This window comes from Camarhynchus parvulus, chromosome 13, assembly GCF_901933205.1.
Source record: "Camarhynchus parvulus chromosome 13, STF_HiC, whole genome shotgun sequence".
NCBI classification, from domain to species: Eukaryota; Metazoa; Chordata; class Aves; order Passeriformes; family Thraupidae; genus Camarhynchus; species Camarhynchus parvulus.
This window is the reverse complement of record NC_044583.1, coordinates 742,078-1,022,056: the sequence shown is the minus strand read 5'-3', so window position 1 is coordinate 1,022,056 and position 279,979 is coordinate 742,078. Positions and strand designations below refer to the sequence as shown.

Genomic DNA, 279,979 nt, shown 5'->3' with positions numbered 1-279,979 from the left:
GGAGTGATAACATCCCTGATAAAGCAGCTGCACTAGCACCTAATGCTGCTATTAATATGCAAGTGTGGGTCCTTATTCTGATGCCTGACAGTGAGCAAAACAGCAATGAAGTGTTCTGCAAGGAAATCCTTTCTGCAGCTAATCACCTCATTAGAAATTCAGAGATTGTCTTAAACGGATCGGTTACAGGCAATTCAGAGCGGAGCAGCGGCGGTGACGGGAGCCGGGCGGGCTGCGCCGCGCTGGGGCAGCTGCGGCGGGGACCAGGAGCCCTCGCCCGCCTCTCCCGGGCCCTTCTGCCGCCCTTGGAGCCCCGGCAGCCCCTCAGTTCATAAATTACACCTTCATTAGCACAAGCTGTTATCTTGTTTCACATGTAGTTGTCAATTGAAGGCAACGTTGCAAATGAGGCTTTATCTCCTGGCTGTGATTGCCGAGGGATGCTCGGCCCCAGCCCCAGCCCTCAGCTCCTCCCGCCTGGGAAAAGGCACCGGGACCGGGAGCTGTGGGGATGCAGAGGGATGGGGAGATGTGGGGATGGATGCAGAGAGGATGGGGAGCTGTGGGGATGCAGAGGGGCTGGGGAGCTGTGGGGATGCTGAGGGGCTGGGGAGCTGTGGGGTGGATGCAGGGGATGGGGCAGTGGGGATGGATGCAGAGGGGAGCTGTGGGGATGGATGCAGAGGGATGGGGAGCTGTGGGGATGGGTGCAGAGGGATGGGGAGCTGTGGGGATGGGTGCAGAGGGCTGGGGAGCTGTGGGGATGGATGCTGAGGGGCTGGGGAGCTGTGGGGATGGATGCAGAGGGATGGGGAGATGTGGGGATGGATGCAGAGGGATGGGGAGCTGTGGGGATGGATGCAGAGGGATGGGGAGCTGTGGGGATGGGTGCAGAGGGATGGGGAGCTGTGGGGATGGGTGCAGAGGGATGGGGAGCTGTGGGGATGCTGAGGGGATGGGGAGCTGTGGGGATGGGTGCAGAGGGATGGGGAGCTGTGGGGATGGGTGCAGAGGGATGGGGAGCTGTGGGGATGGATGCAGAGGGATGGGGAGCTGTGGGGATGGGGAGCTGTGGGGATGACAAGGTGGGATGGATTTTCCTGTCCCACCACTACAGTCAGTGCCAGGGATTTGGGGCACCCTGGGCGCCGCTCACCCAGAAGCAGAAGGACACTTGAGCATCTCAGTAATTCAGTTGTTTTAAGCCAAGCGCATTCTCCAGGAGAAATATTTGACTTAAAAGTCAAGGCAGTGGAGCAAGGTTCATGAGGTAGGAGACTCTGGATGTTTTGCTTAGAATTGAAAAACCATGTTGGAAATCTAGAGAAAAGCCTTCCTCACGTTTCAGGCAGTCTCTTGCCAAAGGCACTCTTGTCCCCTTGGGTTTCCAAGCAAGTCTTGGGAAGGGGAATCGGTGGCTGAGCCTTTGTAGCCAGGAGGGAAATCTGATTTTCTCGCTCTCCTTGAGGAATTTTTGGCTCTTAGGGTACAATTTTTGAGTGTTGCTCCCTAGAGCAGGGCAGTGTCACCCAGCAGGGACCAGGCTGGGGTGTCCTGTGTGCTCCAGGCTCCCTTCCCAAAGCCCATCCCTGCCTGCTGTGCCCTGGGCAGCAGCCCAGCTCTGCGGGTGTGGCTGCAAACCCCCGGCCCATAGAAGCCCAGGCCGAGGGGGCTGAGCAGGGGCTCTCACGGGGCCACATCCCACAGGGAACAATCCCTCAGCCATGCCTTTGGTAGGGACTGGGGGAGACAGATGCTGACCAGCTCAGCTGGCCTTGCTGGGCCTTTAATTTAATAGAATTTAACTGAATATTGGTTTATTTTACTTTGCCTTTTATTTTTCCCTTCGCCACTTTTCCTTTTCTCTTTTTGCTTTTCTTTTTCCCTTTTTCCATCTTCCTTTTCCCTTCTCCCTTTTCCCTTTTCTTTTTCCATTTTCCCTTCTCCCTGTTCCCGTTTTGCCCTTTCCCTGCCGTTCTGCTGCCTGCCCATCCCCACTGGCAGCACTTTCCAGGCTCTGTGCCCCATTCCCAAGGACATTCCCTCTGCTGGGAGAGGCCAGCACAGCTCCTCCAGTGCGCCAGTGATGGCTGTCTCGCTGGGTCCTGGTGAAATCTGGGAATATCTCCTGCTCCCTCCCCTGCTGGGAACGGGCTCTCCCTCCCCGCCAGGAGGGTGAGTTTAATTACAAACTAAAAACAGACCCATCTGCTTGGGTGGGTGTGGGTGTTCTTTCCCCAAACTGACGGGGTTTGGCCACTTTTCCTCCTAATTTTAGATATAAAGAAATGAAAATTATTGAACTCTGGCATGGGTGAAGGCTACTGCAAACTGTCCCCCACCAAGCTGCTTTCCTAGCAGTGACATCTCTGCTGCTTTGGGGACACAGAGTGGAACAAGGGTAAGGAACCAGCAGTGCCACATCCCTACCCCTTTCCCTGTGTTAATTCTCACCCTTCCTCATGGCATCACAGCCAGGTTCCCAAAGGAGCTTCCTGGAGAAGCACAGTGGGAGCAATCCCTCTTCAATTTTGGTTATTTAATAAATTCCTAGTCAATGCCTGCTGTTGGATGACGCTCTCCCCTCTCCTGCTGGGCTCTGTGTTTGTTGTGCTGTGATTATTTAGGTTTGTTTGAACTTCTCTCTGTACTACGGGATTCCTTAATGGAGGGGAAAGTCATGCAATTGCACAGAGCTAAGCAAAAGTGGCGCTAAGAGGAGTTGGGAGTAATGTAAATAAGATAACTCCAAACCAACAGGATAAACAACAGTCACCTGGGTGCCATCACAACTCAGACAAGCTGTGTGAGGCATCTGACCCTGGAGAAAGATGCAGGCACAGCAAAAGTTCCTTAAATAACTTCTGGCAAAATTATTAAAGCTAAATCAAGTATCATTTAAGCTAGAATATATTGTAGACAAGACCTGAAAGCTTCCCAAGCCTGATTTCTGAGGGCCCCTGAAGGCTGTGGGTGTCGGGAGCACAGCATGATGTGTGCCAGCTCTGAGTGGGCCCTGGCAGAGACACAGGAGGTCAGACCACAGTGACACAAACTGCACTGCCACCGGCTTCAAATGAGGATATTTAATGGCAAAATTATGATTCCCAGGGCTGAATCTTCCCTGTGGTTGCACCTGAGGTCTCAGTGTACCCAGCTGTTCTCAGAGCTTGGAAATTCCTTATCCTGGAGGATTATTCCTGTGTAAGGCCTCAGTGCCAGCCTGCAGCCCCAAGGGTTTCCAGGAGTGATGATGAGGAGGATTTTGACTGAGGAAGGCCATTCAGCACTGCAGGGCTCCCTCCAGTCCAGGCTGCCCAGCGGGGCTGGCTGTGCTGTTCCAGGGTGTCAGACCCTGAGCTCAGCATGGTTTTACCTTCTGACAAATGGGGAGCCTGGATTCAGGCACCTGAGTTTACAGCCTGTTTTATGAGCCTGACCATGTAATAAATCCAAGAGAGCTGAGCTCAGCAGCCTTCCCCAAGTGGTGCCTCCAGAGCAGACACAAGTCCAGCACCGTGCGACGTCTGCGAGGCTGCAAAGCAGAACCTGCAGCTGTAAAATCCACAGAGAGGGAGCTGGGTGTGTGCCAGGGGCTGCTCACACCCTGGAACAGCACCTGCAGCTCTGCCAAACAGGGACAGGGGGATGGGCCATCCTAGGAAATGTTCAGTGGAACAGTCAGAGCCCCCAGCTCCTCCTGGCCATCTCCTGGGAATGACAGCGAGTGCTGTTCCCATTCCTGAGGATGGGAACATCCCCTGGTTTTTCTCTTTTAGGCTCGTGGCCTATTGAAGCTTTAGTGCTGAGAGTGGCAGCATATTTATTTCCTGCAGGCATGAAAGGACCAGTCCAGAGATGTTTGGATCCAGCTGGCAGGGAGCAGGATGATTCCAGAAGGTTCTTGGTTCCATCCACCTCGAAGCCAAGGCTCCTTCCAGCTCCTCCTTCTCGGGAGTTTTGCTACCTCTGCAGAAATTCCTGGCTGAGAGGTGACCCCTGTGCAGGCTCCATGGCACAGTTGAACTCCAAGCTACCATGACAGGAAGAAGTAAGATTTTTCCTTTAATCAGTCACGTGTAACCTTTGAGAGCTGACCTGCCTTTTGGGCTGCCTCTGCCCCTCCATCCCCTGAGGCAACAGTGCATGAAAATTAGGAGCTGAAGACATCAGCAAAGCTGAAGCACAGGAGCAAAGCTGAGCCCTGAATTGTGCAGAGCCATCAGGGACAGCTTTTCTCCCTCTGCATGGTGCTGCCACTCCTCTTGCTTGTCCTCCCAGCAAAAATGGAAACCAGGGCACATTTCATTACCCTGCCTCATTCCCTGCACTGCACAGAACTTTGGTAGAAGTGGCAAATGCCTCTTGTTCTTCTCATGGGGGCTGGATCTATCTGGGATTGTCCAGAGCATCACTGTGCTGGGCTTGCTCTCCTCACCCATCCTCCCAGCTCTGCTCCTAACTCAGCCCAGCACTGGGGAGCTTGTTCTGCTCTCCCAGAAGAGGCCCAGGGAAGTGGGATGGCATTCACAGTTCCAAAGAGTCTTAGCTATTATCAGTAAAGATAAATTGGAGAGGATCCACCCACCTCTGTCCCTGCCCCTTTCCTTCCTACATAGCTGCCCTCAGAGCTGCTGAATATCTGCCCACCATCTGTCTCTGGTGCACCGCAAGACCTCAAAACCAGCCTGGGAAACTGAAAACCATCCATGCAGGCACTGAATGAACCAGGGAAGTTTGGATTAAAATCTCATTTTATTTGTTTACACTTGGAGAGAGTCATGGACATGCTGTGTGAGGTGTTCATGGCTTTTCCTTCAGAAACATGGAAAGCACCTGAAGAAGGGATGTGACACAGACACAGTGGAGTGTGGTCCACAGTGGTCCAGGAAACAAAAACCAGGTACAGATAATTTGGGATATTGTGCCATTTGGCCATGGCTCCCTGGGGAAGGGAAGACACCTTTTCCCAGTAAAACCTTCAGGATGAAGATTAGCACTGGTGTTTTCAGGAGGAGTCAGGAGGAGCAATGGCACAGAAAGCCAGGGGACAGCTCTGCACTGGCCAAAATCAGCTGGCAGGAAGCAGCCAGGATGTGGGCACATGGACTGGCAGAGCTCTGGCAAGGACAGCACAACTCTGGGACACACAGAACAGATTCCAGATGAAGTGCCAATGCTCAGCAAAGCCTCTGTGCCACTCTTCCCTGCCAGTGGGATTCTGGTGTGACTTGTCAGCAGATCCTCACTTGCCACTCACCAAACGTGGTCAAACGGGCACAGAACATGGGCAGGGAAAGGGTGCAAGCAGCACCTCAGAGCTTCAGTGCAGGTTTTGCCTGCTTGTGAAATCTCAGTATTTGTTTACCCCTTTTTGCTGGAATCCAATAACCCTACATTGGCACAAAGGGACTCGAAACCAATTGGTTTTTATTGCACAAATCAACACTGACACAGAGCACGCAGAAGGACACAAAGCGTGGGGCAGTCCCTGAGGTGCTGGGTGCAGTATTTGGGAAGGAGCCTGGGGAAGCTGTGGTGCCATGTACTGCTGGCACGTATTCCCCTGGGCAGGCTTTAAAACCCGGCTTTTAGAGCTCAGCTTGAGCAAAGTGCTGCTGTTTGTGCTTTTAGTGATAGCAATAAAGATGGTTTTTATTGTTGTTTCATCTCGGAATTTCACAGCGTGTCCCTGTGGTTATTTGGGGTCAGCCCTCAGATGCAGCAGCTGCAGCACTGGCAGCAGCCAAGGCAGGTCCTGCACAGCGTCGGGGGGAGCTGCAGCCGTCTGCAGCAAACTCGGCTCCCGTTCCCTGGTTGTGGAAGCCTTGGGAGTGCCTGTGGCTGCTTCCAGAGGAAGGCTGAGCTCTTGGGAAGGGGCTACAAGAGTTGGGGCAGAGATTTCTGCAGCAGAGGGCCGGGACGGGGGGGATGGTGGCCATAGGGGCGCTGAGAGTGCTCGCCCTGTCCCGCACCCAGCGGCTCAGCTCCTTCTCCAGAGGGGTCGGGACCCTGCGGGAGCTGCTGGTTTAACATTCCTGACCATCAGTCCTGCCCTAACACCCCGCCAGGGCCGCTCCTGCAGCGCTGCCCCGCTGCCCATCTGCCGGGGTGGCACCGAGCCCGGCGGGGTGCACTGCCAGCGCAGCGCTGGGGGACAGCGCGGGGACAGCCTGTGCCATGCCGGGAGCCAGCACATCCCCCTGTGTGCCCACAGTGCCAGCCTCGGGCAGCGGGCTCTGCTGTGGGGCAGGCACCTGAGGGGGCTCCGAGCACTGCCCCCATTGCTTTGCCCCATGGCACTGGCCCCCTGGCACTGCTCCCATGGCACTGTTCCCATGGTTCTGTCCCCATTGCTTTGCCCCTTGGCACTGCCCCATGGCTCTGCTCCCTTGGCACTGCCCCATGGCACTGCCCCCATGGCACTGTCCCCAAGGCTCTGTCCCATGGCACTGTCCCTTGGCACTGTCCCCATTGCTTTGCCCCATGACACTGTCCCCATAGCTCTGTCCCCTCAGCACTGTCCCATGGCACTGTCCCTATGGCTCTGCCCCCTTGGCACTGCCCCCTAGCACTGTCCCCATGGCACTGTCCCCATGGCACTGTCCCCATGGCTCTGTCCCCTTGGCACTGCCCCATGGCACTGTCCCCCAGCTCTGCCCCCGGCTCTGCCCCCTGGCACAGCCGCTGCGCTGTCCCCATAGCTCTGTCCCCATGGCTCTGTCCCCCGGCTGTCCCCGGCCCGGCCACTGCGCTGTCCGGCTGCTCCCGGAGCCGCGGGGCAATCGCGGTGCTCAGGGCAGGGACATCACGGGGCTCAGGGCAGGGAACTGGCGGGGCTCAGGGCCGGGAACTCGCGGGGCTCAGGGCAGGGACATCACGGGGCTCAGGGCAGGGAACTGGCGGGGCTCAGGGCCGGGAACTCGCGGGGCTCAGGGCCGGGAACTCGCGGGGCTCAGGGCCGGGAACTCGCGGTGCTCGGGGCAGGGGCCAGCGCTGACACACCGGAGCAGTGCGCGGCAGGCTCTGACGGGAGCTGGCTCCTCAGATGTTCCTGGTGCTTTCCCCGCCTGGTTTCCCGATGCTGAGCTGCCCCTGCTTCCGTATTCACTTTTACCGGGAGTTTTTCACGCCTGGGAGAGGGGAAAAGGAGACTTCAAACCCTCGTGCAGGCTTTGGAATTAAACGTGGGGTGCATAGGATGCAGGTGGGGAACCCTCGACCTTTGAAATGGCGGGGAAGCTGCTGTGGCTCGTTGTGGCAAGAGCCGCCTCCAGGGCAGTCTGGAGCTCAGGAGGGGTGGCAGAGAAGCTGATGCTCCTTTGGGGATGACTTCAGTTCCCCAGTGCACAGATATCCCCTGCCAGATCATCTCCAGCTAATTGGAAGGGATCATCCTGCTGACAGGGCTCCTTCCTGGCCCGGTGCTCTTCCCTGCAGCTGGAGATGCTGGCGTTGGATTTATTTGATATTAAGTATCTGTCCCAAATCATTAGGTTCTGCATTCTGGCCATGACTCTCAGAGAGAGGTAACACTACTCAGACATAACGAGGCTCAGATCATTGTTAGACTCAGGGAAATTCTTGCCATCATGAAATCTATTTTACATGGGCACCAGTTAGCCTGGACTTATTGCTGAAAGGCACCAAGGATGAGTGGGAAAGCAACTGTGACTAATGGGAGCTTTCCTCAAATGTATGAAGTCACAGGAATTAATGAAAGGAGGGAGAAGAGCGGTGAAGTGTAACACCAGGCAGAAAAAGAGCTGTCATTTTCACATTCCTTTCCAGCAATTAATTTGTATTTTCAAGTCTCTCTGAGCTCCCAGCCCAGCCTAGGAAATGGTGTTTTCTGGCTATTTCCTGGAAAGAGCCATCACTGCTACAAGAAGTCCTTGCTCTTGCCACATCCTTGCTCTTCCTTGCAGGAGCAGCCAGTGCAGGGAGCAGCCAAACTCCTGTCCTGTGGGATGCTCATCCCAAACTAGCCACTGGGTTCCCCAAAGCCTGGCTCTCACATGTCTCCCAGGACACCTGGCTGCGCTTTCTGCACGAAGCAGCTCAGCCCCCTTTATTCAAGCCACCTTTATTTATGGCATTCTGCAGTTTAAGTCTGAGCAGCCCGACTGCATGGCACTGGGAAAGTCTGCAGGGAAGACTCTTCTGTGGAAGCAACAAGAAAAATGCCTGGTTTATGTGAAATTGGAGCTGTTATTCCTGTATCTTTTTATGAAACACCTCCATGTTGTACAGTGGATTTCATGCTCTTGCAAAGCAGAGCTCCCTTCCTTCTCTCCTTTGGAGCAAAGTTTGAAGAATTGCTGTTTCTACACCCATGGATAGCTCAGCACTTGATCCAGGCTCTGCCCTCAGTGAGTGTTTGGCACATGGACTGAGCACAGAGCTCACACCCTGAGAGCAGCTCCACTGCTCCCTGGCCCTCTGGACCCAACCTATGTTGCCCACGTCACACTGATCCCTTGGTCAGCATCTCTTTCAGCCATTTCAATGGGAAATGCCTCACACGTTTGATTAACACAAAATCTCCTCCAAATCTGAATTCAAACAACCCAACTGGAGTTTTGCAGCAACCTCCCGTGGCAGCACCAGCCCTGGGAGCTCCTGCTTTCCCAGGATGGAGGTGAACCATGGTTTCCTCTGGTCTGGAGGAAACTCTGCACCCCCAGCCCAAACGCCCGGGCTGCTGCCAGCCGGGGCACCACAGCACAGGCAGCGCTCCTGGCACATCCCAACCCTCCCGTCTGTGGCAGGGCCAGGATGAATTTGGCTCTTTCTTTCCAGTTATATAAAGCTCTCTCCCAGTTTGTCTGGCCTGTACCCTGCTGGCTCTGGTTTGCATCTACCCTGACAGATGAGAGAGGAGCCTCCTGCTTCCATCCGGCTGCAAAGAGCTGGGTACCACAGGGGCTTAAAATACCTGCAGGAGGAGACATCAGAGAGAGAAACGGGGGGCTGTTGGGGGAGGGCAGCTGGGGATGGACTGGAGGAGAGTGAGGACAGGATCTGGAGGAGCAGGGGATGTTTGTAAAGGAACAGGCTGGGATGTTGGGCTGGGGAGGAGGCTGAGCTCTCTGGGAAGGAGCCATCTCCCTGCTCCAGCTCAAGCTGAGCCCCTGGGCTCTCCCTGTCCCTTTTATCTCCCCTTGATCCCTGTTTCAGGTCTGTAAGGCTGTGTGGTTGGAACTTGCCTGCCTGGGGTGCTGGTATGGGAGTAGGGAGACCTACACGGGCTTTCTACCCACTTTAATTAAGCTGTTTTTAACAGGGAATCTCCTTGGGTAAAATCTAGCCTTGATAATAGTTAATAGCAAAACTTATTGGCTATAGAGGAGCTAGGATTGTCCCAAATTAGTCTTTTATATGGCTGTTATTTTTTTTCCTGGTTCTCTGGACGCAAGGGCCCTGACTGAAGAGCAGGGCTCACTCAGATCCTCCCTAACCCAGCTCTGCCACTGCTGGGGCTGCAGGGGCACACCCCAGGTCCTGTCCCCGCACTGCAGCAGCTCATGGTGCAGGTCTCTGGGTCTGTGCTGCCCTCCCAAATCCCTGCATGAGCCTGGAGAATCCCCATGGACGTGCCCTTCCCTGCAGCCAGGGCACAGCCAAGGCACAGGAGATCTCTGGAAGCAGGAACTGCTTGAACCCATGCCTGGTGTTTCCACCTCCTGCGCCAATGTGGTTCATACTCTGCCCCTTGCCTGGAGTTCTGGCATTCTGACCGGGATTGCTGGTGCTGGGGGGAGCTGGGAAAGTGCTGGCAGCTGGTTTGGGATGGGCAGGGCTCCAGCAGAGCTCTGGATCAACAGCATCTCCCTTCCTTCAGCACTGCTGGAAGAGCCAGGCTGAGCAAGGCTGGGGCTTTACTGCTGAGGGGTTTTTAATCTTCCCTTTCCCTTTTTATCAGTAAGATGGCTTTGAAGCAGAGTCAGCGAGTTGCCCAGCTGGTGCTTTTGGGCATCTCAGTGACTGTGGGAGTTGTCAGAGCCTTGCACAGTCCTGTGTTTGTGTCACTGAGCCCCCATCCCGCTGGATTCACCAGGCACTGTGTTACACTCCAGCTGTTTATGTCATGTCCTGGTTCTTCCTTCTTTTCCAGCTTGCAAACCTGTTGGAAATACAAACAGCAGCATCCCCAGTGGGTTTGCTGTGGATTTATTGCCCAGAGAAGCTGTGGCTGCCCCATCCCTGGAAGTCTCCAAGGCTGGACAGGGCTTGGAGTAGCCCAGGCTCATGGAAGGTGTCCCTGCCCATGGCAGGAGGTAGAATGAGATGATCTTTGTCCCTGCCAACCCAAACCACTCTGTGATTTCATGGTTCTGGTATTCCCCACATGCATCTCCTGTAAATTATACTCTGGAGAGCAGCAATGAACCTTTGCTGGCACTGGAGGAAATAACTGTGCAGAACGTTGTCAGTCCATGAGCTGAAGTGGGAAGTCCTGGCTGGGTGACCCTGCTGGAGTTCAGGGCTGCTGAATGAGACCTGGCATTTCTTCAGGCTTCAACCTGGTGATCCCTGGGAGCTCATTTCTGGGGGAGCTGGCTGCTCAGCACTGAACACCTGGGCTCAGCCACTGCCACCAAAAGCCCCAGGAGAGCTGGCAGGGCTGGGCTGGCCAGAGGGGCTGTTCTTGTCATCTCCTGTGTGCAAAGGGAGAGTTACCCCGAGCTGTGCTGCTGTGAGTGACTGCAGGGTACCACTGTGTGTGCCCCACTGGTGCTGCTGGGGGCTGCACAACTGCGTGGGACCCCGTGGCTTGGGGCACTGGGGCACAGGGAGAGAGTTTGGAGAGCTGCTCGTGGGGTGGAGCTGCTGGTTGTTCCCAACGCTGCTGAGGAGCTGCCCAGCAGCACCAGAGCAGCTTTAGGATGGCCAGGAATAAACATTTCACTGAAAACCCAGGACATGCCAGCCCTGTCCCCTCGGGGGACATTCCCAGGCTGTTTGCTCAGGCAGCAGCTGAGGCCATGCTGACCTGGACAAACAAACCCCTGGCTCCAGGCCAGAGCTGGTACAAACCCACCCACCCTGCTGGAACCTCTGCAGTGTCCCCATGTCCTGTAACAGTGTCCCCATGTCCCACAGCAGTGTCCCCGTGTCCCACAGCAGTGTCCTGCCATGGGGTAGCACACCAGGGCTCTGAGCACACCTGAGGGACACCTGAAGCAAGGCCCTGTCCCTGCAGAGCCAAAGCCAGGCCCCAGCTCCAGGTGAGATTTGTCCATCCCCAGTGATGCCCAGCAGGGTTTGCTGCCCTGAGCCCTGGCAGGGTTTTCATGGGCTCTCATGTTGAATTTTTAGGATTTGAATAAGGGCTCTCCCTGAAGCAGGCAGGGACATCAGAGGCATCTTCAAAAGGGGAAAAATAGATGTCACCTGCTGCTATGTTATGAGAACAAACAATGGATCCCAGAGAGTCCCAATGCTCCCCCTGGCCATGTCAAAGCCTCTGAGTGGCACTGCCTTCCCCACACAGCAGGACAGGCATCGCCTGTGCCTCCCACCACCCCCAGCTGAGTGCTGCAGAGCCAGAGCAGCACCAGGGGTGATGCCAGGCGGGCACTCCTGGTGCTGCTCCGTGCACAGGGAGTGTGGGCACAGCTGGCCAGGCCTGGGCCGCCCTTGTGCCACCATGAAGGACTCAAACGCTCCGCAGGCACAAAAATGATTTCTGATTTTTTTCCCCAAATTCAAAAGCACTTCAGAGATTTTCAACTGCAAATCACAATCGCATTAAGGACTGTTTTTCATCAGCACCTGCACAGGCTGGTTTGGAGCCTCACAGTGCCTGCACCAGCGGGCTGCCTGGGAGAATGAACCCTGCAATTTTGGCATCTGGTGTGCAGGAGTACAGTAAATATTTAAAGCCACCAGACTGAGGTTTCCAAAGGACTCTAAAGAGATTGATTTCTCCAAACCCTGGTGACTGCAAATGGAAATTTCGTGCCAGCCTCCTTTCAGCCAGCATTTCCCAGGGAGTCTAAATGTGGATCTGGGCTGTGCTGGAGGAAGTGGGGGCTGGCAGTTCCCCGTTAGGTGCCGTGCCCAGATCCCTGTGCCCCCAGGGCTGGCTGCAGCACATGGGCTGTGACAGGGACGTGCTGTTCTGCTCAGACACGCCGTGCTGCAGCTCCTCCTGTGGCACCGGGAGTCTCAGCATGTTTTCCCTCTTGGCTCCCTCCATGCATCCTGCATCTCCTTTTTTTTCCTGACTGAGGGTAAAATCTGGTGTCTCCAGCCAAGCTCACAAGTGCTGGATCTGGGGACGAGGCTCCATCCCTGCCTTGTGCTCACAGGAGGCTCAGCCTGGCAGGGTGTGCTTGGCAGGAGGCATTAGGGGCACCCTCATCTCCCAGGGTCAGCCAGGCTGGGATGAGCAGCTGGAGCAGCCCTGGGAGAAGGACCTGGGGGTGCTGGGGGTGGGAGCTGGACCTGCCCCGACCCAGAGCCCCCAGCCCTGGGCTGAGCCCAGCGTGGGCAGCAGGGCAGGGGGGATTCTGCCCCTGTGCTCAGGTGAGAGCCCACCTGCAGAGCTGCCCCTGCCCTGGAAGTATCCAAGACCAGGTTGGACAGATTTGGAGCAACCTGGGCTAGTGGAAGGTGTCCCTGCCCGTGGAGGGGGTGGCACTGCATGGGCTTTAAGGTCCCTTCCACCCCAGGCCATGCTGTGATTTTATTATTCTATGACTGGTAACTCTGAAGTTCCCTGCCATGGACAGGAGCAGTTTCTGTCATCACAAGGACAGATCCAAATTCCTGTGTGACACCTCTTTAAAGAGAAGCTGGTTGGAGTGTCCCCCACAGGCAGGGTGGTTTTCCTTCTGCTCCTCACCTGCTGCACATGCTTGGGCAGCCTGAGGAGCTCCCTGGCTCCTTCCTTGCCAACACTAACATCCAGTCCTGAGAAAACACCCCAGTTAAACACAGCACAGATTGTCTGGGCAGGGACACGCAGGGATGTGACAAACCAGGCTGGGAGGGAGATACCAGCAGTAAATAATGCTTTTGTAAACAGTGTCTCTCTGTCTTGTTGGCCCTTTCAGGCGCTGGAAGGCTGCAATTAAATCACCCCAAAGCTTCTCCTCTCCAGGTGAACAATCCCAGCTCTCCCAGCAGAGCTGCTCCATCCCTCTGCTCATCCTGGAGCCTCCTCTGGCCTGGCCCCAGCAGCTCCAGCTCCTGCCTGTGCTGGGCCAGGGCTGGGGCAGCTCTGCAGGAGGGATCCTGCTCCTTCTCCTCCTCAGGTGCTGAAGCAGAATTCCTGTGGCCAGGAAAACGGGGCAGAAAGCAGGTGCTGAATGTGTCGGGGCAAGGCCAGGGGCAGCTCCCTGTTCTAGCCAGCCCCAGCCTCCACAGCTGCTCCTGTCACGGGCTCAGAACGTTTCCCCATCTCAGCCCTGGAACACTGAACTCTGCTGAGCCCGCCCGAGGCCAGGCTGAGCTCGGGGGCAAAGCCTGGAACGAGGGCAGGGAGCGCTGTCCCCAAACCCTGCCAGGGAGCATCGGGACAGCGCTGCCTCCGCAGGAACAGTGGGCAGCGTGAAGAGGAGAATCATAATGATGTCAACACAAATTTGGGCTGAAATGATGTGAGTGAAATCCCCAAAGATGCAATGCCAAGAATAATAAAACCAAGCAGAATGCCAGAAACCCAAATTACAACAAATAACATGGGGGGAGGGCGGGGGGGGGAGAAGAACTGATGGAACAGGCAGAAGAAATGCAGGCAAGGGGCAGAGGCAAGTGGCATCAAACCAGGCGGTGCAAATCCCAAACCCAGCCAGTGTCCATGGAAAAATCTGCCAGAGGAGATGGTGGGGGATGTGGGGCAGGACTAGGCAGAGATGGAGCTGTGGGCATGGCAACAGGCTGGAAGTGACCTCACACCAAACAGGACTCAAGGGAAGGAGAAACTCACCTGAGGAGCAGCAGGTGAAGTGCAGAGCCGTGTCCTGCTGGGCACAGCCAGGGCTCCTGCACACGCAGCTCCCTGAGATAGATGGACATGTGCCAAGGATGGCATGAGTGCTGGGGACAGGGACCCAGCTCCCTGCACACCCTGGGCACTGGGAGTCCCAGGACAGAGCTTGGGATGTGCTTTACCAAGGGGTGCCAAATACAGCCCCCACCTCCCTGCAGCCACCCAAGGGAGCTCAGCCTGCCCCTCTGCAGGTGGGGAAACTGAGGCACTGGGAGGGCAGGCAGCAGGGCCTTTGGGTGTTTTCCCTGCTGTCCGTGGACATTTCCCTCCCTGTCCCTGCTGGGAGCAGGGCTTGGATACGTCCCACCAATGCCAGCTGGTTGGGATGGAGGTCGGGCAGGAGCAGGAGGAGTGTGGGATCTGCCTTTCTCCCAAGTGGAGAGCGATGGCTCAGCCGGGCAGGGATGGGCCCCACCCAAACCCTGCCCAAGCTCCTGCCGTGTGGAAAGCAGGACCTTGACGCTGTTTGTCACCCGGGAGAGGTGGCAGCAGCGTGGCTGGTCCCAGCCCAAGCCCAACCTGGCTTGTCCCCAGCACAGAGCCCAGCAGAGCTCTGGGGGAGCAGGAAAGAAGCTACAGAGCTGATTTACACCTGGTTCACACCGTGCTGTTGCCCAGATCCCCTGGCCCCGAGCAGTGGAGTCAGCAGGCGTGTGGCACTGCCCACCTGCAGGCACAGCCCTGCTCACTGCTCGCTGGGCTGCCTCTAATCACCCTTCGTGCTGAAGGATTAACAGCAGCAATCTTGTTCCCAGCCACCCTCCAGATGATACAGCATAATAAGACATATAACAGCCCCTTGGAAAAGAGAAAGTTATAGTTCCCACAGCAACTGTAACTCAGCCATATTACACATCTATATATATATTAAGGCATAAATTTAACAACATATATTTTAATGCAAAATACCAGCGATGCACAAGGGGACAAATAACAGTGGTTGAGGGATCCATAACATTTGGCTTTCCCTGCTTCCCACTGCTGGAATCTCACCAGCAGCAGCACAGTGAGGAAGATGGATCCATCCCACTTGTGGCCCTCTTCCACCTGCTCCCAGTTTCTTGGCAGGGACAGGCACAGGGACAGGCACATACACCCCATCCATGCAGCTCTGGGCCACCCACATGCACAGACATGGCACAGTGCATGGGGAGGGTGCACAGTGCATGGGGAGGGTGCACAGTGCATGAGGAGGGTGCACAGTGCATGGGAAGGGTGCCCAGTGCATGGGGAATGTGCACAGTGCATGGGAAACGTGCACAGTGCATGGGAAAGGTGCACAGTGCACGGGAAAGGTGCACAGTGCATGGTGAGGGTGCACAGTGCATAGAGAGGGTGCACAGTGCATGGGGAGGTGCACAGTGTATGAGAAAGGTGCACAGTACATGGGGAGGGTGCACAGTGCATGAGAAGGATGCACAGTGCATGGGGAGGGTGCACAGTGCATGGGGAGGATGCACAGTACATGGGGAGGGTGCACAGTGCATAGAGACGGTGCACAGTGCATGGGAAAGGTGCACAGTGCATAGAGAGGGTGCACAGTACATGGGAAAGGTGCACAGTGCATGGGGTGGGTGCACAGTGCATGGGGAGGTGCACAGTGTATGAGAAAGGTGCACAGTACATGGGGAGGGTGCACAGTGCATGAGAAGGATGCACAGTGCATGGGGAGGGTGCACAGTGCATGGGGAGGGTGCACAGTACATGGGGAGGGTGCACAGTGCGTGAGAAGGATGCACAGTGCATGGGGAGGTGCACAGTGCATAGAGAGGGTGCACAGTACATGGGGAGGAGGCAGAGTGCATGGGAAAGGTGCACAGTGCATGGGGAGGATGCACAGTACATGGGGAGGGTGCACAGTGCATAGAGACGGTGCACAGTGCATGGGAAAGGTGCACAGTGCATAGAGAGGGTGCACAGTACATGGGAAAGGTGCACAGTGCATGGGGTGGGTGCACAGTGCATGGGGAGGGTGCACAGTGCATAGAGAGGGTGCACAGTGCATGGGGAGGGTGCACAGTGCATGGGAAAGGTGCACAGTGCATAGAGACGGTGCACAGTGCATGGGGAGGGTGCACAGTGCATGGGAAAGGTGCACAGTGCATAGAGACGGTGCACAGTGCATGGGGAGGGTGCACAGTGCATGGGGAGGTGCACAGTGCATGGGGAGGTGCACAGTGCATAGAGAGGGTGCACAGTACATGGGGAGGGTGCACAGTGCATAGAGACGGTGCACAGTGCATGGGAAAGGTGCACAGTGTATGGGGAGGTGCACAGTGCATGGGAAAGGTGCACAGTGCATGGGGAGGTGCACAGTGCATGGGGAGGGTGCACAATGTGTGCCACATCCCAGAGGATGCCACGGAACACGCGTGACTGCAGCAGGGATTTCTCCTGCTGCTCATCAGGCTGAATGCAGAATGAGATCCTTCCAACTGAGTTCTGGGGTTTTTATTTTTCCAACTATCAGCTGGAATTGCACAACAGGGATATAGTTCTCGATTACATTTTATGAAATGGCTCAAGCCCATGTCGTTTCAGCTGATTTTGCCAGGCAGCTCCTGGCCACAGGCAGTGAGACATGCACAGTGCTGGCCCTGCCCTGCTCCCCACAGCTGGAGAACCTTGGGTGGCTCCTGCCAAGCTAGAGGACCTTGGGTGCTTCCTGCCTGTCCTTGCAAACATGGGTGCCCTGCTCTGTTCCTCACAAATGGGGTGCATCCTGCCATGGCATAGCTGCTTTCCCTCTCAGACACCCAAAATCCATCCTGGAGGGAATACATTCCCCATCCTGGGGCAAGAGGGGGGTTTGATGCATGTCCTGAGGTGGCACAGCCGTGCCCAGGGCTGCTGCTGCTGGGGCAGGGAGTGCTGAGGAGGTGGGGCAGCCTCACTGGAGACCTCCCCCTCATCCTGGGAGGATAAAGAATTTCAGAGATTTAAGCTGGGCTCCTGGCTTTGCCCCTCACCAGCCCTGCTTTGTGGCCATGGTGCCCAGGTTTGGCCTTTACTCTGCTGGGCTGTAGCAGGGCTGGCTCTGCTCACCTGCCCAGGTATCTGGCTCTGCACCCCAGGGCTGGCTCTGCTGCTCCCAGGGGGTCTCTGGAACTGAATAAAGGACATAAAATGCTCTGCTTGCAGCATTTCATGCTCGTGTCTTAACTCGACATGGCATTATATCATCTTGATATTGCAATGAGAGAGCTGAGCTGCAGCTGCGGTTATGGCCGATGCTGCCTGGCAGTCTGTGCTATAAGCACCTACATTTGCACTTCAATTAGTTTGCTTAATTGCATCGTCCCCTCTCTGGCTGCCTCGTGGGGAGGGCTGGTCTGGGCTGTGCTGCTTTGCTGGCTGCTGTGGCCCCTCTCACGTCTCCTCCCAGGCAGGCAGAGCTGGGATCCTGGCAAGTGTGGCAAGTCTGAATTGCAGCGCCTGGTAGAGAAATACATATATCTGTATGTATGTATGTGTGGTGCTTACAAAGCAATCCCAGCTAATCTCTCCATCCAGGCAGGGCTTTAGGATGTCCTTTCAGCAGGGATTTGTGGAGTTTGGTAGTTATTTTCTAAGAATGCATTACCTGGGGTTTCCGATGAATAATGTAGGTCCTTGTTCTGCAACTTACTTACAAATGTCGAACCTAAACCACTGAAGTCGATGGATCTACTTGTGCACTTAAAGGTAGGCACAGGTTTAAGTGTGGCAGTAAATCAGGGCTTGCTGCCTGCCCTGGTCCTGCTGGCAGGGGGTGCTGATGGAAATGGTGAATGGTGTTAGAATTATGGAGTGGTTTGCATTGAAAAGCACCTTGAAAATCATCTCATTCCACCCCCTGACACGGGCAGGGACACCTTCCATTACCCCAAGTTGCTCCAAGCCCTGTCCAGCCTGGCCTTGGACACTTTCAGGAATAAGGCAGCCACAGCTTCTCTGGGCAACCTGTGCCAGGGCCTCACCACCCTCACAGGGAGGAATTTCTTCCAAACATTTTCTATAAATTCCCCTTCTTTAAGTTTTAACCCATTCCCCCTTGTTCTGTCACTCCAGTTCCTGATGCAAAGTCCCTCTCTGGCTTCCCTGCAGCCCGTTCAGACTCTGGAAGATGCTGTGAGGTCTCCACACAACCTTCTCTTCCTGAGGCTGAGCAGCCCCAGCTTTCTCAGCCTGTCTTTGAAAGGGGAGGTGCTCTAATCCCCTGATCATCCCAGTGCCTCCTCTGGCCTGGCTCCAGCAGCTCCAGCTCCTGCCTGTGCTGGGCCAGGGCTGGGGCAGCTCTGCGGGTGAGGTCTCACATGCAGAGTTTGCTCTCGCCGGAAAAACAAAGGAGATGGTGATGCATGGAGGGAATCAAGTGGGAAAACCTGATCAGACACCGGGTGTTACAGGAGATGCTCCCTGTATGTGTTTGGGATTGCTCTGACCCAGCTGTAGGACCTTGTCCTTTGCTTTGTTGCTTTGAAATTTGCATGGTCCCACCTCTGGCATCCCTTCCCTCCATGCTGTGGCTGCACCTGACAGCTCCAACTCCACACCCAGCTCCCCACCACCACAGAAATTGCCCAGGGGAGTCTGTTCTGGGCACTGAGACCAGCCCTGGTGGGGACAGCAACAAATCAAATGTGTGTGTGTGGCTCCCCCGTGCCCTCAGCGGATCCCAGGCACAGCCCCACGCCCACACAATGCCAGGCACACCCCAGAGCGCTGCGGGCCACGGGGCTGTGCTCTGGAGTCCTGGGGCTTCATTTAAACCCCGCTGGGAGGGGAGGGAGGGAGGCAGTCCCCCAGTGCCAGAAGGGGACGGATGGGGGTGCTGAGCCTCCTTCCAGAGCAGGGGATGACCTGAGGGCTTGCTGCTGCGGAAACAGGACAGGGAAGTTGAGTACAAAGCTGGCACTGCCGGCTGCCGGGCCCGGAGCTGTTCCCGGGACACGGGCACTGCTGCTCCTCTGCCACGGAGGAGATGGGAAAGGTCTTGGTGCCTGAGCTGGGCAGACGTGCTGCAGAGCCCTTTGGAAAAGTGTGCAGAAATGAAATCCCACCTCTGCTCCCTGCAAAGCCCCAAGGTGAGGGTGCCCTGGCAGGGGCTCCCTCCAGAGCACTGCTGGCCCCGCTTTGGCAGGTGCTGGAGGAGGGGATGGCTGGGATCTTCCCACCGTGCCCGGAGCCATCCCAACCCCCAGGAGCTGCTCCCTAAGCAGGATCAATGGGAAGTGAAATAGATCTCCTTTGGATATTCCTGGCTCCGTGCCCTCGGTGCCAGGACTGCGGCTCTCCCAAGTCAGTGGAAGCAGGACGTGAAACCCTTCAGTCTTGCCAAGTGCCTTTTTTAGGAATTATTATTCTTTTTGGCTGCTGCGTGTGCAGCGTGTGCGCTGCCGATGGGGTGGTGCCGGCAGAGGAACCCTCCGGAGCGGGAGGGACCCATCCGGAGCACGGCCCACGGGCACACGGCAAAGGCGGATTTCAACAGAGATCTAATTAGCAGTTCTAATTAGCCTCGATTTCCTTGTCACCTGCAGGTCCCAGCTCCTGCTCAGGCTGCATTGCAGAGCTAAAGCATCAACGGGGACGGGCAGGGGATCCCTCCCGGTGACAGCACCCCGGGCTGGCACAGCCCTCCTCAGCCTCCGCTCCTGGGACAGGGGCACGGGTGAGCACGGGGAGGGACAGCGAGGGACAGCAGCGCTAATTAAACTCCTCCCGAACCGCTCTGGCTGGCAGGGAACTTCTCCGAGGGGAATCGGGAGTCATGGTAGAGTAGAAAAAATGAGGGCATGGGGTAGAGCTGCAATAGGGCGTAAAATCACAGCTGAGCAAAAGGAGAGAAAGCGCTTGCACGCTGTGAGCTCTGCTCTGCTTTTCCTTCCCTAAGCAGGGCTGGGAAGGGATGCTCCCAGCCCATCCCTCCTGGCACAGCTCTCCCACATAAGAACCAAAGGCGTGTCTTTGCCTCCGACCTGCTGGGAAGTTGGGACAGGCAGGATGGTGTTTGGGATGCCCTGTGGACAAGGCAGAGTGGGAGGAAGCAAAAGCTTGTTTGAAGCACAGAACCCCACGGCTGTTCTGGGAATAGGGAGTCACAGACACGTCCGTGCCCCCTTGGAGAGGTGGGGAGGGCCTGGCACAGCACTGGGAGCTGCTGGCAAAACTCTTCCTCCCCCATGGCGCTCTCTGGAGAGACTTGTGCTTCCCATGATTGCTTGGACAAATTCTTGTGCGTGAGCCAGCAGCTCTCCTCTTGTCTCTTGTAATTACTGTCCCAGCGTTCTCCTTGAGAGACACCATCTGCTACTCCTCCATCACCAGTCATCTCCCCATCTCCCGGGCGCAGCCCTTTCCCCGGAGAGCTCGGCTGATCGTGCTGATGGTGCAGCTCCCGAGTTCCCGCGCTGCTCGTTAAGCTCCATCACACCAAAGGCAGCTGTTCCATCACCTGATGCCCCAGCCACGGGCTTGGGGGCTCTGCTGAGCCCCCGCCTGCCCCAGGACACGCTGGCCAAGAAACAAACAGCCAGGCTGGGGCTGCTGTGAGCAGTGGGAGCTGTGACCCCTAAACCCAGGTCCCCTCTTTCCGTGCCTTGCACGAGCTGCTGGAAATCAGGCAGAGGGTGGGATATTCCCAGGAAGGCAGCGAGAATGGGCAGCCTGCGGTGGGCACACAGGGACCAGCGCAGGGCAGCTGGGGTGACACTGAGGCGACACTGAGGTGACGCTGAGGGGGCAGTGGGCTGTTACAGCTGAACCAAGCACTTTCTGGGTCAGAAACAAGATGCATTTCTGAGAGCTCTGGGGCTCCCAGGAGCAGCAGGGCTGGGCTCCGAGGCGAGGCAGCAGCACGGTGGCAGCGCAGCGCTCGGCTGCACCGTGTGCCCGGTGCTATCAGTCTCCTGCTTTTAATCAACACTAAATGAGCCTCTGGGGGCCTATTGTCTCACGGCAGCACACCAAAAACTTTCACTGAAGTCAAGAGAAGTTACTCACACCCTTAGGCACAAGTCCGCGGTCCTGGGAAGTTGCGAGGGAGCTGTGATTTACGGCAAGTGTCGCAGGCTCGACCACAGCCAGCGCCCGCCTCTTGGTATAATTCACAAGTAAATGTACATTTATAGAAAAAAATACAGTAAAACCATCACATTTTATTAGGGGAGGCCGCACGATAAATTTTTACGTCGAAGCTTCCAGCAGCCAGAGATGAAAAGCATCTTCAGGAAAATCACTGCCATGGAGACAGGTTTGCATCCCGCTGTATCAGGCGGCTCGTTTGTATTTTTAAGGCATCTCATTAGAGCGTTAAATGATCTGTGAAAGGTAAAACCAGCATTTTTCTCAGTGGCTCTGGTGATGGCCAGGCTTCGAGCCCCCACAGAGCGGGGGGTGGTGGGCACGTGGTCCATTGAGCCCACTGAGGTTGTGCCCCCAGCCCCATACCCAGCCTGTCCCCAGAGCTGGGTGAGAGCACTCATTTATTCATGCTGGCAGACGTCGCCCTAAAAGCCCCAATAAAACTGACTCTCTCTGTTAACCAAAATTATTGTCTACAAAAATATGTGTGCACCTCCTCCAGAATTTACCCAAAACTGGAGCAGTGTGCTGACATCCCTGCGCCTTGGATGAGCCGGGGCCGGGCTCCTGCAGCCAGCTCGCCCCTGGCTTTGCGCTGGCATGGAAGAGCTGCCTGTTCTGGCCCCTGCGGGCGCTGTCCAGCCCTCGGGGCTGGGAAATCCTGCTCCTGGCTGCAGCTCCTGCGCTCCCCGGCCCTGCTGGCCCCATTTCCCTTGCCGCCAGCCTGTGGCTCCCCCTTGGCAGCGTCTGCTCGTCCATCTGCGAGGCTCCAGCACGGGCTCCGAGCCGCCCTTCTGCTCCAGCTCCTGCTTTTCCCTCCCAGATCCCGCACCACGGCGCTGTGAGGCAATGCAATGCTGCAAATGAATGATTTTTAGAGACGATCAAGCACCCACGATCAGAAATTCTTACATTGTTCCAAGGCCAGAAATAAAAGCTGCACCTGAAGTTGTGGAAGCGTTCCAGGGCAGCAGCTCAGATTTCAAACTACTGCAGAGCTGGCGAGGAGGGTCCCAGCTTTTACAAGCATGAGGGAAGAAATAAAAGGGTCGGGACAGCGAGAGATGAGTGATTTTGCAGACATTTGTCCCTTCCCTTGGCAGTGTTTCAAGGACATCTGGCACCACCTGGATGGGAGAGGCTCAGCAAGCGCAGCCGCTCTGGGGAGGAGCTGGGGGACCTCGCGTAGGAAGACGGGGCTGTGCCTGCAGCAGGGAACAGCCCTGGAGCAAGGAAACCCTTTGCAATGAGCCCCAAGAGCTCCCGTGCATGCCAGTCCAGAGCTGCTCCATTCCCAGCAACCCAGGGCCACTGGCAGGAGCCAGCAGGGCTGGGCCAGGGCAGGGATGGGGAAGGACCAGCCTGCAGAGCTCAGTGATGGCTCTGTTATCCTCCCCAGCTCCCAGCAGCACGAGGGAAATTCCCTGGAAGCTTCCGATCTCTTCTTTCCTCAGAAAATTGGGTTTCACCAGTGAGCCGCTCTGGGTGAACCTAATGGGAGCCTCCTGAACCCAGCCCAGGCTGGCTGTAAAATAAAGGTGTGCTTTATTTCACACACATTATCCTCTTTAAAACATGAGTAATTCACAAAAAATCATCCCCACCCCTGCACAAGGACTTGTAGAATTTCTGGAGTGCTCAATATTTTTTATGAAGTGTTTCTAACCTTTTTTTTTTTTGGTGAAGAAAAGCTTGGCAGCAGAACAGCTTACCTGCTCATAAATTAGTAGGCAAATTAAAGAGGTTGTACAGCTTTTTTTTTTTAATTTCACTATATTTAACTCAACCCACACTTCTAAAATATTTGGGGGTGGTAGAGCTGGAGTGGTGCTCCAGAAAGGGAAATTTGGGCTGAGCAGCACCTGGCTGTGCCCAACTGGGCTCCAGCACTTGGATCCTTGCTTTTCCAACAAGGAAAGGAGCAGTGCTGCTGCTGAAGTGCTGAGTGAGGAAGTCCAGGAGCTTGTAAAAGGGCAGGATCACTGGTTCTGTGGCCTGGATCCTATATTTTTCCAGTGGCTTTTGCTCCAGGCTCCATGGCTCTCGGCCAGGCCACGAGCAGCCTTTGCCCTCTGAAGCATGATTGGTGCTGCCCGTTGCAAACACCATTAACCAGAATTTTAGCCTCTCATTAAAAAGGAGGAGGAGGCTGGGAAAGGGAACCTCAATTAAGCGAGGTGAAAGTTAAAACATCAAGAAAAGCTTTTAATTGAAGCGCAGCCCTGCAGGGAAATGCAAAGTCTCTTGTTTGGCAGCCTTACAGATGGTGGGAATGTCACACTTTGGAGAAAGGAGAGGGAAATCAGGAGCTGGGGTGGTCAGGAGCTTTGAAGAAGTAGGACGTGTACAGAGGGATGAGAGGGAAGGGAGAAGTGCTGCTGCCTGTGGCTGACACAGCCTGGCTCCCAGGGCTGGCCCATCCCTGGCACCTGCATTCCTGTGGGCACAGCAGCGTTCCTGGGAGCCCCCCGCCCCAGCCAGCACCCAGGGAAGCCCCACATGCCCCTCTGAGTGTGAGCAGCTCCCCAGGCTATGGAAAGGTTTCCCCTTTAACTCAAATGTTAGGGGAAAATGCAGTTTCCTGTTAATCACATCCCATGTGGCAGCCCCAGCCAGTTTGTTGTGCCTGCCTAGATGCTGCCTTAAGCAGCAGAGACCTGAGGGAGCAGAACCCTGCAGCTCTTCTCTCCCCTATTTTCATTTTACTTTCTTCTTCTCTTTCCTCTCCTTTTCGCCAATTCTACATGCATTTTGTTGCTGCCCTGTCCTGTCCCTGAGGGATATCCTGAGTGAGAGGTGACATATCCAGCAGTGGTGTTTTCCACAGAAATATCTTCCCTGTCTTTAGTTTATGACCAGGAGGAACAATCTAAGGAAGATTTGAGTCCCCCTCCATGTCCTTAGAGAAACCACCCCAAAAGCTCCTTCCCTTTTCACATGGGGTGGGAATAACTTTGCTGGATTTTGGTGAGTTCAGATTTTTTCTTGCCAGGTTTCACCTCAGATCATTCCTGGTGGACTCTCAGCTTTCACTCCCTGACATCCCACATCCCTGACTGCTGCTCCCAGGAGATGTCACCCTCTGCAGGAGGAGAGCCCCTCAAGGAGTGGGAGGGATGGCTCAAGCCCAGCTTAATCAGTCTTGAGAACATAAATACTTGCAGAGGGAAGAGTTATGGCTGTGAAGGTCCTGCAGCTCTGCAGCTTCCCTGAGGTTTTATCTCAGCTCTGAATTAGTAGGAAGCATCAGCTGCCACTCCAGCGAGAATGATGCTTCTCTGAAGGGCACCTCACAACAAGGAGGTGGAAACCTTGGAGCTGCTGGAATGGAGGGGGATGTTCCCTTTGGCTGTGCTGATGCCCAGGGCTGAGTCCTCAATCATATCCTGGAGAGCTGGTTTGCATGCAGGAGTGCAAGGAAACCAGGATGCTACACCAATCTGAGAACCATAAGATCAGAGGAGAATTGGGAAGAGTAACACTGACATCACAGAATCTCAGGGCAGGCTGGGAGCCAATCCAATGCCACATTAGTGGCAAGTCAAATTTTAAGTCATCTTTTCCCTTAAAAGTCTTTTCTGGGTTTCATGCTCATCAAATCAAAGGAGAAAACTCCAGATCTGACCAGAACCAACCAGTCTGGCCCAGATCTCCAGCTCGGGCTGGCACACACAGTGAGATGCTGAGGAACAGCCTCCTCCTCCCTTCGGGGAGTTAACAGCAACAGTGATTCAGTGAGTAGATTGAAACAAGGGATAAACTCAAGAAACTTCAGGGCTTGTTGGCTGATCATAGGGAAAAAGAAGAGAAAGAACTCAGTGCCTGAATTTTTTGTGATGAGTTAATTACGCTGGAAGAGGATGATGGAAGACAGAACAGCAGTCAAAATTCTCTGCCTTTTCCCACCTACGCAGTTTTCTCAGATCCACTTAAAATTAATGTGGAGTTCAATATCAGACCCTCTCAAGTGCTGGGTGAGTCTGAGCCTGAGCATTTTTTGATCTACTACTCTGTCCAGCAGTATTATGTCTTGGTTTTTTGGATGTCTCCAAGATGTAAATCAGGTGGGAAGTGAAAGGCTCTGATAACCCACCCCCTGCTTCTGCAGGGAGGTGACAGCCCTCCCTGGATGACCCTGAACACTGCAAGATAGGACAGAGCTTTCACCTTGTTAGACCAGCCTAGAAATAATGTTGTCATAGAAAACCAGAAAGCAAAGTGTAAAGGCCAGGAGGTTGTGGGAGGGGAAGATGAGGCACAAAAGCCACGAGCAGAAAGCTCCTGGGGACATTTGGGGCTGGGAGATGTGAGGCCAAGAGGAGCATCTCCCATCAGGACTGAGCTTGGTGACCCAGCCCTGGGCAGGTCTGTCCATGCTCAGCCCCTCAGGACTGGCACTGGGGGAAGGCTCTTCCCAGACACCTGCAGGATTTACACTGCTCTAATTTTCCACCCCGCTAAAAACTGCACATCTCCCGGGAAAGCTGCTTTCCCAAGAGACTTCCCACGGAATCCTGCACATCCCAGGGGGCTGCAGAGCACCCAGCAAGCTCCAGGGTGTGCAGGCTCAGATAAATCCAGAAGCACACGGGGTATTCCCCATGGGAAGTGCATTACCTGCTCCTGTGCACACAGCAGCTACAGCAGTGATGAAAACCCTGCTGGGATCAGCAAACCTTTAATTAATGTCAATTTTGCAGAAAATAGTGGATGTCCAAAATGACCCTGTGACGAATTGAGGCACGCTCTTGCACTCTGTTTTCTTTAATCACATGCATCGAGATTTATGGAGACATCCAGGCTGTTTTCTGAGCTTTAGGGGCTCATTTTATTACAAATCCATGGATTTTTATGCATTTGGTAATGGATTTCTGATGGAATTGTGAAACTGGAGAGAAGCCACTAGTGGGGACTCTTTGGGGCATTGCTCTTGGCACCTAAAGAAGGGGGGGAAAAAATGGAGAAGGAAAAACTTAATGAAAATATATATTTGTATAAACAATCAATGAAGATCGTGTTTGTGTGTTAAACAACCACCTTGAAATTGGTCTGTCTCAAAGGACTGAGCAATTGCAGACTACCTTAGCATGAATGATTTATGACATTCATGAACTTGGCAACTACATCAGTTTTCCTAAACCTGGCAGCAAACACCACCTGCATATTAAGTGAAGATTTATGATTTATAAAACTCACCTCATTATGCAGAGGAACACGAATTGTCTTATGTGTGCAGTCTATAACTCCTGGGACAGATGAAAAGGCAGCTATGACACACAATTTATGTGTTCTTGCTGCTGAGGTGGTGAGGGAAAAGCAGGGAGAATAACTCGGGCTTTGAGGTGGGTGCCTTCAAAGCTGTCCACGTCCCTCTCCTCCCCGCCAGGATGATGCAGTGGCTAAAATTGCCTGTTCTCTTGGAGGAATAAAAAAAAAAAATCCCTTGCAAAGATTAATGGTGGAGGTCATTTGAATCAATACTCGAAACTATGCCCTCCCTCCAAAAACCACCAGGATTGGAAGCATCTGAGGGGCCTCTGTGGAAATCACACGCTTGGTGCTGAGCTCACCGCTCGTATTTTTCCCCACCTTGTCCTTTCCTGATCCTCCTCACCCAAGGACACAGGTTCCTGGCTTCAAGGAGTGGAGAGTTTTGGTCTGGAAGAGGCCAAACTGTGTCTCACGTTAGGGATGGAGCTCATGGCCTCCAGCAAGGAATGAAGCATCCACGTGAGCCCTGGGTACAGCTGGATTCCCTTGCTGCAGGTCAGGGGAGCATCTGAAAGGCTGCAAAACACACGGGGGTGATGGACTGAAAAATGACTGACATGATCCAAGGAGAAAACACCTCAGGGCAGAATTCACCCCAATCTACTGCATCAGTTTGAGTGAATCGTGGTTTGTGTGTCCTTGTTTCCTCATTTGCTCTAACAATACACCCGGACAGCAGATGCTGGTGCAGCTGGATGGGCAGCGCTGTGGGGAGCTCTCAGGGGGCCCTGGAGCTCTCTGGAGAGTGCTGAGAGCAGGAAAAACCCAGCCCAAGGCTTCCCCTGCGTCCCCAGAGCACCAGAGGACACGGACACCTCCTCTGTGGCTGGCTTGAGTAGGGCTCCCACAGGCTGCACAGGGGTGTCTGTGCTGTCCCCAGGCTCGTGGAGGGACTGGGTCCCCACAAAGACATCACTGCTTGGGGCCAACCTCGGGCTGCTCCTGGACCTGGCTGGGTGTCACAGGCAGAACAAGGGGTGCAGCAGGGCCAATAGGCTGTCACCCAGCAGGGTCATTGGGATGTCACCCAGCAGGGCCAACAGGCTGTCACCCAGCAGGGCCATAGGGCTGTCACCCAGCAGGGCCAACAGGCTGTCACCCAGCAGGGCCATAGGGCTGTCACCCAGCAGGGCCATCAGGCTGTCCCCCAGCAAGGCCATTGGGCTGTCCCCAGCAGGGCCATAGGGCTGTCCCCCAGCAAGGCCATTGGGATGTCACCCAGCAGGGCCATAGGGCTGTCCCCCAGCAAGGCCATTGGGATGTCACCCAGCAGGGCAGCCTCATGTGGGGCTGTGCCCCTGGCAGGCAGCTCCATCCCCACAGCCTCACCAGACCAGCTCCTGCTGAGGGAAGGGAGAGACCTGGGAGCAGCAGCTCAAACACAGCCCCTGAGCTGTCCCTCAGCCCTGCAGCCACTTGCTAATGACACCCAGAGGCTTTGGCTTCTCCTGCAGGAGAAAAACACATGCAAGGCCTTTGGGTCTGTTACAGATAGGTAATGTGATGATTGGCTCTCGCAATTAGGGGATGAATACTGTGTGTATGTTAGGAGAAGGTTTGTTGCTGTATGGTTGTTGCGTTATTGCAGTTTGTTGTTTGGATACGCACTGTTGTTGGCAGCCCACAGCCCCACACGGTGTGAGGGCCGTGCCAGGGGCCGGGCACCCGCCTGCCCTGCCCGGGCCACTCGGGAATGGGCTCCTTGCCGGGGGCGTGGCACAACAGCACCTGGCCTCCAATCAAGCTGCAAGAAAGTGATCTCCACCAATGGGCAGCGAAGAAGGGTTGACCGACAGGCCTTGGGGGGGGCCAGGGTTGGCTGCGCCACCAGGGGTTTAAAAGGCGGAGCAGCCATTTTGTGGACGAGTTTGTGGTTGTTGGTCACAGTGCTATGCAGATCGTTTTCCTTATTCAGTCCTCTGTTGTGTTTGTTAAGGTTTAATAAACCTTTGAAACTTTTAAAGTGAGCAGTGGTTTCTCACAATCTGTAGTTGGCTGCGGCACTATCTGAATGCGTTAAAAGCTGCCTCTATGCCTGCTCTGGCTGCTGTGCCCACCCTGGCCTGCCTTTGGCATTGCAGGGGCTGCCTTGGGGTAGGGACATTCCAGCAATCCTGGTCCAGGGAGCTGCAGGAGCTCCTGGAATTTAAGATGTGGAGGTCTTGGACGTGTCCTCCTTCAGCAATGAAGGGGATGGCTGATGTGGTTTGGTCAAGCCAGAAGGCTCAGCAGGAAGTGAGCAGCTGAGGCTGGAGGCAGTCAGGATGTTTCTCTTGTGGCTGTTCAGGGGAGACACAATTCATTCTTTATTTTCTGCAGTAAAAACCTGCACTGAGGCTCTTCAAAATATATGTTGGTGCTATTGAAGAGGAGGGAGTTGGGAATGTGAATGATTTTGTTTTCCTCCCTCATTGTGTTATTGCCAAGGTAGCAGAGAAGGAGAATTTCTACTGTCTGAGCACAAATCAGGAATTCTCCTCCTCCAAATGTCACCCTTTTGTTCACACCTGTCTCATGAGGCTGATTCCAAAATGAAATTATTGTATCTGTACATATTAAATAAATCACAGGCTCTACCTGGGCCACGTGCGTTGGCAACAGCTGAACCACCAGGAGCTGCTGGCCTCCCTCTCCTGGCTCTGTGTTCAGACAGCCAGCACAAAGCAAATGTATTTGCACAGAGCAGCTGATGAGGCTCCTGGCTCCAAGGTTTCCAAAGGGAAGGACAGGTACTGAAGAATAACAAAAGGAAGAGCAGGTATGGATCAGTGGAGTGGTTCTTATTGTTTCCAGAACAGAAAGCTATGTTCTTCCTCCAAAACCAAAGACAGTGACTGGGGAGTTTTGCATCCTCCGAGCTGCGCTGGGAATGGAAAGTGCTGGTTCTTGGTGGTTGCAGAACCTCAGAGAGCAGCTGAAACCAGCACAGGTGAGAGGACAGTGGGAATGGGCACTGTGAGGAGCTGGGTCAGAGGGGAGGGTGTGGGGACACAGTGACACACCCCTGTGATGGCCTGGAGGAAGGAGCACAGAGCTCGGAGTTCCACAGCTGTGAATTTGGTGATTCTGCAAATACCAGAATGGGGAGGACAGGAGGGCCAGCAGGGAGGGAGAGATTTGTGCAGCAGAGGCACGGGATCCTTCCAAAGCCACTTGACAAGGGAAATGTTTGGGAAGCAGGAACAGGGAGATGTCGGGGCTCATGCTGGGATGCTGCAGGGTACGTGGGAGAGGGGATGAGCCTACTCTGAGGCTGCAGGCCAGAGCAGAGTGCTGGGCTGTGCTGGAAAACCTCTCCATGGGAAAGTAGGTCCAGCCCAGGCCAGCAAGGAGCAGAGGGAGACTTGTGCCAATGCACAACCCCTCAACAGAGGGGTCCTCAGGGCCTTCTCCTGCCTGCAAGGCTGGACCCTGTCAGCCTTCCCACTGTGGCACAGCTTGGTGACCTTCAAGCCAGCCTGTCCCCTCAGCAGGGCTGGGACCAGCCTTCAGAGCCTTCTCAAAATGCCTGGCTTTGTACCTCAGCTGTTTCAGATCAGGGTAAAAAAATCTGCAGAGTGCAACACTTGGAAATTTTCGCTTGTACTGTGCTAATTGCCCTCATTATTATGGTTCCTGGAGGCACCTCAGATTCTTGTTAAGGCAGCTGCAGTTGTGGAGGGGTGAGATGTGGTTTGTGCTCCCTCTGCTCTCCTGCATCCTCGCTGAGTGACAGGGCTTTGCCACTTGCCCTGTGGGAAGGTCTGGTGAGCTGCTGGCACACACAGGCAGCCTCCCAGCTGCCCTCTTGCTGCTTTGCTGCCTCAGGTTACTTTCCAGTTTGTGTTGTGATGCTCTCCAGGCTGATGCTTGTTGCCAGCCCAACTGGGACTATGGGGGTGAAACCAGCAAAGCTTGGAAGGATGCTGGGGGGTGACCAGCTCTGTGCTGCATGCCCATCCCACGTCCTCATGCTCCTGCTGTGGTTCCCTGAGATGATTACTTAGCCAAGCATCTGACTGATCCTTCACTGCACCACTGGAGCAATTAAATACACCAGTCGAACACCTCCATTCCTCCCACCCCTGCAGTGGGTTTATTTCTGCCCTCTGCCCCTTCCCACTGCTCCTGTCCTTTGCAGCCCCTCTCCCCCAGCCAGCCCTCAGCGAGTCTGGAGGATAACGCTGGATCCCAAGGCTGCTCTCCCCTCCTGCACACAGAGCGTGTGGGGCAGTGTGATTCAGCCTGACTCAGGGTGCTGCCTCATGCCATGCTGTGTTTGATCCATCACTGCTTTTCCCATTTCCTTCCACCCAGCGAGCAGGAAAGCAGCTGAAGTGTGGCTGTTTTGGCAGCTGCCTCAACAAGCCTTTTCACACTCGGTCACCTGAAGCCAGGCCAGCATCACTCAGGATAACTTCAGTGCATGTGGGGCCAGAATACAGGAGCTGCTCTCAAATCTCTGCCCATGGGGAACAAGGAAGGTGGAGGAGTTAATGTGGAGCCCCTCCCCAGGCCTTGAAACACTGGCAGCAGCCCTGGCCTGCCTTGGCACTGCCAAATGCCTCTGATGTTCTGCTTACATGAAAAACTGGGGATAAATCCTTCCATTTTAGTAATTTCGAGTGACATCCTTCTGAGAGAGATGCCTGCAGGACTAACAAATGCAGCCCAGTGGTTGGAGGCTTTGTAGGGATGGAGTTACAGCCCTGCTGTGCTCCTACAAATGCTCTGCTGCTGATCCCCGTGGGAGCAGGGACGGGACATCCTGTGGAGCTGCTGTGCCTTTGCACCTGCCCAGGGCTGTCCTGCTGCAAGGGCAGCCTCTCCAGTGCTTCAAAGCAGCCTCATGTCTGGCAGCACTTCATGGGGAGGAAATTCCACAGGGCCGTGCCTGTGTCACCATGCCCATGCCACCGTGCCCGTGTCATCGTGCCCGTGTCACTGTGCCTGTGTCACCATGCCCGTGTTGCTGTGCCTGTGTCACCGTGCCCGTGTTGCTGTGCCCATGTCGCCGTGCCCGTGTCTCCATGCCTGTGTCACCATGCCCATGTCACCGTGCCCATGTCACCGTGGTGTACTGTGCCTGTGCACCCGCTGTGTCACCGTGCTGTGTCACCTGTGTGTCACATGTAGTGTCACTGTGCCTGTGTACACCGTGCCCATGTCACCATGCCTGTGTCACCGTGCGTGCCGGTCGTCCGTGACCGTGCCTGTGTCACCATGCCTGTGTCACCGTGCCCGGGTCGCCGTGCCCGTGTCACTGTGCCCGTGTCACCGTGCCCGTGTCACTGTGCCCGTGTCACCATGCCCTTGTCATCGTGCCCATGTCACTGTGCTCGCGTGCCGTGTCACTGTGCCTGTGTCACCGTGCCCGTGTCACTGTGCCTGTGTCACCATGCCTGTGTCACCATGCTTGTGTCACCATGCCTGTGTCACCGTGCCTGTGTCACCGTGCCTGTGTCACCATGCCCGTGTCACTGTGCCTGTGTCACTGTGGCCATGCCATGCTGCAGGCAGGGGCTGCCTGGTCCTCATTGTGTGTTGTGCAAGAGGGATCACACAGCCTCGGCCTGCAGTCCCCTCCCTGCCAGATTTCCCCTCTCCCCAGGAAGGCCCAAGGGCAGGGAAGTGCAGGCTCAGGAGCTGATCCTGCCCACTGCAGTGGCTCACCTGAAGGCAGCGAGTGGCAGCTTTGGGGCTCTTGCAGGGCTGCTGGGGCTGTAAGCCACTGCCACCAAGGGCTTTGCCAACACTGTGGGCTGTGGAGCTCAGTTTGGGAGCAGAGGGGACACAAGGCAGGCCCTTCCTGAGGGATCAGTGTGTGTGGGAAGAGGGGGCAGAGTGCAGGGGCACAGGACACTGCAAGTGGGGCAGCTGAAAGCAACACCTGAGGGCAGCCTGAAGCCCAAAGAGAGCAGGAGAACTTGTTGCACTTGAGGAGTGCAGGCTGAAGGTGTGTGCTGGCTTTTGCTGGGGGCTCACAGGAACCTGTAACATGGACGTGCTTCATGCGCTGACACCTCAAGACTCCAGACCTCAACATGCTGTGTGCCCAGGGCTGCTGCAGGTCACATCTCACTTAGAAGCAGTTACAGGGGGATTTGGTGACCTTCAGAGCAGAATTTCCTTTTACTCCTCTTTTTAGCCCTGCTCTAGACTGCTGAAACACCTGCCTGTTGCTCTGTGGGCCACTGCACGAGCCGCTCCTGTCACAGCCAGGCGCTCTGAGGGCACAGCAGCCCTGCTCCCTCGGAGGGGAAGGACAGCAGAGCTCCCGGAGGTGCTTCCCAGGGTGTGTGCGCTTCCATCACTGCCTTGCCAAGGGCTGGGAGTTGCCAGTGCCGGCAGTGAAGCTGTCACTCTGCCGGCTGTGACTCGAGCAGGCTGCAGGCAGCGTTAGCACGGCCGGCTGCTGCCCCTGCCTGGCGAGCGGAGAGGCTGGCACGGGCACCCTCTTGCCAGACTGGAGGTGGCCCATGCAGGACTCGGCTTTGTGAGAAATGAAACCCTGGAGATGAGAGCTCTTTTTCAGAGTAGTAATTACTAGTTGATGTTAATGAAGTTGATAGGGTCTTAATTTGAAGTGTTGGTCTGTTGTTAAATATTGAATGTTAGAGTTCTAGGACTTGCCTTTAGTTGCTGCTGTGAAGTGTTACTATTTTACCCTGTATTTGTATCTCTCTCTGTCATACTCTGTATTTGTACCCCTTTCCGTCTCACCCGGATTTGTATCCCTTGCCCTCGGGAGCACTTCCCCTGCTCCCTAAAGGACTTGCACCCGGGCTGAATTTAAATGACAGGCTGTGGGAACTATATGATCCCTCTCGAAACAACAAACCAGCACATAAACTATGACTTTAACCCAGCAGAACCGCACTAAACCACCCACCCTTGACCAGAGCCGGATTCCGTCCTGCCACCATAATTTTAATGGAGGATACCCCTAAGCTACGAGCCAACATCATCTTTTTAAGGACTCTCATGAGGATGGAAGCCCCAGCTCTGCCGAGAGACAAAGCTGCACTACTCCTCCTCCCCAGCATCGTCCTGTGGGAGCAGTGGTGGTGTGTGCGACCCCTCAGGTTCCCCACCCAGAGCTGTCTTTATTAAAGACCTTTTTAAAGGCGCTGGTCTCCTGGCCCTATTTATCTCAGGCTTTACACCAGCAGAGATGGCCGAGGGATGAGGTCAGGCTGTTGTGAGCTGTGGGGAACACTCTGGTGATCCTGTGGGACCACTAATCCTGCCCAGTCACAGCAGCTGGGACTGACTGGCCCCACATAGATCCTGACCCTGTGGGATGAACCTGTTGGGCAGGGCCAAGACCTGGAACAGGGATTAGAGTGCTGGTGTCCCCAACATCAGGACACAGAAGCGTTGCAGCAAGTCCAGAGAGGGCCACCAGGTTGCTAATGGGAGCAGCTCTCCTGTGCAGACACGTTGAGAGAGTCAGATCTGCTCAGCCTGGAGAAGAGAAGGCTGTGGGGAGACCTCCCAGTGCCTTCCAGTGTTTCAAAGTGACGCAGTGTGCCGTCTCAGGAGAAAGCTCTGTCAGGCTGGCTCGCTTTTCCCCCCAAACCGTGCCACTGAGCGGCCGCTCCCTGCCCAGTCACTGACTGGCACAGGTCACCCCCTGTGCAGCCGGGGGCAGATCCTGACAACAGACGGATGGGTAGTGTTGGATGATTAGTGGTGTCAAGGGTTTGGACAAAGGAGCGAGAGGGGTCCTTTGTGTGAGTCTCCAAAAGGGTTTATTCTCTGAATAAATGGGGTCAGGCAAAGAACCACCTTTGGTACTTGTGCAAGAACTTATAAAGAGAGAAGGGTCTAAGGGGAGGATACATCAACCAATCAAGGGGAGTTGGGGAGGAGTACAGGGCGGGGATATACAATCTCACAACCAAGGAGGGATACGAGGGGAGGAGAGCACTGTCCTACAACTAATGGGAACTTGGGGATCACATAAATGACACAGAGGGTTCTGGAAGGAAAGGCCGGGTTTACATTAACTGACTGCGGAGAGGGGCAGGGTTACAGTGACAGACATGGAAGGATCGGGAACAAGGGGTAGGTACTTGAACTGACAGACAGGGAAAGGGGAGGAAACAACAATGGACTAAACTGACTGCAAGGGGGTAGGTAGGATCGAACCCAATAAAACAAACTGAATAATACACAACAACAACTGAATTAAGTGTTACGACTAAAATGCACCATCACATCTCCCCCCCTTTTTGTTTAGTTTTTGAGAGGGGGGAGAGTGGGGAAGTGATGGATTTCAGACTTGTGTCTCTTCCCACCGTGGTTGTGGTTGGGAGGACCTCTGGTGAACTGTTTTCTTTAATAGAACTCTTTTAGTGATACTTATAATGGTAGAAAGAAGAACTAAAACGACCCATAAAATGTCTTTGGTAATTGAAGACATCTACCCTGTCAGGCCCCAGTTCTTGAACATGTTCTGGAACCAGTCCTCACTTTCTTCTTTGATTGAATGGACCATATCCTTCATCTTGCTGATGGAGGCATGGATATTTTGGCTCCTGTCCGATAGATTGAAACAGCAGAATCCTTCAAATTTCTCACAGCCATGCCCATGCACCCAAAGGAGGAAGCCTATAGCTACCCAGTTTTGCAGAGTGACCCACCTGGTGGCTTCCTCATCTTCAAGGAGCTTGCTAAGAGCAGCTGATATTAAATTCACCTGTTTTGCCACCCAGCACTCCAGGTGGCCCAGTTCACTTAGGGATTTTGCTGCTGCCACACACAGTAAAAAAGCAGAGAGAGCAGCTCTTTTTGGAAGACAGCAATGTACAATTTCAGAGTCACAGTGTTCATCAAAGTCTTTGATGCTACATTTTTGGATGGCCAAATTGTTAGATTTGGACTGACAATTCAAAATTTGGGTTCGGTTTGGCGAAAACAGAGACAGCTGTTCAATGGTACATGGGCCTCCTAAAAGACAAGCCCTTTCCCCACAAATCAAAAAGGTACCCTTTGGCAGCTTGAGCAGTTGTTAGTTCTCGCTCGATGGGATGTTTAAGTGGGTTTTACACCATTTGGCTGCCTGAAATTATTTTCTGGGGACTTTGACAGAAATATAAGATTCAGGGTAGTAGAGAGGCTAAAAAATAAACTGAATGTAAAAGGGTGCAATGGACGAACCAAGGAGTTCAAACTCAGTGGGGTCTTTATCTAACTCAGGCAACTCAGAGGTCCATTTATGCCATAAAAGTAAGGGGTTTGTAATGGGAACATAACATTTGAAAATGAGGGGAAGGTTTTTATTAACTTCTGAAGTGATGAATTTGAGATGGGCTGGGTATTCATCTAAAGAAGAGGGAATCCCCACCAGGCAGGTTGACATCAGGTCATCTGCAGCAGCCACAGACAAGCATAGATGGTCTTGTTGAAGTGCACGGGCGAGGGTGACCCACACATTTTGCTTTGGCTGTGGAATGATCCATGCCTCAGGGGACTGGCTTATCAACACCAGGAGCCACTGGTATCTCCACATCCTGGTGACTGGAATGGATATTTCTTAAGAAGGAGAAACAACATATGAGAAAACTTAGCATAAATCTTCAAACAATAATTCTGACATAAGGGAAACACAAAATTCATGGTTCCTCCTTTTTCTTGTGTCTTTTCCTGTTGGATGCAGGGAGGGGATCATTTTGCAGGGGTGGGGTGGCTGTGTTTTTGTCTCTGCCCCTTGGTGGAATATGGGGCTTGACCCACTTGTGTGGGATCCACACAAGCATATCCATGCCCCCAGGTCACCAGCTTGAAAGGCCCCTGGGTTTGACATGTCTCTGAGTCCCTACCTGGACTGGCAGATGCCCTTTAAACTCTTAACATCTTGTTCTGATGGAAGTGCCTCAATACTGGCGGGTTCAGGTTCTCAAAAGAGCAGTTTAGAAAGTTGATGGTGAACAGTGCTGAGAACCTGACATGTGGGGAAATGGTCTTAATGTCATCCCTTTGGTATTCCAATGTCTTCTTCAGGGTCTGATGCGTTCTTTCTGTTATTGCTTGGCCAGTGGGGGAATATGGAATCCCCATCCAATTTTCAACCCTCCACTCCTGTAGGAAATTACTGAATGCTTTGGAGGTATAAGCTGGCCCATTGTTGGTCTTTATCACCTTAGGGATCCCCAGGGTGGAGAAGGCTTGCACCAGGTGTTTTTGCATATCACTGGCCTTCTCCCCCGTGTGGGAAGAGGCATAGACTGCACTGGAGAAGGTATCCACCAACACATGCACATATTTGAGCCTTCCAAATTGGGGAATGTGGGTGATATCTGTCTGCCACACCTCACAGCTTTGGAGTCCTCTGGGGTTCACCCCTGCCCCCATGGATGGTAGTGAGGACTCCTGGCAGTTTGGGCATGTGGCCATGATTGCTCTGGCCTGGCCACACCTAAGATGGAACTGGCAGACCAGACCAGGCATGCTCTGGTGGAATTGCTGATGGCTAAGTTTGGCCTGATGGAAGATGTTTCTTTGGCCAGCCAGCTGCAGCAGAGCTGCCAGGGCATCAGCTCTGATTCCATTCTGCGATGAATCCAGGCAGGTCTGTGTGCGATCTTATGTGCGTTATGTAGAATGGTTGCTCTCGGTGGGAAACCAGCTGTACGAGTTTTGAGAGCAACCTATAAATCACTGGGTTAGAGACCTCTTTCAGTACTGCATGTTCTGGCCTAGATAATACTCCTGCCACATAAGCTGAATCAGTGACAATGTTCATTGGTTCTGAAAATCTTTCGAAGATCCTGACAACTGCATCCAATTCAGCTACTTGAGGGGAGCCCTCAACAATCTTAACATTGGCTTCCCACTGCTGAGTTTGGGGGTCCTTCCAAGTCATTACTGACTTGTGAGAACCTCCGGATGCATTGGTGAAAACTGTCAGGGCCTTGAGAGGCTTAGGACTTTGTTTGTCTTTTGGGACCAGATTAAATTAGATTTTAAATAATTTGTGGCCCAGATGATGGATTGACAGTTTTCTGGGGTAACTATCTAGAGCGAATTGTAGATTTTAATTTTCTCTTAATAGTTGTTCCAGGGTCTCATTGGTTAACTTCCCAGTGGACAGCTTGATGGGTACATGAATGCACGCAAAATTGCACCCTGCCAACAATCACATGCATGCCCTGGCCTTGCTGATTAGCTGGGCCATCAGCTCCTGTGGCCGTGTGATACTCTTGGATGGTTGGTGGCCAAGGAACACCCACTCTGTGATTAAGAGGGGGTCCCTCTGACCTTTGTCCCACTGAAATATCAGCCCATACAGTGTGGCAGTTTCCCCAAGATGATGAAGTTAAATGGAAGCTCTGGCAAGCATCGGTGGGCCTGCCCATTTGACAGTGCCAGCTCAACCTTGTCCAATGCAGCCTTTGCCTCCTTGGTCAAAGCCCTGGGGGCGTCTATCTATTCCCTCCCTTTTAATAAGTTGAAAAGAGGAGATAAATACCCCAGCCAGGGCCTGACCCAGTTCAAGGACCCATACAATTGGTGTAGATCCCTTAAGGTTTTGGGCTTATCGTTGATCACCAACCCCTGAGGTGTTATTGCCCAGTTGGTGATCTCAAGGCCTAGATACCTCCAAGGTGTCAGCCTCTGCACCTTTTCTTGCTGCAACTCAAATCCTGCCACCAACAAAGCAATAATGGCATCATCAAGAACCCTGGTAAGCACATTGTCATTGGGGGCACACACCAGTACATCATCCCTATAGTGACAGATGATGCACTCCCCCACTCTGGCACGCACTGGGGACAGGATTTTGGTGACGTACCATTGGCAGATGGTGGAGGAGTTCTTCATTCCTTGTGGAAGATCATGCCAGTGGTAGCACTTTATGGGAGCTTCTTGGTTGATGGAGGGAACCAAGACTGCAAAACTAATGGGGAATTGGCCAGGTGTAGGGGAAATTGAAAAAAGCAATCCTTAATATCAATTACAGCTAATTGCCAGTTTTGGGGGACCATTGAAGGGGATGGCATCCCTGGTAGGAGAGACCCCGTGCCCTCGATGACTTCATTTATTTTTCTCAGATCGTGGAGGAGACGCCACTTGTCCTTCCCCGGCTTCTTGATGACAAACACTGGGGAACTCCAAGGGCTGTTTGTCTCAACGACGTTACCTTTGGCCAATTGTTCCTCCACTAGCTGAGTGAGTGCACTTAATTTTTGTTTACTTAGCAGCCACTGATCTACCCAGACAGGTGTTTCTGTGAGCCAATTTAATTTCTGGGTGGAGTGCTCTTCTTCAGTGACTGCACCTAAAAAAGCTGGGGAGTCTTTGGGATTTCAGGCCTGACTCCCCACTGGGACATGGCATCTGTCCTCCACAGGGTGAACTTCGAATTCAAAACAAATGGGTGTACAGCAGCCAATTGCCCATTGGGTCCCTCAGTTTGTACAATGCTCTTTGTTGCTTTGCCAATTGGATCCCCCCTACACCTTGTACTTTGCTCACCACATCTTGCAGCTCCCAGTGTGACGGCCATTTGTGCGGAGGAATGACCGTCATGTCCCCCTCTGTGTCCATCATCCCTTGAAGCTGGATTGAGTGCCCCCCTTTCTTAAGGTCACACCAAATGAGGGGCTTGTCCTCTCCTACCACCTCAGTATAATAAACTGAAAGATCCAGGGTTAGTTTTGTGTCTGTTGCATTGATCACTGCCCATTTGGTAGGGGCTGGTACTGGACCTTTAACTGTGGTGACATGAGTCCCTCCTCTCTCTTGTGTCCTTACTGCAGTTTATGTGGTTAGGAGGACCTGGAAGGGACTCTCCCATTTTGGGGATAATGGTTATTCTTTCCACACCTTTATTAAAATCCAATCCCCTGGCTGGAACAAATGAATTTTAAAGTCAATTGGTGTGCTTTGGGGAAGGTATCCGTTCTTCCCTAATTCTTCTAGGGTGCTTGTAATAATCAATATATACTTCTTCGTATCCTGTTCTCCTTCCTCATAAGTCCCTACACAATCTGAGGTGGTTAGGAATGGTAATCCAAACATTGTTTCGTAAGGGGAAACACCTATGTCAGCTCTTGGTTTTGTTCTTATCCTCATTAATGCTAATGGGAGACACTTTAACCAGTTCATCATAGTTTCTTCTAATAATTTTGTGAGTGTTTCTTTTAGAGTTTAGTTCATTCTTTCTACTCTCCCAGAGCTTTGGGGTCTCCACGGGGTGTGGAGTTTCCACGTGATTTCCAATGGTTTAGCCACATGGCGTAGAACTTTGGCTGAGAAGTGTGGCCCCCTATCTCAATCAATAGTATTCACAATTCCATACCTCAGTATTATTTCCTCGAGTCTTACTCACTACTTCTGCTGTAGCCCTTGTAGTTGGAAACGCTTTGACTCAATGGGCTAAATGATCTATTACCACTAGTAAATACTTAAACTTTTGGACTGGGGGAAGTTCAATAAAATCTACCTCAACATTTTGGCAGAGCCTCCAAGCTAGCTCCCTTCCACACAGCGATGTTTTTCTCATCACTTTTCTATTTATCCTTTGACAAATCATACATTCTCTTGTTACCATTTTAGCAATTTCAAATATTCCAATACATACATATGTTCACATGAAATGGTCACAAAATGCCGTGGCAGCGGGGTGGTGGTAAGGGCGCCGTGACCTTCCTGAAGAAATGTCCTAAGAAGAATGGCTCAGAGCCACAGGCACGTCCTTCTCCCAGCCCGGCAAGTGATGTTCAGCTCGGCTTCAGCTCTCAGGCAACACGGAGAGAAGAGACTGGAGCTCTGCGAGGAGTTCCACTGAGTAACAGTCTTTATTAAGAGCAGGACCCTCTGCAAAGGGAGCCAGAAATAGAAGCTCCCTGAACAGAGGAAAAACAGGGGTTATATAGGGAAGGCAAGGACCCGGGTTAAACTGGCAACAAATGAGATACAGGCTCAAGGATGGAGCATGGGGAAAGGAACCAATGGGTAACAAAGAATCAGCACTGCAAAGGCCTCTGGGGGTGAAATTTGCTCACCCTAACAACTTTGTGGCTCAGGGGTTAGCCCTCTCGGGGAGTGCAGCAAGGTCTCCCTCGGCTGGCTCTTTGGCCCCCACAGCAGAGGGCCTGTGTTCCCCAATCTATCAAAGCATGTAAGTTTCCTAAAATTTTTCTGGTTAAAGTTTTATATAACACTTGTCTCCCATCTGGCATTGTCCACTTCCCTTTTCCATCTTTGGTTCCTCCATGTTTTTGTAACTATTTCTGTTCCTGATCACTAAAGGTTGGGATCTCCTTGTTATCTTTGTCCCCCAAGTCCACTAACTGTAGGATCTGCTCATCCTTTTCTGAGGCAGCTTCTTCAGCTATCTGATCTGCTAAGTTGTTTCCCTGTGCTTCCATAGAGGTCCCTCTCTGATCTCCTTTTATGTGTGCTATTGCACTCTCTAAAGGGTCTTTCAAAGCCTCTACTATTTCTTTTATTAATTTCTCATGGATCAATGCTTTGCCTTTTGAATTTGTGAATCCTCTTTCTTTCCAGATTTTACCAAATGTATGTACTAACCCATAGGCATATTTTGAGTTGGTGTAAATAGTTATTTTCTTATATTCTAGCCACTGCAGTCCTTTTAATAAAGCATAAATCTCAGTAAAGCATTCTTCAGACCATTTTGTTGGGAACTTCCCTTTTTCTATAATCTCCATGTTCTTGCCATCTATTACTGCATGCCCCGACATTCTCTTTCCCCCAATCACTGTGGAAGAACCATCAACAAACAGCATTTCCCCTTCTGGTAATGGCTGTTCTTGTAAATCCTCCCTCACTTTGGTCTGGAAATTGATCATCTCTATGCAACAATGTTCCAGATTCTCATCGGGTTCTCCATATAAGAATTGTGCTAGATTCTGAATTTTTGTTGTGGCTAGTTCTAAATTTTCAATATTAGTTAATATCAATTCATATTTCAATAACCTGCTCTCTGTAATCTGCTGACTGGCCCTTTTGCTCGGTATGGTTTTCAAATCATGAGGAGTATACACCTTAATTTTGTTTCCAAATGCTAATTTGTAACTCTCTTCCACTAAGGCCACAGTTGCAGCTACTGATTGTAAACACATTGGCCGACCCCTAACTACTGAGTCTAAGAACTTTGACACATATGCAAATGGTTTTCTGTACCCACAACACTTTGCACCAGTACTCCAGACGCAATTCCTTCCTCCACATTTATAAACGACTTGAAAGGTTTATCTAAGTCAGGTAAACTTAAAACCGGGGCCGTTACTAATTTTTCCTTTAACTCTTTCAATTTCTGTCCATTGTCTTCATTCCAATTTAAAAGTTCTTGTTCTACTAATTTGTCATAGAGGAATTTAACTAATTTGGTCTGTCCATATGTCCATAACTTACAATACCCAACCAGCCCTAGCAATCTCCATACATCTCTTTTTTGGTTTTGGTGCCATTAGTGCATGGATCCCTCGGATTTGTTCTGCTTCTAGTTTATTGTACCCTTTCCCAGTCAGATGGCCTAAATATTTTACTTGTGGTTCTACGAATTGGAGTATCTTCTTTGACACTTTTAAACACTTCTCCCCCAGGAAGTTTAATAATTTTACTCTTGTTTTCTGAACTTGTCCCTTCTGTTCTCCTGACACTAATAAATCATCAATATACTGTAGGATCTGGGTATCTCTTACAGGTTGGAACTGTCTTAAGAGTTCTTCTAGAGCTTACCCAAATAAATTTGGGGATTCTGTGAGCCCTTGGCGTAACTGGGTCCATTGGAGCTGTTGTTTTCTCCCTGTTTCTTCATCCTGCCACTCAAAGGCAAACCAACTCCTACTCTCCTTAGCTAGGGGGCAAGCCCAGAAAGCATCTTTTCAGTCTATTACACTGAACCATGCATGTTTTGATGGAATCTTGCTTGTATGGATTAGATACTACTGGGTATCGTGAGACAGTCTGTTTCTTAACTTCTCTCAGGTCCTGAACCAGTTGGTAAGTACCATCTGATTTCTTTACTGGTAATATTGGGGTGTTATGGGAAGACAAGCATGATTCCAGTATCCCATCTTTCATCAACATTTTGTCACTGGAGCCAATCCCTGTAGGGAGAATGGTAAGGGGGCACAGTATTCCCCAATGAGTTGCAGCTGGGGCCAATTAAGAACAAGTGGCATATACAGCTGTAAGCAATTAAGTACAAGGACCATAAAAGAGTGGAGTCAGCCAAAGAGTCAGAGGCCTGTGAGAAGCAGAAGGAAGACTGTAAGAGCCAGATGAAGACTGCAAGAAGAGCTGCATGGCTGGTGTGAAGACTGCAGGAGGAGATGAAGAATCCCAGGAGAGGGTGAGGACCAGGAGAGCCCCAGAGAAGGCTGCTGCGAGGACCAGGAGAGCCCCAGAGAAGGCTGCTGCGAGGACCAGGAGAGCCCCAGAGAAGGCTGCCGCAATCCCAGAAGAGGATAGAGGACCCCAGGAGATGGTGAGGACTAAGAGAGTCCCAGAAGAAGGTGGTGAGTTCCCCTGGAAGGGATGGACTCTGTTGTTATCAGAAGAAGATGGACCCCAGGAGAGGGTTGAGAAGCTTTGGACATGCCAGGGCTCTGTGGCAGTCTGGCAGCAATATCCTTCACTGTGTCGCTGCTGGATTAGCTGCAGATGCTCCTGGCTGGATGCTTTGGGAAAAGCCCCTGGAGGGGATGGACTCTGTTGTTGTAATGTTGACTGTAATATATAAGTATGGTTGTAATGTTTACTGTAATGTATAGGTTAGTGTGAAGTGTTTAGGGCTACTGTGACCCACTGGGATGGAGTGGGGGAGGAGGCATTGGTGAAGCAGAGAGTGGCAGGTGGAAGCCACAAAGAGGTCTAGACCTGATTATCTCAATCAAGACACCTGGGAATAGGTGAGCCACCAACAAGTAATAATTATGGGACATTTGAGGGATTTGGTTTGGGACATTTGAGGTATTTACTTTGAGTTATGACTGCCTTGACAAGTAGAGATAGATGCTGTAGTAATGTAACTGTTATAATGTATAAGTTGTAATGTATTGTTGTGTAATATATGTATAAGTATTGTTGTGTAATGTATTACTGTATATGTATGAGAATTGTTGTAAACATGTTTAATACAACAATCCCTGCTTCCCTTCTGCCAAAATGAGATACTGTTTTACCTGGATAGGTGAAATTCCCGGTTTCATTTTCGTCTCTATGGGGGGTATGTTTAATAGGCTATGACCTCCCTCTTCTGCCCAGACTTTGTAATCAATCTCACTTTCATCTTCCAACTTGACCATCATCATCATCTTCACTACCATCTGTCCTTCTTTAGGGATTACTCCTACCCCCAGGCCTAATAAATTACATTCTATATCCCTCCCTTGAATTTCCCTTAACAGCAACTTGCTCTATAGCCGGCACTTCATTGGGTGTTGTAAGGGTGACCCCTGAAACTGCAGCTTCTTCCTTTGGTCTCACCACAATCGTACAATCACAAGAATGAATTACACCTTCACGCAGGGGATTCTGTTGATTTACAATTTCCTGCTCATTCTCTTTACTAGTCAGTGACACTCCTGAGGAAACTTGGGGTGTTAGGGAGATACTAGGGGCGGGGGGATGAAGTATAGAAGGAGCAGGAGGAGGTACAGGGGAAACTTGGGGTATCTGAGGAGGATTAAGGGGGGGAGGCTGAAGGGCAGTGGGAGCAGTGAGTGGCGTAGGGAGAATAATAGGAGAGGGGGCTATTGGGGGTACTGGAGGGGCAGGGAGGGGTCTGGGTTGGATAGGAAGAGGTAATGGAGGAGTAGGAGGACGGGCTGCTGGGAGCACAGGAGAAGGAGGGGGTGGGAGACAGTCCAGTGGGTTCAATTTCTTTTCTAATTCCTCTTTTTCCTTTTTAGTCTCTTTGGATGCTTTGTATACTCTAATCTTCTTATCCCAAATTTCATTTTCTACCCAACAGGTTGTGTATTGTATCTCTTCTTCGTTTGGAACCTCTCTTAAATTGATATGCCTATTTAAGGCTGGGCATAACATAACCACTTCTCTTGACACAGCCAAGGAAAGCCGGGAAGCAGAAATGAGAGCCCAGCAGGAGCCACAGAGGCATTGCCAGGAGCAGGTGGCAGAGCCACTGGTGTCCTGCAGCCAGCAGTGTCCACCCCAGGGCTCCCAGGACGCCGTGCCCCAGCCAGCCAGGACAGCCTGCGCTCAGTTGCACAGGCGGTCCCCAGGACACCGTGGAGGTTCTGTGCTCTCCAGGAGGCTCATCAGAGACCCCCAGGCTTTGGGCCAGTGACTGGAATCATAGGAGATTCCTTCTGGGATAGGTGTTAAATAAACCAGGAATGCCCCAAAGAGCTGTCGGAGTGTTCCTGCTGTTCTGGATTTGACTGGGAGAGGGCTCCTTTCTTCCCAGGAACGGGCTCGGTGCTGGGTTTGGGTTCAGGCTGGGAATGCTGTGGAATTGTGAACTACTTGATTTGCTTTAAAGTCCTGTTTCTCCTCTGGGGCTGAGGAAGTATCAGTCTCACCCCTAACAGGTATTTTCCCAGGTGCAGCTGGTGGCACAGCCTTTTCTGGTGCTCACGGGGCGGTAGGGCCGTGGCTTGCGGGGTTTAGGGGCCGTGCTCGGCAGGGGTTAGGGGCTGTGCTCGGCAGGGGTTAGGAGCCGCGCTCGGCAGGGGTTAGGGGTTGTGCTCGGCAGGATTTAGGAGCCGTGCTCGGCAGGGCTCAGGAGCAGCGCTCGGCAGGGTTGAGGGGCCGCGCTCGGCAGGGCTCAGGAGCAGCGCTCGGCAGGATTTAGGGGCTGCGCTCGGCAGGGTTGAGGGGCTGTTCTCTCCAGGTTCCGTTCCTGCTCTCGGGATCGCGGCATCGCTGCGCTCAGGGCCTGGGGGTGAATCACGCATGCGCGGGAAGGGGCGGTACGGCCCCGGGCCCCTGGCGCATGCGGCAAGCTGCGCGAGCTGCGCATGCGCAGCACGGGACCTGACGCAAGGGCGCTGCAATCGCCGCGCGCTTTATCCTGTCCGACCTTGAGTGCGCGGCCGCCACAGGACCCGGGCTGTCGCCGCCGCGCCGGTGTGCACCGCTCCGCTTCTTTGCCCGTGTCCTGCCCCAGCCCTCGCCAGCCTGTACACCGAGCTGAGTATCCGTGCCGGGAAGCCCAGTGCAGCCGCGCCTCGGGTGCCGGAGTCCGAGCGGCGCGCCGAAAGCGAGCGGTAGCATCAGGCATTATTGGAGTCAGCCCCCGGCGGGGGTCCTGCGGCGCGACTCGGCCCCCCCGCGGCCCACGTGGGTGGAGGTTTCCAGAAGAGCAGCGGCCCCGCGCGCCCCGTCCTCCGCCGCCGCCGCCATGCTGAGCGCGAGCCGCCTGCCCCTGCTGCTGCCGCGCGCCGCGCCCGCGCCGCCCGCGCGCCCCGCGCAGGTCAGCGCCGTGAGGGGCCGGGGGGACAGCTCGGGCCGAGAGGGGCCGTGGGGACAGCGCGGGCCGAGAGGGGCCGTGGGGACAGCGCGGGCCGAGAGGGACCGGAGGGACAGCGCGGGCCGAGAGGGACCGGAGGGACAGCGCGGGCCGAGAGGGACCGGGGGGACAGCTCGGGCCGAGAGGGGCCGTGGAGACAGCGCGGGCCGTGAGGGACCGGAGGGACAGCGCGGGCCGAGAGGGGCCGTGGGGACAGCGCGGGTCGTGAGGGGCCGGAGGGACAGCGCGGGCCGAGAGGGGCCGTGGGGACAGCGCGGGCCGAGAGGGACCGGAGGGACAGCGCGGGCCGAGAGGGGCCGTGGGGACAGCGCGGGCCGTGAGGGACCGGGGGGACAGCGCGGGCCGTGAGGGGCCGTGGGGACAGCGCGGGCCGAGAGGGGCCGTGGGGACAGCGCGGGCCGAGAGGGGCCGTGGGGACAGCGCGGGCCGAGAGGGACCGTGGGGACAGCGCGGGCCGAGAGGGGCCGTGGGGACAGCGCGGGTCGTGAGGGGCCGGGGGGACAGCGCGGGCCGAGAGGGGCCGGGGGGACAGCGCGGGCCGTGAGGGACCGGGGGGACAGCGCGGGCCGTGGGGGCGCCAGCGCTCGAGGACACAGAGCCGGGGGGACAGTGCTGGGTTGGGAGAGCAGTGAGGGGCGCTGCCTGCGGGCGAGTCCGGGCCCGGGCCGCGGCTCCTCAGTGCTCAGATTTTATTAAGAGCAATCTCGTGTTTTTGCGGGGCGATGCGGTCCTGGGGGGCGTAGAGGAGCCTGTTTTACGTGTTTGACTCCGTTTTGCGTTAAGGAGGTTTGTAGTAAGGTCGCTTGGTTCCTCACCGTGCGTGTGACGGTGACAGCGGGGATCGGGCTGCGCAGGGCACGCGGAGGCGATTTAGGGACAAGCGGGGACCGCAAATCCCCCCGCGCTGTGCTGGCCCTGCTCTGTCGCAGCCTGAGCCACCCATGCACTGTGCCGGGGCCTTACGTCTTTAATTTTCAGCAAAGTAGTCATGGCTCGGTTCCGTTCTCATTAAAATATCTTAGAAGTTCGTTCTTAATCAGAAAGAGGGCTAATGCTTCCCCAGCTCTCCAGGATGCTGCTTTACACGTGCACAGGGGCGGCCAAGCTGGGGTGTAGCTGGAGTTGTGCAGCAGAATCTTAGCTGCAGGTTCCTCAAGGGATGCACTGGGGCTTTTGTTGCTGACTAGGCACAAAAGTCTCTGAGAAATGGGGTTAATGTTTATCTGCTGCTGCTCGTGAATGTTGACTTACTGAGATGTATTTTGCCTGGTAACATGCTCACAGATTATTCTGTTTGAGGGAAATACCTAGGTTCTGGTCACAGAAATTAGAGTTGTGGCAGATTAATTAGTGCATTAATTGGGGGGCTGTTTATGTCAGCCTGAGTCTTGCTCAAGTTATTCATTCCTTTGCAGTTAAGTGTTTGAAGAGGGTCCACTGTAGTAGGACGGTGTTGCTTCAGACATTGTCTGCCTCTGAAAGCCTTGGTTTGAAGATCTCTTGATGTTTTAAACTAAATTCTCTGAATGTCTCTGTTTTACAGACATTTTGGAATGGCCTCAGCCAAAATGTTCTCAGAGCAGCATCCAGCAGGAAATATGCGTAAGTGCTCTTTGGGGTGGTCGTGTTTGGCTGTTGGTTGTTTACATTTACTCTCTTCTGATACCAGAACTGGTTATTGGAGCCAGGGATTGGATAACAGCACCAAACCAGCAGAATAAAACTGGAGCCTCCTCCCTTAACTTCTCTTAGGTTGTTTTTAATATCTTGTTTCTATCCGGGGGAGCTTTGAGAATTGTTGTGCCCTGCTGCTTCCCCCACCAGCAGTGCCCACAAAACATGGATTGCTAAGATTTGTTTGATTAAAACCAACCAAAAAATAGTCCAAACACTGTTGGGACAAATTGTTTTACACTGACATAATATGGGTGATGTCTGGATCCATTTCCCTGCGGATAAAAGTTCATTTCAAACATGCATTTGAATAACTCATTTTCGTTGTTGTAGGATAATGGGAGAAGGGAGCAGTTGGTTGTGTGACTTACTCAGATGTTTGTGGCTGATGCTGATTCAGGCCATGGGCTGGGAAATCTGTTTGTGTTGGGAAAGCTGGGTCTGTCTGGTACAGCTGAATGTTCCAAGCTCACTGCTTTGTTATTGGAACTGGAGTTAGAGCCCCTGGCAGCTTGGGCACTGAGAAAGTGACATTCCTGGAAATAAACAGTCCTGCTCTGCTGCTGAATGCCTTCTCCATCCCAGATTGTGCCTTTGTTTGTAAGCAAAGCTACAGCTCAGGGATCCTCTGGGCCTCAGGAGGGGTGATGCACCCTTCCCACAGAGAAGGAGGGGGTTCAGATTTGTCTTGTGTGAGAGCCACTCCCATTTTTCAGGACTAAATTCACCTGTTGTTCCTGAGGATCAGGAAGGTGGTTTTCCTTTGGCTCTGGCCCAGAGCACCCTGCATGGATCAAGTGATTTATCACTGTGGGTTCTTTTCCCCATGCTAAGCAGTGGTAACACAAATAAATTGTATTTGTTTATTTTTTACTCCAGGTGAATGTTTTCAAATAAGTTTGAACACCAGGGTTGCCCAGAGCAGCTGTGGCTGCTCCTGAATCTCTGGAAGTGTCCAAGGCCAGGCTGGACAGGGCTTGGAGCAGCCTGGGATAGTGGAAGGTGTCCCTGCCCATGGCAGAGGGTGGCACTGGATGAGCTTTAAGGTCCCTTCCAACCCAAACCAGTCTGGGATTCTGTGATCAAAAGTAACCCAAAGCAGTTTCTGTCTGTAGGAACAAAGTTAGTTATGACTTTTTTATACCAAACTCTTAAGGGTTGTTGAGAAGATATAAATATGTATATGAAGTAAAGGTGTTCTGGGGAAGAATAATATTTTATATACTTATTTTAACAAGCAAGGGTTTACCTGTAAGTCGTCTGGCTCAGAACAGAGGTGCAAGCTTAAATTTTGGTGTAAGAGTCAGAGAACACCTTAGGTTAGGATACAGCCTGGTTTTGCTTCAACACTGAGTGGAAAATCACTTTGTCCTCTCTTTGGGACTGGACATTTTTTGGCAATTAATTATTTTCCTTTAATGGTGATTTTACTCTCCCCTGATGTGCCATCCAGCTCAGAAGCAATCAAAGGTGCTGTTATTGGGATTGACCTGGGTACCACCAACTCCTGCGTGGCCGTTATGGAAGGGAAGCAAGCGAAAGTGAGTAAAACAGGAGAGTTACACGTGGGGTGTCCCCAGTGTGTCCCCGAGGTGAGCGTGTGGATGTCACACCTGCCTTTGTGCCCAGGTGCTGGAGAACTCGGAGGGTGCCCGGACCACGCCGTCAGTGGTGGCGTTCACGGCCGAGGGCGAGCGCCTGGTGGGGATGCCGGCCAAGCGCCAGGCGGTCACCAACCCCCACAACACCTTCTACGCCACCAAGCGCCTCATCGGCCGCCGCTTCGACGACGCCGAAGTGAAGAAGGACATGTGAGTGAGGGGACAGTGCCACTGCCAGCACCAGGGCAGCAAACACCACGGGGGCAGCACGGCCTGCTCTGCTTCCAGGCACTGCCCTGCTCTGGGGGAAGTTGTTGTGCCCTCTGCTCTCAAGATTGCAGTGCTTCTGGTGAGGGCCAGGCTGTGTTTAGCTGCATTCATTGCTGATCGCATTAAAACTTCCAGAGGAGAAGAAAAAAGGCTTGCTGGTGCTTGCAGTGCAGACTTTCCTAATTCTTGAGGGCACTTGCAATCAAAGGTGTGTGATCATACCTCAGGCCTGTGATTAAATGAGATGTCTGATTAAAGCAGCAGAGAACAGTGCAGTGTGTAAGCTCTCTGCAGGGCTGGTGCATAGGCATGAGTCCTGTCTATGCATTTAATGACTTAATTCTCTTTCTTTGAGACCTTAAATAGCATGTAATACATATTTTTCTGACCTGTCTCAAACGCTTATGAAGTTGGTATATATATATTATTTGTATTGTGTAAGTGTTGGCAGCAGCAATCTCTAATTGGTACTTCTGGGACTCTGGATCTGGGGCTCTGCTGGCAAGTTCAGTGTTCTTTGTTTAGAGTTAATGTGTTCATCTGCTGATACTGCTGGTACAGGGTTTGTGCTGCTGCAGAAACTGAGTGTGAGTTTTGTTGTTTTCAGTAAGAACGTCCCGTTTAAGATTGTCCGTGCCTCCAACGGGGATGCTTGGGTGGAGGCTCACGGGAAGCTCTATTCTCCCAGCCAGATCGGTGCCTTTGTCCTCATGAAGATGAAGGAGACTGCAGGTTGGTACAGCTTGCTGTTTGCTGTCTCTGTGCTTTGTACGTGGAAGTGCTGCAGCCAGAACAGCACTTTCTTGGTACCAAACCCTCGTAGAGCAGGGCTGCAGATGGGGGAAGGGAACAGGGTGGGCTCCTAGGAAGCCTCAAGGAAGATCAGTGCCTGCATCAATCTTGGATCTTGGGCGAAATATCAGTCTTTTGCTTAAAAGATACTCATACCAGAATTGGTTGCTGATTGCGTTGACTCTGATGGAATTCACACTTTCTCAGAAGGCGGAGCTCCATTTCCTTGGAAGCTGCAGTCCTTGTGCCTCCCTGGCTGCTGCTGGGCACAGGCTGGGGCAGCCAGGCTTGAAGTGGCTTTGTGCCTACTCAGCTGCTGGATATGTGGCAGGTAGGGAGAGAGGGAGTGTTCGAGGGACCACATTGTTGGGCCCTAATAGCTAATTAGCCAGTGGTGCCTTTAAGTCTTCACTAGGGGAAAATACCTATTGGCCTGGAGAAATATTCTTCTCTTTCTTAATTTCTTAAGTGGTTTCTGGGGAAACTAAGTGTAGTACAGAGAGGGAACAGTCAGTAGTGCCTTCTGCACCCTCACTTGTTAAACACTGTGTCCAGTGACTGTGAGGAGGACAGGACTGAAGCTTCATCAATTATTATATTTTCTCTGTTATGTTCTGGGCACTTGCTAGAACTCCACCAGTAGTAAAATACAAGTATGTGGTGTGTGAGCATCTGGAGGTGATAGATCTGACTTTGATCTGCCTTCTGCAGGGATCTGCTTCCTGGAGGGGTGTTGTCTTTTGGTCTGGGTGCTCTATGGTTTCAACAGTGGCTTTGCAGGCAGCTGAGAGCAGTGCAGTGTGTAAGCTCCGTGCAGGAGTGCTGCACAGCCGTGAGTCTTGTCTGTGCATCCACACTGCATCATGCACATTTGTATTTTTTAGCAGGTCTCACTGTGCATTTGGTGATTTCCCTTTTTTGAGACTTTAAAATAGGGTGTGGTAGATATTTTTCTGACTTGCTGTCTCAGACACTTATAAAGTTGGTATGTGTACACTGCTTGTGCTGTTTAACTGTTGACAACAACAGATTCTATAAATGGGATGAAAATGAATAACTTTTAAGTGCATCACATGCAGGCAAATGGAGTACAGCTTCAGTCTCATGCAATAAAAGACAAGCTCTCAGATAATTCATTACAGTGGCATCCACTCACTGATGGAATTGCAGAGGTACATTGCTATGCTGCCAGAACTACAAGCTATTCTGTTTTGTGGAAGGACTGGAATTCTGCACAGCTCCCACTGCATTTTCCCAGAAAACAGCAAGCCTGTCTTCTGTTGGTTGGGAGAAATAATATCAAACTAGGTACTAATGGAGAGAGACTATTTACAAAAGCATGTAGTGATGGGATGGGGGCAGTAGATTTAAATTAAGAGAGTGAGTTTAAGTTAGACAGTAAGAGGAAGTTTCTCCTGTGAGGGTGGGCAGGCCCTGGCACAGGGTGCCCAGAGCAGCTGTGGCTGCCCCTGGATCCCTGGCAATGCCAGGTTGAACAGGGCTTGGAGCAGCCTGGGATAGTGGAAGGTATCCCTGCCCTGGCATGGTGTGGAATGGGATGGAGTTTAAGGTCCCTTTCCCACCCATTCTGTGAGTGCTAACTTGGTGTTCTTACAAGGATAACTTCTGTTTTGTCTCCTTTTTCTTCCAGAAAATTATCTGGGACATGCAGCAAAGAACGCCGTGATCACAGTCCCTGCTTACTTCAACGATTCTCAGAGACAGGTACTCATCGAGCTGGGAGATGTTGTGGCTCATAAATTGCATTCAGTTTCTCTCAGCAGTCAGCACTCTCCCCTTTCCTCCTCAGGCTACCAAAGACGCTGGGCAGATTGCTGGCTTGAACGTCCTGAGGGTGATTAATGAGCCCACAGCAGCTGCGCTTGCCTATGGGCTGGACAAGTCTGAAGACAAAGTGTAAGTGCATAACACCAACCCTCTGAAATAAACCTGCTGGGATTTGCCTCCTCTGCTTGGTGGGTTTTAGAGCACTGCTTGGAGCTCTGCCAAGGTGGACTCAGCTTTTAGTGAGAGCTCTGTAATGTTATCTCTGTTCTGTGCCAACCAGCCTTGTTAAAGAGAGTTCATAACTTGCAGCTACAACTTCATTATCCAACCTGAGTGTCAATTTAATTTCCTCTCCTGCCGGTGGCAGTGGTGGGTGTGGCTGAGGACAGCTGGGTGACAGGCTGTCACTAGAGGTGCTGATGGGCAGCCCAGGAGCTGTGCTGAGCTGTGCCAGCTGTCCATGGCGTGCAGCTCCGTGCCTGCATTCAGTCCTCTGTTGCTGTCAGGGGTGGTTACAGAAGTGCAAGCTTTTGTTATACATTCTGTGTTTCTTGTGGTAGTGATAATGCTGTGAAAGCCTCATTACATTTGAAACATTTTGGGGAAAAAAAATAATTCATAATAGTTCTGGTGTCCCTGCTCTTGTCACTGAATGTGACAGTGTCTGATTTTGGAGAGGCGGGAGCTGCCCTCTCTGAAAACATGGGCAAGGTCAGGCTTTGTGCAGCACATTTCCAGGGACCCCCATGTGGATTCTGAGTGCTCAGGGGGTATGGACATTTTGAGATTGTTCACTCTGTCTTTAGAGAAGCTTTGAACTTGTGTGGGCACCAGTGTGTGTTGTGCATGTCATCTCTTGAGGAGAGGGAGTTCTGAGCCACTCACCTTTGTTGAGAAAGTAATATTGTCCTGCCTCTCTCCCTGCAGCATCGCAGTCTATGACCTGGGTGGTGGCACTTTTGATATCTCTGTGTTGGAAATCCAGAAGGGAGTCTTTGAGGTGAAGTCTACCAATGGTGACACTTTCTTGGGTGGAGAAGATTTTGACCAGGCTTTGCTACAGCATATTGTGAAAGAGTTCAAGAGAGAGGTAAGGTGTCTCTTGAGAGCACAATCCTGTATTACACTGCTTTTCAACCTCACTTCTTTAGAAGAATGAGCATTCTCTTAAATTCTTAGGACTTGTCACCTCTGGAACTGCTGGAATTTAAGAGGATTAGACATTCTTTAGCCTGGCTTCCACTTCTTCCACTTCTTTTTTTGAAGTGGAATATTCCTTTCCTGGAAGACACAGAATAGCAGAACTTCTGCCTTTTTTTCTCTCTGGTGTAGCAGGACTGTCCTATACACAGTCTGCTTACTTTTAAAAGTAAACATCTGTGGTGCAATCGAATGTGGCAGGACAGATGCAAATGGGTTGCTGGGAGGAAACTGCCATGTAATTCCAACTACTTTGCTAATTCAGTCCTGTCTTATTCTGTGCTGCAGCAGCCTTTCCAAGGTTCAGTCTGTAATTCACTGTATGATCACTTGCAGAGCAGCGAGGGCTGGCAGGTTGGAAATGCTGAGTACCGCTGCCAGCAGGGAGAGAGCAGCACAGTGCACATGGCAGTCTGCTCTAGAAATAGCTTTTCAGTCAAGAGCTCTGAGTGGTGAACTGCAGAGATGTGACTCCTGAACAGGTGTTGAGAGTCTGTTAACCCTGTTTTTGTTGCTCAGACGGGAGTTGACCTGACTAAAGACAACATGGCTCTTCAGAGGGTGAGAGAAGCATCAGAGAAAGCCAAGTGTGAGCTTTCATCATCTGTGCAGGTACGTGCCTGGATCCAGAGCGTCCACTACAACACTAGGAGACGTGGAGTTCTGCACTGGCTTTGTTTACTAAGCTCTCTGACACTGTTTTTTTCTTCTGTGTAACCCAGTGGCATCACTGGCACAGGAGGTCAGTCAGCAGGGTGGGCTTTCAGACCACAGAGAGCTGCTGAAAGCTGAGTTGTTGGGTGCTGGTTTTTGCCCTTTTTCTGGCACCACACCTCATCTTGCAGGGAATGTGACCTTCCCAACCTGTTCTGTACTTCAGAACTGTGATGGGCATCAGGGAATTTAGCCAGTGCTGCTGGGTTACTGGGACCACTTACAGCTCTGTGCAAGCTCTTCCAAAACCTTGGTGCTACTCATTCCACTGAAACAGCTAATTTGTGTAGTAATTCTTTTACAGAATCTTGACTTACTTGCCTATAGACAAGTTGGCTGGACAATGGGCAGCAGCCACCCTCCCTACTTTTTTCCATCAGCTTTGTATATTAATGCAGTCAAATGTGTCTTTTATGAATTCATTACTGAATAAGGAACTGAAAAAGCAGAAAGTTGGGAGTGTAATAGTCCTGGCTAAGTGAAATTAAGGTCAATTATATAGTAATTGAAATGGGGAGTCTGCCAAGTTCTAGCTTCTGAATAAGCATCTTTAATTTTATCTGATGGTGGTCTTTCTTGCTGGCCAGTGGGGAGCTCATAGCAAGGAGCTGAGGGCAGTCACAATGGCTGCATAGTTCTGCCAGAGACATAGCAAGCTCTGTTTTATGAGTCCAAGAGCTGGCAAATGCAGTTTGTTCATACCAGGAAAGACTGAATTCTTTAACTCTTCAGCAGTGAAGTGAAAACAACTTGATTTTGGTCCCATTTTCCCCTAATACTTTTGACCACGCTGTGTATAAAGTGAGTGCACACGTCTAGTCAGCAGCATGGTTTTAATTCTTGTGTAAGCTTAATCTCTAGAGTTTAAAGCACTAATGTTTTAATTGCTTTGGATTGTAGTGTCTTTTGAGGTCAGCATGACTCAGCACTTGAATCAGATGATTTCAGTATAGGATTTGCTTTAAAAATCCAGCGTGTGACAAACAGCCATTAAAATGGTGATTATGGTTCCTTGCTCTAATTAACTTTGTGTTAAATGGCAGCAGAGTGGCTGTTGAGCATGAGCTGTTGGCATTTAGAGAATAGCCAGGAGGGAAGAAAATACCTTCAAGGAGTTTACCTGGTGTGGAGTGTCAGTCAGTTGGCAGAATCTTTGGAACTCTGCAGATGGGCTTTCTTCTGTGTTGTGCTGAAGGAACTTCGTTAAGGTTGTTGCTTCCAGTGTTTGTGCTCTTACCTCCTGGCTGTGACAAATTGTTTTGCTCAACAATGAAAGACCTTGAAGTAACACAGTATTAAAATTGGGGTTTAACAATTGTAACCATGAAGTGTGGAACAAAATAATTGTCTTATTTCTGAAATGTCAAACATAAAAGTGTGCCTGCTGCCACTTAAACTGGGCTGGAGGGCGAACAGCCACACAGATACCTCAGTACAGGCCAAACAGAACCTGTAAGCTGATGTAAAGCCCATTCCTGGTTTTTCCTGAGCCTTTTTCCATGCCACAGACTGACATCAACCTGCCCTACCTGACCATGGACGCCTCCGGACCAAAGCACTTGAACATGAAGCTGAGCCGGGCACAGTTCGAGGGCATCGTGGCTGACCTGATCAAGAGGACTGTGGCCCCCTGCCAGAAAGCCATGCAGGATGCTGAAGTCAGCAAGAGTGACATTGGGGAAGTCATCCTCGTCGGTGGCATGACCAGAATGCCTAAGGTATGAGCTCAGGGCCTGTTCAGGCAGGGCTGGCACAGCTGCCCTGTGCTTGCTGTTTGGGGGATCAGGGCAGAGGAGCTGGGAGTGCTCAGGGCAGACTCAGTGCTGAGCGTCCCCTGGGAGCACTGCCCAGGATCTCTGTTTGCTTAGCCCAGCTGGGCCCTGGGGGCTGGAGCTGAGTTGCACTGTACTGAGCCAGGGGGACGTGCTGGGAGGTGAAAGTCCAGCTGCAGTCTGACATCCTGGGGTGCACTGGACACCAGCAACATTGCTAAGAAGTACAGGGCATTTCCTCTTGTTGTGGACTCAGTGTGGTAAAGGTACATTTCAGTGACAGCCACTTGTAAGCAGTCTGTGCCTTGCAAGGGATTTCTAGCACTTCCAGCTATGAAGAAGCTGCACAAGCAGAACCCTTCTGGTACCTGCTGGTTGTGTGTAATCAGAGCTACCTGTTGGAGGCTGCTGTTGGCAGGACCATTTACCTGGCTCTTGCAGACACTCCTTATCTAAAGCCTGGCCCTTAGTTCTGTGGAGATAAGCTCAGCAGGTAGCTTTAAAGCCTGCTGTGCTGACATGCACAGTTGTGCAGATAAGTGCTGTCTGCAGGTGATTTACTGCTCCTGTTCCAGCCATGCCTTGCTGCTGCTCCTCCATCCCAGAGCTGAACAGGGATGTTCACTGTTCCCTCCAAGGGTACAGCCTGGCCTTTCCTGCAGAGAGCCCCAAAATCTCACTCCAGAGGGATCACTCAGGCTTGGACTATTGGTTGCTTTGTGATTTGCAGGTCCTCTCTAGGACAGTAGGGTGTGCACATGGTCCTGCTTGGGGTTGATTTGGGGTTTGGTGGGAGGGTTTTTCCTCCCTGCATTAATGAACCTGGTGGCTGGAGGTGATACTGGTATAAGCAGAAGGTCACCCAGGCAGGGGAGCCAGAGCAGCAAGATAAACAGAAACTCCTGTTCTGGCCAAAGCTCACGTGGAGTAACTCTGCTGTATATTCCCAAAGTGCTTGTTGTTCCAGCTGGACAAAGGAAAAATGGTGTATTACCTATGTATAAAGTGATTACAAACACAAAAGCTTTTCCTGAAACATTATGTATCCTTCAGGGGTGGAAGACAGAACTTAAATATTGATTTTTTTATTATTTTTTTTCCTTCTTCCCCTCTTAACCCCTAGCCATGTGTAGCTTTGGGCTGGCAGAATGCTTTCCTGAGTGCCTGTAGTTACTGCTCTGCCTCTGAAATTGGTGCCAGTGTGTTGTACACAGCCAAGCCTTCTCTTGAGTACCTTGTTGTTCTCTCTTCCCCCTGCTAGGAGGGAATGTGGCTTCTCTGGAGCTGTCCCATGGCCAATACTCTGGGAGATGGACCGTGGGTGGTTACAAGTATTGTTTCGTACTGTAAAATACACCTCCAGAGGGAAAGACTTGTATTTAATTGCATGTTCACACACAGAGTCTCCTCTGTAATGGCTGCTCTGGGCAGGTGTCTCCTGGCTGCAGTGTAGAGTTGGGTGTTTGCTTCCAGCAATTTTCCAGGCACATCCCACTCACCTGGGCTGGTGTGCCCAGCACCTGTACTGGGAGAGGAGGCCCAGCCCCACAGCCTCCCCTGTGCTCTGGGGCAGACCCTCACTGCGTTCCTGTCTGGATGCTTCAGCAGGAAATCTGTTGGGATCATGAGCACAGTCCTGGGAAGTGGGCTGAGCAGGGCAGAGCTGACAGCAGAGCTCAGAGTGTTGACAAAACACATCTCAGCCCACAAAATAAAGAGTTAGGAAATACTGTTCTTTATATAGTTCTCTTTTTTTTGCCCCTTTACTGCACACAAAGATCATGAACTGTGCTGCTGGATTTTTTACCTTCCCTGTGCTGCTCCACAGCTGTACTGTCCTTGGCAGTTGTGTCCTGCTCAGTGTTGGCTTGCACAGTTCCCAGGGAGCAGTCCTTGACTCCCAGATAAGCCTGGAAGGATGCCCTCGGAATGTGGCTGGGCTGTGTGAAGGCACTGAAGGGGCTGCCTTGCAGCTGGCACACAGAGCCTCTGGAGAAGGGGCTGTCTGGGCTGGAATGAGGGCATTCAGTGCTGTGCAGGAGGGTGGGCAGTGAGGGAGCAGGCACAGAGCTGAGGCTCAGTGTTTCTGTCTCAGGCTTCCATGGCAGCAGCAGCATAAGGACACAGAGCTGAGCCAAGGCTGCTGTGGCTGTGGTGGTTCTCCCTGGATGAGCTGTGCTCTGTCTCCACTCAGGTGCAGCAGACTGTGCAGGACTTGTTTGGCCGTGCTCCAAGCAAAGCAGTCAATCCCGACGAGGCTGTGGCCATTGGAGCAGCTATCCAGGGCGGGGTGTTGGCTGGTGATGTGACAGATGTGCTGCTGCTGGATGTAACTCCCCTGTCCCTGGGCATTGAGACCCTGGGAGGTGTCTTCACAAAGCTCATCAACAGGAATACCACCATCCCCACCAAGAAGAGCCAGGTAAGAGTTGACTCTGGATGGGTGGGACTTTGCTGGTGCTGTCAGACAGCTCGGGAAGGGCCACCCAGAGCATGCCAGTAGATGGTTTTGCCTCCTCATCTGACAAGAGAAGCAGTGGAGAAATCAGGTTTAATGTCAGCCACTGAGTATCTCTGATTATCGCTGTGCCCCAGAGGGGAGGGCAGTTGAGTTAATGATGACAAGATATGCCAGGATGTTTGTGACCTGGTGAGGGTTGTTACAGTGTGTGTGCCATGATGTCAATTGTCAACACATCATTCTGAAGAAGGATTGTGTGGAGCCCTTCTGGGACTGAGCACCACGCCCATGGGAGAGCCCTTGCTTGGCTGAGTGCCTGGGAAGAGGTTATCTTTTCTCTGCATTGTAATGTCCTGGTGCCTTGGGTGTGATCCCTTCCTTCCCTCGGCTCAGTCTGGGCCTATTGCTGTGTACTCTCTCTGATAACACCTGAGCTGCCTGGGGTGTGGGCTGGAGCCTGCTGCTTCAGGGGAGATTTTCTGGAGTGTGGTGGCTGCCCTGGAACCTGCTCCTGCCATGGATGGCCAGTTTTTGTGCCCCCAGGTGCATACAGGACAAGAAAACATTGGCTTGGCTCTTGCTAGCCTTGATGCCATGGAGTTTTGTCAGAGGAACATGCATGGGTACAAGCATTTCATTATTTTCCCTTCCAAGCAGCTTCCTTTCATTCCTTGTTCAGTCAGCTTGTAACTGCAGATGTTTGTGTTCTGATTAGCTATATAGTAACTTCCAGTTCTGTCTCCATAGGTGTTTTCTACAGCTGCTGATGGGCAAACACAAGTGGAGATCAAAGTGTGCCAGGGAGAGAGAGAGATGGCCAGTGACAACAAACTGCTTGGCCAGTTCACATTGGTACGTTGGCTTCTCTATTCCTGACCTTAGACTTGACCTTCTGGGAGATGTTCAGAGCCTTCTCCATTTCAGCTGCCCCCTGAAGGCAGTGTTGAGGAGGAGTCATCTTACAGAAGACATTTGACCCCTTTCTAGTACAAAAGCAGCCTCTAGAGCCACAGCCTGGCCCTGGGACAGCCTTTCTGTGGCTGAGGACCAGCTGCCATTGAAGATGGAGCTCAGAGTTTCTGAGCACTCCCATGTAGCACTGGGGCTACTGCAGCTTTAGGGCCTGGTCACCAGGAATGGCTCTCTGGGTATAAAAAAGCCTGTGCAGTACCAGGAGATAATCTGAATACTCTGGTGTAGCAAAGATGGGACCTGGAGCAGCTCCAGGATACCTGCAGTCCCCAGGAAAGCCCATTTCAGCCTAGTGATCCCCTGGGAGCAGAGTCAGTGTGAGCTGAGGTACTCCAGGGTGTGTTTGTGGGATTGCAGTGTGTGTGCCATGATGTTAAACTGTCAACACATCATTCTGAAGAATTGTGTGGAGACTTTGTGAACTGAGCCCACGCCCTGCTCCCTGGGGAATAGATGTGTTCTAGGATTGCTGGGAGCAGAGGGGGGCTGCCCAACCAGCTCCCTCAGCAAAATGGGTTTGGTCAGTGCTGGCAAAGTTTGGCACTGTTAAACAGTCCAAAGTCCACTGTTAACAAAGTTTGTGTGAACTTCCTAGGAAGAACCCTGCAGAAAAGAAGGGTTTTGCCCTTCTGTACTTTTGAAGAAAGCTGTGCTGCCTCTCACTGTCTTAAAATGGTTCCCCAGAGGTGGCCAGTGAAATCTATGTCCAGAACTGAGGAAATAGAGCATCCTGCCACATCTGGGGAAGATGGGCTTGTGTAGCAATAAAGCAGAGCCTGTACCACCTTGGAACCAACCCTGGGGGTTCTCTCTTGTGGTTTCTGTGCACTTTTCCAGGGCAGAAACCGATCCCAGTGCACAGCATGGTGCCAACAAGTACTTAGAGGACTCAGCTCTGAGGGTTGGTTAGTGGCTCATTCAGTATCAGATCCCCAGGGTGATGTGCCCAGCCCTTGTCCCCTGAGCTGTGTCCCTGTGGGAGCTGATGGCCACCCCTGTCCTTGCCCAGGTCGGGATCCCTCCGGCGCCGCGGGGAGTGCCCCAGATCGAGGTCACCTTCGACATCGACGCCAACGGCATCGTGCACGTGTCAGCCAAGGACAAGGGCACCGGGCGGGAGCAGCAGAGTGAGTGTCTGGGCATGACAGGGATTGAGCAGGGGCTGCTGAGGGTGACACTGGCTCCAGGGGAAATGGAGTGTGCTCCAGTGCTGCCTGGGTGGTGTCCCACAGTCCAGGGTGGGGATGGAGTGTGTGGCTCCATGCTTGGGTCACCCCCACTCTTCAGTCTGTTGCCAGTGCAGCACAGATGCAGCTGAAGTCATCTGAGCCTGTCTCTCCCCCGGAAAGGAGGGTGGGCAAAGGGATAAGTGAGAGCTGAGCTGTGGGTTTGTTGTAGGGCAGTGAAGCTTCTGTAAGCACACAGCCTCTGCCCTCTCCAGTAACCTGCTGCCAGTGGATGCTCTCCTTGCCCATTAGGCAGAGATGAAGCACCTGCCTGTGCCAATGTCTAGGCAGCCCTCACTGGCAGGGTTTCGCCACATGCCAAGTGGCTTTGCCCTGTGTAACAGTCCTGCCTTGGTGTTGCCACCTGGAATAATTGCAGCAACGTGTGAGCAGAGTGCAGCTGTTTCCTGGGTTTCCTGCATGGATCAGCTGTGTCCAGTGCCCAGGTGTTGGGCACACAGGGTGGCTCACTGAGGGCTCCATGGTGTTGGTGGGCCGTGCTCTGTCACCAAGGTGTTTGGGGCAGTCACGTGTGCCCTGTGTTACCCTGAGGGGACAGAAGTTGGAGTTTGGGAATGCAGCACTGTGTATGAGTTGTCCTTGAGCTTTGGGGGGTACTGTGTCTTTGGGAACACACAGGGATTGCTGTCTGGCTGCATGAAGGTGTCAGCTTTTAAGGCAGAATCAAATCAGGAGGATCTCTGACTCCAGGGTGTGTCATGTACAGCTGAGCAGACCAGCCCTGTGCCAAGAGCCTGTTTGCTATATTCCATTATAAAGGTCTGGAGAGTGGGGTATTTTGAAGCAGCAGCTTTTACCTGTAACCACCTTGTCCATTTCTTGTGTTTAAGCTGGAGGTGACTCCAGCTGGCAGGAAGCTCAGGGAATTCAAGTTGCCGGTGTATTCTGCTCTGTGGTACAGTGAAATGTTGGTCCCCATGTACTGGGGTAATTAATGACACAGTTGACAGTTTCAAAAGCTCTCTGGTAGGTTCAGAAGATTAATTTTAAGCATTTACAGATTCCTCTGATACAAAATAAAACTCTCTTCTCCCTTAAAACTGGAAGCCTCTGTACTGCCCTTCAGCTGTTTCTTGGAGAGAACCCTTGAGCAGCGAAATGCTCCAGTTAGCAGAAGCATTAACTATGCACGACTGGAGGGTGTCTGCTGCTTTTAATCACACTGCTTGGCTTTTTGGCAGCAGGTTGACACCAGAACCGCCCTACACTTGTTACTTGGATTTCCTTGGAGATCTTGCCCATGTGGCAGCCTTCTACTGCTGAGTAAAAGGCTCCTGGTGACAGGCAACCAGAATGACTTTTACCTGCCTACCTGTAGGTAGATGTGGTCCTAATTACAAAGCTGAATTGCTCATCCCACATCTGTATCCAAAGGGACACCTCTGTGTGTGTGTCTTTGTTCAGGGTTCTGTACCATTGACAAAGAATTCCTTAGAAAAGTTCCTTTAAATGGCAATTGTAGCAGGCACTTTTATGGGCATTGAGATTTTCTGGATATTGGTCCTCTTTTAATGAAATTTGACTAATTCCTGCAGTAAAACCTGAATCTGGACTGTGGTTTTTGACACTAATAGAGGGAAGAGACCAAGGAAAAGATGAGCCTGCCCATAGAATCATGCTCCATTCCTTATTAAGGGCAATGTTAGGAGCTGAGTGGGAAATGTTGTCCTACCCTGCCACCAAGCCTGGGCTATTTTCCAACAGGGAAAGGAGTCTTTAGTAAAACTGTTCCTTCTCTTCGGATTTTTTTTTTGGTTGAGTTTTTGCTAAAGGGTTTTTTTGTTTGAGGGGTTTTAGTTTGGATTTTTTTTTTTTTAGTTCTGTGGTTCTAATCTGGGATGCTCCTTTGGTCTGAGGGCTTTGCACCCTCACTTTCCAGGAGGATTAAGTGAGGACTGGCCAGAGTGACTTGCAGACCAGCAGGCAGGGTGTGTGTGGCAGAGCTGGGGAGTTGCAGATCCAGGAGATGAGGCTTTCACCTTGCCAGCAGCATCAGTGACTCTTTAAAGAGTCACAGTCTTTGTCCTGCCCATGGGGCCTCTCTGGGCGCAGAGTCTCTGAGCAAGGCTGCTGCTGTTAGGCTAGGGAATAATCCTCTCCTCAAAGGTGAGAGCAGATCCTTTATTCCTGTTCTTCTCTGCTGCAGTTGTTATCCAGTCCTCTGGCGGCCTCAGCAAGGATGAAATTGAGAACATGGTGAAGAACGCAGAGAAATACGCGGAGGAGGACAGGCGGAGAAAGGTAATGGGGTCATGGCACCTTCAGGGAGCAGAGGACCTGCTGCTTTCAGCACTCTGCTCTGAGCTGTGCCCACCCCTGGGGGCCCAGGGCTCTGCTCTGGGAGCTCTTACCAAGCCTCTGCTCCTTTCCCTACACTCAGTTGACGCTCCAGGGTTGCATGAAGGTGTTTGCAGAGGCATTTGGGTCTTGAGGTTGGATACCTTGCCCTGTGTGACTGCACTTTACTGCTCCCTGAGGAATTCCTGGGATGTGGAGGCAGCAGTGAGCAAATCCACCTGCCTGCTGCTCATGGCAAAGAGCTTTGCAGCTCTGGTGAGGGTTTCCATTATCACTGCTCTCCACTGTCCCCCTTGGCTGTGCATTTGGCACCTGGAATGCTGTGTCCGTGTGAGCAGTGCTGGCCTCAGTGCGGGTGAGGCCAGAAGGAGGTGATGGAAATCCTCACTGGCCTTGTTGAGTAAAGATTGGCACTTGCCATGGAGGAATGACTGAACCTGTAATACACACAAGATTAATGGTTGGAACTAATTGGTTTAAAGAGGGTAGTAGTAATGAATTATGCAACTAAATATAGATGATTGATTTTTAAGCAGACACAGCACAGGCTGACTCTGGGATGTGGCACCAACATGTGTTTAGTGATTGCTGAAACTGGCACATGGAATTGATCCACTTTGTGTCCTTCAGCCTGCAGGACCTGTCTCAGGTGTCCAGGCAGTGCTGTAAATCTTGGTCCCAGTAGGGAAGGGATCAGAAGAGGGCCGAAGGGGAGAAGGCATGGAATAAATCCCCAGGAAGCATCACTGCCTGGCCTCAGAAGCTCTAAAGCCACAGACCAGTGGCTGATGGGCATTTGTAGGTTAGCTGGGGAACCTTCAAAGACCTTGCTCTGAAAGTCCCACTGTTTGAACAACCTCATCATTGCTGTGGAATGTAAGGGGATGTCTGGTGTCTAAAGAGGCTGCACTGAAAATTGTTCTGCTGCCTTACTTTGTCTCTTAAATTGCTGGGTTAGTTCCTCTCTGTTGTAATCCTGAAGTGGGACTCACCCCTGTCCATTGAGCTCACAGAGCAAGGTGATCACTTGTATAACTGTAGTTTTCAAAAATTGCCTTGTTACACTTTTCTGCTCCTGGTTTTACTGCCATAAAAGCATCAGGAATGCATAAATGAGAGTTTTTGTAATAAGGGACCATGAGTAAAAGCACCCAACATTTGAATTGTCTCTAGTGCCCCTGTTGCTGAAGCAGCTTCAGGATGTTCTCCAAAAGCTCTCCTGCTTTCCCATGGAGCAGAGTGTGCTGTGCTGTCCCTGAGGTGTCTTGTCCTTTCCCATGTGCCAGCAATGGTGGTGCATTGGTCACTTGTAGTTCAGGCTAGTGACTGTGAGTGAAAGCCTGAGGGCTGGCTGGCACAGACTCCTCTTGGGGCCCTGTGAGGCTACAGTGCACCTAGGAATGGTTTGCTTGCCTTTCTTCTTGCCCTGGTGCCATTAAGAAGGACCCTGGGTGTGGAGCTTGGCAGTTTGGGCATGAAATGTCACCACTTGTGTCACCAGGGGTGTGGGCAGCAGCCCTGATGAGCTCTCTCCCCCAGGAACGCGTGGAGGCCGTGAACATGGCCGAGGGCATCATCCACGACACGGAGTCCAAGATGGAAGAGTTCAAGGATCAGCTGCCAGCAGATGAGGTAGGTGGTTCCTGATCCTGGAGTGCTACAGCACATGAAATTCCTCACAAAATCATTGCTCACGTTCCCACTCAGCTCCCAGCTGGCTCTGGCCAGTGGCTCCAGCTCTGGCCGTGTTTCTGTGCTGGGTGAAGGTGGCACAGCCCTGCACCTCTGGCTGTGGCACTCCTTGGGAGGGGTGAGTGTGGCTGAGGGGAGGATAGACAGACATCCTTAGGGGGAACAGGGTTTGGGTGCTGGCAACTAACCTATTGCAAAGTGCTGGGTCGGTGTCACTGACGCTCTGAAGGTTCATCAGCCTGGGAAGCTGCTGCTGAGAGGTTTCTGTCAGAGCTGTGGCCTTGGCATGGCCTTGCATGCAGTGATAAGGACTTGCTGTGGCTGGCTCCTCACAGGGGGGTTTGCTCCAAGGCTGGAGATTGTGGACAGTGCCTGCCCTTGTTAGCACAGGGACAGGCAGAGCTGCTGTGCTCTCCTGGCAGTGCGTGCACAGCACCCAGGAACCTGGGGGCAGTAAAAAGCAGCCCCCACTTAACTCCAGTTATTCTCTCTCAGAAATGAAATGTGTATTTAATATCCAAGAGTGCTTTTCACACCACTTTAAGGCAGTGCATTGTGAATTTCAAAAGTCAAGTTTAGAAGAGTACACCCAATTACCAATTTAAGAACTCTGGGAAGCAGAATTGAAGGGCTCCTGGGGGCTCTGAGGTGTCTGAGCACAATTACAGTTTGTTGGTAGCAGCCTCTGCTCAGTTAAAGGCTGTTTCTCTGCCAGCAGATGGGAACAGGACAAGGGGCAGTGGTTTTAAACTGCCAGAGGGCAGGAATGGGTGGGATATTGGGAAGGAATCCTTCCCTGTGAGGGTGGGAGGCCCTGGCACAGGGTGCCCAGAGCAGCTGTGGCTGCCCCTGGATCCCTGGCAGTGCCCAAGGCCAGGCTGGACAGGGCTTGGAACAACTTGGTTGAGTGACCATGGCAGAGGTTGGAATGAGATGTTCTTTAAGATCCCTTCTCACCCAAACTGTTCACTATTATCATGTGATTCCATGATAATAGCTGGCTCTTGGTTTGGAATTATGTGAGAGTTTCCTCTCGCAGGAGCACAGAGCCTAAATCCCTGTTTCCTGCAGGGACTCTTCCCTGTGACTTCCCTGGGGAGGTGGGGGCAGCCTGTGCTGGCTGGTGCTGATGGTGGCTGTCACTCCGTGTCCCTGTCCCGTGGTGTGCTGCAGAGCTGTGCCTGTGAGCCCTGCTGGCACAGCTGTGCCCAGGAGCCCTCTCCAGCAGCCTGCCAGGGAAGGAGGCAGTGCCAGCCTGTGCAGGGACTGACAGATGGCTCTGGGCCGGGCTGAGCCCACTCTGCTGCTTTGCTCTGAGCTCCTGCTCCACGGGCAGCACAGGGACTGAGCAGGGCAGGAGCAGCCCTGCTCACCAGCTCCCCAGCAGGGCTTCAATATCCATGGCAGCCAGCTTGCTGTCCCCTGCCCTGGCATGGCTGTGCCAGATGAGCTGTGCCAGGCACAGAGCACGGCCTTGGCCAGTGGTCGGGCCCTGCTGAGCTCTGTTCTTGGCACCCCTGCCCAGACAGCAAACAGGGCCCCTTTAATGCCAACTGGGACACTGTTGGTGAAGTGGACAGGTGCCCACTGGGAACTGGGCACAGTCCTAGGCCCTGCACACTCACTTTGAGGCTTCACTTCATGGCTTCTGGTACAGAAAGGGGGCCAGCAGGTGGTGAAATGACAGGATGGAGATTAACGATGAACCAAGTGCAGCCTTTCACCTTTGTGTCTTTTTTGCAGTGCAACAAATTAAAGGAAGAAATTGCTAAAATGAGAGAACTTCTGGCTCGTAAAGATAGTGAAACAGGAGAGAACATCAGGCAGGCAGCAACCAGCCTGCAGCAGGCTTCCCTGAAACTCTTTGAAATGGCATACAAGAAGGTAGGTGCATGGGCAGCTCACAGTCAGAGCCTTCAGATGGGAAGGGGGGAGTCAGGACACCGAACCCTTGGCTGGGAGGTGGTGCTGAGCCTCTGTGCAACTCCCTCTGAGTGACACTGGCCGAAGGGGCAGCTGTGGAATGTCAGGGAGAGTTGAAGACATGAAATCCTGACCATACTTCCAGGCTGGGTGTTCCAGAGCTGTACTGCATTCCATGGAAAGGGGGAAGCTCCTAGTAAGGAGCATCCAGAAGAGTAAGGAGAGGGCTTTCCCCTCAGTGCATGGAGTGCCTGAAGGAGTAAAGTAACTCCTGAGCTTTCTTCAGGGTGATTGTAAAACACAATTCCTGTTCAGTCTGCCTAAAGCCACAGTAAAGGCCATTGGGACTTTCTTCTCCACCCCCTTCCCAGTGGAAGGCCCACCTGGCACCTGGCCAGGGTGTGCTTGCCTGTGCAGGGAGGAGTTCCAGCATGGCAGGGGCACAGTGCCCAGGTGACCTTTGTGCTGAGCTGTCCTTTTTGGGGACAGCTGCTTTCCTGATGTCAAACCAAACCTTTGGTGCTGCAGTGTCAGCCTGTTACATCCCCTGGGAAAAGGAATAATGGGAAGATTGTTTTCTCCCTCTCAGAGCTCAGGCAGGGATGAAGATTTCCCTTCTCAGTGGACATTGCTCATTGCACTGAAGGGAGGGTTCTCCAGGCTGGAGCTGACCTGAGCAGCCAGCCAGGGGAAAATGGCCAGGAGAAGCAGTTTGTTGTTACCAGAAGTAATAAACCTGTTTGTTCACAGATGGCCTCGGAGCGAGAGGGTTCTGGAAGTGCAGGAGATCAGAAGGAGGAGAAGCAATAAGGAGCAGTCTCTGTCTTGCCTTGACGAGAGAATGATGAAGAGGTCGATTTTCTTGATGCTTGGGAGAGAAGGGACCTTCCTGAGCAGCAAGGGGCAGAATTCAGACTTACTGTGTTTTTGCAGTATTCTATATATAAAATTCTTCAATGTATAAATTTAGTGATGTGTCTGCTAGATAAATTGTCACTTGAAAGTTAATTCATGCCAGACAAAGTTATGAGTTTGGCCCTGGCGTGTTCCCTGAGCGCCTGGGGACTGGCTGATCATTTAATACTTGACACAATGGTGTAGTAAATCCGAGATCCAAGCTTGGAAACCATGTCATGAAATTGGAGGGTGGAGATGGAAGCTGTCCGGACATGGGGAGGAGAATTCAGCCTGCATGGCTCCTCCTTGTGGGTCTGAGGAGCTGGGAGCAGTTGGAGGGCTGGGAGCAGCAGCAGGGGCAAGGCTGGGGACATTGCTGGAGACCATTTAGCCCTGAGCTAGGCTGGTACCCTTGTTCTGAAGGAAAGGGGCTACTTCAAACTCAGCTGTAACATTATTTCTTACAAAAGAGGCAGCGTGAAAATCCAATACTTTGCTTGTCTAAGCCTTCTGCTCCATCCTGTGTCTTGTTCTCTGCTTATGGTAAAACAATTTCCTTGATAATAAAACTGTTACTGGATCCGTTCTGGATTTTTTTAAAATAAAAGCAGAAAAGTGTCCAACATGGAGTTCCTGGTCTCCTGGCCTTTGATGGAGAACACAAGCACTTTACTGCCTGTGACAGCTGCAGAGGGAACAGCCAGGCATCTGTAACTCTGAACTTGTGCTTCATTCACAAGCAGAAAGGAGGTTTCTGGTGTCAGGTTGAGGCTGGGCTCTTCTGAGCGTGTCAGTGCTGCTCTCACGAGGTGCCCCAAGTCCTGTGACTGCAGTAGCAGCAGGACTTCACCGTCAGGCACCTTGTGCTTGGGCTTGGCCTTACAAAACAGGCTGCAGCCTGGAGCAGCACTTGCCCGCTCTGCTTCCAGCAGCCCGGCCTTGCAGGCAGGTGCATAAATGTAGCTGTGTCTCCTTTTTCCCCATCTGTTTCTCTGTATCTCTTGAACTGGAACAGAACCCGTGTTTGCGGCTGCTCTGTCCTGCCAGCTCAAGTATTAGGGGGAGGAAAGGATGGTTTTTGTTCTGGCCCTCAAGACAGTTTCCACCAGAGGGGATAGGGGTGGCCCAGTGTGTGCTCAGTGTGGGTTCATTAAAGGGAAGTTGTGCCTCCCACAGTGGAGCAGCCCCTGCATGGATGAGCGCACAGCAGTGGCCGTTCCCTCACCGGGCTTCAGCGAGGCTCTGTCCCTTCCCCTGCTGGAAACCTCTTGGGCAGAGCCGGGCGCTGTGCGCGGGATGAGGGGGCAGTGGGACGGGCTGGGCGCTGCCTGGGGGCCATGGCCCGGAGGCCTCTCCCTTGCGGGCATTGATGAACTTGGTCGTCCGTGACTTGGATGGGGAGGGGTCAGTGCGAGCCCTCCGGTGACACAAAGCCCCCAAGAGTGCCCGATTCCCCCGGGGGCGGCGTGCGCGGCCGTGAGTTGATGGTGCAGCGAGGCTGTGGATTGTCCGTCCCTGGGGCTGTTCCCGCGCCGTGCCCCGCCCGTCCCCTCAGTCCCCGCTCGCTGCCGGCCCCGCCCCGGCCCTGCCGCCCCTCGCGGGCCCTTTAAGCGCGCGCGGGCCTTTCTGCGCCGCTCTCGCGAGACGCGCGCGCGCGCTCCCTCCCCGCCAGGTGGCCTCCGGACTACGCGCCCCACAATGCCCCGCGCGCGCGCTCGGGGAGGGGCGGTGGCCAATGGCGCGGCGCCCCGCTGCCGGCTCCCCCCGGAAGTGACGTAAGGGCCCCCATGTGAGGCGATTGCAACACATGGTGCGCGGCGCGGGGGAGCGCGAGCACCGCGTGCGACGTCAGCGCCGCGCGCCGGGGGGAGCGGGCACCGAGCGGCGGGGCCCGACCGGCACCGGCACCGCCCGGGACACACCCGGCCCCAGCGCCCCGCTCCGCGCCGCCCGCCCGCCCCGCGCCGCCGCGCCCGCCGCAGCGCCTGCCGCCGCGGGAGGAGGAGGAGGAGGAGGAGGAGGAGGGAGAAGATGGCGGACGATCCCAGCGCTGCCGACCGCAACGTGGAGATCTGGAAGATCAAGAAGCTCATCAAGAGCCTGGAGGCGGCCCGCGGGTGAGCGCCGGGCCCGCGGGGCCGCCGCCCCGGAGCGCCGGGTGTCCCGGCTGGAGCGGGGCCGCGGCCGGGGGCGCTGCCCGGGCCCGCCCGGCGCGGGGGGACGGGAGGCGCAGCCCCGGCCCGGCCGCCCCTGCCCGGCCCCGGGGCCCTTTTGTGCGGCCGCGTGGGACCCGGCGGCCGCTCGGGCCCGGGGGGCGGCGGCGAGGGCGGGCCGGGGTCGGGAGGGCAGGGCCCCGAGTGGAAGCGTGGCCGCGCTTCCCGCACGGGAAAAGGGAAAAGGGCCGCGGCTGCCCCGGGCTCCGCCGGCCCCGGCGCGGCCCCGCAGCTGCTCCCGCACCCGGCTCCGGGCGGGGCGGTGCCCCCGGGCCCCGGCGGGGGTGGCACAGGTGCGTGTCCCCGGTGCCCGCCCCGCTCCCGGCCCCTCCGGCCGCCCCGTGCCAGCTGGCACCGGCGAAAGGCGGATTCCAGCCGGAGGAGACGCTCCTCTGTCCCCGTGCAGCCTCGGGCCGCTCCCGAGCGACCGGCTGGGCCGGGGAGGGCGGCGGGGTAAGGGCAGCGAGGCAGGGGCTGAGGCAGCGCTTACTCGGTGCTTTCCTTACCGACAGTTGGTTGATCTTTCTGACCCCTTCCCCTCCCAGCGAAGGTGCTCAGCTCCATTTCCCTGAAAGTAATCTCTTCCGAAGTTTGGACAGTGGGAAATTTAAAGTCTCTAATCCGCCTTTAATCCTTGCACTTTAATTTTTTTGTCCCCCCAGAATATCTGTTCCTGCAGCCTGCCCCATGCCAGAAGTGCCTGTTTGAGAGGGCAGCTTGGCAGTGGCTGGTTCCATCGTTTGGGAACCCTCTTGGGCCTGAGGAATTGCAAGACTTCAAGGTTCAAGGGGCTGTAAAATAGCAAAGAAAGTGTGTCTCGGTAGACAGCCTGGTAAAATAAAAATGAGGGGTCACTCCTTAGCCACCCTTGTGGCTCCAATTTCCACAGGCTCACCTGAACAGGTGTTGTTGTAGCTGGGGCAGCACTGGCATCGTTCTGTGGCCCCCCCAAAAGCCAGGGGCCAGCTGGCAGAGGCTGAGCTGTTGTCCTGCCATGTCCTTAGTGCTTGCTCTGTGCAGTCGTTCAGCTGGAAACTAACCCAGGCAGGAGGGGATCCCGAGTCACGGGTCTCCCTGAGCGTGTCTTACTCTGATTCATGATGCAGCTGTGCAGGGATGGTGGGGGGCAGAAGGGAGTGGGGAGCCTGGGCTGCCCTTCCCTGTGGCACGCTGGACTTTGGCTGCCCCAGCTGATCACTGGGCTGGGCCTGTGCGTGGTGTGGGCAGCACGGGCTGTGCTCACAGGGGTCCCAGGAAGCTGAAAGGGCTCGGGAAGCTCCAGGCATCCGCTGGAGCTTTGTGCAAGAGCACTTAGGGAGCTTGGGTGGGTTTTGGAAATGTAGAGTTGGAGTTTTGTCTCTCCCTGGTTCGAGCTGTGCCCATTTCAGTGTCAGCTCTTGTGTTGTTTGGGATAGGTGAGTGCTGCAGGGAAGGTCCCAGCAGCTGTTGGAGTGCTTCTGGGAGGCTGAAGGGCTGGTGTCTCTTGTGGTGTCAGCTTCCTGGGGCCACAGCCCAGGTGTCTGCCCTGTCTTTCCTCTTCCAGTGATCCCTGGAACAGCTCTGCTGTGCAGTAGAGGTGCCACAGGCACAGTCAGATCCGTACAGGAGGTTTAGCTGTGCCCCCTGGATCCAGCACATCTCCTGGAGGTGGGGATGCTGCTGTCCCTTAATTTAATCTGTGCCAGCTGCTAAAGCAGCTCCTGAGGAAGGCAGTGCTGGTGCCAGCAAGTCTAATCTGAGCAAGGTGATGCTGCTTCAGTGTCTTCCAGGGAGGCCTAGCCAAAATTACCCTGGTTTGGGTGCCGTGAGGAGAAGAGATGCTGCAGCCTCAGCCCCCAGCAGGCTCAGGCTCCCCGGCACAGGAGGTGTGGGGCAGTGGAACAGGCTTTTCCGGCCTCTGGAAGAGTCACTTCCTCTTCCTGTGGAGTAGGAAGACCTGTTCTGGGGTGGGTTAGGGGGCAAAGCCTTCCAGCAGGGTGATGGGGAGGGCCAGGGCCTCGCTGGGAAGGCGTCCCCACCTTCCCTTACTCATGTGCTCCATTAGTGACCCAGCAGCAGTGTCCCAGTTTCGTGTGCTGGCTGTTCCTGCAGGGGATCAAAGGACGGGAAATGGAGGAAGCTGGAGTTAGACATTCCCTTGGCATGTGGTGGTTGGGGCACCTCTGCTCTGATCCAGCTCATGTGGTAAAATCTCAGTGGAGTCTGCAGGGTGTTGACAAAAGTCAAGTGAGCAGGAGGGCGAGGAAGTGCCTTTGTGGGATTGATGAGGAAGGGGGCAGTGCTTGGTCAGAGCACCCAGGGGAAAGATTAAAACCTCAGCTTTCCCAGAAGCTGATCAGCTGCAGGCCAGCAGGGGTGGGTCTGCCTCTCAAACCTGGAGGTAACATCCTACTGGGAATGCCCTGTGTTGTTTTCCCAGCCCTGCTAAGGAAATCTGCCTTTCTCACTGATCTCTATAGAAAGAATCTGTCAGTTCAAAACAATGAAAAATAATTTTTAACTCCCCAACCCCACCTCAAAGCCCTGTCTCTGCTGACAGGGACTAGAAGGAGCTGTTATCTGTGTCTTGCTTCCTAAACCAGAAGTTATCTCCTTCCAGCTCTCCAAAGCTGAGTTGCACACTGTGTGATCCTGTACAGAGTGGCTGAGTTGGTGTTTCAGATTTGGGAGCTGGAGGGGGGTTAGCTGGGTGTGAAGAGGAGCAGAGGGACCAGTTCAGCACTGCAGGCAATTAACCTTTGTGGCCAGAAGAAGATGGGAGTAAAAGGCCCCTAATGGGGCAGTTGTGGCCTTGTCAGAAGTTTAACCTTGTCGTGCATCTCTGAGAGCTTGGAATGCTCAGACTTAGATCCAACATCTCTGCTTCTCCCCTACTGAGGGATTCATTTTGCTTTCAGTACACAGTTCAGTTTTGTAGAACAGATTTGGAGAAACACTGGGCCCCCCAGAAGCTGCAGCTGTGTATTTGTGGGGCTGCTGCAGCCCAAGTAGGAGCAGCATTAGCCACTGTGGTTTCCTTTCTTCTCCTCTCTCTCGGGGCTTTTCTGCTGTTGCTTCGTGCAGTTTTTCAGTGTCAGTGCTAAATTGACAATCCCTCTTTGTTCCTTTAGTCTCTGCAGTTCTGGATAGTTAGCTGGGCTATGGGCAGGGTTTTCTGCTAATCTAAGCTGTAAATGCTTGGCAAAATCAAGTATCAGCAACAATAAGCAGTCTCTTTGCTGGGAGAGGACCTGAGATGTCACACTGGAATCATGTTTGGAAACTTCTCCATATCTTAGAAATGCTTTCGTCTGCAAACGTCTCTGCTTGCAAATGGTACTGACACCTCCCTGGCCAGATGGGCTTCCAGACCCCAGGTGAGAGTGCAGGGTGTGGAGCTCCCTTACAAAGGGAAAACTTTCAGGAACGTGCTCTCTGGAGACATCTCCCCTGTCCTGAGCTTGCTCTGTTGGGAGCAGAAGCCCTTGTTGGATATTTTACTGAAACAGGAAAAGAGGAGGTGAAGATTGAGGTGTCACTGAAGGCACTGACTGCAAACACAACTGAGCCTGGTGTGGGGAAGAACATTTTCCAAATGATGTGCTCTGGAAGGTGGGTCAAACAGGGCAAATGCAGAAACAAAGTCTGAACAAGTAACTTATTCTGGTTGTAACTGGAAGAAATGTTTCAAAGCCAGAGGAGGGAGAAATGGCAAGAGGAGGGGACATCTTGGTGTCATCAGAGTCTTGGGAGGAAAGCAGTGTTGCAGTTCCTGCCTGGGTTTGGATTCTGCCATGTTGAGATTTCCATCTGCTATATGGGAGAAACAGAAAGGGAGAGAAACAAAGTCACCATGAAGGACAGAGGCCTGTCTCTCCTGCAAAGAGAGACAAAGTTCTGCCTGAGTTTCTGGAAAATGGAACATAGTTCTGCTTGAGGGTGAACAAGCTCACCTGTTGCTTAGACAGAAAAGATTTGCCCACATCATTTACAGATGGATTCTCTTGCAGTCTGTCTGGAGTCTTGTTGGTCCTGATGGAAAAGTCCAACCTTGGAATTAGGTTCAAGCTGCTGCTGTTTCCCAGCCTTGTGGAGCAGGAGGCTGCACTTCTCAACACCTTGTTCTGGGATATGCTGGGATGGTGCTGCTCTGGGACTGGGCAGCTTGGACAACCTGATGCTGCTGGGGAATAAGGTAGTCTTAACCTGTTCCACTGTGAGGATGGTGGGCCTTTCCAGAAGTGGCCTGAGAGCCCACCTGGCTGTGAGTTAACACCACTGTGGGCAGAGCTGCAGCAGCTCCACTGCTGGGGGCAGTCAGGGCATCACTGGGGTCAGTGGCAGCTGTCTCCTGTGCAGCTTTGCCTTGTTCCCAGTTTCTTTTGAACAAAGTCCTGGGAAGCCATGGTGGTGGCATTGGCTCGTGCTGCCTGAGTGAGCTGTGTTTCCTACCTGGATTAGGCAGAGCTCCTGCAACACTCTGCTGTGAGTGGATTATTCTGCTGGTGGTGCTGAAGGTGGAATTGTGCTGGGATAGCTGTGGGGCAGTATTGTAGCTGAGTTAACTCCAGCGTGGATTCTCCTGCTCCATACAAGACACAGCCCAGCAGATTTGGGGTGACACCACCACCATGGCCAGGCAGGTACCAGGGCAGCTCTCTTGGCTCAGGGGGTGTCACACACCAGGAGGAGCATTTGGTGAGATCTGTCAGCACTGACTGGTGTCTGCCTGCACTGCCAGAGATGTGTCAGTCCAGGGGCTCCCTCCCCTGCTCCCAGCCTGGCAGCAGATCCCTTTCTCTGCCTTCTCTATCAGGATCTGTTTGTCGTTGTGGCTGTGCCTCCGACCTGAGCTCTGGCTCAGTTTAACTGTTGATACAGGAGCTGTTTCTGCAGCTTTCACCTTAGGATGGGGGGTATGATGGAGGTCTTGCCCCAGGCCTGGGTGAGCTGGTGCATCTGGGAAGGGCTGAGCCAGGCCAAGGTGGTCCTTGGCGTTCCAACTCGTGCTGTAGTATTTAGGTTGCAGCTCTGTTGTGCCAGTGCCTGTCATGGGAGAGGCTTGAGGATCTCTCCTGTGAGCTGGTGTCTCCAGTGGGCCTCTCTTGCAGAAAAGTCCTGCTCCAGCTGGGATTGAGCTGGGCTGTCACACTGGGAAATGTGAGGCACGGGTGGGACAAGGGCTGGAGGAGCAGGTGGGTCTGCAGGAACTGAGCTTTACTGGCAGTGAGTTTTCTGCTTTGACTTGGTGATGTGACCTTAGTGTGGAGTGTTCAGGGAAGAGGTTGTGGTTTAAGTTCTTACCCAGGGCAGATTGCTTCCTCCAAGCTGTGCTTTCTCATCCTGCCTGTGGCAGGGGGAGTTCCTAAAGGAGGTCATGTTTCTGTGAGAGGCAGAGGCTCTAATGCTAATAGTGCCTTTGCTTCTGCTGGTGTGAGGAGAGGGAGGAGGTGTTTGCAGAGAGGCTGGAATAGAAGCAGTCCAGGGCAGAAGGGAGAGCTGAGGGCACTGTGGCACGAAACCACGTGGGATGAACAGCAGCTGCTTCCACACCATTTCCCTGCTCTGTTGGACCTCTTCAGCTGCCAGTGGCCACAGTGCTGGGGTAGAAGCTGAATGTGGATTTCATATAGGCAGGGCTGATCAGACCTCTCAGGACTAAGCAGTGTCTTGTGTTTCCGTGGTGCTCAGGGTGGGAGGTCTGAGAAAGCTGTGCCAGGTGGGAAGAGAAGCCAGGGACAATGTCCAAAGGGTTGTTGACATCCTGCTGGTTGCCTCAGTCTAATGGTTGTAAAACATTTCCTGGGCTCTCAGCTGCCTGCTGTACCTGTTCCTTTTGAAGTGCAGTGACAATTAGGAAGTGCTGTTTGGAGAGAGCTCACTAGCAGGTGGCTGAGGAGGACCTGAGCTGGAAAAGTGGCTCCAGATCAGAACTCTAGCGAGTGTCTGACAGCCTGTGGCTGTTCAGCAGCCTGGTACCTCTTTTACAACTGTGTGAATCATTAGTGAGCAGTGTGATTCATGCACAGATCATCATTCACATCGAGCTAATGAATGAGCCCCTGAGGAATGACGTGGTAGGAGATGGGAACAAGCACCTCAAAAGAGGACAGACTTTTTTGGCTTTGTGGCAACTGGATTTCTTTCCCCTCCTGTTAGCCACCTATTCCCATGTAGCTCTGGGGCATTAGCATCTTAATAAGCAAATCTGGATTTGTTTCAGTCCCTCAGTGTACATCTTGTACCCAAATGGCCCATTAGCATAATGCAACAAGTCTTTTAAACTTGGAGCATTAATAATTGGAGAAGGAGGAGGGAGAGCAGGGGAGCTGTGGCAAAACTGAGCCTCCCAGTGAGTCACAAATGTCTGAAGTGCAGAAATGTCTGTTCCACTTCCCAGTAATTGGGCATCCGGGCTTTCCGCATGAGGTCAGATGCAGCCAATAAGGCCTATTCAAAACATGCCTGTGCAATTATGTTTTGTGGTGTGTTGCCTTTGATCCAAGGATTTTGGAGAGGCATTGATTCACCTTCTCCAGGGGGTGTGCAGGATGCACTTGTGCTGATTCAGTGCTTGGGATGAAATTGGGAGCTGCAGGGATGTGGGGTGGCGGTGCTGGTGGTGGCCTGAGCAGCAGTATCAGAGGCAGCCCCAGTCTGGGGACAGAGCTGGCCCCGGTTTGGGGACGGAGCTGCTGACGTGTCCCTCTGGGCAGGCGCTGTGTGGTGCCCAGGGGCCAAGGGCTCACTGTCACCTGTCACCTGTGCAGCCCTCAGCCACACGAGCAGGAGCAGGAGTCCGTGACCTGATTCTTGTCTCACCTCCTTTGTGTCCTGGCAGTGAGGGAGGCTGAGCTCAGGAGGCGGCTCAGGGGGAGCCCTGCCTCACCTGACCCTTGCTCAGCTGTGGCCAGCCTTGCTCTGCTCCTTTGCTTGCAGCCATTTGCTGCCTCCCTGTGGGAAGCTTTCCCTGGCTGCTGGAGCCAGGGCTCAATGAGGCTCACTTGTGTTTTCCAGGGTGGGTTCTGGCTGGGTGCTTTTCTCCCTGGCTGGCACTCAGAGCTTGGTTGGCATCTGGAGGCCTTTCCTCTCTGAAAAGGTGGTGGGTGAGGGTAGGAGGGCAGGATACCTTTCCAGGCCAGTCTGAGTGTCTGCTTCAAGCTGGTTCTGGTTACATGAAGTGCTTTTTCTATCCAGTCTGCCAGCATTAGAGGAGAATGATGTATAGGATTCCTGTTGTGGGCTTTGGAGCAGGACTACAGCAGGAGAGCCTGGCATTGTGTGAGCCATGGTGGAATAGCTGCAGGGTCTCATGCTGTGCAGTTAAGTGGTTTTCCTTTGTCCAGGGGAGAGGTGGCATTCAGAGGCTGATGGAGGAATTTGGTGTCTGGGGTGTTTCTTCAGTTCAGTGGAGGGGGGCGGGCTCAATTTCTCCAATAAATGCTTATGCTGAAAAGGATTCCTGAAGAATTAATTACTTGGTCTCCTGATTCTGCAAATCCTCTCCTCATACCCACCCTGCCCCCATCTTGTCCTTTTTCTCTGCTTCTGAGGTGTCAGTGGATCCCGAGAGGTGAACTCTGCCTTATTTTGCTTGGTAACTGGTCCCTTCCATACCTTCAAACCCTTCTTTGGATGACATGGAAGCCTTTGAGGAATGACTTGTATTCATGTTGCCTTTTAGGAGATGATCCAGAGCTCTGCTGCACGCTGGGGTGAAATGCAGGATGCCTCTGGGGGATTGTGAGGTTCCTGCTGGAATTGTGCTGTACAAAGTTCTGCCTGACTTTTGGCTCAGCTCCACATTAAAGCCCAGAGGAGCTGTGGTGGGTCCCACTGAGCTCCCCAGAGCTGTGTGCTGTGGCTGGGTGTCTGTGCAGTGCTTGTGTCCTGCTCCATGTGCTCAGAGATCATGGGCTGGGCAGGGAGGGGGAGTTCATCTGCTTCTGGTGGAGGCAGCACAAAACCCTGGTGCCTCCAAGCAGCAGTCAGGCTGAGGGGGTTTGCTGGGTTTATTGCAGAGCATTCACCTGATTCTTACAGGCTGTGCAGTCTTTGGCTTCCAGGTGATGTGGCCTCTGAGGGATCCTGGACTCTGGAGATTCCCTGCTCTTTTCTAGCAGGTTTTTCAGGAAAAGTTGTGCAGCTCTTTCATTTGCCGTTGTCTCTCCAGATTTGGCATCTCAAGTGGACTTGAGCCACTTTGTGTTTGATGAAGGCTTTGTCTTATTAAAAGACATTAAGTCTTTAATGGGTGCAGCTGTGACCTGTTTGTTTCACAGCCATAATTCATAAGTTGCAGGAGTGTATGTAGAACTTCCCTCTGGCAAGGTCAGTGCTCTGGCACTCAGGGCAGGATGAGTGGGGAGTGTCTGATGGCCTGGGAACCCAAACCAGCAATTTTGTACTTGCCTGTACCAAAGGACACTTCCTTTTTATAGCATTCCATTCAACATCTCTGCTCAGGTACAGCCTGAAAAACCCTCAAATATTCTTTCCTCACATCAGTGATTTTGTGTGCCCTGAGTGTAGTCCTTCAGTGAAGTGCCACGTGCCTGCAGCACTGTGGGTGTTGGTTCAGAAGCAGCTCTTTGGCACCTCTGGCACGTGCCTGATGGAGTTCTGCCTTGGATTGCAGTGATATTGCTGGCATCTGCCTTGCAGCTGGCTGCACGTGGAACTGCTTTAGCCATCACATAACTTGGGTAGCCTTGGCTGTCCGGGCACCTTGGGCTCCTTGGGGTGTGTTGTGCCTGCCCAGTGATGCACAGTCCTGGATGGAGAGCAGCAGGGCTTACCTGGGGAAGGCACCATGGCTTGGAGCAGTGTGTGGCAACAGTTGTTTCATAGAAAGCTTCCTGGCTGTGGAATGTGGTTGGGATCAGATTATCTGGGAGCTGCTGGCTCTGTGCTCCTGCCAGTCTCTGGCAGTCACACACAGGCCTGGTGCTGCCTGGGGAGAGCAGGATGCGCATGAAGCTGTGCCCTGTAAAATAAGCCCATTTTGAGTCCTAGGGAATGACTGCCCTCCCTTGCCTCTGTATCCCACATTCCACAGTGTGCTGTTAGTGTGAAATGTTTCACTGTGGAGCAGCTACAGCTCAGCTGCTGTTTGTCAGGTCTTCTCTGATAGCACAGGGCAGGCCAGTCCCTGCTATTTATATAGCAGGCTGTGAAATTAATGCTCTCCCGTGCCAGCTCATAGCCCAAATTGCAGGAGCCAGGTTGACTGACTGCTCCTCCTCAGAGCGCTGTGGTTGTCTGCCTGGTGGAGGGGAGCTGTGGTGGCTGCTGCTGCTTTGGGGTGTGGCAGTGCAGGACCCATTTCACAGCACAGCGCTGTGCAAGGTGGTAGGAGCCTTGTGGAAAACCACTACATTACTGTCTAGTGCCAGCTGAAAGATGAAGGTCTAAGGATCTGCTCAGCTGTTCCTTCTGGTGGCAGGGTGGTAGGAACATGGTGACAAAGCCCTGCAGGGGGGGATGGCCACCCAGAGCAGGAGGCTCCTCTGGCAGCTGTCATGGAAAGCAGCCCGGTGGTGCATATGGCAGCCCATCCCAGGAGGGTGCAGTGCCTGCTTTGTGCTCTTGGCTCCTGCTCTGGTGCCTCCTGGTGCTGGAGTGCAGAGCACGTCCACAGAGGGCCCTGCTCCTGGTACCGAGCGTGGCGTGGGCTGGGAGCAGGGACCCAGCTGGTGCCAGCATCCTCTGGGCCGTTCCTGCTCCTGGAAGGGACCCAGCCATGCTCCTGGCCTGCACACACAGCAGGGAGGGCTCCTGGCTGATCCCTCCTCTCCTGGCAGGGAAAGGAGCTGCTCGGGTGCCACAGCAGCTGCTTGCAGGAGTGGCACAGCTCCCCTGCAGCTCTGGGGACTGGGTTGGTGGTGATTCAGCGCTGCCCACACTGCCACTCGCTGTGATCACTTGTCAGCAGTTGCTCTGAGGTCTCTCTGTGTCTGGGAAAGCTGTTTGGTGGCACAGTTGTCTGAAATTCCAACTGTAGTAACATCGGAGTTTTAACAATAGAAAGGCTGTCCTATCCACAAACCTTGATTGATTTTCTGAGGAACTTGCTGTCTCCCAAGAGTGAAATGTGCTTATTTTTCCTTCCCCTCTTCCCTCAAACAGCTCTCTGCACACTGTGGGAGAAAGCTAGAGCTCACCTGCTATGGTGTGGGAAAGTTGGAGCTTTGATCCTTGTCCTCTCTCCTGGAGATACCTAATGCTGCTCATGGCAGGTGCTGCTGAATCTGAGCTAATTGCCCATTCCTGGCAGGGCACCAGTGAGCAGCACCCCCAGTGCAGACAGTGCAGGCCTTCTGCCTCTCCAGAGCTGGCAGAACTCCCTCCTTGGTTCTTTGTGGTGTGTGGGCTGCTGCCCCTCATGCTCCTGATTGTTTCCTCTGCCCCTGTCCCCTGAGCAGTGGCACTTGTGGTGCTGGCCTGTGGGCTGGGATGTGCTTCCCTCCATCACAAACATCTCGAGCATCCCACCCTTGGATGGCACTGGCAGCTCTTTGGCCAGAACAGGGACAGCAGTGCCTGGAGCTCTGCAAGCCCCGGCTCGGCTGGGTCCAAGAGCATCAGCTCCCAGCTGCTCTGGTGGAACTTGGGTGTGCTGAGCAGGGGAAACCTCAGCAGTGCTGTGAGATCGGGATATAGCCTGACATGGGGCCCATGCTTCCTCCAGGAGTGCTGAGGGGGATGCAGGGCAGGCCCAGCTCCTGGCCCCGAGCTGTCAGTGTGAGCAGTGCCCCTGATCCCACTGGTTCACTTGCCTGTGTCCCATAGCAGGTGTGTGGTGCAGCTGTGCCCCCTTTTGGGAGGCCTTAGGATGGTTATGGGGAAATTCCTTACCTCATTCCCAGGTAAGTGTTCTCTGGAACCCTCAGCTCCAGAGGGGACAGGGTAGAATTTGCAGAAATACCTTTTATCTTGTTGAGGCTGCAAAGACCCAGAGGAGACTTGGAAATTACCTTACTCTGCAGAATAACCTATTTTTTTTTTGAGTGTTTTTGAACAGCAGCTTTCTTAGAAACACTTTGCTGCATTTTGTCTCCTTGGGGTGAGTTTAGCAGATGCACCACAGGGTTTTTTAGACCCTGCCATACTGCATTAGGGTCACAGACAGGTACAAGTTTGCTTTGAAAGAGGAAAGCTGCTCTTGCATGGTCGGATAAGGAGGTGTTGGCAGCGTGTGAGGGAGTTCTGCAGCCACCCTGAGTGCTGGTGCCCATCTGCTTCAGCTGCTGCCTTGCTGGTCTCAGTCTTTGGTTGGTTGCTTGTTTAGTGATCCCTTGGAGTGCTGGGTGCATGGGGCCATGGTGACAGGCTGACTGGTTCCTTGTGCTCTAGGCTTCCAGCAGCCTGCAGGTTGCTCCTGTGGCAAGCTGCATGCCAGCTGTTTTGCTGGATTCTGCAGGAATTGGTTAGAGCCTGAAATAGCTCTGACTGTGTGAATAGTGGTGAAGCATGCCGAACCTGAGAAGTGTACTTGATGTTGGTAGTGGAAGGTGCTTTTGGATACAAATCCAGACTGGAATTTGCTGAAGGCTTGGCCCAGGCACAGTACTGTGCTGTGTTGAAGTAGTTGGAGATGTAAATGAGGGGGAGTGCATCCTCTGAGACCCATGAAATTTGTTTGTTTGCAGTAATGAATCACCAAGGCTGCTGTGTTACCTCGGGTGGGATGTCCTCGAGGAGCAGTGCTGTGACCCTGCCTGATGGATGAGGTGCTGTAGGATCAGTAACCCCCAGTAGGATCCAGTGGCTGCTCTGTGCTGGCACCAGCGTTTCTGGGGCACTGGAACACAGCACAAGGCCAGGGGCTGGCGTCTGAGGGGAGTGGCTTGCACTTGAAAACTGAAGGGAGCTTTTCAAATGGCTTTTTAGTGAGGAATTGCTCTTGGGAGTGCACACCCAGCCTTCCTCCTTACTGTGCACAAAGCTGGGGAAGCATCTGGAGAGTCAGTCCTGTGAGGAGCAGCTGAGGGAGCTGGAGGGGCTCAGCTTGGAGAAAAGGAGGCTTGGGGGGGGGGGCTTCTTGCTCTCTGCAAATTCCTGTAAGGAGTTTGTAGGTGGGGGGATTGGGCTCTTCTTCCAGGCAGCTTGTGACAGGACTTGCTCCCTGCTCTTTCCCCTCTGTCCTCAATTCAGGAAAAATTGTATGCAATCTCTTCCTAGCAGGAAGGCCATGGAGAGCCCAAGGGGTGTAACAGTCCCACTCCCACCTGCCACACTGGGATGCCCTTAGGGGATGCAGGAAGTTAGGTGTGATGGGCAGAGCTTTCTAATCTCTAGCAAGTTGTAAGACATTCTTCTTTGAGAGGAGAAGATAACTCAGGAGTGCTGCTTCCACAGAAGTGGGGAAGAGTTGCTTTCATTCTCATCAGCCTCTAGCTCAAAGGAGCCTGCTGGGAACGATAGCCATTATCTGTCCCCCAAGGCTGGTGCCATTCACTGGGTGGGGAACTGCTTTAATTGAGTGGGCTGTGGAGTAGTCTTGGCTGGGGTGACCTGGAAGCCTGACAGCTGCCAGCATGGCTCAGAGCTCCTCCTGGGAATAACACAGGCCAGTGTGGCTTTGTGACTTCGACTGGTGTGTATGTGGAGCTCAGATATTAAAACCAATTAGTTGTCTTTAAGGTCAAGGACTTATTTGACCTACCAGCCTCCATTTTAACTTGGCCTGGATTGAGGATCTTTGGGAGAGGGCTGTACAACTTGTGTAAAGAAGCTAATGAAGTGATGCTTTTTAAAGCACTTCCCTGCTGCCTCTGTAGCCCAAACACTTCAGCAGGACACTGGTACGTGACAGCCTGGAACAGCAGCGAGCAGGGGCTGGGGTAGGCTCCTTCCATAAGAAATGTAAAAGAGCAAAACCCTGGGGTTTGATGTCTGAAAAGCACTTTGTTGGCGCTCTGACTCAGAATCCTGAGAAAAGGCTTTTTCACAGAGCTTAGCTGGTTTGCCCTTGAGAGAGCTGGAGGATACGATGAGGGATTTGATTTTTATGCCATTACTCTAACGGGAAGCATGAGGTCTGGGTTAAATCTGAGGCAATGCAGAGGCAGCACTTCAGACATCTGGGATATTTCAATGGCAAATGGGAGGTACCTGCTGGAAGGCAGATGGGAACTTCCCCAGTTTTCCTTTGGCTTTGGGTGCATTTGAACCACAAGGTGGCTTTGGGGATTAAGATTTCTGCAAGACCTACCCCAAAGCCCTAGGAAAAATGAATATCAAACTTATTTTCCTTTAATTTAAGCCTGTTATGTGATTTGTGGGGTCTTATCTCCTGACTCTGCCTGGGGTTGGTGCTGGTGAAGCAGCAGTGTGTGCTTAGCACAGTTCAGTTAAAGCAGCTGCCAGAGCTGATGAGCTGCTCTGGGGAGAAAAGTGGTAGTGGGAAAGCAGAAAAGACTCACTGTGACAAAGGGATCCTTCCAGTTCAGTTTTCTGTATTAATCTGAGGAAAACAACGTGTTAAGACAGCACTTGGGCTGCTTAGTGCTCCAGCTGTCTGAGAACAAATTAAATGGGCTCTAAGATGTCCTTGAAGTATGTGGCTGCATTGTTTTAAATAATCTCTGCTGGGAGCTGCTTCCGTTCCTTCTGCTCACAGCCCCTGGTCTGTGCAGCCCTTGGTCTGCACGTGTGTTCTTTCTTCCCATGTAGTACCCGAGAGTAAACAAGCAGCTTTTGGAGGACTTGCTTGGTAGAGGCTGAGCACTGAAGAAGAGCCTGTTTTGGTTTTGTTTTCTTTCCTCTCCCATTGTTGTCCAGCAGAAGGGGAATTACACCAGCGACAGTGAAGAAGTGTCCTTGGGGGAGGGAGGAGAGAACTGTGTTTGTGGGCTATGGTGTGAGGGTGCTTGTTGCTTTGCTGCCTGCTCACATCCCTTTTTTCCCTCCCCAGCAATGGTACCAGCATGATCTCGTTGATCATTCCCCCCAAAGACCAGATCTCGCGAGTGGCAAAAATGTTAGCGGACGAGTTTGGCACTGCCTCCAACATAAAGTCCCGAGTGAATCGCCTTTCAGTACTGGGAGCCATTACATCTGTACAGCAAAGACTGAAACTCTATAACAAAGGTAACTTCTAGCTTGTATGGATGCTGGCACACTTCCCTTTCTTGGAAGCAGCCTTAAGTTCCTGCACTATGCAGTTTTCTGCTAATCAAATCTGTTGGCCTGTGCTGCTGTTTTGCACTGATATTCCAGGTATGTTGCCCTTGATGGCTACTTCAGGGGTGGACTTTGGGACTAGAGTAGTAAGGTGGTCCTTGTCTTAAAGGAGTGGGGTCATGATTCTGTTCTTAGTGCTGACTCTGCTAAACTTGGCCAGGCTTAAGAGATGGATATTCTGCAATAGTTCATTTGTGTTAAAGTAGTAATTTTCTGACAAGCAGAAACTTCTGTGTGCCTTAAGCACGGCATTGAGCAGCTGCCATCATTCTGGGGGGAACAGACCCAGGCCATCTCAGATGAGCCCTGGCAGAGTTCATTGTTACTGCTTGTGCACTGGCCTGTGGCCCTCCCTGGGATGGCCACTCTGCAAATCCCTGTGTGGGGGCCAGCAGAGCTTCAGGGGCTGCTCAGCCTTTCTCTGGGGGGTGGGAGCTTGCAAACTCATGGGTTTGAGAGGCAGGTGCATGTCTGCTACAGGTGCACTAATTGAGTTTGTTTCCCATTGTAGAGACCTGGGAGGGAATGAGGTGGGGAAAAGGGAAAATGAAAAGTTTGGGATCTTGAATTTCATTCTGCTACGAGTCTCAGGGGCTGGTAGTCAGTTTTTGATGAGTACAGCTTGTCACATTCCTTAGTGATCTAAACCTGCATTGTGTTGTTTGTAGTACCTCCAAATGGTCTGGTTGTTTACTGTGGAACAATTGTGACGGAAGAAGGAAAAGAGAAGAAAGTCAACATTGATTTTGAACCTTTCAAACCAATCAATACGTCGTTGTATTTGTGTGACAACAAATTCCACACGGAGGTAAGGACTCCCCCATTGCAGGAGCCAAGGTCTGGGCACAGCCTTGCTGTGCTTGAGCCACAAGAGCAGCAGGAACATGCCCTGGGGAGGGCTCTGGATGGCTTGGGACTGCCAGAGATGAGGAATCCCTGCTGGAAGGAGCTGAGGGACTGCCCAGCTCCTCCCACCCCTGAGTCTGTGTAACCCACAGACAGGAGCTCCTCTCTGTAACTGGAGGAAGGCTGGGTTTTTTCTTAACCACAGAGGCCCATAGATACTATTCCAAGTCAGGCTTTAAAATACTGCCAAGATAATATCAGTGTTGCCAGTCTTGCTATCAGATGTGTTAACTGAGAGCTTTGATGGGGAACTGGCATGTGCCTAATCTGTCTGGGGGGAAGTGGGATTATTTTTATCCAACATCTAATTAAGTTAAATGAATGGTTTGAGGCATATTGAAAGAGATGTGGATTACAGCAGTCAGTGTATTGCCTCTGAGGCTGTTCTGGCTCTGGCAGGTGCAGTGGTCTCAATGTTTGCAGTGCCCCTCACGTCCTTGATGTTTCCCATGATAAATGTATGGCCTGAGACTTAATTGCCTGTTGTCAGACCCATCTGACAGGGCTTGGCAGGCCCTCCAGTGATGTAGTTCTGCTTGTCTATTTGGGTCTGTGGAGATTTGATCCATAAGTGGCTTCCAGAGGGCAGGAGTACAGCAGGGAAAGGTGTGCTTGTTGCACAGGTGAGGTCCATCCCTACTATTCTGTCTCCTCACAAAGGATAAAATCCCAACATGCCTTTGACCTCCCAGGAATAAAAACGTGTGCACAGGCACAGCTCTGGAGTTCTGCTGGGTCCCTGTGTCCATAGATGAGTGAAAGCAAGAGGGAAATAAGAGAATTCAGTAGAGCCAGGATGCCAGGCCCAGGAAGTGTTTGTCCCTGCTGCTGTGGGCAGTGGGAGGGTGCTGGGTTTCCTCCTGCCCTGTCAGGAGATGGATTCATTTGGTCTCCTCTGCAGCTGCTGCCTCAGGGCACTGATTCCATATAGAAGTGCCCAGCAGGCTGTTCCCAGGAGCAGCTGCAAATCCACTGGTGCTGGTGTGTGGCAGTGACCTGAGGGGAATTTGTGGGAATTGCTGCTCCTGATGATGGGGTCACTGCCAGCCCCTCCCTGCACGGGCTCTGTGCTCTGCCCTGGCTGGGGGTGTGGGGTTGTTTCCCTTGGGGCTGCCTGCACTGCTGAGGCTGTGAGCTCTGAGCTCTGCCTTTGCCCCTCTCTGGCTGTGGAGCCTGGAACCCCGTGGTTGCCCCAGGTGAGCTGAGAGCAGGGGCAGCTGCTCAGGCAGCCACAGCTCCCCTGCAAAGGTGGGGAGGAAGGGCTGCTCTTCACCTTTGGGGTACTGCTGCAGAGAGGAAGCTCAGTCCAGGCTGAAGCAGCAGAACAAAGGCAATGGTCCCTTGGTGCTTGACAGGTCAAACAGTGCAGTTGCTGCCAGAGCTGATCAGGGAATCACTGATCGTTGGTACTGTATGAAAATAAGAGGAAATCAAGAAATCAGAGCTGTAGTATGTGCTGCCTGGCAAGACCGTCTGATAAGATATCTTCTAGATATTTTATTGCCTGTGTGAAACTGAAGTAACTCCCCCAGGGGGCTGTGAGCCCTGATGTGTGTCTGAGGGGTAGGATTTACAATGACTTACTCTGGTACCTTGGCTGGAGCATTCATTCCAGTCACACGTTTTGCTTGGCTCAGTCCCAGTTCAATAGATTGCAGTGCAATATGCCACTTCCTTCTCTCATTCATCCCACTGCTGAGGAATTAATACAGAATATTTACTTTGGCCAGGAGATTCCATTAAACCTTAGCCTCTGTTTCTTCTAAGCTTGAGAGCTGCATCCTGGGTTGTGTGGATTTTGGAGGAGGATGGCTGATGGGTTTTATCCTTTCAGTTCAGCCCAGTAATCAGGCTGACAGCCCTGCAGGCAGCTCGAGGTCCCGTGCAGTAACCCAGCACCATCACTTTCAGTGTTAAACTGGTGACTTCAAGCAATCTGGAGTTTTGACAAGTTCCCCATCCTACTGATGTGGTTTTGCCAGCCAGAAAGAGGATTCTGGCTATTGCTTTTTTGGGCATGTGTAAGTGAGCAGGAGTGTGTGTGTGTGCTGGATGTTTCTGCCCACTCAGACAGCCCCTGAGGGAGCAGCAGCTGAGAGATTGCCTTGAGAAAGGAGTGCAGAGTTTGGATGCTTGGGCAAAATGAGCTCAAAAACCTTGATACTGCTCTGGGCTTTGGTTGGGCAACTTAAATGACCTTATGGGAAATACTCAGCTGTTTTTTTTAAAGGGAGGAAAATTGAAGGATAACTTCATTTTGCAGCAAATGTTCTGGCTGTCTTCTCCACAGCCAGTTATGCACAGGACTATTATTGCTGCTGTTCCTTGTGCTCTGTAAGGCTGAATTTGCTGCAGCCACTGTAGATTTATTCCATCATTCTGTCTGTGGGACTTGGAAGTCAGCAGGTGCAGCAGACCAGTAGTGATGGTAGGGAGGCTGTGTCAATGCTTTGGACTACAAAACTGAACTGACAATGAACTGAGCAAGTTCTGCTTTCCTGGTTGGAATGCCAGGAGAGTTACTGCTCCAGTTGTGCCAGCCAGAGAGGTGAGGCAGAGAGGTGGGATCCATTTCACTTCACACTCTCCAGTGCCCATCTCCAGAGTTTTGCTGTCACACCTGCCTGTGACCTCAGGTGGGGAACTGGCAAAGCTGGGAAATTGAGATCAAAATTAAACTTGAGTTTCCTCTGTGCTCTTGACAGTGTTGTATGGGATGGGATTATGTATGGAAGGAATTCCTTTCTGTGAGGGTGAGCAGGCCCTGGCACAGGGTGCCCAGAGCAGCTGGGGCTGCCCCAGGGTCCCTGGCAGTGCCCAGGGCCAGGCTGGACATTGGGGCTGGGAGCAGCCTGGGACAGTGGGAGGTGTCCCTACCATGGCAGGGGAAGGTCTTTAAGGTCTCTTCCAACCCCAACAATCCTGGGATTCTGTAGTGATCTGGAATAGTTACAGCTCCTCAATGTGCTGGTTTTCTTCCACTTTATTAATGCAAATACAGCCATGAGCAGCTGGGGCTGTGCTGTCCTGCCCTCCCTCACAGCTGTGTCTGTTCCAGGCCCTCACGGCGCTGCTCTCCGACGACAGCAAGTTTGGCTTCATCGTAATAGACGGGAGCGGGGCCCTGTTCGGGACGCTGCAGGGAAACACGCGGGAAGTGCTGCACAAATTCACTGTGGATCTTCCAAAGAAGCACGGTAACACACTGGGCTGGCTCTGTCCTGGGCTGGGGTGTGAGGGTGGAAGGGGGGAACTTGGCCTCTGGGGGTTTAGCTCTGCTCAAGTCTGTGCTCCCTTGGAATCTGACAGCAAGGCCTCCAGTCTGAGCCTTCTGTCAGAATTAATGAATCACAGTAATACTCAGTTGATCTCAGAAGTGGCACTTTTTATTTCTTGCTGCGTTTGACCCTTTCTTTGGCTTTGGGACAGTTGTAACTAAGTGTTAGTAGCACAAGCAGCAGTCCCACTCAGTGGAGCCGTTAAGGTTTGATGTGCTGGTGCTGTGTGCACCCCACAGGGAGGAGCAGCGAGCTGCTCTCTGCAGGAAGCACAGGGCCTCATGGAGCAAGGAAAATTCGAGTTCCACTCTGTGCTGCTGTGCTGTAGCCAGCCACTGATGAGTTCAGCAAATTGTCTGCTGGTTACTCCCAGCCCACTGTCCTTTGTAAAGTGGGATGGGACAAAATGAAACAAAAACACTGCCTGCAGTGAGGCTGTGCAGCAGAGTCTGCTGGGCTGTGCTGCATCAGCAGTGTTTGAGGCAGTGTACAAAGGACATGGCTTCTCTTGAAGGTACAGGGAGAGAAGATGTGCTCAGATGTTCAATTTCTACAGAGCTGCAAGTCTTTATAGAAAGAAAAGAAACATTTTCCTCTGTGGAGAAAAATCTCCTGGTGGGAATGAGCCCTCTTTATTCTCTGAGTGTTCCGTGGCAGCCCTTGCCTCGGCTCGTGGCAAACTGAATCCAGGAGGCTGCAGCTGCCCTTGGCTGTGGTTATTCCGGGCCGGCTGTGTCCTGAGGACGCTGCTGGCGTGCAGTGGGTCCCCCATGGCTGCCCTGTCCCTCCCTGCAGGCAGAGGAGGTCAGTCTGCCCTGCGCTTCGCCCGCCTGCGCATGGAGAAGAGGCACAACTACGTGCGCAAGGTGGCCGAGACGGCCGTGCAGCTCTTCATCTCCGGGGACAAGGTCAACGTGGCCGGGCTCGTCCTCGCCGGCTCGGCCGACTTCAAAACTGAGCTCAGTCAGTCTGACATGTTCGATCAGGTGAGTGGCCTGTTCTGAGCAAGCCCTCGTGTCTGAGTGTCAGTGGTGGGGCGGTGATTGTACAGAGGAGTGGAACTCTGGCCTCTGAAGAGATTTGATCAAAACTAAAAATGTGATATATCCAAAGAAGTCTCCCATTTCTGATACCTCCTGCAAGGAGCTGAGAGCTTCCCTTCTTGAAATAGGGCTAATAAGAAATCTGTCCTCCCTGGTTTGGAACTGGCATTCACATTCTTTGTGTTCCCAAATCTAAAGCAGAAGCTTTATTGGAACTGAACTCCAGTAAACCTAATCCTGGTCCCTGTTGCCTGAAAATTGTGGTTCAGTAGTGTGCATTCAGAGGTGCCTCAGGTGAAGTGCAGTAATGAGAGCAGTGACTCCCATGGCAGGGTGAGGAGGCTGACTGCCCTGCTCTGGGGTGGATTCACCATTTCCTGTCTATTCTCTCGTTCAGCGGTTGCAATCCAAAGTGCTCAAACTAGTTGATATTTCATATGGGGGAGAAAATGGCTTCAATCAAGCAATTGAGTTGTCAACTGAGGTCCTCTCCAATGTGAAATTCATCCAAGAGAAAAAGCTAATAGGTAAGTGATGCACTGCAGTCTCCTCCTGAGCCAGGTGTGTGGTGCAGGTGCTGCTCTTGCTCTCACCCTCCTGGCAGTGCCCTTGTGCTGCCCCAGCCCTGCCATGCTGGCTCACAGTGGCACTTGCAGTAGTTCTTTTTGCCACCTGGACACCTCAAGTGCCGGTATGGGGCAGGGATTTGGTTGGTTTCTTTTTCCACACCAGACTTCTTGGACCTTCTCTGTCCTTCCATCAGAGAACCCCTTAGTTCCAGGCCTTCTGGTGGCAGCTGCATCTCACAGTTTCTTGCATTCAGATGCAGCTTGTTTGAAGTTGTGTGCTGTGCTGAGTGCTCATGGCAGGCTCTGTGTGCCCTGCAGGACGATACTTCGATGAGATCAGCCAGGACACGGGCAAGTACTGCTTTGGTGTGGAAGATACACTAAAAGCTTTGGAAATGGGAGCAGTAGAGATCCTGATAGTCTATGAAAACCTGGATATCATGAGATACGTCCTGCACTGCCAAGGCACGGAGGGTACGTGGTGCTCTGGGACACTGGGAGCTCTCAGCACCTGAGGTGCCTCACTGGGATGGGTTTGCTGGAGGAGCTCCCTGAGGATGTCTGACCACAGGGATGTCGTGTAGGGCTCTGTTACTTTGCAGGTTTCCCAGCCTCTGGGGGAAAAGCTGGAACAAGCAGGGTTCCAGTGCACAGAGGGAATTGCAGTGCCAGGGGGGCACTTGGTCCCAGGGCCAGCCTGGAACCTCCTTCCAGCTTAGTGAGTGTGGTATCAGAGGGGAGACTGAGGTGACCTTGTGTCCAGAAGCAATTCCTGGGCCTGCAGCAGGGCCTGTCCCCCTCTGTGTTGGCTCTGCAGCTGCTCTGTGCTGCTGTGCCCTGTGTTGTTGCTCACAGAGCTTTGGAGAGGAAGGAAGGCAGTGGTGGTGCCCAGACCCTCTGTGTTGTAGTTGCTGGCTGTGCTCAGTCTCCTGCTGTCTTTAAATGCATCTTGTAGCCTTACCCAAACTAATACTATAATTTTTTCCTCCCTTCTCAGAGGAGAAGATCCTGTATTTGACACCAGAGCAAGAGAAGGATAAATCCCACTTCACAGACAAGGAGGTATTTCAGCTTTGGGGCTTCTGGCTTTGTTCTCAGTGTGTTGGTGCAGAGCTCTGGACATCTGGGCTAAGTTTGTCCCAAGCACCTGAGCACAGTGACCTTGTGGCACTCAGTGACACTCAGGGCAGGAACCTGTGGCTCTTCCTGTGCAACCCCTTGGATCCTACACCTGCTTTTCTCCAGTCTTCCCTGCTGCCAATGCCAAGGTTGTGTAAATGGGCAGTGTCAATCTTTGAGCACCACCAAACCATCACCTCCAAGGGTTTGGTAGCCACCATGCAGGCAAGGCCCCAGAACCATTGCCTCCTGCTTACTGGCACTGATTTGGTTGTGCAGAACCACTGTGAGGTCAGGAATGGTGACCTGGATCAGGTGCCAAGGGAGTGTCTGCTTTGGGATGCATTCGACACGTGGAGCTGTCATTTGCTGCCTGTGCAGGTCAAACAGCCCTTGTGGACCAGGGGTCTGTGTTACTTTGCAGAATAAACTGGGAAAAAAAATGTCCCTTGCCAAAGGGTTGGGATCTGTCCCACTTGGGTTGTGCCTGGGGGCCATTTCCAGCTGTTTTCCCTCCTGGAGGGAGGACTGCCAATCCCTGCTGTGCATGGAGGGTTTGCAGTGTTACCTGCAGTGAGGTGCTTCTGCTTCACAATACTCACTGCACTTCCTGCTCAGGAAATGGTGCCTTTTGGCTCTGTGCTTGCATGGATCAGTGTTCCTGCCTGAGAGCAGGGCCTGCTGGATGGGGGGGCAGAGCAAGTCTGAATGAGCAGTGAAGCTGAGATGTAGCATGGAGTGACACTGGAGCAGAAGAATCAAGGCAGTTTTTCTCCTGCTTCTGCACTAAATGTCGTATTAGAGGCCCCAAACCCTGTCAGTGATTAATTTTGTAGCACCAGGAGCTGCTGGTTGTGCCTGCCCTTGCCTGGTGCAGTTGTGCCAGGAATGCCTTCCCCCAGGAATGTCCCTGTGGAGCCCTGTGAGGGCTGTGTCCCTGCTACAGCTGACAAAGCCATGGAGCCAACTTTGGGGAGGGGATTTGCTCAGTACTGAACACACAGTGACTGTAACAGGGCTTTATTATTTATTTTTCCCTTCCAATGTCTCCACAGACTGGGCAGGAACATGAACTCATAGAAAGTATGCCCCTCCTGGAGTGGTTTGCAAACAACTACAAGAAATTTGGAGCAACATTGGAAATTGTTACAGACAAATCACAAGAAGGATCCCAATTTGTGAAAGGATTTGGAGGAATTGGAGGTAAACTGCAAGAGGAAAATGTGTTTGTCTCGTTTAGTGGTTGGTTTGATAATCTGGTGCCAACGTGAGTGGGATTAATCTTATTCCTGGCAGTCATGAAACCAGTTTGAGAAACAGTTGTGTCCAGCAGGGTGGATTCATTCCCTGTCCAGCAGGATGGTGATCCATGTTGGGCCCTGTCACTTTCCAGCTGTGTTCCTCAATGCCTGTGCAGGGCTCAGGGATGGGCTGTCCTGTCCCCCTGTGCTGTGCAGCTGCTGGAGCTCAGGAGGGCCCTGGCTCTGCCTGCACAGGGGCTTGGTGGCATCCCCTGCCCTGCCCTGCCCTGGGGGCTCTGACAACCCCCAGCCCTGCTCCTGAAACACTTGGAGCTGTTGCTCATCTCTCAGAGCCTCCCTGTACTTTGCTCCCTGATCTTCTGCTTCTTTTCAAAAGGAAAGTGTTTTTAGTCCATCCTGTGGAGCAGTGAGGCCTCTGGAAGCCAGTCCTGCTCTGGAGCTCCCTGGGCATCAGCCCCGCCTGGCAGAGGTGCAGGCGGCCCCTGTGCCAGTCTGAGCAGTCCTGGGCAGGGGGAGCCCCAGCAGTGCCATGCTGCACGTCCTGCCTGGGCTGGGGCTCCACTGCCTGGGCTCAGCTCTGGTGGATGGGAACCAGGGAGAAGGGCACTGTGAAGGGGAATTTCTAGGGTACAGAGAGCACCAGACGGGAGGAAAGAACCTTGGATTGTTTGGCTCCATAAGGAGCAAGGGTTCTAAGTTTCAGGGTTTGTAATTCCAGGAGTCTCTCATTTCCTGCCAGATCCAGCCTCGTTGCATGCTGGGATCCTCTTTGCTCCCATGCCCTGTAGGCTGGAAAGGAAATGTCCTTGAAAATCTCCTTCACCTCAGTAAATGATTCCAGGGATACAGGATTTCCAGAGCCTTGGGTTGGTGTTCAGGGTAGAAAGAGGAAAACAGACATAAATCCTGCTTTTACTGCATTGGAAAAGTAGCTGCAGTGCCAGCTGCCCTCTGGATTTTACTGCCAGGCTGGATCTGAGCAGTGACACTGGGAGCAGTGATGTGCCCCTGGTGTTTGGTGGAGATGCAGCCCTAGAACAGGGTCAGCTTTTCCAGGAGGAAGCTGGCCAGGCTGGGCAACTTCCTTGGGGCACTAAATTAATTCCCTGTGGCATTTCTCAGTGCAGCTGCCTGTCTGCTGGCAGGGCTGAGCTGGACATGAGTGGAAGCTGTGGGAGCTGTGCCTGGGGAAGCTGGGGAAGCTAAAGGCTGTTTCTTTGGCAGGTATCTTGCGGTACCGGGTGGACTTCCAGGGCATGGAATACCAAGGAGGAGACGATGAATTTTTTGACCTTGATGACTACTAGGTAGTCGAGCTGGGTCCGGCAACACGTGCCTCGCCCCTCCAGCATCCAACCCAAGGAGCAAACTCATGGTGGAAAACACAACTGATCCCTGCCTTAGAATTGGAACATTTCCAGAACTTGATCCACGAGCATTTGGATTTAAGAAAGCAAAACCCTACACTTTGATTTGTCATAGTGTCAGTACAGCAGCAAACTACTAAGTTCCTATATGCCACTTTGGACTAATTTAAAAAGAATCCGAGTTTTTACTTTTACTCAATGGTGAAATTGGTTGCTCTTGTATTTTATGGAAATGATTTTTTTAACCTTCATGATACATTAACTGCTGTAAACCTCTTCCTTCCAAAATTAATAGAAGTAAGATCCTACTGGTTTGTTTCTTTATACTTTGATTGGAGAAATCAATTGCTGCATTTGGCAGCGCCGTGACCCATTTACATGGCATTCTCAGCTTAGCCTGCAGAAGAAATGGAACGAGGTTGGAGCCATAATTCTCTTCAAAAGCTTGAGGAGGCACTGACCTGAGTGCTGGTTCATTACATGTGGCTTGCAAATTCTGATGGTTTGGGGAGGCTCACCAGCCGAACGTGCTTTAATCTATTTGCAGAAACACTGCTCTTACAAACTAGGAAATGCACTTCATGGATTGCAATGAAAATGCTGCTGGAGTCTTGGGCTTAATTTGGATTTGAGCAGTGCAGCCTTCAGGAATTTATTTTTTTCAGTCTTGACAAAAATAAACATGAGATTTCAGTGAAGTAAGGTACACTTGGCTTTTTGTTCCTCAGTAAGTTTTTCTTTTTGCTTTAGGACTGCGTAAGGTTTCCTTGATTATGTGAATTTGAGCCCACAGGTCTTAAATGGAAGTGGGTGTTTGACAGGAATACTGAGTCAGTGGAGTGAAGGCTGAATTAGTGCTGGGAGTGTGGAATATTTGATTCTGATCTGTGGAGCACTGGCACAACCCTGGGAACACCCAGCTCCCAGCAGTGTCTGTCCTGTGGGGATGTGCCCTTCAGGACGTAAAGGATCTCCTCTGGATGGTCCCAGACTGCCCAGGCTTTGTGTCCTTCCTGTCCCACGGAGCATCCATAGATCAGGGAGCTCATCCTTGGGGTGTGTCCAGCCTGCTGGGGACACTCTGGGGGTCAGGGGCCGTGCGGGCCAGGGGAGCAGTGGCACGAGGGCAGGTCCTGTCCCAGGGGAGCAGTGGCACTGTGCCCCGTGGCACAGCTCAGGTCCTGTCCCAGGGGAGCAGTGGCACTGTGCCCCGTGGCACAGCTCAGGTCCTGTCCCAGGGGAGCAGTGGCACTGTGCCCCGTGGCACAGCTCAGGTCCTGCTCCCTCCCTGGGGGCTCTCCCAGCGTTGCTCCCGGTGCTTCCCTCAGGAACAGCTCCTGTTCCAGCTGCAAACCTTTGCCTCTTGTCCTGGTTCACTTGAACAGAGGGAGCTTCTCTTCAAATTTCTGCCACACCGTTGTTTGAGGTCCAAAATTCCTTTCCTTGTGAGCAATACCATTTGCCCCCCTGGTCCCTACCCTGGCCGGCGGCTTCGCTGCCGTCCTCACATCCAAGCTGGAATCTCCCGGGAGATGGGGCTGGGTCTGCTCAGGGCTGAGCACAGCCCTGGCCCTCACAGCAGTATGTTCTGGATTTTGCCATTGTAAATGGGTCTAATGTGACATGACAAGACCACAAAAATTGGTTGTAAATTTACATTTTTGAATATACTGCTTGTTGTTTCACATGATACATTAGGGTATGCAGCTCCTTTTTGTAGTTTTTATTTTTACTATTTAAGTTTGGAAATGATGCCAAATTTTTGTATTTCTTTAATCAATGTGTTCTCTTCAGTGATATATATTGCATTATATATTGATGTGTATATCAATATATACTGATATGTATTACACTTACACATGCAAACACACTCAGTGGGGGTGGGAGATCCTAGCCTTTGCATACTATATAGCCTCTGCAGAGAGATCCCAAGCAGTGATATCTTGGTGTTGTGATGTACAGAAATGGAGAAGAGTATTAAACCATATTTAAGAATATAGTACAGACTCCTGGTTTATTTTCTCTAGTCCAGGAAACTCTTGCTTTTTGCTCTCAGCTCGGTGCCAGCTTCAGGGCTGGAGGTTGGAGGCAGCTCTTTCACAGCTCAGTTTGTGTTTCTGGATGTTTCTCCCTGTGCTGGCCCTGCTGAGGCCCCTGGGGGCTGTGCCCAGTTCTGGCCCCTCACTGCAGCAAGGACAGAGGGGCTGGAGCGTGTCCAGGGCAGGGAACGGAGCTGGGAAGGGGCTGGAGCCCCAGGAGAGGCTGAGGGAGCTGGGAAGGGGCTCAGCCTGGAGCAAAGGAGGCTCAGGGGGCCCTTGTGGCTCTGCACAGCTCCTGCCAGGAGGGCACAGCCGGGGGGGTCGGGCTGTGCTCCAGGGAACAGGGACAGGAGCAGAGGGAACGGCCTCAGGCTGGGCCAGGGCAGGCTCAGGGTGGGCACAGCAGGAATTTCCCCATGGAAAGGGGGCTCAGGGATTGGGAGGGGCTGCCCAGGGGGGTTTGGAGTGCCCATCCCTGGAGGTGTCCTGGATAGGACTGGAGGTGGCACTGAGTGCTCTGGGCTGGGGTGGGGATCAGGCACAGCTTGGACTCGATGTTCTGGGGGAGCTTTTCCCACCTCAGTGATTCCATGGTTCTGTGTTTCTCTAGCACACTCAGTTGCTCTTTGAAGTTGGAGCTTAAAACTGTGACTTCAGAAGGAGGGAGAAATCCAAGAAAGAACCCAAAGACAGCTGGGCTGTGGTACCTGGGTGCTCTGAACACCTGAGGCAGAGGAAGGACAGCCTGCAGCAGCAGCACCCTGCCCTTATCATCCCAATCCCAGAACCCCAGGGTGTTTTTTAAGAAGCCTTTTCTACTCTGCCCCTTGGGCCAGCCCAAGGGTCCTGGCTCCATGAGCCTGCCCTGACCTCTGGCTTCTCCTGTGGCCGACCCACGTGTGTCCCTGGCTGCCCAGGGAGCACCTGCCTGCTCCCACAGCTGGGCAGGCAATTTGGGAGGGACCTCGTTAATATCAGGGCTTTTAAGGGATGCTTTAAATCCCCTCTTGGCAGGTGTTGCTTAGCTGACATTCTCCATGCTGAGCCTCCACCTTCCATGGGAACAGCAGGATTTGGGTGTGAGGCTCTTGGCCTGTTGCTGCCACACCGGGGCTTGTGCAGAGTTATTCCTGGGGGCTGAGACTTCCAAGCTTGTGCTCTGCCTCACACAGTCTCTGATCTGCAGCTGTGGCAGGTGGGACAGCCTGGCTTGTTCTCCATTCTCTGGATTCCCAGATTTTGGACATGGGAGGTTTCTGCTGGAGCAGACATGAAAGTGATGCACAAATCTCACACTGTGTGTGACCAGGTACACAGAAGTGATACTGTTCAGCTCTTGGTGTAGGTAAAGGCATCGAGCTGAGCTCAGCACTAAATTGAAAATATAAAAATAATCCCTTCAGTTGGTGCAGTCAGGGGAAGCTGCTGCCTGCAGAGAACTGCTCCTGCAGCCTCCCCATTTCGTGCAGCCAGGCACATGCGTGTGTATTGCTTAATGAAATCCCAGATATTTCTCAGCTGACCCTTTACTGGCAGCACCAAGCCTGGTTTCTGCTTTCCAGTTGTGCATCCAAGAGGAAGCAGGAGCAGCAAGGCTTGGCTGCTGTGGAGAGATGCCCAGAGCCCTCCTCTGGTGTCACAGCCGTGCTTTGAAGCTGCTCTTTCCCCAAGGAGCTTGGCTGGTTCCTGGCTCTTCCCCTGCACGTTTCAGTGAGAGCACAGCTGTGTCTGGGTGTGCTGGGTCACCTCAGTGCCTGGCACCTGGAATTCTGCCAGCAGCTCCTCACCCATGGAAGGGCTCTGGAGAGAGATGTGGTGAAACTTTTCTTCCTTTCAGCTGCCAGGATCAGGTCACTGGGTCCCTTTCACATTCAGAAAGCAGCTCTGCTGCAGCCTGGCTTTTGTTCCAGGTGCACTCAGGTTGCTCTCTACCCAAAAGTGCATTTTTTCACACTGAATATTGCAGAGCATCAGGTGGGTTCTCCCTGCCCTGTCCAGGTGGGCATCACCTGGCAGGGCTCCCATCCAGGAGCCTCGACTGCCTCCAGGACACGGGATTGCTGCTGGAATTGGGAAGGGAGTTTGATGGGGCCATGTTTGGGCACTTCCAGCAGGTTTGGGATTGGAAGCTGGGCAGGATTCTGTGAGGAATGACTATTTTCCCAGAAGGGATCCAATATTGGTTATCTGGAACTGAGAGAAAAAGAGTCACTTCCAGGATGTCACATGGAATTTCTTTGCACGTTGGAGAAGTTCAGACGGCCCATCCCTGTGTGCTCCTGGGTTTTGATGCGAGGCTGGAGGCTCCTTGTCATGGTTCATCAGCTCCTTCTGGCTGTCTGAAGGGTTTTTTCCTTTGTGCCAAAGGCTTCAGCTTTTCTGAAAGCTCCAGCTGCATGTGCCTCCCCCCCTCGGGAATACCTGAAATTTGGGGTGTCTGTGTGGTGAGGCCACCCTGCTCCCTCTGCATTCCCCACTCGCTTCCCAGCTGGCACTGCATGCTCAGATAGTCTGATAATGCTCTTCTGAAATGCTCCTTTTTGTCTGGCTGTAATTAAAGCCAGAATTTGCCCTTTCTGAGTTGTTATTTCGGGAGCTGGAGCTCGGCCTGTGCTGTTGTCACTCGTGGGCTACAAATGCCATTGTCCCGGGCAGCCGGTGCTGCTGGAGGCAGCTCTGGAATTTCACTCCGCTATTTTTAGTCAGTGGTGAAAAATTGCTCTTCCAACACTTCTGAATCGCTGTCAGTGCTTAAATAAACCAAAGGGCAGGTCCTGGCTGCTGTAAAGAGCAGGATGAGGAGGTGACCTGGAGCTGCAGGGCTGAGCTGCCAGTGGGTGAGGTGGGGGGTGCCTGGGCTGGGAAGGGGCTGTGAGGGGTCAGACATTGCTGCCCTGCCACTGCCCTGCCACTGCCACTGCCCTGCCACATCACTGCCACTGCCACTGTCACATCACTGCCCTGCCACTGCCACATCACTGCCACTGCCACATCACTGCCACTGCCACTGCCCTGCCACTGCCACATCACTGCCACTGCCACATCACTGCCACTGTCACATCACTGCCACTGCCACATCACTGCCACTGCCACATCACTGCCACTGCCCTGCCACATCACTGCCACTGCCACTGTCACATCACTGCCACTGCCATTGCACTGCCGCTGCCACATCACTGCCACTGCCGTGCCACTGCCACTGCCCTGCCACTGCCACTGCCACATCACTGCCACATCACTGCCACATCACTGCCACATCACTGCCCTGCCACTGCCACTGCCCTGCCACTGCCACATCACTGCCACAGCCACAGATCTGCCACTGCCACATCACTGCCACTGCCCTGCCACAGCCCTGCTACTGCCACAGCTCTGCCACTCTGCCACTGTCACATCACTGCCACAGCCCTGCCACAGCTCTGCCACAGGTCCACCACTGCCACTTCACTGCCACTGCCACAGCCCTGCCACAGCCCTGCCACTGCCACAGCCACTGCCCTGCCACTGCCACCCGTCTGTCCCCTCTGTGCAGGTGTCCCATGGTCACTGCTATGGTGGGGTGGCTCCGGGCTCCTTGCTTATCTCACTGTGCCCCTTTTGGGGTCAGTTCTCCCCCGTTCCCTCTGTGTCCCCAGGTGTCCCCGTTGGCTCTGCCGCAGCTGCAGCCCTGTGGCCATGCTCTGTGTGCAGCTCTGCTCTCCCCAGAGCCACCACGGGGCCCGCCCTGGACATGGCAGCTCTTGGACAGCTGGGATGGAGGCAGGATCTGCTGAAGGACTCTGTAAATCCAGTGAGTGTCCCTTGTGTGGGACTCTCCCCTTCCACCCCTGCCACCTCCAGAGCTGTGAGACAAAAGCTGTTGCTCGCCCAGTTTCTCCTTTTCAGTGCCAGGGCAGGAGTTTCCTGAGAAGCTGCTTCACCTGTTTGGCCGCCAGGTTTCCACATTGGCACAAACTGCTCCTCCCCAGCTAAGGGATCCTCACAGCTGAGTTTCCCTGCCTGGTTGTTCCCTGCCATGTGCCTGGAGATGCCCAGGTGGCTGCTTTGCTTCCCTGCTTCAGCTCCAGGACTTGCTTGGAGTGGGGAACCTTCAAATCAGCTTGGCTGAGGCTCCTGGGATCTCCAGTGTCCCCTGAGCTGCTCTGCCGCCAGCCTGTGGAGGAAAGAGGGGCAGTGGCTCCTGGAAGGACCCTGGTGAGACTGGGCTTGTCTGGGCTGTGCAGCTGCCAGGGAATCTTGGCCAGCTTCAGCACAGCCCATTGTGGGAGGATGTCGGGAGAAATAGTTCAGCTCATTATCCAGGAAAGATGTAGTGAGAGAAAATCCAACAGGGTCACTCCCAAAATCCTGCCCCAGGTGTGCTGTGGTGGTGCCAGGGCACGTGAGAGACAGACAGACAGACAGACAGACAGAGCCTGTGTGGGAATAGAGCCTGTGGGGACGACCAGGGAGCAAATGCTTCCCTGGGACAATGAATGGACAGAAAACATGGACAGACCGATGGCTGAGTCCCACTGGAGTCAGCCCAGGGGAATGGGGGTTCCCAGGGTTTTTCTAAGCACAGGATCACTTTTGCTCCCATACAGTGAAGCTGAGGTGACCCTCCAGGAATCCCCGCCCTGTTGCACAACACGGAGATATCTCCAGGTCGGTGCCGCCGGGACTTTCCCTTCCACTTCCCCCCCATCCTCATCCTCGCAGGAAAACTGGCAGAGCAAGTTCTGTGGGACAGGGAACTGCCCCACCTCCTGTGTGCCTCCACCTGAGCAGGGGCCTCATTAGCATTAATTAGCAGCTGCGTCCCTGCGTGGCTGCTGTGCAGATGTGACACAGATCTGTCACACACTGGCACAGCCTTGTCTGAGCAGGGCACACCCAGAGACTGCTCCTCAAATTCCTGCAGCCAGGAAGGCATGGGAATATGGTGCTTGGATCATGGAAACATTTAGGGAGGAAAAGTCCTCCAAGACTGAGTCCAGGCTGTGCCCCATCCCCTCCTTGTCCCCAGCCCAGAGCACTCAGTGCCACCTCCAGCCCTTCCTTGGACACCTCCAGGGATGGGCACTCCAAACCCCCCTGGGCAGCCCCTCCCAGTCCCTGAGCCCCCTTTCCATGGGGAAATTCCTGCTGTGCCCACCCTGAGCCTGCCCCGGCCCAGCCTGAGGCCGTTCCCTCTGCTCCTGTCCCTGTTCCCTGGAGCACAGCCCGACCCCCCCGGCTGTGCCCTCCTGGCAGGAGCTGTGCAGAGCCACAAGGGCCCCCTGAGCCTCCTTTGCTCCAGGCTGAGCCCCTTCCCAGCTCCCTCAGCTGCCCCTCCTAGGACTGACTCTTTCCCAATGAGTTTCTATCTGAGAACAAATTTATCAAAACCTGTTTTTTCATCTTATGCCTTGGACAGGTTGCTCAGTCCTCATGAGGTTTTAAGTTGTGAGTTGGTCAGAAGCAATTTTAATTTACAGGTATAGGGGTTGATATCCCCAGTCCTGCTTTCCTTGGTGTTCCACACTAAAGGCAAAATATTTGATATTTTTATAATGCTTTCCTTAATTATTTTCTATGTTTTTCTCCTTCTCACATCATAGGAATTGCTTTTACCACACTATTCAGAGCAGATTACAGGAACTCCAATTCCATCTGACATCTCCTGCCAGAGTGAGACCCATCCCGATGTGCAACATCCATTGCTGTGCTGCAGGAACCCTCACAACTGCCGGGGTGGCCACACTGATTTACCCTTTGTACAGATTAATGGAAGATTCCCCCCCTCTTTTTTTCTCTTTTTCATTTTCTCCTCATTTCCTCTGCCCTAGGAATCCTTCCCATACTCAGAACACCGGGCTGTGCTTGGGAAAGCACTGGGAGCCTTGTGCTGTCAGCAAATCCCTGCCCTGGGTATATTTAGACTGAGACATGCTGATTTTTTACTTTGGTGTCCCAAACAAATCTCTGCTGCCTTGGCTGATGTCCAGAGCCAGGGACAGCAGAATGGAGCTGGATTTTGTCCCACCTTTCTCAGTGACACCTGTGTGGGGGTGTTACACAATGGGTGTAATTCCACTGCAATCCTTCCTTAGGGGCTCTGCTGGGAAGGACCCAGCTCAGCTGCTGGGGGGGCCCAGGTTTGGCAGGGAAGGAAGGATTGTCCCTGGCAAGGGGGTGTCAGGGTGAGGGGCAGTGCTGCTGGGGGCACCCTGGGGGCTTTGGGGCGCCTGGCTAGAGGCACCTTGGACAGTGGCATCTCTGCGTTTGGCTTTGTTCCCACAAATGGAAATGGGGCAGCTGCTGGGGCACATCAATTTGTTATCCCCAGGTGAGCAGCAGCAGGGGTTTGATGGGGAGGGGCATTTGCAGTTCTTGTTTTGCCTTTTAAATGATCTAAAAAGGGTTTAGACCTCACGGTAAGTATTGTTCTAAGGGATTTTGAGTGATGAAGGACATTTCTGCTGACTCCACTGTCCTGTGGAGCAGGTGAGCTGTCAGTAAGAAAGGACTTTGCACCATTTCCATTTGTTCATCCTCCATCTCTTCACCATTTGGCAGAGATTTGAACAGGTAACAGAAAAAAATGCTTAGCAGGAAGCTGCAGGTCCATTTTCATGGCAAGCCAGTGCTGTGCTGTCACAGCACTCTGCTGCTCAGCACAGTTTTGCTTCCAATGTCCAATGCCTATGGCTGCAGTTGGTGCCTCCTGCGTGGTCAGAGGGCAGCCTGGGTGTCCTTGGTCCCCAAAGCACCTGAGCTCTGGAGGGCTCCTGGATGCTCCGTGGCTCCTGTGGCAGAGGCACAGTTTGCCAGCAGGATCCAGACCCTAAAGGCTGAATCAGCTGCTCCTTGCCAAGGGCTGAGGTCAGCTACATGGAAATGCCCAGTGGTGCCAGCAGACCAGGCCTAAGGCACAGATCAGGACTTGTTAAATAGAACCGTTTATTAAGTGAACGCTACAACATGCAGAGCCATCTCCTGAGTCCATGTACCACACAATCCCAGATGGTTTGGGCTGAAGGGGCCTTGAAGCCCACCCAGTGCCACCCCTGCCATGGCAGGGACACCTCCCACTGTCCCAGGCTGCTCCAGCCCCAGTGTCCAGCCTGGCCTGGGGCACTGCCAGGGATCCAGGGGCAGCCACAGCTGCTCTGGGCACGGCAGGACCGACAGGGCCGAGTCCCAAAGGCGCTTGCCGAGCTTCCGATCCCGCAGCAAACCCGGCCCTGGCCGCTCCCACACGGCTCTGCCCGCTCGGCAGCCCCGGCAGCGCGGGACAGGAGGCCCCGGGCGCTTCCGCCGCCCCACGGAGGCCCTCGCTGCCGCCCCGCTCCATTCCTGTTCTGTTCTGTTCTGTTCTGTTCTGTTCTGTTCCGTTCCGTTCCCGTTCCCGTTCCCGTTCCCGTTCCCGTTCCCGTTCCCGTTCCCGTTCCCGTTCCCGTTCCCGTTCCCGATCCCGATCCCGATCCCGCTCGGGTCCCTCAGGCCGCCCCGCCCCCCCCTTCGGCGGGCGCGCGCCGCTCCCGGCACCCCCCGCGCGCGGCCCGTGCCCAATGGGCAGCGCGGGGCTCCCCGGGGCGGGGCCGGGCCCCCGCTCTTTCCGCGAGCGCCGTGACATCGCGGCGGACGTAGCGCGCGTGCGTGTGCGCGTGCGCGCGCGCGCGGCGGGGGCGGGCGGGCCGCGGCGGGGCCTGGCGGGCGCGGGGCGGCGGCGGCGGGGCCGGGCCGGGCAGGCGGAGCGGAGCGGCCGCCGCCGCGATGGAGCCCGACTCGGTCATCGAGGACAAGACCATCGAGCTCATGGTGAGTCACCCCCGGCCCCCGCGCACACCCTCCCGCCCCCTCTCGCCCCCCGGCTCAGGCCCCGCCGGCGCGCCCGGCCCGCGGGGTCCAGCGCCGCCGCTGCGGGGGCTGTGCCGGGCCCTGCTCGGCCCCGGCCCGGCCGAGCTGTCCCCGCCGGGGGATCCGCTCGCTCCCGCCTCCGTCGCGGCCCCGCGGCCCGCCCGGGGCGCCACGAGCGCCTCCGTTTCATTGAAAATAAATAAATAACTCCAATTAACCCCCGCAGCGGGCAGGGCCGGGCCGGGGCCACGAACCAAAAGCGAAATGCCCCGGGCGGGGGGGCTCCGGCTCCAGCCCGGGCCCGGCCGGACCCCTCCGCGCCCCCGGGGGCGGATCAGACCCCGCAGGGGGGCTCGGGCCGGGGCAGCACCGGTGCTGCAGCTCCGCTCCAGCACACACGGAATTACCTAACGAGACCTAATTGGTGTATTGGTTGTACTTCTCATTAACGCTTACGCCGCTAAATTCGCGTTAGTGGAGAGGCAGCCAGGTGGGAGCAGTAGAAAGAGGTGTTGATTATTTTTTTTAAATATAAACAAATTAGGTCTCTATGGGCAAATATCGGAGGCCCCTCATTTTACTGTCTTTAGGCATGAATAAAATTAAGTTAGGAGTTGAGCGAGAATAGTAATCGGTAAATATATTCTAATTTATTTGTTATAAGCATAATTGTTTTTTCTCCTAAGCTTAATTTGTTCTCGCGTACAAAATTTCATACAGTTCTCCAGAACTGAGGGGCAAAATGCAAATAATTTCCCTTTAAGGCACTCTCAAGGTGAGCTGGGTTCAGTGGAGACATAAATGGGTTTTTTTCGCCAGTGGAGTTGTTGCCAAACTACCTGAGCCAGAATATGTGAACTTTCTTTAAGTGTGCCATCTGGACTCAAAAAGCAGAAATAAAATGAAAAAGAAAAAGGGGAACCTACAAAGCCTTTATGTATCTTCCATGATTTCTACTGATCACTGAGAGCAGGGGCTTAAAAGTCATTCCTAGGGGGCCTCCTCCCCTGGTCTGTGATCTCCCTTGCCCTGGGGGACATCAGAGCCATCGGTGCCCTCAGTAGGAAAGGCAGGGCTGGAGCAGCTCTGTGGGCAGCCGGCTCAGCAGCAGCCTCCCAGAGATGCCTCCTAAATTCCCGAGGTGGGAAGTGTGCTCTGGTGGCTTTTTTCTTCCATGGAACAGTCACCAACACTCCTCAGTTTGGGTTTTGTGAGGCGCTCAAATAGCGTTTGGAGCTGGAAGGTTTGGCTCCCTCAGCTTTCAGAAACCCCCACTTCTTTGTGTTTTCACAAGTGCTCTCCCCTTTTAGTCTCTCCTCCTTGCGGCCAGGTTGTATCAGGAGGAAGCAAATGGGACTTTTGCTGGTGAGTGTTGTATCCTCCCCTTGCTGGAGCTGGGAAATGTGCTAATCCATGCAAACATCAGTGGGGCTTGTGGGAGTTTTAGTCTGTAGTAGGAGGTTTTAGAAATACACTTTTCTCTCTTTCACAAGAAATGAATAAATGTAAAAATTGAATAAGATGAACGATTAATTCTGTGATTTCCAAGAGAAAATGCTGCTCTCTACAATGTAGCTATTAGTTGAATTTAATGTTAACCTTAGCAGAGGCTTGCACAGGGTCACTTGTGTTTGAGTGGAGATGTTTCCCTAAAAGATTTGCAAATCACTCCTAGGTGCAGACGTGGAGGTTTTGCCTTCTGGTGTGGTGCAGAAGGGGAGATTCTCCAGGAGATCTGTTTGAATCCACAGGGCAGAAGCTGTTTGGGCTGAGTTTCCTGTTGGGGATTTCTGTGTGATCTGGAAATGTGGGAGTCAGTGCTGTGGGAAACATCCCAAACCCAGGATCATCCTGATCATCCCTGGCAGACTTAGGGGGATGCTGCTCTTTTTAAGTGTTCCACATTCCTGAAAGCAGATGTTTTATATCTCTCTTTGATCAGGGAGATGGGGTTTGGTGCATTGCTTCCCTCCAGTGCCAGGGATGAATCTGTAGTAAATACAGGAGCAGAATGTGATCTGAAAGTTCTGAGGAGCAAATACACCATAATTCTGAGGGGCTGATGAACAAGAGGTAATGTGTCAGTATGTTAATTGCATGTAAGTTTCAGAACATGCTGCTGTACCCATCAACTGCACCTTCCCTGGATTGATCATTTGCATTTATTTAAAGGAAAATCAGTCATGGAAATAATACTGTTCTATTTTTAAGGCTGGAATCTCAGAGAAATATTTCAAGGTTTCAGAGTGACAACTTTGATTTGCTATGTGAAGTTTTAGTGAGTGTTCCAAGCCACTGTGTCCCTCAGGACAGCTGAAGGCTTCCCGTGCCATGTGCTGTTTCTGTGGATGCTGTCCTCAGTCATTTCCAGGGGGAGGAGTGTTGAGTGATGCCATTCCAGGTGCAGGTGGTGCCCACCTGTAGGGGTGGGATCCCCGAGGGTGACTGGGACTGACTGGGCTGCCCAGGCTGAGCTCCTGGTGTCTGGCAGGATTGGGGCTGGTTCACTGTGGGCTCAGGGAAATGCTGGGTGTGAGCAGGAGACTGAGGAGTGAGGAGGTAATCCAGAACAGATGGAGGGTCACTCACTGAAAAGGCTCTTGCTGCCCTGGTTTTGGTTTTCTCAGTGAAATTAGATAACTGTGACCTTTTTGCTCTTTTAAAGAACCAACTGCAATGCTTTGTGAAATAAGTTTGTTGCCTGCAGATCTGAGTTGTGTATAAAATCCGTGTTCAGTTGCATCAACCCTGTGATTTGCATTTACCTTCAATATCTGCTAAAAGCCTTGTGTTCTTCATTTTCCCAGGACCCTCCCCATAATTGTTATTTAGTGTTACGAGCAGCTTTCACAGTGTGGGAGGGTTAGCTGCTTAGGTTGTACTGAGGTGGTTGTAACCGAATATGTCAGTGTGGTGAGTGGTTTGGGGGGCTTTTTATGCATTTGTGAGGTGAACTGTGTGCACCATGAGGTGTGGATGGCGTAACAAAATAAATCTGCTGCTCCCAGGCTCCTGTACCTACCAGCCACCTATGGGAGATGGCTCCTGAGCAGGAATCCAGCTGTGTGGAAATTGTCCCACTCACTGAGCTTATGCCCCTCATGTTTCACTGTGGCCTTGCTGCCCAAGCTGCTCTCCAAACACAGGTCCCTGTGCTGGCAGGTTAAATTCAGCATTCACTGCTCTGTGGTAGGAGCATGAAAAGGTTTGGGAAAGGCAATGCCTGGCAATAAAATGGGCAAGCATTTGTTCACACTGCTATTATTTGTACATTGAAGTTGTATATATGGAAATAATCTTCCTAACACATTGCCTTCAGTGTCTAGAATGCTTCTCTCTGGCTCTCCTAAAAACATCCAGTGTTTAAGTACCTTGGTAAATAATAAATGAAGAATTATAATTTAATATCTTGCCAAAAATCTTTCTGTTTCTCCTGGTAGGACTTTGTTGTGAGGTGGAGGTGTTCAATTCAGAGGCACCAGTCTGTGAAGGAAGTGTTTCACACATGCCTGCTGAGCAGCAGCAGCTCCTGCTGTAAATCACTCCAGGGGTACCTGAAGTTCCTTGGGTCACTGCAACTGGAGATGGTTGTGGCCCCAAACTATTTAAAGCTTAAGTGCAAAATAAATCCCAACATTCTGCTTGGAAGCTAAGATACAGCTGCTGTATATATATCTCAGTAGGGCTGTAGTGCTCTGGCTTTTTTCTTCCCTGTCTCAGTCATTGCAAGCTAAGCAGGCAGTTGGATTTGTGGGATTTTTTTTTTCACATACTCTTGGAGGAACCCTTCAAAGAGTTGACTTTTGTAGTGGCACAGATAGAGGCAATGATCATCTTTGCAGCTGAAACAAAGGAGATACTGTTCTAGCTGAAATGTGACTGGTTCTTAATTGAAGCCTGGGAGTCGATGGAGTGTTAGTAAGGTATTTGTAAACCTGTGTGTAACTTTGGTGTGCTTTCTTCAGCAGGATAACAATCTGCTTTGCTGGCATCTTTTTTTTAATCTTCAGTGGCTAAATGAGCAGAGTTGAGAGCTGCGTGCTGGACAGTAAAGCGTGCAGGGTTTTGTACATGGGGAAAAAAGCAATGGCTGGAGCATACAGCTAAAGAGGTGGTGGTAGGATGGATTTGAGGAAGGCACAGCCTTGGGATTAGCCTTGGGGCAGGGGATGTGAGGTCTGTGCTGCTGCCAGGCTCTCAGAGTGACAGTCCCGTTTCAGAGAGTGCCTTGCAGAGGAAGGATGCAAATCTGAAGAGAAGAGATTGCTGTGACTTTGGCAGCAGTGCAGCAAATGGGAAGGAAGAGCTTAAGAACATGAATTAGAGCAAGGCAACTGCACTCAGAGCCAGCGGAGTGGTGAACGGAGGGAAGTGGACAAAGGAGTGTGGAAAGCTTTATCTTTTGGGAAGGGTTAGCTGAAGCAATGGCCTGATTGGGGAAATGAGGTGGCAGAGAGAAGGAGGCTATAGAGATGCAGAAGTGTGTAAAGTTATCTGAGGTTTCTGATGATGGTGGCAGTAGCCATCAGATAATTCAGGTGAAATAAAGCTGCAGATGTGCCACTTGTGGGGGAACTTCTGAAACTAAATTGCTTTTGGTTCTTAATGAAAGGAAGTTACCAATTATTGGGGAGACTAAGCTCTGGTGTTTAACCAGAGGCTTTTAAAATCTCATTCCTGACTCAGAGATTTCTCACTTCACATTGCAGTTACATTTTCTGACATAACAAAGTTCTCCAAGCTCTGCCTGGTGTTGAGCTAGTGAGGTGCAGCAGAGGAAGTTCCCTGCAGTCTGGAACACGTGCAGGGCTCAGCTGGGGGAGTGACCAGGCAGCTTTCGGCTCCACGGGCTGCCCCAGAGCTCTGCCTGGGGGCCGGCAACTCCCACAGTGAGTCCCTGTCCAGGTGTCCGTGTGGAGCGAGATCCCGTCTCTGCAGGCAGCTGCTGTGGGTGCAGCTGCCCTCTCAAGTGCTCTAGGGCTGCCGCTTTGAAAAGCCCATCTGCCTTTGCTGCGTGTCAGACAGTGCTGGCTGTGTCCCTCAGGATACAGAGCTTTGAGCACTGCTAAGATTTGGGTCACTGAGGAGTGTTGTGAGCAGCATCGCAGCAAAACAACGCGCCTTGTTACAGGCTGTACCCTCAGAGAGACCTGGGAATGTTCTTTGAAAGATGGATGTACCTTTTAATTTCATGTTTTCTAAAACACCTCTGCTGCTTGTTAAATCAGCTTGCCATGTGTCTCTGAGTGTGCTGGGTTTATTGCCTGGCAGTTTAGAGGTCGTTGGTGCTTTGGCATTTCCAGTTGCCCAGCCCTGGGCAGCTTGGAGTGCTTGTGCAGCAGCGTGCTCAGGGAGATTGCTGATGGCTTTCAGATGAAATGGATGTTGCAGCAAATGTGCCAATGCTAGAGGAATGATGTGTGGGAGAGAACAAGAGACCGTGCTTATGAGAGGGCTGCTCCGTGACAAGGAATTTTTTTTGTTGCAGGGCAGAAAATGAATTGAAGGGAAATGAGAATATTGACTGAGTTGTTTAAATTAATGCTGATGGATAACAATTCTTTCCTTCTAGCTTTTTCCTTGGGCGACGTCTTCTTTATACGGATGCCACTGTTTATGTTGTTACATAATCTGATTTCGTGGTTTGATTTTTATGGCATCATTATTCACAGAAAATCCACTTTTTCTGGAAATTCCCTTCCTTCCCCAGTTTATTGATGTATTTATGAACTCAGTGGTGTGACATCTGACAGCCTACTCCGTTTTCCTGTACCGCTTCCACACATTTCCCAATATGTGCAATGCATGACCGAGAGCAGATAATGCAAAAATAACGCAATGCCATTGGTGTTTTAACAACGAAAAGCATTGACTCTTTCTGAAAACTCAATTTGCTCCTCATGCAGGCTAAATTAACAGTGGGAACATTTGAAGGCATGTTGTTTCTTTGGTGCTTTGTTAATCCACATCCCCGCAGGACTTGCATCCTTGTACTTCCACCCCAGGAAATTAACAGTTTTGTGTGGGATCAAAGAGTAGTTCAGCTTCCTGGGCCCATTTGTAGGATGAATACAGATGGAAATTTGTAAGATGTAGGTAGGGACCCACTTGCTAGGAATAGGGAGTGATGTGTTTTCTGGGTAAAATGACAAAAAAAGCTTTTTGGGTCAACTTCAAGCTGTTGGCAACAGTACAGAATTTTGGTTTACTCATTGACTTAGAGGAGAAGAGAAGAATCACTATATATATAAAAAAAAATATATATATTCAGTGTTACAAGTTTGCTCTGAGTTTCATTCTGCTGAGTTCTTGAATGTGGAGTTTTGGTACAAAAGTTGTGCCAATGTGCACTGTTTGCCTTTTTGAAGGATGTGAGCTTGTGTATTTCAGCATGGTTTGCATGATGGGGCTGTTTTCAAGTCTTCCAGCCTTTGCAGTGAAGCCAGTTTTTGATTTTCAGGCAAAAATACCTAAATCTCTTTGAAAATCTATACTTGGAATTTGCAAAACTTAGTAAGTTCCAGCTTGGACTTGATAGAGATCTCGTTGGCAATTCTCTTAGGGCAGGGGAGGACTAGCCAGGGAAACTTGTTATTCAGGCTGTCTCCAGCACGCCAGGCCTTCTGGAGACAAAAATCAGACCTGTGCTGTTACACTTGCAAATAATGTTAAGGTTTGGCTTCCTGGAGAAGTGCCTCTCCTTCCAGCACCCTGCTGGCTCTGCAGTGACTTGGCAAATCAGTACATTTATATAATTTGATAGCTGGCTTCTTGCTGAGCTATATTGTACTCTGAAAATTCTGAGTCATATGCCTTGACATCCTAGCACTTTCCTTGGCAGCCTTAAAAATCATGCATTGGACATGGTACTGGGCCTACAGCGCTGCTTTGTCCTTGAAACGCTGCCCTGGGACTGACTGCCTTTGCCAGTGGTGGGAGCAGGAAATCACCCCACCATGAAGATGCTCCTTTCTTTAAGGAGCTGTGGGCACTCAGGACAGTCCTGTCCTCATGGAGACAGTTTCTTGGCACAGCTGGAGACAGTGGCATTTTTTCCACCCTTCTGTGAGTTGCTGGAGCTTGAGATGTTGGGCACAGCAGTGGAGGCTGAGGTTCAGCTCTCTGGAGGGACTACAGAGCAGAGAGGGTGAGAGGTGGTGGTGATGTGTTCCTCTGGGGATGTTGCAGCATTTTGTTCTCACTGCTGGTAGGGGAAGCTCCGTAGGCCATGGCCCGAAGTTTTTGAAGCTCTTGGTGGAAGTTGCATGGTTTGGTCTCTGCAGGCCGAGCTTTCTGTTGCACGTGGAGTATGAGTTTTCTGCAGACCCCGTCTTCTCTGAGGTGTCGCTTTCTAGCTGCTTTAAAGTAGTCACACTCTCACTGTGCTGCAGGCAGGAATGGCTGGAGGCCTTTTATCTCCCTGCTTAGCAAGAGGTGACTTGTCTCAGGAGTAGTGTACAGTGTCTTACTCTCTTCTGGTTCTAGATTGTTTTCCAGAGACAGCGCTGTATTCAGTACTGCAAATGTACTGAATACAGTGCTGCTGTTCCCATCAGGAGTGTCTTGACAATTCCATCTTTGTGCTGCAGACGTGTAAGGCAAATGAGGTCATTTTGAGTCTGGAAACAGGGAAATAATCATTGCAGTAAGGTGCTTTAGAGGATGTTTATGGCAGACCAGGAGAACTTCATTGAGCTGTCGTGCAAACCCGTGTTCCTGGAGCAGGCCTGTGAGGTGTGAGCTGGTAGTTGAAGCTTTAGGACTTGGCTTTGTTATTTGCATTGTAGCTTCTTCTCATCTTCCTTAAAGCAAAGTGAGCTGTACACAAAAACACTTGTTTGGATGACCCAGGCTAAGGGAAGGAGCAATTTCTTGTCTGTAAATGCGTTTCTCTGTCTTAGATCCACCAATCCGACGACCCCACTAACGTAGTCGGTCCCGGGCTGGGCAGGTGCCTGGGCTGCCTTTTCTCTAACAGCATTAGCAGTAATTGGGATTTCGTTCAAGAAAGAAGTAGATACACCAAGCTGAAGATGATTGGCTGCTCTCTTTTAACAGACAAGTCTGAGAAGGAAAACCCATTCGAATCCCCTTTCATTCTGGATTGGTGGATCTGAAGCCCAGAAACAAAGTTTCAGGTAAGAAGTCACCCTGTACTATATCTTGCTGCTTCTGCTTAGATGAGTTTGTCCGCACATTCAGTCCCTCGCTTTAACTGCTTCATGTTCCCCAAGTGTTAGGACACAGGGAATCAGCTGCTGAGCTGAGTCAGACAGGGCATGGCCAAGAGATACAGGAGCAGTACTGGAGGGAATTGCCAGTCTGCTGTGGAGCATCGGTCTGGGAGCACAAGGTAAACTCCTGTGTGTGCAGGAACGGGCACAGAGCCGTTGGCTGCCACATCCTGTTTCTGGAAGGGGAGAGCAGCCTTGTCAGTGACTGTCTTGGGCTCCCTGTGGAGTTCAGGGAGGTCCCAGCTCTGAGTTCAGTCCCTGTCCTTCTGATGGATCCATCAGAACTGGAGAGAACTTCTCTGGTTACTCCTAGGACAGTTTCCTGTAGCATTTCCTGCTGAAATGCCATTTGAAATTCTGTTGTGGGCAGCACTTGGAGTCAGTGTCCTAAACCCTTCCTGAGCTGTCAGTGTGAAGGTTTGGCCTCACCTGTTTTGGGACAGGTGTAGGGCAGGGGTGGCAGGAGAAGTCTCACAGTGACAGTGGGTTTATTTCAGAGTAGGGGTGAGCCGTTGTACTTGGAGTCACATTGCTCTGAGATTTGGGATGCCTACAAAAGGCTACAAAAGGTTATCTTAGAGATGGGTTTGGAAGGTGTTTGTGTGCCTCAAGAAGGCAAGCTGGGTCCCTGGCTGGCACGAAGAGAAAATTATGTGGGTTCAATATCCTGTGTGGTGTGAATGGGAGAGCTGCACCTCCCAGTGCCCAGCTTTACTGTAAGTTGGTGCTTTGATGGACGTGGCAACTTATTTCTAAAGTCACAGTGAAACAGTGTACCTGGATTGCTGTGGACAGTAACAGCAGCAATGCTTAACCTTTGTGTGTTCTCCTTTGTAGGCAGTTACTGCAGTGAATGGTGAGGCCTCTGTATTTAACCTCCTGTAGCAGAAACTCTGTTCGTGCTGTTGATCTCATGCATGGTTTTAATTCTGCGTTTGTTTTCCTCGTGTGGTATTTTGTGCCAAAGTTATATTTGAATTTAATTGATAAGTACATTTATAATTAATTACTTGTGCAAAGGTTTCCTGGTTTGATTTTTTGAGTAGTTGAATTTTATTTGGTTAGGGTGGAGAAGTCTTAGTGTGACTCTTTTAAATAAACCAGAGGGAGAATGTAAGGGAAATACTTATTAACCTTAGACTGACGGATTTCTTGCATTCTTATGTAGTATCAAATTGAATTTGTTCCACACAGCCATCAGACTCACTTTGGAGTTAAAATTGTAAAATAGTGTCTTTCTGTGGAATATTTGCTGTTCAGGGTGTGCCTTTTTCTAAAAACTAGAGAACAGGGAGGCAGAAGCAAACTTGGCATCTGTAGTGATGAAAACTGAAAAGAGGAAATAATTTAAAATACACTGAGCAGGGAAAAAAAAGAGGAAGCATAATTGAGTGCTCCTGCTGATCAAGATCCTCAATGTTATTTAATATTGCTTAACTTTTGGAAACATCAGCCAGCCCTACAAAGGCAGCAGTTGAGCTGAGCAGGTTGGAGGCTTTGCTCTTGCTTGTGTTTTGAATGTTACATTTCAGAAAGTGCCATGTGAGGCAGCTCTCAGGGCTGTGGCAGTATTCCTGTGCAGCCTGGGGTGTGCAGCCCTGCCTGGCAATCCTGGGTTGTTCTGGCAGCCCAGCCTCCACAGGCATCAGAACTTGAGTGCTTCTACCCTGCCTTGGATGTCATAGGATTTATTGTTAGCTCTCTTAGGCCTCAGCCTTGAAAACCTAGGGGTCTGAGATAGCTTTTAACATGTTAGACAAGTTTCAGCCATGTTTTTCTCTGTGTTTGATGCCCTGCAAGTTTCTCCCGTGTGATGGGCACTGCTGGGTCTGTGTTGCCCACTCAGGATTTGCCCTGAGCTGCTGGCTGGAGATGTAAGTCCCTGTTCTGCTGCAGGAGAGCAGAAGAAAGTGTTTTGCTTTAGAAATGGCATTTTTAGTGTAACACAGGGGATGTTAGTGCAGAAAGGTGTATCACACAACTGTGGGAGTTGGGGTGTATGTACATGAAGGAAGCAAGGGCTAATCTAAATGCTGTGTATTTTGGAAAATTGAGATTATTTCAGTTAATGTTCAGAGTGGCTTATGCAAACATCTTAGGATTTTTTCCCAGTCCTTTGTATCTTCTTGAAAACGAACTGCTGCATCTCATGAGTCTTATCCTGATTAATAAATTATAATGGAGTAAGATGGTTGTTCTATTCAAAGAAAGCATTTAATCTTCTCTCCACTGAACCCATATTCCTTTTGTAGCATTGACTGTGTGTAGCAAACACACTTTGATCTTCAGGAGCAGAGTGGGACAGCGTTATCCATCAGCCTCCTGTGAATTCAGTGTCTTATCTACAGCATCGCTGTGGTAATAAGGAGAATTTCTCTGATCAATTCTTTTCCCTTGTCTTGCTTTAAATTTCCTGATTCCTCACTTAGTGTTTTTCCCCAAATGCAAGAGCTTACGTGCAGATCTCGAATGGCTGTTGGAAGGTTATTCCATTGAGCAGTTTAAAAAGCTATTGTGAATGGCAATGATTTGGCTAAATTGATTTTCATAATGGCACTGTGACTCAGCTGTTGGTTACCTATTGTTTTAGAATGATCTAGTAACAGTAAAAGAATAAAAAAAAATTTTCACAAGTTAAAATTAGTTTTCCACTCTGTGGGTATTTATTTTTGAGAAATTAATATTTTCATTTGTAGCTCATGGAAAGAGAGAAATAAATGCAAGAGTAATTATGTCTAAAACAACTTTGTTGACCTGGGAGTCCAGTTCTGCTGAAATTGAAGCAGATTGCTGGAATGCACATGTAGAACTCCCTGGAGTGTGGAAATGTGTTGTACGGATGGTGTTCCAACAGCCTTCCGAATGCCCCAGGCCCAGTGGGGTTGCATTTGGCCGTGGGAAAGGCAGTGATGTGATGGCACCGATTCCAACAGACTTGTGTGGAGCACGTGGGCACAGGGCATCTCCCCGGGCACAGCCTGGCTGGGGGGGGGCAGCAGGAGGAGCCCAGAGTGCTCCTGTGGGTCAGGCGGTGGTGTCTGTGCCTGCAGAGGTGTGCAGGGACTGTCCCCTGCCAGCCGGGCTGTCCCTGGGGAAGCTCGTGTCACCGCTCCCTGCATGTCCCACCCAGTGTTCACACAGACCCTTGGATGTTCTGCTTCCCCACCTGTGCACACTCATTCCCAGCCCAGGGCTTCACCACTGCTCTGCTTGGCACTGTTTGAAGCCTGAACAGGAAAAGCACCAGGTAAGATCTGGAGGAAATCCCAGCCTGCAAACCGGGAGGGAGTTGGACTTGGCTTCTGTTCCTGCCGAGTGTAAAATAATAATGAAGGTCTTGAAACAGTGTTACTGCTCATATTTTTTATGTCATAGTGTGGTTAATGCTAATTTTTGAGGAGATCTGAGCTTGCCATTAAGTTGGAGGTGGGAGCATAAGGCTTTCCCAGACTGTCAGACTGCCCTCAAATCCAAGTTGTCTTTTCAGAGCACCTCTTGGGCTGCATTAAACTGAGCCCCCAGCCATGGAGAGGGGTTTAATTAGCACCACTTACCCATAAAATTATCAATATTAAGTGTTGATAGAAATAAATACCAATTGTGTTGGTCCAGGCCAAAGTAAACTAACCAGGGAGTCACCGTTGTTGAGTAGCATGTGAATTTCTTATAGCTAAAAATCTGAAAAAGATCCACAGTGAAGGCTGAGGTTATTTGGTTGTACCTTTTTTACATGTTTTTTCCTTAAGACCAGAATTTCCCGAGCTGTAAACACACCAATAAATTTGGATTCTCTAAATTATCTTGTATAAATAAAATTAATGCAGTGAAAAATTTCGAGGTCATAATTTTAATATTTTATAAAACTTGCAGCGTAAGTCTGGTTATGTAAATGCTGTCATTCTTAGTTAGGACACTGCAATATTGCCATGCCTGGGTTGCAAAGGTGTTCTAATTCCATCAGAAATACAGGCTATAGGCATTTCTTGGGCAGTTTAATGGGCTTTAGAGGATAAAAAGGTTTTTTTAAGGGATACAAAAGTGTGAGAATTTCTGTGGGACAGTATCAGATGCACTGAAGGAAATGATTTCTGGGCATGTTACACTGCTTTAACCAGGCTGTGCTGTAACCTGGGAGAAGTCCAGAGTGAAGGAAAACTTTAGGATAGGATAGTTCAGGGCCTGAGGACATGTTTTTTATACCTCCATCCTAAACGTTCCCAGCTACAAATTGGTTTATTGGATGCACACTGCTGTGTGCTTAATTAATATAAGAAGTTCTTAACGTTTGAGTTTTAAGACATTGAAGCATCTCCCCTTTTTACTGAGGATTTACAGGTTTCTCTGGGAATGCAGCATTTTGTATAGGCTGCTTCAATTTGAGATTTAAGATTGAAATGTAAAGCTTGAAATATAATTCCTGGGGCTAGACCACCAAAGCAGTTCTTTGTGTACGGAATTAGCATCAGTCATCTAATAATAAAATTAGAGTACAAATCTTTGCAAGCACAAGGCATTGAAGTGATCAGAATGAGAGTTTGTGTCTGTTCCTGCCTTGCCCTGGGGCTCAGAGCCCCTCTCAGCTCTGCAAATAGGACCTCCAGGTGATCCACTGCCCTCAGAATGTGAGGCAGTTAAAGCTCTGCACTGCTAATTACCTTATTCCTTAAAATCTGAGTTTCAGTTTACCTGAACCTGTGCAGTTCTGATCTCTGTGTTCTCATTTAATTCTGTGCCTGTTGGCCACTGGCACTTTCCCCTTCCCAGACTTTATTAAACAGTGCTGCGCCTCCCTGGGCTCCTGGTGAAAGAAGGGCCAGTGCAAAGTGAAGCCTTTGGAACACTTCTTAGCTTTTATTCATGAGAGGGTCAGGCAATAACATGTCAGGGAAGCACACAAATATTTGCACGTTCCTGTTTTGGTGTGAAGTGGGACACAATATTTAATTTGTGGCATTGTGCAATAGCAGTGCTGCAGCTGAGTGTCCAGGGAGTTTTTCTGAAGCCTTTCATGCAGGGTTTCGTAATGCTGTGAAAAGGTTTTTGTGTGGCTTAACCTTGGCATGGAAATGGCCTCAGTGTCTAATGCATTTTGAATTAAATTTTTAAAAATGTTCTCAACTTACCCATTTTTCTCTTAAGCACTTAAAATTCAGTTTATTTAGCTAGAGTAGTTCCTAAACCCCCCCACATGATAACCTCTAAACCAGTGATTTTTAGCTTATAATTTGTGGACATCTACAGGTGTAAATTCATTATAAACATTATCCTCAGTTTTGTACACCTAATCTGAACATCTCAGGAGAGGAGTTTGCTGTGGTTTTTATCAATGACTTTTATTAAGTCACGTGTGCAAAGTGACTTTTTAAAATCAGGCCTGTATGTTTAAAAATGTTTTTAGGCTTTAATCAACACCTGCAGAAATACCCTGAATTTTGCTGGTTCAGTGTTGCAGAACCACCATGAAGGGATTGTCCTAAATAGGAACAAGGAACAGAATGGATTGGAAAGGGAGTTTCTTGAATTATACACTCATTTTTGAGAAACAGACCTATAAAAGTGTGTATCTTCAATCAGTGGGTTTTAACAGTACATCCCATCTTTTTTGAAAGTATGAAAACCTCATTTTTTTTGGTGTCTTCTTGAAGTTAAGGTAGTTTCCCAGTTGTCACTGATTGACTGTCTTAGAAGTGTCCTGGGAACTAAATTTCCAATGTTAATGTGAGGGCATGTCAAAGTTAAGTAATGCAAAGTAATGACAGATATAGTGGAGTAATTACCTTATAGCTAAATCCCATTTCTCTATAAACATTAAATAAACTTTTAGAAATTTTTAGTAATTGAAAACTATGGATTTGTTTTGCTATTAATGAAAGGATAATACAATAAAACATAGATATGACTATTTTTACCCCTGTCCATAAGAGATATGCTCCCACTCTTGCCATTCCAAGTGCATAGCACAGGACATCCCCGTGGAATCAGCACCTTCCTGCTGGGTAAGAGGGAAATTCAATGTGTTTTGGTGCTGCTAGGACCATCCTTTTGCTGGTTTTGCTGTAATTTCTCTCCTTGGCATGGAGATGAAAATATGAGTCTTCCTTTTGTTTTAGTCATAAGATATGAAACAAAAAAGTTTTTTACCCTTCAGGTGCTCTGGGCTCTCTCCCTCTCCTTGATCCTGGCACAAACTGCTTTCCATGAGGCTTCACCTCCAGTTATTCCAGTTATTTCAGCTTTGACCTGTGTGGGGCTTTTCTTTGAAAGTTTTGGTGTCCATTGTAACTAAATTGGAAGCCTGTGTGGAAAATAGTGAAAGCTCAGTCTGTGCCAAATACTGCAGCTGGGTTTGTGCTCTGCTTGATGCTGAGAAATTGAATCCTTTTCCCTAACTTTATCTGGTGTATGTACTGCTCTGTCCTTAAAAAGAACTGGGAAATAATACTGGGGAGCTACAGAAGTTTTGGGGAGTCTGTCTGCATCAGATTTCTTCAGCTTTCTCCAAACTTTTCCTAACTTCTCATGTCAGCAGTGGGGAATTTGGTAGTTAAGCTTGAGTGGCAGGAAGAGTAGTAAATGTAGCCAAGGGATGATTCGGCTTTAGGATATCTTCAACTGTAATTCCAGCATTTTTCCCCAAGTCATTAGGATTCCTTGATTAAGCAGAACTTGGTAATGTAATTTGAGCTCAGCTAAGCGTGGTTCCTCTCTAAAATGTGCTCCCATTGTCAGGTTGTCTGTCCCAGTGCAGAATAAAGAACCACACTTTGTTTGAGAAAGCTGAGACACTGGGGAGTGCCAAACCTTAATTCCCAAAGCTCCTCCCGGTGGATTCTAAAGCCTTGCCACCCCAATGGCACCTCCTGGCCTCCTGTCCCCAGGGGGACTGTGCAGGGCACAGCTGGGCAGGGGTTTTGGCCAGGCTGGGTTGCTGGCTGGGGTCTCTGCCCCAGAAGCTCTGCTGTGGGCAGCAGTGTGGGTGAACTAAAACTCTCCTGCTGCTGGGAGTCACTTAAAGCCTTCAGCTGGGCACTAAAGCCACGGGGTTACAGAGGGGGAAAAGGAGCTCAGGCCAGAGGGGTGGCTTGTTCTTGATTGCTGCACAGCACCTTCAGCGGTTCTCCCCCCCTGGCTGCTAACTATGGTGAATGTAGAAATAACATAGATAAGTACCCACGTTAACATACTAATGAGTTGCCTGCCTTGAGTGATTTGTTGTGGCATCTAACTGCTTCTTCTCTTCCTTCCTTTTTGTCACCCTGCAGTGTTCTGTGCCAAGGTCTTTGTGGCTAGGCTGCTCCAACCTGGTAGAGAGCATGTGCGCACTGAGATGCCTGCAGAGCATGCCCAGTGTCAGATGTCTCCAGGTGCCTTTCTTCTTTCTTGTTGTAAATGTTATGCTGTTGAACTTGTGTTAAACTCTCAGGGCTCTGTTTAATCAAATTGTTTAGTCTGCTAAATGTTTTTTGTGCATCCTTTTCTGAAATCTTCTACTTAACTGCATTGTAGGAGTGACTCTTTAAGGGCTTTCTGTGCGGTAGGGCTGGGGGGAGCTGTTGTCTTTTACTGCCTGTTTACTGACGTTGTGATATCAGTAGCATAGTTCTGCATGTTGCCTGCTACGTTTTGCTTTCTCGTTTAACTTAAAAATAACGTAATGAGCTTTGCTGTTAATGAACTGACCAGCCTGTGATATTTGTGTGATTTAATTTAGAAAGGATAAGCTTTTTATTTGCTCCTAAGCGTGGGCCTGGGTGTAGCCTTACCTTAGTCTTTGCACGTGTTTGAACACAGAATAGTGAGCATGGAGTCCAGGGGTCTTTGGGTTGCCCTGTTAACTCAGTTTTTTAACTTCTTAGAAGTGAAGAATGAGGGATGGGGGTGGGGGGTTGGTCTGCATAGAAAACCACTAAATCCTAAGTTGTCTGTTGTTTTTCTTCTAGTAAGCTGTTGGAGCTAAGCCTGCATAACTTATAGATGGGGAATTGCTGCTTCATTGGTTTGGGAGGGATTGAAAATGATAAAAAGGGAACTTTTGGGACAAGTTAACAATTTTTCCCAGGATACTTACCTTGGAAGGAAAATGCTGAATGTGTGTAGTAACTGTGTGGCACTTCCCAAAGTGTTTCTGAATGTAACATTTTTTTTTAGCAGAAAACAAGGATTATTTAACATTAGTCTGTTTGAATAAGAGCATCATTCAGTGGTTCAAGTCTTTCATGTGTATAAAATGAGTAGTTAAAAGAAATTGCTTTTTTGTGAATGAAAATGAACAACTGACTTTTGTGTCACTCCATTTGAGGTCAGCCACTGGAGAACATCAGTGTCTTACCTTAGAGAGTAACCAGTTATTTTAAAACCTCTCTTCTCACCTGCAAAATGTGGCCACTTAAAATTCAGCAAATGTGAATTTCAGAACCCGAAATTCCTTCAAAATTTTTGTTAAAATACAAATCTGTTTTTCCATTTGAATGCTTTACATTTCCAATTTTGACATAGGATTCAAATAAAGGACAAAAACTCATGTCCAAGACAAACTCCTAGATGGATAATTCAGTTTTATAGAAATGAACAGTCTCATGGCCAAATCATTGCTTAGAGAAGAGTGCCTACAGTCATGCCAGGGCAGAGTCCCAGAGGTTTGGTGTCTGTCTTGGCAATAATCACAAGCTACTTCTAATTTTGACAGGGTAGGATTGTTGGGGTGTCTGCAGGGCCGGGGGGTGGGCTTTGATGATCCTTGTGGGTCCCTTCCAGCTCAGGATATTCCTTGGTTCAGTGCAATATTGTGTCAAAATAAAGACTTTTTTCTTTTTACTAAGATTTGATTGTTTCTGTAGAGCTGCAACCAGAAGAGGCTTTGAGACTTTTGGAAGTGTCTGTGAAGGATTATTTTTTTAAGAAAAAGTTCTCCTTTTAGGTGTGTGACTCAGTGATGTCGTAAGGGGAACTTGGAACCAAAAGTGACACCAGCTGCTTTCCCCATGTATTATTTTTGGCACTGTGACTTGCCCTTCATAGTTTCCTGAACTCTTAAGCCCACGTAGAAATCAGGTGGGGCACAGGTAGCAGGAGCTCTTGGTTCTGTAGCACACATTAGTTAGAGTGAAATGATTAATAGGAAGTGCTGGAAGGGAAATACAGAAGCTCTTGGTGATTCACAGAAGTTACCTGGGATTGTGTGTGGTGTGTGTGGAGTAACCAGTGAACAGGCCAGAGAGGGGGAAGAGCAGTCTTCACGCTGGAGCCTTGGAGAGTCTCTTCAGGGAGCTCTTTCTCAGTCCTGGGGGTTTCAAACCTTTCGGCTTCAGCAGTCCCCTGCCATCCGCCCAAAGGAAGAAAGCAGGGATTAGGTTTGTTCTGCCTTTCTGGGAGCTTGTTAACAATCATCAAACCTAACAAAGCTGTTTGAAATCAAGCTGTAGTATTTCAGCAAATCCCTTCTGCCCATGGGTGGGGAGGTGCTTCAGTTCTCAGTCTGGGTGTGTATTCTGTGCTTTTCCTCATGCAGTAAAATACCCTCACAATATTTTAAACCTTAGTGTTTTAAACCTTGCAGTTTACTGGAGAAATATTTGCTTTCTGCATTCTGTGAGCTGTTAGTGAATGCAGAAGAGAAACAGATAATTTATTAAAAAAAAATTATTCCTCTTTGTGGTACTTGAGGTTTCTTCTCATCTACACTGTCTTTTGGTTTAATTGGTATTATTAGGAAATACAGTTCCTGACACTTAACATTTGTTTCTGTTGCATGGAGAAGTACATATTAAGTGCCAGTTCATAATACTTGAAACTTCTGCAAGGCCTTATTTTTAACTGCTTAGTTACCTTTAATGATGTTTTTGTACATGAACACACTGGTATCCAGTAGCTCCTGTTTTCATTTGCTTTGGTATGGATTTCTCTGCAAGACTAAAACCAAAATTCTTGTTTAGGTCTTCAGAGGAACTGGTTCTTGTTAGAGAAACGTGTTAGCAGGTGCGTGATGCAACCCTGTGGATACAGCACCTTCCATGGCTCCATCCTTGGAGCACAGCAGGGTTTTGAGTGTTTTGTGGTGCTGGTTTGGGCAGCGGCTCCAGCAGGGCTGCCAGGCAGACACAGGCAGGGTTCTGGGCTCTGTGAGTAAACATCTCCAGTGTGATGTGAGCACTGCTCATTAAGCAACAGAAGATAAGAGCCCAGGCATCACTTTGAATTATTGCATAATGTAGGAGATGATGAAATAAGTATTGGGAAATGAATTATTAGAGAGATATAAATGAAATTAACCCAGTAACCAAATACTGCCCCACCAAGTTTCTTCCCTGTCTTCAGTTACGCCTTTCTTCTACTTCTGTTTTTTAAAAAATAATTTTATCTGTCTTTTAAAACTCTACTTAGGTTTTGTTTGGCTTATTTACACCCTCCCAAGGTCTTTGGGGTTCTTAGAAAAGGTTCTTTCTTACACTTTTCCATCTATGCTTGAAGTTTTCAGCTTAATTGCTTGCAGTGCCCGGCTCCTCTTTGCTTCTGTGTTCAGACATGGCCTGTGTGGCCTGGAAGCTTTAACAGAGTTCATTCACTGCAGGAACAAGAAATGTCTCACTTCTCAAGCTGCCAGTGGGAGATCTCAGCTGGTTCCTCCACAAGCCAGATCTTAAAGTTCATGTAGTGCCATTTTCAGACTTGAGTCTCCCCTGACCCCTCCAAGCCCATTCTCCCAAGTACTCTGGAGGCTTGGGGCAGCACCTCTGCCTTTCCTGTCCTTTATCCTTGCCTTCTGCCCTGTGGGGTGTCCACCCCAGAGGTGCTCCTGGACCCGCATTTTCCTTTTCATGGAGTCCCCATCCCCAGAGGTGGCACTCAGTGCTCTGGGCTGGGTATATAACATAAGTTTCCCTTCTTTCAGTTTAAACACAGAAGTTTCCAGAAGGAAGTTTATTTTTTTATTTATTGATGTTACAATTTAGTATTAACTTGCTTAAGCTTCTGTTTGTTTTTCTTTACTAATTTTGAGCTTCTGTTGATGTTTGTATTCTGATACCAGAGGGAAGCACAACAGAAAGTGTAGTTGGAAAAACTTGTTGTTGAAAGCTAAGAGTTGAACATGAAAACTACTTCATCCTCTTTTTCCAGTATAAATTCAGGCACATACATGATGCAGTTTTCTTAAAACCACAGAGTGCTGGAGATGGGCTCTGCTCAAACCTCCTCCTCCAGAGCATGAAATCACAAATGGGAGATGATGAGTGGCCTGTTGCTCTGGAGCTTGCATCCCTTTGGGAATGTTTGGAAATGTAGCAGTTGAAATGGGTTGTCATAACCAGACAACTGCTTTGCTGCTTCTGTTGGGTCTGAAGTCATTTACAAATACCTTTTTGACATGTTTTCTGGTGTTTTGCCTCAAAACTGTGGAACTGTTACCATTTCTTTTTAGAAACAGTCCAACAGCTCCATTAAAAAGAAATAAATATTTGATTCCTTTTCTTTAAAGGAACAGAATGTTCTGTCCAATATCTGAAATATTTCTGCTTGTTCCCTGTGTTTAAACAGACTTTTCAGAGACACAGAGATTTCAAACCAAGGCCAGCAGTGTAGAAGCAATTAAAACTACTCATTTTGGGTCTGGGGGCAGTGTGGCAGGGGGATGGCCTGGATTCCCCAGTTCCTTAATCTGAGGTAAAAATGGCCAGTTTTCCCTCTGGTAATCAGCAGTGGTGCTTTCCAGTGTGGTTCCTTCTGGCTGGAGTCTCCTCTCAGTGAAAAGTAACACCAGTTTGGGGTTTGTTTTCAGCAGTTTCTTGTAATAACTTTTCTTTTTTAGTTCTCAGTGTGGGTGTTACAGATTTTGAGGCCTGATCCAACAGCTCAGTTTGGTGGCAGTTGCACATCCTGCAGGCATTTGCAAAGGGTAGCATTGCATTTTATTCCCCCTGGTGCTTCAGTGCTTGGCCATCCTTGTCATCTCCACCATGTCCCAGCCTGTTTCCTTCAGAGAATCTAAACTGGGATGAGCAGTCTGGGCATCCCTTACAGTCACAGCAGCTTCTGGTGGTGCTTCCAGGTGGTGTGGCCACCCATGGCTTGGTGCTGGATCCAGATACCTCTGCCCAGGAGGATGGGGAAATGTGAAATGCAGGGATTACTTTCTCCTAGTGTGATTTATTCTCCAAAGGGAAGGGTTCTCATAAGCACTTCTCTGGTGTCCTTCATGTATCTGAGTGCTTTGGGCTTTATGACTTTAGTTTTTAACTGAGCCTGTTCATTCTTAGGGGCAAGAAGGGACCTGTTCTGTCTTGGGTCAGTTCCTAGTGTTTGGAAATGGAAGTGAGTTGTTATTTACTGGAGTGAATCCCAGGACTGAGCTCTGAGCCACAGCTCTGCTCTTTGCTTTCCTCAGCTGAGGAGCAGAAATGTGTCCTTGATGTGTGAGAACCAGCAAAATGGAGTAAATATCTGTGAGTTTTGGTTCCTGATTTGCCTGGGACATGATGTGCATTGGTCACTTGGAGCTGGCTGTGGCTCCTGCTGAGGATTCCAGCTGTATTCCCTGTGATCAGCAAAAGGGGGTCAGGATTCCAGCTGTATTCCCTGTGATCAGCAAAAGGGGGTCAGGATTCCAGCTGTATTCCCTGTGGTCAGCAAAAGGGGGGGTGAGGATTCCAGCTGTATTCCCTGTGGTCAGCAAAAGGGGGGGTGAGGATTCCAGCTGTATTCCCTGTGGTCAGCAAAAGGGGGGGTGAGGATTCCAGCTGTATTCCCTGTGGTCAGCAAAAGGGGGGGTGAGGATTCCAGCTGTATTCCCTGTGGTCAGCAAGACGGGGGAGCAGCCTGTGAAACCTCGTGGCAGGTTGGGGTTACCTGTGGTGGCCTCCCCTGGCTGGCACCATTTGGGGGCTGCCAAGCACTGACCATTCTGCTTGTGGGGAAAGAGTTTTGCTGCTACAACCTGATACACACGAGTGCTTTTTTTGGACTTTGTTGTTTTCAGTGGTTTTTGGAGAGCACTAAAGGTCATACACTTCATCCCCAAGCTGCCAAGTGTGCTTGAACAGAAGAGTGACCCCTTTCAGGAGCCTGCTTCTCTTGGTGGGGAGTTCTCTCATTGTGGTCTTCTCTTCAGAAGTTGCCAGTATTCAGAAGTCAGTAATTGCCTTAATCACTGATCTTTATGAGCCAGATGAGGTGGAAGTGGTGAAATGAGTCCCTCTGAGATATATCACTGCAGAAGGGACTCCTGAACACAGCAAAAGTGATGGGAGCTTAGAGTTCCAGTCCTTACTCCTATGGGTGACTTGCTGGCCTGCCTTTTTTTTTTTTTTTGTTGGTGTTTCTCTCCTGTTCCATTCAGAGATCCCGGTCTGTCCACTCCACACTGGGCAGGATATGTCTCTGTGGAGGCAGGTTCTCCATGGTGAATTCATGGATCACCACAAGGTACTGGACCTTGCCTTGGCGAATCCAGTGCTCGTTGCTCAGAGCTGCAACAGTGAGTGCAGTGTCAGACATTAATTGTGTCCCTCAGAAAGCACAACACAGTCCCACTAAGCCTGAGAGATTTCACAAGTGGTGGGCAGGAGCTGTTATTGCTGATGGCTCTGCAGAAGGGATGCTGTTAGCCATAGCCCTGTGTTGATGCTTTCTCAGCCTCCTGTGGAAGAGAGGATTTTTTCTCTCTCTGATCCTGTTATGGTGGAAAGAAATGTGTTAGGAAACGTGCCTTGCTCCCTGCCTGCCTTCTGGCAGTGCCATGCTCGTGCTGGGAGGGATGGAGGAGGGAAATGTGCCCAAGGAGAGGAGGAGATGCAAGGCAATCTGTTCTGGGTGTGTGTGACAGTCCTCTTCCTTGCAGGTCTTGTTTCTTTCCCACAGACGAATTTTCTAGGAAGCAGAAATGTATAATCAAATATTTCCTACCAAGGTTGAAATATGGCATTTGTGCAGTGTCTTTGCACTGCAGACTCCTCATCAGACCCCCCTGGCAGGAGGGTGGGTCCCTTGCTCAGGAGAATTCAGCAGCTCTGTGAGTACCAGTGTTGATGGTTTTGCTGATACTGATGGTGCCACTCTGAGTCTCCATCAGAAGGACTTATCCTTTCCAAGTGACAGACTCCTGGGTGCTTAGCAGGCTGCCCATTCCCAGCTTTCCCTGAACCTCTGTGATTTGCATCTGATGAGTTGTTTTGTGGGCCTTCAAGACCCACATTTAAGAGTCTTTACGTAGATGGTTGGTTTCCTATGGTGGGAGAATCCAAATACATCAAGGGAGGCATCAGAATCAATGGTAGCACAGCTGGCTGCAGACACAGCAGGGGATTGAGCAAATTGTACCAATCCCCATCTGGCAGGGGTGGAGGAAGTGCTACAGCAGAGAAAGAAGAACTCTAAAGTGAGCTTTTTGCTCCTCTGTGTAATATTTCTGTGGCAAAATGGTCCTGTTTGCAAAGCCTTACTGCAGAAAGATTTGGCTTCGTGGTGCAGGATGGTCTTCCACTGCTCCCAAGTGGATTTGGGATTCCTGAGAAGTTTGAGGTGAAGCTGTTGCCCTCGAAGAACAATGCTGTAACTGATTTGTGTTGTCCTGAAGTATCTGTGAAATCCTCTTTCAGCCTTGCTGAGTTACCCTTCCCAAAGACCCTTCAGACCGTGGGTCTGCCCCAGGAAGCAGAGCTGAGACTCCCTGGGACTGTCCCTGGGTTCAGAAGGGAGGACCAGCAGCTTTCCTTCCTCAGTGCCATCCTGCCAGGCCCTGGGGGAGGGATTCTGCTGGCACTGCCACGGGCACAGGGCTGGGCTGGGGTGCACAAGGTGCCAGCTGGTCCTGGCTTTGGTTTGCCCTGTGCCACAGCTCTGCCACCTCTCTCTCACACAAGAAGCTGTGCTGTGACACCAGGCACTGATGATGTGGTGTGGATTGAAAATAATCTTCCCAACCCAGGAACCTGAGACCTGGGGCAACTGTTCTGCTGTTCTCAAATCCTCTTTTGCAGAGTCTTACAGTGAGGTGCTTTTGTATTCATCAACTGGATCTTGAAGTTGTAGAGAGAGAAGGGGTGCTCACCTTCCAGGTCAGGAACATTTACCATCCATTATATAAATCATGTGAAATCTAAATTATGCAATTGCACATGCCTTTGAAAATCCAGATAAAATCAGCACTCAAGTGCAGAGTGTCTGCCTATCCCCAGGCAAGGCTGGGTGGATATTTTTAAAAAATTATTTGAGTATTTTTTTACAACTTGTATTACTGAAGACCTTTTCATTTAGCTGCAGTTAGGCTGCAGCCCTCGTGGAGATAAGATTTTCTCCACGTTCCGGGTTGCTTGGATATCAACAGTTCCAAACCCACACTGAACTTGTGCATAAATGAAAGCTTGTGTTTCAGGCAATTAGTGAGTGATTAGAATTTCCTGAGGAGTTGTGAAGATTGATCCATTTCTGTGAGCTGCCAAGTCTGGAATACACTGCTCTATATCTCTGGAGGAAACAACTGAACTTCCAACAGGACGGGATTCTTCCTTGGGGTAGCTCACTGGTTCTTGGCTGCAGTTGTATTGAATTTTCATTGTGGTGGCTGCTTTTTTTCTGTATTTCTTTTGTGTGCAAATACCTTCTATTTTGCCATAGATGAATAATTGAGGGTTACTGCAGGTTTAGTATTTCAGACTGTCCAGTGGCTTTGAGTAACCTTTGTGTAGCTTTCACTGTAAAAGGTTGTATAGGAGCCTGTTCAAAACCTGCTTAAAGTTTTGCAGTGTCTGAGGCCTTTGAGTGTCCCCTCCCTCTCACAGCTCTTCAAACCCCTCGTGCTGAGGGTTGTGCTTTGGGCTGACAATATGAGGCAACTCCCTTTAGTTTGATATGGAAACAGCAGGAGAGATCTGAACCTAAATTCCCTTTGGGAAACCAGGAATAATCTTTGAAGTATTTTAACTTTGCACCAGGCAGCCAAGTTGCAAATGTGTAGTTAATCTTAACAGAGGCTAATTTATTTTTGATGAATTTGAACTGATCTAATTGCTAGCTTAGCCTGGAATTTGCTTCCCAGATGTTACTTATCCTACCTTGAATCTGGAATACTGTTAACATTTATTAATTCTGTGGGGCAGTGCTGTCTTCTGCCTTGTTTACTCATGAATGTGGCATAGAGAAAAACGTCCAACTTCTGGAGCTTTTGGAATTTGATTTTGCCTTGCCATGGTGTGGAGGTGTCCATACAGGCCCTGGGTTTTGGGAAGGATGCTCCATGGGAATGGCAGAGCTTGTAGGAGGGGATGGGCAGGTTCTGGGCTGTGAACAGCAGTACTGATGGAGCAGTTGGGTGTTGCAGGGATGCATCAGCTGCCTCTGGAGTGTCTTGGCTGCTCCTGGAGTCCTGGAATTCAGCTGCTGTTCTGTGCTCAGCTCTCGGTCAGATGTGCTGATCTGAGCAGTCAGCAGTCAAATGCAACTTTAAATAGTTTGTTTTCCTTTTACAAGTCCTGTAAATGATGAGATGAGTGGATCTGAAGAGGTCTCTTTGCATCTGCTCTAAAAGGAAGAAAAGCGATGATAATCTTAAGCCAGTATTTTCCCTTCAAGTTTTCTTTTTTGGATGCTTTTTTAATACAGGAAATAAAAGCTAAAGCAGTTCTTTACTAGACCCTGAGACAGTTTCTAAGGTAGTAAATATGACTTAATGTTTTCATTCTATAAAAAAAATATCCCAAAAGCTTGACATACCTAATCCTCCTAACTGCCTAACAAAATCCAGTTATTTAGAGTAGCTTTTGATACAGTTACAGGTGCAGATGTTCTGAGCAAGTGTGTAACATGGTGTGGTCGAAGCTTTAAAAACTTAAACTCTGCTTTTCCTTCAGAACTTTCAGTGAGTTTGCTGTATAAGGGACATGGTTTGGAGTTTGCCCTGAATTTTAAAAGTACAGAGGAAAAACTGTTCTGCTTTGAGATGGATTAAGATTGAAAGTGCAGATTCTGCCTAAATAAGTTTGTGTGGAAAATAGATGAACCATTAGTGCAATAATTGTAGCTGAGAACTTGTGCTAACTTCTTAATTTAAAAATATCAATTGAAAAAGCAAATCAATACCTTGCTCCTGACATCTGTGTACCTTCCTACAGCCCATTTGTCAGGGCCATGTTTCTGGTTTAAACATTTTACTATTAATAAAAAGTTATTCACAGGCAGAAAGGATTTGTCTTTTGGAGTATTTGGCCTGTAGGGCAGTGAAAGTTAATTGTGAGATGTTTTAGGCAAGTGACTGCAAGTGTTATCAGTGATATCGGTGATAAGCTTGATGGCTGCTTTGATACACATTTGAGTACTGAGATTTGCTGCTCTGGCAGGAAAGGATTGGGATTCCTGCACACATCAGTGTCTGCCAAGGGAAGCTGAGTGACTGGACAGTGGAAGGAATAAGCTGAGACACCTGGAAAACAAACACCACTCTAAGCTGAAGGTGGAATTAGAGCTCCTGTTGGGCTGGGCAGGGGTGGGAAAATAAATCCAGTTTTCTTCTGGGTGAGCCTCAGGTGAGGCTTTGCAGAGAGCCTTGATGGCTCCTCTTATTGCTGGCTGCTCTTGTGCAAGCTGGAGATGATGATGATGATTATTATTGATTGAAAATTTCCCCCTGGCAGCACCACCTGAGCTTGTGGGCACCTTAACCCCCAGCCCTGGCCTGGCTGAAGTGCCAACTGTTTTTGCCATTTCTCCTGCATCAGTGGTACTCTCTGTCTGAGGGGCAGGTGGGCAGACAGTGGTTTTTCTGTGTTTGGGCTCTGGTTTCCATCCAGCACGAGGGTTTGCACCATGTGCAGTTTTGCAGGCCGTGCTTTGGTGCTGGAGTGGTGCAGGGATGAGTCATCAAATTGCTACAATTACACAATTCCCTGCTCATTGTCCTCGTGCTTTTATAGGATGGGTACAGGCAGGTTTGGGTTACTGACTCTGTACTCCAGACACTCACAACCCTAAATGAGAGTTTGGGGTGTCTTTGAAACAGTTCTTGCAAGGAAGGTGTTGTTCATGTGATCCTGCAGTACCTGTTGAGGTAAGGCTGCCCTTAAGACCTAACCAGTTGCTGCATATTTAAAACCCAACCAAACCAAATCAAACCCCCACTGGATGTCTCTTGGGATTGCAGTAATTACATTGTTTTTCTGGTGACATCAGCCTGCTGCGTGGAAATGGAGGCATGCTGGAAAATAGCTCTGAACTTGGACAGAAGTGCAATTGTTTGGTTTCTTATGACAACCTACACTGAACTAACAGTCAGTCAGTGAATATTTTTGATGTAAATCTTTCTGAGAATGTGTAATACGTTATTTCAGAGGTTGTAAAACCCCAGAGTGATTTTCCTGCTACAGTTCTCCATCATCTGTGGCCCTTTACTGGCTGGGGTTAAGGATTAAATTCCTGCCCTGCCAGGCAGGCTCAGGCTGCAGTTTGGGCACACAGCTGCCTGTAAAAGGATGTGCCATCACCAAAGGCTCACTGGTGCAGTTGGAGTCCTTGCTGAGTGTTTCATGGAATTGGATCAGAAAAGTAATCCTGAGCTGCTGAGCATTTTCATGTGTAATTTCAGTTTCCAAACAAGTTACGTGCTGTGACTCTGGGTACTGCCCCCACTGACCTGACTTCTGAGGCCCACCAGGGTGATCTGAGGAATGGAGCACTTCTCCCATCAGGAAAGGCTGAGGAAATTGGGATTGTTCAGCCTGGAGAAGGGAAGGCTCCAAGGAGATCTAATTCTGGCCTTCCAGGAGCTGGAAGGAGGACTGACTGGAAACATGAGGAGAGATTATTTACATGATTTTATTAGTTTAATGAGAAGTCAGATATACTGAATACTCAGAGATACACAGTTTCATGTGTTTAATCTATATATATATATATATATATATATATATATATATATACACACACACACAACATCACTGAGTTAATTTGTAATGAGTTTAAGGTGAGGACTGATACTCTCAAAAGAAAGTTAACAAAGTGGTACTAATTGCAAGTCATCAAAGCATTGGTGATTGAGCAGAGTGATGTGCTTAGTGACTGCTGGTAGTCTTTGGAACCTGCAGAAATGACTGTTCTGGAACATGTAGGTGAGGAATGGCTTGAGGTTTTCCTTCTTTGAGCAGAGGCATGAGCAAGCAATTCTAGTTTTGGGAAACTTACTGCTCTGGCCAAAACCTCCTGCAAAGCAAACCCTTTAGAGGTGTCAAACTGGGGCATGGAAGTGCATTAGGTATCTTCTAAAAACTTACCATCTGTAACTTGTGGTCAAACTTTAGGTTGCAGCAGCTTGAAACACAAACTGGGGAACTGTGGTGCTGAATTCTGCATGTCTTCCTTTTAACTTTTTGGTGGTTAGTCAGAGGCCAAATAAAAATTGATGCCCTATTTTCAGTTACAAGGGTTTTTTTCTAATTTTGCCTTCAGCTGTTGGCTCTTGGTAGACTCTTTAAGTATTTTAAGTATATTTTTGTCTGAACTTCCAGCAATAGCTGCACTAAAATAAAACCTGGCAACTGGGAGAGCAGCAAGCTAGGTAAGAATTGAAGCATGTTCAGCCTAATTCGTGCAGATCCCCAGTGCTTACATAAATAGTTTAGTTTAGTTTAAGCTGAAACAAGCAATTACTAATACAGACATCAAATACAGATGTGGCTATGGTCAGCAGTGTAAACCTTCATGTTTGGTGGACAACCAACTGTCCCTGGGGACCAGGGAGGCCAATGGAACTTGGGGACATCAGGATTTTTGCACTTCTTCATAGACAGATCTTGAGGAGGGTGAGAAGGGAGGGATTTGGTCCTTGCTGTGAGAGGTTCATTCCCATCTTGTGCAGTCTAGGTTAGGGGTTCTCCAACTTAATTTTGTATTTGTGCTCCAGAACATTTTTACTAAGAGCCTCTCCATAGTTAGAGAGGAAAATCCCCTCTTATCCCTGATCAAATATGAAGATGTTGTTAATAAACATTGTTTAACAGGTTCCTGGGTTAGCAAATGCTGCCCATTTCTCCCATGGAGATGCTCATTCCATTTGGAAATGCTCTGAAGCGTTTGGCAGTTTCTGGCTCTATTAAAAGCAGGAAGCCATGAGGGGCATGTGCTCATCACTTTTAGCTGGTGCAGATGGCAGCCTAGCTTCCTCCCTTGCTGCTGGCTCCAGCTGTCCCAGAGGATGGCAGATTCCTCACTTGTCCTGGGAAATGCTTGCTGGGGCCTCCAGCAGTCCCTGTGGGGCAGAGCTGGGGTCAGGAGGGGATTGAGGCTCCAGTGCCGTGTGCTCCACCTGCAGAGTTTGACTCTGAGGTATCCAAGTATGTATTAGTTATTTTGTGTTGGTTCTTCAGCTTCTTCAGAGTCAGATGTGGTTTGTTAAAGGTCATCAGAACCTGTTTAGCTGTGTTTTAATTGGTTTTGCTTATTTTGTAACTTTAACTGAAATTTCCTGGTGATTTTTTCCAGAGAGTGGGAATCTTGTGAAAAGTTAGACTGTTGAAGACTTAGCTGGGTCTTTAACTGAGATGGGAATTACTGGTGTAGTTTCAAGGGCAGTGAGACATAGAAGTTCTTACTTCCTTTCCCTTTCATTAAAGCTCAAATATAAGACTCTCTTCTTTTTTTCAGGGCAACACATTTGTTGTCTTGTTTTGTCCATCCATCCTCTGTATCCTGTGAATCCTTTCTTTGTCAGGGAAAGCTTTATTATCATCAGAGAAACTTAGCAGTGTTGTGAGCCTTGCTCAGTGCTGAAACTCGTGTGTCCTGCCCCAGTTCCCAGGATTTCCTGCTATCACTTCCATAATTGCTCTCCCCATACTGGGGCTCACAGTGGCTGCAGAACAAAGCTGCACCTGGCTGTTCTCCTGCCCAGGCAATTAAGTGACTCAAGGCACTCCCAACTCCTGGAGCCCAGTGCAGCCCAGGCTAAGAGCAGCCTGCTGGGAAATCTGGAGCAGCCTCTCCAGGTTTGATGGATTTCTGCTGGAAAAGGTGCAGCTTTTCCTGCTCCTTCTGAGGGAGGGGAGCCTTGCAGTGCCACTCACCTGCAGGAAAACACGGAGTGCTTTTGCCCCTCACAACCTCAGATCTGTGGAACTGCTGTACTTGAGACATCAGTTCCTGCCTGGTATCCAAGGATCTTAATTGAAACTGTGATTTGTGGAGTTTTAGAATACCTACAATATCTTTGCCTTTGGGGATTGTTCATAGTTCCTTCTATTTCGAAAGCTTTTCGTAATCTCCAAAAGGAATTAGCTTCATGTAATCAGGCTTGTCAGAACCTCTTTCTCTCCAAGTAACTTGTGAACCTGTTTTTGCCACAGTTTTCTGCACCCCATAGAAATCTCATAAAATTGAGGTATTGTGGAGCAGAAAGACTAAGGAAAGCCTGAAGTTTCTGTGGAACTAAGCAAGGAATGTGGGATACAAATCTCCAGGAAATGAGCTTTTAAACTTGCCCAGCTTGTGGAGCAATGTGTGAATTTTACTGCCATTTCTGGTTACACTCAGTGGAAATAGAGGCTGGGGCTTTGCTCAGTGTAACTCAATTCAGTTGGGTTTCAACAACTGTGAGGCAGCAACAAAACATCCCAGCTTGGACCCATTGTTATCTCTTGGCTGTCGCTGCCATTCCCGGTAGGGATGGAGAGCACTTACTCCAGGCTGACTAATTAAGGAATGACAGCTGGTTGGAAATAATAATTCTACTTTTGCAAGAGCCATGAGCAACTTCGCAAGAATTCCTGCAAAAAATGAGCCTATAAACAAGATGAATTGACAATATTTAGAAGCTCTTGCCCTGTGAGAAGCTGCAAGGCTCTTGTGGGGACTGGAATCACACCTGGAGAATGTCTGCAGGGGCAGCTCGGCCTTGCTGGGATCACTGGGATGAGATGTCAGTGCTTCCATCAGGCCTTGGAGTTGTTCAGCAGCAGAGCTGGGGGAATTGGGGTGAATTCCGTGGTGATGCCACTTCAAAGCCACCTGGGAAACCAGCTGTATGTGGAGATGGGTGGGGTGAGCAGAGGTGCCACTGAGGGAAGGGAAGAGCTGCACTTGGAGATGCCGATCGGTGTTCTTGCACAAGGGCTGGAGCCCAGGAGCCAGGACTGGTGACACCATCTGTCAGGAATTCTGAAATCCTTCTTCTGCCAAGTGCTGGGAATGGACAGGACAGATCAGAGCTGTCTAATTGCTTCTTCCAGCCAACAGGGCAGGATCCACCCATCACCTCCTGGTCTCCAATTAGTAGGCTTAAGTGTTGGAGAGAGAGATTGGAGTCTGAATTGGGATGTGTGTGATGGGGGCAATGACCCCAAAATAAAGTGTTTTAAGAGAAGCAGAGCAAGTTTATTGGAAAGAGAAGATATAATAGGGAAAACAAAGTGTGTATTTGGGAGTAGAAAGGGAAAGGATGAAGGATTTAAAAGCTCTAAAATACAGTAGAAAGTGTAGAATGAGGGTGGGAAAAGAGTAGATGTAGTAGTAGATGCCATTAAATGAATGCAGCTGTCAACTTCCTGGTGAAATATCTGAATACCATGTTCATTTCCAGCCTAAAAATCAAGCTGTGTTATCTGCCCCCACAGTCATGGCTCAGATGGTAACAGGACATGAGTGTCTCTGGGCAGCAGTGCATTTGGAGTCCCCATCCCTGGAGGTGTCCAAGGAACACCTGCAGGTGACACTCAGTGCTATGAGGTGGGCATGGGGCACAGCCTGGACTCGATGGTCCTTGTGGTGTTTCCAACCTTAATGATTCTGTGGTCCTGTGAGATTCCAAAGGTGTAGCCTCTCCCCAAAGCTTGCTGCCCAGGTCTTTCCCTGGCCAGCAGTGGAGACACAGTGGAATTGAGTAGGGGCACAGCACAGAGGGAAACTCACTTTACAATCTGCTGGTGTGGAAATCTGATGGTTTTGGTGACATTTGTGTCCCTGCACTCTGTGTCACAGTGCTGCTGTGCTGTAGTTTTATTGGATGTTCATAGAATGACATAATGTTTAGGAGGCAGTTCTTAGTCTCCATCCCTGGGAAAGCTGGCAAAGATCTCGGAGATATTTTCTGATAAAGGGAGAAATGCAATGGCAGAGTCCCACCATAGCCTGCTGAAGGAAAGTTAGAGGGCATAGATGGATAAAATGTGGGATTTCTGCTGAATTTGCTGACCCAAGCCACCTGTTTGATATTCTCAGTGTTCTTGTTTGTAGCTCCCAGGATCCATGGGTTTATTTAGCCTTGAGCTGCCAAAGGACATGAGATGTTCCTTACTTGTTTAAGGACACACTAATTGGATGCACAGTTAACAACATATAATCACTCTAATGAGTGTTTTTACATATTCATATTGAAATAAAATAAAATCAAAGACACCCTGCATTGTTCCATGGTGGCATGTTTGCTTTCCAGAATGGTGTAACTGTGTGGGCTGGCTGGGTCCCAGGCAGTGAGGGGCTGCTGTGTGTTCCCTCCTGGGGAGGAGCAGCCCTTGCACTGGTTTGTGCCCCAGTGAGAGGGCCTGGTTAGGACTTGCAAATAACTGGGATGGCCCTGCAGAGACTGTGGCTTCAAAAACCATGGAAGGTGTGGCTGTCTGTTCTGTGGATGTCCAGAAACACTAAAATCCATGTTTTTGTAGAGTCACCCCAAACATCTCCTGCCTTTATTCCTTTCTGAATTCCCCTCCAGCCATCTCCTGGGCTTGTACATGTCACTGCCGTGTGTGTCATGACCAGGCAGTTGAGTCTTTCCATCACCTGTGGGCACAGGTTTTATCCTGTCATCCAAAGCCCCTCTGCCATGTGTTTTCCACACCTTCAGAGAGGGCTCAGGGTAAGCTTGAGCCCCAAGGCACTGGGCAGGGGAGGGAGGGTTGCTGTAGGCAGGACGCTGCTTGTTTTCCAGGTTCTCTTGGCTTGTGCAGCATATCCTTATGGAGGAAAGAGGAGGAGATGAATGCTTTTGAGATGGAATTGTGTTTTGAGTGGGGGTGGATGTAGTTTCTAAGGAGTTATCCATAATCCAAGATGGTAGGAGGAAGGGAATTGTGTGACTTACTCCATGGTATGTTTTACCTGAGCTCCTTGTTCCTGTTGAGACAGAAGGGAAGAAGGCTGAAATAATTACAGGTGTTTGAGGACACTCAGTTTGTCCTGCTATCCCTCTGCCAGTCCCCTGGGCATGGGGATGGGGAGGGCAGGGCTGGGGGAAGCTGGAACTGCCTGGGAATGAGGGACTGGGGAGCAGGGAGGAGGAGGTGGTGGGTGTGCCATGGACAGCAAAAGGGAGCAGCTCATCAGCAACAGGGGCAGAAAAGAGAGAACTACTTTGGGAGGCAGAGGTGAGCTCAGAGAAACATTTGCAGCTGCAGGTTTGTAGAAATGCTTCCATCTTTTGTTGGTGAAGGAAAGGGAGGAATGCAATAGTAAGGATCAATTTTCATGTGGGGAGAGCATGCAGTAAAGGCAGGGGTGACTGCCAAGGGTTGTAGACACAGCCTGGGCAGTGGATTGCAGAGATGTTCTGCAGAGAGTGATCCCTATTCCTAGAGCTGGGAAAAAAGCATATTCTGTTGCATGTAAGTAGTGTATAGTGATTTTTTTTTTTTTTTTGCCTAGCTGTATGCAATTTAACTTTGGCAGAAAGTGCTGGTTGAATACATTGACAGGTTTAATTGCTTTGGCTTGAGTAGGATGAAAGTGAATTTATTTCCCAGTGAGAAAAGCGTTGAAAGGCTGCATGAAAACCTGTCAAAGGAAATTGAAGCGGGGTTGGGGAGTTATCTTTACAGTAAATGGAATTGATAAACATGTCAGTTAAAAGGGGAATTTATTTATAATACTCAGGTTTTGTGGCCAGAAGTCTTTGAGAATTCCGTTCACTGGGAAAATGAATTTTATTTGTTCAATTGATTTGCTTTTTCGTAATGCTTGTAGAGCAAGAAATTGTCACAGGGTAAAAAGCTGAAGTAATATTTGTTCGTTTTTTTCCAGAACACGTCAGTAATGGAGGATCAGAATGAAGATGAGTCTCCAAAGAAAAATACCTTGTGGCAGGTAGGACTAACATGGATGTAGAAGGAGAGGTGCCAGGATTTTGTCTGTTCCTGCTTTTGAGAAATGTCCAAATCTTGGCTCTGCATAATCATCTTTGGATGTCGTTGTCTTTGTCCTCCTAAAATTAGCTCAGCCTTCAAGTGAAGGATGATGCCAGTGGATAATCCTCAAGAAATTACCATTTTTGCTCAGATTTTATAGTTTGTGCTGACCTTGGAAGGACAATGCTCTGTCAAAGCATCCTTGGGAATAAAGTTAATTTATATTTCTGAGCATGTGACCGTGTTGTTTAGAACAAGAAGTTCAGCATGGCAAAGACTCGCAACCCGCTTGCTTTGAAGAAGTTTGGGAATATTTTGGAGCTGCCAATTGCTCCCCAGCAGCCCCTTGGCTCCTGAGGGGCTCAGAGGAGCTGGCATCTGAGGCTGTGCTCAGTAATTAGCAGTGGCTCCTGCTGGGGTGTTCTGGGCCATCCTGGTGTTCCTGGGATTTTAATGAGGTGTTCATGTGCATGTCCCAAACATTGACAGGAGCTGTTCTGCAAAAGCAAACCAAGCCCTTGATTCTCAGTTTTTATTTGTGGACAACCAGTGCAACACTGACATGAGGGTCTCGAATTCTTATTTTAACCACCAGAATCTGAGCAGAACATTTGTGAAGACAAACTGCAATGTGCCTAAAAACCACTGCTTTGAGCTGGGAAAGGTAGTTCTAAAAACAATTACGTCCCTTGCGGTTTAAGTGGTAAGAGGTGTAAGGGAAGAATTCAAGATTTTCAGTGTAAGTAGTAATTTGGGAGCAAAGGCTATGAAAGATTTTAAAAAGTCTTTAAAATTCATCTGATGTAACTCATTTCTTGAATGTGTTTTAAAATTTAGTTTTGATTTTTTCTTTGCATCTTCTTACATGTTCTTCCTTGAGAGAGATTTTATTAAGCTGTTCCTATAGCTTATATATAAATACCAATATTTAAATATGCACTAACATATAAATAATGTTCCTTTTCCAACCCCAGATAAGTAATGGAACTTCATCTGTGATTGTCTCAAGAAAAAGACCATCGGAAGGAAACTACGAAAAGGAAAAAGACTTGTGTATAAAATATTTTGACCAGTGGTCTGAATCAGATCAAGTGGAATTTGTGGAACACCTCATTTCCCGGATGTGTCACTATCAGCATGGACATATTAACTCCTACCTGAAGCCCATGTTACAGCGGGACTTCATCACTGCGCTGCCAGGTAAAGCCAGGGCACGGAGCAGGGACTGCTCTGGGCTGTGCAGCCCCTTGGGGACACGCTCTGCATCCCATTGTCCCTCAGAGAGCCAGTGCAGCCCCTTGGGGACATGCTCTGCATCCCATTGTCCCTCAGAGAGCCAGTGCTACTGCCTGCTGCAGAGAAGGGCAGCAGGGTGGCTGAATCCCTTCTGTGATTAATTGTGTTGGCCACTGGATGCCAGTGTTGTTCCACGTTAAAATAGTCGGACTGGTGTATCCCAAAGAATTTGTGCTGGGATTGGAACTGAGTTGTCACAAAAGTTGTGTATCTGCAAGCTTTGGTCTGAACTCCTTTTTCATACAGAAAATGCTACTGCAGATGTATTTTAGTTTAGGAACTCTTACATTTTAGTGTTGTTCTGAGTTTTTGCTTAGATGAGTGCATCTAGTTTGTCTACTCTTGTTACTGACCTGAGAGCAAAAACACTTGTGGATTTTTATTGTGTTGTCCAGCCCTGACTCCTCCTTTCAGTTACTCACAACCTCTTCTGACACCCACAAGTGTCAGCCTGTGTTGGTGTGTTCAGATATGAAATCTGTTTTTACACTTGCTCAGTGAATTTTTTCACAAAAATGCAGAGCAGCAATAGTGGATATATAGAATCTCTGGGTTGTAATCTGGTAAAGTTGTGGGTTTTTTTGATAAGTTTTTGGAAGAAATTGTATCTCTGGATTCTTGCTGCTAGGGGCAGTGATTCATATGATTCTTTGAAAGGGAAGTGTGGACATTGTTTGCAGAGTGGGAAATCAGCCTGGGTAAGTGGTCAGTGTATTCTGTGTGCCCCTGGCAGCCCACTGGCACAGCTTCACCCTGCAGTGTGTGAGCAGCCTGTGGGGTTATCCCAGGAATGCCAGGACAGTTCTGAACACTGACGGTGGAAGAGGCCATGCAAAGCCTAAAAGCTAAATCCTAAAACTCCAAATCAGCTGCTTCTCCTAGGACTGACTCTCCAGACCCTTCATGTGCAAGTCTGATCTTCAGTTAAAATTCTATTTTGTTTGCTTTTATACCTCAGGGCTGATAGAGAATTATACAGATCTTTCATTTTATATATTTCTGCCTAAGAAAATGTCGGGCGCTTTGTAAGGTGACACTTGTTTACACCACATTTGTATATACCAAAATACATCTTTACAACTTCTGTTGCTTGTCCCCAATGTAAATACTGGGAATTGTTCCCATATTCAGCCTTCCTTGAAGGTGCTGTGGCGTGCAAAGAACATCTGTCTGAATTTACCCAGAACTTAATCCCAGCTGGTTGAAATCAGTCCTGTGTTGGGCTGCAATCACATTAAAGGAGAACTGGAGTACCACTCTCAGGCACATGGAGGGATTTTTGGGGTCATTCTGTGCAGGGCCAGGAATTGGAGTTGATGATTCTTGTGGGTCCCTTCCAACTCATGATATTCAGTGATGCCTTTTTAAAAGATGGCTTTGCTTGGCTTGAAGAAGTCACATTCTTTTGTTGTAAATAGGAGTAGTTTTTGAGTTTTTGCTCGCTTGTCCTGACCGATTTTACACCTGTGAGAATGTAGGAAAAATGGAGGAAGAGTTAGATGGAATTGTTTTCAGTGACAGAGTGGTAACTGTGGCATGTTTCCTGATCTAAGTGACTGTTTTGTATCTAAGGTTGATCACATTTAGAGAGTTGACATCCCACATTTGGGTTTCATTTTCATACAAAGTGATATTTATACACAGACCTTTGAAATCCCTGTGAATTTTAATTGTTTGAATTTATTATTGAAATTCAACCAAACCTTCAGCTGCTCCCTCTAATCAACAACAGTTCTTTTTCACCATTTTCTGTTAAACTGTAAAGACTCTGTAGAGTCATAAGGGATGGGTGTCATATTTTCCTTTGAAAAGTCTACCAATAGATGTCAAATTCATTTTACTTCAGAAAATAGAAAGGCTTTAGTACTTATTTCAGAAATTTTCTAAAACAAATCCCTGTCTTTTAATGTAAAATAGGGATATGCAGCTATTTCAGGCCTTAATGTATCTTAAACATAGTCCTGCATGTTGTCTGACATCAAATCTATTCTTGAGATTTTTACTGCTAGCAGAAGGTCACAGGTTTAAATTGCTACATCCAAAAGAGATGTCAACTGAAATATTTACCCTAATATTAACATAATAGGATCAGGTCCAAAGCACAGACACAAAGGACAGGGCCACTAGACATATGTTATAGTTACCTAAATTATGTAAAATAAATCAATAAATGAGTAAGACTCACATGTATTAGTTTCTGCTTTCTGCTGCTGTTCATTTTTATGAAGGCCATGTGAAATTCAGTGTGCAATGGAGGACTGTATGAATATACTTTCTTCATGCTCTAAAAAAATAACAGTAGTTCCTTTGATTTGTCAGGAGTATTTGAAGCCTAAAGTGGGCTGTCATGAGATAAAGTGGAAAATTAAAAAGGTCGTCATCTCCTGGTTTGAAAGATTTTTTTCATGCCTGGCCAAGGGGTGTATGTTACTCATGACAATTGAGTTATTCAACATCTCAGGTTCAGGGAAGTTTTGTGGAAAGCAAAATTGCAGGTCTTTGAAATAAGGAACAGACCTAGCAGTGACTTTTCCACAGGGATGATTTTCTCTCCAATATCCCATCTAACCCTGCCCTCTGGCAGGGAAGCCATTCCCCCCGTCCTGGCCCTGCAGTTCCTGATGCAGAGGAACTTTCCTGTAGCCCTATCTGACACTGGCAGGGGCTCTGAGGTCTCCACACAACCTTCCCTTCTCCAGGCTAAACATGCCCAGCTCTCCCAGGTTCCAGGGGGGAGCTGCTCTAGTCCCTCTAGCAGCTCCAAGGCCTCCTCTGGACTTGCTCCAACAGTTCCATGTCCTTGTGTTGGGGACACCAGAGCTGTGATCCCTGCTCCAGGGGGGATTTCAGGAGAGCAGAGTGCAGGGGAGAATCCCCTCCCTGGGCCTGTCCACACTGCTTTTGCTGCACCATTGTGCTGATTCTCCCTGCAGGGCAGAAGAGTGGTCCAACAGGCAGGAAAGACAAAACCTTGGAGATATTTTGGTGTCTCTGTGTGCAGTCACCTGTAGCTGGTACCCCTGCCAATGGCAGTGTTCTCACGTTGCTGCCCTGCCCCGAAGCTCTGGATTCTCAGCGTCTTGCAAAGCTGGTTTGGTTGTTTCTGTGCACTCACTGACTGCTCTCCATTTCTTTGTAGAGCAAGGCTTAGATCACATAGCAGAAAACATCCTTTCCTATCTCGATGCCAGATCCCTGTGTGCAGCAGAGCTGGTGTGTAAGGAGTGGCAGAGAGTGATCTCGGAGGGGATGCTGTGGAAGAAGCTCATTGAGAGGATGGTACGCACGGACCCGCTCTGGAAGGGGCTCTCCGAGAGGAGGGGCTGGTGAGTGCCTCCGTGTGGTTCTTGATTGTTGGGGTGTTGTGGGTCCCAGGACAAGGTGAGAGATGAGAATTGACTCCACGTTCTTAGAAGACTGATTTATTATTTTATGATATTCTATTCTGTTATTTTAAAAGAAAATTATATACTAAAACTATACTAAAGAAAGAGAAAGGAGAACATCAGAAGGCTAGAAAAGAATGGTAATAAATACCTGTGACAGACGCAGAGAGCCTGATACAGCTGGACTGGGATTGCTCATTAAGTTAAAACAATTCACATGGAACCAATCAAAGATGTACCTGTTGATAAGCAACTTCCAAACCACATTCCAAGGAATCAGATGGTTATTGTTTACATTTCTTTTCTGAGGCTTCTCAGGAGAAAAAATCCTGGTGAAGGGATTTTTCATAAAATATGACAGTAACACCTGAGCTCCCCTGCTGCTGCACGGCCTCCTGCACACATCCTCCCAGGAGCTCTGCCCAAAAGGAAGGTTACAAGAAATGGGTATTGCTGAGCTCCTGATGTCTGCTGGGGCTGGAGGCCAAAGCTGTCAGCTCCCCTTTCTGCTCTGCCTTTGTCCCTGTCCTTTTGTGCTCCCATGTCTGACACCACTTTTTCTTGCTTGAGTCTGTGCAAATTTGGAATTTCTATATTGCGAGGAGAACTGTCAGTTCCATCAGCTCACAAAAAACAGTGCCAGCACATTTGCAGGGCTTTTTCTCAAGTGAAGTATTTCCAACTGGACTTTTTCTTTTTTTGTTTGGTTTGGTTTTGGGGTTTTTTTGGTTTTGGGTTGGTTTTTGGTTTTGTTTTTTTTTGTCTCGAAGTATAAAATAGCAGCTTGGGCTGCAGAAGCCTCTCAAAGGGGAATACCCTTGTTTTCCTGTTCTTCCCAAGTTTCTGGAAAGCTGTTCTGCTTCAGAAACCTGTTTCCCTGTGCTCTCTAGTGGTGTGCCCGAGCAAAGGCATGTACAGAGCAAGGGGATGGCACAAGGATGAAACCTTGAGGAGCAGGAAATCAGAACTGGAAAACACTTGTTATCTTTTTAACCTTGGACATTCTAAATATTTGTCAAATTGCAAAGTCACAAGGGTTGTAATAGTGATACTAAAATCTCCCAGGTATTTCTGAGACTATGTGCTGAGGGTTCTGTTCTGGGCAGGCTTTGCATTCCTGTGAACTTTGGATTCTTTGTGGTACATTGAAAACTGTTTCTCCTTCTTTCTAGGGATCAGTACCTGTTTAAAAACAGACCAACAGATGGGCCCCCAAATTCGTTTTACAGATCCTTATACCCAAAGATAATCCAGGATATAGAGGTAGGTGTTCTGTTCTATCCTGTCTGCAGGACAGACAATGGTGCTGATTTTGGGGTTTCAGAGGTGGTGAATGTTGGAGCAATGAATTTTGGAACTCTTCTGAGACTATGGATTTTAATAAAATAGTAGGTTTAGGACACATGACTCCAAGAAAATTCCCTGTATTGCTGAATGTTCAGTATATTGGTGATACACTCATTTAGAAGGTGATCTGACATTGATGCCTTAAACAGCAATTATTTAAAATGTAACTTATCACTTCTAAAACAGTGGCTGACTTGCAAATACAGCTTTGGCCCTCATAGGGGATTTTTCCTCTCTGCAGTGGTTTGATGGGGACAATCATCAGTGCTATGGTGATGAACCCACTGGGCCATCAGCAGTAAAGAAGCTTCAAATATAAAATTTTGCTTATCTTGTTTTGAGATTTACAGAGCTGGGCTTGCCTTGGTGGTTTTGAAATATTTCTGATAAATCAGGATCATCCCAGCTGTTCTGCCAGCAGGAGAAAATGTGTCTTGCTCTGTTTGCTGTACTCACCACAAAGCTCTGAAGTTACACCACAGACTGTCATGGATTTATTTCAGGATGGGAAATTATTGGTCTGAAATTCATTAGTGAGGAAATGTGTTTTGATGTTGAAGACAGATGTGAACTAATGGAATCACTGTGTGGAATGGCAAGTGGCAATTTGTGCTTCTTGGCACTCAGGAAACAAAACTATCCTCTGAACCCAGCTGTAAAATGGTTCTGCTGGAAGCCATAGTGTGTTTTCCAAATATCTTTTTATAAACCTTGCTACATTATTTGTAGCATGAAATACACCTTAGGCAAAATCGGACCAAACTTGATATTTACCTGTGAGCTGAATGATCCACTTAGTTATGGGAGGGGAGATGTGTTTCCCTGTAGGGAATGAGAGTGATGCTGCAATGATAAGAGGCCTGTGGGATTAAGAGCTTTTAGTGTGATATTTTCTTGCTTTCTGCACAATTCTGGCCTAGTTCTGTAAAGAAAATGGGCAAAAAGCAGCATGAAAATGTTTGCCTAGAACACTAAAACAGTTTGGCATTGCTGTAGCTCACACTTTTAATGTTATTCTTCTGAAACCCATTTGTATATGTGGAACATTTGTGTAGGCACTGCTGTTATTAGAGATGGAAGGACTCCTTGAAGGTGTTCTGAGGGCTTTTGAATTATCCCAATCTACTCTTTAGTGTTTTTGTTCTTTAGATGCTATGGATTTGCTTTCCAGTGCAGAGAAACAAAGCTCCTGAATTAAATACTTCTTGCTAGGATGAAGCAAATAGGAAAAAACCCAAACCCCTTGTGCTTTTCTCACCCCCAATATCAATAATAAATAGAAAAAAATTGTCAGTATTTGAATAGCTGCGAGTGGGAAAAGAGTAAGATTTAAAAATGTATTGTAGCCATGAGTGTTTCTGCCACAGCAGATTTTCCCCTGCTTGCCTATTCCCTCAAGTCCTCTGAAATATTCCTGTTTGCCAGGTCTCTGACCTGGAGTGGGGTTGGTGTTTGTGCTGGTAGTCAAGGGCCCAATAATTCTTCCACTTCCAAAAGTCTATTAGAATTTTTCAAATAAATCACCCTTTAAAGTACTTTTCACAAATTGCTTCCCTAAAGGGCTGTCAAAAGAAGCTTTCAACACTGTTTAAAATGTAGAGAGTGAGTACCAACAACAACCAAACCTAGCTTTAAGATTAACTTTTTCCTCCTCTTCCTGTTTTTGTTGCTCTTTCACAGTTTTGTATTTCTCCATTCTTCCATGTTTCACAGCAATGTGTAGAAGCTCTTGAATAAGACTTTCATCTTAGATGTCATGAAGAATTTTTTGTCTCTGAATACCAAAATGTTTTTTCTTCAAATATTTGCCTGGATCTTAAATGAAAGATCTTCCTGTTTCTGCCAGAGGGTCAGAGTTTAGGGAGCCATATTAGCATTTATAGAATTATATAGAATTATATATATGGAATTGTTGTTAAAAACAAATCCAAAGGATGGGATTTTTTAATACAGTTGAATATATTTGATGTAGCACAAAAATCTTGTCATTTGGTATTTTACCACAAAGATTGACCAAATCCTGGTAGATTGTTTCCAAGGGTGAGAGTTAGGAATTTACTGCAGCTGGTGCTAAATTGGGTTGTGGGCAGAGATAAGCTCAAAGCAGAATGTACTCTCTGACTGTCAGAATTTGAAAAATAATCCCAAACCCGAATTAACAATTGGAAGGAAAAATGAGGAATGATAAACAGCAAATTTGAATTCTTTCCCTTGGGCTCTACTTGCATTGTGGGTCAAAAGTTCATGCAAACACAGAGTGGTGGGAGCTGAAGGTAACACAGGCAGGGGTTTGGCAGAGGGAGCTTCCCTTGCCTCTCCAGAAATGTGGTGGTGCCAGTGTCTGTGTACTTCATGCCAAACACATTTTAGGAACATAATGTCACTTCTAAAGTCATTTGATTTGAAAATAAGAGGACATTTAGAGATCAGAAATGAAATTCTTGGAAAGAGATGGTTATTCCCCACCTCCACTGTGAAACCAAATATTTAATTAGGTTTCATTTCACAAGAGGTGACCCAGTCCCTCCAAACATCTCCAAGTCACATGTTGAACTGCCAGGGTTCTTTAGGAGCTTTTTTTAAAGGAAAAACATTTTTTGATTTGGGGGTTTATCCTAGAAAACCAGACTTGGTGTGAGACTTGTTTGTGGGGAGCCCCGGCTGGCGCAGGGTGGCCGTTCCCATGGGGCTGGGCTGGGAGCTTTAATCCTGCCCACTCCAGAACCCCAAGTCCCCGGAATTTTTCCATATTATTTGTGAAGCTTGGCCAACTATTGTGTTGTCCCCTCAGGATTAGCACAAGTATCTATTTCTGGAGATGAATTGAGAAGACTTTATTCCATAAATGTTCTCCTTATCTTGAGGCACATGGTGAGTGCCCTCAGTTTGTTTCCATGGAGATTCAGGTCCACCTAATTAAGATGAAAATAAAAATGTGGTTTATTCGAAGACTTTACAGAGATGTGGTGCCAGGCCATCAGATAAACACTCTGTGTTCTTCTGATTTCTGGAAAAGTTCAGGTTTTAGGACTGGAACAGAAATTTTAAAGCCTTGGGACAATGTGAAAAAGGAAAGAAGTCAGTTCTTGCCCTAAGTCCCTGCCAGCACTGGGACTTGGTTGTTTATGAAGATTGCAGGGTTTAATTTCTGAGGGAAATGGGTTTGTTTAGTACTGCTCTAATTATGATGCTGGAGAAATTTTATGTGCATGTGTGGGGAGAATCTGGTCAGCATTAGATGCCTAGACATTTTTTCAGCCAGCCTTTGAAATCTCTATTCCACAGGCTCTTTCCAAAAAGCATTTCTTAAAAATGAAGCTGGCCAAGGAGAGGGGAGGCTTTGGAGCAGGAGAGACCAAGTTCTTGTGGTGCATGGCACAGATTGCAGCTCTCTTCTCTGAGCAGGGCAGAACTCCCCCTTCAGCTGCCCTGGGCTGGGGCCCTGGCTTGGCTCCTTGGGTTCCTTTGCCCCACAGCACTCCTGCCTTTGAACACAGAGGGGCTGGAGAGCAGCCCTGGAAGGGGACCTGGGGGTCTTTGCTTATCATACCCTCTTAATTTGATCATGAATGAATTATTAAGTCCTCACCTACCCTGGTGACACAAGTTCATTTATTTGTGCCTTCCCTCTGCCATGGTCAGGAGGGATTTTCCTTTTTCCCTTTGAGGAAAGCATGAGAAGAACAAAGGGTTGGATTTTCATGGCCTAATGCATCAGGAGAAATCCCTGCATTCATAACAAATGTGGATGTTCCTTCTGCTGTGTCCTGCCCCACTTGTCCTGCAGGAGAATTGTGTATTCAGAGGGAACAGAAACTCCTTGGTTTATGGGATTAAGATAAACCCACTTACTCTGCAATAACATTCACAAGGATAAAAATGCAATTGTTAGCCAAGGAGCTGAACACAGTGTACATTATCCAATGGTAAAAAAACCCAGCTCCTAGTAGATTATCCTTAACACTTCCAATGTATAGTTAATGTTCCAGCTGTTAATGCAGATGAATTGCATTTTTTTCACTGTGCATCTTTGCACTGGAGAATGTATTCTGGCATGGTCAAGGCTTGGCTACACCTCTGCATCTTGGACTATGTTCTGTTTGTACTTTTCTCACTAAATGCCCTTTTTTCATTCAATCCGTTTGTGCACCACTTCAGCTGCCAAATGACTCTCCTGCTGTGGCAAATGCTAGGTCTTTCCCTTGTATGTCCAGATTTTGTTGGTTGTGCAGCATTTGTGAGCTCCTCACTGCTGTTGCTCTGGTGAGCTTTTAGGAGAGTGTGAGAAACTGTGGGTGTGAACTCAGAGACTGTTCTGCCTTTTACTGGGGAAACCTGAGTTCAGAGGCAGAGAAGATTTTTGAGGGCATCTGTAGAAAATGCAGTAGTGGCTTTTGAATGTCTTGGTGTTGGTTTGGAACCATAAATACACAAATAAACTGTGGGATTCTTCAGCCCTGACTCCCTGGTGCTCGTAAGAGGCCATAGACACAGTGATCTCCTCATACCTGCTCTCCTCCCTGCTCAGTGTATCCAGTTAGGATCTCTCCTGGCAGGAGGGTGCAGATGAAGACTCTCACTCCCTGCACCATGGAGCAATGACCAGAAATTCCCTGTAGCAGAAGCTTTCATGTGGTTTCCAGTTCTTCATTAACCATGTTCCTCTCAGAGGGTCCTCCAGTTGCCCACCCACTCAGTCTGTTCAGTCATCCCAAATGTTATTTCTCTGGATGTGCACATCTGGTTTCACTCCACTGCCCAGGGAAGTGCTGCTGCACATTCTGTGTGTCGTGGCTGCTTTCCCAGCATCCCAAGAATTAGGCAGCGTGAGGGGATTTTACAAGTTCTCCAAACACAGGCACTGTTTTCCCACAGTAGCCACACCACATAATGCCTACATGGAATGACATCTCCTCACAGAACTGAAATGTGCACTTGTATGTGCCTTACTGCCCTCACAGAGGTACACAAGACTTTAGTTTCCTTTATCTGAAGCCAGCATTTTCCTTGGGGAGCAGCTGAACTAGCTTCCTATAGTGAACCTGTGAGAATTGAGCTAGCTCGTGTCCCCGGTGCCTGGTGAGCAAACTTCCACTGCAGGCTGCTCTGTCTGGGGAGCTGTGACCAGCAGCATTTCTGATCTGGAGGGTTCCCAGTGTGTTCTGGAGCTGTTGGGAGTGGCTGGCACAGCAAGCTGAAGTGTGGAAGTGCTCACAGATCCTTCACAGCTCCTCTTGCACATGCTTGGTGCAAGCTTAGTGCAGACCTTTCCAAGAGCAGGGCTTTGGGGAAGCTCTCCCCTAAGACTATTCTGAACTGAGTATCTGAACATAAATAGTTTCTAAAACTATTTAAATTGGCTGACTGGAATCTCTGATGCCTTATCTCCTGTGCCTCCAGTGTTACTATTACATATTTAAATCTGCTGCCTTCACATCTATAACGATATTGGTTCCTGCTGTTGATGCCTGCAGTCCTCTCCTGTTTCTGAGGGTCAGAGGAGTTGATGAGCTGCAGTCATGCCCTCCTAGCCCAGATGAGATAAAACTTGGGAGCTGCCTGTCCTTCCCCCCTCCCAGGCAGCATTGCATGCTGAGCAGGGAGATGAGCTGGGCTGGTCTCCCCAGGGCAGTGCCAGCTTTGGGCCCAGTTCCCAGTGTGCCAATCAGCAGGCCACTGGCTGGCCAGGAAAGCTGATCCCAAACTGACACCCTCACTATCCTGATTTCATTGATTTCCCCACCAAACTGGAAGAGAATGAGGGGCTGAGTGATCTGTCAGCTGCTCCTCTAGAAGTGTCTCTTCATATTTGTGATTTAGACAAATTCCTGGGGCACATCAGGTTTGTATTAGGACTGGGTGTAATTCTCTCCAAATTGCATAATGGGAGACAATTTAAGGAGCAAACAAGTGGAAGACAAAGTGGAAAGTCAGTTTTCCCTTGAAGCAGACATGTTTTCCTAGAATTGGGATGTCACAGTCACACTCCATTTCTGTCTTTACTGAGGGTTCAGTCAGTTTTAATCTTGGAGGAGCTGCAGAGGTGCCTGCTACTGCTTTGGAAGCTAGGATTACATAATAAATATGCTTTTCCAAACAAACTGCCAGTCTGTCAGCTTCTCCCCAGGTTTCCATGCAGTATTTGGGGAGAATTCCAGGGAAATAGCTAAAAAGATGGCCTATTCTGTTGAAAGCATCCCAGCTTGCCCAGGTGCTGCAGGTGTTGGCCTGGAGTTCTGAGCACACATTCTCTTATGGTTGTGTTAGGAGCTTCCTGTCCAAAACCCCACATTTCTTTGAATCCAGCATTGATTTTCCAACAAGGAGTAAATCTGATTAAGACCTGAAAATCATGCTGGTTCTGCTGTGAAATAATTTTCAGCTTTTTAAGGCATGTCAGGTCTCTCTCCTTAAAAATGCCTCTCCAGATGAAAATGTTGAGAATTACTCTTCCACAGATTTCAAGTGGGGGGAAGAAAGCAAGTTTGGGTTATTTGAAACCTTATAGTTCCTGTTGAGCTTTATTTTTATCAGGATTTTAGGTGCTTTCAGGAGGGTTTCATATCTCAACACCTCTTTCCAAGGTGTGTGAGTACAATTAATGGGTGATATGGCTGGGTAGGGGAAGGGAAGACCCAGGAAATCCCTTCACCCACATGTTGGAATCAGCAGTTCTGTAATGTTGGTCACCCAGCTGAGGCTAGACAAGGCACCATGTGAGCTCCTGGTCTCACCTTTGCAGCTTTTGTTGGTTGGTCACATAAATGTGGGGGGAAATGGTTCTGGAATGTATCTCTCTAATGGCTGCTTGTGAAATTCTCATTAAGGCTGGTTGACCATGATTTCCTCCATAAACACAACTTTTGTCATGACAAATGACAGAAGTGCTAATGGTAATTCATTGTGGTTTGTGTGTCTTTATTGGGAGCAGGAGAAGAGATTTGTTTTATGTCCTTCAGATTCAAGGATGGTGTGTGTAAAAGTGGGAAGCTGGGGGGTGTGGGACAGTCCTGCTGCAGCCTGAGGCCCAACTCCTGTTTTTGCCCTCTGGTCAGACTATAGAATCCAACTGGAGGTGTGGGAGGCACAACTTGCAAAGGATCCAGTGCCGCTCTGAGAACAGCAAAGGGGTCTACTGTTTACAGTATGATGATGAGAAGATCATCAGTGGCCTACGAGATAACTCCATTAAGGTGAGCACTTGCCTTGGTCCTTGCCCTGGCTGGGAGTTCTGCCCTGGAAGCTGCCTGTGCTTCTTGGTGTCTCTTCATGGGAGGCTGGTTGGTGAGGGTGGGATGTCTGAGCCTGGCAAAGTCCTCACCTGCACTCTGCTCTGGAAGCCTGGGCCACTGCCAGGGATCCCGTCCATTAACCACAGAGGTTGCCCTGAAATCAGTGTTCCCCCAGGAGAGGGAGGTCTCTGTGTGCCACTGGCCTTGGCTGTGGCTGTTTCATTGCCAGGACTTTGCTTCCATGCTCATCCTCCCTGGCGCTTCTTTGGCCGGACAGGATTTGTCTCCTCATGGTGCTTGGTTATTTTTCACTCTTCTCTCAAAACCTTACATCAAGACTTCCTAAAGCTAAAGGGAGGACAAGGCCCACTGATGGGACAGACTCACCCCTCATGGCGTCTGGTTGTCCTCCTTTCTTTGCAGGTGTGACAATGTTCAAGTCTTGATCCATGTTCTTGATGTTGATAAGCCATTTACCCTTCTTTTTTCTAACAGATTTGGGACAAAACAAGCTTGGAATGTTTGAAAGTCTTGACGGGACATACTGGCTCAGTTCTTTGTCTGCAATATGATGAAAGAGTTATTGTAACTGGATCTTCAGATTCTACAGTGAGGTGAGTGTTAAGTTCTTGTACAAAAATAATTTTGAGTTTCAGAACTGGGAATATTTTCAATAATCTCTAAATATCAGAAAACATCCCTATGATTAATGTGATATTTGTATTCCAGAAGCAAGATACTCATACTTGGCAAAGGATCATGTTAAATAATTTTTCTTCAAAATCTATTTTGTTCTTTTAGCATTAGGAATTTTGAAGGAATATGACCTGAGGCATTCAAGGCATATCCTGAAGTTTTGGAGTGGCTGATGGCCAACTCTGCAATAATTTCTTCAATTAGGGTTTCTTTAGTGCTCTGTGACATGTTGCAGTAATGACTCTTGCTGAGAGTGCATCCATACATGGAGCAGTGCCTGACGTGCAGCTCTACTGGCAGTGAGGACACTTTAGCAGCCATCTTCCTGCCTTGCACAAGCCCTGCCAGGGGTTAGCCAGCCAGAGCTCTCCCGTGGAGACTGGGGCAGGCTTGTGCCTGTTCTCCCCCCGCAGAGCCATCGCTTCCCTTGGGATAACACTGCTCTCTCCCACAGAGTCTGGGATGTAAATACAGGGGAGGTTCTGAACACGCTGATCCACCACAACGAGGCCGTGCTCCACCTGAGGTTCAGCAACGGGCTGATGGTGACGTGCTCCAAGGACAGGTCCATCGCCGTGTGGGACATGGCCTCCCCCACGGACATCACGCTGCGCCGCGTGCTGGTGGGACACCGCGCTGCTGTCAACGTGGTAGACTTCGATGACAAGTACATCGTGTCAGCCTCGGGGGACAGGACCATCAAGGTCAGTGGCAGAGCTCTGCTCCAGGGCCTTTCTGGTGTCTCTCAGTGAGCAGCGTCCTCTTGCTGGCTCTTGGTGACTTTGGGCACACAACTGCGCTGGAATATTTTCATGAAAAAGCAAAGCCCATTTGCTGTTTGAACTCTTTGTCTCGAGATCAGTTGCTCTGTTGAATGTGGCATATCCTGTGCCTTTTTCCAGTGGTATTTTTAATTTCACTTGGCAGTTCTGTCCAGACATGAAATTCCTCAGCAGTGCCTTTCCCCTCACCATGCCTTCCCAGCAGCTCAGCCAGGCTGTGCCATGTTTGAAGGATTCAGAGGCTGGATTTGAAGGCTGTGACATACCAGAAGATTTGAGTTACCCAGAGTGCACTAATATAACAAAGGCATTTCCACCCTGCCCTCTGTGAACCAGAGCTGCCTTAGCCTGGGCCAAGAAGTTCTTGGCAGTCCCATGTCCAAATCTCTGCGAGAGATCCTGCTGCACTCTGTGTTGGAAAATGAGGCACTTTGTACTCTGTGGTACAATTTCAATTACAGTTCATTAAAAACAGGTGAAGTTGGTTGAATCCTTTAAGGTTAAGACCAAGCTTAAAGGCCATTTGGACCTTCTCTTACTAAGAGCTTCCTAATAATTTCTCTGGTAAAAAAGTGTGAGGGGTTTGTGTTTGCTAACTCCAGTTTTAAAAAATATTTTTAACTTATGAAGTGTAATCAAGGTTTTGAAATCACTTGGACCAGTCTCTGCCACCTGAAAATATTTTAGATACAGTCCCCAGCTCTTCTCAGTGCCATAGCAGTGCCTGTGCCTCTGTCCCTGCTGGGTCCCCACTGGTGCCCAGGCCCTGCTCTTGGCCTCTGAAGATACTCTGTGGGTTTTAGCTCCTCTGTGAGCCTCAGGCCCCTCTGTCTGTGAATTCCTCGTGGTTTCTCGTGCGGAAGAAGCGCTGTTTGCTGCAGCTCTCAGGGAGTTTGTCCCGTGTCCCCAGGTGTGGAGCACCAGCACGTGCGAGTTCGTCTGCGGACCCTGAACGGGCACAAGCGCGGCATCGCCTGCCTGCAGTACCGGGACCGCCTCGTGGTCAGCGGCTCCTCGGACAACACCATCAGGTGGGTGCCACCAGCTGCTGGCCTGGCCAACAGGGGACTTCTGTCCTGAAAACAGCATTTCCCTCAATTCTGATGCTGCAAAACTTCCTTGGCATGGCTTGCCATTGGAGCAGATGGTTTATGAATGGGGCTTACCTCAGTGTGGGAGTAAAGTTTCACAACCTTCTGAAAGAGTGGGACACTGAGGCTTCAGAGTGAACAAAACCTCTTATCTGCTGCTGTATCGCCTTGTCCTCTGCTGGGAGAGATGGGGAAGACATTGCTCCATGATTTTCTTATTTTCTGAACTTCTAATCAATGGCTTACAGAGAACAGAAAAAACTGTTGGAACTTCCCAGATGCAACATCTGAGCTTTACTTGCATGTGATTCTGAGTGCTTACAATAATTTTAATACGTGTACTGTAGCTGCTCCGAATGACACTTTTTAAAGCAAATTACATACCCCCCATAGCAAACCAGGCAGTAGATGCTTAACCCTGGGTGTGGGAATCAGCCTTTCTCCTGTGTTCTCCCCAGGCTCTGGGACATTGAATGTGGTGCCTGTTTAAGAGTATTAGAAGGCCATGAAGAGCTGGTTCGGTGCATCAGGTTCGACAACAAGAGGATTGTTAGTGGAGCCTACGATGGGTAGGTCTGAAAGCAGTTCCCAGAATTTAGCCTTTCTCTTGTGGGGCTCTCAGGAGTCTGCAGACCATTTCTGTGGGCTGATTGCAGGACTCCTCTCCAGAGTGCTTCTTGCTTGCTCAGTGCATTGTGGATTCATGGCAGTTACATCCATATCCAAATTCTCCATTTCTTTCTCTGCCTGGAGAGTTACTGAAAACAATTCTGGAACTGGGTTTGGCTGTAGCCTTTTATTTGGGCTCAGTGTCTGCCTGGGCTTGGAGGGCCCAGCTTCATTCCCACATTGCAGAGGGGTCTGTGTGTGCATTGTCAGCTTGTCTGTCACAGCTGTCACAGAGCCATCACTGGAATGGCTGCTGCAAAGAAACTCAAAACTACCTGGCTTTTGCAAGCTTGAGCATTAGTATTTCTCACAGTGCGCTTGATCCCGAGGAAGTAGCTGTAGGGAAAACATGGCAAGCTTTCCAGGGCTTTGGATGTTATTTTCTATGTTTTCATAATTTCCTTCTTCTCTTACTTTTAGGAAAATTAAAGTTTGGGACTTGCAAGCTGCTCTTGACCCTCGTGCCCCAGCAAGTACATTATGCTTGCGTACGTTAGTGGTAAGTGAAAATTAACTAGTTTGGGGTGTTTCAGTGCATTATTGTGGGATAGGTGGGAATGTCAGGATGGTTTATGAAGTCTACTGTGCTTAAGAATGAAGAAAAATATATGATCATATCCTGAAGGATTTGCATCTGAGCTTAAATGAAAGATCAAATTTTTCTGGTTTGAGATCCTCTGATACTCTTAAAAGAAAAAGAAATCATCATGATACTGTATCAAATCACTCTGGTTATTGGTATTTTCCCTAATATCACTATAGGGCTGCTTTTAAATTTCCTCCTATTAAAAAAGGGGCAAGAATCTTGTGAGCCTTTCCCAAACTTTTTTCCTAACCCTTCACTTTGGAAGGAAGAGCTGGGAAGGAGGAAGGAGGTTGAGTCCAACAGATTTGCCACAGGAACTCTCAGCCTTTCAGAGGACAGTCCCATTTAAAGCTTAAGTTGCTTAAGGTATATTTTTCTTTGTAATGAGGACTTTGGCTTATGACAGCAGACTTAATTAAAAATAGATGGGGGAATTAATTCCTTATTCTTTCCACCCAAATGTCTGTGGAACTTTACTTGAGGAGTCAGTTTGACAAGCCCATAGCAAGTCAGAGTCCTTGACTGTAGGTGATGCATGTGCTTGGCCTTTCCAACACCTGGAGAAGTGCTTATGTGGCTGGAAATGCTTTTTTTTTTTTTCTCTTCAGTAGTCTTGGTACAGAGATGAGATTTGACTATTCTTTTATTTACTTTTAGTGAAGAAGTTCTTTGTTTCTATGTTCTGTAGGTATCCTGTGGCTTAGGTTGGAGTTTGGGATCACTCTGCCAGCTTGGGTTAATTCTCCAATAAAGGCAGAGTCCTCACTTTAAATGTAATGAATGTGGATAAGCTGGACTAAAGGGAGAGCCTCTTCTGGGCTTCTTGTGCCACTTTGAGATTTGTTGGAAGAGCTGCTGGAGCATGTGCTCCCCTTCTTATGGCAGAGTTTGAATTCCTGGCTGCTGCTGTGTGAGCGTGAGGATCCTCTCAGCAGGGTGGAGCTGTGATGGGCTGTTTGGGGCTGCACAGAAACAGACTCAGCAGAGAATTCTGCAGCAGAAGGAGCCCTGGCTGAGCATCAGTGCCAGCCAGGGGCCAAAATTGCTGCTCCTTGGTGAACAGACAGCCTCCATCTGGAATAATCTCAGCATGTGGCTGGGCTGGGCCCACTGAGGGAGGCTCAGGATACAGCCCTGGATTTGGGAGCTCTGTGTTTCTGTAAAGTGCCGTGTGTTTCTCTCTTCTGTAAAGAATTTACATACAAAAGTAGCTTTTCTTCTATCTGTGTATAATTATGAAGGTTTTTTAGTCAGCATAGCAGAGTTTGAACATACCTTGTGTGTCCAGATCCCTGTGTGATACCAGTGCACTGCCATGTTTCCCTCTTGCCTTGCTGACTGCTTGCCTCTTGCCCACAGGAGCATTCAGGACGTGTCTTTAGGCTCCAGTTTGATGAATTTCAGATCATTAGTAGTTCCCATGACGATACAATTCTGATTTGGGATTTCTTAAATGTGCCACCGAGTGCCCAGAACGAGACCCGCTCTCCATCTAGAACATACACCTACATCTCCAGATAACAGTCTGCACTTTACTGCCCTCAGAAGGTAAGGCTCCATCTCTGGCTGGGGCTGGGAAATGTCTGAAACATTCCCTCTGCCTGCAGCTTGTCTTAGTCAAACAAGCTGAGGTTTTCCTTAAGAGAATTAAACCTTTTCATGCCACTTGGTTCCCCATCTGGTCTTTGTGTGGTCATGCTCCAGCATGTCCTGTTGGCTTCTCCCTTCTGTAAGCCCTCATGGTTATAATTGGGTGTTCAGGTATGTCAGAGCTGTCATGTATTCACAGCATTGCTGGCAATTGAGGAGCCTTGGTGTATGGCACAGACATTCCAGCTGTCCCATGAAGTGGGAGCTGGTGGGAGCTCCCCATGTACCTGCTGGCTGTGGGGAGCTGTGCAAGGAGCAGTGCAGGGATCTGAGCCTGGGGCAGGAACAGCAGCTCTGTGAGGAGCACAAGTGGCAGGGAGAGCTCTCAGAGCTCACCAGCACAGCTCAGAGCTGTCTGAAACAGAGCCCAGAACTCGCTGGAGTTTGGTTCCCTTTCCCAGTCTCACTGCAGTCAGTGCCCAAAGCCTTTTGTTGGAAGTGTGGATTCTTCTCTCTGCCAACAATTGCACTTCAAACTACACCTGCCTGTGAGTGCTGGGGCCTGGAACACAGGCACTGCCTTCCAAAGCACAGCAGGCTCTGCCAGTGCTTCCCAGGAGTGGACACACCACAGCAAGAGGAGCTGGGAGTGACATTGCCCCAACAGGAAGGATTTACTTTATTTGAAGTAGATAATGAGCACTTTGTTTAAATGTGGTGTGGAAAGCCTTCCTGTAAGAAGGGATTTTCATTGTCACTCTGGATACGTTTGTCCCTGCTGTGGCAATGTATTCCTCATGTTTGTGCACTCCTGCAGGACCTGTCTGGCTGGGAAATCCCTTCCCTTGTGAGACACACTTTGAGATGCTCCTGCTAAAAGATGAGTTTTCTTTCATCTCAGGAAGGGTTAGCTGCCTTCCCTGCTACCAAACTCCTTTTAAAAGCACCAGGGCAGCCTCCTCTGTGGATCTGACACTGGGACCTGTTGGCACATTGCTTTGCAGAGTCTGAGCCAGCAGTTGGCCATTGCCAGGCTGAGCTGCCTCCCAGCATTCCTGTACTCAGGCCCTGCAATAAGGAAGTGCTGTGAACATGGGCCATGTGCAGAATCCCAGCTAAACCTTCCCTTCACAGCAGGTTTTAAAAACCCTGCTGCAGGGGTAGCTTAGTGAAAGTCATGGAGTGGCTCATCCTGCCTGGGGCAGGACAAGGACACCTGGAAAAGCTGCATTTTATCAACAGTCTCCATCTGCCTTCCAGTCCTGCATCAGTGCTTGCTTCTTTTAACTAAAATGATAATTTGAGATGGACAGAATCTGTTTTTAAATTACAGGTTGGGCATAGGTCTTTAAAAGCCACATCTAGGGTGTCTTAAGCACAAAAGAAACACAGAATGATAGACTATCCTGAGCTGGAAGGGACCCACAGGATCATCAGCACAGCCCCTGGCCCTGCCCAGACCCCCCAGCCATCCCCCCTGTGCATCCCTGGTGCCCAAAGGCTCCTGGAGCTCTGGTGGCCTCGGGGCTGTGCCCATTCCCTGGGCAGCCTGGGCAGTGCCTGAGGAGAAACTTCTCCCAAAATCCAGCCTGGCCCTGCCCTGGCCCAGCTCCAGCTGCTCCCTCAGGTCAAGAAGTGAGGAGTTGTATAAAATTCCTGTCATTGCTTGAGCAGCACCGTGCTGGTGCCATTTGGCCACGTGGCACACACAGCTCCATCTCTGGGCTTTGCCAGGGCAGTGGGAGATGCTTTTGGCAGGGGGTTCTGCTGCTCACACCCTGCACACTTGGCACTTGAGCGCAGCTCAGTCTGTCTGGCCCAGGAGGCACAACTGGGACCACACAGCCCCCAGGTCCTGTTGTTGGTAATGACAGTCTCTTCACAGCTATTTCCTCTACTGCAGAGATGCTGTGATGTCACTTTTTGACAGGTTTGTCTGACTTCAGAATCCAAAACGCCTAAATCTACATAAAATTATGGTCAAACAGCTAATATTTCATCATGACATTTAATGAAACAGTTTTATAAACTTTCAAGCATCACAGTCTTGTGAGTTTTGAAGCAGCCTTGCACACATTTTTACAGGCTTTGCAATGTGAGGCTCTTCAAAGTGGATCAATTTTGACAGTCCTGGCAGTTGGCTGTGAGAGTTTTATTGCTTTCTGTTGAATTCCTGTTGTTTATTGTAACATGATAAAAATTGTTACCATATGATAGTCTAATATTCTGGTATTAAGCATTAGGCCTTGGGCTGAGGGAAGGGAAGTCAAGAGCAAGTGCCTAAGGATGTTTTAACCTTTCATGGGAATGGCATATCAGAAGAGGGAAGTTCTCCCTAGTCCATTAAAGATGGTTTTGGGAAGTGGCAGATAAAATCAAAGTTCAGATTTAATCACACTCAGACCTTACACTGCCTCCAAGCTGATAACAGAGCCATCAGGCTGGAAATGGGATTATCAAAGTATTTGAGGGTTTTGTCTGTTTTCCTAGAAGCTGCTCATGTATTAAAGCAGCTGAAATTGCCTCCTGTGCAGAACTCTTCCTGTGCAGTGTGAGGAAGAAAGAACCATCCCTGGCCATTTTGGGTTGGGTTCAGGGGGCTGAGCTGGAGGGTCCCTGGCTGTGCCCACCAGGGCTGGCACTGGGGCCCTGTGAGAGGAAACTGCCTGTGGGTCGCTGCCAAGGAGCAGAGCCATGCAGAGCCATGCTCTGCTGCACTGGGGCTCAGAGCCCTGCCAGCAGCCCTGGCTGTCCTGCACAAGTGTCACCTCCTGCACGTGCTCTGCCCTTCCCCTCCTAGCCTGGATGCAAAGGCTGCTGTTGGCCTGAGCGCCTGGGGATGCTGCTTGCTCTGTGCCTCCTCTCAGTTCACTTGTCTTTTGTCTTTTTCAGGGTTCCACAGTCTTGAACTACTGGATTTTTGGCTACTACATGCCTGAAGATGATTGACAGCTAAAGTCAGAATTGGTTCTAGATGCTGTGTAGATGCAAAGCAGCACACTTCTATATCTAAGTTTCTTAATCTTTCCTGCTCTCAGTGGTCGTCTTTGAATTTGCTACAAATTCACTGACTTGGAGTAGATGAGTTTCAGAAGCCTATCCTTCCCTGCTGTGAGAAATCCAAAGCTTCACATGTAAATTGTCCGTAGAAACTGAACTCTGATGGCTTGTTTTTCAGATATAAATCAGAAGTCAAGAAAGGACTTGGCCTAATTTATATTGCTTTGCACTTTTGTCTGACTTTAAAGGAGAAAAAAAACATTCTCCAGTGAAATTTGGGTGCCAAACACATGCCCAGAATGTACAGAGCTTTGCTTTCCAGTCACCACTGTCCTTTAGGCGTTCCCCATGGCAGGTTCAGAGCCCGTTCTGTTCCATAGGTGTACGTTGGACTCTTAGAAATATTTCTGAGTTGCTCAGTAATATTTTTGGATTACAGTTTACTTGTTTCTGCACCAATAATTTCTTTTAAATTAAAGATTCCCTGTAATTCAGGCTAGGTTATCTGAACTAGTTGTATAGCACTGTCTTTTCCTTTGCCCTGTGCTCTGTACTCGCCGTCCTGCGCTTCCTGATGTTTGCTGTAGTCCCCTCCCTTCCCTGTGTGCTTCCCTCATCTCGGATACTGTGTAAGCATGTAGATACCTTGTACATACAGCAGAGCCTCTGGTGCCAGCCTCAGGGTGTCCTGACACTACACACCTAACACTCAGCGTGGTGGCACTTGGCAGCAGGATGTCCCGACCCCTGGCACTGGTGGTGACATGATTACCTAGACACTGTCTCTGCAAAAGGAGGTTTTCAGTATTCATTAGTTGGGGTTTTGTTTTTGTTTTGGTTTTCGTTTTGGTTATTTTTTGGTTTTTTTTTGTTTTTTTTTTTTTAATGGGAACTACATATTTTAAAATGTAATTTCTAAACTTTTTAAAAATTAAAAGCTGTTTAATTTATGTTCTGTATCTTATATTTTTGTGCCGTGGGATTTGCAGCTGTGTGTCTCTGACACCAGTGGGGCCTCACAGCCCCTGCTGATGTCCTCGGTAGCATTAGTTTGGCTGCTCAGTGGAGAAGATACCATGGGCCAAAGTTCCATTATTTATGTTTGATTTGTGACACTTGGTGACGGTGAGAGGAGCTCGTTCCAGTCACCGCTCTGCTTCCTGTGCCAGTTCCGTGCTGGTGTCCCAGGAGGATCGGCTGCCGTGTCCTGGCTCCTCCATGCTTTTTTAGGGAGCCTCCATAGCTGCTTCTTCAGTTCTCACAGTGTCCCCTGTCATTTGTGTGGTCACACAAACCCCTGCCTTGTCCTGGGGCCAGGAGGAGCCATGCCAGGTGGATTCGCTGTCGCGTGCGGGGCGGGCGCGGTGCCGGCTGTGCGGGAGGGCTCGGCTGGCACGGGCTGTGCTGCTGTCCCTGTCTGTCCTGTGCTGTTCTGTGCTGGCAGCAGCTCTTGGCTCTGTGGGGTTGTTGCCTTTCCCTGCGCAGTCCCGGGGCGGTGCCGAGGGCCAGCGGGGGAGCTCGAGGTGTCACAGCCCAGCCCCTCGCAGGGGGCACTGCAGGGGCCCCCTCCCCACCCTCCCCGTTATTCCAGCTATTTATTCATCCAGATGAGCGAATGTGATGAAGTCCAGAAGAGCAAACTCGCTCCTGAGCGTCCATAAGGTCACTTTTTGGTAAGCTTGACAGTAGTTTGTGCAAGTGTCTTACTTTACCCTTCTCATTAATAGCTTTAATATTAAACTGTTTAAAAAAGATCTGTTCCAGCCCTGAAGAAAAAGGTTCTTTGTTTCTGAAGAGCGGAGTCCTTTTTTTAAAAATGCATGTGTAAGATTTAAATTCCTGTTTTTCCTTGGGAGATAATGGTATTTGGACATGCAGTCTAAACTTCTTTGTGCTTTGTGTAACATAGCAGTGGACTTTTGTGATTGGCACCCAAGGAACTCGACTCCTGGGATTCATGGTAGTGATCCTGGCTGCACTCTGGACTTTGTTTTGCTAACCATAATTGAGCAACTGTACATTACTGCGATATTAATGTTTCAAAGCACTGGGATAGTCTAATTCTAACTTGTAATTATGTTTGCCAATTATCTGTTTGGAAAGTTGGTGTATGAACAGCTTCTTGAAACTGTTAAATTGTACAGATATTGTTCATGATCTAAAGCTTTGTACTGTGGAATGTGCTTAATAAAAAAAAGTTTGAACTTAATTTGTCGCATGAATGGATGAGTGATGTCACCTCAGCAGAGTTTGGGTGTGAGTTAAGGATGGGTTGGAGCAGCCTGGCTGGGGGGGTCCCTGTCCAATAAATGCCCTTCCAGCCCAACCCCAGTGCAAGACACAGGGCATGTGGAACCCAAACCCGTCTGCCACAGCCCAGCTCCTGCTCTGGCACAGGGGGTGGCAGCTGCTGTTCCACCCTTCCCTTTCTTCAGGACAAACTGGGAGGAACAGTGAGATGTGGAGCTGAGCTCATTCACCCATCACAGAGGTCTGAACCCCACTGCAGGAACATCACAAGGAATTGTTCTTACTTTACCAAGAATGCAGATAGAATTTTTAAAATACCCCCCATCTGCTGACTTGTTGAAGCAACCTCCATGCCTTGAGCTGTGCAGAGTCTTCCAGGGCTCTGACTCAGGAAAAGCTTTGCCTTGGGCTTTCCTTTGCTGTGCAGTGACTTGTTCAGTGCTTGGTTTGGTGGGTGTTTCTGGGATCCACTGACCTGAAAATGTTTTGGAGGTGCCAGAAACTCTGCTATAAATATGAGCAGTTCTGGCTCAGCATTGGCAAATCCAGGCCTCAGGAATGGCTCCAGTGCAGATGACTTCTTGCTCTCCTTGCCCCACTCTTGATTCTGGATGGGAGTGTTGGAGGCAGTGTTGCTGCTGTCAGGCTGAGGCTGCCCCTGCAGCTGAGTGGGTCCAATCCCCTGTGGTGCCAGGAGAGCCCTGTGCAAGCACAGCCTGGCCGAGCTCCTGACCGGGTTCTGAAGGCCTCGCTGGATATCATTATCCAAATGAGCCACAGAAGCTCTGGGATGGATCTGCAGTGTAAACCTTGAGGTCAGGCTTTAACATTCCAGCACACCTGGGTGGCCTTTGGCTTTCGTTGTTTTGTGGGTTTTCCCTGCAGCCTTTCATGGTTGGCTGTAATTCCCACCAGAGAACTTCCCAGGGAAGTCGTGGAGGCCCCGCTCCCCTGGGTGCTCCCACCCATCCTGGGCGATTTGAGGCCCCTTTGGACTCTCCCCACACCCTGTCCTGAGCATGGAGAGCCCGTGGGGCCGGGCAGTGCCCTGAGAGGGTGGGCAAGAGGGCAGGGCTGGACCCCAGGGACCCCCACAGGCACTGGGGTCTCACTCAGGCCCAGCATCTCCTGCCAAGTCCTTCCTGAACTGTGGATGGGGCTAAAGCAGCACAATTCCAGAGGGGAAAACTCCACCCAGCCTGGCCTTGGGCACTGCCAGGGATCCAGGGGCAGCCCCAGCTGCTCTGGGCACCTGTGCCAGGGCCTGCCCACCCTGCCAGGGGACAATCCCTCATTCCCAATATCCCATCCATCCCTGCCCCTGGCAGTGGGAGCCATTCCCTGTGTCCTGTCCCTCCATCCCTTGGCAATTGTCTCTCTCCAGCTTTCCTGGGGCTCCTTCAGGCCCTGCAAGGCCACCCTGAGCTCCCCCCAAAGCTTCTCCTGTGCAGGTGAACAATGGCAGCTGTGCCAGCCTTTCCTGCCAGCAGAGCTGCTCCATCCCTCTGCTCATCCTGGAGCCTCCTCTGGCCTGGCTGCAGCAGCTCCAGCTCCTGCCTGTGCTGGGCCAGGGCTGGGGCAGCTCTGCACGTGGGAAATCACCTGAGCACAGGGACAGAATCCCCCTGCCCTGCTGCCCACACTGGGGAGATGAAGGGAGAAAAAGGACCTTTGGAAAAGACCCTTTTCTGCTCCCCATCCCAGCAGAGCTTTTGCTAAAAATTCCAGACCAGGCTCAGTCTCCAGGATCACTCCCCGGCCTGGCTGTGCTGCCAGACCCAGCTGTGCCCATCCCTGCAGAGGGAATCGCTCCCGTGGGAAGCTGCTCTGGCACCCGGGCTCTCTGTGGGGTCTCTGTGGGCTGTCCCTGTGCCACAGTGCCAGGCACAGTCCCTGCTCTGTGACAGTGACAGGATTTGGGGCTGCCCTGTCCCGCAGCCCCCAGCTGCTGCGGCTCAGCAGGGCAGGGGGATGGAGCCAGCGTTGGCTTCTCCAAGCTCCAGCTTTTCCCTGGATACTTTAAACGCATTTGCGCAATGCTCTGTGGCGCCGAAATAGAACTCGAGTCACTTGTTAATCATTCACACACCAGGACCAAGCTGTTGTGGGCAGTGGGTGCTCCACGGCAGAGCTCCTGCCCTCTGCAGAGCTGTTCTGCAGCAGAACTCAGTTCGGGGCAGGGGATAACAGAAATCAGCAGCGATTATCCAAGCCTGTCAGTAACATCCTCCTGGAACACCTCTGGGCACTGGAGCAGGGTGAGGGACTGCAGGGAGTCGAGGCCTCTCTGGTTTAGGCTGTCTGAGCTCACTCAGTCTCCCTGAGTGCTTCTATCATCATCAAATGTGTGGCACATGCCCACTAAAATCTGTGAGCACTGACTGAAATGGTTCATTTTTGTCCTTAGTATTTTCGTTTTGTTTTAGTAATGAGATTCTTTTCTAAAAATTTTGTAAACAGTAATTTAACAGATCAATATTGCAACTGAACCAAAGAGAGATCCCGTATTTTCCTTGGGCTTTGAGCATCTCAGCACAGGAGCTGGGTGCATCCAGCCGGGCTCCAGGGATGAGCACCTTTTGTCTTCCCTTAGGAACGGCCCCGCTGCCTTCCCTGAGCGCCAGCCGCGCTGTGGTAGCGCTAATTGGGAACCGTAATTGGTTCTGGCTGCCTCTGGGAAGGTTTGCAGGCAGCACCCTCTCTCCCGTCTCGTCTCTCCCAGCGTCTGAGCCCGGAGCAGCCCCGGCCGGATAATTCCCGTGGCAGAGGAATTCAGGGATGCTCTGTGGGGTTTCTGTATCAGCTCGGGGAGGCTCCGCGCCCGCGGTGACCCCGCTGCTCTCGCAGGACTCTCTCGTCCCTGACGAGCTCTGCAGGTCCTGCAGTTCCACCCTGCAGCTCCTCGGGGATGGATTGAATGGGAAAAGGCACTGGGAGAGCTCTGCAGACACCTTGGCAGCTCCCAGTGCCGGGGCTGCTTTGGACGCTGGCAGGGACATCCCGCTGGTGCATCCCTCTGGTACATCCCGCTGGTACATCCCGCTGGTACATCCCTCTGGGACATCCCTCTGGGACATCCCTCTGGGACATCCCGCTGGTACATCCCTCTGGTACATCCCGCTGGTACATCCCTCTGGTACATCCCGCTGGTACATCCCTCTGGGACATCCCTCTGGGACATCCCTCTGGGACATCCCTCTGGTACATCCCTCTGGGACATCCCTCTGGGACATCCCTCTGGGACATCCCGCTGGCTCTTTCCCAGGGCCCCGGGCACCCCTGGACGCTCCCGGCCCTGTCCCCAGGCCCAGCGGCTGCCACGGAAGGTCCGAGCCAGCAGCGTCTGCTATGGACACAAAGCCGCCCCCCAGACCGGGGCTGTCCGGAGCGGGGAAGAGGAAAGAGGCACCGGGGGCTGCCCCAAACCTTTCCTTTCCCTTGGGCACGGACATCGCTCCGGGCTCCGCATGGGGAGCCTCGGTTTTAGGGGAGGGGCAGCGCCTGCTCCGCCCGACCCTGGGCACTCCCCAGTCCCGCCCGCTGCTCCTCCGCGGGGCTCCCGTCCCTGTGCCCGCTCCCCTGAGCCCGGCTCCAGGGCAGGAGGGAACGGCAGGAGCAGCCCCCGGGCTGCTGCCGCAAGCACGGCACGGCAGGAAGATCCTGACTGCGCCAATTCCTCGGCGGGGTCAGCGCGCCTCTGGCTCAGCCCCTCCCGGGTGGCGAAGGCAGAGAACAGCGGCGGGGACAGCGGCGGGGACAGCCCGGGCGGGCGGTGCCCCTGCCCGAGAGAGCCGGGCCGGGCCCGCCTAGCACAGCACAGCACAGCCCAGCCCAGCACAGCCCAGCCCAGCACAGCCCAGCCCAGCACAGCACAGCCCAGCCCAGCCCAGCCCAGCCCAGCCCAGCCCAGCACAGCCCGGCCCAGCACAGCCCAGCCCGGCCCAGCCCAGCCCAGCCCAGCCCAGCCCAGCCCAGCCCTGCCCAGCACAGCCCTGCCCAGCCCTGCCCAGCCCTGCCCAGCCCAGCCCAGCCCTGCCCGGCGCGGCCCCGGCCGCTCCCGGGCCCCTCCGGAGCTCCGGGCTGCCCGGTGCCGCCCGGTGCGCCCGTGGCTCCATGGAGCGAGGGGATTCCCTTCCCTGCGCGGTGCCGCTGCCCCTGCTCCCCCTGGATGTCCCTCGGGAGCGAAGGGACCAAGGCCGAGCCCGGGAGCCGCCGGAGCGCGGCCACAGATGGGCGCTGCTCTGCCCCTGAATCGCAGCTCGGGACGCATAATCCTGACTTCACACTTTTCCCAGACAATATCTTTCCATATAATCTTAATGATTCCTGCTGCAATAACAAATAGGCAGCCCTGAGAATAACTTCACACTTAATTTCTCGTGCCAAGAATCTCACCACTTGGCCCTTCTCTGGGTGTTTTCCCTCCAATCCATCTGCACAAACACAAGTGGGCCAGTTCTGTGCCTCAGGAATGAGGAGATAAAAAGGCAATAATTTATTTTTCCACCAAAGCTAGAAGTATTTTATAGAATTTGCTAAAGTTTTTGTTTCAGGAAATTTCATCATGTCTCCAGGAAAAAAAAGTGCCTAATTGGCCTCAGATTTTCTAACTCCCTTTTCATTTTTGTAATATGAGGAGGTCTAGGTCATCTCAAGGTCACTGCAGTTAGTGTTGCTTTAGTGCACCTCTGTGGATACCTCGTTTCTGCAGCAGTTTTTCCTTGAAAAACAGCCCCAGCCTGCTGCTGTAACAGCCACTTTCCTTGGCAACCAGTTGCATTCCTTTAGCATATGGAAATATTTTTTAAAACACATAACATATAGGGCTGCTTGTAGGTGAAATTTGCCAACAGAAATGGAGCAAATTCTTCTAAGCCCGTTGAATGGTGCTGTAAAAAAAAAAGCTTTTAACAGAAAGCTGCCATTTCCCATTATCTACACTGGGATCTTGACGTCAAAATAAAATGCTGGTGGTTATCAAATTAATAAAAATGTTTTGCTTGGTAAAAATTTAATTTTACCACCCTCCCAGGGCTTCCTGCTGTGTTGCCATGTTGGTTTACATGGCTTCAGGTGGTGAGGTCATTCCAGCCTGATTTTTTTGGTCTATCTTGGTAAAACTGTGGATTCCAAATATTTTGTTTTAGAAAAACTTGTTATGTGGTATCTTGAAAATGTAACAAATGCTGAGTCTGCAATACTGGAGAAACAGAGTTCAAAAAAAGAAGTGTTTGTACCTGAATGACCAGGTTTTTCTGAACAGGTATGGCCAAAAAAGAGAGGAGGCACTGTCACTTGGGTTGGAAGGGACATTAAAGCTCATCCAGCTGAGCTGGATCCATGCCCTGAGTTACTGCTCAAGGCTTTCCTTCCGAGGGACCAGCCCAGGCTGGAATTACTGGAGGTTTCAACTGCAGATTTAAAGCAAATCTGATGCTTTCTACAAGTGCCCCCACATTGCCTCCATCTGGGTTAGTGCCTTTGTGCTGCTGCTGTCAAAACCTGGCAAAATTTTGCAAATTCAGCCAGGAAAAGCCCAAATGCAAATGAAAACTGGAGGGCAAGCCTGGGCAGGTGTGTGGAAGGAAAAGCTCCTGGTCCATGATCCTTTACACAACAGAGTATTTTAAATTTGCTGAGGAAGGGCAAGCTGCCTGGATCTGAGGGGAAGATAAACAGAGAGGATGGAGCAGTGAGATCCTCAGGGATCTGCCACAGCCCTGGTGCATCTTCCCAAGCCTTGGGAGAGCTCAGGGAAACAGGGAGCAGCTCCCAGAGCTGGGCACAGCCACAGGGCTCCCACAGCTGGGCCAGCTGCAGCATCTGCCAAGCTCCTGGTGGCAGCTCCCGCCCTGCCAGGCTGGGATAGGACCCCAGAACTCGGTGATGTCACATCCAGGAAATGAATTACAAGCAGGACTCGGAAAAAATTGTAGTGGAAGTGGTTGTGTTCCCATAGGAGATTTTTTTTCTGGCACACATGTGCTTCAGCAGAGTGCTGGGCTGGACCCTGGGGCGGAGGGATGCCTGTGTTTGTTGGTTAAAACAAAGGGAGAGCCTGTGCTGCAGCTGGAGTTTCCTGCTAGGGGTTCCTGGTTCCCTGCTCTGACCGTGCAGCCCCTCTGGCACAGGGTGGGCTGTGCCTGTGCTTGTTCATCCTGAAAAAACCCACTGTCTTTTCCCTAGCAGCACCTTCATTGCTATGGGAGGGATTGTGCCCAGTGCCAGGGTCACCTCCCGCTGTCCCAGGCTGCTCCAAGCCCCATCCAGCCTGGCCTTGGGCACTGCCAGGGGCAGCCCCAGCTGCTCTGGGCACCCTGTGCCAGGGCCTGCCCACCCTCATGGGGGAATTTCTGCCTCAGTAATCTCAACCTACTCTCTTTCAGTTTGAACCCATTCCCCCTTGTCCTGTCACTCCAGTTGCTGATGAATTTGTCCCTCTCCAGGTTCCCTTCAGACCCTGGCAGGAGCTGTGAGGTCTCCACACAACCTTCCCATTTCCAATCCTCACACCCAGCTGGATTTTTGGTGAGCATAGCACAGTTTGTTTGCACCTCCTGCTTCATCCTGAACACCTTTTGCCATATTAGGCAAATAATAGAACTGGAAAAGACGCCAGTAACAAATCCCAAGTTTTTCTGTGGATGATTTCCTGCAAACACTCATTTCTAGGAGTCTGCTGGCCAGCACTGGCTGAACACCCAGCCCAGGGAGCTTCCTTCTCAGAGTGCAGGTGAATTATTCGCCATGACTTGCCCTTGGTATTTTTTGAGGATGATTAATGATGTATCTTGGGTGCTCTTCTCTTGTTTTGCTTTTTCTCTCCATGACCAGAGAATTGAAACAAGAACAGTGAAATGAGGAAATTCAAGTTGCCACTTGGACTTCCAGCAGGAATTCCAGAGCCAGCACACATCCATGTGAGAGCTGGCGAGACTCCCTCCTTGCAGTGCCTCTGTGACCTCCTGGCAGCTCCTCCGCCCACTGCTGAGTGTTTAACTTGTCCCCTGTGACACAGCCCAAATGTGCTGGGCTGTGCTCCTTCCCAGCTCCTGCAGGCACAACAGGCATCCAGATGATCTTCCTTTTTGAGGAAAATCAACACTTTCAGGAGCCTCATGGACTGGACGTGTGTCCCTTTCCTCAGCCAGGGCTGTGGTGTGCTGTGAGGAGAGCCCGGAATTCCTGTGGGCCACAGGACCAGGGATTGAGGGCAATGGCAACACAAACCCAAGGCAGGCTTTAATTCAGCTTATTCTGTGCCACAGCAGGGCTTTCTTTCTGCAGCCCTGAGAGCAGCTCAGCACACATCCAGCCCCATTCCCAGGAACCTGACCCCCAGGGGCAGCAGGGTTGGCTGGGATGTGTCTGGGCTGGGAATTCTCCTCAGCTGAGCCCCTCGGCCACACGGGGCTGGTGCTGCCAGCCCTGCCCAGGGAGGGGCTGGGCACCACTGGGACGGGTCTGGCCTGCAAGGGAAGGCATTGCCCCCAAACCCAAGCCAGATTGCAGAGGCAGTGGCCAGGGCAGCAGTTGAAAGCCCAGCTCCCAGCAGGTTGCAGGGCTGCCGAGTGGCCATGATGGATATGGAAATGCTTTCCTTTTTCAGACCTGGCAATGAGTTCCATGCCATCCCTTTGTGATTTCAGGGCTGGTGGAGATGTGAACTGTGTAGGAGCCCAGGACATCCCTCTGGCTGTCCAGGATGGCCAGGACCCCTGCCAGGGGGCTCAGAGACCCTGGCATAGAGCCCAAAACACCTGTGGGTTTGATTATGACCTGTGGAACAAATTACCAACCTTGTATGAAGATCAGCAAGCCACAACAGTTTAAGTAAAATATTAGTGAAGTTATCAAGGGGTGGAAAAGTAGATTTTGGGGTTTTTGGTATGGGGGTTCAGGAGGCAAGATGGAGGGAACTGGGCATGTCCAGCCTTTCTCCTTCTTCTTCTTGGCCTCCATCTTCTGCTGTGATGGTGACACTTTTAGATTGGTTTAGAGTAGAAGCTCACTGTCTAACACAGGTGATAGGTATTGGGAAGTAATTGTAAACATTGTACACGTAGTTTTTAGTATAAAGAGATAACACCGCCCTGGGGGCAGGCAGAATGCCTGGAACTGTCCTGCTGGATGGACCTTGGCAGGGCAGGAGAAAATTTTTTATAGATAAGAAACAATAAACAACCTTGAGACTGAGAAATGAAGAGCCCTGACTCCTTCTTCAAGTGCCCAAGCTAAGAAAAGAGACTTTTAACAATCCTGGAGTCGCAGAAAAGCCCTGAGAGAGCTGCATTAGCTCCGGTCCCAGCTCCAGGCAGGGAGCAGCTGAGCTGTGTCTGCTGTTCACACACAGCAGAAGAACAGGTGGGTTCTGGACTCACACATCCACAAAAATGGCATTTTGGTGCCACAAAGGGCTGTCACAGCTCCTGTGAAAAGCCTGGGCTGAACCTGGAATGCCAGAGCCAGGCTGCACATGGAAATGGGGGTGTGGAAGCCAGACCCAAAGGAATGGATGTTGGGGATCTTGCAGCCCAGGCTGCATCCCTGGCCCCGGTGGAGACTTGGATGTACCAACAGAGCCACTGCAACATCTCACCTGTGGGAGCTGATTCTGCACCTGTTTGGTTAAAAACCATCAGCAATGCCCTTCCTGAGCCTTCTCTGTGCTGCTTCCCTTCCTGCAAAACAAACAGGAACTGGGCTGGGGGGAATGTTCTCGTGGCAGTTCTACACAGAACAAAAATGCACATACGACCTGGCATCTGCTTCTTTTCCCCAATAAAGTGCAAAATCAACACACACAAATATGTTTATGTGAACGGGCCAGAAAAACAGCTGGTTCATCAAAGCAAAGGGGCACGCTTGGCTCTGCTGGGCCAGCGTTCAGCGGGCTCCCATGTATTTATAAAGTGAGAAAGTGGAGCATATTTGAACATGCAGGTGTATAAATATTCCTGCCAGACCTGCTGGAGTGTTTGAAGTCTCCCTGAAGCCGCTGCTCTGACTCACCCCTTCCCAGGGAGTGCTGCCCTGGGGGAGCTGCTCTGCCAGCCTGGAGCGGCCCCTCTGGCAGCCCTGGCAGCCCTGGCAGAGGGACTGTGCCAGGACAGCCCCAGCTGTGCCCTCCGGGGCCAGGGCAGGGGCTGAGGCTGCCCTGCTGGCGAGAGCTGGGGCGGCGCCACGGAGCTGCTGCAGGCAGATGTGGGGCTGAGCTTTTGTTTCCTTGGCCTGGCACCCGTGGCTGGAGGCTGCAGCTTCCCTGGCAGCGTGGAACATGCAGCTCAGCTCTGCAGCCTGCACTCCCAAGCCAGTGGGCCTGAGCAGGGAGAGCAGAGCAGCAGCACTGGCATGGGGACACAGAGGGCAGATGCAGCACCAATATTCTGCCAGGTGCTTCCAGCCCTGCCTGCCTCTGGCTGCTGTCACTGCTGTGCAGGGAAAAGTAAATCCTTTCCTAATAAAACACACGCACACCTCCAGCCCAGGCACACACCTGCACAGCCAGAACCCAGCACAGCCTTCCCCACAAAGCTCCTGGAGGCTTTCTGTCACTGTCGAGCAATCTGGGGCTGAACCCAGCCCAGCACAGGCTGATGTGCTTCAACAAAATGAGTTTCCCCAAATGTATTCTCCTTTTCTGTGTGTAGCTGGAGTGTCCAAAGCTAAATAAAACAATTGTTGACATATTTTTCTCAGTGAGAGTTTTCGTTTTTGTTTTGTTTTTTTTTTTTGTCAAACAGGTCTTCAATGTGGAAAGTTTAGAGCAGAATCATAAAATGGTTTGAGTTGGAAGGGACGTTAAAGATCCTCCAGTCCCACCCCCTGGGAAGGGCAGGAACCCCTCCCACTGTCCCAGGGCGCTCCAGGTTCTGTCCACCCTGGCCTTGGACGCTGCCAGGGGTCCCAGGGCATTTGGGTGACATGGGCTGTAAATAGCCTTGGACTGAATTTTGGTGTAGAAAGTTGAGAATAATTATTTCTGTGGTTCCTGGTGAAGGAGCTCCCTAATGTGAACAGTATTTCCAACAGGATAAAGAAAGTCAGGAATTTTACCTTATAATGTGAGCTGAAGAAATGACCCATGGGTGTTACCTGAGTGGATTTTTCAATATTAGAATTTATTTTCATTATATTATCAGAATTTTCTAATTCTGGTCAGCTCTGTGGAAGAGCTTGTCCAGCTTCCACTGACTCTCAACAATGAATAACAACCCCTGACCTGGATCCATTCCCACATCCCGCCAGTCCCACCTTCCCCTCGCTCATCAGGACACTGATCAAAGCCGCTAGATGTCACTGCTATATTGCACTAATGAAGTTAAAATAATATTTTTCTGGCAATAAATGTTCTGACTCATAAGGAAGTTGGTTTATAAAAGCTGTGGATAGTTTGGATTCCTTCCAGTTAAAAAACAAAACAAAACTTCTTTTTCTTTTCTTTTTTATTTCACTAAAAATATTGGATCCAAGTTCAAAACTCTCATTTCACAAATAACATTGATTTGTATTTTAAAAGGAGGAATACTTTGAAGTTAATACCAAGTACAGAAACGTGGTCTGTGGCTCTGTGAACTGAGATGATGGGAAAAAATTCTATCTGAAGGTCTGCAGTGCTAAAGACAGGGCTTGACTAAAGGCAGGGCTGGAGGTGGTCAGGAATACTCCTGTTCCTGTGCTCGGCAGAGAGGGAGGCAAAGCGCCACTGAAATAGCATAATAGCAGCAATAACATTGTGTTAATGTGCCTTTCGTGTCCCAGTGCAGGGCAGGACAACCCTCCCCTCACTCAGCAGCAGCAGGAGCCGCCCTTGGCCGCTGTCAGACATCCCTTGGGAAGGGCTGCTCCAGCCCCAGACACCCGCAGGGCCTCTGGGGAGCAGGGGCAGCTCAGGCTCTGCCCACAGTGCTGAGGCTCGCTCCAATTCCTTCATCTGATTCTCTCTTCTGCAAGGGAAGGGTGCTTTGGGCTTGGGTTTTGTGTTTTAAGGCTTTGGTCATTGAAAAACTGGCAGGTGAGCTCAAAATTTAACTGCTCCTGGGAAGAAATTCAATGTACCCCAAGTGGCCACCTGAGAATTCCTTCCCCAAATGAATCCTTGGTTTTTTCTCCTGATGTCATCTAGACAAGAACTGACTGCCGCAGGTAATGAGATCATCGTGAACTGATAGTGGAAGATGCAGAGAATGCCCTAAATTCTGCTAAGAAAATGCTCATGTGTCATTGGAAGCTCTTTTTTGGAGATGAAGAATGCAAAAATGATGGGATGGGATGGGATGGGATGGGATGGGATGGGATGGGATGGGATGGGATGGGATGGGGGGATGGGATGGGATGGGATGGGATGGGATGGGATGGGATGGGATGGGATGGGATGGGGGGATGGGATGGGATGGGATGGGATGGGATGGGGGGGGATGGGATGGGATGGGATGGGATGGGATGGGATCCATGGGATGGGATGGGATGGGATGGGATGGGATGGGATGGGATGGGATGGGATGGGATGGGATGGGATGGGATGGGATGGGATGGGATGGGATGGGGGGTATTTTTGCCCCATGGAATTTCTTTACCTTCTCTCTACCAGTAAGTGAGCTGGACACGTTCATGCCCTTTGGGAGCCAGCATTTTGGTGTGGGTATAAGAACACAAATTAGAAGGCCATTTTTGGGCCTGTCCCCACCCCTTCATGATTTCTTTATCCCAGTAGAAGGAGCTGAGGCTATTGGCAATTTACTGAGAACTATTTCCTACAGTGAGGAGGAGCCTGAGTGCAGCTGCAGCTGAGCCCCATCCCTGTGCCTGGGAGCAGGAAATGTGGCTGCTCTGGGATTCCTGCCCACGAGCATGGAGAAGAGCCATGCTATGGGTACCTGTGTGAAGGAAAACAACTGGGATTCTTGGCAGGAGTGGGTTTAGTCTATGTCCTCTGTGGAATGTGGGTGTGAAATGAGTTTACCCCATGCTCTGCGTTTTGACCACACAGCAGCAGCTCCTTGGCTGTCTTGGACCAGCACCAAAGGGGGGTAAGGGCTTTCTGAAGTGTCTGGGCTGGGCTCAGAGCCTGAGACACAGCCCACTGTGCAGGGGAAGTGTGTGTCCTGTGTGCCTGCTCTGCCCCAGGGATGCCTCTGGTTTCATGTAATTAGGACGACTGGAGTGGGTGAACTTCTGTTTTGGGAAGCACTTGGGGACTAATGGTGCTGGATCACTGCAGGCTCTAATTAATCACCTGGCATCCAGCAAAAACTCATCCAGAGCCGTGCCCAGACACCCAGGGTAGCTGGGACTGGAGGGAAATCTCTCCTGAGGGCAGTGCTACAGAGCTTTTGTGTTCCACGTCCAGGTAAACTCCCAGCTGGAGCAGGACTGAGACAGAGAAACACAGAAAGGCAAGAATAACTCACTTCCCTGGCTCAAGTTACTGACAAAGGCATGAAAGCCTCAGCCTGGAGGATAAATTATGAGCTATCAACCCAACCAGAGCCATAATAAGAAGGGAGGAATCAGATGAGTAAGGCAATAGGGGAAAAGCAAACACTGTGAGTAATGGCAAGACAAGGTTGGTTCCCTAGAAGTTGTCTGACCACATTAGATAGCACAGCTCAGTGCCTGGGGCTGGGCCCAGTGTCTAGAGAATAAATCAAATGGGTTTTTTGTTATTGATAAAACATTCTCTCCACAGTAGATGGATTTAATATTTCCTGGATCCATACTGTTGAAGCCCAGCAGTGGGGATGCCTTTCCAGGTCTGCACTATTGATGGCTTTGTTTCCAAGGGGTGCAGACTCCCAGAGTTCTCCCAGGACTTGTTGCTATAAACTGTGAAGGGAGGATTTTTGTCTCTCTGTCTCTCCTTTGATTCCTTCCTCAGTTTATTGACTTTCTTTGCTCCTGATCCACTTCACTTCCCCTGGCCCGGTTAATTCCTCCCACTTCCTTCTCTCCCTTGCTCCTTCTTTCCTGGCACTTCCATGCTCTCCCTGCTCAGGGTGTGGGGACCACGGACTGGGAAGAAATCCTTGACGGTGGGAGTGTGAGGCACTGGCACAGGGTGCCCAGAGAGCCTGAGGATGCCCACTGGGTTCTGTGCAGGAGCACATCCCTGTAAATGCACAGGATCAGAGGCACAAGCACTGCCAGGCTCCTCAGTGGAGCTGTGGGATCTCACCCAGGCTCTGGAATCAGGGGGGTGCAAAGGGCCTGGGCTAAACCCCCACCAAAAGGCTTCTGCCCATGGGAATTTGCACTCTGCCCTCTCTCCTCTGTCAGCTCTGAACCCAGCCTTCCATCCTCGGGACCAGCTGTGGGGGCTCTCCCTGCTCCCTGCCAGCTGTACCTGCAGGGGACCAGAGTGGTTGGTTTGGTCTGGGGTTATCTTCAGATGGAGACTTTTAATTGAGGACAAGTGTGGGACCTGGGAGAGCCCATGAGAGTGAGAGCTGCCCCCTGCCCTGGCCAGGGCACCATTCCCACCACAAGGAGCTCTGATTACACAAGATGTTAATTGAAATGGCAGGAGGACTGAGTGCCCGGGGGGCAAGGTGAGCACTGGATGCAGAGAAAATACAAAATGGTCCTTAACTAGCTGTGGATTTTCCAAGCCCATCTTTACACACAAAATATATTGACCACAAATAAGTCAAGGAAAGAGCAAACTCTGGGGCCCAGTGCCCCAGCAGTTCTGTAGGACCAATTCTGCCCCCACCATGAGCCTAAGCTTAGATTATATTTTTCAGTAGAAAACTCGTATATACAATTAAGAACCAAGTTTATCCTCCCATGCTTTTTGCTGACCTTCAACAGTAGAAAAGGGAATCACTGCAAAATTTTTTGAGTAACAGAAAAAACTTAGCTGCTAGGGATTAGTGGTTTATTTATTTTCTCAACTAATTCATTAAGAGAAGCTGAATTTAATGTCTTACTCAGCCTGTAAAGCCTTCCTCCTTGTCTCCTCCAGCCCACTTCCTCTGGGTTCAGCACTTCCTGCAGGTAGATGTGGTGCTCTCTGTTGTTCCACAATGACTAAATTCTCTTGAATTGTGTTATGGTTTAATAACAACAGGAATTAGGTTTGCTGCTACCAAAACCATTTCATTATGACACATCCAAAGACACAAAACCCTCTTGTGCAATAATAAGGGGAAAAAAGAAATCTTTCCATCCACTTGTACAAAAGAAGCCTCAAGAGATCAGTGCTATAATAAGAAGAAAACAAACCTGACTCGGTTTAGAAAAATGCAGCTAATATGTCTAAAGGAAACTGCAAGTACTTAATCAAACAAGGATTTGGGAAGCAGTGTTGTTAGACATGACCTGGGAGTTATGGGAGACAGCAAATGAGATATTAAAGAGATAATTAGGCTTTTTGCTGAAATGGCACTGTCAGCATGGGATTTGGGGTGTAGTGTTCAGCTGTGTGCATCCCAAATGTGGGGATGGTACAAAGGTACAAAGGTGTTGTGGGGATTGAGTAGCCATGAAATAAGCACACGAGGGACACAAAAGAATTGGAAAAGAAATGGGGGAAATAATTCCTAAGAAAGCAAATACTGAGGGTTTGACTTAGGGATGGCACAAGGAAGCATGAAGGAGTCAAATCTGGGAGAGCCCTAAAGGGAAGAGGAGCCACACAGGGAAACACATGAGGGAGAATCTGAAGGGTGTGAGGAAAGACAGTTATAGGCTGACAAGCAAGGACTGAGACCTCTTAGCACTCATAACAGCTACTCCATCCTTTCCTTTTATTTAGAATAAACTGCACTCACCCCTCCACATTCCTGCTCCTGGACTGTGTTGTCTGCGGATGAACAGACAGTGGGACAGAGCTCTTCTTTGCTTTTAGTTAGTTTTAGCTTGCTGAGGCAAGGACGTTCCCTGGACTGTGTTTTTTTCCCTTTTCTTGGCCCTGTTCACACCTGCTCTGGACTGAACACCCAGGGGAGCACCGGCAGCTGCACCTGTGGCCCACCAGGCCGGGCCTGGCCTGCGGCATTTCCAGCACTGAGGGACTGATCAGAGACTGAGTGAGCTGGGCTGCAACCCGGGGAGGGACTTTCTCAGTTTGTCATCTCTTTTGGAGCAGCAAGGGGTTTTATTGATTAATATTGTTTAGGTTTTATTGTTTAATAAACAGGTTCTTTCCACTTTTCTCCAAGGAGCTATTTTATTTTTCCTGAACCGGCTGGGGGAGGGGCCAAATGAATCTGCTTTCCTAGCGGAGACTCTCTGGGGGTTCTCTCCAAAATCTGCCCTGAACCAGGACATGAGGTCGGTCTGTAGGCTCAGGGCTGATCCAGTCTCATCTCACTGATGCACTTTGGTGTTTTCATGTCCCAGCTCCAGTGGGTCCAAAGGCTGGGCCAGGTTTAGTGGGGTTTATTCAGTTCTCCTGTGGAAGTGCTGTGAACTTTCTAACTGGGGCAGTGGCTGACACTGGAAAGATTCCTATTTCCTCCAGAGTTTGGAAGACAGGGTACAGCCTCCCCTCCTCACCAGTTCTTTCAGTCTTGAGCTGCTCAGAGCTCTTCAGGGCTGCTGCTGCTCCTGAGGGAGGGATGTCCAAGGTGCAGGGCACGTGTGAGCACAGGGTTTCTTCTGCTTTGGTACTGCAGCCCCTCTGCAGAGATCAGAGATGAAGAGACAATCTAAAGCAAAAAGTCAAAGGAATATTTTCAAATCTTACAGTGAAAGGTTCACTTTGATTCAAGTCTGACTTTCTCCAGCCTATTTGCACAGCTTTCCCTATTACACGGGCTATCAGATGAAAAATAAAATTACTGATACCTGGGAGGTTTTGGGGCTGCTTGTGACCTCTGTTTAACCTGAGTGGGAGCCACAGATAGAAAACTGAAAGTTTGCAAGGGCTTGTGGAGCATGGGAGCAGAGCCATGACCTACAGGTTCCTCTTGGTGGCTCCTGGACCTGACAGCAGAGCAGAGGGAAGAGAATTAACACATCCCCACACCTCCCTGGGAAGGGAGAGCTCCCTGGGAATCAGCACCTCCCTGCTGGGTGCCAGCCTGAATTCCTGACATTGCAGCCTTCGAGCCACAGGCAGCTGCCAATGGAGCTCTGGCCCAGCCAGGCCAAACAAAAAGTTCCTCTTGAATATTAAAATTAGAAATAAGATCTTGCTCAGTTGGACATCACATTGAGAGCTGTGGCTCACACTGGTGTGGGGTGGCTCTGACAGGTTCAGGACTCTCCCCTCTCCAGAGCTGCAGGAACCTGCCCTGTTCTGCCTGTCACACTCAGGACTGCCCAGCACAGGGGCTGCCACTGGGGAGGAGCAATGCTGGCTCTGCTCGGGCATGAAAAAAGCAAGAGGGAGTTTCATTTTTACTGAAAAGCTTTTGTTACATTGCTTTGATGATGTGCTGAACCTCTAAATGTCCGTGTTACTTCTGTCTCTTTGGGGACAGGGATATAAAGAAAGGGGATGAGGAAGCCAAGCAGCAGAGGCTGGTGTCCTGTGGAGTTGTCCAGCACAACAAACAAATGAGTGACTTAGAGAAGAGTAAGTCCTGAAGTTTAAATACTGTTTGTAGCCCAAAAAGAGTCCTTGTTCCATAACTCCCATCAGCAAAATGGAAAAGTTCTCTGCCTGGATGGAAATCCCCTGTGTCCTCACGTGCAGGATTTTGGGATTTTGGGAAGAGGCAGAGGGTGGCAGGCACGCACCGAGAGAGGCCCTTGGTCTGTGCCTTACCCAGCTTGGTCACAGAGCTCTCTACAGCACTGGTCACCACCCACCTACAGCAACAGGGCTTGGGGAGGGTGCACAGTGGAGTCTGCAGATGGAAATAAAATCCAGCCCCGAAGCTGAGGCTTGAGTGACTTTGGCTGTTAATGACTTGTCCCCAGGGCAGATGAACTGTGATGTGCGCCAACAGCAAAATTTGTTCTTTCACAGTTCAGGTATTTTAGCTTCGATTAATAAAAATGCAGCAGATTTTGCATCCCAGCAGAGCCTGATTTCCCTGTCACTGTGGAGCAGTGAGCAGTTAAAGCTTCATCATCATCTGAGCCTGGCTTGGCCAGGGAGCTCTGCAGCTGCAGCTCTGAGAGCAGTGTTAGCCTGGCTCTGAGATACAACTGCAGTGGGACTTTGTGGGGTGGGAGGGGTGGTTGTTAACTTGAATTGCAGACTTCTGGGCTCTTTTCTCTTTGATTCTTGGTAGTGAAATGTTCTTTCCCCGCTAAACCTTCGCACTGCTCCAGTTCAGCCCCATGGGTGTGCAGGAGCTGCTCTGCCCAGCGTGGTGCCAGCTCCCTCCTGCCACAGCTGGGATGCTCCTGGGCCCGCAGAACCAGCAGGGTTTGCCACTGGGTGAGACTTCCACATCAAAGAGCTTTATAAGCAGAACCTCCGATGTGTTTGAGGTTTGCCCATCACTGCAGGATACTTCCCAAGAGCATATTTGCTCATTAAAAAGCAGCCAGACTTGTTCCTGCCGGCGTTCTGGTTTGTTTGGATCCCAGGCTGCCTCCAGGATCAATGGGAGTGTGCTCTTGGAAAGGGCTGTGCAGAGATGGGGAAACCTCAAACATTTTGGAGGTTCAGTCTGGAAACCTCTCTGGTTTGGAAGTCCACCAAAAGCATGTCATGAGATGGTTGGAAGACTGGGTGGGGTTTACATCTGAGGATAGAGTGCAAAAGTGAGAATTGTTTAGCTTGGAAGAAGAAAGGGTTGGAGAGTATGTGAGTGAGGTGTTTAGGAAAGGTACTCAAAAAACTAATCCACTCCTCAAGTTAACTTTTGTCTCTAACACAAGAGCAAGGGGTCATTTAGCAAAAAATGAAACAGAAATTATTTTATCATGGATCATTTAACTGGACTACTTAGAAGTCCTCATCACCAAAGGCAAAGACAAGAACTGGTACAAACAGCTTGATTTAACAGAAATGCTATTGATTTTGAGATGGTTGTGTTCCCCTAAGCAGTCTTCCCTCTGTGTGATTTGCCTGAGAAGGATTTAAATGAACTGGGCTCCTCAGCACAGCAGGGCCAGGAGCTCCTGGAGCTGAGCAAGGGCCTGGAGCATCTCAGTGCCCAGGAAAGGCTGAGGGAGCTGGGGCTGCTCAGCCTGGAGAGGAGCCCCAGGGAGAGAGAGGGGCCTCAGCCCTGGCTGTCCCTGCTGTCCCTGGCTGTCCCTGCCTGTCCCTGAGTCCCCCAGTCTCTGTCTGTCCCAGTCTGTCCCTGTGTCCCTGTGTCCCCCAGTCTGTCCCTGTGTGTCTGTCCCTGAGTGTCTGTCCCTGTGTCCCCCAGTCTGTCTGTCCCTGTGTCCCCCAGTCTGTCCCACTCTGTCCCTGTGTCCCCCAGTCTGTCCCTGTCTGTCCCCATGTCCCCCAGTCTGTCCCTGTCTGTCTGTCCCTGTGTCCCCCAGTTTGTCCGTGTGTCCCCCAGTCTGTCCCTGTCTGTCTGTCTGTGTGTCCCCTAGTCTGTCCCTGTCTGTGTGTCCGTGTGTCCCCCAGTCTGTCCGTGTGTCCCCCAGTCTGTCCCTGTGTCCCCCAGTCTGTCCCTTCTGTCTCCCAGTCTGTCCCTGTCTGTGTGTCCGTGTGTCCCCCAGTCTGTCCCTGTCTGTGTGTCCGTGTGTCCCCCAGTCTGTCCATGTGTCCCCCAGTCTGTCCCTGTCTGTGTGTCCCTGTGTCCCCCAGTCTGTCCCTGTCTGTCTGTCCGTGTGTCCCCCAGTCTGTCCCTGTGTCCCCCAGTCTGTCCCTGTCTGTCTGTCCGTGTGTCCCCCAGTCTGTCCATGTGTCCCAGTCTGTCCCTGTCTGTGTGTCCCTGTGTCCCCCAGTCTGTCCCTGTCTGTGTGTCCCTGTGTCCCCCAGTCTGTCCCTGTGTCCCCCAGTCTGTCCCTGTCTGTGTGTCCGTGTGTCCCCCAGTCTGTCCCTGTCTGTGTGTCCGTGTGTCCCCCAGTCTGTCCGTATGTCCCTCAGTCTGTCCCTGTGTCCCAGTCTGTCCGTGTGTCCCCCAGTCTGTCCCTGTCTGTGTGTCCGTGTGTCCCCCAGTCTGTCCCTGTCTGTGTGTCCGTGTGTCCCAGTCTGTCCCAGTCTGTCCCTGTCTGTGTGTCCATGTGTCCCCCAGTCTGTCCCTGTCTGTGTGTCCCTATGTCCCCCAGTCTGTCCCTGTCTGTGTGTCCCCGTGTCCCCCAGTCTGTCCGTGTGTCCCCCAGTCTGTCCCTGTCTGTGTGTCCCTGTGTCCCCCAGTCTGTCCCTGTGCGCAGGCTCAGGGCAGCCCCAGGCTCTGCTCCAGGCCCAGCCATGGCCCCAGAGCCACGGGCAGGGCCTGAGCCCAGGAGCTGCCCCTGCCCAGGAGGCAGAGCTGCTGCCCTGGGCAGTGCCAGCCCTGAGCAGATGGGGCAGAGGCTGTGCAGTGTCCCTGCCTGGGGACATGGCAGAGCTGTGAGCACACCCTGCTGTGCCCTGAGCTCTGCCATGGCCCTGCTGGAGCACGGAGGGGACACCAGGTGAGCCCTGGGCTCCCTCAGCCTGACCCACTCTGGGATCTGGGAATTAAGAGAGTAGAATCAGCCCTCACTGAGGACTTTTACAGCATTTCACTCCACAGGCTTCAATCCAGACTGCAGGTTTTTCCTCAGGATCTGACACAGCTCGAATTTTTATGTGGCTTTGACAGAAACAGCTGGGGCAGTGTTGGGACTGTTCAGACATTCAACAATGAGTTTGTGTGTCTGATGGGATTTTTGAAAGTACTTGCATGACAGAATCCATCATTGATGGATGGAAATGGCGACCAGGTGTGTGTTTTTATCTCAAGACCTTATACACCAAAAATCCCAATTGTCCTCTAACTGTCCTTCTGATAACACAACAGGTAACCAGCACCCGCTCCCCTGGAGGGGACCTTGTGCTGACAGGTTCATTTTTAAGATTGTCAGGCAGCAAGGACAATGGTAAAGTCTGCCAGGGCTGGAAGAGCACATGGGGAATGGATACAGCAATGGATCCCCTCCTTGGGACGAGTTGGGATTTCCCGGGCTCATGGAAATCCCTGTGATGAATGAACTCACCACTGGATGTCATTGTTTCTCTATAGGAAAGCGTCGGGGACACTTTTATTTGGCAGTAAAATTGTTTTTATTGTCTGGGGTTTTTTCTCCCCCAAATAGCAAGCCCCACATATGGGACATTCAGGTGTTTGGCACCTCCTCCCCTTGGCTGCGGCCAGCCCAGGACCCAGATTACGCCTCTTGTTTTGCTAGGGCGGGGCGGGTTTGCCGCGCTGTGATGGATTCGGTCTCTGCTCAGCCCCGCAGCCTCCGGGCCAGATCGTCAGCTGGTGTAAATTGTGCTGCTCGCAGGATTCCAGCGGCAGTGCCAAGGCAAACAGCCGGGATCCAGCCCGGCCTGCTGCTCCGAGTCCCTCCAGCCCAGCCAGCGCTTCCTGCTCCCTCAGCACCTCCCTCGTGCCCCGGCTCCCACCTTCCTTAGTGTTCTCTACAACACACCGAATCCTTTTTTTCTCCTTCCTAGCTCAGTTCACCGTTTGAAAACATCACCCAAATTATGACGTCAGTCGATTTTCCATGTTCTTTTGGCTCCTGGTTGTGTTATCTTCAAGATGCCCCTTCCAGGAGCAAATCAGCCTTAGGGAGAAGTGGTCAGCTGGAAAGGTAAACAAGTCATAGAAACATAACCCAGAATCTTGTCCAATTCAACATCCACCTTGGCTTTTTGGTTGTTATGGATTTGTTTCTGATCCTGTCTCACTGTCAATTTTCCATAACAACTCCTTCATTTTTTTAAAATCTCAAAATATATCATAGAATCAGGGAATGTCCCGAGCAGGAAGGGACCCACAGGATCACCCCGTCCAGCCCCTGGCCCTGCCCAGACCCCCCGGCAATGCCCCCTGTGCATCCCAAAGGCTCCTGGAGCTCTGGCAGCCTCGGGGCCGTGCCCATTCCCTGGGCAGCCTGGGCAGTGCCAGCACCCTCTGGGGAAGAACCTTTCCCTGGTGTCCATCCCAAAGCTCCCCTGCAGCCGTTCCCTCCTTCCCTGAGCTCTGCCCTGGGCTCCTCTCTGCAGCTGAACCAGCCCAGAGCCCTCAGCCCTCCTCGGGTGGCCCCTGCAGAGCCTTCCCCAGCCCCTGGCCCCTCCTCTGGGCACTCTGGAGCAGCTTTGGGTCTCTGATGCTGTGGCACCCGAAGTGCCCCAGCCCTGGAGGTGAGGCTGCCCCAGCCCAGAGCAGAGTGGGACCATCCCTCCCCTTTCCCTGGTGTCCCCAGGACAGGGATGTCCCTCCTGGCTCCAGGGCACTGCTGATCACATTTGTGCAGGTATAACTAACACAGAACATTAAAACTGTCTGGTATTTAAGTGCTTATATTTAGTATATATATATATACATATATACTATTTATAATGTAATATATATATATATTTATAATAGGTACATTTAGTATTTAAGGAACATGGGATTTTACCTTGTTAGTTCCTGACCTGAGTACATACAAGGGCTGGCAGAGGTTAATTTTAATGCAGGCACAGCTAACAAGGTGATAAGGCTGCCATGCCTCCTGTCACCTGCTGTCCCCATGCTCTGTGCCATTCTCCAGGACAGAGGGGACATTTGGGACACCTGCTTCCTGCAGGGTGAGGAACCAAACCCCACGGGCAGAGCATTTCTGAGCAGGATCAAATCTTCCCTGTGCCATTCCCTGCCATCCTCCGCCAAGGTTCAGTGCCAGCAGGAGCCTTACAGAGCTCTCATCTCTCCTTACCTGAATGAAAAGTGAATTAAGGCAGTTAATTATTCATGGAGCAACAGACAAGGAAAACACCTTTGAGCATCACTCTGCTAAACCAGACCAGTAGTTTTTACTTCCTTTGTATCTCTCATGTGTCTGGCAGCTCAGGTGGAATGTGGGAGGAATTTTGAACACTGCTTTTCTGGTTTCAGGTGTGGTGGCTGCAGGAGACTGAGAGCCTGCTTGGTCAGAGGAGCTGTCCATTGTTTGTTAATAAATTATATTTTTAGCAAATCCTGCCACTTCACATTGAGCATTGTCTTCCTCAGAAAGGTGCACTCCAGGCTCAGGGCTGTCTGCACTGCAGTCAGTGGTGGATCTGAGTGCATCCTTCTTTCTACACCAAACCAGGAGCTGTTCTGTGAGCAAAAGCACGGAAGGGAAAGGAATTGAAGCATCTTGTTTCACTCAGGGCTCTGGAAGAGATGGAGAGCCTCAAAAAGAGGGCACAGAAAATAATCAAACAGTTCTGTCAGGCAGTCTGCATCCAATCCATGGGAGATTTTTGGTGTAAGTGAAGGTAATTTGCAATTAAACAGAGAGATGATGGAGCTGTTTGTGGGCTACAGGAATTGAGGAGATCTGTGAGGTAATGAAACCATGCAACTTCAGAGTTGTAAGGATAGATGAATTATAATGAAATTCTTAATTTCTGTGCCAAATAAAAAGAGAAGAAAAAGATTTGGCATCTCACACAGTCTTTTGGGATGGGATAAACTGGAATTTTTTTGTTTTAAGATCAAAGTGTGTTATAATTTCAAATGAGGCTGCAATGACACCACATTCTTACCAGTTAAATTGCTGATTTGTATGGGTTTGGGATCTTTGGGTTAAAACCACAGGAAAAAATATTCCTAACTCGTGCTCCTGTTACCTGACTTTGTCAGGAGAGCTGCAGCACAGAGGGGTGTACTCTGCTCAGCCTTCACCGTGGGAATTCATTTTATATCCTTTTCATAATTTTATCTTCTATCTGGACAAATGGTGTCTCTGGCACTGGCATGGATAATGAACAGGGGGCTGCTTGGAGTGTCTGATGGAGCAGAAGTCCTGAACCCTTATGGGTAAGTCTTTAGCTCAAAGTGACTCTCAGAGGTCATCTTGTGTAACAGAGGAGCCCCATGAGCAGGACATGCTCTTTTCAAAGCCATCTATGCCAGGCATCTGAAAAAATTCGTGCTCAGAAGCTCAGGATGTCTCACTTTGGGTGCTGTGGGTCTATTTGGTTCCTCCACAGTGCCAGGGAGGAGTTCACTACTAAATACTTTGGTTTTTCCATAGAAGTGTGACACCCAGTCCCTTTCAGGTGCCTTGAAAAATGCCCCTTCATGCCCTGCTGGGGCTTAATTAAAGGCAATTTGTTAATTAAAGGCAATTTGTCTCATTCCACGTGCTGAATTCCCCAGAACAGCTCCCCTTGCCTCAGAGCAGCCCCAGGAGCCGCAGTCCCTGCTGGATGCTTTGAGGGAATGTCTGATGTGGGAATATGCTGCCAAAGGGAACAACAGCTCAGAGCCTCAGCTTGTTTGGTAACAAATTAAACCCCTGCCTGTTTCCCCAAATTGCAGCTGTGACCTGGACATTTTGCAGCTGCTACACCATTAACTAGGAGTTCATGGTACTGCCAATGAAAGATATGAAAGAAATCATTTTCAAGTGGTAGATTTGACTTATCTTCTTGTTCTAGGGACTCTAAAGTGGATTTCTGCCCTGTTCACTCACAGCCATGCCAGACTCAATTACCCAAATTAAGCCTGTTCCCAACTGCCTGAAACTGTTTCAGTGTCAGGAGGTCTCTGTAACACCTCTCAGAGCTCTGACCTAGCAAATGTGCCCTCTGGAGCTGCTCTTTTGATTTTTTCCTAACACCTAAAATCCAATTGCTTGAAGCAAGTGCTTGGTAAAAGACCCAGTGAGCAGCACAGCGTGGGGGGAGAGGCCAGAACAGACCAACCACTGCAAGGAATTGAGACTTCAGCAGAGCTGAGAGTAGCCCCAAACATGCTGAGCAGTGAAAATGACTGTGCCAGAAAATGTCTGTTTAAATCCAGATTTTGATAATGACTAGAAAGGGCGGTGATAAATTCCTCTTAGATGTAAAAGGACCAGACACACAATGTTCTCTGCGGCTTCTCTGAAGTGTGTAGGAGCTCTCGTGTTATGTGGAGGAGCAGGAGGAGCAGGAGCTGCACCTCTCAGGCTGTGATCCCTCACCAGCACCGACCCCTGGGCCCACGGCTTTTCTTCAAATCACAAAGTGTTGCTCAGACTAATTCAGAATTGCTGGATCCTGAACTCTTGCTGACAGCTCCATCCAGGAGGCTCTGGCGGCATGCTGCAGGCTCCCAGACAGGCTCCCTGCCTTTCCTTTCCCAAGGGAGTCACACACATTTGCTGCTCTTCAAAGCCCAGCCTCCAATTTAGAAAATGTGCTTTTTCATTTAGAAATTGTGCTTTTTCACTGAGCCAGAGAGTGACTGCTTTGCTGGCAGCAGCTGATAGCAGAGCACCCCGAGGGCACCGGGTGAGCAGCATCCTCTGGGCCCCTCAGAGCTCCGGGGCAGGTGCCAGGGGCTCCCCTGCAGCCTGACCCGCTCTGCCCTGCAGTGCTCTGCCTTGGATGGGGCTGCTTTTTTTCTGATCTGGTTCCATGCTTGACACACCCCTAATTTGTCAAGTTGGACCTCCTAGGTTATCTCTGTGACAAATAACGTGCAGGTGCTCTGAAGGGCACCTGCTGTGTCAGGGGATGTCTGGAGGCTGGCAGGTTGTATCCCTTTGTTAAATCTCCCTTCCTGAGGTGCCTGGATGTGCTGCTGTGTGTGCTGGGAAGCAGCAGACCTGGACAGCACGTAGAAGAAATGATGCACAAAGCCCGTGAGTTTATAAACTCCTTTTTGGGCCAAAGACTTCTCTGAGGGGGATTACTGTGAGTTTTAACTTCTGCAGCTGTTTCTCTGTGTTCATAAAAATTCAAAGCCCCGTCTCATGTTACACCAGGCTGAAGCAGCTGCGTTCACGTTTCAGGTACTGCTCACTGCAAATTGCTCCTGGTTCACAGCAGCAAAAACATTGCACAACTGGGATGAATTTGTCTTCTAGTGAAGCTCCTGGTCCTTATCACTCTGAGTAAGCAGTCCAAAACTCCTCTATCGGATCTTCTGTGATACTTGTTCCTTCCACCTATTCCAGTTCTCACACTTTCATGGAATCTCTTGGAGCTGGATTTGAATTATGATGGAACTCATCAGTCATCACACCCTGCTCTTGCCTGGGGGAAAGCCCTGCCTGGGTTGGATCCCTTTGCTGCTTCCTTCTTCCAGGTGGGTGCTGAGGAGAGCAGGCAGTGCTCTGACCTTCCCTGGGGAGCCAAAAGGAAAGGTCAGATGGAAAGGGGGCAAGAAGGAAAAGGCCCAGCCTCACACCTGCTGAAATAGCTCTGCCTCTCTGTGGGCATCAGGCCATTCTGCTGAGTGTTGTGAAGGAAATGCAATGGTCTCTTAGAGGGACAGTGGCTTCAGCAAAACAGAAGCTCAAAGACAAAATATTGGCAAATGATAGAAGATAATTAAGCAACTGTGAGTTTTGGGGACAGTAGCAGTCTTGTATCATCAGACAGCACCTCATGCCAAACCACAGCCCTTCCTCTGTTCCAGTGAGGCTTTCTGTGAGCCTGGGAGAGCTGCCTCAAACTAGAGAGGAAACAAAGAGCAGAGTCTGAATGTCAAAGTGTAGGGCACCAGCTGTTCTGAAAATGCCTGGTTTTCTCCCAAGAGAGCAGTGCCAGGAGGGAGCAGCCTGGGGACATCCCCAGGAGGTGTGGGGGGCCCTGTCCAGCCCTGCCCCAGGCCCAGCCTGCCCTGAGGGAGCCTTCCCTTCACCCAGTGCTGGCAGGGGACAGGAGCCTGCTCTGGGCTGCTGCAGCCAGGGGCTGATTGCATCTATTGGAGCTGTGCAACCCCAGAACTTCCTGCTCTCTGTGTCCACTGGGGCTGGTAAAGCTGTTATCCTGTACTTAGTGATAGCAAATTAGTATTTTATGCACATTTAGCATCATTACCCAATTTGTGTGTAAGAGCATCTGCCTGGGTAGACCTAACTGAGGTTCTGTTTTACAGAAATGCACACACCTTCCTTTCCTTCTCCATTCTCCTCTCGGACAGTGCTTCCCTGTCTTGGATTTTCATTTCCTTGTCCTGGTGCCAGGGTGGCATCCCAGCCATTCCCTGTGCCTACCCTGGTGGATGCTCACCAAAATCTTCATTGCTGGGTTTGGATTGTCTTCAAGAAGGAAGCCCAGAACATTCTCTGGGCTTCCACTTATGGATTAAGCAGATCCAAGTCCTGCCTTGGTTTTCTCTTTGCTGTCATGTTTTATGTACAATGCAGCGCCCTGTCTGCACTTCAGGTGTTTCAGCCACTCTCAGCTTCCACCTCAAAACCTGCTGCTTTTAGGAATCTGTCCTACCCGCTCTTTTAAAAAACATTTTCTGATGTAATGTTTCTTTTCTCCATCTTGCCAACAATTTCTGCCTTGTTGCCTTTATCCCTGCCACGAATTTGACACCTTTGTAATTTAATCTCGCAGTCCATGTCTTGGTTTGCTCATGTCTGGAACATGCCAATGACATTACACTGCTCCCTCAGCACATGTGCTTCCAATTCCCTGTATTGTCACACACCAGCTCCAGGATCACACTGAGGCTTCAGTCCTGCCCTGTCTGCTGCAAGGAGAGGGCAGTGAGGGTAATTCCTTCACCCTCCCTCTGGTACCAGGGCAGGGCAATTCCTGCTGGACTCAGGGGCTTCTGTGATAAAGAGTCCTTTGCTGATGAGCTCCTGTGAGGAAATCAGTCTTCCAGGGGTGTGTAATAGTCATGGAATCATAGAGTCATAGCAGCATAAAATGATAGAGCAGTTTGGGCTGCAAGGGACCTTAAAGCTCACTTCATCCCACCCCTGCCATGGACACCTCCCACTGTCCCAGTGTCCAGCCTGGCCTTGGGCACTGCCAGGGATCCAGGGGCAGCCCCAGCTGCTCTGGGCACCCTGTGCCAGGGCCTGCCCACCCTGCCAGGGAACAATTCCTAATTCCCAATATCCCATCCATCCCTGCCCTCTGGCAGTGGGAGCCATTCCCTGTGTCCTGTCCCTCCATCCCCTGGCAATTGTCTCTCTCCAGCTTTCCTGGGGCTCCTTCAGGCCCTGCAAGGCCTACCCTGAGCTCCCCCCAAAGCTTCTCCTGTGCAGGTGAACAATGGCAGCTGTGCCAGCCTTTCCTGCCAGCAGAGCTGCTCCATCCCTCTGCTCATCCTGGAGCCTCCTCTGGCCTGGCTGCAGCAGCTCCAGCTCCTGCCTGTGCTGGGCCAGGGCTGGGGCAGCTCTGCACGTGGGAAATCACCTGAGCACAGGGACAGAATCCCCCCTGCCCTGCTGCCCACACTGGGCTCAGCCCAGGGCTGGGGGCTCTGGGTCAGGGCAGGTCCAGCTCCCACCCCCAGCTCCCCCAGGTGCTTCTCCCAGGGCTGCTCCAGCTGCTAATCCCAGCCTGGCTGACCCCGGGGTTGTCCCAGCCCAGGGGCAGTTCCCACACTTGTGTTGTTAAACCTCATGAGGTTCCCTTGGGCCACCCCTGGAGCTTGTCCAGGTCCCTCTGGTTGTCACCCCATCCTTCAGGGGTGTATGAGTGGGGTCACAGGTGCTGCCTTGTGTGGGTGCATCCCTCAGGTGTGGGTTGTATTCTTTAAACACTGACTCCTGCAGGGACTGGGGGGTTCTGTTCTGCTGCTTGCACCTTTTGGCTGCCAGAACCCCTCTGGCTGCTGCTGGGAGCTGCTTTCTCAAAAGGGGAAGGAGAGGGCAAACAATGAGTCTGCCTCTGCTCCCCTGTCCTTAGTGCATGTCCTTCGTGCATTGTATAACCTGTAGCAGTTATCCAATCCAGGGCCTTAAGGATTTGTTTCCAAGAGCTGGAATTTCTGCTTTGTCAGAATGGTCTGTGAGATGTAATAAAGGCTGCACTGTGACTTCATCCCTCTGTCACAAAAATAACCTCTCCTTTCTGTCAGGCCTTGTGCTTTTCTGCCTTCTGCAGGACAGCCAGTTTGAAATGAATGTGATAGAGATGTAGCAATGAATGACACAGGTTGTTGGGTGGAGCAAGCAGACTTTGTGGTTGCTTAAACCTTGTTTCCCTACGAAAACAAACCTAAAATCAAATGCCTTCCGGCATGGGAGGGCATAAGAAAAATATTTGCATAAGGAATATACAGTTCCCCAACTGTGGCATTTTCCATGTCTCTCAAAACCATTTAAAAGCTCCTTCCTAACCACCAGCTCTGTGGCTGTGGCACACTGGCTGGGATTTTTGGCCAGCACTGCTGCTCTGCCTGAGGAGAAGGTCACGTTTCATTCCCACAGCAGAATTACCCATCCTTGAGAGCCTCCAGAATGATCCTGACCATGGAAGCCTCTCTTGGCTTCTGAGCTTTACAGAATCCCAGAATCACAGCACGGGTCAGGTTGGGTCACCTGGTGTCCCCTCCGTGCTCCAGCAGGGCCATGGCAGAGCTCAGGGCACAGCAGGGTGTGCTCACAGCTCTGCCATGTCCCCAGGCAGGGACACTGCACAGCCTCTGCCCCATCTGCTCAGGGCTGGCACTGCCCAGGGCAGCAGCTCTGCCTCCTGGGCAGGGGCAGCTCCTGGGCTCAGGCCCTGCCCGTGGCTCTGGGGCCATTCTGCATTTATGGCATAATACAAATGAGCAGAATTCCTTTGTGCTTCAGTGGGCAAATGTAATTGCTGGCAGATGTGAGGTTCAGGTTAGCATTCCCAAACTGCCCCACATTTACGGAGTTCCCCCCAAACCAGGCTGCAGCCCCAGACTCCGGTTCAGCAATGGGAGAGCAAGGGCTGCACCACTGCAACACAAACGGGCAGTGGAGCCAAAACTGCTGAGAATTGGAGCTGAAGGGACCCACAGGATCACCCTGTCCAGCCCCTGGCCCTGCCCAGACCCCCCAGCAATCCCCCCTGTGCATCCCAAAGGCTCCTGGAGCTCTGGCAGCCTCGGGGCCGTGCCCATTCCCTGGGCAGCCTGGGCAGTGCCAGCACCCTCTGGGGAAGAACCTTTCCCTGGTGTCCATCCCAAAGCTCCCCTGCAGCCGTTCCCTCCTTCCCTGAGCTCTGCCCTGGGCTCCTCTCTGCAGCTGAACCAGCCCAGAGCCCTCAGCCCTCCTCGGGTGGCCCTGCAGAGCCTTCCCCAGCCCCGGCCCCTCCTCTGGGCGCTCTGGAGCAGCTTCGGGTCTCTGATGTTGTGGCCGAAGTGCCCCAGCCCTGGAGGTGAGGCTGCCCCAGCCCAGAGCAGAGTGGGACCATCCCTCCCCTTTCCCTGGTGTCCCCAGGCCAGGGATGTCCCTCCTGGCTCCAGGGCACTGCTGATCACATTTGTTCCCCTGGCAGGACCCTCAGGTCCCCTCTGCTCATCCCATTCCCACTGCTCTGCTGGAGCCCACCCTGCAGCATCCCCGGGGCTGCCAGGCAGCCTTGGTGCTCCTGAGGGAAAAATGCAGCTGTGGCATTTCTTTATGACTTGATCATCCAGAGATTTGTCTGGCTTACTCTCACTGCCATGCTGGTGTATTTTTGTAGTTCAGGATCACAGTAAAGTTTTCTACAGAGCCTTTCCTGTTCAGGGATGTTGAATCTTCTATTGAACTGTGGCTGTAAGAAAATCCTGTTGTTGTCACTGAAGCACTACACAGAAAGAGGTCTGATTTAAGACATTGTTACCCCACCATGTATGAGAAAATTCTGAAGAAATCTGTGTGTATATGTACACCTGATATCAAGGATAATACTGTACAAATTCTTAATTCCAATTGAATATTGTAAGGCCCCTCTGGACATTTTGACAAAATTGGGTGCTACAGTTCTTGTTTGTCTAAAGCTGGGTCAGGTCTCATTCCTTCAGAAACCTTCTCTGGAATACAGGTAGGGAGAAATGACCACTATTTGAATTTTCAGAGCAGTGCTTTGAGAAAAAGAAACGTGCTGGGGTTCTGCAGTAAAAATAGGATTAGCACAGATTTTTAGGAGGGAGGGTAATGGTTACATCCATCAACCAAGGAAAGATCCATATGTGTCGATCTTATGTATAAAAACACAAGCTGGAAGGGTAGTAAGAATGTGTCTAATATCTTGATGTTAGATTGAAATGAAATGAAATGAAATGAAATGAAATGAAATGAAATGAAATGAAATGAAATGAAATGAAATACTCTGAGTTAGAGACACCTTGGCTGCAGCTCTTGCCAGGGTATCAGAGTGGCTCTGCCAGCTCAGCTTTCCTGGGAGGAATTGCACTTCCGTAATATCAGCCCATGGTGGTCCAAATAACCCAAAGACATGTGGATGGTTTCTGTCATTTTTCATACACCTGGAAGGTTTTCTCTCCTCTGAAGAAGAGCACGTGCTCCTTCTCCTGCTGGAACTGAGCCCCCACTGTCAGCTCCAGCTCTGGGGCAATTTTCATGCCTGCAGTGAGCTGCAGGAGATGCTCCTGATCCCGGTGGCTCCCTCTGGTTTGGGCAGATACCAGATGGACTTTGCTGCTGTGAGCAAAGCTTTCCCACCCGGATGAAAATAAGGAGGATGCTGCAGAGCACAAAGCTCAGCTTCAGCGGCAGCTTTGAGCAAATCCCCGAGGTGTTTATGTGCTGAGGGCACCCTCAGTGTTCCACGCAGGCCAGCTGTGAGCAGCTTTGTGCCATCACCCCCAGCAGGGGTGATGGGTGTTGGAAATTGAGTGCAAACGCCACCACACTGCGGTGCCACCGTGAGCTCCTCCTGGCATGGCCCCTGTGGAACAAACCTCCCTGGGTTAGAAGGCACAAACATGAAGTCTTTAGGAAAGTTGGAGAAGTGCTTTACAAGAACCTTTATTTTTCCTGCCGTGGATGCCTTTCCTCACAGGATTCCTTTATGTCACTGTGCTCTGCTGAGGGGAATAAAGGAGTCACTGTGTGTTCAGCTGGGCAGAATATTTCATATAAATTTGAAGGGGTTGCTTCCAGAGAGGCAAACTGAAGAAGCACCAAATAAAGTAGAAATGCTTAATTAAAATGAATAGTGCTTAAATTTTGCTGACAAGAAAGCATTTAATCAGCTGAGAACACTGAGAGCTGGGATTTGGGATTTAGTTCTGCAGCAGAAGTACTTTGAAATCCCCCTGGGATTCGCTGCCATTGCACAGGTGGCAGAAGACAATGTGCAGCATGAGACAGTGCCTGCCTGGAGGAGCCTCCTGGCTCTCTGGAAAGAACAGGAGAACGGGGTGATGGTATTTACACCTGAAACATGGGGAGCAGAGGCCTGGAAGAGGGAAAGGAATAAACCAAAGTTTGTAATCCGTAAAGAAGTGGGAGCAGATCTCCTGCATCTCAGGATGCTGCAGTGAGCTCAGGGCAAAAGCTCATTCAGCCACTTGGTAAAGGCATTTGGATTGCTGGGAGAACAAAACATCACATGTCAGTCATTTATAGAAGATTTATTTTTGTGCTTTTAGGAATAAATCAGGCTCCTTCCCTGTCCAGCCTGGCCTTGGGCACTGCCAGGGATCCAGGGGCAGCCCCAGCTGCTCTGGGCACCCTGTGCCAGGGCCTGCCCACCCTGCCAGGGAACAATTCCTCATTCCCAATATCCCATTTACCCAACTCTCTCTTGGTTTGAAGCCATTCTCCCTTGTCCTGTCACTCCAGGCCCTTGTAAAAAATCTCATGTGATGCCAAATCCTGAGACACCAGGATGTCCAGCTGTCTGTTTTGAAATGAGTTCCTTTCCTTTTGAAATTCTGAGTATTAATTATTGAGCACATCAGCTGAGAATTCTTTATTAATAATGTTTATTTATTTTATATTTCTTTAATTTTAATAAGTAATTTAATATTTATTTGCTTTTGTCTGGAAACCAAGGCCTTGGGGAAAAAAACCAAAAAAACCCAATCAACCAACCAGCCAACCAAAAAAAATCCAAAACAAAACAAAGCAAAACAAAACAACCCATCACCTTGGACCAGCTCTAGAGCTGATTGAAACATGCAAACTAAAAAATGCCCACAGAAATCTGAACCTTGTGTGGGTACTGGGATCTTTTGAAAACATGAAGCTTCTCCCAGTTCATATCAGACAAGTGAGACCCATTTTTCTAAGCAATGCCTCCTATTTCTGAGGGTTGATGCAAAGAACTGTGCTGGAGTTTTGTTGCAGACCCCAGGCTTACAAACAGTCTGAAATTTAAAGGTATATAAGAAGGTTCAAATACTTATGTACAATATTCCTAGAAAAACAGACAGAGCAAAGCCAGTATGAAATTTTAGTCTTAAATACATTATAAATGTTACTGGTAGTGCTGCCTGTAATTAAGCTTGCCTCACATTTCCCATTATAAGCCCCAGTTTTCAGTGGCATAAATCTGTGCCAGATTTTAACTGTTTGGGCTGAAACTTTCCATGCTGAATGTCTGCCTCAGATGAATTGTTTGGAAAGCTTCAACAAAAAATGGTTTCACCATTTCTGGGAATGAAATTAAGAGAAAAATATTTTCTTTTGCCCATGCAAACTTAATTCTGGCATTTCCTAAGCTTTGAGTGCTGGGGCTGTAACCTTGATGTTTTTATATATGTATGTTTATATTTCCTTCAGAAAGGGAAAGTTTATAAAATAATGCCTACCTGGGTATATTTGGATAGCCAGGCAACTTTGAACTCAACATGAAAACTGTAAATAATTTAATTAGCTTGGAAACAATCTAATTACAATGATTTATTGTTTAGCCCCAGGCAAATTGCTTGAGGCCTGACTTCAATGAGCCTATCTTTCCTTAGGGACTGGACTATGGATTAATTTAAAATTGGTCTCTTAATTTAACTTTGGGTTCAGTTCTTAGATATGAAGTGTGGAGGATGCTCTCTTCCTCCCTGGCTGTCAGGCTGATTTAAGGTTTACAGGCAATTTTTGAGTTGATTTGTTGAATGCACCCTCCTCTCACCAATTCTAGCTCAGCAGTGGGCTCAGTGTCTGGCTGAGGGACATTTGAAGGGACATTGTCCCTGACATTGCCCTGCGGGCCTGCAGCAGAAACCTGATTTTAGCTGGATCTCTGATGCCTTCCACCAGCCAGCATTTGACTTGCTATTCCCTCTGAGAAACAAGAGCACCCCCAGCAGCCAGGACCGCGAGAGAGGAGTTTTGCAGTTTAGGGAAGGAGCAAAGGCTGAGGAGGCTGAGCCTTAGAAAGGCCAAGCCTGGCTCAGGGCTGGCTTAGCAGCACCCCCTCCCGTGCCCTGTGCTTGGGCTGAGGAGAGCCAGGGGGCACTTGGGGTGGGGAAGGGCTCATGCAGGTGTCTGTGGGTCTGTCCTGCTGAGCTGGGACATTGGGGCTGCTGGGAAGGTGCTCAGGAGCTCCCAGAGTGACCTGGGCCACTGACAGCCAGCTGATCCAGCTAAGGACATTTATTGCAGTGCTGCCCTCAAGGTCACCTTTATTTTTCTTGCATCTTTGACTTCACTCACTGGATAGAATTTTTTTTAATGGAAAAAAGAGACTTTCATGTTGAAGCGTTCAAGAAGCAATTGAGATGGATTGTGTTTTTTGAAGAGGAATCAGACAGGTGTGAAAATTTTATCACTACTTGTGTTAATGTTGTTATTGCCAGGGATTTTTAGTCAAACTGCCCAGGAAATTATTTTGAAAAAAAATGGTGCCAGTTTGATCCATTTTTCTGTTCTATTGGCAAGAGCTGTGACAACGATGAAATAATTTTCTGTCTCTGTGCTGCAGGCCCAAGGCAAGACTTTCTTCCTTTCACAGCTTCTTGTGTAATTGTCCTTAAGTAAAATTAACTGTAAATCGCTGTAGTTCGAGCAAAAGAACATCTCTGTGAACAACCTTATCTTCCCCCGAGGCTGATAGTGACTGCCCTGAGCACAACTGCTGCAGCCCTCCCTCTGCTAGTGGGGCCATTGTCCATTGGGAAAAGAGGAAAGAAGACTTTGCCGCAGCCTGTCGAGCAGGAGTTACCAGAACAACGGACGGCATTCCCACTCCAAAGGCTCTGGAGCTTCCCGGCTCACAGTCCATCCTGCCGGGCAGGGCTCTGTCCAGCAGCCGAGCTGCTCTGGGCTCTGAGCGCAGGGCTGGCAGCGGGGATGCTCCCAGGGAAGCTGAGCAGGGATGCTCCAGGGAAGCTGTGCAGGGATGCTCCCAGGGAAGCTGAGCAGGGATGCTCCCAGGGGAGCTGTGCAGGGATGCTCCAGGGAAGATGTGCAGGGATGCTCCAGGGAAGATGTGCAGGGATGCTCCAGGGGAATCTGGGCAGGGATGCTCCAGGGAAGCTGTGCAGGGATGCTCCAGGGAAGCTGAGCAGGGATGCTCCAGGGAAGCTGTGCAGGGATGCTCCCAGGGGAGCTGAGCAGGGATGCTCCCAGGGAAGCTGAGCAGGGATGCTCCCAGGGAAGCTGAGCAGGGATGCTCCAGGGGCTGAGCAGGATGCTCCAGGGGCTGGGCAGGGATGCTCCAGGAAGCTGAGCAGGGATGCTCCAGGGAAGCTGAGCAGGGATGCTCCAGGGAAGCTGTGCAGGGATGCTCCCAGGGAAGCTGAGCAGGGATGCTCCCAGGGAAGCTGTGCAGGGATGCTCCAGGGAGCTGTGCAGGGATGCTCCAGGGAAGCTGTGCAGGGATCTTGCTCAGGAAGCTGAGCAGGATGCTCCCAGGGAAGCTGAGCAGGGATGCTCCAGGGGAGCTGAGCAGGGATGCTCCCAGGAAGCTCAGGGATGCTCCAGGAAGCTGAGCAGGGATGCTCCCAGGAAGCTGTGCAGGATGCTCCCAGGGGAGCTGTGCAGGGATGCTCCAAGGGAGCTGTGCAGGGATGCTCCCAGGGAAGCTGTGCAGGGATGCTCCAGGGAAGCTGAGCAGGGATGCTCCCAGGGAAGCTGTGCAGGGATGCTCCCAGGGAAGCTGTGCAGGGATGCTCAAGGTGAAGCTGTGCAGGGATGCTCCCAGGGGAGCTGTGCAGGGATGCTCCCAGGAAATCTGGGCAGGGATGCTCCCAGGAAGCTGTTCGCAGGAATTTCTCTGGGAATCTCTGCCCTGCTCCCGCTGCATTCCTCCTCCCCCATGGCTGGATGTGGCATTTCCCTGAGCTCGCTCTGCCCAGGGGCTGTTCCTGGGCTTTGTTTTGCCCCAGAGCTCCGGGACCACTCAGGGCCAGGAGACCTGGAAATGTCCTTTTTTGGGTACCTGCTGGGCAGCGTGTCGGTCAGAGCTGAGGGATCCCTCCTGCAGCTCCTGTTGTCCATCCAGTGGAATACTGAACCAATTCCACCCTTCACTCACTGCGCCTCAACTCCTTTTGCAAGTGAGAAGTTTTGTTCTGGATATGGTAAAATGCATCACTTGAAGAGGGGCATGAAATTCTTCACAACACTCATTTGTTGGGGGAGAAAAAGTGAAGGAAAATGATCTTGTAAGAGAAAGAAATGTAGGAAATAATTTTCAGCTCAGCTTGAGGTTCATGTCCTTCACTCACAGCAGACCTCTAACACGAAATGATGGGAAAGCTCCGTGCTCCCCTGCTCACCTGGAGGTGCCCCTCGTTGAAGCTGCTGCTCCCATCATCCCAGCCACACCCCAACAGCAGCTTGCTTGTGTCACGGAGTTCCCAACCCCCAAAATTCACCTTGCCCTTCTCAAACCAAGCAGGAGGTCTATGCTCCAGCCTGCCCCTGCCCTGAACTGCCACTGATGCTGTTCCCTCCATGACAGCCTGGGTGGGGCAGGACCAGCCTCCAGAGCAAATGGGTGTTTCCCATCTGGTCGAGGGTTTGGGTCCTCTCCTGATGGAAATCCCTGCACTGCAGTCCAGCCCAGTGCAGATCAGCCTTTGCATGTACACCAGGATGAAGAATACCCCAAAAGGCAGCATCAAAACGTTATTGTAGGAGGTTAAACCTCCAAGGGTTCCAGAATTCAAGGGGCATTTGGACAATGCTCAGGGTGGGATTGTTGGGGTGGCTGTGCAGGGCCAGGAGTAGGGTTGATAATCCTGTGGCTCCCTTCCAACTCCAGATATTCCATGATTCTCTAATCAGTGGGCACCTCCACGCCTGTCCCTGTGGTGTGCCCACTGCTTTTGAGAATTTAGGGCATGGACTCCAGGTGCTGCTCTTCCCCAGTGTCTGTCCCCTGCCTGTCTGTGGTGAGGGAGCTGCCCTCCTTGACATGATTTGCTCTTGAGAAATGCCTGTTGGCCATCAGTCATCTCTGCCTCTGGCTTCAAATGTTTGTGTAATGATTTGTTCCAGCATTTTTCCAAGAACTGAAGCAAAGTGAAAAGGCAATTGCAGCAGTCTCTGGAATTTTCAGATGCCAAGTACCCTGTGACACAACACATCTGGGGTGGGTCAGCTCCAACAGTGGATCCATTTATGTGCCCTCAGCTCTTCTCTCCAGTGCTAAACGGGACCTCTTGGTCTCTCTCCTTTCTCAATCTTGTCACTTGAGTGTGTGGTGAGATATTTAATTGACTAAAATGCGTCCCAACCAACAAAAGGCTGGGACTGATTGGAGTAGTTCAGTGTTTAACATGAAGTGTACAAACCTTACTGTAAATTCAGCTGGTGCAGCTTTTGGCCTCTTGTCACTCCTTATTATTGTTGGTTTATGTTTAAAAACAATATTACAGATTGCAAACAGAATGGGCTTGTTAATTAAGGGCTGTTTTCTGGAACCAAACATCAAATAGCCTCCCTGTGCAGGCTGTAGCTGTTCCTGAAACCCATCCATGTCATATTTCTCTGCAGAGGTTGAAATATGTCAGGCAGGTGTTTCAAAAGTCCTTCTGCTGCAGGGAAATACACTCTGATGTAATCTGCCTAATTTGACTCTTTGAATTACTTTCAGGCACACTTGCTGTTTGCAATGGAAATAGCTCCCCAACCACTTCAGAGAGTACTTTGTAATGTGAGCTGGTAAAACTCTGCAGGTGTAGTGGTTTTTTATTTTATTTAACATCTTAGGTTTGTTTACTTTAATGTGTTACTGAAAAAGTGGCATAAAAGTGGTTTAACAAGTAATTTTTCATTTGAAAAATGTTTTCTTCTTAACAAAGTTAACATCCAGTATTCTGCAATAGAACTACTGACTCCAGGAAATCACATTTTGCCCAGGAGAGTTTGTTTCCTGAGGCTGAAATTCCCCCAAGACTTTTGTTTGGGATTGTACATACCTGAGGCCTTTTGGCATAAGCATCAATTAAAAAATGGGAAATGGTGTTTTCCTTGCTAATTCTTGGCTACTGCATGGAGGCTACTGAAAGCCCTGGGTTTAATTTAATTTATTTTTTGCTTTGGTTTACTCCTCTCCCCACACCCACCCTCCATCCCCTCACATGAATTTATGAATTAACTGGGTTGTCTCAGGAAAAAGGCACTGAGATGTCAGAGTTCATCATCTGAGCTATGGAGTTCACAGAATCCCACGGTCACTGAGGTTGGGAAATCCCTCCCAGACCATGGAGTCCAAGCTGTGCCTGATCCCCTCCTTGTCCCCAGCCCAGAGCACTCAGTGCCACCTCCAGCCCTTCCTTGGACACCTCCAGGGATGGGCACTCCAAACCCCCAGGCAGCCCCTCCCAGTCCCTGAGCCCCCTTTCCATGGGGAAATTCCTGCTGTGCCCACCCTGAGCCTGCCCTGGCCCAGCCTGAGGCCGTTCCCTCTGCTCCTGTCCCTGTTCCCTGGAGCACAGCCCGACCCCCCCGGCTGTGCCCTCCTGGCAGGAGCTGTGCAGAGCCACAAGGGCCCCCTGAGCCTCCTTTGCTCCAGGCTGAGCCCCTTCCCAGCTCCCTCAGCCTCTCCTGGGGCTCCAGCCCCTTCCCAGCTCCGTTCCCTGCCCTGGACACGCTCCAGCCCCTCCAGGGCTCTGTGCCCATGAGGGCCCAGAACAGGACACAGCCCTCGAGGTGTGGCCGCTGGTGCTGAGTACAGAGGGACAATGGTTAACAATGGAGTTCGTCAGTTGTACCTGACCAAAGGTTGTACATTTTGAGTAAATTATAATTTAGAGAAGTAGAAAAATGCCTGTGATGTTAACTTTATGTTCAACACACAATCCCATTATAGGATCAACACATGGACACATTAAACTGGAAATAATCAAATGAAAGCTGATAATGAGCAGCCAGTGCAGCCACTGGTGTCCAGGAACTGCTTCATCTTGCCAGGGAAAATGTATTCCCAGCATGGTCAGTTTATTAACTTTATTTTCAGTCACACCTAAGGCTGTTTTTCAGTGGAGATAAAAAGATGAAGAAAATCAAGTGTGATGTTTTAAGGAGATGCTATTTTGCCCTGATATTTTGTTGTGGGACTTACCATGATACCAATTTCAGTACATTATTTTTTAAATGGTCCCTTGCTCTATTTCATAGGTGGGATTGCTTTGAACACTCCAAGTTCACACCTCCATATTCCAGTGCAGCCTTTCCAAGGCTGCCTTTGCACCTGCCCAGGTTTAGAGCACTGTCCTCTCAGGCTCAGGACTCAGCTTTAAACATCCATAAGTTGGTTATTTCAGAACTTCAAGCACTGCTCTTGTTTTTCAGTCAAGGCTACCATTTTGCCCTTGCCAAGTTTGGAGTTTTAAATCAAAGCCATTTTTGAATTATCCAAGCACCAAAAAAGAAAAAAGAAAAATATCTGAAAAATAGAGTTGACAGCTGTGAGGTTTTTTTTTCCACATTCATCTCCCTCAAACAGCTGAATGGATTTTATAAGACTTTCCAAAAATATCCCCCTCTACGCTAAGGGCAGAGTTAGTTAAACAGCAGAAAAACTTAGTAAATCTACTACAACTCACTTTCTGTTTTGACAACTCTTGTCTCTTCCTCGCTTGCCCACTGAGGTAATTTACGCCGGCGTGTTTGGTTAGTGCTCGTGTTTCAGGGGTGGCTGCTCTCCCTCTGAGGATCTGTGTTTAGAAAAAGGTTCCTGCAATCCATTATTTTCCAGAGCAAGGAGCAGGGTGTTGGTCAGAGGTCAAAGTAGTGACTGGAGCAGTCACGACTTGTGAACATTTTCTAGCTGAAGTTCAGCCTCGAGGAGTGAGCCACAGACTGAAAAAAACACTCACCAAAATAGAAATAGCACCATGGCAGCTGGAGAAAAGCATTTCTAAAAAGGGTTCAAGTTGTGAACAATAAGTACAATTATTTTCAAACATGATGCAGAGGGAATGAAGAATAGTTCCTATTTCCCAAAGAATTGATTTGCCAGCTCTGAGTGTGCCCAGATGAGGGACAATTCTCTCCCTTCCGTTAATTTAATGGGGAGTTTACAAACGGGTCCCAATCAAAGTTCCCACTTTGTTTGTATTCAGTGACAATTTGGGATGTGTGAGAAATGTTTTCATCCCTGGGAGCTGGGTGTGCAGAGCCCAGGACTGCCTTGGGAGGTGGAATTAGGGGGAATGAGGAGCTCCCAGCAGGCAGTGCCCCCATCACCCTTGGGAACAGCCACGCTGTGCCCACAGTGAACACAGAGGTGGAAGTTTCATGGAATCAGCTGGTCCTTGTTCCTGCAAGGGTGCATTTTATGGCACCAGGCACATCTGGGGAGCACCTCATGCTCTGCAGCATCCACAGGGAAGGATCTGCATTCCAAGCCGGGCTTGTTTTGACTTGTAAATCTGTTTTTATGAGGTGTGTGTGTGTGCCTGCCCCAGGAGGGGGAATGCTCTTTCCAAACGGGCATTTGGATACCACATGTTGGGAAAATGCTGGCCATGGCTCAGGAAAAGTGAAGTTCTTCCTCTGTAGACCTTCCTAGTGACAGGTTTATCTCTAGAACTCACTTCTGAGGCATGACGAGCAATAGATTAAAAGCTTCAGTAGCTATCTGTGAGCTGGGCTGAAATTAAGCTGTTCTTTAGGTCTGGAAACTGAGGTTCAGCGCTGACTGAAGTATTGTCCTTCCTTGCGTTCCATCAAACCTACCCTAAAGTCAGCAAAAACATTCCTGTGTGGTCAGGTGATGTGGATTTGGGATATATGCATGGCAGCCTTAGTGTGTCCTTTATGAATGGAATGCAAGAGTTTAATTTGTAGACTAGAACTCCAGCTGATCTTCAGCTTGATTAGGGACTGTGGGATCTCAAAGAAAAGTCAAAGTCTATCTTGGGTTAAACACACTTAGACCAGGATTTGAAATTTGCATTTTATTTCCATCAATACCTTTTCTGTCTCTTTTAACAAGACCTGGTAACTTGCAAAGTTTCAGCATTGAGAGTCATCAAAGCAGGTTAATAACACCACAGATGTTTTATTTTTGTATGTGGGGACGATAATATCATTAATATCTGTCTGTCTTTGTCTGGGTCAGTGTGGATTTTTACAGAGGACTACATTAAAAAGAGATTACCCTGCCATGACCCACCGAGTTTCCCTTTCCACCCAAAAAAACATGGGAGAGAGCCAGTGTGCTTCAGTTCAGATAGAAATGGATGTGCTTCACCAGTGCCCTGGAATGCTCTGTAGTTTTCAAAAGAAAATCAGAATTCAATGGAAACTGCCTGCTTTCCTGCAGCATCAGGGCTGTGGCTGCCTTGGGCTCATCTCCCCCTGCTGAGCCAAGGCTCTTCTGCGTGGGCTCCCAGCCCAGCCTGAGCCAGTCTCAGCTCCTGCACCATTCTTAGAAAGGAACAGTCTGCTCCAAAGCAGGGGCAGAGATGGCAGCATTCCCACGTCTTTCCAGGGGCTTTGGATCCAGTTCTTCCTGAGAATGCTCAGGGTGGCACTTTTGAAGGTTCCTATGCCAAGTTGAAAACCACAGCCACACAAATTTGCTGCGTTTGCCCTGGAGCCCAGGGTGGGATTCAGCCCTGGCAGGTGAGCAGCTGAATTCCAGGCAATGGGACACAGAGGGATTTGCTCTGGGCTGAGCTTCACTCCTAAATATTTTGGTGCACAGGTCTGCCCTTTGTCCTCTGCAGCAGGGGGGGCTTTGGGAAAATCCAAGTTTCCCCAGCTCAGAGGCTCTGGGGCCTCCCCTTTTCCCTGTAAGCAGAACCAGTTTGCTCTGGCACTTTGAGCTGTTTGTAGTGTCAGAGGTGTGGGATGGGTGGTGGGGACCAGAGCTTCTCCCAGTGCTGGGGTCACCAAACTCACCCACAGAGCTTTCCTGGCCATGGCAGCTCCTGGTGTTGAGTGGTGGCTTCTTATCTCCTTTTCTCTTCATAAAATTCTGCTTGTAAAATTTCTCTTTATAAAATTTGTCGTTGTAAAACAACATCCTGTGTTCCAACAGCCTGGACAGAAATGGCAGAAGGTTGAGGGTCTGCTCTGAAGTGTTTGAGAGCCATAATAAATCAGGGACAATTAGAATTTAAGATACCAAAATCCAGCAGCAAAACATGGATTAAAATCAGCTTTGGAAATCATTCCCCGAAACTTGTATTTTGTGTCTGATGAAACTTTTTTTACAGAGGACATTGTGCTGCATTTCTGCCTTGACTATATAGAGAACAATCACCCAGCCTGCACCTTTCTGGAAGCTGGATTGGAGCTCAGACATTGAGCAACTCCAGTCTGGAGACAATCCACTTCATAGCTCTCAAGAGCCAGTGTACAGAGAGCCCCCAGAGACTCAGTGAATTTCCCATTCAGGGAGAACACCCCAGGTCTGTGCTGCAGGGCTCTGGTTCTGTGGATGTTCCCTGATTTGTCTTGGCAAGGGAGTGGGGGCAATTTGAGAACGTAGCAAATTGCAAGATTATGTGCAAAGCCTATGATTTCAGTGCACCAGAAAGGTTCTCCTCGTTTCCTTTCCTGCTCTGCTCCAGTGCCTGGTCCATGCTCTGCTGGCTGTGTGCAGGGATTAGCGTCACACACAATCCATCACAAACCCAACATGTGTTCTCTGGGATGTACCACATTTCCTTGCTTATAATCACACTTTCATTGTGCTCTCCAGTCAGAGGAAAAGCTCTTCCTCATCAATATTTGGTTGAGCAGACTTGTACCAGATGTAGATTAGTGTGGGCTTTTTTCCATCTGGGATCAATCAATGAGATACCAGTTTAGTTTTAAAGACAATGGACAGATTGTATGAGGTATTTTGTACCTGTGGAGGTTGTGAATACCTCTGGTGCTGCTTATTCATCTCATCTCACTGGTTTTCTCTCTGCAAACTGCTTTTCTGTCAGTTTGAATATTTTTAAGTGGATGTGGAAGAACTATTGTTCTTCTTTCCAAGGAAAAGGCACAAACCTAAAGCTGTGCATGGCAATCACAATTCTGATCTGAGAGTACAGCCCTGGAGATCTGCAAAAAGCAAGGTGAAAGCCTTCACTCTACATTCAGCACTTCCTTGGAGTCTACAACTCTTGTTCCATGTATTTGCCAGTGTATTCTGAAAAGGCCCCCCGGCTGTGCCCTCCTGGCAGGAGCTCTGCAGAGCCACAAGATCCCCCTGAGCCTCCTTTTCTCCAGGCTCAGCCCCTTCCCAGCTCCCTCAGCCTCTCCTGGGGCACAAGTGACCTCAGTGCCTTTGGAAGAGCCATCCCCGTGCTGCGAGCAAGAGGCACCTGGAAGAATCTTGCAAGGTGGGGCTGGAGAAGAGTCAGATCCCACAAAAAACCCCAACCAAAAAAGGATGCTTTCCCCTGTTTTTCATAGCATTTGGACTCGTACTTTTACTGCTCAGAGTAGGAGAGGGCTTGTCCCAGGGCAGTGGAAGCTGTTTCCTCCATAGGCAGGGGCTGGGTGTGTTTGCAGCCTGAGGATTTGGGAACTGGTGATTCCTGCCTTCCTCCATGGGGAGCAATGTCCCCACACATGGCAGGAACCCTCTCACTGATATTTCCACACAGTGAGCTGGGAAAGACATCCCTGGGGTGTGGATCAGCGTGGCTGGACAGGCAGGACAGGCAGTTCTGCTGCCTGACATGCTCCAAGACATACCCAGACATCCAAATTGCCTCTTCCTGAGAAGGCCAAGTGCTCTTCCAGGGGCTGTTCTGGGAAGCCATGCCCTGGGTGTATAATTCCGTTTGGAATTTCAGGATCAGACATAACACTGTTATCCACTTCAGAGGAAAAGCCTTAGAAAAAGGAGGGGGAAGCTGAGTTGATAGTTGGAAAAATGAAAAATGTTTAAAATACTTTTTTTGGGGAAAAAATCCCCAACCCAAACACTCAGTGAATTCCACTGGGCTTCTGGCCAGTGCTGGAGGTTTCTCTTCCAGAACGTCTGAGTGCCAGGGAATCGCCACATGGTCCTGGGAGCTCTGCAGCCACACGTGGGGCTCTGTGCATGGCACCACCTGCAGATGGAATGGCTGGAGAACTCTGCAGCTTCTAAAGCTCACCTCGCTGCAGCACAGAGCACAATTAGAGCTGGACAGACAGTTCCCTGTTCCCAGGAGAAACCAGTGGCAAATCCACACACGGCACCACTGGAGCTGTCTTGGAAAATTGATGTATGGACTGGGTTTTGGAAGAGGTCATGGCCCAAGATAAGAGAAAAGGGACAAAAAAAAAAGCAAAATGAGTAGTAGTGAGCTCTGTGGGTTTGTTCATTTGTTTTTTAAATAATCAGAACACAACTGAACTCAATTTTGCCATTTCCAGCATCTCTATCTCCCTGTGGACAAACATCTGAATCTGCCTAAGTATCTCCTTTTTTAACATTGAATATTAAATTCTTTGGGTAAAATTGCCTAAATACAACCAAAACTCTTTTAGAGGTTGATTTCTTTTCCAAGGAAAGCTTGAGCAAATCCCTTTGATAAAGGGAATTTGGCCAGGAGCGAGGAGGAAATGTGCTTTCTGGGTGACAGCATGAGCAGAAGGGTTTGGATTCCAGCCCCCTGCTCTTCTAAGTTACAACGTTTTTTTCTGAAATTAAAAAGAATTTCGTGTGTCTGTCATACCAGTCCCTTTCCTCTGAATTTGAATGGATATAAATGGATACAGGAATCATCTTATTTATCATCTGCTTAAGCAGATTTGAGATGTTTGGCTATTGTTTAATCCAATATATGGCATTTTTCTGGATTATTGGAGCAAGATGCAGAGCTTTTTGTCTTGCTGCTCTCACAGGCCTGGCAGCTGGCTGGTGGGCATTGTTGATAAATGAACACTGAGGAGAACGTGAAAGCCTCAAGAAAAACACATTCTCATTTCAGCCCCTCTTCTCCCCCAGTTTAACTAAAAATCCTAACCAAAGCCTTTGGGACAGCCTTTGAATCCAGGTGGTAAAAGGTCCTTGTGCTTTAATGCATAACCAGAAATGTTGTCAAAGCTCAGAGAACTCTGGCCCCATTTCAGAATCCAGCCATAGGATGTCTGCTGGATGCAGTTCTGGTGATTAATTGTAGGTTATTTGATGTATAATGGGTCCTAATATTAAAGGTTCATCAGCTGTGGAGCTTTTGGAGGGGTTTTATACATTCAGCACTATGAGCTCAGAGAGTTTTGAAGTAAACATTGCCTAGGACAGAATATTGAAGTAAAACCTCATAATCATTGTGGAATTTGAGCTATGAGCTGTGTCACCTTGTATGCGCCTGTTCCAGGTGAGTCCTTCCTCATCCTCACCCTCCTGTCTGGCTTCCCCACCCTGAAGGAGCTACAAGGAACATGGAGAGAGACGATTTTCAAGGAATGGAGTGCGAGGACAAGGGGGAATGGCTTCCCACTGCCAGAGGGCAGGGATGGATGGGATATTTGGGAGGGAATTGTTCCCTGTCAGGGTGGGCAGGCCCTGGCACAGGGTGCCCAGAGCAGCTGGGGCTGCCCCTGGATCCCTGGCAGTGCCCAAGGCCAGGCTGGACACTGGGGTTGGGAGCAGCCTGGGATGGTGGGAGGTGTCCCTGCCATGGCACAGGACAAGATGAGCTCTAAGGTCCCTTCCAGCCCAACTGTTCTGTGATTCTGTGATTCAGATGAAGGGGGATGATAAATTTTAATCACACTGTGGAGCTGAAATCTGCCAAAGCATTTCTGGTAAGCAAATGCCTCTGGCGGATGTTTTAAGCCATTTCCAGTGAAACCAAACATCTGTTTGTTGTTTTGTGGAACAGTGTCCCGGGAGCCAGGTTCTGCCTGGAGCAAAGGGTGTGTTTGCACACCTCGTGTGCTCTTCAGCAAGGAATTGTTCACAGTTGCTCCTGGATGCTCGAGGAGGGAGCAGCCAGGGAGAGGCAAGCCCAGCCCGTGGTGGGGTCCTGAGCCAGTGGGTTCCTATAGCTCTGTCTAGACTGAAGAGGTTTGGAAATCTTCAGATTAGCTTTGGATAAGCCTCTGAACTTCTGGATGTTTCTCCCAGCCAGATCAGACCTCTAAAGAGTTTGAGGTTTGTCCATTGCTAATTTTCATATGCATTACATTAGGAGCTCAGGAATGAAAATATTTCTTATTTTAAAAATAGAAAAATTAAACCAATAAATTAGAAGGAAAAGCATGCTGGAAAAAAATGTAGAAAACAGATGAAAAGCAAAAGGGGAAAGAGAACTTCGTAAAAATACCATAAATGCCAGGCCTTTCAAATATTATTTCCGGCATATTCCACTGTAAAAAGCACGATATTGCAGCACGCTCTCACATGCAGGGCCAAAAATATGAAGGAATAAAGCCTTGTTTGATCCTGAGAGCTGAATGGATGTCATCTGACCCATCCCGGTCTGCTCCTAGGGCCGTGTCAGCTGATTTTCCACCCCGGGGTCCGCACCCTCCCTGCCCCTCCCTGCCCTGTTTTTGGGCAATAGTGCTGACACGCTTCCTGCCCTGGGCCCTGCAGCATCCTGGCACCCGAGGCCTGTGGCTTGGGCACAGCACTTCAAAAGCAGCTTCTGGCACAGGCAGGAAGTATTTTGAAGTGAGTTTGGAGGCTTCCCAAAGCGACCTGCTCCAAGCAAGCCCAAAGCTTACATTATCTGCTGTAAGGCACCCAGCTCCTTTCAGGAGCCTGCCAGGGCTCCATGGAATGACGTGTGGCTGCTGAGAAACCCTGACAAATGCAGTGGCTGCTGACGAAAATACAAAGCACCAACACGATGCAGAGGGAACGGCTCAGGGCTGTGTCTGCTCCTCATTGCCCAGAATCTGGAGTGCACCCACTGTGTGCTCAGCAAATGGCAAAATGAACTCCTCTGGTGATTGCTCAAAGCCAGTGAGTCTGCTGGGAGCTACAGAAGACAAAAGGGAGGGAAACTTTAAAAACAACATCTGCTTAATATGAAGAAGTTGCAGCCACTACTAATGCATCTTCTGGAATTAATGTGTCATACAATTTCTCTCTGCTTAGTGAAAGTTTGTTTAATTAGAAGGATATTGGGAGCTTAAAAAAGACAGAGAGTAAAAAGCAGAAACACATTGTGTTTCAATGTAGAAGCAGCACTTGCCAGAGTCCTTGAGCATATAATCATGAAATGGAGTAGTAACTACTTTATTTTCCTCCCAGTGTCTCTCCAGATACCTCATTTGCAGTTAGAAGCTGATTGGTTTTCTGCTCAGTGGCTCTTTTTTCACAGTAAATCAGTTGAGAGGTGGCTGCTCATGACTCTGCAGTTCAGTGGAGTCAGAAACAACCTGCACTGGAAACCATCAGGGCAAGAGCTCAGGAACAAACTGATCTGCCTTCCTCCTCCTCAGAGCCTGTTTGGTTGAAATGCCCTCCCAGGGCTGGGTTCCAGGGCTCACCATCATTCCTGTTGGTGGGAATGGTGACATGGGGACAGGCCTCCCTCCACTCACCTCACCTGCTACTCAACATGTGAGCAGCAGCAGGAGAACTTGACCCTGCAGGGCTGCTGCCTCAAGAGGTTGGGTTGGTTTCTTTAAAATCACTCAATGCACTCATTAGTTTGCCCGCTGTAAATGAGCCTGGATAAACGATTTGGGAAAAGTTGCCATCTAAGTAAAATTGAATAAAAAGCAAAGTACTTCCCTCAGTGTTCTATTTTCACTCCACGAGTGGTGAATGGGAGAGCCAAAGTAGCAAGTTAATAAGGTTCTCTAACAAAGTGCAGTGAGCAGCAGGTCAGCAAAGCTCCAGCCCTTCAGAGCAACAGGGAGCTTTATGAAGGTGAGGGATCGTGTGCCACCAGGTGCACCCATGAGTTTATCTGCTTCTGAGCCTGTGTTATTTGTAAAGAGGGAGCAGCCAAGGGGAAAACGGCTCATGGTTCTTCACCTGCCAAGGAAAAGCACAAAAGGAGAAAACTCAGCAGCCAGTTGTGAGTCCCTGCTCTAACAGGAGAGATGAGAGTGGGAAGCTCAGTGGATACCCAGGGCTGTCCTTTATCCCTTGATGTGCAGGTCTTGACTGTATTTATTGCCAGTGTGGGGCTGAATGGATGTAACCAGGTTACCAGGCTTATCTCTCTCTCCAGGTCAGAATTTCCCCCCACCCATCCTGCATGGCCCCTCCTGTACCTGTCAGATAAACTCAGCAGACATTAGTGTGTAGTGAGATCTCAGCTTGGGATATTCAGCTTTACCATGGTTTAAATAATAACAACTGCTTGATCACATTGCTGGTCAAGTGATCTCTTGAAAAAAAAAAAAAGTTTGTGGGAAACTCACACTTCCTTCCCTTTGTAGAAATACCACCAAAATGATCTAAAAAATTACCTGTGCCTACAGAGGCTGCACTGTTTTTTTTTGCCAGGGAACTTCAGCACGGGAATGGCTCCAAGTGTGCGTGCACAGTGGGATGTGCTGGCTGTTCCTGGGCTGAGGGACAGCTCTCACACACTTGTGTTTCCTTACACAGGCAACCAAACCCTCCCAGAGCACCGTTACCAAAATAACCCTTCCTGACTTCACTTTACACTCTCAGGGCTTATTTGTGAACTTGCTTTCTCAATATTCATGAAAAATCGTCATTGTCCCAGCACTGACAGGAGCAAACCACAGCAGGGAGTTTGTTTTGAGCCTCGGGCAGTTTCCTGCACCACATTTACCCTCTGCTGACCTTCTTGTCCACACCCTTAATCTGCGTCTCTGCCAGGAATCCTCTCCCAGTCTCTGCTGCATTCAATGCACCTTCCCAGCCTTGTGGCACTTTAAAATAGCCTGGCTTTGCCTTCCCTGCTTTAAATAGCATTTTCCATTTGTTTCTTATAAAAATCTGTCATATCCTGCTGCTCCATTCATTGACTGAAGTGCCTTTAACACACACCAGACCTTCTGACATTTTGTTTTTCTTTCTATCTTTCTGCTTTAACATGGGGTGACCAAAACTGGCAGAAACAGGCAGAAATCTGAGCAGAGATGTGGCCAGTGGAGATTTGTCATTTTTATTCTCTCTATATAAACAACCCCTCTGAAATCCCTCCTCTTTTGTGAGGATAACCGAGGTGTGATTTTTTTGCCCTATTTCATTGTTTCATTAAACCATGAGCAATCCCTTCTGTGGGATCTTGGACCAGGAATAAAAGAGATGCTGAGCAGTGCCAGGTTATCCCACTGCAGCTGGGATTTCCAGCCCCAGCTGGATCCTGTCCTGGTGTGGCCCAGGCAGGAGCAGCACAGGCTGTGGCTGAGCCCTGCTCACGTCAGGGGCAGACACAGCGACCCAGCCTGTGCTGCTTTGCCTTTAGTCACCAGTTTTGTACAGGGAAAAACATTCCATACCATTTAGTTGGTGTTTTCTTCTGACTTTTCAATGAGGCTTTAGGGCAGATTAAATACTAACTTCGAAATTAAGAATCAAGGTCTTAATTTTCAGTTGACAGAGATGGGGAAAGTATAATTTTACTCAAAAAATCAGTTTTGATTCTAAGGCATGGGGGCACTTTAGAAAATTTTGCTGTTATTCTTTTCAGCAATTCTATTCTTCTATAATTCTGTAATTCTATTCTTCTATTCCTGCTCCTAAAATGTGAAAATCACATTTTATTCTCTGCTGTATACATTAGAAATGTTTAATTAATTAATTAAACAATTAGAAATGTTTAATTAATTAATTGCTTCAGGTAAGTGTAAATTTAAATTCTTTTACTGATTTGTGTAACAGTATTTTGTCTATCAGTTCTTTAGGGTTGCTTTCATTTGGTAATTCAAAATGCCTAAATGATTGAGCATGTTTTTGTTTATTAAAAAGAACACAATTCTCAATGTAAAATCCCCTTTCTATGGATACACAGCAGTGTTCTTGTTTTTAATTCCCTTCAATATTTCTGCCAATAGAATACTGTGAAGAAACTGGAGGTAGATTTATTAGTTGTTGTTTGATAGAGTCAGGTGAAGCTTTGTGAAAATGTTTTCTTCTAAACTTGTCCCTCACTTCAAGAAAGACCTCGTGGGGCTGGAGCATGTGCAGGGAAGGGAGCAGTGCTGGGGAAGGCTCTGGCCTGTTTGCTTCATGCAGCAGGGAGGGAACTCGGACAGTAAATCCCTGAGCTTTTCCTGAGAGGAGAGCTGCCTGTCCTGAGGGTGACAGCAGGAGGTGAAGGAGCTGTGGGGCTCTGCCCTCTGCACCCAGCTTTGCTTACAGATCATCTTTTGCTCCCTGAGTGCCTGAGAACAGCTCTGCTCCTGCATCTTTTGTTATCCTGCATTGCTGTCCAGTGAAAAAACCCCACAAACAACCCCAAACCAACAACCCATCCCCATCCATCTGCCATGGCATGGCCAGTGCTCTTACAGAAGCTCAGCTTGAGTTTAAAGTGCCTTGTTAAACTTTTCCCCTGACTCTCAGAGGTCTAAAATCAATGTTCAAAGGACACGGCAATGGCAGGGAAAAGTGAGCTTATTTAGATAGTGGGAATGTCTTTCCTGTGCTAACAGCAGTGAAAAACCACAGATAAGGCTGCAAGTCTCGATGTTAATTAGACAGGAATTTCCTTAATTTGTCAGTCTGTTTTAAAAGTTGTAAATCCAAGAAGCAACAGATGGCTGAGGAAAAATGAGAACAGATTAGGACCTACATCCTCTCTGTAATGCCAGGTATTATGGAAAATATTTCTGAACACAGAACTTAAGCACTTTGATTGTTTGAGCTGTAGGGCTCTTTATCTGCTGTCTGTGCTGAGAGGCACTGGAGCACACACACCAGCCCTAAATGGATGTGTAATCCCATCACCATTCCCTGCTCTGCAAAGCTCTTAAGCGTGTCCTTCAGCCCCACAGAGATCAGGGGCTTTGAACACATGTTCAAAGTTAAAGCACATGTTGAAGTGCTGGTTAAATTGCTGTGCATCCCTCACAGTGTGCATTTGTTTCTGCTTAACCTCTGAGCTTTGTGTCCTAAGCCAGCCAGAGAGAAGGAATAAAATGTTTGTAAAGGTGATGTCAAATGTTCCGTCTCTACTCTGAGATAAGTAGGACCATCCCCTAAAATAAGCTCTGCTCATTTACTTGTGCTGCTTTAGTGAGCACAAGTAAATTTATATAATTTTTCTCATCACTCCATGAATTATGCCTTTGCAGAAACTGAAAGGCCAATTCAAAAAGATAAAAACAACTGTTGGGGTCAGTGAGGAAATCTGTGAAGTTCTGAGAACAGTTTCTGGGGCTTGCCAAATTTCCCACATTTGAAAAATATGGAGAAGGAATTTGAAGAAGTTCTTATCACTTCTGCAATCAGAGTCCCTAATGCTGGCAGGTTTTTTTAACAAGTTCTCATACACTACTGAAGGCACTGAGACAGGGGAACACATGGTGTGTTTTTCAGCTGGGGGGAAGAATGCCTTTCCTGGCACTCAAAAAGAAATGTGAATAGATGAGAACATATTACGGATTGCCAGCATCAGTGAGGAGCTGATAATGATCTTCACTGCCTGAAATAATAAAAATTAAACATATAGAAAAGAGACAAAGCCCTGCATTTTATCGTATGAACAAAAGTCCTCTGAGATATTTGTGTGCCATGGTGAGAAGCTTTTGAATAAAAATTTTGAAAAAGAAAAAATCTACTATGGGGAACACAGGCAGATTTGAGTGGAGAAATATTTTGGAAATTTTTGTACACCCTCCTTGCAGTGCAATGCTTCACTCAGCAAGTGGCCCCAGCAGGTTGATCCTGCAGGAACCCAGGGACTGCAGTGGGGTCCTGGTGCATCACAGAATCTTGGGATGGCCTCAGTGGGAAGGGACCTTAAAGCTCCTCTGGTCTCCTCTGCAGGGTCTCTCCATGAGTGCAATGTACACCTGTAAATTCCTGCATCTTTAGGCTGCAGTAGGACTTTCACTGCAGGGAGGAGAGAGGGAAAATCAGAATCTTTAAGTCTAAAACCCCAAATCAAACAGGATGGTCTTTTTAAGACAACCCTGTTTGGTTGTAATGGTCTCAGAAACCTTAATGATGGAAATATTATAAATGTATGGCTGCATATAAATGCTTGACAGGATGGTTCCAGCAAGGTTTGTTGTGAGAGGCTGTTCTTTGCAGGGACTGAGCCTCCAGCCAGGGAACACAGGGAGAACATCCAGGCTCCTGCGGGATCAAGCAGGGGCTCATATTTTGTCTTTTCTGCCTGCTCCACCACACCCCAGCCTGAGGTGGGACTGGAAAGGAAGCTTCTGGAATACACGAAGGAAGACCATTCTTGTGGGATTGCCATCCCAGCCAAAACCGGGAAGCTTTGGAAAATTTGCCAAGGAAGAAAAAACTCAGACTTCTCGTGGGAGTTTGCCAGCCTGGTTTCCAGGCCAAGGAGATTTGGAGCAGCATCTGGATGTTTCAGAGGTTATCCAAACCAGGCCAGGAGACTCTCACTCCCTGTTCACGTAGGAGTTCAGCCCTCTGAGCTGGGCTGTCAGTGAGGATGTTCCTGGACTGGAATGCTCAGCAGCAGCTCCAGCCTTCCAAGCAATGACTTATTTCCCATGGCCAGAGGAGCTGCTGTACTGCTGTCCAGCCGGCCACAAACTGTAAGTTAAAAAGGCTTCTCCCTGAAAACAGAGGAAAACAATGCACCAGAAAAAAGCCATTCTTGGCATTCTTCTAGAAATGTCTCTATCTCTCATCCTTTCCAAAGGCCACTTAAAGCCAAGCAGCTCCTTCTTCTTCAGCTCTTAGCGGGATGTAAATGAGCATCCAGCCTAGGTGGAGGCGTGGCAGCAGAAGATGTGATCCCGTGTGGTTACAAGACACTGTATGAAGCCACGAGCTCAAATCCAGTAGGAATTTTTAGTCTTGCTGTAATGTCAAAGCAGAGGGAATATACCTATTTAAAAAATGTAAATACACCTATTTATCCCTCCTTTTACCATCTGGATGGGATCATTCGTTGGTAGTCCCAACACAGGCTAATTACATTCAGTTTTTTGCATGTTTGGGTCTGCTGCCAGTTGTTATAAAGACACTGAGTGATTGGTTCATTGCCTTCATCTCCTGCTGCACACTTGAGTAAAACAGCTGTAGTGCTGCCAGCTGGAGTTAGAGAAAACCTATTGAAATTTAATAGGATTATAAAATAGTGTACTTTTATCCATGTTTACTAATATCTAGGGTTTTTTTCCCCCCTCTTTAACAACAGTCCAGGAGGACTATGTTGTTATTGGAAAGGAAATATGGAGTGTATGGACAGGGAGCCTAGCAGAGAACTCCTGCCTGCTAACAGGATTCATGGGCTGGTACTGAGGGGGCACTGGGTAAATGGATAATCCCAATCTGCCACAGGGGTGTCTTGGGCTACTGCCATGACTAAATTAAGACAAGGAGCAAAATGCACTTGTGAGAGGAGGCTCAATTCTCACACAGACCTGATTTGTCCCTTTTAAACTCACCAAATGTGTTGCTAAGCCTGAGCCACAGGGAGTTTATCTGAAAACTCTGCTGCATTTAGGAGAGTGGCAGGGAAGATGAGCTTGGTGGTCTCCCAGGAGAGTTTAGGCATCCTGCATTGGAGAGGTGACACCCTTAGAAGCTAAGACAAGGCCAATATTTAAGGCCCCTAAGCATGTACTTGGTTTCTTCTTTATTAATATTTGAAAGCCACTGAGATATTCTTGTTGGATTTTAGGAACTGGCTTTGGAGTTCCAAGAAGCTCAGTGGAGGTTTGGTTGACTTCAGCATGAGAAATGGAGCAGCTTGAAGACTTGACCTGGAAGTTTTCTCTGTGTTTGTGACTCAGAGATGGAAAGAAAGTGTTTATGGTTTAATTTCCATTTAATGTTCCATTGTGGTTCTTGCATACTCCATGGGCCTTGGGTTTAGAGTGGAGCACCTATGGGCTCTTCAGAAGGTTCTTCTGGCCAGATAAAATGTGCATTTCAGGAGCAAAGCACATCTGTGCTGCAGCACAGAGAGTTCAAAGCTGGGGAGGAGTTTTTGGGAGCAGCTGCAGGTTGTCTCTGGTAATTAGGAGCAGAACGGGCTCCAGTGCTTGACACAACAGGTTCACACAGAGTGATTGGGTAAAGAAACTTAATGTCTGCTTTTAATAACAACAGCAAGTAGCAGAGGTGGCAAAGTATTTTTAATGACATCATTTGCCCAGCTGTTTTACACATCTGTAATGTGCAACGTCGCTCCCATTCTGTAACACTTCATCCTTGCTCTTCCACACCTTTGGGATGAGGGATAGGGTTACCTGGCTGGATGGAGCAGCCTGGGAAACATTTGTGTTTGTGGGTAGCTATCAGCAGTGCTGCTGTGAAAGCCTTGGCTGCAGGGCTCTGCATTAGGTGTGTTTTTTTTAACGTGCTAATTACTTCACTGTGAATTTGGCACTGAGGCATAGGGCCCCGTGCTCTGGGCCAAGCTTACAGCTAGGAATGAAACATTTGCAGCAGCTGCAAAAATGTTTTTACTTATTTAGGGCATGCTAATGTTTTATAGTCATGAATAATGACAAGCCAATAAATCATTCATTAATTTGTAATGCTGGAGCTTCCCCTCAGATGTGATGTCTGAGGCAGTGATGGCAGGGGAGGAGGAGTTTGGTGGCTGCTCTGTGTTTATACAAAGGGACAAGAATTGACTGCAGATAGAGAATCTGTTCCAGCTCTGGTTAAATCCAATGGGATTCCCTTTTGAGCTCCTTTCTCTCCATTGTAAGGATGGAGAGACAACTTACAAGAGGTTGCAGTGAGAGGACTGTAGTGGGGGGGGATGTTTCAAACTGAAAGAGAGTGGGTTGAGATCACAGATTAGAAAAAAAATTTCTCTCCTGTGAGGGTGGGCAGGCCCTGGCACAGGGTGCCCAGAGCAGCTGGGGCTGCCCCTGGATCCCTGGCAGTGCCCAAGGCCAGGCTGGACAGGGCTGGGAGCAGCCTGGGGCAGTGGAAGGTGTCCCTGCCATGGCAGGGGTGGGATGGGATGAACTTTAGGATCCCTTCCAACCCAAACCATTCTCTGATTAATTCTATGATTCTATGAATAATTAAGTTTCTAAGTGCATATTTCTCTTTTATAAACCTTAGTGGAAAACTCTGGGAAATTATTTTTCAAAATAATTTTGGGAATTGTCATCTCTGAGGATCAATGCCTCTCGTGCTCCTCAGCCCAGGAAGGTGAAAAATGCAGCGCTGTGAAGCTCAGGTGTGTTCCTGTCGGTGCAGCCCAGCAGAGCAGGGGTTAATGCCCTGGAGTGTTCCTGCGGCAGTGCCTGGATCCATCCCGGGCTGCACAGGGATCAGGGATCCATCCCGGGATTCAGGGATCCATCCCGGGCTGCACAGGGATCAGGGATCCATCCCGGGATTCAGGGATCCATCCCGGGGTGCAGAGGGATCAGGGATCCATCCTGGGCTGCAGAGGGATCAGGGATCCATCTTGGGCTGCACAGAACTCAGGGATCCATCCCGGGCTGCAGAGGGATCAGGGATCCATCCCGGGGTGCAGAGGGATCAGGGATCCATCCCGGGGTGCACAGGGCTTAGGGATCCATCCTGGGCTGCACAGGGCTTAGGGATCCATCCCGGGATGCAGAGGGATCAGGGATCAGGGATCCATCCCAGGGTGCAGAGGGATCAGGGATCCATCCCGGGGTGCACAGGGCTTAGGGATCCATCCCGGGCTGCAGGGGGATCAGGACTCAGGGATCCATCCCGGGATGCAGAGGGATCAGGGATCAGGGATCCATCCTGCGGTGCAGGGGCTCAGGGATCCATCCCGGGCTGCACGGGGCTTAGGGATCCATCCTGGGCTGCAGAGGGATCAGGGATCCATCCCGGGGTGCAGAGGGATCAGGGATCCATCCCAGGGTGCAGGGGCTCAGGAATTCTCCTGCCTGGAATGCAGCAGTGCAGTTTGCAGAGCAGGGTTGGCTGCCAGGCCGTTTAGCAGGCGGCTGTTTTTGGTGAAAAGGCAGCTTGAAAAGTTAAAACCTCCTGATTTTTGAAAATCAGCTGGAGAACATTACAGTCACGCAGAACTGAAGGCAGACAACTCGTTAAAATTAGCATGGGCTGTAATTAAAAACATGCTGGGGGAAAAAGACCCTGAGAAGAAGCAGACTCTTGGAAAGCTCCTGACGCTGCTAGATGCTGAAATGGAAACGAAGCTTGCTAATTGATTTCAATAATTGCTGGGCAACTTCACCCTGCAGGAGGTACCAAAAGCCATGGTCAGCCCTCAGTCTGGGAACAAAGGGAGGATTGGACTGGGGAGCAGAGACTCGTGCTGGGACCAGAGCCGCTCCTCCTTCCCAAAATCTTACTGGGCTTTGCTTTTCTGTGCCACAGCTTTGCTTCTCATGCCAGGCAGTGCTGCCATGGCACAGGAATTTGCTTGGCTGTTGGCATTCCCTCTCCAGGAGCCCTGTGCCACCTTGGAGTGCAGGCCTGGCCCGTGACAGGTGCAGGGTCACGTGAAAACTCCAGGTTACACCCAGGGAAGGGATGTTCAGGGGGAGGAATCTCAGACCTGAGTTCAGCCCTGCTGTGGCTTCATGTGCTCACCATGGATGATGCTGACAGGCCTGAGGGAAGAAAGTGGGGAAAAACTGGGCATGCTGGGCCTGTGCCAGCTGATGCTGGGATGGGATGGGTCTGGGGTGGCCATCCCAGCCCGTCTTCCATCTCTGCATTGCTGTCTACAACACTGGAATTACAATTTGTCAACAAAATGTCGTAAATTCCCTCTCAGGCTGCTGCTCTCAGCCCGTTGCTGAGGGTCAGCCCAGCGAGGTGTGGGGTGAGGAGCAGCCCTGGGGTCCCCAGCAAAGGCAGGGCTGGCAGGGCTGTGGGGTCTGCAGGCAGGCAGGTGGGAATGCTGCTCGTGGCTGGTGCAGATGGCAATGCAGATGCAGGATGGAGAGCCAGGGAGCACATCTGGGAGCACATCCCTGCTCCCTCTGCAGCTTCCTGAGGCTCAGCTACCTCCAAGAACAGGGAGTGCAGTCAAATCAGCTGTCAGCAGGTGCATGTGGACTGTCACTGCTAAAATAATGGGCTGCCAGCATTTATACCTGCATGAGGAATTTCTCTGCTGGGTAATAGAGCATTTTTCCATGTGCTCCAGAAAATACACTTTACTTTTACAAAAATTGCCCTCAGCATCACCAGCAGTAACCTTTCCTCAAAATAAACACCATTATGACTGGAACACTCCCTCAGACCCTCCTGCATTCTGCCTGCAGATGAACAAAGAGCACAAGGGAACCTCCTCCTTACTGGAGCCTGATTTTGGGTTGGACAGCTTGGACTCAATGGTCCTGGAGGTCTTTTCCAGCCTCAGTGACTCTGGGATTCTCTGACTTCTCCCCACAGCCCAGGAGGGAGCAAAGGGCATCCCAGGGCTCCTGGGGTACAGGCCAGGACTGGTACTCAGCAAACTTTGCTCACATCTTGTAGAAAATAGAGTGATGGAAATGAAAAATAAGAATTAACTGCTGGGTGGTGTATTCCTGTCTGGGTAATTTGTTGTTTCATGAAGGATTTCTGGGGCAATGATTTTTTTTAATGGAAAATTATTTACCTAGAGCTGGTAGATTGCAGGAATCCAGAATGGTGACTTGATGAGGTTGCCACCTTTACGTGGTTTGCACTGCATTTACACAAAACTCCCCAGTATGTTATAAATGTAAATAAATTCCCTTTATTTAGTGTGTTGGGACTGTTATATTGCAAACAATGGGTAAAGATATTGAAGAGAATGTTTGGATTTTCTATGTTGGGAAGACATTTTGTGACCCACTCAAGGTAGAGGGATTGCTGTTTCCAGTTTGATCCATGGTGGGAGGTCTGATGTAAAAACAGGTGAATTAGGCTTCAAAAGCTTCCAATCAGATAAAATGCGGAACAGATTAAGTGCAGTAGACTGGCACTGTTTATTAGAAAATGGCCTATGAAGGAAAATTGGCTGAACTTTAAAGAGGTGCTGGAGTTGGCTCGGGGGGAGTGAATATAACTTTACATAAAACTAAACATAAAACTTTAAGCCCAATGTGGATGAGTGATAAGTTGTTAAAGTTAATTGTGAGTGAAAATAGAGCTCCAAAGCGTGCAGGGGCAGGGGAGCCTGGGGCTGGGGGGATTGTAGGGACAAAGCTGCTACACAAATGGAGCATCTGAGGGGCAAATGCAGAGGGAGCAGTTCAGGCCATTCAGCTCAAGAATATTCTGGTGGACAAAGATGTAGCGCGAGGCACAGGGATTGCTCTGGGGATGCTTTGTGTTCTGGGAAAAAGACCCCAGCAGCTCCCAGGGATTCAGTTCCATTTATGCTGTGCCACAACAGGGTACAACTCTTCCAAGGAACTGTAAACAGAATAAATTCAGTTATTCAGTGTATGTACAAATTACTAGTAATTAACAGTAATTATTGTACTGTAGCATTTCTAGAACTGGTACAAGGGTCCTGTGTGATTACAAACTGTGTGCTTTGGGCACTATGGGTGGGTTTGGGTTGCTGGGTGGGAGGAGAAGGAGCAGAGCCTCCCTGAGGGCAGTGCTGGGGTCAGGGGGAGCTGGAGGCACCTCCAAGCAGAGTGAGTTTATAGCATCCAGAAGTGGCAGGGTGATTTTATGGAACACTTGAGGGACAGAGGTCATAAAATGAACCATCTTCACCTCCCAGCTCACAGCTTCTTTCTCCTCAATTAGACAGGGAATCACCAGCTTTGCAGAGCAGCTAATAACTCTGAGCAGTTGCCATGGGATACTGAACAGCCTCTAAATGCTGCAGCTACACAGAGCTGCAAAACAGACCTGGCTGATATTAAAAGGTGCTTTGGCCAAGTTTCTGCAGCATTACAAAAATAAGGAAAATCAAACAGACATCTTAAGTGAGGTTCCAGGAGGAGGAAGATGCTAAAACAACTGGAAGAAAATATGTCTTTAATAGCATTTTTTTTCAAGAAATGTAGATAGAAAACAGCTGGAATATAATCATATTAATTAATTGCATTTTTCCTGCCACTACGTGATACTTTGTCAGCCTTTGCTACTTCTGCTGTGTCTTTTATAATTATTCCAGAATCAGAAATCCTTTTTGCTGAGACTCAGTTACACAAAAAACTGTACAAATAAACAGTGGAGATGCTCAGCAGTAGCATCAGGGATAGAAAAAATTTGTACTCTGAAAAGAGAGGAGTTCCTAAAAAATCCAATTCACTTGTGAGACAGAAAGGATAAAACAGAGGTGCCAGTATTTATTCAGTATTTATCAGACATGTTCAGTATTTTTCAGGAGCTCATGTTCTGCACACCAACTGCTCAGAGAAGTGCCTGGTTGGTATCCTCAGATGGAAAAGCTGTGTCAGAATTTGCTGCTCTTTCCAACAGAATGCTTTACTGCACAAACAAATCTTATTGTAATTTATTCTTTGAGGATACTATATATGCATATATATATAATAATGTTTTAATAAAATCAAATTAAATAAAAAAATAAGTGTATTTATGACATGTATTTCCTCACAGTTTTCTCCTCTGTGGTGTTTCCTGAGACACCTGCACTGGTGATGCTCTAATGTGGCAAAGTGCAGGGGCCTGGTTTGAGGATTAGAGAAGGGAATTTTTTTGGACTCCCCTTTTTAACACTTGCTTCTTTTCTCATCTCTAAATGCTCTCCAAGTTCTGCATGTAAGGTAATGTAATTCCCTTTCCAAGTAATTTTCTCCTTTTTTCTTTTTTCTTTTTACTTCAAACAAGAAGAACTAGTGATTTTTCCCCCTAATGCCAGGCACCCTGATTAACTTTCAAAATGAACACATTAAACATGGATTTGGTTGTATTCTGGTGGCTGATGAGACTTTGACTGGCAAGGGCTTTCATTGGTGTCTGCACTAGACTGGAACTACACTGGATGCTTCTTGATGCTCTTAATCCATCAATATTTTCCTTCCAGGTCTTTGAATCAACCATTCCCCTGCTGTTCATTCTTTCTGGTTGCTGGAGATGAGGGGACTTCACAAGACCCTGATTTATAAATCAGTTCCAGTGATTTTCAATAATTCAGATTATTTTTGCTTTTAAGCTGAATAAGAAGGATAACCCATTATTCTGTGTTATTATTCTGTTATATTATTCTGTTTGTTTTGCTTCTCCTTTGTGTAAAGCCAAGGGATGAGGAGTGAGGTGCTGCAGGCTGGGGTGAGACCCCCGAGCTTCCCATCCAGCTCCCGTTCCTTGTTATGCAACAGGAAGTTCTGAAACGTGGTAAAAATCCACTTTCTAACATCCTGGCATATAAATGAATTCCCTGTGCTTCCAATCCAGGCAGGATGGTCTCACATATGTTTTTTGTCTCATATTGAAAGGATTTGTGCTAATTTGGCTCCATACCCCCACCCATAGTTTTGCACATCATATTTATGGTGGGGTTTGTCTGTGAAGGAGGAAGACAAAACCAAATTTGGGTTGCAGGAGCAAAGACATCTTAGAGGCTCTACAGAGGGCAGGTGTGCTGAGGTTTCTGGTGGGGTGTGATGGTATTTGGGACTCATTCAGAGCCACACATGGGTGGGGATGTTACAGACCAGGCTTTTTCCCAGGATTGCTGTTTACCTGCTGCCAGGCAAGTCCCCTTTTCTCTGCTCTCTTTTGCTGTTCATACAAGTCAGTATCGCAGAATTTCTTGGCTGATTTATTTATTTATAGTACAGCTCAAACTGAGGGGTCTGTCTGTGGTCTGGGCACAGATGTGCCAGGGAAGGGGTGGATTTGGGGTAATGGGCCAAGGTTTGGGGCTTTTTTGGGGTTGTTTTCCTTTGTTTGGGTGTGGTTTGTTGTTGGTTTGTTTTTTTTTTGAGGAGACTGGGGTGCTGTGGTGTTTTTTCCAACTAAAGAAATTTCTCTCTTTGTGCAATTTTCTTTGCTATGTTTCCACTAATGTGCAAGATAAGATTAAATTACTTCCCAAACCCTCATGTCCAATCCTTTGCTGGAGAACTGAGCACACAACATCATTCTCTACTTAAAATCATCAGACTTTGCCTTAAAATAAATTATCTTGAGTTTTTTTATACCTCCAATTATAGCCCTTTATCACAACAACTTGGTAAAACCAGAGCCAAATGTAGCAATCAGTCTTGATTTTACCTGGTATTTGTTTCAGCCAGTTACCTGCCACTCAGGGCTCTGTGCCACCTGCTGGGGCAGCAGGACAGTGGTGACAGTTTTCATGCTGGCTGGTGCAGGACCTTTCACATCCACAGCCTGTCTGCTGTGGGTGGTTGGCTTTAGCTGGCTTTTATCACAAAGTGAGGAAACACCTCTGCAGGTTTTTCTGACACCTTATTGACTTCTCGGTGTCCCTGTTCAAGCTCTGTTGTCACAGGAAGATTTGATTTGTTGCTACTCTACCAAACAGGGATATCCCCAGGAGATTTCTGAGGGATGACAGCGTGCCTGTCAGAGGGAAGCAGTGCCTTGGCCCTGCCCTGTTCCGAACTCTCCTGTGGCAGGAGGATGCTCAGGCTCAGGATCCACGGCTGTGGGAGCCAGGGCCGTGCTGAGGTGCTGCTCTGCTCTTTTCCCTCAGCCTTCATCCCTGCTCCTTTCCTTTGTCCTCCTCGCCCTGGCTTTGCCATCCAAGCTCCCTCCCTGGCCAGGAGGTGCCCTGGCTGCTTTTCCCTGCCCAGCTGCTCTCAGATTGCCACCTTGCTCTGTGCCTCTGCTGACACCTTGACGCTGTCCCGAGCTGTGCCACTCCCTGTTCTCCTCAGCTGGCTGTTCCTTGCTTTCCCGATGATGGATGGGGGAGCAGGGAGGAGCCCATCTGGCGGGGCAGCGCTGCCCGGCCTGGCCGCGATTTGTGAAGTGTGGGGGGGTCCAGCGGCAGGGCTGAGCTCACGCCTGGCCCGCAGCCAGGGCACAGCCTGAGCAATCCAAGCCGGTGTTGGGGACAGGTTTGAAGTGCCAGGGGCCTGGGCTGTGTTTGGTTTCTGCACCAGGGCTGTGAGGGGACGGAGCAGTGCGGGGCCTGCTGGGCTCCGAGGCCTGCGAGGGTTTGGCCCCTGCACAGAGCAGCTCGTGGTGCTCTGAGAGGAGACAGCTCTGGCCAGCAAACCCCACGGTGCCTCGGCTCTTCCACTCCGAGGGAAGGGCTGAACTCAGCCCTGCTTGGTCAAAAAGTCCTCATTTGGTAATGGTTTTAAATCTATTGTACACTTTGCCTAAATGAACTTCATCTCACCAAAACAAACCAGAGCAATTATTTCAACAAAGCCCGCAGAAAACACTGGCATTCACTCATGGAAATCTCCTCTGAGCCCATTGGATTTGGAGGTGATGTGATGTGAGAGGTGTTTTTAGATGCCAGCTCCTCCCTGCAGAGCTGCTCTGTGGTCTGTGCTTTTCACCCTGCCGGGGTGTGGAGCCCCTGCCTGATGCCAGCCTGTCTCCTGCTGCTGGCACTGCTCCCTGGCAGATGTGGGCTTCAGCCCCACTTCAGTGAAGGTGTCTACTTTACAAAATACCCTTTTTTCCCTATTTGAGAAGTTCTGAAGGCATTCACTCTAACCTCAGCCCTTGTGGAAGCCTTGTCAGTAGTGGAAGCTTGTTCTAGCAGGATTACACAAGTAACTGAGGCCTCTTCATCCCTGGCACAAATCCTTGTCTTGGCTGAGGTCTATGGGGATCTTTGCTATGCAGGAAGAATCTGTTCTCTTGGCAAAGACTGAGGGTCCTGGAGTGCAGAAAGGGCTCCAACCTCATGCCATGATATCCCAAGAGATCCCCTTTCCTCCCCTCTGTGTCTTGAAATAGTTGGAGCTTTTACCCTTCTGGGTGATTTTGCCAATTTCCTCAGATGCCATGGCTTGTATTGGTGGGTGGCAAATTAAACAGGAACTAAGAGCTGGGATGAAATTCAGCAAATCACTTCTTAGTCCACAGAGACAAACATGGTCCCAAAGGAATCATTTCCTTACGAGAAGTGGGAGGGATTTTGCCAGTCCAATGCTTTGCTAAAAAATCTGTTTTAAGAAAACTCCAAGGAATTATTTTTGCATTTTTCTTTATGCAGTTGTATTTACCTGTTGCTCATGTGTGCAAATGTTCATTTACTCATCTAAGAAGTGGATTTTTCATGGGAAAAGCTCTGCTTTTCAGTCTCAGCTCTTAGAAGCAGTGGACTCAGGGGCCACACTGGTGCATGCCCTTGCCACTGCTATTTTCTGCCACTGCTGTGGGTCAGATTTTCACTCTGTGCTGGCTGAGGGGCAGTTCTGGGCTGTTTTTGGTGCCAGAGCTCTCCCAGCTCGCTCCAGGAAGGTTTTGCTGCAGACACAGCTCAGGGACCCAGGGCTCTGAGCTTGTTCCAATGCAGCTCAGGTGCCCTGGAGCTGCCCCCTCCTCCCGTGGCTGCTGGTCTCTGGGAGCTGCAGAAGAGCCCAGCAGAAATGAATCCATCTCTGACAGAGCTGGATCCAGCCCAGGCCCAGTTGGCTGCATGGTTTTCTGGCAAAGGCTCCTTTCCCATCCATATCCATTCTTACATTGTGAGCTTTCCCCATTCAAATGTTTTGATCTCACTGAAATGTTTCAGTTCAATATTTCTTTCACAATGCCATTTTCTGAAAATCAGTATGCTCCCCTGGAAATATTGGATCATGCCTAAAATACAATCTCAGCTGGGAAATGCAGGCAGAGAAATGTCAACCAGCTCCTCTTTATTAGAGAGGTTCCATTCAGTGTCCATGATCTGCAAAGCCCTCTTAATTCTCGGAAGAATCAACTTTGGAAATTGGAGACTTGATCTCCATTGTCACCTGAGCACCCCAAAGATTTGGAGTTTCCTCTGTCCCTCTGTCTGTGCTCAAATAAAAGCCAAGCAATTTGTTAAAATATATAAAGGCCTTAAAAATTCACACGCAGATTATCCATGAGGTATTTGCCATCTGAAAGCTCAGTCTGTGCAATCAGCAGGCTGTCACACAAACTGGGAACTCCAGGATGCTGCTGGAAGTCTTTTCTTGTGGAAAAGTCATAATCCCTTCTTTAAGAGGTGAGTGTCAGGATGGAGACAAGAAAGGAGAAGGATATAGGAAAGGCATCAAACTGAGAAAAGAAGAATGAAATTGGTCCAGGACAGAAAGCTGGGGAGGAGAGAGGGAGGAGGAAGCTCATTGAAGGTTTGTTGCACTTAGCATTAGGAACTGCTACAGAGCACACAGGTTGTAGTGATTTTCTAATACTGAGTAATATGTCAGAAGGGCTATTCTGGATTTAGACCAATATATACAGTTTCTTGTCTAAGCAGAACCATATGCTCAAATGAGAGATTATTTTATTTTACTAGGATGGACAGTAAGTAGAAACACATTCCAGATTTCAGGAGGTTTCTTCCCCCCTTGGCAGCCACGGTGCTGCTTGTGCTTAATCTTTGGTTTTTCAACTGTTTGATAAGTGCCTGTTGCTTTACAGGATCCAATTCCCCCTCCATCCTGGTGTCTGCTGAGCTGTGACTAATGACTGTGTCAGACAGCTCGTTCAGCAGGTCACCCTGCCTGGAGCTGGTAATTGTTGGTAATAAAACAAATCAAACTGATATGCACAATATGCAACATGCTGTACAGTAGAGATGTAGCTTTTGTGTCCTTCCTTCAGTTGAGACTTAATGTTCTGTGTTCAGAGACTGACCTCATCCAAATCCTTTCTGACAGCCCAGAAAGCAGGAAAAAAATCCCCAAACCTCTTTGTGGAATGTGCAAGCTGGTGTTTCATACATGAGCCCATGCACAGCAGGTTGAGCAATCAAAAGCACACAGAGATTTCTACAATTTGCCATTGGGAACAGCCCCACCCCTCCTGTCACAGGCACTGGTGGTTATGGCTGCAGCTCTGGGGCTCTGTAGGTCAGGTGCCCACTTCTCCTGCCTCGGTGCTGACCTATCCCTGGTTCTAATGAGACAGTTTTGGCCTGACCCAGGCCTGGGATGGACCCTCTGGCTGCTCCTCTGGGATCTCCCCAAGGAGAAGGAGGAGCTGGTGCCTGCTGAGCTTGCTCAGCTCCCAGGTGCATGGAGTCCTGTGCCCAGGCTGTGTCCCAGGGCTGCTTCTGCCTTCCTGTGGATTCTCCAGCAGGAACTGCTGACCATGGAGTGCTCACACCCAGGGACCCTGGTCAGCCAATCTGGGGCATCTACTGACACTTTTTATGAAGGGATGGTGTCCTAGGGTGGACCAGCAACAAAGCAACTGGTTTAGCTGAAAAAACCTGACTTTTATTGGGGGTCTTGAAAACAAAGGCCTCATCTGTTACATGTGTCGTAAAGTGAATCCCCCCCTCCCCCACTTGCTGTTCTGTCAGAAGCAAGGATGATGGTATGAAAACGGCTTTTAAAGGGATTTTGCAATTAAAAAAGAAAAGCAAGACAAATCATGGACATATTTGCCTCAGTCAGGAGAATAAACAGAACCATCTATAAGGATACTCACAGGGTAAAACCCAGTGTCACATTAAAGCTCTTTTACAACCTATCAGCTGCTGGGTACCATCTGCTTTAGCTGTCCCCAGCATCTCTGAAGTTATTTGAGTGATGTTCTGTGGAGATGTCTGTTTCCCACTGACCTGCACTGAGGATGATCCCCTCTCACCAGGGGGAGATGCAGAAGCCTGGTACTTGCTGATGGATCTGCACACAAGCAGGGAGTGTCTGTATCTTTTTCTCATAATTTAAGGACATTTGGCTGCTGGTCGCTGACAGCAGAAATACTCCAGAGGTCACTGCAGGCAATTTTTCACTTTCCCATACTTCATCAGCCTTTCTAATCCTAACCTTAAATGCTCAACATCCTGAATATGGGGGGAATACAAGGGTGTTTGGAGGCAAATTTGTGTTTTAATGCTACACTCACCTCACTTTGGAAAGCAGGTGGAAACAGGTTAATTTAGAAATGCTGCAGACTCATTTCAGTTTTTGACTTGAATTGCCAGGTTCCCTCTGCCAGGTTCCCAGTGCATTGATGTTCACGTTTGTACATACACGTAGAGCTGTACATGAATTGTGTATATTGTGCATTAATTCTTGTGTACAGTGAGACAGAACAGTCAGTGCCAGCACAGCAAAATCCCCCTGATGATGTGGAGACTTCTCAGTGACAAATATCACGGAACGTTTCTGAGACTGAAGGGTTAACACAGGGAGCTGCCGGTCTGGGCTGTTCCTGGGAGCTCCATTTCAAGGCCTAACACCCTCTTGAGAAGTGGTTTTGGAAAATGGGATGTGTTCTGTGGTGTGGGTGAGTAATTGTGGTGAACAGCCCGAGTACCTACTCAGGGGTTTGCCGCTTCCTTGCGAGGTTTGCCCTCCTTCTGTACCAGTCTGGGATCCTGTACCCGGGGCTGTGTGTGCAGCTCTGCTCACAGTGATCCCATGCACCAGAGCAATTCCCAGTCCTGATCCGCATCACAGCCCGCTCCAGAAAGATGGAATCTGCGGGAAAACCCATCCAAAGCACTCATGTTCCGTGGGGCAGAGAATTCCGGGTGCTCCAGGCGGTGCTCTGCCTTTTGTGGCGTTGAGGACCCGCCTGTCGGTGCCCATCGGTGCCACCTGCCAAGCCTGGCAGCCCGAGGGATGTGCCAGCGCAGCCCCTGGGAGCGCAGCGAGGGCTGAGCTCCGAGCTGGGCTGTGGGCTTGGCACCCCGGTGAAAACAGCTGGAGATGCACTGATAACAGCTGAAGATGTGCTGATAACAGCAGCTCGAGATGTGCTGATAACTACAGCTGGAGATGTGCTGATAACAGGAGCTGCAGATGTGCTGAAAGCCCCAGTGCACAGCCGGGGGCTCCCGGCTTTGTCCAGCCGCAAACCGAGGGAACTGTCCCGGGAATTGCAGGATTCTCCAGAAGTGACTGCTGAGGATTTCGGCAGCACTCCAATCGGTAGGAATACTCTGTTTAAAATGGTTTCAGGGAAGATAAATATTTGTGTGTGCTATCTTGACGTATGGAGATAAACACAGTGGTTCTACACAAATATTGGTTTGACCTCAGATTATTTCATTAGCAGCAGCATGTGGGGCCCGTTTAACGTCCCTGCAAGCAGCTGCCACCTGTTGTGAGCGTCCCAAGTTTGCTTTATGGCTGCTGTCAAGTAGCCATGTCTTATTCTGTGCATTTCCTGGCCTGTTCCAGCTTGTTTTCCTACAGAACATCTGCTGGGATGGGATGTTCCAACCTGGGGTCCATGGGATTTTATTTTGGGTTTTAGAGCAAAGGGAAATGCCACATGCAGTGCATGAGGGTTGCACAAGGCACTCTGCAGAAATGAAAGGGAATGCTCAGTTGTGGATTGGGTTGTAAGGGTCATGGTCTCGGGGATGTGCAAGTGGCTGTGACAGGAGAATGAGCAGAGTGGAATGGGCTTGAGCCTGCAGTGGCTGGGGGGAGCCCAGCTCCTCCTGGCAGCCCTTCTCCCCAGACTGCAGCTTTAATTAATTTCTAATCAGGCTCAGCATCTAGGCTGGCTTGCTGAGGGAAGGAGGCCATGGACATTATAGCCTGTGGATATGAAATACTGTGGGTTTTACCAAAATGCCCATTTCCAACCAGCACCAGTTAACTGTGGACAGCAGGGGTGGATCGAGTGGAGCCTGTGCTGGGCATGATAGAGCCTCCCAGTGTTTTAAAAAGAACAGTGGGATGTGTTCTCCCCCACTTTCATCCTTCCTCATAAATTACCCTGAGATCAGCCCCAGTACCTGACAGTGGGGGTGTAACCCAGGGTCTGCAGGGAGAAGAGGCCAAACTTGACTGAGTCAGCACGAAGAACTGAGTTAACCCATGGAGAATCACAATCTGTACAGAATTAATTCAGCTTAAGCTTTTCCCCCTGGATTTTTATAGTAATACCAGCAGAACATTGCAGCATTTGGACAGCCATAAAACAGAAATGCTACAGCTTGAAAAATACTTCAGGCTGCTCCTGAGATGAAAGCAAGCCCTGGATAGCTGGGGAAGTGTCAGGCAAACCCCAGCATGGCATGGGCTGCTGCAGCACAGAGGGCTGGGGCTGTCCCTCACACCCCAGGTGCTGCCCCACAGATTCCAGGGGCTGCTCAGGCCCCTTGGGAGGGCAGGTGGATCAGGAGCAGCTGTCCCAGAGCGATGGAGATGGGGATGGGCTGTCCAGTGAGCTCCTCAGCACACGGCTCCCTGCAGGGACCTGCAGCCTTGCTCCTCACCGTGTGATCAAGGCAGGAAAAGCAGTGAGGTGCAAATGAGAAATATAAGCTGAGAGCATTATTGATAGGGCAGCTGCAGTCCCCACGCTGCATGAGTCATGTAATCCACAGGCTGCTCAGCCTCACTGCACAGAGAGAGGTGCGTGCAGGATGGTTTCAATTTCCAAGCAGGGCTTTCTGAGCGCTCATGCTTTTGAAAAGCAAAGCAAATATCTTGGCTCAGAAATGACTGCAAAGCAGAGCTATTCTGCTCTTGGCCCCTTGCCTGCTTGCCCTCTCAGAGTGGAGCTTGTGCATTGTGATGGAAACATACCAGTTCCCCCTCCCAGGGAACAGGTCACTCCTGCTGCCTCTGGGAACCAGGAGACACTGCTGCGAGTACCAAACCTGAACCAAATGGAATCAAAGAGGATGAATTCGGGAGAAATTTGCAATTTGGGGCTACACCTGAATTCCTTTTAATAGGAAAAATCTTTTGACTTGATTTCAGTTCTTGTCCTGGTGAAAACATTCCAGAAATGCTTATTAAAAGAGAAATTAAACCTGATTTTGAGGCAAAATGCACTTCTTAAGAGATGCTTTGCTGGTGTTTTAACCACAAACCTTTACACTCTGATCATGTTCTCCTACAACCCTGGATGTTTGATATCCCTTTGTACCAGTATGTGAGGAGCACTGGGAATGAGGCCTGCAGGTTTCCCTGCTGGGCCACTGCCTGAACAGCAAAGCTCTGGTGCATGTAATAGAAAATGGAATTAATCACTTGATGCTGGATAGGTTGTGAGTTTTATTAACCACTGGGTTTTTATCAGAGTTATAATTTTGATGTGTTCATATGTTAGTGAGGACAAAAGAGGCTCCTCCATCCCTGGCAGAGTCCCAGGCCAGGTTGGACATTGGGGCTTGGAGCAGCCTGGGACAGGGGGAGGTGTCCCTGCCATGGCAGGGCATGGAATGGGATGGACTTTAAAGTCCCTTTCAACCCCAACCATTCCGGCATGCTGGGATGATTCTGTAACTCTGGACTTGAGTGTAGGAAGAACCTTTCTAGAAATGCCCAGGTATGGCCCTGAAAGATTATTTGCTGAACCTTTTCTTTTCAGTAGCACTCAAGTGGTAAAGCTGGACAATGTCTGAGTTAGCTCAGCTGAAAGCTGAGGAGTTGTTCTGCAGCTGAGGGCGAGATTCAAGCCCAGTAAAGCCAGTTGGTCGTTCAGTTGTGATTGGGGGATATTTTGTGAGAACCACAGAAGTTTGGCCTGTGGGTTTGGATTCTTTGCAGAAGCACTTTGAAGCATTAAGGGGAAGGGAGGTGCTGGAAAATGTGAGCCTGGAGAATACACACAGGGCAAGTTCAGCCTGTGTATCCTCAAGGAATGAGAAACCAGGAGAATGTATCTTTGAGTGGGCTCTGGAGATTTCAGTCCTGTCTGGGTATAAAACAGCTTAAGGAATGTCATGGACTTCACAGAAGGGCAATGATTTGGGGAATCTACTTAAAAAAAAAAGTATAAAGTGCTATAAAACATGCCTTGTTTCAAGAGAGAACTATGGAAATAGAACAAGATTCACAAGTAATTCATCTCAGGCTGTGGACTAGTGAGTATGACTCTGCAGCAAGAACATTAATATCTGTTAAATTCTCCAAATTAGCTTAAACATTCCAGAGAAAGGATGTAATTCTCAGTTGTATAGGGAAGGAATTCACCCTTCCCCCAGTCTTTCTGCTTCCCAGGGATTCAAGAGAAATGCTAATATCAAGTCAACCTATTTTTGTTCTCCCCTTTAGTAATGGAGTCCAGATTGGTGGTGACTGTAAGCCAGTCCCGTCAGAGGAGTTTTGTGTGATGGATCAGGAAGGGCTGGCTCCAGCCTGGTGGTGCTGAGTGCCCAGCCCAGGCTGGCAGCTCACTCAGACTCACAGAGCTCCTGGATTTCGGTTTACAGGAGGTTTTGTGGGGCATCCTTCACCTCTCACTGGAGCAAAGCTTGGGAGCTGCTCGTATTGCGAAATAAGAGAGATGTGGTACTACACTGAGTGAGTCGTTGATGTATCACAACTCCTTCTCTTCACATTTATTAATCAGGGTATTGCCAGCCTTAATTAAGAAATTAAAAATTATTGGGGAAGATTTAACTTGTTTTGACCTGTTGGAAGATGGAGCAAGAGGACAGATTTGTGTCTGTGATGAAGCACAGTGAGGGATGGGGAGGAGAAGCAGCAGGAGAGGCTTTTCAGGAGCCATAAATCAGTTGAATAAACAGATCTAAACCTGTCCTGGTACCTGGGCTCGCATTCAGCCCTGAGGTGGTCAGCGGTGCCATCTTGTGTTAAGTGGGTGGTATTTTTGGAAAAAGATGGATACAGCTTCTTCAAAGTCCTTGGGAAAGGGGTTTGCAAGAGCCATTGAAAAGTGCTGGTGTGAGGTGAGGAGAGCAGTGAACCCACAGCTCTCTGTGCCAGAAAGGCAGAGGATGCCCTGCTGTCACATGCAGAATGATTTCAGCTGAGACACTCCTGTGCAAGGAACTTCACCGGCTGATTTTTTATTTAAATTGTGCCTTTGTTCCTCCTGCTCCAATAGCAGCAGTGCATGTGATGGATGCATGTAGGCTTCCCTGAACACAGGGGAAGTTTGAGCATCAAAAGTTGTTTATAGGCATTTTGGGGGATTAATAACCAGAATAATTTTCAGCAGAACCGAAGTGGCTTTGTTTGTTGTAACTGTAGACCAAGTTAGAAATACTTCTCTAGGCTGACCTGTCATTGGTTTTAGGAGTCTTTTGACCTTGGAAGGAGATTTCAGAGCTGATGTCCAGTGCCTGCAGTAACTTTCAGCCTGGCAGCTTCACTGAGGCAAAGCAACTCGGCCAGGCTCCAGAGCCAGAGGTTTCTGCACTGAGATCAGTCCCTGCACAAATGTCTGTGCAGTGAAGCCTGACTGCAGCACGTGAAGAAATCCATGGAATAAAACCTTGGGGAATGTGTTTGACCTTCACATAACCAAGAGGGAAATCTGGAAAACACAGGGCCCTGCAGATGATTCAGGGCTTTTGGTTGAGCGGTGTTTTGGCAAGAAAAGTTTATAACTGTTCAGGGAAGGCAGCTTAGGCCATGGAAGAAGTGGGAAAATCACTAAAAGATTCCAGAGGATCTATGGGATTAACATTTCTGAGTGGGGAGGGTTATTCTGGATGCAGAAGTTGCTCTAGGTACAAATAGCAAGCCAGACAACAAATCAGTTGGTGGGAGCTGCCTCTCTGGGAGCCCAGCAGAACAGGATGCAGGCAGGGAGTAATGGGAAGTAAAGAAGTAAATAAACCACATAATGTTGTAATAATGGATGGGTGCTGCTGCTGCCATAGGAGTGATGGGCTGCTGGGAATGGCTGGGCTTGGAAATAAGAGGGGTTTGCTGCTAGCCAAGCAACTGGGACCATTTGTTCTCTCCAAATCACTGACATGAAAGGTTGTCAGGACCCAGGACACACCTCTGGCTGTCCAGGACACCAGGACCCCTGCTAGGGGTCTCAGAGACCCTGTCACAGAGCCCAAGACACCTGTGGTTTTGATTATGACCCATGGAGCAAATTACCAACCTTATATGAAGATCAGCAAGCCACAACAGTTTAGGTAGAATAATAGTGAAATTATCACGGTCTGGAAAAGAAGATTTTGGGTTTTTTGGTATGGGGGTTCAGGAGGCAAGATGGAGGAATCTGGGTGTGTCCAGCCTTTCTCCTTCTTCTTCTTGGCCTCCATCTTCTGCTGTGATGTTTGCACTTGGGGATTGGTTTAGAATAGAGGTGCACTGTCTAACATGGGTGATAGGTATTGGAAAGTAAAAGTAAATTTGATATACGTGATTTGTAGTACAAAAGACCACGCAGCCTTGGGGCGGGCGGAGAGTGCCTGGAACTGTCTTGCTGAGCTGACCTCGGCAGGGCAGGAGAAAATTTTTTATAGATAAGATAAAATAAACAACCTTGAGACTGAGAAATGAAGAGCCCTGACTCCTTCTTCAAGCGCCGGGCTGGGAAAAGAGACTTTCGAACTTTTCTCGGGGTCACTCTGACCAGCTAGAGATCCCGACAAAAGGTTTTATTTCCTGTGGCACATTTAATAAAATTCAAGGACAAATTTGAATTTTGGGGCACATGGAAGTAAGTCTTTACAGTGTAAGGGGTCCACACGGACATTTTCTCTGCATAAACCCACGGAGCATCCTCCTCCAGCCTCCCTGGGGAGATGTGCTGGAGCCCAGCCTTGGCAGGGGGCTGCAGGTGCCTCCTGTAGCTGCAGGGACTGAGCGGCAGAGGAGCAGAACTGAAGCATGAGGCCCCCAGGTCTGTGCATGGCTCAGCTGGTGCCTCGTGGCCCCGTGAGCCCTTCAGGAGGGAGCAGCTCCAGCTCAGGGCTGCTGTCCCTGCCTCTGGAGCAGGGCACAGCTCCAGCTCCGTGTCCCCGGGGATCAGCGCTCCCGGGCCGGGTGCCAGCCCTGGCTGGGGCCCAGCTGTGGCCGCTGTGCAGAGCAACATCCCTTCCCAAAGCAAACGCCCTGGGGGAATGCCCGGCTCAGCTGCGCTGGAGATGCTGCGATAGCGTCACCCTGGCTGCCGGCCAGCCCAGCAGATGATTGATTATTTCTGTAGGAATCTGCTTTTAAAGCTTCTCCTGCAGTGTTACGGATGATATCACTCGGTGCTCGTGCTGACCAGACCCGTTTCAGCCTCTGGCTGTGTGCAGAGGTACAGCTTGGCAGAAATGCTCAGGTCCTCTCTGGTTATTGGTGAGGGTTTGGAGCTCAAACCTCGCCCTGCTGGGTTGCAAAAGTAGAATTTGGGGTTTTTACTGTGTGTTCTTTTCTTTTCCTAAGTGTATCTGGGAGGGGGGATCCAAGCATTTTTATGTTTGTTATGAGCTGTAAGTGATCGAAAGTAATGTGGAAGGATAAAAGATGGGTATTAGAGGCACAAAGGGTACCCAGGGAAGTCACCATTCCCTCAGGTGGGTATAGGGCAGAAGGCTCTGCCTCTGGGGTTACTGCTCTGCCCCAAAGCTGGCCAAAGCTGGCTCAGTGCAGCCACTCCTGTGTCTGAAAACAAAGGGGCTCCCTGACCCCTTGGATGATGAACATCACATGAAAACAAGACCCTTCTTGGGTCCTATGATCAATGTGCATTGATCTCAGTGTGCAGGTTTGGACTCAGCTGCTGTAAGGACATTATTTGAATTTGGAAGCAGCATTATATTTTATATAAAATAAAGAAACTCACTTTATTCAGTGTTTAGCTGCCTCCCAGTCTTTCCCAGGGATAAGAATATTATGATTACAACAGCATGAGCTGCATGGTGCAGGCTTTAAATCAGTGTAAAGGTGCTGTGGACTAATCTGCTGATTTCCATATGGGAACAAAATTGTATCAGAGAGCATCTTCCTACTGGTGTAATTCCAGGCACAGTGCTGTTTTCAAGAACGTAATGATGATAATTGGTGGTTTAAAACTGACAAGGTCAATTTGCTTGGCAGCCATTCATTTGGCAGCCAGCTTGACAACATGAAGGATTGACACAAAATAGGGCAGAGAGATCGTGTCCTGTTCCCAGGTCTGGGAGCAGCCCAGGGTTTCAGTGCTGTTTAGTCAACTCCTCTGGCACAACACCTCCTGACTCTGTTCTCCAGCCAGTGTGCCACATGGCAGGGCCAAACTCAGTTGCATCCCCAAATTGTAAAACTCTCCAGCAGCAGGTTCTGCCAGGTGAGGGAATCAGGCAATGTGCTGCTATTGTCATTCCAGCCTGTTGTACTGGACGTGGGCAGGTTCCCAGCATGGAGGGAAAATGATCATTTAGTGGATGTTAATGTCTGGAAGAAATACAGCTCCCAGTTCAGCAGTTGTTCTGCTGGTGCTAGATGCTGAGTCCCGCACAGGAATGTTCTGGGAGCTTTCAGCTCAGAGCAGGGGAAGAGAATCTGCCTTTTCCCATTTCAGCATTTCCCACCCTCTGCAAACCCAAACCACTGGCTCTGCACTGTTAACAGGGAGATAAGGAGGTAACAACACATTTGTATCCCAATCCACTCACTATAAACTAGCAGCAGGGCTTGCCATTACAGGGTGACCCTGAGGTGGGAGTATCTGTACAGCTCAAACCCCACAATCGGTAGAGATTAACAATAGTAAATCCTGCAAACCATGCAAAGATGGCCCTAAGTAGAGCACTACCCATTTCATTTACAAAGTTTCTAAAACATCTTTGAAATGAAATTATTTTCTGTTCTCTGCCCAAGAAATCAGCACACATTTTTACCCTTTTTGCACTTCTGTGCTCAGGAGGGGAAGTGAGCCCCCTGCTCTTGTAAGTAGAGATTATTTCATCCATAGATTTTGGCCAGTAAAAAGAGATTAATTCTATTTTTGCATGTTAATTTGATTCAGTGCAGAAATCAGTGAAACAGATGCAAACTGATGTGTTTATGGGGCACCTTGGGGCAGGGGCAGTGCTCGTACTGAGCATCTCAAACCCACACACCAGCACTGCTTCACCTCCAGGCCAAGGGGGCTCTGCTTTCATTTTCCCTCTTAAAATCACTTCCATGGAAAGCCCTGGAGCAGCTCTGGGATTCCAGTGCAATGGAAAATGAGCCCCAGGTTGCCCTCTGGCATTCCCTGGGATGGCTCAGCGTGGCACTGCTCCTGCTGGGTGCCCTGCACACACCTGAGCCCAGCTCCTGGCAGGGAGGGCTGTGAGCCAGGGGCTGTGCCAGCTCCCACATCCAAACATTTCCATGAGGGGAACCCCTTTGTGTTGCCCATCTGGTTGTCAAGCAGGACCTGGCTGTGGGCCTGGAGCTGGCACCAGATGAAAAATGTGCACTTTAAACATTTCATACTTACACTGATGGGAATGGGCAATTCCTCAGCACATTTTCTCAACGTTTTTAAACAATAAATGTCAACCTCAGGGCAAAGTGAGGCAGATTTCAGATTAAAGGGATGGAGTTTGCTTTACTTTTATAAATCCCTTGGTCCCAACCTCCTTCATGTTCCTCAACACAACAAAAATGGAAAGGCTGCATCGCATGCAACAGGCACTTTTGTCAACACAAGGTTTTCCTTTAATATTGTGATAGAAAGATTTCCAAAATAGATTTTCATGATGGATTCAGGACTTGGCATGCCAGGGAGAATCTAGTATTCTCCTCAGCAAAGCTAAATGTTTGTGTGAGAAGACAAATAATGCCAGGCAAAAGAGCCTTTCGGTCCCAAGAGAGCTAAAATATTCCTTTGTTTGTTCTTCACCCTTAATTACTTTTCCTGTCCTGGTTTAATCTGTAGTGCTGAAGCTTGTCAGCGCCTATAGCCTTTCCTTTAGGATTGATGTCTTGGGAACAGAAATAAAAGCAATTTCCACGTGGTGTCTCCCTGCCATGGCTGCTGCCTGAAGCCCGATGACTTTTCTTTCAAAAGACCCAATTTTCTGCCCATATAAACGAAACAAATCTTAATTGCAGTCAGGGGCTTTATGTTCCTTAACACCAAGGCTGAAGCTTCCATCACTGAGCCTGATGTTCTGTCACTTGCAATAAAATCTTTCTGTTTCTGTTGGGTCTCTCATTTTCCAAAGAAGAAATGTCTCAGAAGGAATGAATGCCTTGGAACACTTGCCTTGATTTTGACTTAGTAGAATCTTAAGGCTACTTCAGATGCAAATTGTTGAGTTTACAGCTGAAGGGAGAAATTGTTCTGAGGAAGAAAATGAACCTTCTATTTGGAAAATTAGTTCTCAGAAAAAAGCATTGCTCATAGTGTTTTTTCCAAGTGAAGTGATTTCTTGAGACATGCCCTGTGTGCTTTCCGTTGTGTCAGCTGGCACTGCCATGCACCAGAGAAGTTTCTCAGGTGGCTTCCAAGAAGCTTTTCTGTACCATCTCTTGGACAGGGCTGTACAGCCAGGTTTACTCAGCCAAACTGGGTCTTTTAGGCTTTCATTTTTTCATGGTTTGGTTCCCTCTATTGTCCTTAGCAGAAGTTTCATGGTAACTTGCAGTGGAGGGGATTTTCAAGCTCGTGCCACGTACAGTTTCTAAAATGAAAAACTGTGAGCTTCAATTCTGGAGAGCTCAGCTCAGCATCACAACCAGGGCTCAAGTCACTCAGGGGAGAAGGCTCCAGGGAGAGCTCAGAGCCCCTTCCAGGGCCTAAAGGGGCAGCTGGAGAAGGACTGGGGACAAGGGATGGAGGGACAGGACCCAGGGAATGGTTTCCCAATGCCAGAGAACTGGTGGGTCTGGTGCTCTTGAGTGTGGGAAGATACCTTTCAGGGAAACACAGGAAATATTATACAGATATTCCTTTAGTTTTTTGTATTTCCCACTCCTCTTCACTTAAATACCCCTTTAGTTCATGCTGGCATTGAGTGATGCAAACAGAAACAGAGAGAATATAACTGCTGGAAAGCCTGTGAGATGCTGGTGCCAGACATTGCATTCTCATAATGCTCATGTAATGTATAACCAGACCTCTGAATATTTTTTAAAGGCCATTTGTGAATAGTGAGGTGAGGACATTTTGCATTTGGGCAGTCAGAAGTTTTAGAAAGGTGCTGCAAGGGAAGATGTCAACAAAAGCTGCTGCAAAGTTGTGCTTTCACTTCACAGGGCTTTGAGGAGATGCATTCTTGGGCCTGGTTCATGTGGGCTCATTTCTCTGACTCAAATTCACTTTGAATTTGGGCATCAAAGGGATTTTCAAATTCTAGGTCAAACTCATTAAAAACCCTGAATCTCACCTGGTTTCAGCTCTGTAAATGACAAGAAACAGTAAATCTGCTGCTCTGCTTTGGATACCAATCCATAAATCATGGGGTGGGGTATTTGAAGCTTGGCCCAGAACCTCTCTGTCCAAGAGCCAGTTGTTGCTCCAAGAGTTCATGACTTTGTTCTAGGCAAGCTCACAGATATGGGGAGGTTTAGTGGCACATGGAACATGTCAGATTTTTTTGGAGATTGCAAACATAGCACCCAGCGTTTGGATCGGGGATTTTACTAGCAGAAAGCTGCATCTCTGAGACTGAGCCCAGCTGTCTGACCAAAGCATTTTCCAGAGGTAAAAATCCCAAGCATCCCTTCCCTGTGTCTCTGGGGAGCCAGGGAAGCAGAGGGACCCCTCTCCTTGCTCCCCCCTGGCTCCTCCCAGACGAATGGGGGCTTTCCCGGAATTCCTGCCTGCCTGTGGTTCCTTAGTCAGTCCTGCAAAAATGTATTTTTTATTGGATGTTATTCTAACCATAAAACCTTTAAGTTGTTCAAATACTTTCCTTTGTACCATAGACATCTGAGACTATGAGACATTAACAAGTAAATGTATTTTTTTTCCAACTGCTTCGATCTGCTGAGGAGTTTTCTTTGGACTGATCTGCCCTTGCCTTGTAGCAGAGGAAACAAGCCTGGGATCTGATATTGGATCTCCTCAGTAGCTGTCTGCCCAGCTTGGAAGTGTAGGTGTGTTTTACTTTGAATTCAAAAAGAGACTTTATTCCTTGGCAACTCCTTTGCTCACAGAGGATCCAGAGATGTTCAAAGCCATTCTGATTCTCTTTGAATCCTCTGGTAAGCCTATAAGACTAGCAGGAGTAGAGCACATATTTTAGTAAGACTCAGCTGAAAGAGTTCAGAAGATAGAATTCAGCCTTTTCCATAGTTATTTTAAAATTAATATAATGAGCTCTTTGACTCTTGCCACCTCATGTCTGCACTCAAGCCACTAGAGCTGACTTTATAGTCACTATATTTTATTATTTTTTTAATGGCCTCACCCGTTGAATTGTGTCCTAAATTGCAAAATGCAAGAGAGTGTTCCTGCACCAGATCAGTTATGAGAGACAGAAAAGGCACTGGAAGAATCAAATCCATTATTGCAGTTTGGGGTATGAGGGGGCACACCTCAAATTTGTTCTGGATCTCATAGAAAGACTGACATGGTAAAAGATACCCCTGAATGGTTTGGTGGTCCCTAAATCAGAGACCTGATTTTCTGATGTGCTGAGCCTCTTGGGAGGCATCCAAATCAGCCCTTTTTAGAAACCTGGGAGTGCAGGCAGGTGTTTTCAGGAGTACCTCCATGGAGGACAGGTACACAGGCAGGACCTGGGGAACTGGGTGTGGTAACTGACCTTGGTTACAGCAGTGACAGAGCAGGCGTTGAAAACTGAGTGTAGACAAAATGACAAGTGATCATTTTAGGAAGGGTTACTGCTCCTGGGTATCACAGAGCTGGCTCAGAGTATTATACAGGAGGCCTTAAGCTGAGTGTAGGAGTTTGGGTTTACCCCAGAAATCCTGGGAGACGATGAAGGTGAGAGAACTTCAGCAGATGCTGCACACGGTGTTCAGTGGTGGCCACTGCTCTTTTCTCAGACACAGGACAGGTTTAACCATGAAGGCCAATTTTTCCCTCCAAGAGAACTGGAAGTAGAGTTCTGCAGTTACACCTCAGAGGCCTTTGCAGTGTTAGATTTTCCTTGCTTTTTATTCAACTGAGGTTTTTTTATATGTTGTGTAAGAAGTTCAGTGTGTTTAACACCTGATTCACTCTGTATAACACCTGATAATTTGCATTTGACTTTTTTGCCACCTCTCCAATGGGAAGTGTTTGAATTTTTTAAATTTTTTACCAGCAATTTACTTACTCAAGTGCTACCATAACAGATAGAAACTATTACTTCCCTTTGATCCAGGGTGATGTTTTGTAAAGTCTGATTACAGCAAGGTCTTTCATTTCAAGCCCTACAGTCTAAGGCCTTTTACCACATAACCCTGACACAGATCTTGACACTAACCCTCTAATTATTTTTCATGCCACAAATGTTAATATTTACCAGGGAGAGTCAACCTCCAAACCACAGAGCGTGGTTTGCATTGTTGGTGGTATGAATTATACATCAGCTAAATAAAAATGTTAACCTTCCCTTAACGTAATTCGATAAACAGATCTCACTCCTGAGCACAGCTCAGACCGGTCTGTAAACGCAGAAATGTTTCTGAATCCCTCACACGAGAGAGAGCTCCGGGACCTGGAGCCCGAATCACACCCCAGGGTCTCAGCGAGCTCTGGGAAACCTCTGGGGCTGGAGCGGCACCAGCGCCGATCCTCTGTGCACAGGCTCCCCCTGATGGAAATGAAAAACACTCAGCACCGCCTTTCCCCTCCCGGCTCGGACGGGACTCGGAGCTGCTTCGTCTGAAGCCCCTGCTCGTGTTTTGACAGTCCTCGTTTGAAATGCCGATGATTTAAGGCGCTGGCTGCTGCTCCTGTGCCACACGGCAATGATTGATGGCTGGTGTATGTTCGTGCTCAACACGGTGTGGGTTGCTTTCACATTGGGAATTTCTTGTGGCATCCTGTCAACGAGGAAGGGAGGAGAAGCTCTCTGCTGTGGGAAGGACTGAGGTGTCACAGTGAGAGCTGTGGCCCTGCACAAACCCCCAGCAGTCCCCCCTGGGCATCCCTGGAGCTCCGGCAGCCTCGGGGCCGTGCCCATTCCCTGGGCAGCCTGGGCAGTGCCCAGCACCCTCTGGGGAGAGAACCTTCTCCCAAAATCCAGCCTGGCCCTGCCCTGGCCCAGCCCCAGCCACTCCCTGGATCATGCTGCTGGCCAGGAGAGTGAAGAGATCAGAGCTGCCCCTCAGGAGGATGCTGAAGACCACAATGAGGTTTCCTCTCAGTCTCCTCCAGCTGAACAAACCAAGTCCCCTCAGCTGCTCCTCCCCAGACCCTTCCCCACCCTCATGCCCATCCTTTGGACACTCTCTAATGTTTCTTTATATTTTGGCACCCAAACTTCCCCAGCACTGGAGGTGAGGCTGTCCCAGCCCAGAGCAGAGCAGAGCTGGACAATCCCTCCCTGGGCAGGCCTGGTGTCCCCAGGACAGGGATGTCCCTCCTGGCTCCAGGGCACTGCTGACTCATGTTCAACTGGCCATGGACCAGGACCCCCAGGTCCCTTCCTGCAGCAGAGGGGAGGAAAGTGTAATTAATACCAGAGCCAAAATATGGCTAATACACACCTTGTTTCAGTGCAAGTTTTGGTGGATAATTACTTTTCCCTAATTGTGTAGCAGTTAATATGATTTTCAGCATTAGCCTCCAGTGTGTGACAGAACGAGAGAGGCTCCTGCACCAGTAGAATTGTTCCCTTCTCCAAGCAGAGTCTGAAGAAGCCCTTGGTGCTGTAAATATGGCCAGGGATGGTTGCTGGGGTCGGCAGGGAGGTGGCAGCTCTGGGGATCCCTGCCCCAGCAGGGCTTTCAGGGCAGGACAGCGCCGAGGTGCCCGGGCAGCCAAGGCAGGCTCATTACTCCTGACATCCTTCCCTCAGCACCAATCATTTTTCCATTTCAACAACGGCTGTTTACAGCAGCTGCTGCCTTATGTTTGGTTTGATCCTGGTCCAGATTTTGCAAGTGATTAAAATGCTGCTAATAAAGATATTTTAACTAGGATTTGCATGTTGACTTGCCTTTTCCAGCTACAAAGATCTCAGCACCTCTGCTCTCCGTGGCTGCCCGATGTGGCTGCCTGGCCACTCCAGGGGTGACCTGGTGGCCCCAGGCAGGCTCTGCTCCCCTCTCCAGGAGCAGCAGGGAGCGTGGGGAGCTGCTGGATTCTGGATTCTGGAAGGAATCCCGGTGCCCTTGCATGTGCATGCCGGGGAGATTATTTTACACACATTCCCGTGTATGTTCCCCTGCTTTACCACATACTCAGCTGATTTCTGCTGGAATATTGTAATTGCATTCATATGCTCCAATAGCAAGGGCAGTTACAAATATTTCCAGATAAACCCATGCCAGTGCCAAGGGCTCTGGTGCAGCCTTGTATCCCCAGCTCCAGCAGACTATGCAGATTATGGAACAAGGAGATTGTCCTGCCTTTCCCCAGCGCTGCTGTGGTGCGGCAGGTGAGCAGAGTCCCTGCAGGAGGCGGCCTGGCTCCCCCCGGCTCCATCGGCCCCGGGAGCTCGGGCGGTGCTGGCAGAGCGGGGAGCGGCTGCAGCGAGCCCGGGGGTACCGCAGCATCCCTGCGAGCTCGGGAGGGGCTGCGGGGCCCGGGGCTGCTGCGGTGGGGGAGAGCGGCAGCACGGGGGCTGTGGCAGCACACGGGCTCCTGGCTGGGGCAGCAGCAGCACAGGGGCTCTGGGTGCAGCACAGGGGCTTTGCCTGGGGCAGCACAGGGGCTCTGGCTGGGGCAGCAGCACACGGGCTCCTGGCTGGGGCAGCACAGGGGCTCTGGCTGGGGCAGCACAGGGGCTCTGGGTGCAGCACAGGGGCTCTGGCTGGGGCAGCACAGGGGCTCTGGCTGGGGCAGCACAGGGGCTTTGCCTGGGGCAGCACAGGGGCTCTGGCTGGGGCAGCACAGGGGCTCTGGGTGCAGCACAGGGGCTCTGGCTGGGGCAGCACAGGGGCTCTGGCTGGGGCAGCACAGGGGCTCTGGGTGCAGCACAGGGGCTCTCACTGCACCAGCTGGGCTGCAGCCCGGGCAGAGGGTGCCCAGCACAGCAGGAGCAGCTCTGCATCCCGTGTGCCCTCCCTGTGCCCGCTTCTCCCCAGCCCCTCCCTCTGCCCGTGGAAACTCTCCCCTCTGGATCGGGAAAAAAAAAAAAAAAAAAAAAGAGCAAAAAAGAGGGAAAAAAAGAGCTTTTGGGTGAGTGCCAGTGAACAGCGAGGGGCTCGTGGGTTGGCATCTGGACGTGACACTCGAGCAAACCAGTTCCACAGTGCTCAGTGTGAGTCAGGCATTTTTAATTACTGGTACAGAAGAAAGCAAAGCTCATGGTGGGTTTTGTACAGCCCTTCATTCATGCCTGCAGCTCCAGGGTCATGTTATTGACTTGGCTCCAATGACCCCCAGTACACAGTCCCTGCTAGAGAAATAAACAGCATGCTCATGCCAGCCCAACGCAGGAGGAAATGAATAAAAATGTAAGGAGATAGAAAATTCATGACAAATCAAGGTTCAAAATACTGTTTAATGAACACACTGCTGATGTAACTGCTATTGGAAATTCCCACTGAAGGCTGCATGGTTTGCCAGACAAAGCCCAGGATTAAGATTGGGTTTCTGTGGCAGATTATCTGCTCTTTTTATATCACCTCACATCTCCTTCCTCTCTTTCTTTTTGTCTGTCACACTCAGTTAGCTTGTGAACCCTTTCATTCTGCTCTGCACATATCCACAGCCTGCCTGGATGGAGACCTGACTTGAATTATGCCTTGAACTGCTCATACAGTACTAATTACATTAATAATAATTGACTTGACTGGGCTTTGGATCAACCTCTGGAGGAATACATTTGCATCTCATTACTTACCCTGGTGTTCTGCATGTGTTTGCAGAGGCTGGAGGGCCTGGAAGGGGCCAGTGCAGCCACCAGGAGGATCCCTGGGCAGGGGTGAGGGACACGGGGGCAGCCTGTAGGAAAGCTGGAGCAGCAGGACCTGTTTTGGGTGGTTTGTGCTGGGATGCTGGGGGATGTTCACAGTTCCAGCTGATGTGAAACTTGTGAGGCACCTGCCCATGAAGGGAGCCAGGCAGGTTAAACAGGTTGTTTTCCCCCTTCTCACAGCAAGGTCTTCATCTCCTGAATTCTCAGAATTACAGCCCAAACCAGATGTTTTAGGTTTGCTCCATCAGGATTTGGCAGGCTGTGGGCAGCCCATGTTGTTCTGGGTGTCAGTTAATCCAAAGGACAATGACTACATCAATCCAGGTGAGGGATTTGTTGATTCAGTGAGCGTTTTGTTGACATGGAAGTGTTGGGTCAGATACTCACACCTGAATTCTTTCTGTCTCCCTAAATACCTCAGTCTCTGAGCTGCCTTTGGGAATGTGTGACCCCCTGAGTAAGCAATGGAGAAGGAAACACATCTCCAGAGACACTTTTAGCCTGGTGGACACAGACTCTGTGGCAATCAAGGTGCTGCAGAGTGCATCCACACCAGTCAGTCTTGCAGCAGCAATATCATCTGTGAGTGTCAGCAAAGGCTGGAGGTCTTTGGGGTTTGGTTTGCAGCATGCATACAAACACTGCTCTTTGATATCCACATTGGTCCAGGGGGAAAACTGCTGGGGAAAACCTTTGATTTCAGCATTCTGAAGGAAAATATCTATGTGCTAGCTCCCTGGACAGAGCGAAAGCAGGGAAGTCAAGGCAAATTGCAAACAAGACATAAGGAGAAATAAGAGAAGGAAGGAAGAAATGTGAAGACAGGAATATTTAGCAATTTTTCTTTCCTTCTATTATACCTGGGTATCACCTCAAAGCCAAAGGGAAGGCCTGAGAGTGCACAGGAGATGTTTAAGGCATAGCAGAAGGAAATAATGAGTGACAGTGTTTGTGGGGAATCACTGGGCACCCTAGGTAGGTGTGGGAAGAACAAATACATGGAAGTGGAGGGGACAGCAGTGGCAAACAGCCATTAACAGGATAGAAAGTAAACAAGAACCTAAATGCAACAAATGAGACTTATTTTTCTCCAATGAGTCATGACTAAGAGCATTATTTCCTTTCAGCATTAGAGATCTGAATTTCTACAGAGTTCCTTTTCTCATTCAAATGAGGACACATCAGTTAGGCTCTATGCTGGAAACACGGATCAAAACCTTTATTTAAGGCCTTCTTCTGGCTTTCCTGGATGCTTCCTGAAGGAATAGTCTAATCAGTGCCTCAGGGACCCAGGAGACTGGAAAATGTGTTCAATGTGATGCCTATTTTATGTTTAATAAAATCAGAAATTTCGCTATTTTAAACCTTTGAGTGTTCGTGGCTCTTACTCACTAAAGGAAGAGTGCCAAAGTCTGTGAAGATGTCTCAGCACTGGTCATGTTGGTGTCTGGAGCTGAGAATTTAAATTAACAGATTATCCCTTTTGGGGTAATTAAAAAGCATTTGTTGGTCTGGCCACCTTCTCTCATATCTTTATTTTCAAATTCTCATTAAGCTAATAAAATAGGCTGACATCCTGCCTGCTCCATAGCCAACAGGAGATACATTCAGTCTGTATTCCATTAGCTAACAATATATTGACCTTATCATATGACAGTTTGTGGATATTAACATTTAGCCCCTCTTATCTATGGTACATTCTCCTAAGGATCTTGATGTACTTTCAAATAGAGTCAGTTTAATCCCGCTGTCCTTTTGTGTGCTAAAATTGTATTGCCATCCTTGTCACACACATCAAAGAAGTGTACATTGGGGAACATTCCCATAACCCTCAAAATCTGTTGCAAAACATTTTACAACATGCAGATTTTAATATCACTGTAGCATTCACTGAAATTGAAATCTACTGAAAGGTCTAAAAGTTATTCATTAAGAAAACACTATTCAGATGAGATAAACTACTTCATTGGGAATTATACACTTGTACAGTGCTTTTACTGATTATCTTAAGTAAAACCTTTATGCTAATTCTTCCTGATGTCCAGCCTGACCCTCCCCTGGCACAGCTGAAGGCTGTGTCCTCTCATCCTGTCCCTGTTCCCTGGGAGCAGAGCCCAGCCCCCTGGCTGCACCCTCCTGTCAGGAGTTGCAGAGAGGGATGAGGTCCCCCCTGAGCCTCCTCTCCTCCAGGATAAACAACCCCAGCTCCCTCAGCCACTCCTCACAGGACTTGTGCTCCAGACCCCTCTCCAGCCTTGTTGCCCTTCTCTGGACACGCTCCAGCCCCTCCATGGCCTTCCTAAATTGAGGGGCCCAGAACTGGACACAGCACTCGAGGTGCTGCCCAACCAGTGCTGAGCTCAGGGGAAGAATCCCTGCCCTGCTCCTGCTGGCCACACCATTCCTGAGCCAGAAATAGATTTATTTGCAGTTTGCTCCTTATCCCAGACTGCTTGTGGGCCAGGGAGATGATGGTTGTACTCTGGCTCCTACCCTGGCAAGGCTTTAGTTCCTGACCTCTTGTTTTCAGATGTCAGTGCAGCTGAGTGACAGCAGAACACAGCCGTGCATGCTGCAGGCCAAGCAGTGCAGTGCCTGCAATCTGTGCTGTTTGTCTGGGCTCTGATGAGAAAATGTAACCCTATAGCCTCTGTGTGCTGATAGGAATTCTCTGCCTGTGTGGTAGGAGGTGAGGGCACAGCCAGTATTTCATGCACTCCTCCAGCAGCCACTGAGTCATTTCCTACCATCCCTGGGAATTGCCCTCTCTGCATTCTGGGCATCTCCCTGCCCGTGCTCCTCAGGGGCAAGGGCAGGCTGCAGGGTAAGTGCAGAAGGGCTCCAGTCCCATCTCCAGCTAGAATGGGAATATTTTTACAGGGTATTTAATCTCCCTTTCATGAACCAGCCTTTGTGGCTGCACTCACCTCATCCTTGGGAATGCCTCTGAGGCTGAATTTGTCAATTGCTTGCTGCAGGAGAGCCCTAGAGAGCATCTCCATAGCACTCCATCTGCTCCATCCTCAAGGGAACATGAGAGCATCCTGCCCTTGAAGTGACCTCTGGCCACCTCGGTGTGTGCTGTGCCAGGCCCCTCCTGGGGGCACTCCAGGCAAAGGGATTGGCACTGACAGCACCTGAGCCAGGGGTGCCCCTGGAGCAGCACCTCTCATGCAGGGATGGCTTTATAAAATGTCCCCAACATTTAACAGGTGCTGCAATCTCTCTCTTGTGCTTTTGAGACCTGCCACAAGAGCCCTGAGAAAACTATGGGTGTTCATCTGGAGGGGTATGGATGGTCATGGTGTGATTGCTATCACCAAATCCCAGACTGGTTATGGCTGAAGGAACCTCAAACCTCACCCAGTGCCACCCCTGCCATGGCAGGGACACCTCCCACTGTCCCAGGTGCTCCAGCCCCAGTGTCCAACCCTGGCCTTGGGCACTGCCAGGGATCCAGGGGCAGCCCCAGCTGCTCTGGGCACCCTGTGCCAGGGCCTCCCACCCTGCCAGGGAACAATGTATTCCCAAAAAGAAGGACTGGGAAGACAGCTGCAGGGAAAAGTGACCGGGGACAGGTATAAGAATGGAAACAAAGCTGACAGTGAAGGTTGAGGATGACCCATGTCTTGTTTTAGGATAGAAACACTTCCATCCAGCATCCACCAGCTCCAGGCAGCCTGTTGTGATGCAGGAGCAGGTCCTTTTTGCTAAGAGAGCAGAAGGTAGAGCAGCAGGTTGCCTAGCTGGGACCACTGCCTTTAGAGGGCCTAATACCAGGCTCTTCTTGGCCCCAGAGCAGCAGCTGTCTCCAGCCAGCTCTGGAGCTTCATCCAGCTAAGATGAAATGTGGACATTTCCTGCCAAGCAAATATTTCCACCTGGCAGCCACTAGGTGCCTACCTGTGTGTGCTGCTCGTCCTGACACAGGACCACGAGTTGTAAATGATCCTTGATTCCCCTGAGGAAGTGTCCTACCCTCATTCACAGAGCTGCAGAGAGCACCAATGGATCCTTTTGGGGTTGCAGGGTGTAGGGGACAGGTCTTGTTCCCCAGGGAGTGGCAGAGCTGTGTGGGGCTGGAGCACCCCCAAACCCTCCTGACTGGGGCTGCTGTGTACTGTGCTCCACTGCTGGGCTGTGCTGGTGCAGCAGGGCTGTGGTGCCACAGAGCTGCAGGTCACCCCAGCAGAGCCCCAGGCAAAGCACACCTGATTACTGAGCTATTTCCTCTCCGCAGCAACCCCTGCAAGAGTTCACTGCGCACTGCGGGGACGTGTGACTTGCAGGTACAGAACAATGCAAAATCTGTTCTTCCAGTGTAAGTCGATTTCCATGTACAAGCCCTCCTCTCCTCGTGCCACACTCTATCAGCCTGGAGCCGTGGCAATCAGGTGCTGTTAGGAGCCTGGGAGAGATTTATGCCACCGGAACAATGGAAGCCTGTTGTTCCGATGAGATGATATACGCTGAACGCTTTCAGACTATATATTTAACTAGAAAAAGTTTCAAAGCTGTGATATATGCAATAGAAGACTCATTATGCTGTACAGATTTGTACTCTCCCTAGTGTGATCTGATTGCACCTCTACATCATCTCCTGCTGTCTGTCAGTGCCTACTGGAGTGCTCAGAGCTTGGGACTAATCCAGAAGGGAGGGAGAACATCCAGGAGGGAGTGTGGGATTTTCTGCTGATTGACTGGAATGCAGCGTGAGGCTGCGTGTGCTGCACGGAGGGGACAGGTTTGGAGAGGCTTTAGCTCAGCCTGGGAGCTGGGACAGGTTTGGAACTCAGCCTGGGAGCTGGGACAGGTTTGGAGAGGCGCTAGCTCAGCCTGGGAGCTGTAAGTTGGACAAATGGGAGAAGAAAACCCCATCACTCAGTTTTGGGTTTTTTTAAATATAAATGTACATAAAGGCAGTTGCCTAGGCTGGTGACAGTTTCAAGTGCCACACTTGAGCCATTCTGCGCCTCAGTCTGCCCACCTGAAGAAGTTGTTTAGCAGCTCTTAACTACCTCAGGAGCTGCTTCTGACACAGCAAACCCAAGGGCATGAGGTATTCCAGTATCCTTGGAAAGAAGTCGTTCATTGGTTTTTCTTTTAAGAAAACTTCTGGAGAGGCTTGGCAATGTCCTGAGACAAGAAGAAATTCTTGGCAGGTGCCTCCCAGGGCAGCTCAGTGCAGGCCTTGTTCCCTTTTGCTGCTGTGTGTAAATGGATGGGGACTGCAGGGCTCCCAGGCTGATCAATGGCCATGATGTCATCCCCAGCTGGGACATATTTTACAGAGGATTGTGCTTGTCCCTTCCCTCACGTTCCCAGGGTTCCTGTAATTATGGCCCAGGCCAGTAATGAGCACGTTTGAGCAGCAGAGAGCCAAGCCAAGCTCTCCCAAACGCTTTGGCACCTGGAGCTCATCCCAAAGGGCAGCTCCAGCTCAGTCCTGGTCCTGGCAGGCACTGGAGCCTGGAGAGCTGCTCTGCTGTGACACTGGGACAGGGCCAGGGGAACTTTCTTCTTCACAGGTACCTGCACAGGGTCTGCCACCAGAGCTACGCAGCTCTGCAAGATATCCTGGGAATATGTGGCTGAGACACCACTGAGCGTTACTCAGGCACTCTAAATGGAGTGTTGTTAATTACTGTCATCAGAAAATGTCTTTTGTATTTTAAAAGTCGCTTTTCAAAAAGCAATTTTCCAGATTTGATAGAATTTTACCCTTCAGGTCACCCATTTTTCAAAATCTACCTGCACTCCCTTCTTAAATTTGGTTTTGGTCCATCACACATGACAAGATTCAAAAATAAGGGCCATAATTTTTTTTCAAAACTAAGAATTTAACTCTTAGTTAATAACTATCTTCAGTACTTAAGTTTTCTCCTTAAGTTCAGTACTTAACAGAAACTTAAGTTTTCTCCTTCAAAAGCCTGTTGGGAACTAACAGTATTATGATGACAAAGAGAAATTTTAGTCTAGAAAAATTCAGTTTGTGTGCATCCAACTCTGGTTGTCCACACTATTTGAAATGAGGAGTAGATCTGAGGACTCATAGACCCCACTATTTTCACTATAATCAGAAATAATTTACTGTAAAGTTGCTAAATGTGACCTCCCAGGTTGTTCCCAGGCTGTCACTTGAAGAGCTGTAGCAGCTTTTCTCTCTCAGTAGTTTTAAATATTTTTTAATTAAATTGCCTAGTTTTGGAAGCCAGCATGTGAAGATGGGAGAGCAGGCTGTGGCCTGGTGAAATGAGGAATATTGCTGCGATGGGAAGTGCAGGGACACGGGCTGACCTTGTGTGCTTCTCTCAGGAGCCACTGGAAGGCCTGAGCTCTGGACACTTTCTGCTTTCCCGAGCCTGTGTGAATCAGCAGTGTGTTGGGAGCCTTATTTTTACAGAAAAGGAAAGCTGGGCTTTTCAAGCAGCTCATCTTTCAGCTGGGAACACGAGAAAGGGGCGAGATTCCCAAAAATGCTGGGCAGCCTTGGGAGAGCTGAGCCGGCAGCCCCAGGCCCTGCGCTCTGACTTCATGTGGATCCTGCTGAAGAGGGGAAATTTGAGCTGAGCTGTGTTGAAAATCTGTCCAACCCAAGCATTTTAAAGATATTTAGGCCTTGTTCCACTCGCTGTTGCAGGACTTGAGTAAGACAGGTTGTAGGCTTCAACTCCCTTGAAAGTGGTGGCAGGGAAGCATTGAAGCCTATTCTAAAGCTCTGCACCTTCATCAAGGATCTTTAAAACCAGACTGGAGATTATTTGCCTAAAATCATGTGGATTCAGGGTTGTGTTTTTAATTGCAAGACTATTTAATTTCTGTATAGATAGCCACAGCATAAAATAATGGGATGAGAAGTAAAAAGAATTCTATGAGTCTCTTTAGAAATTCCTTAAAATATGTGAATATGGCAAAGGCTGAGGTGTGACCTGTTCTGCTGTGCTTCTGAGAGATAACCAAGTCTAACAACTTGTCTTGGCTCTTGGTTTCTCCCTGAAAGCCTGGACTTTTGGTTTGGAAAAGATAATATCCTAACCATATGTCTAATGATTGATTCCTCTGGATGTATGTTCAGCGTGTGTAATGCTCTCTTAAGGGAACAAACACGGATGTGGTTGAGTCAGCAGCATGGGAACACTCATTTAATCGGTGTTTTTAAGTCAGTATTTACTAATAAGACAAAACAACTTTTTGCTCTGTGGGGAATATAACATTGTATTTCCTAATATAACAGCTTATGGATAAAATCCTACGTTAACCCATTACAGTTTCTCCTCATGCATCACTAATACAAACAAAAATCAGTTTCTTTAAAATGTCACTTGAATTTGATCTATTAATACTATTTCTCTAGAAATTTTCTAGTGAATAATTTTTAATCATCAATGATTTTTGCTTCAGCTTAATGCTCTGGCCTCATCATTAACGTATGGTAGAGAATCATTTGTGAGGCCCAACAAGTTTTAGTTAGAGTTGGACTCCTTGGAGAGCTGTAGTGTGGGGTTTTCAAGATAATCTTGCAGAGCTCCTGTGTACTCCCCTCCTCTGTTCCTGGTCGGGCAGCAGCCTCCAGTGCCTTTTAGACTTGGTTCTTAATTTGCTCTGCTGTTGTTGCAAAGAAAAGCAATGGCAGGAGAATATCAAAAGTGCACAAGAGTCCTGATGGATCCGCACTGCCCACCCTGAGAATATTACAGGCATTGGTGACCCACTGCTCCTTTTTTGGTTTTTGTTTGCAAATTTTAAGGATCTTGATATGTGCCAGACTGCACCAATGTCCACCTTAGCATGAGAGCTGAGGAAAGATGCATTTTACCCAGAAATACAATTTGGTGTTTGACTCAGCCATGGCCCTCTCCTTCAGCTCTGTTACATGAGCCCTGCACATGCTGCATCAGATGAGAAGGATCTCTCCCCTTCCCTCACCCTCCCTCCCCTGTGAAAGTCACCCTGGTGCAGCCCCCAAACTCTCTCTGTGGGAAAGTGGAGCAGTTTATCCCTTGTGTAGGAAATTATAAAGCTGAAAATCAAGGTTGTGCCTGAGAAATAACATTAAATGTGAAAACATGCTGGGGTAGCCAACTCAGTTTTGGATCCCTCGATCTAATCTTGGAATTTTTACAGCCAGTTGCATTCAGCAAAGCATCTCTGGGATGTGCTGTGTTCAGCTCCAGTGCTGGGAAATAAATGTTTGCAGACTGAAATGAGGGCTACTGGAATGAATCTCCACGTGGAACAGGAGTCCCTGTGAGTGCTGGATTCGGGTGGTGCCATCCAGGTCTGCTGCTGTCCCCTGGATCTGGAGACACCTCCCTGAGTGCTGCAGAAGAGTGGGAGATTGGGCAAAACAATGGCAAGGCCACAGCAAGAAGCAGCATGTGCTCTTGGGGAGCACAAGTCAAGTCATTCTTGTCATCAGACATCCCAGTCACCTGCCGGGATACCTGGGGGAGAAATTAGGGCAGCCGAACACATATTGTTTCTTTTGTTGGAAGTGCCAAGCTCGGTGGAGATGAATTTGCCATCTGTTCCCTCCAGCCACGCTCTGGCAAGCCGTAAAGCTCCTTTTTATACCTTGCCACTTTCCATCAGTGCTAACAAAAGTCAGGGGGAATTGTTTTGTTTTTCCTCAGAACATTCTCCCCTTTGACAGTGTGCAACCAAGAGCCTTTTTCCACAAAGTGTTGTTCTCCCTGTGGCCCCACTGTGTTTGCACAAGGCATTCAGGTACCTTATCTCCGAGTGGGAGGGTAACCAGACACCTCTTCAGGCCTGAAATCCAACCCCTCAATGGACTGGCCAACAAAGAGCTCTTGTCCAAGCAAACACTGTTCATCCTGGTGTCAGTCCTTGGCTGCCACCAGCCCCACGCCTCACCCTGCAGGACAGGCCACAGCTCTCCATTAGGGCTGGGGTCATGGCCTCCTCCCACTGTGCTCCTTTCATGGCCCAAACGAGTCATTAATCACATCCTAATTGATGCTGAGGGCTGCAGGGGCATCCTCTGACAGGCTTTGGGAGCTGTGGAGTCTCCCAGCGCCTGGATGCTCCAGCTCTTCTTGTATCTGATAAAGTGTGTGATTCCCAGTGCCAGTCATTGTCATCCTTTGTCATGGGATGGGTTTATCCATGTGGGAATGTGGAATTTAGCCTGTGTGCAGTGCAGCTTACAGAGCACTGTATGTTATACACAACACACAAATCTCATGTGCAATAACTGATGCCTTACTCTGCTGAGCTTTTGTCCATGAGAGCACAGAGCTCTGTCTCTGTGAGATCCCCCTGTCCCCATGGCCACTCAGGAGCAGGGAAGGGGCTCTTGGGGAGGCACAGGGGACAGAAGTGACTCTGCTCTCTCAGAAGATGAAGGTCCTGTCTGGAGAAATGGTTTTGTATATATTCAGATTTTCCAAATCCCTGTAAATTCTTTTACTAATAATTCTTTACAGCGTTTTTCCTTTCCTGAATGGCTGTGTCTGAGTGCAGGCCAGCCAGCAGAATTCTCCTGTGTTAGCTTTCTGTAGGTATGGATTTTGAAGCTCTGTTTTCCTAAACAAAATTACACCCTTAAAAGACATTTCTGAGCTTTGTAAACTTGTCAGTGAAGGCTCACTGTGCTCAGTTTGATGGGTTTTTTAGTATTGCTGGCAGAGAAAGAAATCAGACACTGCATTGGTTCCAATGTGATTTCTTGCTATAGAAAAACAGGAACAATTCCATTTGAATTTTCCCTCCAGATAGTTTAATCAGACAGATATGATGGAGGGCACTAGGTTTGTGTTTCTCTTTCAGAATTTTTTATTCCAGCTTCCTTTCCTTGACATAAACATTCCATGTCCTGGCTGCATGAGTGGGGAGCACTGGGGCCAGGCTGGGATTTTGGAGACCCAGCCCCTGATCAGGGGGTGGTTTTGGAGGCTAAAGCCCCCCAGATGCCCACCTTGCTCTGCCCTGCTCCCCTGGCAGCAGCAGAGCAGCTTGCTGTCAAAAGCCCATAGATTGAAGTAAGGAGCATCAAACAAATGTCCTGTGAGAATTGTCAGGCCATGAAATGATGGAATAAATAATCCCAGCCAGTTGAGATACCTAATTAACTTCTGTGTGATTACTAGAGTAGAATTTAATGTTTGGGTGCTGGAAGGGAGCCAGGGAATATTTACTGCTCATCTCAGCACTGTGGGTTGCTGCTGGCAGGTAACCACATCCATTGAGGAGCCCTGCAGGGGAAGGCAGGCCTGCTGATCTCTGTGCAAATGGTGAGAATTGATCACATGGAGGGACGGGTAAGAAAGACTGGGAACTGGAGGAATTGGAAACTCTCTGGCTGTGGCACCGGCCCTCCTCCCACAGCAGGAGAGCCCCTGCTCCCTGCAGCCTGGGGTGCAGCACCGAGGCAGAGGAGATGTGCTCACTGCAGGGGAATTTGATCCAAAGGCAGCCCCTCTGTTCCAGAAGGACTTAGAAACCTCTGTGGCTCAGCCTTGCCCTCCCACCCCCTGGGACTCCATGGCTTTGGCGCAATTTGCATTTGACACCAGTGAAGCAACAAAGGTAACGAAGCCTCTTCAGTGGAGTTTTGTGATCTGGATTTTGTGTGTGTTACAGAAAGGAGACAAACTGTGATTCTTGCTTTGCATTGATCCATTAGACAAAATAAATCACTCTGAGGCACTAGAAACTTGCCTGGCATTAATGAACACCAAGGAGTCGTGCCAGAGCATTGCTGGTAATGCACCAAAATGACCCAGTTTTGTGTTTCATCCTGAAAGGTTCCCAGAGCTGATCACACAGAGCTGAACCCAGCCAGCAGCTGCAGTGCAAACCTCTGAGCTGAAATCCAACACTGACAGCAAAGTCCAGCCCGATGGGTGGCAGGGAAAATCACTGCAGAGGAGAAGGGCTCCTCCAAAAAGCGTGCTGGGCTCTAACCCTGACCTGTCTGCTTGGATTATCTGCACCAGGGCTTTGGCTGAGACTCCTGGTAAGGGCAGCACTGCTGGTGCTGGGCTCACCCCATCCTTAGAGCAGTGTGAGGGAGGGAATTCTCTTTTCTTGAGTTCTTCCAGGCAGCCAGCAGAGAAACTGCACTTACCTTACCCTGCCCTGAACCACGGTGGGCTGGTGGGCAGCAGGACTTGGCATGTATCCTGCCCTGTATCCCATCCCTGCATTCCATTCCTGTATCCCATCCCTGTATCCATCCCTGTATCCCATCCCTCTATCCATCCCTGTATCCCATCCCTGTATCCATCCCTGTATCCATCCCTGTATCCATCCCTGTATCCCATCCCTGTATCCATCCCTGTATCCCATCCCTGTATCCATCCCTGTATCCATCCCTGTATCCATCCCTGTATCCCACCCCTGTATCCATCCCTGTATCCCATCCCTGTATCCCATCCCTGTATCCCATCCCTGTATCCCAGCCCTGTATCCATCCCTGTATCCATCCCTGTATCCCATCCCTCTATCCATCCCTCTATCCATCCCTGTATCCATCCCTGTATCCATCCCTGTATCCCATCCCTGTATCCATCCCTGTATCCCATCCCTCTATCCATCCCTGTATCCCATCCCTGTATCCATCCCTGTATCCATCCCTGTATCCATCCCTGTATCCCATCCCTGTATCCATCCCTGTATCCCATCCCTGTATCCATCCCTGTATCCATCCCTGTATCCATCCCTGTATCCCACCCCTGTATCCATCCCTGTATCCCATCCCTGTATCCCATCCCTGTATCCCATCCCTGTATCCCAGCCCTGTATCCATCCCTGTATCCATCCCTGTATCCCATCCCTCTATCCATCCCTCTATCCATCCCTGTATCCATCCCTGTATCCATCCCTGTATCCCATCCCTGTATCCCATCCCTGTATCCATCCCTGTATCCAGCCCTGTATCCCAGCCCTGCATCCCATCCCTGTATCCATCCCTGTATCCCGTCTCTGTATCCATCCCTGTATCCCATTCCTCTATCCATCCCTGTATCCATTCCTCTATCCCATCCCTGTATCCCATCCCTGTATCCATCCCTGTATCCCATCCCTGTATCCCATCCCTGTATCCATCCCTGTATCCATCCCTGTATCCCATCCCTGTATCCCATCCCTGTATCCCATTCCCGTATCCCATTCCCGTATCCCATTCCCGTATCCCATCCCTGTATCCATCCCTGTATCCCATCCCTGTATCCCATCCCTGTATCCCATCCCTGTATCCCATCCCTGTATCCATCCCTGTATCCCATCCCTGTATCCACCCCTGTATCCCATCCCTGTATCCCATCCCTGTATCCCATTCCCGTATCCCATTCCCGTATCCCATTCCCGTATCCCATCCCTGTATCCCATCCCTGTATCCCATCCCTGTATCCCATTGCCCCATGTCCTGGTGTTCCTGGTGGATTATCAGAGCCCGGATTTGTCACCATGGTTCCTGTGACAGCCCCTGAGGCTCCCGAGGCCCTGGGAAGGGCTGAGGGAGGAATGCTGGGCTGTGCTGGCAGCTGAGGGCAGGAGCTCAGTGGCTCCAGGGGGGCACATCCCTTCAGGGGCTTCCTTGCCTCCCGGCCCTTCCTGGCCTGAGCAAACACCTGCCTTCCAAGGATTCACCCTGGTACTTCTTTCCCTGTCTCCTGCTCAGCAAATGCAGGAGTGACAGGGTGGAGACAGCTCTTAGCCAGGAGCTGAGGGACTGGGGAGTGCAAAAACTTTCCTGTCCTGTTCCTCACTGCTCAGCACGGTTCCAGACGTGCCCATACATTGCAGGGAAATGAGTCCCCCCTGTTCATGGTGCCCCGAGTCCTTGGAGGGCAGACTCCAGCCCTGGCAGTGAATTACCCACAGACACACCACACACATGGATTGCTGGGCTCGGATTTTTCCACTCTGTGCATTTAATTTGACTCAACAGTGTCGCCCCACTTTCTGCAGATTACAGAGTCCACGCTCTCAATCATTTCTATTGCTCCCATAAGGAGGGAATTTTGCTTTATTTTTTTCTTGCACCTGCTGTGTTTTATTGTCCTTTTTAACCCGTTCTCTGCATGGGTGTGTTGTCCCAGGCTCTGCTGTGCTGCAGGAGCTCAGGGCTTTGCATGGCTCGCCTGGGCAGGCAGGCTCAGGAGGAAGAGGAGGGAAGGCAGAGCAATCTACAGCATTGTGCACCCTGATGCCCTCCTGGTAATCCAGTCCTGGTCTAGAAATGTGGATTCAAACATGTTATCCCCAAGGTGTTCCCATCATTCCTGACTGTCCCAGCCCTGATCCCCAGCAGGTCCATCCTGCAGCAGCTGGAATTGGTTTTACTGGAGATGGGGGAAGCTTCCAGCAGCTTCTCACAGGAACCACCCCTGGAGCTCCCCCTGCTACCAAAACCTGGCCCCACAAACCCAATTACCAAATCAGTTAAAGCATCCCACATGCAGCAGGACAGGGTTTGACATCAGTGGGGTGTGGCTGCCACCCCAACCCCAGGCCCTGGCACTGCCAGCCACGAGGGACCTCAACAACCTGCCCTGGGCAAACAGCTCTGGTGGCTGAGCCTCTGAGGTGCTGGGAGGTGGGGTCTGAATTCTGGAGGAGGATTAAAGGCAAAGGATGAGGAATGCCCGTTTCTCATCACCTGGAGAGGAAGGGAATTAGTGGTGAACAGAGGAATTGTGTAATGATGTAGGCTGGGGAGAAGGGAAGCTCACAATCCAGGATAAAGACAGAACCTTCATGAGATGCAGCTCTGGTGGTGTGGAAATTTCAAAATATGGCTGTGTGTGCTCCTGTGCTTCTGGAACATCCCTCAGATCCTGCTGGGATCCAGAATGGAATAGTCAGAGAGCTTTCTTGGGCTCAGCTTCCTGAATATCTATGCCCCATTAGGATTCATGACTTCTTTCTCTTCTTGTCAGCATTTCTGGTGGTGGTTGGTTGAATTAACACTGCTGCTGTCCATCCTGCTCTCGGGAGGTGCCCAGCCCTGCATGCTGCTGTTGTGGCTCCTGCAGTCACACCCCAGAGCTCTGTGCTCCAGGCTGCAAAGCCATCACAGCATCACTTCCACCACCATGTGCTTTCCTTGGCAACAGCTCAGCTACTGCCGTGGCTGGAAACAGATTAGATGGGAAGGCAGCAGGAAAGATGGACCCTGCATTGGAAAGATGTCTCCTCCTTGCAGGCACAGCTTTCCCCAGGTGGCTGCAGGGATGTAAGCAGGAGGAAATGCAGGTTTGCTTGGGTGTGTTCATAATCCCTCACTAAATTCCCCTGCTCAACCCCACAGCACCTCAGCTGCAACTTCTTCCAGGTACTTACTTTGAGGAAAATCCCTCAGTTTCCAGACTCATGCAACCTTTACTGCTGCTGCTGACTTCAGTGTTGTTCCTGTAGGACATCCCAAACCTAGTCAAATATTTCCAGAGGAGGAATTAATTACAGAGCATTCTTCCCATGTTTTATGACATTAGCTGGAGTTCCCATCCAAGAACTGAAGAGCCCACATTTGTTTGATTATCCACTGCAATGTTTGTTTTTCTTCCCATCAGACAGAAATGGGCTTGTCAGAGCTGCTGTCAGTGCATGGGCAGGGAGATGTGGCTGAGAGAGAGGATGTGTGAGCACAGCCCTCCGTGGGTGAGTCGGAGCAGTGTTCCCCATCCCATCCCATCCCATCCCATCCCATCCCATCCCATCCCATCTACCATCCTGCCCACCTTCCTGGAGCCTCACTCCAAGGCCCAGTTTCCTTCTGTGTATCCAATATTCCATCAGTGGGGAAGGAAAATGATGTCTGCAAAGGTGCTAATTGCTCATGTTTATCAAAAGCCTGAGAGCCTGCAGGAAGGTGGGGGAGCATTTCCAGCTTGGAAAGTTCTGCCTGCCCAGCTGCTGGGAGAGCTCAGCCAGGCTGATTTATGGCCCTGCTCACCAGAGAATGCTTCACCCAGGGCTGGGCTCTTCTTTCAAAGCTGAGTGTTTAGGACAGGGATGATTAGAAGTGACTGGCCTAGAACATGAGTCAGGCTCTAATAATGAACAAAACACACAAATAGCTGTTCATAAATGACAAAAGCTGCAGCAAATTAATGCTCCACAGCTTGGCTCTACAAGAGTGAGAAAGCCAAGAGGGGACCACACAGGTAAGGGAGGTTAGCGGGCAGACTAACCCAGCTCAAGGTTGTATCTCAGTCCTTGCAGCACTGCAAGGTGTGGGAGAAGCATCATGCACAGCCAGGATTTATTCAGAGGTCAGTGGCAGGAGGCTGATGGTTGTGACATTTCATCATCCACCTCTGAATAACCCAAAACTTCTTCTGGCCACTCCACTGTCTGATCAATTCCATGTCAAGGTGACAACTTTGAATTTAGTAATGAAAGGATAAGGGATACAAAAAAAGGGGCAAAATTCATAAAATTTGAATCTCCAGGTTCTAAAGCACTTGGCTGGAGGAACTCCTGTAGGAGTCACCTCTAGTTGAGGATACAATCCTGGACATAACTACTGAAGTCTCCTTTGACTGCTGCTGGCTTAAGAGCACTCCCTATGCAAATACACAGCAGGGGAAGTCGGTGACTTTTTGCTGCAGGAAAGGTCAGGAAAACTTTCAATTTTCTGAAAATGCTTGGCCATTGAACACTGCTGCCAAAGGCACAAAGCAGAACTACATTTGCAAATCTATCAGACAAGAAAAGTATTAATAGGTTTTTTAATATATGGAAGTGTTTTCAAGTCATCTTATTATCATAAATAAAACATTTCAGCAGCTTATAATTCAGGAGGACTGCTGAAGGGCTTTTGTTGGTGAGTTTGCCATTTCTCCAAGAGGCTGTGAAGGATGTTTGGGCTAAAAGGAAGATGTTCTCACTTAGCATTGCTGAGGAAGCTGATTGACTCTTGAGTGGGTGTCAGGTTTGGGTACAGGGGTTCTCTGTTAGGAGAGGCTGGGGTTGCTCGACAGGCAGTCCCTGAACAATCCCTGTCGTGGGCAGGACAGACTCAGCTTAGGTAAAATGAATTTATTGCTCATTAAAACAGGCAACCTTTTTTTCCCTTCTTCTCTGCCTGTCTGGTGGCTTTGCCCTTTCTTAAATCTGCTTTTCCAGAGGTGCCACCGGGATCTGTGCTGGCTCAGCTGCAGCCTGCACAGTCAGCCTGGGCCAGGCAGAGCTGGGGGAGAGGGGCCTCAGCTCAGGGTGTCCCTGTGAGCAGGGAGGGCTCTGAGCAGGGCCAGGCTCTGCTCCTCAGGGTGCCCTCAGCATCTCCTTTCCAGGCTGAGCAGCCCCAGCTCCCTCAGCCTTGCCTGGGCACTGAGATGCTCCAGGCCAGCTCCAGGAGCACCTGGCCCTGCTGTGCTGAGCATCCAGAGCTGGACACAGCAGCCAGAGATGTGTTTCTTTACCTGACCTTTCCAAGAATGTTAATGAGCCTGGTGATAAAGCACTTCCAGGAGTAGGACTGTGCTGCTCTCCTGGGGGAGGCTGTTCCCAAGTGTAATTAAAGTTTTGCTCTTGGGTAACTTTCCTTGTCTTGGAGCTTTTACTGTCACTTTTATTAATGACTTTTTGCTTTAGTGCCACGATCCCTTTCTGATTTTCACTGATTCACACATCTGAGGACCACGAGGGACCGCCAGCCTTGCAGCCTGACGCTTCCTGACACTTGTATTCATTTCTGCATTTTTCTTACACTTGTGTATGAAATACCTCCTATGTTTGCAGCTAAGGCAAATAATCTTTTAAATTCCCAGAATAACAACTGGAAAAAGACTTTGGTGCCTGAGCTCAGAGCAGCTCAGACTTCTTTTGGTGCCCATCCTGCAGCTCTTGTGGGGACCAGCAGGGCATTGGTGCTCAGGTGGGGAGGCAGCTGCCTGGAAATCCCTCCTGGAGCCAGGCTCTCCTTTTTCCCCTGGCAGAGGGATTACCTGATCCCCAGCAGATGCTCAGTGCCCTTGTGCTCTGCCTGGTGCTGAGTTTGTGGAGCTTGAGGAACATTTGGGGCTTCCTCCTCTCCCCGTGGGCTGTGGGAAGCAGGATGTGTGTCAGGGCAGGAGCAGCCCAGCCATGCCCTGGGAATGCTGATTGCGGATGACTGGGGACCGAGCAGAGCCAAAGTGCACAAGTGCAGAGAGGTCAGGCCCCAAAGTCCTCTCTGCTGTGCCAATGGACTGCAGAGCTCCAGCCCCCAGCGCTCATTGCTGGCAGGACAACAGCAGGGAGAAAAACAATCCCTGAGCAGTAAATATGGGCAAAGCTTTCCATACAATGGAAAAATACAGATGCATCTGCCTTAGAGTGTCCAAGCTCTCTGCAAGAGCTGCTCCCACCCCCCCATTTCCTGCCAGGGTGGCTTTCCTGGAAATGGATGCTGTGTCCTCAGCCCAGGCTCGGCTGGGGCCTCTGCTTGTGCTGCTGCTCCCTCACCTGCTTGGATGCCCCTTTCTTCCTGCAACTGCAGCATCCAGAAACGAGCCCTTCCCAGAGCTCTCACTGGGCTTTGTGCAAATCCAGCTATACAGCGAGAGAGGGGAGGCACTCACTGCTCTCAGTGTACATTTAATAAAATGTCCATTTGTACATTTAAGGGTCATTTGGGCTCAGCTCTGCAGAGTGGGCTGCTCTGGGTTATTTGTCTATATCTGGCTTTTTATGTAACATGAATTCTTAGTGTAGAGCAGAGCTGGTGGATGTTTCTACTGCAACTCCTCCAAAAATCACTGGTCTTTAAATACATCTAAAATGTCCATTTGGCAAATTTTCCTACTCTAAAAAAAATCTGGGATTAAAAATTAATATTAATAGGGTTAAAGTACTTCAAATCTTATAAGAATGTTTTAAAATGTTTTGGTTTTTTTTCACCGGAATTTTTGATAAATGAAAGCTTCAGATTTGCAAGAGTGCTCTGTTCTTGAAAACTATCAACTCTTTCAAAGTATCTTCAGTTCTTTTGTACTTCTTCTGTTATCTTTGAACTATGTGGCTGATTCCAGTCAGGAGGAATGGAAGCCACGGAGAAAAGCCCCAGGTTCAGCCAGCCTGGCACTGTGGTGGCCCTGGGATCTGAGCTGCATTCCTTTGCCACTGCCTTCCCCTCCTCAGACTCCTTCTGGGTGCGCCTTGGCAGGATGAATGGCAGGATTTTCTGGACAAAAACTCCTTTTCCAGTGCTTTGCAGCACCCCAAATGCTTCCAATTTCAGAAAATTGCTACAACAAATAACAGAGCGCTCACCTGATCTGTTCTTCTGGGGCAAAGATTTTCTTGCTTTGTTTTCTGCTTTTCTTTTTACTACTGGTAATTCACAAAGATGCTTCCCCACAACTGCTGTAACCACTGAAAATGATGGATCTATCCTTTTCACTGTTCCTTTCCCCACTCCTCTCTGAACCCTCCTCTCTGCTGGTAACACTCATCTATATTGCAACTTCTCTTACATTTTGGCAGACCTTGGGAATTTCAGCAGCAATAAATTTAAATGGATAGAATTAAGAAAAATGACAGCTTTTTGGAACAGAAAGCAAGGCTTTTTTGGTGGGTTTTCCTTTTTGTTTCTTTTTCTAGATATATCATCCATGAACACTCACCTGGGACAGCTTTTATATAGAAAAAAATGTGCCTAAATTTGTATAGACTGAACCTGGAACTGAAAGTAGATTTCTGCTCTGGCCATATTTCTCAGTTGTCCATCCCTGAAAGGAGCACCCAAGATCATAATTTGACTTGTCACCTTTTTTTTTTTTAATTAACACAATATTTAATATTTTGTTTACTGTAAACAAAATATTGGAAAAGGCATGAAATGACCATTTCTGGATATTGATAATGACCAGAAAGGCCCTGGTTTTGGGTACTACTGGCACAGATCGGATTCCTTGGGGTTCCGCTCCTTTGTGCCAGCTGAAGGTGTGCCCTGAGAGAGGTGAGCCTCCTGAGCCCCAGGCTGGATTTTGCTGCCTTTTGCCTCTCAGCCTCCCTTCAGAAGGTCTCAGCAGGGAAACTCTGCCTGTCCCTGTGCACCAGGTGAGGAAGAATACCCTTGGGCAGCTCTGTGATCCCCAGCAGAGCTGGAGAAGGCACCTCCTCTATGGAACAGCTCCTGCTCCTGGCACAGCTCCCTCGGGCTCTGCCTCATGCACTTTACAGCACTGCCAGTGCCAGGTCACCCCTGGCTCCTTGGAGAGCCCCTTCCCTGCTCCAGCAGCTCTCACCAGCAGGAATATTTTCCAGATGTGCAGCCTGAGCTCTGCTCCTTGCTGTGCCCAGTGGCTCTGAGTGTGCTCACATAAGTGGTGTCCAGGCAAAAATGCTGCAGCCTGGTAGGACCAAAGGAAATATTTCCACTGGTTCTGAAAAGAATTCATGGCTGAAGATAATAAAACCACAAAACAGCCCTTGGGAGGAATTGCTGTCCATGAGGACTTGGAAGCCTTTGGAGCCTGGCTCTTCTTCCCGTGCAGAAACTGCACTTGCCTGGCCCCTAAATCTGCTGAGAAAGCAGAGCAGAGCCCTCCTGTGTGCACTGCAGGGGCTCAGGGCATCTCCCAGGGGCTGTCCTTGCTTCTCCTTCTGGCACATCAGGACCTCACCACGAGAACTGTCGTAGACATCTTTTTCACTAAAATCTTTTCTTTAAGATTTTTTCTTTCTGGGAAGCTGAGGCTCCAGAAACAAGATGTAAACAATAGATTGTCTGCTGCTGTGGAATGCAACAGGTGGGTCTGTGATTAGTCTCTTGTAGAAGTTTTGGTTCAGTGACCAGTCACAGCAGAGCTGGCTTGCAGAGTCTGTCAAGGCCAGCTTGTGTGTTATCATTCTTTACTTTTCTTAGCTTAGCTTAGCAGCTTCTGGAAACTCTCCTTTCTTTTTCTTTTTAGTATAGTAGAGCATATGTATATATCATAACATAATAAATCAAGCCTTCTGATCATGAGTCAAAGATCTCGTCTCTTCCTTCACCCAAACACCCTTGTGACACCGTCACAGAGACCCAGTTCATCTGAGCTGGGCTGATTTACACGGGGTCATCTTCACCTTCATCCCAGGCTGCTGCTGGTCCTCACCTGCCTGGGGGAAGGTCCAGGCAGAGTGTTGAGAGCACCAGACCACCTGTCCTTGTGAATGTGCTGTGCTGCCCTGGTTCCCTGCCCTGGCAGCACTCAGCTGTGCTCAGGGTGGTTGCTGTTACCTGTGGGTGATGCTTTCACCAGGTGTTGTTTGTCCTGAGCTGCAGCTCCCTGTGTGCTGTCCCTGGGCTGGGCTGTAGTGAGGATTGGAGACATGGACTGGGATGATCAGGACCAGGAGATGGAGATGCAGCTTCCTGTCTCAGAGCCTTTGTCTTTGGCTGCTGGTTCTGCTCCTGGTTTCCTTAAAAAGCAAATCAGAGCCTCATCCACCATATTACCAGGTGCATTGCAACCCCAAACCTCTAAGGGCTGGAGGAACCTATTCCTTTGTATTTAGAGGTCAAATGGAAAATGTGATGCTGTTCTGACACTGAATGGGAAATCTCCTGACCGGTTTCACCCTTCCAGAGGCCTGTGCCAGTGGGGACACTGGAAGCCCAAGGGCAGAAGAGCCCCGAGGATGAAGATGCTGAGGCTTTGTTGAACATGGGATAGCAAAGAGAGGAGCAGCTGTACAAGGCTGTTGTTGGCACCAGGAGTGCCAAAAGGGTGGGGTGAGGAGCGTGGGGCTTCCTGCTTCTCAAGGAAGTGTTGTTTTGTCAGATCTTGTTTTAATCCGGAGTGATCTCCAATCCCATCAGCACGTTTAATTAAGCATTACCCTAAAAAGTTGTATTTATATATTTCTTCATCTGTGGATACTGAATTTGTAATTTACAGGATTGTTTGTTGTGTCGGTATTGATCCACCTAAAAATTACCCTCAGAAGAAGAGCAAAATGTGTGCTGGAATGGGAGGAAGGAGGGAGTGAGTTGTGATGCAATACCCAGAGCTCTGCAGGCTGCATCTGCAAACAGCAGCAACAAAAACAACAGCCCAGCTCTTTTTGTGATATGTGAAGTGCAATTATGAGGTGAAATATGACGCTGGTATCTTAATATCTTAACAATACTGAATTTATTTTCAAAGCTAAGCTGTGCAGAATGAATCATTTATCAGTGGGCCATATGGAAAGGCACTTATCTAAACCCCCTTCTTAGTCCCAGGTGTGCTTCTCTGGCAAGAGCAAATCACACACAGTGCTTGGAAGAGAACTTAAATTCCAGATGCGCAATTTTAAAAGATGCATTTGCAAAAATGAGGCCAAATTTTGCAATATGTTATTTTTCTGCAGCTTCAGGGACGTTATGGAACAGCCACCCCCTGTTCCTCAGGGGTAACAGCCCCAAAATGCAGCTCAAGGGATGCCCTTTCCTGCCACTCCATTTGATGCCAGTGTTGATTTCTGAGGAGCAGGGCTGGCATGGGGAAGGGAACTCAGCCCCAGGTGTTTAATGCCTGAGTGCTTTCCTTGTCTCCTGTTCATAAGTACAGAGACACAGCAAAGGAAGGGTTTGTGTTGGGGTTGTTGCTGATGGAGCCGAGGGGAGAGCAGCAGTTTGCCTTTCCAAGGGTGCAGCTCCTGCAGCTCCCTGGCATGGGGCTGAGAGAGCCAGGGCTTGGCTCTGCCCTTCCCAGGGAAACTGCTTTCCTCAGGAAAGCCAGGGCCACCAAGGCAAGAGGTCAGGTCTGTTTTCAGTTCTTCCTTGCCTTGTCACCCAGTAAAATAGAAATCACAGACATGAATTAAGTCTGATGAAAAAAATATTGACAATCACTTAAAAAAAAATCTAGAAATAATTCCTCTCTACCAGGAATTTCAGTTTTGGTGGAGACTGGAGTCTGTGCACAGATCTGTTGCAATGAATCTTCATTGGCCCCATTTTGTTTTGTAGCACCAAATTGATGTGGTTTCATCAGAAAACCTGGTGAGGCTGTTGAGCACTTCCACAGTGCAATCCCTGAGCAGCATTTGGAAGGACAAGAGAAAAACCTGGTGAGACATTGTGACTGAGAGCTGCAGAGTGGGCTCCAGCTGTGGAGGGAGTATTTCCTCTCAGATACTGAGCAGAGCTTCCAAACTGATTGCAGTGACAGCTGTCAGTCAGAGGAGAGGTTAAACCTCACATCTGGCAGCAGGGAATGGAGCAGAAGCCCTGGCTGTGTCTGCAGGAGCACATCACAAGATAGAACCAGCTGGTGTTCAGGCCTCTAAACCTCCTCCAAATGTACTGGAGATTAATGTTAGGCTGGGATTAGTCTGGCTTCCTTCAAGAAGGAATGAACAGGGTGCCCAGAGCAGCTGCGGCTGCCCCTGGATCCCTGGCAGTGCCCAAGGCCAGGCTGGAGGGGATTGGAGCACCTGGGACAGTGGGAGGTGTCCCTGCCATGGCAGGGGGTGGGAATGGGATGGGCTTTAGGGTCAACCCAACCACTCCAGGATTTTGTGATTTGCTTCAAAGCTGCAATGGTGCTCTGGAGTTAAAAGCTCCTGCTGCTATCAATATAGGACCAGCTTCTGTGGTCTTGGTGAGCAATTTCTAGAGTGGAAATCAGCAGATGCTAGGGCTTTGTTTCATTCAGATGCTGGATTACTGTGTGACTACAGGCAGGTTAGTAACTCAAAGCCTTTTTAACCCACTCCTGGGAGAACAATGGTACATGGAGGCCAAAACCCTTTTGATTCAGTTCTGGTTTTAAGACTAGGTAGAAAAAAATCAATTCCTGCTTTTGTTGAATGAGTATTGATTTAAAATGTCCAAAGCAGGCAGAGTAGGATACAACAGCTCCTGCTCAATGTGGGTGGCAGTGCTCAGGAGTGGCACTGCAGGAGGGCATTTTGAGAGGTTCTGACTCTCTGGTCCCTACCAGCCTCTGTTTGCTTTCGTGGGGACTTTGTGGAGCAGCACAGAGTGAGGGGACACCAGAGGATGAGGACAATGTCACCTCTGCCAGAGCAGTGCCAGCTGGTGCCTGCTCTGTGGAAGGGCTGCAGCCCTCAGACGAGGCTCACCTCAGAAACCTCACCCAGCCAGGCTGCACTTCCCTTGCTGCTTGGTTCCCTCCATCCCTGTGTCAGCTCAATCAGCAGGTGGCTGCAGTTCCAAAGGCATGAGCAAATTCCTGCAAAAAGCCTGAGGAGTAACTTGTATCTTGAGATGCTCTGGATTGTCTCCAGTTGGTTCAGAGGATGGGATGGCCTCCAGGAGCCAAATACTAAGCTAAGTGATTCAGAGAAGCCTGATGAGCTCCATATCCTAATAACACCAAAATATAATGAAAATTGAATGTCTGACTGCCTTTAAGTAATTTGAAGATCCCAGTCCTGTTATATTTATGAGTCCGCGCTTAGGGAGGCACCAAGCAGACTCTGCCTGAGTCCCCTCCCATCCAGAGTAAAACTATTCATACAGAGCTGCGTGCAAGGGATCAAGCTTTACTGTTGGCAGAGCCTGTGAGTTCTGGCACGATGCAAAAGTAAATTTGGGTTAAAGCCCAGCTGGTTTACCTGAGTGAAGTGTCCGTAAGTTCAGAGGGCTCTGCTGCATGCTGCAGGAGGGGCCATGGCCAATCTGCAGTTGAGGTGATGATCTCTGCCAGGAGTGATGATGATCTTCACAGCAATGAGATGATCCCAGAATGGTTTAAGGAGCAGAGGTACCTGAGTTCTGGTTAGATAATCTTTACCAAAGGAGGGCAAGTGCAGCGGAGATCCCCTGTGTCCCCACACATCAAGGGCTGTTTGTTTCTGTCTCAGTGCCCAGATGGGCCTGATTGCTGTTGGCCTTTCACTGGCATTTTAAGTTTTCTTTCCCCAGTTTTGACAAAAAATGCCTTTCCTGAGCCAGCTTAAAAACCTTTTACTTTTTCTCTTTGTTTGGCTTTTTTGTTTCTTACACATCATGTAGCCTGGAGACTGTGAGGGACTGATTCCCAAAGAAAAATATCTCTGTTGCCCAGGCTCATAATTTATAGAATGGCTCTTCTGACCAGTTGTGTTTTCCATTTCATATATTCTCTGTTTTTCAAATCTGTCCCTTCCAAGCGGAAATGCTCCTTGGAGCTGCGATGGGGGAATGCTGCTGAGAGCTCCATTCAGAGCTCGGGGGCCTGGGGGCCAGGCTTTCCTTTCCTTCTGCTCTGAAAGAGGCTGGAGGCAAAGGTGAGGAGAGGCAGGGGAGGTAAATGCCCTTAGATCATAAACAGCCCCACGTGTGCAGTCCCAGGGCTGCATCTCACGCTGTCCATCACCACAGCGGGCTCATTACCGCTCCCTCCAAACCTGAGCCACCATTTCCCAAAACCCCTGTGCTCCCTCCAAACCTGAGCCACCATTTCCCAAAACCCCTGTGCTCCCATGCACAGAACCAAATGCAGTCAGCCCTGCCCTCTCCCTGCAGCGTTTGCCCCAGGAGGGGGGCAGCAAGGGGCAGGTGGCCAAGGCAGGGGCTCCCAGACACACCTGGCTCTGTGGGACAGGGGTCACAAACCAGGTCCTGCAGTGTCACACACCTGGGCACTGCAGTGTCACCCCCCCTGTCCTGCAGTGTCACCCCCCCCTGTCCTGCAGTGTCACCCCCCCGTCCTGCAGTGTCACCGGGTGCATTCCCTATGTCCTGCAGTGTCACACACCCATGTCCTGCAGTGTCACACACCCATGTCCTGCAGTGTCACACACCTGATCACTGCAGTTTCACACCCCCAGGTCCTGCAGTGTCACACACCCATGTCCTGCAGTGTCACACACCTGATCACTGCAGTTTCACACCCCCATGTCCTGCAGTGTCACACACCCATGTCCTGCAGTGTCACACACCTGATCACTGCAGTTTCACACCCCCAGGTCCTGCAGTGTCACCCCCCATGTCCTGTGGTGTCACACCCAGATCCTGCAGTGTCACGCCCTATGTCCTGCAGTGTCACCCCCCTGTCCTGCTGTGGAAGGGACAAGGGCAGGAGGGCTGTGGGGTCAGGTGTGAGCCTGCAGCCCCTGCTCCTCCCCTCCATGCCTGAGGCACAGCTCAGCCCAAGGCAGAAGTGCTGCTGCTCTGAAAATGGCCATACTGGCCATCATCAATGCCACGCTGCTGGAACTGGGGGTTCCTAATAAATCCATGTGTGCCTGACAAAGGATGTAACCCAGGGAATCCTCATTGTTTTCATGGCCTGTTTTACACTGGCACCTCTTTTATTGCATTAACAGGGCACTGGCTGACTTTTGCAAATCAAGCCAAGGCCCTCTGGCCCTGTGATGATGCCCACGCAGCCTTGGAGGCACGGAGCAGGACAGGACCCTTCCCACCAGACTGCGGGCTCAGGGGAGGGCCCTGTGCGAGGGAGCCCAAAGCTGCCTGAAGCACACGAGCTCTGAGATGTGACTGCAGGCCAGGCCTCCTGCTCCTCTCCCTGTTCCTGCTCGCCAGCCTGCTGGTGGTGAAACTGCCAAGCCAACCTTTCTTTAGGAGGTATAGCTGTGCCTCTGCTCCATTTTAGCATTTCCCAAAAGCCCAGGCAAGGGTCAGGTCTAAGAATGAGGCTTGAGGGCTGGCTGGGGTATGGGGAGTGGGGCTGGGAAAGCATCTTCCCAGTAAAGGCAGGAGGTGCCCTGGAGCAGCCCCAACTCTGCAGAGTTCCCCATCAGTACAGGGGCTGTTAATGCAGTTCTGCTCTGAATGCTTGCAACTAATAAACTTATGTGGTCAGTAAACAGAATTGATAAGGAAATGATTTTTTTCCTGGATGAAAAAAAGTATAAGAAACAGGTTTTTTTTCAGTCATTAAGGTTATGTTTTTTTATAAAGGAAAATGTTTCATTGTGATTAAATTAACATTTTCAGATAAAAAAGAAAAATTACATTTGAATATTTAAGATAAAGATACAGTTGTACCTGCCACCTGAGAGGCATTGTGTAATTTGATGCTGTTTTTCTGTTAAGAGCAATTGCTAAATCCTGAATCATGGAATCCCAGACTGGTTTGGATTGGAAGGGACATTAAAGCTCATCTCTTTTCAGTCCCCCTTCCATGGGCAGGGACAACTTCCATAGACCAGGTTGGCCTAAGTCCTGTCCAACCTGGCCTTGGACACTTGCAGGGACCCAAGGACTTCCACAGCTTCCCTGTTTATCAGTAACTCACTCTTTATTAATTTCTTGGGACAGAGCTGCCACACCACAGTCCCATCATGGCAAAACCAGTGAGTGCTGCCAGCCTCGAGAGCCCAGGCTGCAGAGAGCTTGTGACAGATGAAATATAGAAGAGGGAAAAGAGCAAAACCCAACATTTTTATTATTTTTTTTTCTACTGGCCTCTGAGCTTTCAAGACCTTATTTTTTTTTCTTCTCTTTAAAACTTTCCTTTACAGCAATGAGGAATGGGAATACGTACGTTAGGAAAAAAGAAAAAGAGAGATTTGTTGATAAACACATGAATCCAGGAAATGGGGATTTAAGCCATAATTTTGATGAAGTGGTGCTTACTGTACTTTGTGAAAATACTCCCTTTATAAATTGATATTAAACAAACAGCCCAAACCAGTCATTTTTAAGGACCCTTTACATAGTCAGTCAACTATTAAAAAGGGCTTAGGACACATGCAGACCAGTCCTACCCATAATTTTTGACTGATCATTCCTGACAGCTGTGTGGGAATCTCTGGGCCTAGAGGGGCAAGTTCACAAGGAAAGATCAAACACTGGAGGATCTGGGCCAGAACGGTGACTAAAGCTGAGTTTAGCAGGTTTGAGGGATTCCACTGGCACAGCCACCCAAGAGAGAGGTGGAGCTGCTTCAGAGGGTTCAAGGAATCACTTACTGCTCCCAGCTGTGCCTGACGTTCCTACCCAGGAGGTCTCTTAGACACTGAAATGGTTTTTCCAAGTAAAAGGTGGCTGTAGCACCAGGGCTAGTTATTCCAAACTGGACAGGATCAGGCTCCTTGGAGAGCATGGCACCAGGAATAATTCTGCCAAGAGCCAACAAAATGAATGACCTAATAGGGCTCTTTTCCACCCCTGATTTTCAGCACATGAAATGCTGTGGCTTCTGCTGCTCCCAGACTGTGACCAGGTGCTCCAGGGCTGAACAAGGCCCTGCTAAGCCTGGCTTACAGTCAGGGCTCATCCCTGCAGCCATGCTGGAACCAAACTGCAGGATGGTCGGGCTGTTCTGACTTAGTCTGGATTGTTTGACTGAGATCAAAGCTCAGTGCAGCGAGCACTGTGCACACCAGGGACTGCCGGGCACCTGGGAGAGAGAGGAAAAAGGAAATGACTTCACTTGCAATGGATTCATTTGGAACCCTGAGAGAGATCCAAAGCCTTGTGAGCCTGTGTCAGCCTCCTCCACCACCCCAGGCTCCCCCTGCACCGCCACTCCACCAGAAGAGCTCCCTGGCCATCCTTCCCAGGCCCTGGCCTGCAGTTCTGGTGCCACAAGCTCTGAGCAGTCACATCTACACAGAGCTGGCAACGCTGGCTGTTTTTAGGAGCAATCTCTTTCCAGAAGTGTTATTTTTTCTCTGAACAGAGGACTTCAGGACACTTCTCAAGGTCTCCAGGGTGTCTCTGTCCCACACACATGGCTGTAAGTCCTGGTAGCTCAGTGCACCACGTGTGTGACGTGTTCCCACAGGGAATCAGGGAATCTGCCTCTGGGATCTGCACCCCAGCAGGACAGGCTTCCATGCCAGCCCAGCTGCCAGCACGTGCTCTGGCAAGCCCCAGTTTCCTTTTTCAGTGCCATGGCAGGACCCACAGCCCCCAGGGAGCTTTTTCTGGACGACCCAAGAGTGCCCAGCACCCGGTGCCACGGAGAGCTGAGCTGCTGGGACAGGCAAGCCTGGCTGAAAATGTGCTCCCCGCACAGGCCAGAGAGGGACACCAGCTGCCTCCCAGCTGGGAAAGAGAGCTGAGAATAATTCACATCAGCTTGCCATAAGTCTCTGAAGAGCTCTGTGCTGCCCAAGTGCCTCATGGACATCACCCTGGGTACTGATCACAGTTGTGCAGACACGCAGACAAACAATTTTCTTAAGGGCTTTTCAATACTGAAGCCAAGCTTTTGGCTGCTTTTTAACAGGCAGACGTTGTTAGATATTTCAGGCAGAGTACAGATAACTGTTGGGCACAAAATGATAGGCAAATTTTTACACTTAAAAGAAAGCTGAAAACAAGATTAAACTTATACAATATACATACAATGTTTTCCCACCCACTCTTGGATGAAAGCTTAGAGATTTTCTAAAACTTCTTACCACACAGGTATTTCACATATCAACAAATAAGTTTGCAGACATCAAAGAGCTGCAAGGATTTGAAACATCTCAGAACCTGTGGGCAATAATTACATCTCGAAAGCGTTCACCCGTGTTTACAGATAGGGAAATGCAGATAGAGAGGGCCATGCACTTCCTCATTTATCCTATCAAATGGAATTACAGGAGCAATGAATCTGGCTGGGAGAAGTTCAAATTATTTGCTTAAGGTCACAGCAGATAATCAAGGATGGAGCCAGAACAGGAACCCAGGGTTTTCCAGTCCTACTTGTAATGCACTTGACCCCCCTGGCTTTGTGATTTGGGAGCAGTGAATGCTCAGTGCTCCTGTCAGTGCTCACAAACCTTTCTGTCACCAGGGCCTGGCACCTCCTCATTCAGAAATGCACCTTCTCCAACAATCACCTCCAAGGGAAGGTGATCATCACTCCCTGTCCAGCACAGTGGCACTAACAACCAGAACCTGATCAGCCAGTGCCTAGAAAATCAGGGTACCCCTTTGACAGCTGTGTTCCATGTCTGGTGATGCCCTCATTACAAATGTTGATTATTCAACCACTTTTTCCTGGCAATAAAACCTTGACACAAGCTTAGGAAATCTACTGTACTTATGAGGAAAGTGAGGTAAGAATATGTTTCCATTTACTCTCTGAAAGAAAACAAAAACAAATGACCTGCTACTGAATGTTCTTTTTATTCAGAAAAATAAATCAGTGGCAGTTGTTCTAATTTATGTTTCGCTAACTTTTCCTTGAGATTATTTAAAAGAAAAAAATGGCTGTTTCTATGGTTAGCTGGGAGAACATGAAGGACTTTCTAGTCCTGTTTATTCTTGTTAAGGGCTATAAACTTCTTGCTGTGTTCAAGTCACTGCAAGCTCTTTCAAATTTCAATGATATTCCATAAATTAAATTTTAAAGAATATAGCAAATTATTAGTGACAACTTCATGTTAGAAAAGAAGGGGCAGTTAAATTCATCTGGGCTTTTGACTCCTACTAAATCAATAGGCTTCAGTTTCCCTTTTCAATTAAGTCAATACCAGAATTATCTTTTCCTCTCTTAAAAAAAAAAATTGAAATCAGGCATGAAAAAATTGAAACAGGGGAGAGAATAAGAAATAGAAGTCCATCCCATCCAACTTCTGATGTAGTGTGAGGAAGAAATGGATACTGAGAGAGCAGCTGCAGGGTGTAAGTGCCTTTCCTGAGGAAAGTCTGGGGAGGAAGAGGCAGAGGATGGGGGGAAAGGAACTGCAGCTTAAGTCAGACCAAGAAAAGAAAGAGATCCTAAATCAGACCAAGGAAAGCAAAAGAGAATGTAAAATTACATTCCAAACAAATAAAAGTTACACAGAAAATTAAATAGCTTCTTCACCACTACAGATAGTGATAGGACAAAGGAGAATGGTTTCAGACTAGAAGAGGAGAGATTTATATTACATGTAAGGAATCAATTCCTGCCTGGCAGGGTGGGCAGGCCCTGGCACAGGGTGCCCAGAGCAGCTGGGGCTGCCCCTGCATCCCTGGCAGTGCCCAAGGCCAGGCTGGGCCAGTGGAGGGTGTCCATGGCAGGGGATGGGTTGAAATGAGCTTTAATGTCCCTTCCAACACAAACAGCCTGAGATTCCAAGAGCTCAGCCCAGTGCCTGTGGCTGTCCCTGCCCAGCAGAGCCAGGTTTGCCCGGAGGGGACGCAGAGCAGAAGTGCAGCACAACTGCCCCAGCAGCTCTCCCAGGACAGGGACTGAGAGGCACCTCCCACGGGAGAGAGAGCAAAGTGCTCCTGATATTTCATGAGCAATGTGAATTTCCTAATCAGAGCAGCCCTGATAAAGCTTTTCCAATGAGCGTTGTGATTTTAGGTCTAACACAGGGATGTGTAATTAGGCAGAAAGCAGGGCATGGTTTTAAATATTGCCCTGGACCTGAGAGTGCAGAGGTTCAGTCCTTTGCCTTTCCCAGGGCTGTCTGGGAACCCTGAAAATGATTTCATTTTCCAGGTATTCATTTTCCTTCTCAGCCTGGATTTATCGTGGGCCTGAGGCTGTTTTGTGGTGACACTGTCACTGTGCCTTGTCCCGTGCTGTGCCCAGGGCTCGGGGCACTGTGGCACTCGGTGAATGTGCTCCAGGGTGTGATCCCAGCCCCTCCTGCCACAAGTAAAATGTTGGCTTTCAGGATGTTTCCTTACAGCTAAATTGTGTGAGAGTCCCCACCAGAGCCCAAAGCAAAGCAGCAAGGCCTGTGTAGACAACCAAATCCACCAGGGTCGTGTTAGATTTCTCTCTTGAATATTTTGAATCGCTTTCTCATGAATAATGTCTGTAGTGAGCCTGAAAATTATTCCATGAAGTGTTTCTGCTACCAAATTATTTTTTAAAGTAGCCTAATTGTAAATTGCCCAGTAGAATCTGAAGGAACCAGTGCTGCACAAGAGAGCTTTGCAAAGACCCTTGCAGCAATTTGTCCCCAGTTAAAGTGTGCAGAGCCAAGCCCTGATTTCCAGCAGGGGAAGCAGAGCTGCAGCTGCACTGCAGCAGGATGTGCCAGGTCTGCAGTCAGCACTTTGCCTTCTGACCCCAAACCAGTCACCTGCTGGCCTGCAGGAGTGCAGTCAGAGTGATCTGGGGGCTGGGACCGTGAGCAAATCTTGGAGCAGGCCAGGGATGGTGGAGCAGGGGGAGCAGCAGGAGCAGCTCCAGGCAGGGTGGGCAGGAGGGTGCACAGGAGCACGTGGGGAATGATGCCGTGGTGATTTTACCTCAAAACTATGTGGGCTTGGAAGCAATGTCATTTTCTTTCATGCATCTTTTATCTGAGAGCTGGCACGTTGTGTTGTGCATAGAAATTAAGAAGATGACTTGGGGCTCTCTTCTGTCGTCACTTACATGGTGTGTAACTCAATATTTTGTTTATTTATGGGAACATTCTTTTCTGCAGCTCCACAAAGATTGTGTGAGAGCAAAGGAGGCATGAGGAAGGAGAGGACTGGCCCTCTCCACCCCAGAGTGAGAGCACTGAAAAAATAAAACCTGGCACCCAGGCTGCAGCTGACTGAAAGCATCTTTCATTTGTGCACTAGAGCCAAGGAATCCCTGGCCTCACCTCTCCCTGCCTGCCCTCGGCATGAGCCAGCTCGCCAGGGAGGGGGGCCATAGGAAAATAAACTCTGTGTGCATGAAGAACTCTGATCTACCAGCTCAGAACCAACAGCCATTAAAGTGTCTCCTATCTGATGATTGCAACACATCTCTCTCCTGTCCCCTCTCGGCTTTAAGTGGTCCCTTGTAAAAACAAGAGAAGTTGTCCAAGTGTCTGGGTCGGCACAAAAGGTAAACCCCATCACTTTTGCCCTCCATTTGCACACCCACATGCATCTGAGAGCAGCCCAGAGCTCTGTGACTGAGGCATTTTGTGATGTTTGGATTACCTTGCTCGAACTTGTCCTTTCCCCTGAGCAGCTGAGAGCGTCCTACCTCTCCCTGGGTACATTCCTGTCATGAGGAAGAGCTCTGCACTGAACGTTTCAGGGAAGGAAGGTGTAGTTAAGGATGCCAAATCATTCCAGGTGGTTAGATTGTATTTCTAGGCACAAGGCTGGGCTGGTTGATGCTCTTTGAATGTCACAGCTGGACCAGTAGTGACAGAGGCACTTTGGCAATTCCTGCCTCCTTTCTGTCACTGCTTGCAATGTTGGAGGATTCCCATATAACCTTGGGGGGATGAAATGCTTTTGCTTGGTACAAAGCCTGATACAGGCAAGTCACAAAATCTTGAGCTGAGAAAGGAATATTGACAAAGAAAGAAAAATATTTATTTAAGAAAAACATTGCATAGAATTTCCATGTCTGAAGGAAGCTTAGGGAATTTGACGTGAGGGGGTCAAAGCCATCAAGAAAAGGAGGACATGGACAGAACAAGGACAAAGGAGTTTCTTCCTAACGTCAGTCTTGGTCAACCTGCCCATGCTGCTACCTCTGCTCACAGGGGACTATCACAAGCCATCAGGCACCAGAAATACACTGTCAAACCCACAGCAACGTTTGATGAGAAACAAGTTTTCATTTCTGGCCAGCCCAGTTCTATAAACCTGGAGGTGAGATTAGTGCAGGCAAGTCCCTTGTCCCACAAAGGCCCCATAACCAGGGCAGGGCAGTGGGGTGCACTGCAGGAGATGGAGCAGTTGGACCCCAAAATATTGTGGAAGCCCAAGACTTGGAGGCACAGGGTTGGCACACCTCCAGGTGCCTGGGTTCTCTCTCCTGGCAGCCCTGGGGACAAAGAAAATCAGCTGAGATCCCCCCCGAGCCTGCATTCCTCACCTTCTCCCAGTCGTGGCTTGTTCCCGTTACAGAGCCTGCATGGGGCAAGACTGCACAGGTTAAACATCCTAATTAGAGGAGAGAAAGTTCTCCATGTGGGTTACAGTGGTGAGGTCATTCCCCTTCTGGAAAAGCTCCTTCCCAGGATACAGGGGAGGCAGGGACACGAGGGCTCTTGGGAGGAAGAGCCGGGGAGCTGCTGGTCCCAGCCCCGGGAGCTCCTGCTGGCTTCCCCCAAAGGGAAGCACCCCCAGTTCCCCAGTGCCAAGGCACATCTCTGAACAAGCTGATGGTTGGGGCTCTCCCCTTCTCCCCTGTTGGGGAAGATGAAACAGGAAAGCCATATAATTGTCTGGCAAAAGATTTTGAGAATATAGAAACTATCAGCGAGATTGAAATGAAAGCAAGCTTTGAGATCCCTCAGTTACTGAACAACTGGAAAACAATGGTATGGCTGCCTGAAGGTGATCCCCTTTTGATGGAACAACACCCTCTGCTTGCAGGCAGCTCCAAGGGTCAGAGCAGACCCTACAGCTCGGCAGAAGGGGCCCAAAGAGGAGTTTTTAGGGTTTAAAATGTAACACAGTATGGTAATGTAATGATTCTTATAGGCTGTATGTAAAAGCTGTAGGATTTGTATCTTGTACTAGATTGGTTAGTGAGAATCAGAATATTCAACACAGAAGAAAATTTATTGTATTGTAACGGGAACCTTGCTCTCTTACCTTTTCTACTCTCTTACTCTCTCACCCTCTCATCCTCTCTCTCCCCCTCTCTTCTCTCAGCCTGCTCTGAGCTGTGGCTGGCAGCTCCCAGCAGGGCCCTGCACTTGGCCCTTTGCAATAAACCACAAGTTCCAGGACCTGGTTCAGAGATCTCTGCTCTCTGTCCATCCCAGCCATCCTAACCCCCGATGCTCCTACACTCCCCCAGTCCATGATTTTCAGAGCAGAATAAATGACTGTTCTAACTTTGTGGGGGAGCAGCTGGGAATGTATTGGGAATAGCTGGGGGTCTGGGCACACAAAGCATCTAGGAGCCTGACAGGCAGGGACACACCTGAGGCACTGTCTCAGATCAGCCACAGCACTCATCAAAACTCCAGAGATAAAGAGCAGTGCTTGGGTTTCCCAGCTAATTTGTCTGCTGTTGGCTGTTTACTCAGGAATCCGCTCTCAACCCGATGTGGTGACATATAATTGACTGAAGAACCAAAATGTAACCAGAAGATTAATCAGGAGGAATTATTTTCCAAACCCACCACTTAACTGCAAAGCAGTGGCAATCCACAGTGGCCCTTTTCATCTGCTTATCTTCATTAAGGCATTAGGGCTCCTCTGCTCTGCCAGGCTCCTCCCAGCCCACATTCATAAACAGCCTCACTCTTTTCCTCCCTTTTTTAAATTGAAATAAATGTGGTTTTCTACTCCTATGTTAATTTCTTAATAGATAAAATAAATAATTGATTAATGCTAGTCAATAAAAGTGTCCATAATCCTTATGCTGTCCATGTGTTGAACTTGAGGAGAGGGTGGACATTTTAGCTGGTCCTAAGCTCATCTTAGCCCAGCACCACTCCTTTAAATGAAGTTACACCATTGTACCTGCAACCCTTTCTCTTGGCTGTGCTGTCCCAAGGCATTGATCTCCTTCACTGCAGTGAGAATGGCTGGGAGCTGTCTGTGCCTGCCAGCCTGGGAATTCCCAGGTGCTGGGGCATCACTGGTACCAGGCTGTGTTTGGCAGAAAAAACACAACGTTCGTGTTCCAGAAGCAATTCTTCCAGTTCTTGGTGTTATTTTCGGTACCAGAAGAATATGAAAATAATGATCTTTAGCATAGACAAAGGTAGTCAATGTGGATGCTATTTTTTTTCTCTTAGATGGGGAATATGTGCAAAATTTATATCTTAAATCACAAATTATTATGAAAATACATATATTGACTTAGTTGTATTTAAAGCAGGCTGGTTCAGCTTAACTTTGTATCTAAGTTGAGACTTTTAAATTATCTTCACATGCTGCCTGTCACTGTTGTTGTCCCGGGTATATTATTATGGGTGACTCACTAAGACCACAAGCAGAGTCAAAGCCAAATATAATTTCTTTTTAAATAATGAATCCATTTTCTTTACCTTGAACTGCCTTGATATTTTCCCTCTTGTTCTTCTGGCCTACTCCCCAAGTGTCTCATGGGCCAGCTGCATGTATGTCTTGTCTGCCAAAGAGATCTTCTCTCTTATCAGAGTCAGGAAAACACATTTGAATTTATTCCCTGTTCACATCATCACTTGAATTCTGCTATGAGTCCATTCCAGACTGTTATAGGTAAATCCATGCAAAATTGTGGGGAAAAAATGAGGTATTTTGAATCCAGAATTAATATTAATGTCCAATTGTACTGTTAAAATAAATACAGCATCAAACCCCAGATAGTTTATGGAGGCTCAATTGCTGGGATTCATTCACTTCTAGAAGCCGTATTTCTATTCAGTTTCTGTACGCCTGGCTCAGATTTTGTATCAAAATTCAGTCAGCATTTCACTGTGAATGTGTCCCCTCTCCTGACAATATGACATTTTTTGTCAGCAAAGGGAATGGGAGTAGAAAATTCAGTGGAACTGAAAGACTCTTGGGTTTTCTTGAGCTGCTCAGAGTTTGCTATTTGCCAAGCACTAGACCCCGTTTGCTGCTCTGCTGCCATCTGCCCTTATTGCTCCAGCCCTTCAATGGCACTGTGACACTGTGACAGCCACTTTATTGTGCCTTATACCAACCCCAAATCATGCACTGAACAACTGTGTGCTTCATTTAGTCCTTGTTTTAAATTGAGACTGAGAACATCCAGCTCTCCTGTGCTGGAGTACTTCTGGATGCCAGAGATACAGCATTTTTCTGCAGGTCTTGTTCTGTTTTACAGTCTTTAAGCTTTGTTTTAAACTGTGTAGCAGCTTTGGTTCCTAAATTTAAATCCCCCTACTGCTGCCTTGCTGAGTCTGGACAGCAAGTGAAAAGCAGCCCCCAGAGATGTGAATTCCCCCTTATTTTAGGAGTGCTACACTCCAAGTCTGCATGTGAGCCCATCAAGGCTCAGCCCCAGCCTCTGCTGCCGTGGGATGTCCAGCACATGCACGTCTGGTCCAGCCTCACCTGGGCATTCCTGACATCCCTTCCAGGGGAGGGGGCATTGCAGAGGCAGCTGTGGCTGCTGGCATGGTCCAGCAGCAGGGCAGGGCAGGAGGAGCAGTGGCCCATGGGCTGGAGCAGCCCAGTTAGTGCTATTCTCTCTGAACTCTGCACACACTTTAGAAGCTCTCTCCAGCAATTGCTCTTGGAAAATACCACTTCAAAAAATTTTCCTGAATTCCTTAGGGATGTTGGTAAAATTGTCACTCATCTGCATCCAATACTGAGAACTTTAACAAACTGTGGGATAATTTTTCCTCCCAGGTAGAGGGTGCAGAGCATTCTCAGGCTTATTTCCATCTCCTTTTCTGTAGGAACACAGACAGTGACCCACGGTTGTGCAAAGCCATCTATTTAAAATAGGTCCAAGAGGACTCTGGAACATGTAGGAAAGAATTAACCTTGCTGAATGATGCCAAAAGGACAAATCACAGGCTTCTCTTTCTGTTATGCTCCATTTGGCCCTGTCTTGCTGTATAGCCACACTCGTTTTGCTATTTTGCCAGCTGCCGAAGGAAAGGAGGGACCTGCAGGAGAGGGATGAGCTGCCCAGAGCTTCCCCTCCCAGCAAGGCCATTGAGGGGCAGCAGAGCCCACCAGCATCAGGAGTGCACAGTTCTAGCCTTTACAATTCTGCAGGAATTCCCTGGAGTCCCGAACTCAGATACCATTCCTTGGGAATCATCAGGCTCTCTCAGATGCTTGGGCAGCCAAGAGATTCTAGTCCCCTGTGTGGATGGATCCCACAGCAGCACTATCTCATTTTAATTCTCAGAACATGTGTTGTTAGTATTTGTGGTGGTTAAAGGGCAGAAGGATCACAGCCTTGTAAACCTGGTTGTTTCTGCCAGTCTGGCAGGGAAGAAATTATCTCAATGTGGAGTCATTTTCAGACAATACAGGAACCCACCAGGTCCTTTTCACAGCTTCTCTGGCTTCACATGAGCATCAAAGCTCAGGGAGAGGCGGCAGAATGTGTCAGGTGTGGGGTGCCACGGTGACATTTCCAGCTGGAGCTGTCTTGTATTCCTGAAATTGTTTTCTTAGGATTTGGTGGGTTGTGTAATTCATTCCTTGTTTTTCCTTGCTGGTTATTATGGTCTCTGTTCTGTGTTTATAATGATGTGTGTTTACTAATAGTGTGGTGGCATCCACTGCCAAGCTGCTTCTGCTAACAATAAAACAAGGGAAAAGTGATATTTATGAAGGCTCAGGGGCTGGCTGGGCTGCAGAGCTTGATTTTTATTGTAGCTGACTGCAAACTTCTCAGACACGAGAATCTGTCTCTCATTGTGGAGAGCTGGTATTCATTTCAATCTGGGTCCCATTATTGGGGTTTGGTTTGCATTCTGTAAGGTTGGCCATGTGCAGATTCACACAAACAAATGTGGAATTTATGTCTGTATCTTTCACTTGTGGGATTTAAAACTCCACCTATTTGAAATGTCTCTGGAAGGGGATGAGAGGAACTACAATGTTCCTCTTTCTAATGGAAGGATGTGTTGTGTAGCAACAAGCAGGCCAATAAAAATAGTTTGCATTAATTTCCACCCTCTCCTGAGCCATCAGGGCACGAGAGAGCTGTGTCAGGGAAGGGAACCACAGCAGATGTCCCTTGCCCCCTGCTGTCTGTGTCCTGTGGCTGTGCAAAGGGACCTGTGTCCAAGACTGTCATCAGCCCAACACATTTCTCCAACACCAGCTACTGCTTGGAGACGCCTTCCTGCCATCTGCTGAGGTTTTCAGGTTCAGGGTGTTTCATGTTTTGAGAGCCTTTGCAGTGGTTCCCAAGCAATGTAAGAGAAAAGAGAAATTCCCAGAAAAGCTCTTGGTTTTTGGGAGCAAATCAATTCCACTTAAGCAAAGTTTTTGCCCTGGATGACAGAGATGGGATATTGGAATCCAAGCAGTGTATGAGAATGTTGGGGTAGGGGCTTCTTTTAAAAATGTGTTCCTAAGAAGAGCTGCATGTCTGTGGGCATGAGGGGAGGCAGGGAGGCAGCTGGCACTGTCTGCCCCCGAGGCAGGGCTCTCCCTGAAACAGCAGCAGGGACACAGGAGCTGTGCTGAACCCAAAGGGTCTCATTCTGTCCTTCCTTTCCACAAGTGGGGCTCACTTGTCCTGGGCAGACTGCAGGTCTGTTTCTTCAGTGCTGATGCAGAGCTTGGTTCATTGCCAGACTCAAACCTATGGCTCCATCACCTCTCAGCTATTACTAATAATGTAATATTCTATTTTTTTTTCAAATTACACACA

General features: G+C 49.7%; 3 protein-coding genes and 2 non-coding genes across 7 annotated transcripts; all 5 read left to right on the top strand.

Moving 5' to 3' along the window:
• Window positions 1–45,346: 45,346 nt before the first annotated feature.
• Window positions 45,347–67,724, top strand: HSPA9 (heat shock protein family A (Hsp70) member 9). Its single transcript, XM_030957125.1, has 17 exons — window positions 45,347–45,737; window positions 47,338–47,396; window positions 48,922–49,009; window positions 49,098–49,279; window positions 49,947–50,071; window positions 51,783–51,856; window positions 51,942–52,048; window positions 52,847–53,009; window positions 53,639–53,731; window positions 55,342–55,551; window positions 57,800–58,027; window positions 58,814–58,918; window positions 60,048–60,165; window positions 62,432–62,526; window positions 64,123–64,215; window positions 66,019–66,159; window positions 66,949–67,724. The coding sequence occupies exons 1-17, from the start codon at window positions 45,666–45,668 to the stop codon at window positions 67,006–67,008; spliced, it is 2,013 nt and encodes a 670-aa protein (XP_030812985.1). The 5' UTR covers window positions 45,347–45,665; the 3' UTR covers window positions 67,009–67,724.
• Window positions 58,277–58,348, top strand: LOC115908896. Its single transcript, XR_004061130.1, has one exon. It is a non-coding gene; the product is annotated as a small nucleolar RNA SNORD63 (small nucleolar RNA).
• LOC115908897 lies at window positions 59,401–59,469 on the top strand. Its single transcript, XR_004061131.1, has one exon. It is a non-coding gene; the product is annotated as a small nucleolar RNA SNORD63 (small nucleolar RNA).
• Window positions 67,725–68,906: 1,182 nt separating the features above from the next.
• On the top strand, window positions 68,907–95,017 carry ETF1 (eukaryotic translation termination factor 1). 3 transcript variants are annotated; one of them, XR_004061120.1, is made up of 11 exons: window positions 68,907–69,212; window positions 83,206–83,381; window positions 84,143–84,282; window positions 87,439–87,577; window positions 88,454–88,644; window positions 89,099–89,228; window positions 89,589–89,744; window positions 90,268–90,332; window positions 91,445–91,592; window positions 92,876–94,148; window positions 94,197–95,017. XR_004061120.1 is itself a non-coding variant. In XM_030957124.1 (10 exons), exons 1-10 carry the CDS (start codon window positions 69,127–69,129, stop codon window positions 92,956–92,958), a joined length of 1,314 nt encoding a protein of 437 aa, XP_030812984.1. In that variant the 5' UTR covers window positions 68,907–69,126; the 3' UTR covers window positions 92,959–95,017. The 3 variants fall into 3 exon arrangements, 1 of the variants encoding a protein (XP_030812984.1); XR_004061121.1 differs by having other exon boundaries at window positions 92,876–94,244; window positions 94,293–95,017; XM_030957124.1 differs by having other exon boundaries at window positions 92,876–95,017.
• A 7,724-nt stretch (window positions 95,018–102,741) lies between these two features.
• LOC115908543 (F-box/WD repeat-containing protein 11-like) lies at window positions 102,742–160,084 on the top strand. Its single transcript, XM_030957198.1, is given in 14 exon segments — window positions 102,742–102,842; window positions 136,100–136,162; window positions 137,178–137,403; window positions 140,639–140,825; window positions 142,058–142,148; window positions 149,288–149,425; window positions 149,960–150,078; window positions 150,615–150,864; window positions 151,853–151,882; window positions 151,885–151,973; window positions 152,492–152,602; window positions 153,123–153,201; window positions 154,648–154,836; window positions 157,771–160,084. Coding segments are annotated over 13 exon segments (1,590 nt in total). The 5' UTR covers window positions 102,742–102,797; the 3' UTR covers window positions 154,810–154,836; window positions 157,771–160,084.
• The last annotated feature ends 119,895 nt before the right edge of the window (window positions 160,085–279,979 follow it).

Bases quoted from the DNA above. Each gene is read 5' to 3' on its own strand.
- HSPA9 (XM_030957125.1), top strand. From the start codon at position 45,666: ATGCTGAGCGCGAGCCGCCTGCCCCTGCTGCTGCCGCGCGCCGCGCCC. The intron at 50,072-51,782 runs GTTGGTACAGCT...TTTTTCTTCCAG, and splicing joins GAAGATGAAGGAGACTGCAG to AAAATTATCTGGGACATGCA. The intron at 62,527-64,122 runs GTAATGGGGTCA...TCTCTCCCCCAG, and splicing joins AGGAGGACAGGCGGAGAAAG to GAACGCGTGGAGGCCGTGAA.
- ETF1 (XM_030957124.1), top strand. From the start codon at position 69,127: ATGGCGGACGATCCCAGCGCTGCCGACCGCAACGTGGAGATCTGGAAG. The intron at 87,578-88,453 runs GTAACACACTGG...CCCTCCCTGCAG, and splicing joins GGATCTTCCAAAGAAGCACG to GCAGAGGAGGTCAGTCTGCC. The intron at 90,333-91,444 runs GTATTTCAGCTT...ATGTCTCCACAG, and splicing joins CCCACTTCACAGACAAGGAG to ACTGGGCAGGAACATGAACT.